The following is a 256,944-nucleotide window of genomic DNA, read 5'->3' as shown; positions in this document are numbered from 1 at the left end:
GCCTCGCAAGGGGTCCAAATGGAGTTGGAACACAGTCAGTGTTTCTTTCCTTCCTCCCTTCTTCCCTCCCTTCCATCCTCTCTCGAGCTTTTCACCACATCAGGCTAACTTCTCCTGCAAAGGGCTATGGTGATGTGTAGGTAGGTCCACAGGGTTGAGTCCCCCAGCCCTGAGCCAGCTAGGCCCTGGGGCAGAGAAAACATTCTGGAGCCTGAAGGAAAAGTAATCACCCAGGGCTGTCTGGTGAAGGGCAGCTGGTGGTGTCCGGCTGGCAGGGGGCACCATATGGGCCCGGTAAGCAGGCAAGCCTGGGCACTGTGCTGCAGGGAAGGCTGTTTCCAGGGCCATCGCATCCTCCCGGAGGTGACCTGCTGGGAGCTGTCAGCCATGCATCCCCCGCAGAGGGGCAGCCTGCTTGTGCCCCGTCTGCCAGTCCCAGAAACAGAAGCAGAAACAGAAGGTCAGAGCTGCGAGGGGCCTCCTCTGAGGTCACCATGTCCAAACCCTCATTTCACAAGTGAGGAGCCTGAGGCCCAGAAAAGGGCAGAGACTTGCCCAAGGTCACACAGCAAGCCTGGACCAGAAGCCAAGTCTCTTACCTCCTAGCTTGGATGCTTATGAAAACAGAGAGGGAGCAAAGAAATCTTGAAAGTACACCAGTATTCAAGAAAGAGTTTTAAGGTGGCTTTTCTTTTTTGTTTTCTTTTTTGCTTATCTGATCTAACTTTGTAAAAATTTTTACAGTGATCATATATTCTTTAATAATCAGAAAGGAAAAAAATAAATAAATAAAAGGGAGGGAAAAGCTACCTATGGGAATAACTGGCTTTTGTATTTAGGATAATGATATCAGAATTGTAATCTTACTGTTTTCTCCCCCACTGGGCCCTCATGGGACCCCAGTGAGACAGTGGGTGCCAGGGAGCTGGGAGGGCTCTTGGCTTCTCTCCAGCTATCACTTGGGCTTGCAGTGGGACCAAGACCAAAGCCTTAGACTGGGATCAGGAGCCCTGATTTCCTCAAATAATCTGTCTCCCTGAGCTAGTCTCTTCACCTGACTAGGTCTGTTTTTCCATCTGTAAAATGGGAGTTTTTACAGCAGAGTGTGTGTTCCGCTGCCCACCCCACCCCGCAACCAGCAAAGCACAGTGGTGAAACCCATGAACACTGGAGTCTGGGATCCCATCTCCCCCACTTCCCTACTTTATAACCTTAGGCAAGTCATTTAAATCCCACAGTCCTCAGTTTCCTTATCTGTAAAAATAGGTGGCTGTAAGGATTAAAAGAGTTAACATTTGGGACATCTTTAGAATTATGCTTGGCATATAATAAGTGCTATTTATGTCACATATTTTAATAAAACTAAAATCACTTTCCTCACTGGGTGAACAGTGAAGATGGAGTGGTTATTATTACCACAATTCCTGACTGGCTCCCAGGGATGGGAGCTCTCTTGGGATTGGAACCAGCCTGGCCCAGTCTGAGCTGTGGGTAGTTCAACCTCTCCTCATTGCTCCCCCCACCCCCACTCCCCTCAGACCCAGGTGGGAGACAGCTCTTTCCCAGGGAACCTGAGGGAACCTGGGTTACTGCCCTGGGATTTCTGATTAGACTTGGCTCTGACCTTTCACCCAGCCCACAGGGCCTCCTCTCCTGCCTGCTGTGTCCCACCGTCCCAGCAGCCCCAACCAGTCGCCTCAGAACCCTTCCCTCCTCAGACCTTTTCCATGCTCCTTCCTCGTGTGGAAACATCCAGCCAGGTCACCTCCTCATCTTTGCCCTGAACATCTGGTTGGCCTCCTCCCCAACACCTACAGTCACAGCCACCCACGCACCTGTCTTCCCTCCCCAGTAGGTGCGCGCGTGCACACACACACACACACACACACACACACACTCCTAGACAACTGTTTGACCTTGGAGTTCTATATACCTGGGCTCTAAAATCAGAGCCTCCATCTATATACACGCAACTTTAGCTAACTGGGCCTCAGTTTCCTCATCTGTACAATGAGGATATTACGTGCTTTAGAGGGCTTTGCAAGGCTGCGGTGAGAAAATATATGGGAAATGCTTAGCCCCATGCCTGGCATGTGACAAGTGCTCAGTAAATGGTAACACTGGTTATCATGCATTTTTTATGGGTTTTGGTGAAACTGTTTGCTTTCCCCAGCAGCTGAGCATGCCTCAAGCACAGGGGCTGGAAACTGTCATTCACCCCAGGGTACTTGAGAGCAGCTGACCAGTGCCTGTCACAGGGGAGGTGCTCAATACACATCCAAGGGCTTGAGTTAAGTTCTGTCCTCTGGTTCTTAGAGTGCACCCAGCAAGTGGGTGACCCTCTGCAGTTGGAGAAGCAGCAGCACCTAAAGGGGCTGGGGGAGGTGCTCCTGAGGGGCCCCTACTGGCCCAGACTGCCCTCCTGGGCAGGACCAGCAGCTGTCTCCTTCTCAGCCTGGGCATCCATAAGGATATCTCTGGCTATGGAGCTGCTGAGCTAATTAAGAATAACAAAGCACACGGGCTTCCCTGGTGGCGCAGTGGTTGAGAGTCCGCCTGCCGATGCAGGGGACACGGGTTCGTGCCCTGGTCCGGGAAGATCCCACATGCCACGGAGCAGCTGGGCCCGTGAGCCGTGGCCGCTGAGCCTGCACGTCCAGAGCCTGTGCTCCGCAGCGGGAGAGGCCACAACAGTGAGAGGCCCGTGTACTGCAAAAAAAAAAAAAAAAAAAAAAAGAATAACAAAGCACGGTGTAATTGCCAGCAACTGATGCATTCCCTGCCTCTCCTACCCCTGCCCTCCTGGCACTGTCTGGCCTGGAGGTCATTGTACAGACGTGAAGGTAGGTGGAGTGGCGAAACTGAGCACAGGCTGGTGTCAGGAGACCTGGAGGCTGGCCGCCTCTGCCACCCTCTTGCAGTGGACCCTGGGCAAGGAAGTTCCTTTCTTACCTTGACTCCATTTCCCCATCTGCAGGGCTCTTGACCTCGTGTTAAGGGGAGGGATAAGGCTGAGGGACTGGGACAAGGCTCTGCCGAGGGATTGGGCTGCACCTGCCACATGGGTCGAGTGCAGCAAGGCAGAAAGCCCCAGGTTTGAATCCCAGGCCCGTCCCTCACCAGCTGTGTGATCTTGGGCCACCCACTTACCTTTTCTGAGCAACAGATTCCTCATCTCCAGAATGGGATTTGTTTGAGAGTACTTAACTCTTACTAGGAGAACCTGTGCTGTCCTCAACCTGTGCCTGTAACAAAGATCCTTGGACAAGCTCATCTCTATCAAAGTGGGTGCAGAAATTAAGGGTTGAGAACTTGTAGAGTAATTTGATAGAGTAATTTTGTCTTGAATCTCATGAGAAAAATAGGCTTGTATTTAAAAATTTTTATTTTTCTAGTAATTCATTTTCCTTGTATTTAACAAAAGTATTTGTCTGTGACAGATTAGAAAATTTTAAAGAACAGTCCTTCTCCACAGATGGTTGGATAAGCACTGCTTCAGGGGATTTTGTAAAACAGACATCATAGAAACCCTGCCATAATATTTCCATAGTTCTAGGAATTTTCAACTCCTGTGGCTCCCAAAGCCCGCAGGATAAAGACCCAGTCTCTTTGCCTGGCTTTCAAGGCCCTTCTCACTAAAATCCCAACCTTCCTTCCCCATGACACACTCTCATCAAAGCACCCTGTTCTCTCTTCCCTCAAAATTCCTATGCCCGCTTACAACTCCATGCCTTTTCCTTCCACCTGGCATGCCTTTCTCCACTTTGCCCTAAAACTGGCGAACTCCTATTCATCCTTCAAGACCCAGACCAAATGTCCACTCCTGGGAAACCTTTTCCCATGCCACCCCTGCACCTGCCCTAGGCAGGGTTAGGTGCTCCCTGCTCTGTGCTCCAAGTGCAACGTGAAACGTGGAGGCGGGACGTTGCAGCGGTTAAGGCTACTGACAGGCTCAAGCGTCAGAACAATGAGGATTTTAGACCTGACCTTGCCAGCTGTGTGATCCTGGGCAGATGATTTCATACTATTGGGCTTCATATTTCCCATCTGTACAGTGGGGTGTACGGTGAGGAGTAGAGGTGATGTGTGAAAAGTTCCCAGCCTCATGACACATGGGAGAGACTGTTGTTAGTGTTACCTTCTGGTCTAGAAATCCCCAGGTTGTCTTTTCTGTCTCCCTACTACACTGCTTGCTCCCTGAGAGCAGGGATACTTGAGAGCGTCTGATGTACCTGGATGTGTCCTGGGCCCAGTGCAGGTCTTGCCCAGAGGCTGTGTGTGGGACAGGCTCCCTACCCTGAGGTGCCCATGGCTGTGGCTCCCTTGTCGGTGGAGTGCTGATCAATCAGCTCTGCCAATGTCCATGGTGTAAATACGTCCACCGTGGCCAACCTTAAGGTACCAAAACTTTAACAACCAGCTTGCCCATTTCCTGAATATTTAACAGTCTGCTCTTGTGAGCCACCCAGCTCCAGTGCCCCTCCCAGTATGACTGCTCTGAGCAGAAGTGCAGCCATCACAGGTGGCCTCCCCTGCCGGCCGCCCGCGCCAGGCCAGCACATCAAGGGCCACCCGGGGAAGGGCTATAAGGTCAGTCATGCCCCACACAGAGGTCCTTACTCATCCCCCTCCCCCAAGCCTCCAGACCCTTTGTTCTCTGGGATAAAAGCCTGCGACCTCCCTCAGAAGGAAGAAGAGAAGCTGGGGTAGTGGGCCCAGCTGACCCATCCATCAGTGGCTCTTGGGGGCCTGAGTGAGGTGGGGGGCTGCCTCTGAAGCCAACAGGGGCCAATTTACTATAGTCCTGTCCCCCCAGCTGTTGCAGACTAATGAAACCAAGCCCGGTCCCAGTGTCCCTTGGTCACAGTGGGATCCAAGAAAGCTTGTGTACAAGCTCCTCTCACCTCCTTCCCTTCTCTCCTTTAGTCATGCCAGCCTGTGCCCGGGCAGCTCCTTCCTCTTGCAATGCCCTCCCCTTCCCTCCCCCAGCTCCACCCTGGCAGAGCCATCCCCTTTCAGTGCCCAGCCCAAGCCATTGAGCTATACTTCCCAGGCCAGCGGACGTGGTGGATGTCTGTCTCCCTGGGGGCCCCTTAACCGGCTGCTTGCCCACAGGCCTTGCCCCCACCCCCTACAGCAGTGGTTCCCCTGGGGTGCTTGTTAAAAGTGCAAATTCCTAGGCAACGCTTTCAGAGTTTCTGTATCCACAGGTGAGGCACAAGAATCTGTGCGCCAGGAAATTTGGATTTAGAGGACTTGAGAACCTGAGCTTGAAAAGCTCTGTCCTCACTTGCTGGGACTGTGCCCGATTTACACTGAGGCCTCACAGGGACCCTCATCAGGACGAAGGGCTCCGTAGGCCTCAGTTGTATTGAATCCAGTGGCCGTTACTGAGGCCACCGTGTCTGGAGGACCCATCTTCCTGGTTCAGCTAAGGTCCCTTCTGTCCTCACCTCCTGGGGGCCTGAGCACTGACAGGTAAGTGGAAGGCGTCTCCATTCTCCGAACACTGCTGCTTCAGCTTCAGTCTCCTTACCTGTAAAATGGGCAGAGATAATATCTACCTCCTGGGTTCACTGTGACGATGAAGTGAGATCATGCCCACAGGGCTGTTAGCACCATGCTTGACACATAGGAGGTGCTCAGAAATGGTCAGCACTTAGAGGAGAATCCCAATGCCTGACTTGCAAAGGCTGCATGAGCTGCCTGCTCCCTGCCTCTCCCACCTCAGCCTCAAGCACTCTCCCCCTGCCCCTGGCCTTCTCTTTGTCTTGCCTTGGATTGACTGAGCTTGTTTCCCAGCTCAGGGTGCTATGGACTGAATTATGTCCTCCTCAAATTCACATGTTGAAGCCCTAACCCCCAATGTGATCGTATTTGGAGATAGGACTTTCAGGAGGAAATGAAGGTTAAATGAGGTCATAAGTGTGGGGTCCTAATCTGACAGGATTGGTAGCCTTGTAAAATGGGAAAGAGGAATTTCTCTCTCTCTTTGTGTGCACACACTTGGGAAAGGCTATGGAGGGCGTAGCAAAAAAGGTCTATAAGCCAGGAATAGAGCTCTCAAGAGGAACTGAATTGGTGGGCACCTTGATCTTGGACTTCCCAGCCTCCCAAACTGTGAGAAAAATAAACTTCTGTTGTTGAAGCCACCCAGTCTACAGTATTTTGTTATGGCAGCCTGAGCTGACTAAGACACGGAGCCTTTGCACATGCTGTGCCCTCTGCTTGGAATAATTTTCCCCTGATCTCACAGTGGCTCCTTTTTGTCTCTCAGATTTCCGTCTAAATGTTATGTCAGAGAGGCCCTCCTTGGCCACCCATCTGAGGAAGTATTCCAGTCACCTGATTTTAATTCTATGTAGAGCATTAACATGTCCAATATTTTTCTTGTTCTTCCTTTCTTTGCTTATCATCTGCCTGTATGTCACCAGAATGTCATCTCCATGATAGCAGGAAACTTGTCTTTCCTGCTTGGACCATAGGCAGCATACTGGGGGCCCAATACATATTCGTTAGCTTGTTCTTGTTAAATATCCAGAATCTGATGACTCATCCTCCAGGCTGGGCCGAGTCACCACCATCCATCTCCTGGATTATGACAGTAGCCCTCTGCTTGCCCTCCTGACTCCCATAGTCTACTCTCAACCCAGCAGGAATCCTTGGAAAACCTAAGTCTAATCGTGTCACTCCTCTACTGAAAACCCTTCCTTGGCTCCCCCCTTCTCTCAGACTAAAAGACCAAGTCCTTAAACTGTCTCCCAGGGCCTTGCACAACCGGCCCCTCCTCCCTGAAACTCCAGTCTCATGGGCCTGCTTGGTGTCCCTTGGTCATTCCAGGCATGTACCCAACCCTGGACCTTTGCACTTGCTGTTCCCTCTGCCGTAAACATTCTTCCCTCTGAAACCTGAGAGGCTCATTCCCTTTCATTCTTCAAGTCTTTGCTCAAATATCACCTTCTGAACAAAACTTTCTCTGAACATTCATTTAAAATGATAACCTTGGGCTTCCCTGGTGGCGCAGTGGTTGAGAGTCCGCCTGCTGATGCAGGGGACACGGGTTCGTGCCCCGGTCTGGGAGGATCCCACATGCCGCAGAGCTGCTGGGCCCGTGAGCCATGGCCACTGAGCCTGTGCGTCCGGAGCCTGTGCTCCACAACGGGAGAGGCCACAACAGTGAGAGGCCCATGTACCCGCCCCCCAAAAAAATGATAACCTTTCCTCCCTCCAGGGCTGGCTTCCGGGAGCATACCAGGCCCTGTGCTCAGAAGGGCTCACACTTGGCATTTTATGCTCCACCATTGCTGTTTTGAAATTCTTAATAATTTTATCTTTGAATTTGTGTTTGGTAAGAGAAGTCTGATGGGACAAGGGAGCACCAGAGCCTTGGCCTCTGCTCACATGTGTCCCAGCTCTCACTGCCTGCTCCCCTGTGTGTTAGTACCTCAGGCCCCCCTCTGCTCCCTGCAGCTGTCTTTGGTGGCTGGCAGGACCCTGTGCCCCACAGAGTCTTGGGACAGGGCATGGCATCAGCCATCCCCAACCTGGGCTGGCAGCACCACTGCACACCTTGTGGGTGGCTGGCCAGAGGCCACATCTCAGTGGGGGCAAGACCCCAATCCAGGTACTAAGCACATCCTGGGATGGAAATTTAAAGACCCCAGGACATCTCCCATCTGCCAAGGGTTGGAGCCGTGGACCCGTGGGACGGAGATGCCTGGGTTGATTTCCCCACACCCCACCGCCATCTGGGGTGTCTGCCTCAGTCCAGCATGTGGCAGGAGGGAGGATTGGGAGGGGGAACCGGGCAGCTGTCAGGCTCCAGAGAGAGGGTGTGTCCTCGTTGGTGGGGCAGGGCCCCTCAGTGCCTGTGACAATCTTCACCCTGAGGGTATTCCTGTGGCCAACGGCGCTCCCTCACTCTGTGGCTGGGTCATTGGTTACTTCCTCCTTCCAGTCTTCCTGTTGGCCTCTTCTGGCGGGCTTGGGGCACCCTTGGGGATGAGCCATGAAATACAACTTGTGTGATTTCCTTGATTCCACGAGTGAAATGCTCTGATATTTGCATTTAAAACTGGCATTGCACAATATAAAGATGGATAGTAAAACTCAGGTTAATAATTTAAATTTTTAATTTTTCTTTACTCAGAGAGACATTAAATAGCAAATAGAAACACAGTGATGAGAGAGAGAGACTGGCGAAGGAAGTTTCCTGTGTACCATACCTTTTCTCTTCTTTTTGAACAACAGCCTATGTTTGCATTTTGCACTGCAAATTACATAGTCGGCCTTGCCTCCGTCATTCCTGGTCTTGTTTTTGTGTGTGTGTGTGTGGTACGCGGGCCTCTCACTGCCGTGGCCTCTCCCGTTGCAGAGCACAGGCTCCAGACGCGCAGGCTCGGCGGCCATGGCTCACAGGCCCAGCCGCTCTGCAGCATGTGGGATCTTCCCGGACCGGGGCACGAACCCATGTCCCCTGCATCGGCAGGCGGACTCTCAACCACTGCGCCACCAGGGAAGCCCTTGTTGTTTTAAATAGCTCTCACTGCATCTTGATGCTACATGATTGGCTTGTTTCTTATGGTTGTCTCTTATGGTCTGCTCTTCCCACTAGAATGTGGACTCCTGGAAGATGGAGCTTTTGTCTGCTTGGTTTGCAGCTGTATGCCCCGGGTACAGAGGTGCCGAGTACATTGCAGGTGCTCAGTAAACGTTTGGGGAATGTTGAATGAATGGATGTGACTTGGGAAGGCTGGGGCCCACCAGTCTTTCCACTGCCTGGCCATCTGGGCTCCAGGCCCTCCCCTTGCCCATTTTGGCTCAGACAACTCACATCAGAGCCTTGTGGTTCCGGCATTTCCTTTTCAGACCTCAGTGCTTCAGCCTTTCTGCCTCCTGCCAGTCCCAGCATTGTTGGTGTGAATGGCAGCTGCCCTGAAGGCCGCAGTAAGAGCTCCCCAGATGCCTGGACCACAGGTTTCTCTCCTTCCTGGAATTCCTTAGGTCATTTCCATCCATTGTCTTTGGCGGCAGCTTCTTGAGTTGGTCTTTCCACCTCGGGAAGGTTCCCTTGCTGGTTTCCCCATCTGCTGCCAGGTTCAAATCCTTTTTGGCTCCAAATCCTCTCTTGGGGTTTCCTTGGCCCCTTCTGCCTCTAATGGCCAAGGTGACCTTGGGCAAGCCCGCCACTCTCTTCTGGGGACACCTTTGTGAAATGAGGGGGGCTGCCTTTGCCCTCCTCCCAGGGAAGGGCATCAGAGGCCTGGGTCCTTTGGAAGAACAATGCTGATACAATGAAGGTTACTTCTTTCACATTTGAGTCGCCGTCTGTCCTCCAACCCTGTGCCGCGTGACCCCACTCTCTCCCCTCCCTCTTTAGTTACACAAGAAACAGCCTGCAGCTGCCACCGTCCCCTGGCCACTCAGCCATTCCTCACCCGTGGGATGGGACACAGCTCGTCGGGTGGGAGTTGTCCGGACTCTGATCCCTCTGCTCCTAAAGAGAATTCTGGTTTTGATATGCAGCCATTTCTCCCCCTTCCTTCTCTGTTGTTGAGGGATAAGGCTCAACTCCTGTTTCCTGAGGCAAAGAAACCCCCAAACAAAGCAGCTTAAAGAGCACAGAAGTGTATTTCTCTCTCACAAAACCTCTTCGGTGAAGGTTCCAGGCCTGGAAGGCACACAAGCATGCAGAGACCCAGGTTCCTTCCAAGGCATGGCTCTTCCATCTTGTCAGGCTTTACTGTCACCACGTCTGGTCTCAGCCAGCAGGGAGGAAAGAGAGGGCACCCACTGACTGAAGACCAAGGCCTGAACGTGGCCTCCATCATGGCCATGCACGTTCTAATGGCCACTGCTGCAAGGGAGGCTGGGAAATGTGGTCCAGCAGCATGGCCACCTGCCGTGGAGGAAGAAGAGGATGGTTTGGGAAGACGACCAGCTGATTCACAACCCCTACCTTCTCTCTATGAAGAGAGGCTGGGTTTGGGACAAATTGGTTTCTAGGTTTTGTGTCACAGGACCAAGAAAATGGGTGGAGAGAGCCTGAAGGGGAAAGCAAGAGGAAAGGGACAGGGACGTGGAGGGAAGCAGCTTTGAAGAGTGTTAGACGCAAGTCAGAGTTGGAGTTATTTTTAAATGACTTTTGGTTAATGGTCTATGTCTTCTGAAGTGCCCTGCCCTCCGGGAGCCAAGACGGGGCCTCCTGGGGTCCCAGGATACGTGGGTTACCATGCTCGGCGCACTGTGCCTGCCGAGACGGGGCTACTAGAGAGATCCGTTCTCTGCGCTCCAGGAATTCACAGGCCAGTGGGGCACACAGACGCGGGATTAGAGGCGAATCCAAGCTGCTGAAAAGACATCAAGGAGGGAATTACCGCTGGTGGGGGAGGGGCAGACAAGAAAGGGCATCACAGGGACCCCATATTCTAGGTTTACCTCTGCCTGTGGGAATAGCTCTCTAACGCATTTTACTAGAGTGATAAAAAGTAAAGGGAAGAAGATTAAGTAAAGAATCAAGAAACTTGAGTCCTAGCCCTGCTGCTCTAGGGCAAGTACCCGCCCCTCTCTAATCCCCTTCTCTCCGGCTGCCTGCAAGGCCACTGCAAGCGCATTTGATATTCTCGTAGGAAGTACTGAAAGGCGCCCTCACCAGTGGACAGAATGCAGAAAGTTGCCGCCTCCCGCAGGCTGACGCAGGCCCCGCGACACACAGGGTGACACACAGAGTGGGGACAGGCTGGATTTCAGCCACACTTACCTCCTGACGCCACACCCCTTTGAAGTGCACACCACGCACAACTGTGTTTAGGCAGCCGCCTTGCCAACCAGCCTCCCTGAGACATCGTATGATCCCAAGGGGGCAACTGCTGTGAGAAGGACTCAGAACCCCAGTGACCCCCCAGGAAATCCTTCTAACCAGCAGGGTTCTTTCCCTCATGTTCTGTAGCACTGCTGGGACTAGCATAGGGCGGGTGAGGTGTCTGGGGCACATAGGTTAAGGAAGCGCCCACTTTCAGGGTGACCACCGAGAATGCACGCCTCCAGAAATTTTGTGCCCTAGGTACCTCACCAGCCTCACCTTAGTCCTGACTCTGCCCTGCAGGATTCCCACAGATCTAGGTGGTGGTGTTTTTTTTTTTTTTTTTTTTTGCGGTATGCGGGCCTCTCACTGCTGTGGCCTCTCCCGTTGCGGAGCACAGGCTCCGGACGTGCAGGCTCAGCGGCCATGGCTCACGGGCCCAGCCGCTCCGCGGCATGTGGGATCTTCCCAGCTCGGGGCACGAACCCGCGTCCCCTGCATCAGCAGGCGGACTCTCAACCACTGCGCCACCAGGGAAGCCCTAGGTGGTGGTGTTCTAAAGGAAGGTGCCAGAAAACCATCTGAGGGCAGCTTCCCTCAGCAGCAGAGAGCTACACCCAGGAGTCATGGAGGGGGTGAACCTGGAAGAAGAGGCACAGGGCAGGAGGGGCACGGTCCAGAGAACCAGGTGCCGGGAGAGGCTCTGTGCTGGGAACCTCCAATTCACCTGAAAAGGTAGGGAGGGAGAGGGAGGACCAGGTAGTCAGACCCCTCATCTGAGGGCGTTGTAGGAAGAGCTATGGGGGAGGGGTGGGAAGAGAGGAAGACGGTGGTTCGGGGTCCTGAGCCACAGGTGACACAGCAGCCCGGGGCCAGGCTGGCTGAGCTCACACCCAAGGAGGGAAGATGCAGCACCTGAGGGAGGGTGGCCTCCACCCAGGAGCTCGCCTTCAGGGCCACCAGGACCCTCCCCAGAGCTGCTCTGGAGACAGGGAGCCTGACACCCAGATGCTCTGAAGATAAGGACTCAGGCCACCGGGAGTCAGTTATGACACGTTCAGTGCAGGGTCCTTCCAGCAGGAGGACACCGGGTTTAAATCACCCCATCTCCCAGATCCCGAAACCTTGGACTATGTTTCTCAAACCATGCAAACATTCAAAACCACTTTCATTTTTGCCTGTACGGATAGCTATTTGGTGCTTTTTGAAAAATCAACTCATCTTCACTTAAATAGTTTATTTTCAAAGGAAACTATGTAAATGGAAAACTGCATGATTGTCATAAACAGAAGCTAAGCAATGGCATGAGTACGATGTTAATCAAGCAGTGTTCTTAAATTCCAGCTGGACCCTGGTGCCCCCAGGGTTCTGGATTTGAGGGCCAGTCTCTGTGTTCGAAGGGAGGTCAGCGGAGGTCAGAAAGGTGTTAAACACGGAGAGCACCCACCCGAGACTCTCCTTTCTCATCAGAAATGGAATCACTTTCTTCCTCGGTGAGTCCGTATCCTGTGTGCCCAGTTAGCCCATCTCATGAATGTGTCCCCTCCTTGTGAAAGACTGTCCCCTGGAGTCCTGAACACAAGACAGCAAGAGTGACCTCTCGTAGTTGGGCGGGGTGGAGCTGGGGCTCTGGGTATGGGCTGGGCCCCGAGCTGTACCCCCAGCCTCAGCCTGGCTAAGCCTGTCTCAAGTGAGTCTTTTTTTTTTTTTTTTTTTTTTTTTGCAGTACGCGGGCCTCTCTCTGTTGTGGCCTCTCCCACTGCAGAGCACAGGCTCCGGACGCGCAGGCCCTGCGGCCATGGCTCATGGGCCCAGCCACTCTGCGGCATGTGGGATCTTCCCGGACCGGGGCACGAACCTGTGTCCCCTGCATCGGCAGGCGGACTCTCAACCACTGCACCACCAGGGAAGCCCCTCAAGTGAGTCTTGAACAGGCCAGTGTTGATGCCCTTTAACCTCAGCATGTGGTAGAAGAGCTGGCACACAAAAGGTGCTCAATAAATGCATGAATATAGAGCCCTTGGAAGAGGGGATGGGTCCAACCTCAGTGAGCCTGTGGGCATGACTGCAGCGATGGCTCCCAGCGGGCTGGTTCGTCTCAGGGTCCAGCCTCATCCCTGCCATGGGGGGCCCACTTCTGTGGGCCTGGAGGGGGACAGAGAGGGACATAATCCCAGAGAGGGACTGTTGGGAGGGAGGGGCACATGTGAAGGGAAGCCAGAGGGTTTGCCGCTGTGGTTTTGTGGTGACAACTGTCTCCCACGACTACAGCAATGATAAAAACAGGAAGTACTGAGCGGCTGGGACCTTCCCCGCCTGACTTCAGCCTTCCCTGACCCCAGCAGCCTTCTGTTCCCTCCATATCCTCACGCACCACCGCTGGTCACCTGGCTGGTGGGAGGAGCTCTGAGAAGGCCCAGGGATCTCTCAGCACTCGCCCAGCCCCGCTGCCTACCCTCTGACACGCCCCCACTGCAGGAGGGGCACTGGGCGGGCTGCGGGGCACCTGGGGGCTTCGTCCAGCTCTGCTGCTACCTCCCTGTGTGACGCTGGACGAGCCCTCCCTCCCTGGGCCCAGCTTCCCTACGACCGAATGGAAGGGGCTGGATCGCTGATGGCTCTTCCCTCCCAGGCAGGCATCCCCCAGGATCCTGCGGGCAGCAGGAGAAGCGCCCGGGGAGACCAGAGAGGGGAGGCCGCGCCTGCCATGGGTGCCAGTGTATGACCGGCTCCCTGCAGGCTCCAGGACCGAGCTGCGTGCCTGCGCGCGCGAGCACACACACACACACACACACACACACACACACACACACAGCAGCGCGCGCGCGCACACACACACACAGGGCGTGGGCACAGCTTTGTGAGTGAGAGTGCACAGTTTACACACCTGACCCTGCCTGCGGGGATCAGGGACCACAAAGAAGAACAAAAATAGCCAGGCTCCACCACGGCTTTGAAGGGCTCTTGGGCCAGGGGAGACAGGCCAGTCCACAGAAATGACAACTTAAAGACAAGGCTCACTGTTTGGGGTGGGCGCAAACAACTCTGTAGGGGGAGGGAAGTATTTCTTATCCTTCCCTTATTAATTATTATCATTTGTTATTTATTTTAAATTTTTATATTCTTGAGATATAATTCACATGACATAAAGTTCACCAGTTTCAAGTGGGTTGTAGTACAGTCACAATGTCGTACAATCATCCCCACTATCTGATTCCAGAACACTTCCATCAGCCCAAAATGAAACCTTGTATCCATTAGCTCCTAATTCCTTCCTACCCCCAGCCCCTGGCAACCACTAGTCTACTTTCTGTCTCTATGAATTTGCCTATTCTGGATACTTCACATAAACAGAATCGTATACTATAAGACTTTTACGACTGTCTTTTCCACTTAGCCTAAGTGTTTTTAAGGTTCATCCATGTTGTAACATGCATCAGTACTTCATTCCTGTTTATGGCTGAATAACATTCCATTGTGTGGATAGACCACATTTGTTTATCCTTTCATCTGTTGCTGAACATGTGGGTTGTTTCCACTATTTGGCTATTAAAACCCATCATTTATCAAGTTCTTTCTCCATCCTGTTCTAAGAATTCCACAGTGTCATCTCAGGTAGCCCCTCACACCAATGAGGTAGGTACTATTCTCATCCCCTTTATGCAGACTGGGAAGGGGATGGGCTCAGGGACTTGCCTCAGTGAGGTGGTGTCTGCATCTGGACTCAAGCAGTAATGTGACTCCCTTCCAGGGCAGAACACTTTATTGCCTGAGGAAAACCCTGAAGAGCCCTCTTTCCCTTGGCCACAGGGAAGAGCAACGGTTGAGTTGGTGGCTGCTCCTTCAGCCCCCGTGCCTGAGTGCCTACCAGGAGCAGAGTCTCAGCTGAGCCATGATGAACACACAGAGTGCCTGAAAGCAAGCTTTGTAGTTCTAAGCTGTGGGGGTATTTGTTACTGCAGCAGAGCCTGGCCTGCCCTGACTGACATGGCCCTCCTGTGGGCTGGGACCCATACAGCCTCTGTGCTCGGAAGCAAGGCCCAGGCTTGCACAGGCACACACGCAGCTTGGGTATATTTTTGAAGCAATTAGCTATGCGCCCAATTGGATAAAAACCAAGATCAAGCTGTGCTGCTTGAGTTTCCAAGGGCTCTGCATGTACATTTTGAGAGCTGATTTTCTTGAAAGGTCTGCACAGTGACTGAAACTTTACCCAGAGGAGGAGAGGCTCTCTCCTGGATTAGCCTCATCCTAGAGGTTGTTTCCAGATGCTCCTCATACTTCTTGAGAACAACTCACCTTGGGGCTTCCCTGGTGGTGCAGTGGTTGAGAGTCCACCTGCCGATGCAGGGGACACGGGTTCGTGCCCCGGTCTGGGAAGATCTCACATGCCGCGGAGCGGCTGGGCCCATGAGCCATGGCCGCTGAGCCTGCGCGTCCGGAGCCTGTGCTCCGCAACGGGAGAGGCCACAACAGTGAGAGGCCCGCATACCGCAAAAAAACCCCAAAAAACCCCAACTCACCTCGGCAGATAACCAGAACCAACAGTAAGTATTTATTGAGAATTTACCAGATGCTGTGCTGAGCACTTTTCATACATTTTCTCCTCCTAACCTATGGAATAGGTGCTTTTATCATCCCCCTTTTCCAGCTGAGGAAACCAAGGCTCAGAGGGGTAGAGAGACTCGTCCAAGATCCCAAAACAAGCAGGTGGAAGAGGTAGAATTTGAACCCAGGTCTGCTTACCTCTAGAGCTCACATTCAACTCAAAAGTCATCTTGATAACTCATGACCGACTCAGCATCGACCAGTGTCTTGTGTTAGAACTTACGGTCAGGTTTCCTTGGGGAAACACACCATGGCGTATAAACAGAGCCCAGGGTTAAAAGTCAGGAGCCCTGGGTTTGAGTTTCAGATCCAGCTTTAACTTACTCCATGGCTTAGGGCAAACTCCTCCCCCTCTCTGGGCCTCAGTGTCCACATCCATGGAATGGGACCTTTGGACTAGATCACTGGTTCCAGTGTTTGCTGCACATCTGAACTACCTAATGATCTGGTTAAAAATACTGATTGCTGGGCTTTTTCCCAGACCTGCATTATCAGGAACCCTGAATCCACAGGTGATTTACACCTGAAACAAGAATTGGGAACCCTGCTTCTGGGAGTTTCCATAGCTCAGCCTCTGTGAGTCTGCGGAGACAGAGAAGACCGACCCAGTAACCATGCCTGGCAGTCTGAGTCAAAGACCAAAGAAAACAGTTTCTGGACAGTATGTTCTGGAAAAATCTAGAAGAGAAAGAAGTTGGTTGGACTGTGGAAGTTGGGAAAGTAGAAGCAGAAGCTGGCTTTGTTTCATTTTCGTGGTTTCATTTTCTCCTTGTAAGAAAATCACATTTCCAGCTAAGCCATATTTCTTGACCCCCTTGCAGTCAGGAGGGGCAGTTCTGACCAACAAAATAGGTAGAAGTGATGAGCGTCGGTTCCAGGGCTGGCCATGTAACTCTTGTGGGATCCTTTCTGATCTCTCTTCATTCTGTGGTGAATTTGGATGTGAAGTGTTGATGATGGTAGCATTTAAAAATGGAAGGAAAAAGAATGGAAGGAATCTGCATTCTAGGGTGAAAAGAACCTCCCCTGGACTACAGGATGAAGGGGCAATCAATTTAGATTGTGTTAAATTACTGAGATTATGGGGCTATTTGTTATAGCAGCTAGTGGTACTTATCCTGACTAATACAACCTAGAGGAAGTGGGACCAGAGCAGGCTCTTAAAAGGTAAATAAGATTTGGAAATGTGGAGAAGAAGAAAAGAGCATCCCAGAGGGAAGGAATAGTAGGGGCAAAGGGGTGGGAGCTAGAACAGGTGTGATGTGTTTTCACCCTAGAGAGAAATTCAGTCTGCTCAGTACTGAGAGCTACACTGGTAGGAGGTGAGACCAAAAATGTTCCAAAAGTGGTGGGCTGGAGCCAGCTCATACCAGCTCATGAGAGCCAATTGTTAGCATCTTTTCCCAGCTCTGTGTTCAGTGACAGACATAGCTTTGGTAGCTTGAAATTGGCCATGGTGGGAGTATTTATACCATGGCAACCAGTAAACACTATAAGCCAGGGCTTTTTTTCTCCCGTGGTTAAACATTTATCAGCACGCTACTGGCTGCAACCCACATGCAAGTGAGTCCTGCCAACTTGGAAGGCAGTGGAAAGACCAAAGACCCTGCAGCCAATTCTAATCCTCGCCTCACCCCTTCTGAGCTGTGTGGCCTTGGGCAAGTGAACGTTACCTCTCTGAGCCTCACATTCCTCATCTGCAAAATGGGGCTAATAATAGTACCTCCCTCATAAGGCTGATGTGAGGATAACAATAAATGAGATTATGCATGTGGAACCCTGTCTGCATCCCCTCAGCATCACCATTCCTGTACACATGATGGCCTCCTATGTAAGTATCTGCAACCTATCTGAAGGCCTTCTCTGCCCAGAGGGTATGCTTGGCCCCCTCACAGGGCATCTGGGAGTGCTGGGAAGCAGCAAAGTGTCTTAGGGAGCAGTCCTCAACCAAAGGTGATGAGAGCTGGTGGATAATAGCCCAGCTTCTCCTCTCTTGCCTAGGATGAATCTGAGGCCCATGCTACTCTATCTCGCGGAAGTCTCTAGACGGGCCACTGCTCTGTAGCCTGTTCTCTGTAGCCTGCAGAATCCCTAAATTGGATTCTTCCTTCCCTGCCTCATTTCCCCACTTCCCCACCAGGGCAATACTGCCCAAGAAGTTCCAAGGGCACCTCTCTCATCCTTGTCTCAGGGTCTGCTTCTGGGGGGACCCAACCCAGATAGCAGCCAAGATCATCAATAACCAGAATCATGTCTTATGTGGGCACAGGGATTTACAAAGGGAGAACACGTCTGCTACCGGCTCAGGCCCTACAGCAACCCCAGGAGGCAGGCAGTGGAGATTCTCCACTCCATTTTGTGGATGGAGAAGCTGAGGCTTAGAGAATAGCAAGGATTTGCTCAAGGCCATACCACCATCGGGGAGAAGGGCTAAAACCGGGGTATCCGTATCCCAAGTTTTCAGCTTTGAGCTGCTCTGGGCTCCTGGAGTGCCCTGAGCTGGCTGGGAGGGTGTTTTCCACCCCTCTGACTTCTCTCCCCTGACGGATAGGCTGACTCTGGCCCCTCTGTGGGCCTGGGACAGTGGAGGGCAAATGGGCCGGTGGTAGGAATGGCTGGTTATTAAATTCATCTACCACTCAGCAGGCCCGACCCCATTCTGTCCTGGGAAAGCCAGCTTTGCCTGGGGGTGGCTGGGAGGGGAGGGTGGGGTGGGGAGCTGACCCAGCAGGAAGGGGTTAGGTGGGGGCCATGAAGGCCAGAGAGTAGCTAGGGTGGGATGAGGTCAGAGGTAGCTTCTGGCCGTCTGTGTCCCCACAGTGTGAGGGCAGCCAGGGCCCCAGGGACAGGCAGGGCCATTTTGATGCAGTGGCCTAAAGAGGGACCTGCTCATTCCCCTATCACTGCCTGAGCCATGGAAGTTCTGAACCCACCAGATCCAGTACCCAAGCTCCAGAAGACAGAGGTTGGAGCAATACAGTGGCTATGACACGAAACCTGGATGTGCCTGTGACTGCCCACTATTTAATGAGCACCAACTGTATGCCACACACTATTTAATAAGCACCAACTGTTGGGTACTCAGCACACATCTCATTTCATCCTCAGGCTGTGTAGGGAGTGGTTAGGGGTTTGAGTTCAGACTCAAGACAGACCTGGGTCAGAATCCAGGCCCCACTCCATGAGTGTTTCTGCACCTCAGTGAGTTGTCTCACTTTGCTAACCTTAGTTTCCACATCTGTAAAATGGGCTTAATAATAGCAAGCATCTCATGGAGGAACGTGGTGAGGATTCGCTGCTAGATCATGTGTAACTTGCTGAACCCAGGGCCTGGCACATCGGGCACAGCAGCAAGGACGATGTTAGCACCTACTGTGTGCAGGCGCCATGCTAAGCACTTTCCATGGATTATCTTATTTAAACTTTACAACCGCCCCAAAGGGAAGGGACTACTGTTAGCCCCTCTCTTATAGGTAAGGAAGCCAAAGTTCAGATGGGTGAAGTCCCGGGCCCAAGGTCACGCAGCTGGTGGCAGCAGAGGTAGCATTTGAATCCAGGTGGTCTCTCTGCCTTGGAGGCCTGATTAGCAAAAAACTCCCTGGCCTTCTCCATCACCCTCCACCCCACATGTGAGGTTAACAACCCACTGGCTCATTTATTTGATCTTTGAAGAGATACTGCTGGGTGAAGCATTACTGGGGGCCCAGAGAAGACAAGGCACCAGCCTGGGGCTGCAGACACGATGGTGCCAGAGCCGAGACTAAACCCAGGGCCTCTGGCTCTCCAGTCAGGCCTCCTTCGGGACCCGGGATGTCATTCCCAGCTCTGCTCTGGCCTCTCCTCTCCCCTGCCCCCTCCTCACCCTTTCTTGGTGCAGGAGAGCTCCAGGGCTCCCCAGGCCACTGAAGTGTGGGACTGAGGCCCCAGTATTTTCTTTTCCACTGAGAGGTAAGGTGCCTGGAACACATTGAGCACGTTAAAAATTTGGTCACATTGCAACCGTCTGGGTTACCATGGTGACCTCATTTTGAATTTGCTTCCCAAGGGAGAGTTGGTAACAATTAATACAGCACTTAGCACTGGCTGCCCACAGCGAGGGTGGGAGAGGATCACAGAGTCCCCTGGGACCCACTTCCCCAGGGGAAGTGGTGCCTCTCCTCTGAGCAGGGTCCTGGGGTTCCCCAAGGAGGCAGGGGAAGGGAGAGGATGCCCCGACCCTGCCCACCTCTTCAGCAGTCCCAGCAGCCATGTTGCTGGGGCTGAAGTAGATTGGGGAGCTCCGTTTTACAGATGGGGAGTATGAGGCTCAACAGAGCTGAGCCTTATCCAAGGCCACACAACAAGATCCAGGCAGCTTCAGCATCGAGCCAGAAGGCTGGTTTCCTGTGCTTCAGGACAGGGCTCTGGTAGTTGCCACGGCTGGGGAAGCCCAGCTCCAAAACTTCTCCCCTTCTTAAGTGCCTGCAATACTACCTTTTGTGAGCCATTTTAGAGGGTTAAGCATTGCCCTCTCTGGGCCCCAAGGAGGGGCTGATGGACCTTTGCTCATTCATTGCCCCTTGAGTGCTAAGTGGATTGATTATAAGAGGGTGCGAGGTGTTAGGGCCAGGCTCTGAAGAAATCTGTTAGAGAAGACTGGGTAGACTAGGATGGGGAGAGCGTGGGAGGGAGACTGTGAAAGAGCCGCAGGCAAGGCTAGGCCTTAGCCATTTCTGGATAGGTGCCCCAAGAGGCGGAAGCGCTCCTCTTCCATCCCACTCCTCCCCATCATTGCTTGGTCTCCACCCACTCCAGCTCTTGTAGAAAGAGAAGTGGAAAGACATATAGTAGAAAGAACAAGAAGTCTCTCTTGTTGAATCCAGACTCCATCCCATTTTTCACATGGGGAATCTGAGGCTCAGAGAAGCCTTAGAGAGGTCCAGAGACCCACAACCAGTTAAGTGGTCAGCAGGGATTTGAACCCACATCAGTCCAAGTGTACCATCTGCACTCTTAACCATTACGCTTGGACTAGGTTCTCTCCATATTCTCACATTCCCTTTTCAGGCTGGGCTAAGGGCTTGGGGATGTGTTAGCACAAATGTAGAACTGGAGAGAAAATGGTCCTGAGGCTCTCCAGGCCTGGTGAAGGGCAAGAGACAGGGAGAAGGAGCTGGTTGGCTTGTCTGTTGAGTAGGTGTGGCTCGGGCAAAAAGCTGGGAAATTGGGAGCATCAACTATAGAAGTTGGGTTTTAGTAAAGGGGTGGGGAGAAGAGGAATGGGGGGAATGGCGTTGATATCTCTGGTCATATCCAAAAATTGAGCTTGCAGTGTTTTGTTCATCTCAAACAAAATAAAACAAACCTGTGATTTTAGTATGCTGCCACCAGGTGGCGGTGTAATTTGGCTGCTCTTATTAGATATTGACCTCCATTAAAATAAAAATTTCACTCATTCTTTTCAAAAAAGACAAAAATCTAAAGAATTAAATTTATACATCTTTTCACATAATTTTTAAAATTAAGATAATATTTCAGGAGAAAAATGCCTGAGATACAAGTTGGTTCATTCTTCCCTGACCCTTAATTGTATCTATCTAGACCTGCCCTAAACCTTGGGCTCTCTGGCAGTCTAACTTCCCCTTTCTGTCTGGCTCGCGTCAACAGCTGGAGCCCATCCCAAACGTTTTCATGCCAACTCAACATACTGGAAAGAGCAGGGGACATGGAATCAGTTCCATCCCTCACCTCAATGAGCCCAAGTTTGGAGCTAGCGTCTCACCACTCCAGGTCACCCCACATCTATACAGTAGATTTTCCATATGCCCTGTCTTTCCGCTCTGGTTTTAACTCTGACTGCCTGCCACACCCAAAGGTTAATTCCTCCAGACACAGACCTTGACCTATTCATCTGTATAGCTGCCCCAGATCTTAACCACAATGCCTGGAACGTGGATGTTGATCAGCAGTTTGTTGAATGAATAGATGAATTCCCATTTCACAGATGAGAAAACTGAGGCTCCCAAGGGAAATGATGATGATGATAACAATAATAATTGACATTTGTTATGTACCTACTATGTGCCAGACATATATTAAATTCATTTAGATCCCACAATAATTCTAGGAGGTAGATACTATTATTACACTCAGTAAACAGATTAGGAAGCTGAGACTAGAGACATTTGGGATGGGGGAACAACTGAAGGAGAGATAAGTCCAGTTCAGCAGCTCATTTGGGATAGGGAGCTGAGGGAAGGCATCATTCTTCATCCGTCGATCATTTATTCAGGAAAAGTTTACCGCAGCTAGATGTCCCGTATCTACGGGATCCCTAGTGCCTGCTAGGCCCTGTGGTCGGTGGGCGAGCATTGCCTTGTCTCCCCTCTTCACCCTGGTCAGGCTGTGAGTGAGGCCCTCCTTCACCCAGCACCTCATGGACAACCCGCGACAGGCCACCTTGAATGCCACATCCTCACGCCACGTGGCAATTTGGGTGGGAGAGAAAGGAAGTGCTCTTGTGGAAGGCGGGTAATGACTCCTCGCATCTTATTGGCCCTCATGCGGTTGAGTTTCCATCCCTGAACCAATCAGAGTGGTCTGAAGGATGCCATTGGTGGATTGACTCCGCCTACTCGCTCCTGTCGCCTGAAGCTGAGAACCATAAATTCTCACCTCACTCAGGGAGCTGCCCCCTCCAAATCAAGGAGGCCAGCCTCCCTGCCCACTCCTGCTCTAGTTGGCTGTGGGAGCTCGGACAGGGCCTCAGTCTGCTCGCCTGCACAGAGCTGTGGTGAGGGCCTGACCCAGGCAGGGCCCAGGAAAGCACTTGCCCACTAGACCCCTCCTTGACCGTGCATGATGTTCTGACTAAGCTGAATCATTCTCTCTTTCTCTCTCTCTCTCTCTGCAAACACCATGCACAAAGCCTTTCCCTCAAGTTTCCTACACTGTTGGTGGGAATGCAAATTGGTGCAGCCCCTATGGAGAACAGTATGGAGGTTTCTCAAAAAACTAAAAATAGAGTTGCCACATGATCCAGCAATCCCACTCCTGGGCATATATCCTGAAAAAACTATAATTCAAAATTTCATGCACCCCTATGTTCATAGCAGCCCTATTACAATAGCCAAGACATGGAAACAACCTAAATGTCCATTGACAGATGAATGGATAAAGAAGATGTGGTACATATATACAATGGCATACTACTCAGCCATAAAGAAGAATGAAACAATGTCATTTGCAACAACAAGGATGGACCTAGAGATTATCATACTAAGTGAAGTAAGTCAGAAAGAGAAAGACAAATACCATATGATATCACTTATATGTGGAATCTAAAATATGACACAGATGAACTTATCTATGAATCAGAAACAGACTCACAGCGACAGAGAACAGACTTGTGGTTGCCAAGGGGGAGGGGGTGGGAGGAGGGATGGATTGGGGGTTTGGGATTAGCAGAGGCAAACTATGATGTATAGGATGGATAAATAACAAGGTCCTACTGCATAGCACAGGGAACTGTATTCAATATCCTGTGATAAACCATAATGGGAGGAAAAAGCCCCTCCCTCTAGCCGCCAGAGGAATCCCAGGCTGCAGGAGACGTGCATCTGAGGGAGGCTGGTAGACTGAAGGAAGCCAGAGGCTTCACTCCCTGCCTGTGTGACCCTGCCTCTCTGAGCCTCAGTTTCCTCACCCGTGAGGACAAGATAACTCTACCAACCCCCTGGGGTTGTTGTGGAAGTGAATGAGGGTAGGTGGACCTAGGCCCCCAGGAGGGAAGCACTCAGAGAGATTTTCTCTTGTTTCTTGGGAGGGAGTGCAGAATATGGATGGAAAGGGGATCTGGAGGCTGACAGGTTCTAGTGCTCATTCTTTCATCCAGCAAACATTTATGGAGCATCTACTATGTGCCAGGCATGGTACTGGGTGCCAGGGATACAGCGGTGAGCAAAACAGACAAAAGTCCCTGTCTTCATGGAACTGACTTTTTCTGTCAGGGAAAACAGACAAACCACAAAATAAGTAAAAAATTTAAATGCGATAGATAGTAATAAATACCGAGAAGAATAAAGCAGAGAAGAGCGATAGAGACTATTTGGTTAGCTGGCCAGAGAAGGGCTCATTGAGAAGGTGACACTTGAGTAAAGACAGGAAGAAGGTAAGGAAATGAGTCAGACATTTGAAAAAGAAAGAACGGAACTGTCACAGCCAAGAGGAGCCTAAAGAGACATACACTAGGGCTTCCCTGGTGGTGCAGTGGTTAGGAATCCACCTGCTAATGCAGGGGACATGGGTTCGAGCCCTGGTCCGGGAAGATCCCACATGCTGCGGAGCAACTAAGCCCGTGCGCCACAACTACTGAGCCTGTGCTCTAGAGCCTGTGTGCCACAACTACTGAGCCCGCACGTCATAACTACTGAGCCCGCACGCCTAGAGCCCGTGCTCTGCAACAAGAGAAGCCACTGCAATGAGAAGCCCGCACACTGCAACGAAGAGTAGCCCCAACTCGCCACAACTAGAGAAAGCCTGCGTGCAGCAATGAAGACCGAACGCAGCCAAAAATAAAATAAATTAATTAAAAAAAGAAAAAGAAAAAGGACACTACGTAAAAACTGAGGAAATCTGAATTAAGTGTGGATTTTAGTTAATAATAATGTATCAATATTGGTTCATTAATTGTAACAAAGTTACCATGTTAATGTACGATGCTAATAACGGGGGAAGCTGGGTGGGGAGTATAGGAACTTCTGTACTATCTTATCAGATTTTCTGTATGCCTAAAACTGTTCTAAAATAAAATGTTTATCCAAAAATGGGGGGAGAGATGGCAGCAAGTGCAAAGGTCCTGAGGCAGGAGTGTGCCTGGTGGGATTAGCAAGGAGGCACTGCTTGAGGGAGATTGGGAGGAGAGGAGATCAGAGAGGTAGGTGTACAGGCTGGTGGGACAGTGTAAGGACTCCCTTCTTTGCTGTGAGGAGTATATAGAACCACTGGAAGTCTTTGACATCATCTGATTTGTGATCTAACAGCACCTCTCTGGTTGCTTTGTTGAAACTGGACCATGGGCAGCAAGGGCTGAAGTAGGAAGGCCAGTGAAGAGGTTCCTGCAGAAGTCCGCGCGAGAGAGGATAGTGGGTCAGACCAGGATGGTAGCAGCGGAGGAGGTGAGAACAGGTCAAATTCTGGAAATCTTTTGTTTTTCCAGGGGGAGAGCTGACCGGATTTGCTGACAGGTTAGATGTGCAGTGTGAGAGAAAGAGAGCAGTCAGGGAGGATCCAGGGGTAGCCTGAGCAACTGGAAGGATGAATTAGGAACTCGGTTTAAACAGATTGAGTCAGAGGAGTTGTCAAGAGGCATCTGGAAATACAAGTCTGGAGCTGAGGAGAGAGACCTAAACTGAAGATTATGAATGATGTGGGAGTCAGCAGTAAAGAAACAAAAGTTTAAACTCTGAAACCTGGGGAGGTGGGATCACCTTGGGGCAGGGAGGGTGAATGCTCAGGCGTGGACACACACACACATACACACACACACACACACACACGTGAGTGCGCTTGCGGCCATTTAAATGAACTTAGAGACTTCCATGCCTTCGCTCATATCATCCTTGCAACAAACTCCCCAGCCTACTTCTCTTATGTTCTTCCTAAAACAGGCGGGAGGACTAGTGATGTGACGGGTGAGGTGAAGTGGGAACCAGCCTAGTGCCCAGCAGGTACCTATTCATTGAATTCTCACAGCAAGTGTGACTTGGGGACCATTTTCATCACCCCCATTTGACAGATGAGGAAAGTGAGGCACAGAGAGTTCAGGTGACTTGGTCCAAGCTCTGTCCAACCGAAAGCATGCTAGCAGGTGGGAGTCACATCACCCCCCGCTGCTCTCACAAGGAATTCAGTTTATTCAGAGTCAGGGCTCATCAGTGGGCAGACAGCCTTATGCACAGGGCTTCCCCCACAAAGGCCCTGGTATCTGCTGAACCGCCTGCCATGCTGCCTGCAGTGCCCCTGCTGGGCTAATTCCTTCAGTTCTCAGGACATTTTTGGCTTCCAGTGTGGCGGCCGTGATGGAGTGCGAACAGGGAGCACATTAAGCTGTCAGTTCCCACCCCCGGGGGCCCAGCTATATAGAGGCCTGGGAAGTTGTAACATGCTCTCCCAAAGCTATTTTTGATGTTCAAAAAGGCTGCACAGGTGACTTGAGAGGTAGAATTCTCTTGCTTTTCAGCTCCACTGGCCCCTGTGGTGGATCAGAAGTCCTATGAGCAGTTACCTCCTAGACGAATACAGTATTGGTAGTAATCAGTAATACACATAATTACTTTTGTTTTTTGGTAAAATCCTTAAACGTGGAGCTCATGGGAGAGGAAGATAATGAAAGGGGCCTGGGAAGGCTAGGACCCACTGCCTGGGGCTTCGTCTACTAGAACTATAGGTGTGGTGACTGTTTGTGGGCTTCTCGGCCCCCCAGCCCAGCAGCACCTTGGCTTCTTTTTTGTAACAACCTCTCTATTTTTGTGTGTACCTTGGGGCAGGGGACACATGCTCTGGCCCCCACCATGAAACTGGGGGGCGGGCAGGCTCCTGCTCTCCACCCCAAGGTTCAGCCAAGGGGAGGGCAGAAGACTCAAGCTTGCACAATTTCTATCAGTCAGCTTTTGCTGTGGTAACAAACAGCCCCCAACTCTCAGTGGCTTACGCCAATAACTTCTTTTTTTTTTTTTGCTGTACGTGGGCCCCTCACTGTTGTGGCCTCTCCCGATGCGGAGCACAGGCTCCGGATGCGCAGGCTCAGCGGCCATGGCTCACGGGCCCAGCCGCTCCGCGGCATGTGGGATCTTCCCGGACCGGGGCACAAACCCGCGTCCCCTGCATCGGCAAGCGGACTCTCAACCACGCGCCACCAGGGAAGCCCCCAATCACTTCTTTTTGTGTTCACGGGCCTGAGGATTGGTTTGACTCAGCTCAGCTCCCAGCCAGGTATGGCCCCTCTCTGGGAAATACTGTTCTCCTGGCAGAGAGAGCCAGAGGCTAGCCCGAACCACTCAGGTTCACTGAAAGCTTCTGCTCAGATCTGGCACAGATGCCATCCACTCACATTCCAGAAACTAGCTGGCACCCAGGAGGGTGGATGTATAATCCTCTCAGTGGGGCTGGAGTGGACGGCTGGGAACAATCATACACATCTACCACAGACTCTTGCTCAGGAGAGGCTGGGTCACAGACTCATTTACCCCAGGGGGAGGGCCCGGGCCCCACTGAGCTCTTCCTGCCTGCGAAAGCCCGCACTGGCTGACTCCTGTCTTTCTCAGCTGGCTTCTCAGCTTCCAGACAACACTGTTCAGGCTCGCCCCGTACCTTTCCCTTCAATTCCCTTTTGGATTTATACTGGCCACTGTCCGCGTCTATGGCTTGCAATATAAAAACCTCAGATAAGAAGAGAACACATAGTAACAACAAATTTAAGGTGATGCTAACAGAATTTCTTTTTGGAAACTGGAGGGCTAACAATTTAAATGGGTAAAATCACTGTGATAAATGTGGTTGGCAAGGGGAGTCCAGGACAAGGGCCAGAAGGGAAGCCTAGGGGCCGGACAGCAGAAGAGAGCCGAACAGAGTCTCTGCAGGGAAGGTGGGCAGACAGACCAGCTTCCCGGACAGCTCAGTTTGGCCAGCTAAAAACACCTTCGGTCCTGGCCCAGCCCCAGGCCTGCAAATGCCCATAACACCTGTCTGAGGCTCCAGACCCCGGCCAGGACTGAGGCTTCCTCTCATTATCCTCTAGTTCCGTTTCTCAACCCTGACTGTACATTAGAAACCCCTGTGGAGTTTAAACAAAACACAACAAAGCCCAGGTTCCTCCCAGCCTGGTTAAATCAGGTTCTTTGGGGGTGGGCCCTGGGGAATGGGCATTTTTAAGAGCTCCCCAGGTGGTTCTAGAGTGACCAGGTTGAGACCCGAGGCCTACTTCTCCTCCAGATTCTGCAGTGCATGGAGAGGGATGACAGCCCCGGGATGCCAAGATATGTAGATTTTTCAGCAGAAAACAAACAAACAAAAATCTGGATGTGAAATCTCCAGTTTTCAAATGTTGAGTTGTTGTTTTGTCTTTTAATTACATTTAAAGTGTGTTTTAAAAACCATTATTTTTTATTATAAAAGTAGTATTAGGTTTATGGTGGAAAATTTGGAATATACAGTGAAATGTAAAGAAGAAAATGAAAGTCACCTATAATCTTAACTGCCCCTTGGGTTCTGAATACGGAATGATTCCAGGACGTTCTGAAAGAAAGTTCCTACTTCAATGCGCTGGGGGAGAGGGGCCCCCCGGAGTCTTTTCCTGTGGAAACAGAGTTCCAATTCTTTTTTTTTTTTTTTTTTTTTTTTTTTTTGCGGTATGCGGGCCTCTCACTGTTGTGGCCTCCCCCGCTGCGGAGCAAAGGCTCCGGACGCGCAGGCTCAGCGGCCATGGCCCACGGGCCCAGCCACTCCGCGGCATATGGGATCCTCCCAGACCGGGGCACGAACCCGTATCCCCTGCATCGGCAGGCGGACTCTCAACCACTTGCGCCACCAGGGAGGCCCCAGAGTTCCAATTCTTGAAAGCCTGGACATTCAACACCTTCAAAAGGCTGGTCCCTTAGACCTTTGATGCTTGTCAGAGACAGACTTTGAGAACCCACCTTATTTTTTAGATCAATATTTCTTCTTCCTAATACATAATAACAAAAAGTACAATCAGAAAGAAAGAAATCTTTAGGGAAGAACCTCTGCTGTCCAGTGGAGACAGCGCTGGAGGTGAAAGACCTCGGGCTAAGATCGCATGTGCCCTCTGGTGGCAGCTGGAGGGGATGGCTTCACAGGGCCATCAAGTCAGTGGTTCTTAAAGTGAGGTCCTAGGACCCAGCCTCACCTGGGAACTTGTCAGAAACAACTTTTCAGGCCCTACCTCAGTTCTTTTGAATCAGAAACTCTGAGTGTGGGACCCAGCAATTTGTGTTTTAACAAGCCATTTAGGCACTTCTGATAAGCCCTAAAGTTTGAGAACCATTGTTCTAGATAAGTACAGGCCTGGTACCAGATAATGTGTCAAAACAGCACAAGCTCTGAGGACAAAAGGGAAGGAAATGGTGAAGGTGCTGGTGCTGGACAAACACCTCCTCAAGGTTCCTGCCCACACTCGGCCCCATCTCCCTCTCAGCCCTGAGGTATCTTGAAGCTGCAGAATTGGGGAACAGGGGCAGAATGGACCACTGCCCAGAGTAAACCCATCCAGGCTTCTTGGACGGGGCTTAAAAGGCCACACCACATTGTGTGAAACTAAGCCTTGGATTCTTAGGACAGAGATCAGAGGTATAAGGGCAGGGTGATTCCAGAACCCTAGCAAGCCCATCCTGAGGGGATGCAAGACTTGAACTTCAGGTAGAGGCAGAGGAATGAAAAGCAAACACTGAGGTAGGAATAAAGCAGGAACAAAGTAAGCCCAAGGAAGGAGGGGGCCAAGAAAAGAAGTGTGCTCCCCTTGGGCAGATGGATCAGTCTTTCACCAGATACCTTCCTGGAGGAAATGCTTTATAATTCAGTTACTGTCAGAGTGAAAAAGCCCCACATTGACTCAAGATGCAGCGGTGCTGGCACTTGGGGAAATTGGGTCTGAGGCTCCAACTGGATAGAAAACGCCTAGGCCCCCAGCAGGCTCCCTGCAGCGAGGCTTCCCTGACAGAGAAGTGATGGTTTTCAGGGTATCCAGCTGTTTAGGAAATCTCTGCACCTGGCAAAGTCAAGCAGGAGTTTGTAGAGAAAATCTGACAAGAAAAACAAGGTTTCAGCAGAAACCAGAGACAGGCAGATGGAAGCTGTCATGGTAAATACGCCACTTCAAATCTTATCCTCCCCTAGAAACAGTTCTGATTATACTGTCATTCTAACAGTAGTATTAAAGAGATGCTCCGATTCAGTTAAGACACTGTATTTCAGGTTACATGTCCAATCTATTAATTAACTTTATTCATTCAGTAAGTATTCACTGAGCACCTACTGTGTGGCAGTCATTGTTCTAGGTTCTGGGGTTAAGCGGTAAACAGACGAAAATCTCTGCCCTCGAAGAGTTTACATTCTAATGGTGGGGAGGGGAGAGAGAATAAACAAAATAAGCAACATCTGTAACACTTTGAGTTCTTCATCTCCAGCTTGCCCCTCAAAAATTAAGCTCTTATTCTGAATTTTCAAAGCTGAACTAGGAGAGTGACAGTGTTGAGAGTCTTCGGGTTAGCAAAGTCAGCTCAGGCAGGGCTTCTAAACGAGTCACATGCAACCGAATCACCCGGAGACATTGTTAAAGTGCAGATTTAGATGGGGGCCTGGGGAAGAGCTCCCAGGTGCTGATGCTGCAGGCCCACAGTGCGCACCACACTGCTGAGGACCCCACTTGGGAGTCAGGCTGCGGGGATGGAGCTGGCCCGGAATGCAGACTCCCAGCCAGACAGGCCTCACGGCCGCTCCCTGCTGGAGCTCCAGCTCCTAACCTCAGCAGAGGCCCTAGCTAGTTCACAGAGCACTCCTCTCCCTGATTTCCACAGCAACTCCTTCCGGCAGGCTGGGCAGCCAGGAACAACACTCCTTCTTAAAGGGGAGGAAACAGCACCTACCCCAGGGAAGTTGTGCTGGTGGCAAAGCTGGGAGCAGACTCCCATCCCTGTCTAGAGGGCTTTGCCTGGCCTAGAACAGACTAGGGCCTTTAAAGAGGGGAGATGCTGCAGGCTTGTGAAGACGCCAGCACAGCGGCAAACATCACTGAGAGTCACAGAAAACCAGGCATTTACAGGGCTCAAAGGGCCTTTAACCTAAACAGGTCTAGTTGCTGTGGCCCACCGGAAAACTGTTCACTAGTTGGCCTTCACTGAATTGGCTTTGGGGTGGGTTTCCAGTTTACCTGTCTCCCTCTGGTGTAATGTGAATTTCACAGGAAGCAATCTGATAGCAGCTGTTAGAGATGTTCAGCCCTTCCAGGTGGCTTGCCATAGCCTGACTGATGCAGCCAGGTGAGCCTGGGGAACTGGGATGGCAGGATAAAGGACTATTCCCTTTCTTTAGGCTGGGAGCCATGAGGAATTGCTCATTCTCATTTTATAGGATGTCTTGGAAAGGTGATCACAGAGGGAATGGGCACACAACAGCTATTTCCTTACGTCAAGTTGGGAGACGTCAACAGAGGTTATTCGGCCAGTCAAAACACACTCAGCCCACGCTTTCTGTAAATATTTAACCATCCAGAATGGCAAACACTGCTTTATGGCATGTCATAAATGATACTGTACTAAGACGGAACCATTTCATGATGGGCCTAGAGTAACAAAGACAACAACTGAAAATCTCCTTGGTGGAAAAGAACATGACAATGAGAATGCTTTGGGCAGACACATTCCTTCAGGGAGGGCCAAGGCAAAAGCCAAGCCGCCAAGCCAAGGCGTTTCCCCTGGGGAACTCTGCTCACGGAATTAAGTGTGGTATGTTTGCAAGAGCCTAAATGGCTGAGACTCAGGAAGGCTATCCTGCAATAGGGCTCGGGCTGAGGTGCCAAGAGCAGAATTTTCCGAAACTGGAGCCAAGATCAATTGTAACAATGGCCAAGAGAGGAAAACAGAGGCCGAAAGGGGCAGCTGGCTTCTCAGAGGAAGAAAACAGACAAAGCCTCTAGAAACAAGGGAGGACTACAGAAGCGGTTACCTTGGAGATCAGTTCAGGATCTGTAGCAGATAGGAAACCCAATAGGGTATTGGTCACAAACTGGCCTGACAAGATTCTGGAAAATGGAAATTTGCTCTCAAAAATTTCTCACCAACTACCTTCCAACCCCACCCCTAACCTTTTTTTTTTTTTTTTTTTTTGTGGTAGAGGGCCTCTCACTGTTGTGGCCTCTCCCGTTGAGGAGCACAGGCTCTGGATGCGCAGGCTCAGCGGCCACGGCTCATGGGCCCAGCCGCTCCGCGGCATGTGGGATCTTCCCGGACCGGGGCATGAACCCGTGTCCCCTACATCGGCAGGCGGACTCTCAACCACTGCGCCACCAGGGAAGCCCCAACCTGCTTTTTTAGGAAAGGAGGATTGTACCAGAAAACAAGGCAGCCTTGGTTCTACTCAGATGCCAGAGAGAAAGGAAAAGGGAGGGAGGGAGAAAAAGGGAAAGAGGGAGGGAGGAAGGAGGGAAGAGGAGGGAGGGGGAAGAGGAGGGAGGGAGGGAGGATGAGAACGGATACATCCGAAGTAAGACTGGAAGGAAAACTACTTGAGAGCCTGGATGGGTTCCTCCCAAATCCTGTAACCTGCGCCCCATGGCACCCGCTGCCCGGGACGCTGCCACTGTCAGGGCTCGGAAATGAGGGCAGAACCAGAGTGAAAATCTAAGGCCCATAATTCACAACAATCTACCCTGTTGTGCCCTCCTGAGAAGTTAAAAAGGCAGAAAACTAGTTTTATCTGTAAGAAAATGTTTATTCTTTTGAACCCCACAGGAAAAAAAAATAAAAAGGAATGCAGCCAAGACCAAGTATTTAACCAAAATAGTGTCCCAAAAGGCAGCAAAATGGGGGAAACCTCAACACAACGTCAGTGACAATTTTCCATGTTTTTGCACAAAGATGAAAAAAATCTGTGACAATTCTGAGTAACACTTCCATGGTGACAATTACACAAGATGATTCAAAAATGCAAAATGGCAGCAACATGCATACCTGGCTAAAGCTAGAAGGTTTTAATCCCAAAATAAGATCAGTGATTAAAAAGGAAGATTCTTTTTAACACTTCTATTTTGCTGACTTGCTTGTCCTACTTAATTTGCTTTAAATGAGACATACATGCCAATTAACAGGAAATTTTAGAACTATGTCCTTCCAGAATCCATGGCAAGGAACTCAAACCATTCTATTTGGTTTCTTAATTTTCCTAGGCTCCAAATACAATTTTGCTTTGCCCCTCCCTCTCCCAGCCCCTCCCTCCACCCCTCCCTGATTCTTAAACACTTCCAAAGGTTGCCAGTGCAAACACTTTTCTACCAATGTATAATATACACTTGAGACTGAAATCTTTGTGCAGAGTTTTGAGTTTTAAATTCTTAAAAAAAAAAAAAAACAAACAACAAACCTTCCTTGGCACAAGAGCTGAGGAATTGTCAAGTTTCTTTTAAATCGTCAAACACAAGATGACGGAAAGTGGAAAGCACAGTTAAAGGAAATTTTAAAAAAACAAAACCAAACCAAACCTGGAACTGCAGCTTTTATTAGCCGGCACTGCAGTCTCTCGAACACAAACACCGCCCAGCTCCCCTTCCCAGGGAGCTTGCCTCGAGGCAAGTCCAGAACACTGTGGTGCTTTCAATGAAAGGAAACAGAAGGTGTGGCTGAAGTGGTACCGAACAGCCCAGCTACCCACCAGTTCTACAGCAGGATCCGTAGTGAGCTTGACACAGAGAGAAGGTAGATGATGGTAAAGGGGGAAATTGTTTAAAATCAAGTTTCCTCTTGAAATGTCTTTTCCCAAGGCACTGTGAACAAGACTGCTGCTAGCAATTTTCTAGGACTAAACACACCGACGGGAAGATACACATTTCAGACACAACCCCTGTTACATTCTCACAGCTGGTCTCATCACCTGAGTCTCTCCCCTCGGCTGAAATGACACTCCTTGAATTTGTTTGGTCCTTGGAGGGGTAATCAATTTTTGTTTTCTGTAATTTTAGTAATCATCTTCTTTAATGCAGCTATAGCATCAAAGCTGTGTTAGGTTATTTAAACCTTTCACACTAAAAACTAAGTTTTCATTGTCATCCCATGTGAATCCAATATGCAGGTTTTGCTTGCTGATTTAAGAACAAAACAAAACAAAAATAAAGGATTGAGAAGGAAAAACTCTGCTTTTTTTTTTTTCTTCAAGAGGAAACTGTAAGAATACATAAAAGGCAAAATTGGCTACTTGAAATCCAAGAATGGTTTTAATGTATTGGCCGAGAAAAATAAACTGCAAAGTTCTGTGAGGTCTTCTAAAAACTTACAAGAAAAACTGGTGGGCAGTTCTAATCAGACTTGGATGTTATCTTTCCCCCCCCTTTTAAAAACGACAACATATACAGTCCCACAAAATACAATATAAACTTTTTTTAATCTTGACTGCCAGAGACGCTCCTTTGCGATGCTTTCTGATAACCAAAGCCTGGACAAAACACACTGCTGGCCTTCATTTCTTCAGGGGCTGGTAAACAGAGGCATTGGGATCGAGTCCAGAGGGGCTGGTCTCCACAAATTTGGAAGAGTAGTGTGGGGAAACGGGGCTCAAGGGGCTGGTGGCAGCACTGTATGTTATGCTGGGCATGACGGCCATGACTTCGGCTATCTTCTGTTTTAGGTCCTTGATTTCCTGGTCTTTCTGAAGAATTTGTCCTGGAAGATCAAAGACCCACCATTAGTGAGAAGGGAGCGCTCAGCCACCACAGTGCCCTCCTGGGCCCATTGATCCCAAATGGATTCGACTCCAGCTTTGATGGCTTGTAAGGGGAGACACACTTTTCCTGTAATGTGCCAAATGGTAAATATTTAAGCACTGTGAGCCGCATACTGTCCTTGTTGTCGTTTTTTTTTTTTAAACCATAGAAAACTGCAAAAGCCATTCTGAGCCCACGGGTGGTACAAGAAAAGGTGGCAGGCCAGATGTGGCCTACGGGTCACGGTGTCAAGAGGAACTGTGTTTAGGTAGGTGTGACGAGGCAAAGAGCTCCATCTCCAGGAGCCACATCTTGAGCTCGGCCGTCACCAGGGCAGCCGAAGAGGGTGCTGCTTTTGAACCAGGGCTCTACCTCTCGCGCGGAAACATTTTTCTGGGAGGATGGACTATCTCGGGGTATCAGACCAAGGAACCCAACCAGCTCCTGCCTGCCGCAGGGCCGCTTCCCTTTCTGTGCTTCTCCAACGCTCTCTGTGTTAACTCGGGAGGTTTCTGTTTCTGCTCCCTCACAAAGCTTTCCCTGCTCCTTCCATCTAAATGAGACCCTACCCCCAGCCCCCAACTCCTTGATTCTCAACACACCCTAAACTTTCCTTTCTGTCGCTTTATTCTTTGTAATAATGATAATAATGACAATAGCTAACACGTATGTGCCAGGCACTGTTCTAAGTGCTTACGTAGACTAACTCATTTATTTATCACAACAACCCTATCAGATGGGAATTATCATCATCATCATCCATTTTATAGATGAGGAAACCAGGGCACAGAGAGGTTGAGTGACAGAGCTGGGATTCAAAACGATGCAGTTTGGCTCTGGAGTCTGCACTCCTGCCGACTGCATTCTTCTGCCTCCGGTGAGTGTTCATTTGGGTGATGATTTGTGTCCATCATCTCCACTGGCCCATGAGCTCCACGAGGGCTGAGACTGTCTCCCCATTTTTGTCCTTGCCTAATCCCTAGTGCCCAGCCCAGTGGAAAGCTGAGACCCTGCAAGGTATGTGTCTTGCCCAAAGTCATTCAGTTATTAATGACTAAGCAGGATTTAAACCCAGGACCACTTTGTTCCAAAGTCCATGCAATTTCCATCATGCTTTGATGCTCCCTGGTCTACTAGGGGTAGAACACTTAGGAGTAGCCCTTCAGAAATTTAAACGCTGAAAAAAGGAAGAGACTGTATTTGAGTTGCACTCACTTTGAGTCCTACAGAAGACGGTAATATATTTAAAATGTAAGAGAGCATGGTGGCGTATTTTAAAAAATGATATAGTAGATGAAAGCCATTTTGGAACCAAGATGAATCAAATGATATAGAAAGTAGGAAGGAGAAACCCAACAAGGGGCTTGATTTAAATTATAAAGTTGGGTTCTTATTAGAATATTCCAAGCATGAGCATGACAATGGAGGGTACTAGTGGGGAAGGTGGCAGCAAAGAGCTGCCCCCCTCTGGCTTCCTTCATGTCCCCTCAGCTTCAAGTAAGCATCAAATATCCTCCTTCCCTTTGAACGAAGTAAGCCTCAGATGAATAAAATACCTAACAGCATCTGGTATATAAGCCACTGTATCTTTTTTCCATGAAGATTTAAGTTTGATTTCTTTAATCAGTAACATACAAACATTCCCAGAGCTTTGGAAAAGACAGTTCTCTTTGCTTTACGAGAATTTCTGGGCCAACAAGGAAGCATAATCTGTGCTGGGAAGCCAAGCTCCCCTCGGCTACTCTGAGACCCAGGTGCTGCTTCACTCCAGCAGACAACCTCTTTCAAGTCTGCAAATCCAAGTAAAAGGGATGAGGCAGAGAGAGGGTAGCCCCTTCTCAGGGAGCTGAGCCAGGCAGGCAAAACACCAGCGTCTGGTCAGAAGTTTGGCTTTAAAGCAGGACTCCCAGGAACCTTCTTTTTAAATGCCTTTCCCTGAGTCCACAGATTCATGAGCCTGATTCTCAACCCCTTCTCTTCCTGCTCTGCCACTGCCATCCCAAGCCACTCCTATGGCTTCACTGACTTCTCACAACTTCTACATCCCACCCCCAACCCTGGGGTTCTGGCCTTTTCTCTGGGGTTTAGGCCCCAAATTCCCACTGACTGATGAAGATCTTTAGGCCAAGTGTCCGGTAGGAAACTCCAGATCAAAGCATCCCAAACCAAACTCATCCTCTCTTCTCATTCCTTAATCTGTTTCGTTCTTCTTCCATGGTTCCAGCAACCCTGTTGGAACACGTCACCTGCTTCCTCCTGAAAATCTAGGGGATACATCCTCTAGTACAGCTTCATTCACGGTCCTGCTGATCTCCTACTCTCTTCTTCCATGTCCCCCAGCTAGAGGCCACTGGACTGCTTACGTGGACATTCTCAACACTGTCCTTCCTTTGCTTAAACGCCATTCCCTCAGGTAACAATGTTCTTCCCTGCCATTCTCTGCTCTCAGAATTCACCCTTCAAAGTCCACTCAATGGTCCCTCCCTAGGAAGCCACCCTGATCTCTCCGCTGGCCTTTCAAGCCATCTGCCTCTACCTAGTGGCAGCAGGCCTTGTGCGTGGCCTTCCCTAGTGCAGCACTTCTCACAGCGTCCATGTTGTCCTCATGCTAATACTAAGACATTTATCCGCCTTCTTCACGTGCATTCCCTATGAGCCTAAGTGGAGTCTTCCAGGAGTAACATGGCAAGTGAAATAACAATAGACTGAATGTAGAAACAGAGACGAGAATTGAAATGTCTTCTATTAAGCCAGAAATTAAAGAGATTTGCTAAATGTAAAACAATACCGCTTTTCTCACTAAATTTTTTTTGTTTTGAGAAATAGTTGTTTTCATAAAATGTTATGTTAACAAGTAATATGTTTATTATGTTATTTTTTTAATGAATTAACAAATGTTTTAGGTTTTAATTTCTAATACATCAATATTGGTAGACATAATTCACTTGAAAAACACCTCCCTTGGGGTACTCAATAATTTTAAGAGTGTGAAGGGGTCCCTAAGACCAAAAAGTTTGAGCACAACTACGTTAGCGGATCCCCAGCTAGACTATGTCTTGTTCGTCTTTGTCTCCCCTTCACCTTCTAGTAAAATGCTTTACGCAGAGCAAGTGTGAATGCTCTGTAAGTACCTGCTGAAATATTCTTTTCCTTCTATTAAGTCAACTGTTTGAAAATTTTTTTCAGTAATCTATTGGTGGCTTATCAATTTCTTGAACAAAATCTAAATTTCTTTTCATCAGGTCATGTCAGGCTTGTTCAGAAGCTTTCCAAAGTTTCCCATGTCACTCAGAATAAAGTCCAAAGTTCTTTCCATAGGCTGAAAAGTTTGGCAGAATGTGGCTCCTGCTACTTTTGACCCTAAAAACTCTCCCCGTCACTCAGGCTGCAGCCCCAGTGGCCACGACACATGTGCTTTTCCCCTAGAGACTTACATGGCTCACTCACTCTCTTCCTCTCAGTCTCTGTTCAAATGCTACGTATTCAAAGGCTCTTCCATGTCCTCCATGTCAAACCAGCAGCCCTACACACACACACAGCCTGCGTCACCACTGCTTTATTTTCTTCACTGCACCCATCAGATATTATATATTTGCTTGTTACTGTCTGTCCCCTTAGGGGTTTGCACAGTGCCTGGCACATAGTAAGTCTCAGTAATATCTGCCCAGGGAATAGCCTGCTCTCCAGACTTTCCTCCCTCCACTCCCTCATCTGCAACCTTCGCTCCAGCAAAGCAGAGCCAGCTGCCGCTCTGAACACATCAGGCCCTCCTAGCTTCCCTGGCCTTGCTCGAGCTGTTTCTTCTGTTCAGATGCCTCTCTACCCCTCACCGCCACTACACCGCTTCTTCACTGGGCTAACCCCTTCTCATCATTCAAGACCCAGCTCAGACATCAGGTCCCCTGAGAAAAAGCCCTCTCTAACTCTCCAGGCTGGCTGAGTCCCTGCCTCTCTATGTTCCCACAGGCCCTGTACATCCTGTTACATCAGTATCTTTTGGTGACTCTGCAATTCTCTATTTATTTCTTCTACAAAACTCTGAGCTCCTTGAGCAGAGAAACTCATAGTCCTCCCTGTGTGCCCTGCACTTGGTATGTTCTCATCTCAAAATGTGTCGGCAGAATGAATTAATGTGATGATTCCTAGATGTCCATGGTGGGCACTTATCAAACCGCTTGAAGAGGAAACGGAAATGCCTTTGGTTCGAGCTCTAAGGGAGCTCTGCTCTCCGTGTCCCCAGGCATTCTCAGCCATGCCACGTGACCTGGGCTGTTCTCCTACCTTGGGCAATCTCAAGCTGTCGCTTTGCATCCCCCAGTGCGGAGAACAGGTCCAGCTTGATTCTTGTCTCTGCGCTCAGGCTGTTCTCCAGGTGCTGCGTTTTATCTTGCATGGCTGAGAGGGCTGACATTAACACCTCAGTGTCCTTCTCATTTTCCTTATACTTCCGAAGCTCCTATCAATATCATCAAAGCAGCAATGTTACAAGATAGTTTTGGCATCGATGTCTACAAATTAGCCTGAAATCACAAATAAAATCCCACTATTATTGACCTGGCCCCTAGAACACAGAATCCTGGTGTTTCATGGGTTTAGACCTCGCCCCTTAGAGGGAGTGCAAAATGTATTTATACAGTGATGTGCACATACAAAACAATGATTGTACTGGGCTGTTTTGAGATAACTGTGGACTCTGTCTCCAAATAAAACACTTTCGGGCTTCCCTGGTGGCGCAGTGGTTAAGAATCCACCTGCCAATGCGGGGGACACCGGTTTGAGTCCTGGTCCGGGAAGATCCCACATGCCGCGGAGCAACTAAGCCTGTGCACCACAGCTACTGAGGCTACGCTCTACAGCCCGGGAGCCACAACTACTGAGCCCACGAGCCACAACTACTGAGCCCGTGTGCCACAAGTACTGAAGCCCATGCACCTAGAGCCCATGCTCTGCAACGAGAGGTCACCACAAGGAGAAGCCCGTGCACTACAACGATGAGTAGCCACAACGAAGACCCAACACAGCCAAAAAGAAATAAATTAAAAAAATATATATATATATATAAAACACTTTCTTACAATCCTAATTCAGAACCACAAAGAACTGTTTCCCTGTTGCCGGCTACAAATGTTGCTGTAACGCTGTAGTCAAATGTGCGAAAGCTCTACTCTCAACCTACACTAAAAATTGTAAAAATGTTAATTATTTTGAGAGGGTATACTGAAAAATAAGCCCAGTTAAAACATCAGATAATGTAGCCTATGTGTATGTGTGTGTGTGTGTGTGTGTGTGTGTGTGTCTATATGCTGATATTTAATTTTTTTCATTTTAAAAGAGAAATTAAAACTTATTATAGTCAATTAAAAAATACTTAAAAGTTCAAAGAAGAAAATAAAAATCACCCAAAATCCCAACGCTGCAAAAAATTTGATGTATTTTCTTTTAGTCTTTTTTAAGTATACACGTATTTTTCAGCATAACTGAAATCAAACTATACGTACAATTTTTTAAAAACATATAATCTCAACTGTTTTGAAAATGTAATTTGTATTGGCTGTTTAATATTCCTACATGTATACGTACCATAATTTATTAAACAAATCTCGCATTGTTAAGATTATTTCCATTTTTTTTTGCATTTATATACCACTATGATGACCATCTCTGTATATCAATCATTGGTGAGACTTTTAAATATTTACCTTAAGGCTGGAGTCTGAGGAAAATATTTTTAAAAAGTACATGATCTTTTCCAGAAAGTTACACTTCCACCAGCAACATACGAGGCCTATTTCACTGTATCCTCACCCAGGTTGATATTACCATTTAAAAATTCTTTGCTGATTTCATAAGAGATAAGCGATATCCAATTTTAATCTATCTGTCTTTGGTGATAGATGAGGATATATTCTTACATTGTTATCAGTCATTTATATTTCTTCTGTGAATTATCTGTTCATATAGTTTGTCTACTTTCTGTGTATTTGAGCTTTTCTTAGCAATCTTTATGAGCTATTTACATATTGAGAACATTAATTCTTTTTTTTTTTTTTTTTTTTTTGCGGTACGCGGGCCTCTCACTGTTGTGGCCTCTCCCGATGCGGAGCACAGGCTCCGGATGCGCAGGCTCAGCGGCCATGGCTCACGGGCCCAGCCGCTCCGCGGCACGTGGGATCTTCCCGGACCGGGACACAAACCCGTGTCCGCTGCATCGGCAGGTGGACTCTCAACCACTGCACCACCAGGGAAGCCCTAATTCTTTTTTTATAATATTTGTTGCAATATCTGTACCCTCCCCAATTGATTTTTTCATTTTTTTTTTCACTTTGTGATTTAAAACAAAATGGCTTTTTTCCCTGCATTCAACTCTTCCTCTGGAATTTATTTTTGTGTGGTGTGAGATAAGCATCTCATTTTATTTTTTCCTGTTGTCTAGCTGTTCCTCAGCCTTTCACTGACTAACCCTTGCTGTTCCATCCATTTCTTTTTTTTTTTAATACATTTATTTATTTATGGCTGCATTGTTACTGTGTGCAGGCTTTCTCAAGTTGCAGTGAGTGGTGGCTACTCTTCATTGTGGTGTGCGGGCTTCTCATTGCGGTGGCTTCTCTTGTTGCAGAGCATGGGCTCTAGGCGTGCAGGCTTCAGTAGTTGTGGCACACGGGCTCAGTAGTTGTGGCACACGGGCTTAAGTTGTTCTGTGACATGTGGGATTTTCCTGGACCAGGGCTCGAACCCGTGTCTCCTGCATTGGCAGGTGGATTCTTAACCACTGCGCCACCAGGGAAGCCCTCCATCCATTTCTGATGCCACCTTCACTGAACACTAATTTAGGCTTTGTCTCTGGGTCACCTATTCTACCCCACTGACCTGCCACTAATTTCTTATGGGCTCCATATGACTCAAATTACTGTAGCTTTACAACTTATGACATTAGCCTTAAACATCCCTTTGAAGACCCAACGCCACCAAATACTTGGCTAAGGTACACACAGCCCCCAAACTGGCTATGTCCACAGCACTGGCAGCTTTCCTCCCCATGCACTGCCTAGAGTGGCCATCTGTGAAGCTCAGAGCCATCCAGAATGGTCAATTCCCTGGCGATCGACAGAGAATTAGGGCTAAGAAGAGGTGCATACGTTCCAAAGCACACTAATCTCGCCTATAACCTGAAAAAGTGAAATGAATCTCCTGTAAGTCAAATTCTGGTATAAACCATGTCAAGGACCATTAACATTTCGGGCTTGTCTTAGAATCCAGATAAACTAAATATGACTTGAATGAGCTGGACAGGCGAGAGCTTCCTTTGGTCATACAGAGATTTTCAGATGCAATGGGGTTTGGCCTGTATCAGAAGGCACCATCTCCACACGGAAGCACAGAGCACAAACCTAACACGGAAGAGGAATTCAAGCACGATGAAGTCTGTTTCTCCTCCTTTACCTGAACTTTCAGTTCTAGTTCTCTGATCTGGTCTTCTTTCACCTTCATGTCCATTGTGAGCTTCTTGCCCTCTGCTTCTAATTCTCTGATCCGATTCCGTAAGGTTTCGGTGCACTCTCCCCTTATGAAAAAGAAGAGAAGGGAAAAAGAGGATTTAAAAGACTATGGGTTTAACTATACTGCAGGATTGATATTTTTCTTATACTCCACAGAGTCAGGTTTTAGCTTTTGGCTCAGTCTGCTCATTCTCTCTGTTCTTTATAATTTCAAAAATGATCTAAAATAATTATTAATTGGGTGTCTAATATGAGCCAGGTGCCAAGCTAGGTACTTTACCCATACTTCCTTCTTTACTGGGGTAGGGTTTATTATCCTATTTTCCAGAGAAGAAAACTGAAGCTACTTAGATATAATACTAGTTCAAGGTCACCCAGCTTGCAGGTCACAGAACTGGGATAAGAACTGAGATTTTTCCACCTTGCCAATCCAGCAAGCTTCCCATCAGGCCATATGACTTGAGACAATGCACACAAGCTGAGCGAGAGAGAACCAGACGTGTGCTGTCTCCAGCAGGGGGCAGTGAGTTAAAAAACATTTTCACTTTTGAGGGACTGTGCACTGGGAACGTTACCTTTCTTTAGTCATGAAGTTTGGACAAGACTGGAGTAAACAGAAAAAGAAGGGAGCAGCATTAGGGTGCTTCTCAGGGCTATAAAAAGGACAAACTTAAAAAGATGATGGCAATGGCCAGTCCAAAGCTGGTGAACTGTTTAGGTTTCAGAAACAGCCTGGTGGAGAAGGTAGGTGTCCTTTGCCTATGAAAAGGAAGGTCCAGTGAGAGACTAAAGCCTTGAGATATACTTAAGAATAAAAACAGCCTCTACATAAATGATGGCAAACAAGGACCATCCAAGGATAAGACCAAAGGCAATAAGCTTAACCAAAAGCAAAAGAAATTAAGGGTAGAGACTGAAATCAATGTACTGATTCTCAGGCATAAGAGACATTAAACAATATGGTTAAGAAACTGTCATATCCTCCTCAGGGATTTTTTAAGAAAGAGTAACTGCTGGATGAATTAAGGAGAGCACAAGCCACACCAGATGACTGTTCAGGAAAATCTCCTGCAAGTGTAAGTGCTTCAGGAACGCTCACAAATCTTTAAATGCGTGAACAAACAACCCCACCCCCACCCCCCGACATCCTAAGCAGGTTAGTAAAGGGTCTTGTGAATCTGTATAGATGCTAATGGGCCAAGTTAGCTCAGCCATCTGCAGTACAGAGTCTGCTGGGGGAAGGCAGGATCACGCAGGAGAAAGAGTTCTCTCTCCCACTGCTATTTCCTAAAAGATGAAATGATGGTTCACCAATTATTCTACAAATGCCAGAACCCAAAAGAAGGCTATTAACATGACAAATACAAAAAAGCAAAAAGTAGAATTATATCACATAGACACAAATTTAGGGATAGAAACTTAAAATTAAATAAATAATAATTTACCCTCCCCTGCATCTGTAAACCCATAACTGACCCCCACCATGCAGATGAACTTCACCAGTCAAAATAAAAAAAGAAAAAAGAAAAAGTGAAGTAGAAGCCAAAAAGAGAGAGAGACAGAAAGAAAGAAAGAAAAAGAGGCTCTTAACTCTCTTCCCCATCTTTTCCAGATCATTTGACAGTTTGCTGATGTCCAACAAAGACATGAGCAGTCAGGACACAGTGCTTGGGGGAGTCCCAAGATTCTATCTTTCTTCCATTTTAAGATTAAAAACACCAGAAACACACAACTAAGAGTAGAGCATAATGATAGTTCTATAAAGGGAACAAAAGTCCAGACTGGTTCCCTGGACCAATTTAGTAATTATTATTATAATTACTATTATAATTATATAATAATAATAATTACTATTATAATTATTACACTATAATAAATAAATACTATAAACTATACTATTATAATTACTAAATAATTACTATTATAATTATATAATAATTATAATTATTATATAATTATAATTATTAAAGTAATATTATCAAAGCATTTAGCAATTATCAGTCTTACAGAAAGTGGCTGGAAACCCCTTTCTGAGCAGAATTTTGCCTCCCAGGTGTGGGAGGCATGGAGATTCCCTCATCCTACTTTATACAGCAGGTCACTGAGGGATGAAGTTGTCATGACAGCATAAGCTTGCACAGATGGGGTTTAAACCAGCTAATAAAACGGCACTTAAAAGCAATCCCTCCATGCATGATTGTGTATTTCCAGTCCTGCCCAAGGCATCAAATTCCCATTCTCAGTCCAAGGAAAGCCAACCTTGGATTAAGCACTCCGGTGACATCAACATACCTAGACGCAGCAGCAAATGCAACAGCCCGGGCAGCAGTAGCTTCTTCTAACTTCTTCCTTTTTTTCTCCTCCATTAACTGCTTTTCTACAAAACTTCGGGCTTCCTGCTCAGCTTTTAGCTTTTTCTCCAACTGGCTGATATTCTGCTTATCTTTTTGCTTCATTTGCACAGCATTATGTAACCTATATGGAAATGATTGTCATACAAAGTTTTACAATTAGAAACGTCCAATATAAACCCTGGAGAAACATGGCTCCTCTTTATCATTTTGAGGCCAAAGTAAACAGGAGATTTGAACAGCAAATCATAAATGTCAATTCCCAGAGTGTCCAGGGAAAATACATTGTCATTATTATTTAACAATTCCTAAACGCCAATAAACAAGCTGCCTTACAAGATACAGAATTGGACCTAGTCTCTGCTTTATTCATGTAAGTGATCTACGAAGGTAATCCAGAAAATAGGCTAAAACAAGTTTCTATCAGAGGAAAAGATAACTGTAGAACTAATTCTAGTGTCCCAAAGCACCTTGAAAGAACTTCAGTCTGAGACTAAGGAAGAGCTGAACCAGATCCATTGAAACTGAGGGGAGGGGAAGGTCTTTCTCTGCCTGAATACAATATGCTGCAGCCTACTGCAGCCTTTCCTTTCCAGCTGGGAGATGTTTTCTCAGAGTATCCCAAAATAGATCTTGTAGTTAGAATCACAGGATGCTTAATTTCAGATAAAAATTTCAGCCACATTCCCTTCCCTGCTCCTACCACCCCCAGCTTTATGTATCAATATGAGGTGAGTTTCTCTCAATATATCAGTGTAAGGTAAGATGTTCTCTATGTAATAATGCTAGAGCCATCACATACATACGTGAGTCAGAAGCAATGGAAAGGTTATGTGCCTATAATGCTCTAGCTTTTGAGCTACATTCCCTGAAAATGATGAAGGACTGATCTTTCAAGGAAAAGCCCAGAAAGCTCGGCACCTATAATAGTAATCACTACCCTAGACACACATTGCTTAGAGATTTTAAAAAAAGACAGACCCACACTGAGTCAAGAAGTAATTGCAGAATGAATTAATGGAAAGTGTAAAAGAATTCATGCAGAAGAGCTAGCTTTTTGTCTGCCTCTTCAAATAAAATCAAGTTCAACATCATTTTTTAGTTCCAGAAATCAAAGTAGATAGAGTCTAATCCTCTGGAAATTTTCACTCAAGGGAACAAGAGTTTCAAATTGTGGCAGAAATACTTCTTGTCAATTTTACTCATATTGTCACAAAAGCTCAATAACTATTTTAAACTAAGAGAAGAAGTTATTAAATGAGAGAAGACAGAATAGTAATATTAATAAACTGTTTTGTTGCAATGAAATAAGTTTTTATAGATTTTACAACATGTTGAATATCTGGTCCTACATTAAATATTTTATTTATTTATTTATTTTTTATTTTTTTATTTTATTTTTTTTGCGGTATGCGGGCCTCTCACTGTTGTGGCCTCCCCCGTTGCGGAGCACAGGCTCCGGACGCGCAGGCTCAGCGGCCATGGCTCACGGGCCCAGCCGCTCCGCGGCACATGGGATCCTCCCAGACCGGGGCACGAACCCGTATCCCCTGCATCGGCAGGCGGACTCTCAACCACCTGCGCCACCAGGGAGGCCCTACATTAAATATTTTAAACATTTTGTTTTTAAAAAAAAACTCCTCTGCTAGATCCCTTTGTCGTCATGAGCCTTGTGCTCCAATCCCTGGAAACAAGAGCAACGCGAGGCTGCTTGACTCACGCCAGAGGCCCACAAGGTGCACATACTTGTTCTGCAGCAGCTCATTCTCTTGCCGGAGCTGGCCCATTTCTGAGCGGATCCCTCGCTCGGTGCTCGAGAGGGAGCTGATCTGACTGCGGAGCTCCTGTTCCACTTGCCTGCTGGCCTGCAGGTCGGCCTTTAACTTTTTAATGTCTTGTTCCAGCCTAGGAGAAGGAGAAACACAGCATCTTCATCGCTGAGAGGCCACCCCCGGGGCTCTGTGGGAGACCCTGGCTGAAGTCCCTGACTGCTGGGTGGCTGGTGGAGCACCCTGCCAGCAGCTGCTGACATCAACGCAACTCCCGTCTGCAATCAGCCTTTGAATCAGTGCTTCTGCCTGGGTCTCCCCCTTCCCACCACAGGGTAACTTCGGATTCCCCCCAAATATTTGTGAACACTGACAGGGGAAGATGGTGCTTGTGAGTATCTGAGCTGCTAATAAAGGAGGAGGGGAAGGCAGAGGGAGGGTGCCTGAAGGGCATGGTTCCCTCCCCACTGGTGAATTCCCCATGCCCCTCAGCAAGGGAGATATGCTAATAACAACCAGCTCAGGACCCATATGCTTTGAGATATCCTGATAGATGAGAATCTACTGCCTGAGATCCCCTCCCACCATGGGCCTAGAAGAAAACAGTGTCTGAGACAGCCTCCTGAAACTGCTAGCATCCTTGCTAAATGATGTTCACACTTGTGGTGACTGTGACAGAAGAGCTCACTAGACTCAACAACAATGAAAAAAGGAACAAATTACATGATCTACGAATCATAAGAAAACTCAATCTGTGAAATGAAGCTTATCTTTTCAATTCCTTACTCCTGTTCCATCTATTTTCTTTAATGCAGTAATAGTTTCACTTTAAGTGATATGTATTGGGGAACTATTATATGCACATGTAGGACTGAAAAGGGTCAACAAAGAATATAAAGTTAAGCCCCCTTCTTCATGAGAGGACTTTACAATTTCACTAGAGGCCAATAAACAGACATTTAAAATGATTAAACCATAATACAGGAAGGTCATGGTTAAAAACATGCTAAAGGGAGTAACTAATATTTAATGAGAACTTACATGCCAGGCACTGTTCCATAGGTTTTAATGGTATGAACACATTTAATCTGTACAACTATGAGCTAAATTGAATAACCTTGGCAATTATTAGTCCCCTTTTTACAGATGAAGAAATCTAGATTCAAGAAAGGTTCCAGCCCAAGGTCACACAGGCAGCCTAGCTCTAGACTCCACTCTTCTCCAGCAGGCCAAACTGTGGCTCTATCAGCCACAGCATGGCGTGGAGAGAAATGTCACATGAGTTCTGAGGAGAGAAGATGGGGAATGAGTTGGGCCTCGAAAGTTGGGCAGGATTTGGAGAAGTAGAAGGGGAGGAGAAGGCATTCTAAACAAGGGGAAAACATGCTCAAAGGCTCAAAGGTAGCAACAGCCACAGGCATTTGGAGGCAGAGCGATCAGTCTGGCCTCTGAGGAAGGCTTGTACTCTGGGAACAGGGCGAGAAAGGATAGAAGGGACCTGGCAGATCAGACCATGGAGAACGGCACTGAAGTTCAGGCCAAAGATGACTGCCAGGTGAGACTCAGAAGACATCTTTTCCTACAAACGTACAGCAGGCAAAAGTCAGTTAGCTCTGAAGAGACTCTTGTGCATTTCACTGATCCAACATACCAACAGAACCAAGAATTCTGGAGGGCAATGGTGATCTCTCCTTGGAACTGCCAGGTCCATAGACTAGGTCCTTACAGATATGTTTTATGAAGCACTAAATCCCCAGGGCCCATCAATCACAGCGATCAACACTTACTAAATACATGTATCGGTTGCCTGGCATTCCTTAGAAAACCAAAGAGCAGCTTTATTTACCTGTCTTACCTTTAGCCAACTGAAACAAAATCTCAAAACCAAAAAGTCATGAAACATCAATGGTTACCTCCCAGGCCCAGTAGCCGGTCCCCCTGTCCAGTGCCTGGGGACACAGACTAGAGACTTTGTGTTCCAGAAGAGCTGCCGGGTCTCCTGACACAGCTTGCTCCCCAGGGAAGCGCCACAAATGGACATCATGCCACCCTTTCCCTATTGCCAGGGTTATTCCAGTTGAATGTACTCCCGGAACTGCTCTAAACAATCACCGACTGGCATTTATACCATCCCCACACCATCACTCATTCACCCGAAGTTACCCAAGGGATATTTTCTAAAACAGGTCGATGCTGTCAGGTTATCCTCCTTAAGAAGTTTGGCTGAAAAATGTGTTAGGTAATTTATCTTTTTTGAGAAGTTGGTTTCACAGCCCGAGGACTGCATTTTTAGTAAAAAGGATGAGCTTTAAGAAGAGACTAGGGACTTAGCACGGTTTAGAAACGGGGTATAGGATCAGGATTCTCGACTCAGCTCTGGAACCAGCTCTGCGACCCTGGACAAGGCATATAACCTTTCAGGACTCAGTTTCCCCATCTGAGGCAAATGATCTCTAAAGTTCCTCCCAGCTTGGTCTAGGATTTCTAGGCCTGACACACTTACCACTGGCTCTTGATCTGCTCCTTCAGATTAGCAACCTAAGCTGTATCATATGCAGAGGCCCAGGAATCAAGTTCCCCACAACCAGCCACTGGGGCAAAGCATGTGCCGCAGTTGGGAATGAAAGAAAAATTAAATCTGTGAAGTCTAGACGTCAAGAATTTTGAAGTTATTACTTTTTTACAGTTTTTAACCTATAAAAGCCAAATTTCCTACATGAACTAAGAATAACAATTTCTGAATGAAACTTTAGAGTTCCTTGAAAAATGTAAAAAAAACAAGGAGTTTGTACAGTTAGGAGAGCAAAGTGTGCAAAAAGATCTAGAGTGTAACTTCTGGAGACCACAGAACACTAAACAATATTTTTTGTGTGTAGAACTATGAAAATCTTATCAAAGACATATAGCAGCACAATACAAGAAAAATAAGGTGACATGGTTACAAGGGTGTGTTCACTTTTTGAAAATTCATAAGTTGTATACTTAAGATTTGAGCACTTTTGTGGATGTGTGTTATACTTCAATAAAAAGCTTATTTTCAAAAATTAAATAACTTAAGTTCACAAGGCACAGAATTAAAACGCTTCAGGATTTTCATAACTGTTGCCATTGGTTCTGTAAAATTCTGAATGACTGTTTTCCAAACAGTTGCAGCAAACCTGTTAGTTAACACAGCATTCCTCACTGGTCTACAGGAAACTGCATAACAACATGTAAGATAACTTAATGTGCTAAATGGTAAATTCTCAGTAACTTTTTAAATTTATTAGGGGAAATTTTTCATTGTCTCTCTGCAGAAAGCATTAATCTAATGTTGAATGTTCACTATATTTTAAATCTTAACTGAGGTAGGTGGTAAAATGATTTATAACCCCTTATTGGATTTATGTTTTTATTGCAAAAGTGATACCCAGTCAAAATAAAAAACTGCATACAACAGAAAAGTATAAAGAATAAACATGTAAATAACTCATAATCCTTTCATCCAGACAGAACCACTATTTGCATTTGGTTTACTTCATTTCTGTATGTCTTTTTCTTTCTCCTTCTTAACACATGTAAACATTTTTCATATTGCTGAGAGTATCACATGTATAGTTTACATATCTTAAGCACCTTTCCACACTATTAGAAACTTTTCACAAACAACTTAATTGCTGCATAATATTACACTGCACAGATGTACTGTACCACCAATCTCTGCATACGCTCAATAAAAAAATGTATACATGAGTTTTTAAAGAATTACATGAATTAGTAATTTGAACTGAATCGAGCCAGTCAAGTGCCAGGGGCATTTATTAGACAGATAACTACTACTTGTCATAATGGTAAACTTAACCCTTTTGTGCTGAAGGTCAATACTTACTAGGTAAAATGCAGATGTATAATTTATTGCTGTGAAACACCAAGAAGTACTGATTAAATGGTGTTAAGAGGTTAATGCAAAATCTTCAAATGTATTCATGGGATTTTACTAAAACGTCGATAGCTGCAACCTAAATTTGAAGCACGTGGTGAGGAAGAAAATGAGGCAGAAGTAATAGTTTATAACCCTTAAAACTAATTTCAGTAAATAGGAATCAAAAGAAAGCGGAAAAAATTTCACCTCCAAGCTCAAACCCATTTATCAGAGCTAAACCCTACTCTCCTCCCTACACAATAGAAGATTAAGGGATAAAAGAGAACTTTCCTCCAGCAGAACTATAAGCTCATCCAAAAAAGAGAAATAAGACAGATCTTAACCAAACTTTGGTAAGGCTTCGGCAGGAAATAAACATACTCCCTCCCTGCCCAACTCCCGTGGCGCTAGTCACCCTTACGAAGGCTGCCCAGGAGTGCTGCCACTTGGGATACAGACAGGGCCCACAGCAAAGCTGGAGTCTATGTGTCCAATAAATATGTCTATTTGGGCCCAATCAGACAAGCCAGGGGTCTAATCAACTCAGAATGTTACCAGTTAGGTCCAGGCACCTTTCCGAGCCACTTTACTCCACTTTACTGATAAAACTTTAAATCAACTTCTAAACTTGTAAGCTACCTCTAAACTCCAGCAGAGCACCTAACTCACAAGCAAGAGGTGGGGCCACTGGAGCAGCCCTTCCTCAGGGCTCCACTCGCCAGCCCAGCTGACTTCAGAGCAAAACTGCCAAATTGAGGAACGCTCTTACCCACTCCAAACCTCAACTCTACCTCATCTCCTCCCTCATTCCACCCAACTAAGGTAAGCTATAATGTAAATGGTTGATAATTATTTAATTTTAAGGGAAAAATTTACATTTTAATAAGGGGTAATTTCCTAGCTGACCAAAAGAATGAAGCTCAAACTTGAGTCTTTCAAGGCAGGCTAAGTAGGAAAAATATCTTTGAGCATCTTGAAGCACACCTGGTAGTAAAACAAAGTACAGTATTCAAGTGTCAGCTTTTAGTTGAAAGAGGTATTGTTAAGCATCTGAAAAGGTAGGGAGATATTTATGTCTAAGTGTTTGTAATCCTTATCTTTGTGAATTACTTGAATTACAGCCACAGTGCTATGACTTCATTGAAAGTTTAAAAGTCTCCAATGTGTAGAGCCAGTACCTTCATGTTTTTATAAAGCCTGAGGCTTTTTGAGGCCTGAGAACACAGAAGAACTTTAAGACTTTGGGGCAGGAAATTGCCCCAGGAAGCAAGTCCTGCAAAAAAGAGGGAGACCTTTTCTCAGCCAGGACTTCACCTACGGAGGACTCCATACCCATTCCAGAAAACGACCTAAGTGTATATTTCTATGGGTTGTCAGCTTGATCCCATGAGGCTGTCAGGAAGATAAGGAGCCTCAGCTCTGCTGGTTATCTCTGAGCTCTAAGAAGCTGTGACAGAGATGCTGTAGGCCTTGCACGACAACATAGAACTTAAGAGTGCTGCTTACTACGTAAGAAAAGGGGCTTCAGAAGGTCACCTTCAAACGATACAGCCAAGTGACTGAAAGATGAGTTTTTTTCACAAACCCATCATACCAGCCAAAACGACCCACTCCTTGTTCCCAGACATCTTCTGACTTTAATTATACCACCCCTCCCTCCTGGAGGAATGGCCTCCAATTTTCAAGTCTCACTCATTCAAGACCCAGTTAAAAAATAAAAACAAAAACCAAACTCTCCACCATGATGTGCTGATTTCCCTCTCCTGAAATCTGAAAGCCCTTACTGTTGGTGTTTCTGGTTTGGCACTAAACCATTTCCCTGTGCTGTTTTTAAATTTGTTTTGGTTTTTAATATTTTCCTGTGTATACATCTTATTTCTAAAAAGCCTATAAGTTCTCTGAAGCCAGGGACTGGCGGTGCTCTAAAATTAGAAGCTGGAAGTGTATTTCTAAAGTTTCTTCCAACCCTTCCAAGACCATGTCTCTAACCCTCGCTCTCTGTCCATTTCCTCAGTGCTTAGATTAGAACAGGGTCAGCGTTATGATATATGAGGCTCTGGAAACAACCTATCTACAGCAGGCCGCCAGATTTTTAGTTTAAATAGTGGCTGAAGGAGACAGGGGTAAAGGGGCATTTGCTTATCAGGAAGGCAGGTGCACATGGAAAGACTGAATGAAGATGGGAATGAAGACACAGACCTACTAGAGCATGGACTTGAAGATATGGGGAGGGGGAAGGGTAAGCTGTGACAAAGTGAGAGAGTGGCATGGATATATATACACTACCAAACGTAAAACAGATAGCTAGTGGGAAGTAGCCGCATAGCACAGGGAGATCAGCTAGGTGGTTTGTGACCACCTAGAGGGGTGGGATAGGGAGGGAGACGCAAGAGGAAAGAGATATGGGAACATATGTATATGTATAACTGATTCACTTTGTTATAAAGCAGAAACTAACACACCATTGTAAAGCAGTTATACTCCAATAAAGTTGTTAAAAAAAAAAAGACTGAATGAAGAGCAACTGCTTTATCTCGCTAAGTACCTAATTGCATTAGGAGATCCCCTGGCATATGTTAATCATACAAGACAAGACTTGTTCAGGGACCACACAGCTGTCTATGCAGGAAACTGAGCTCATAAATCAAAGCTCTGTCCCCAGAAGAAATACTGTTTACCCTCTCCACCAACTCCTTCCCTTCCCCCCTTTCCAGGTCATTCACCCTGACAGGCTGGGTAGCATGGGTCATTCACATAAAAACATGAATGTCTCTCATCTTAAGTGAGGCCTACACTGACTTGAAGCTGCTCTAGTATATCCTATGAAGCACAACTTTGGAAATAAGGAAATGAAGCTGCCTCAGGTCTCACTGTGGTTACTACAATTGCTCACCAGGCACAAGTATCCAAAAATAAGCAACAGCCTAATTACCTGATTGCCAGGTGAAACCATAATACAAAGTACCTTATGTCTCTGTTGCCTAATCTGTCAAACACATTCATTTTCATTAAGGAACACAGGGAAGGAAAGGAAATCTAGAGGATTTCACTGGCCATTCACGGAATAGGAAACTGACCTTGAAGCCCTTTAAGAATAAAGCTATGGGTGCCATGAACTAGTATTTTTAATAAGGTCCTTAAAGGATGTGATCAGATATGATACTTTGTATCAAAAAAGTCTTTAAAATGTTCATATCTGTTAATACATCATCCCTCTCCCACACTGGAGATACACACAAAGATTTCTGTAAAAGTGTGTTTGTTGCAGCATGATTTATAATAAGAAAAAAAAAAGCAGGAACACAAATATTCAACAGAAGAGTGGCTAAATAAATTGTATATTCATGTGTCTGACTGACATGCCACCATTAAAAAACCATTGGGGTCTTGCCTGGTGGTGCAGTGGTTAAGAATCTGCCTGCCAGTGCAGGGGACATGGGTTCAAGCCCTGGCCCGGGTAGATTCCACATGCTGCGGAGCAACTAAGCCCGTGCACCACAATTACTGAGCCTGCAAGCCACAACTACTGAGCCCGCGTGCCACAACTACTGAAGCCCGCACGCCTAGAGCCCGCGCTCCACAACGAGAAGCCACTGTGATGAGAAGCCCGTGCACCGCAACGAAGAGTAGCCGCCGCTCGCCGCAACTAGAGAACGCCCACGTACAGCAACAAAGACCCAACACAGCCAAAAAAATAAGTAAATAAACAAATTAATTTAAAAAAAACCACTGAGGAAGAATATTCAATGACATGGGAGAATGCTCATGATATAGTCAGTGAAAAAGACAATTACAAAACATTATACATAGTATGAGCTTCGTTTTGTGAAAAGAATATGTATGTATGCCAGAGAAAAAAAGACTGAGAGGATATACATTAAGATAGTGGGGCTTCCCTGGTGGCACAGTGGTTGAGAGATCGCCTGCCGATGCAGGGGACACGGGTTCGTGCCCCGTTCCGGGAAGATCCCACATGCCGCGGAGCGGCTGGGCCTGTGAGCCATGGCCGCTGAGCCTCCACGTCCGGAGCCTGTGCTCCGCAGCGGGAGAGGCCACGGCAGTGAGAGGCCCGCATACCACACACACAAAAAAAATAGTGGCCACCTCTTCTTTATTTTCAAAATTGGAAGTAATCAACAGCTTATTTTTAACATTTTAATTATCATTTTATGATTGGGAGAAAAGTTCTTTCAAAAGAGGAAGCTGTTAATTTGCTTTCCGTGGCTTTTCAACATCCACTGTTACTCTTAGATTTGCCCATGTCACAGGCCAGTTTCAGAATAATCTGAAAGCCTTAGGGAAAGCCCAACTCTTTTACTTCCTAAACTTTTTAGGTCACTCCAAGGAAGGCGAACTTAATTTTCTTAAGCAGAAGACACCTCAGTTCCTAAATATACATCAACTACCTGTACTTCCCATTCATCAGTTCCTATCAAAGCAATAGTTTGTCTAAATCTAGATTCTAGAGCTGCAGTTTATCGCCCTGCCCTGGCTCCCTGTAAAAGAAGAGAGCAGGCATCGCTCTGACATCAGCCTTGACAGTATACACACGTTACAGGGGATGGTGCTGGGAGGTCCAGATTCTAAACTGGCTGGTCTGTGAAATCTGCGAATAACCAGTGTCCATGTCCCGTTTCGGTGTATTTTATGCTCCAAGAACACGGCAGAAAAACACCTTGGTGTGGAGTAAGTCACCTGCCTTAGACACAGGAGGCCTCTATACCGTATGGTCTGAGGAACACCAGAGACCCACACTACCCTTCTTACCATAAGGCTGTCCCCTCTCCTTCTAAGTGGTCTGAAGGCCTCACGGTCAGGTGTGAGGATGCAACAAAAAAGGCGGCAGTCTTTGACTCTGGAGGGGCACTGTCAACAGGTGCATGTTTTCCAGGAGCACATGGAACTCAAGGACAGGAGAAGGCAAAAAGTTCCCATTAATACATGGCAGATCAGTTCATGGGAATTACCGATTGCCCCTAACTACAAGTCCTTCCTGCAGGAGTCCAGTTTTTGACTGGTGGGGTCAGTGGGGGATGGAACAAAATACAAGAATAACAGGAAGGGTCAGGTGCAGAGGTTACAGACTGGTGAGCCAATCCGGCCCATGAACATGTTTTGTTTCACTCTCCTCCACAGGATGTAAGTATAAATGTTGTGGAACCGTGAGATTTCACATAAAGACACCTATTTCGGCATGTCCTCTGAATATCAGAAGAGTTAGCAACACTGGGCCTGCAACCCCACAGCAACACCTGCCTGGGCTGTCTGGAAGGGCATGGCGCTTCCCAACTCCCACGTGCCGGGTGCAGTACTGAGTACGAACGATGCCAACCCCGGCCCCCTGCTCACGCCTGTGCCCTGCCTCGCTCCTGTACTTGCCCGAGTCCGCAACACCCTCTCTAGAGCCAGGGGGACAGAAAGGGCAGTGGTCCTTTCCAGTTCATTATACTGTTTCTGTTTCAAATCTGTTACAACACTCTACCAAGAAAGGTGAAACGGACCTTACAAGAGAGAGGAGTTGTCATTCTTTCCATAAAAAAGAAACTAAAACTTGCTTTAATTCTGAGAGGCCCAGCTGACTAGAAAAGAGGTCTAAGAAATCCCAGAGAGATTTGCACAGACTGAAGTATACCCACACTGGCAGTCAAAGTACTCAAATAGCCAGTTTCTAAATGATAGCGTGAGTAACATTTAAAGAATACAGTTCCTTTTCCTTGGAGTTCTGCCCCTTCAGGGAATCCACCCCTAATTCCCTTAGCTGGAAATCTCAGTTCGTTATGTGCCAGCAGGGGTACTGACTCAGAATTTAACACAACATTTGACAGTAGTTCCTTCTGAATTCTAGGGAGGAAACTTCCTAGCTGGCTAATCAGAAATCCCTCTTGTTAGAATAAACTCTCAGTACTCAACATAAAAATGTTTCTAATGTGGATTCCCCCCACCAAATAATTTGTGTTATTTCATAATTTATCCATACAACATAGATTATGATCTTTTTTGATCACCTGGATATGCAGACATTAAGTAAACTGCTGGCTTAAATTCATTAATGCCTAGCTTCTAAAGTGCTGCCTGGTTTTCAAGTCACAAAACAGGCCTGCTTAAGTATAAAATTATCATGCTTCTATTACCACATTTATATCCCAGAATATTATAGTTTTAAATCACTATAATGGTTAAAATAAATTGAAACTATATTATGAATTAATATAATAAACAAATCTAACCAAATAAAAACTACAGGTACCTTAAATATTATGAGCATGGCAGAAAATAAAAATAAATCAGGTCCAACAATGTATATCTACTCAGAAACAATGCTAGACTAATATAAATCAAAAACATGTTTCCACAGAGACACTGAACTTACTAATAAATAGAAATATGTCTCTACTACTTTTTTTTCACTTAATAATTTCCAAATAGTTTATTTTCACTTAATAATTTCCAAAAAATTTAGTTGCAGCTATATCCAACATATTTAATCTAATTCTTTCTGAAATGTCATGCATTTTTACTAAATTTTACCTCTCAGCTAGAAATGATACTGTTACAAATAAATGGTCAAATGCACCTGTGGAAGCAGAAAGGCCTACTTTGGCAGCCACCACTCACGAGGAGGGTGTCAGGCAAGTCACTGTGCAGCACAGATGATTGTCAAGGCAGTTGACAGGTAGCACACGTAGGGAAAGCAGCCAGGGTAAAGCCCCAAACCCCAATCACTGTCTCCCAAGGTCAGATTTTCTTCCACAAACTATTCCTGACACATAGCAAAATATATTTAAATGCAAAAGAAAATAAACAAATATACCATTTTCTCTCTGGCACCAGAGATGACAAACAAGCAGTCAACGTATTTTCTAACCAGGGGGATTTCCTTGGAGGGAAGTTTGGAAACATGGGATCTAAGCTCTCTCTCCAGCTACCACAAAGACAAAAAGAATGGCTAGAGCTAAGGGGGAAGAGAGAAGGCAAGACCCACCAGGAAAGATGAATAAGACAAGGCAAACTAAGATTTTCTCCGAGTTCTTGGCTGACATGTGGCTTATGCCTAGATTCCTTGGCCCTGAGGAACAACCAACCCACTGGCAGAGCAAATGGCTTTTTCAAAAGTCCCTTGGAGGAGTTTTCTCCCCTTGCCCTTGTAACTTCCAGAAATTCTTAAACCTCCTCACAGCCTGGAAAAAAGTTCTGACAGAGTACTTAATTTTAAAACTTCCTGGGAAATACCAAGGAAAAGGGCTTAGAGTGGAAAGTCCTTCTATTTTTTAGAAATAAAATCAGTAACAACTTACTCAAGAACAACAAATAGTTTGACACTGGATGGCAGGTCCTTGGCCTGGTTTAATGTAATATTTAGGTTTTCCACCTTCAAAAGCCTTTGAGTTGCACTGCACTGCATCTTTCCTCCCCCTGCCCCCATCTAGTATTTTCCTTGCACAAAGGTAATATTCATTCAACAAGTATTTACTGAGCATCTACCCTGTGGCAATCACTGTGTACTGTGGCAGACAAGAAAAAAGGAGGTCCCTGCCCTCGTCTAGCTTACATTCTTTTATGGGCATAATAAGCCCGTGTAGAAATTCAAAGTATGTAGAAATAGACAATGTAGAAAGTAAACATCTCCTATAATCAGCTACGATTGACCATTTGGTGTATACTATTTCAAATAATTTTCTGTGTATATAAGAATGATACCTAACCATATTTTGTTAATGGTTCATACCATATGATCTGTTTTGCTATTTCCGCCCCTTTAACAATCAATCTTGGGGTGTTTCCATTACCTTCTTTTAAGATGAGTTTCCACCTTTCAAGAGACTCCTTTGTAACCTTCCCCACTTAAACTACTGTGAATTCCCAGGTAGGACTCTTTAGGGACTTGGGAGAGGGCTGGAAAGGTCCATAAAAGGCCACCTCCCCCTGGAGTACCTGTCTCAGGGAATGCTCGTGGGCTCTTCCTCTGGAATTGACTGCTCTGTCTTGTTTCTTTCCCATAGTCAGGTCTCAACTTTGGATTCTACCCTCGCTTTGTGCCTACAATCTCTAAGATGACAAAACAGGGGCTTTTTGGATTCTCTTTACTTTGCTCTTTTGCACAGCTATCCACACCAAAATCATACTGAACCCACTGATTATTAAAAATCAGTATCTAAAAATATGGCCATTTCCTTTCAATGGATACATAATTTTTAATTGTGTGTAGACACCTTAAAATGTGGGAAATGAAAAATCGGAAGTAGTGTAAACTGTCTGTTGTTTTTCCCCCAACAGCGAGACCACACCAAGGAGCCTTCTATACAGCAGAGGTTACACGACAATCTCAAATGCTGTTGTCTGGAGACAAGATTAGATTCAGAAGTAGAAAGACTGAGAACTGCTAGTCAAACCACCTGAGCAATCTGTGGCACCAGCAAATCCTGTCAAAGAAGAAAGATGGCTGTTGTTAGCTTTTGCTATCTTCGTCCCCCTTAAGAAAAACATAAAATCATAAAACATAAACACAAGGCTTATATGGGCTAGAAAGTGGAATGAAGACCAGCGACATTTTGCTCACCTACCAGCTTAACCCAGAAAAAGATGAGTCACAAATACTCATATCACAGCTACTAAAAACACAATCAATATACTCACGGATGGATCAGAACACTATTTATAAAGTATGTTGTCATTAATCTATATAATCCCAAAATATTTCCCTAAGACCCAGATCTAGTAATATAAGTTAGTTCCTGGGTATGAGTGTAAGTTAAACACTCCTCAGTGTCAGTGAATGAGTTAAAATGTCTTAAAGTGCTTCTCCATCCCTCCTCTCCTCCTCCCTCCCCTCTGAGTCAGGGCTATCACACTTGCTTAGTGACTACTGGAAAAATCCTGATACACGTTTTCTCCTTTTCTCCCAAGGCTCTCAAGTCTCCAAATAAGCAGAACTGTATGAACAAACTAACTTATAAGTAATAACACTTTGGTGCGCTTAAAATAACCAAATGAATTTAGAGAGGAAAAAAGAGTGACTTTTCAATATATGAAAACATATCCCAGATTTCCACTTTCCCCTGAAGAAAACCCACCCCCACCCTCACCCTCAGAACTTACCACCATGGCCACGCCCACACCCCAGCACCTCAGGCCTTCAAAGCAGTCACTGGTGGCCTTTCCTCAGGGTAAGCTGATGGTTACATCCCCAATCCTAAATTTTCCAATTCAAGGCTCTTCGGTCTGCTGCTGTCAAGCTAGGCCTACCCCAGATTTATTCCTAAAGGGCAAATTTCCTGCTGGGTGGCTCTAGGCTATCTGAACCAGACTAACTCCCACGTAGCCCTAACCAGAACTGAATTCTCAGAGACCCTGTAAGCTTTCAAGGGTACGAGTGGATGGCCCCCTTCTGTTCAGAAATAAGTACACCCCTGTGTCTTTGGCAAGAGCAAGAATTTTTAAAACACTTAAAAGAGCATATCTCTAGAAAAATGTAAAATTAAATGAATTCTGAAATTCTAAGCATTTCTTCTATAGATTTTAGCCATGAGAGCATAACATTTAGCTCTGGTCCCAATCCTTATGTCAGCTTTAGCTGTATGTGCATTTAAAACAAAAACAAAAACAATAGTTTTTTAAAAAACAAAAATAAAGCAGGTTGATAAAACTTTTTTTTTTTTTTTTTAAGCAGCATGGTATAACAGCAAAGGCAGAAGCCAAGAAATTTCGGTTCCGGTCCTGGTAACTACCACTCTAGCTGGGTTACTTGGACTAGCCATTTACTCTTGTAGGGCTTGTTTACTTCTCTGCTAAGAAGACAGGGTTGGGGAGGCTGGTCTAACTGTCTCTTAGATCTCTTGCAGTTCCAAAAAAAACAAAAACCATCATTCTAAATTCTACTTAGTTCTGTAAAATGCATCTCTACTAGGCAAACTGTGGATACTTTTCCTTCCTGACTCTTCACACCAAACATTATTCAACTACGTTAAAGAGTTGATATCTTATTAAGAATAAGCACTAGAAACAAGAAAGGTTAATCTTCTGTCTTGAACACAAAAAACGAAGAAAGAAAAGGCGGGATGGAAATAAACCAAGAAGAGACTTTTGCTTCCACACTTCTACAGAATATGGATCACTTTACATTTTGTACTCAGTTTTAAATTCTCTCCCTTAACCAGGAAATTGAAACAAGTAACAAACCCCAACAAGAAACCCCACAGTCTTGGGCTGTATTTGAGAGGGAGCTTTGTGCCAAGTACAAACAAAAGTGTTGGCTCTTCTGCTTGCAGGCCCTGAAACTACAGGAAAGCAGCTCAGGTGTCGCAGCCTGACCTGCCGGATCTTAGAGTGACCACTGAATGATCACACAGACCTGCCATGGAATATTCCACATCAAGTGAAAACCAGTGTTAGGCTAAATTGGGAAAATGATTTCAATATAATTTAGGTGAAAAAAGCAGGACACAAAAACTACACAAACATAGCGAACAAACTTATGGATACCAATGGGGGAAGGAGGGGGTGGGATGAATTGGGAGATTGGGATTGACATATATACATTACTATGTATAAAAAAGACAACTAATGAGAACCTACTGTACAGCACAGGGAACTCTATTCAATGCTCTGTGATGACCTAAATGGGAAGGCAATCTAAAAGAGGGATATATGTATACATATAACTGATTCACTTTGCTGTACAGCAGAAACTAACACAACACTATAAAGCAACTATACTCCAATAAAAATTAATAAAAAAAACTACACAAACACTATGGCCACAACTATATAAATTTAGTTGAAGAAAATACAACAAAAATTTAACAGTGATTTATGTCATGTATTTCCTCCTTTTTCCACCTAAATTTTCTATAATTTTTTCACACTTAAAATATTCTAAAATTGACCACGAAGAAAAAAATTGAGCAAACCTCACTCTAATTTACAGGATTCCTTTCTAACCCAGCATGTACTTAAAATAACGGATCTTTCTCATTGCTTTTTTGTTTATGTCTAAAAGTTTTTTCCACGTCAGAATTAAAAATATTTTTGGCTACCAATATTATAAGTCTGTTTCTAAATAACTTGGGTAAAGAATTCAGAAATCAAGCTGGCAGAAATTGGGTCATTTTGTAAGATATGCATTTCTTAAACCAAAAGAGGACTTTGGAGTGGCTTTAGCAAGTTCCCAAACTTTTCCTGGGAAGGAGCCTACAGGCAACACTTACTGCCAAGTTCCCCACCTTCCCCCACCTTAGTGGATCTATCAGCATACTTTTTTTTTTTTTAACATCTTTATTGGAGTATAATTGTTTTACAATGGTGTTAGTTTCTGCTTTATAACAAAGTGAATCAGTTATACATATACATATGTTCCCATATCTCTTTCCTCTTGCGTCTCCCTCCCTCCCACCCTCCCTATCCCACCCCTCTAGGTGGTCACAAAGCACCTAGCTGATCTCCCTGTGCTATGCAGCTGCTTCCCACTAGCTTATCTATTTTATGTTTGGTAGTGTATATATGTCCATGCCACTCTCTCACTTTGTCACAGCTTACCCTTCCCCCTCCCCATATCTTCAAGTCCATTCTCTAGTAGGTCTGTGTCTTTATTCACATCTTACCCCTAGGTTCTTCATGACCTTTTTTTTTTTTTCTTAGATTCCATATATATGTGCTAGCGTACGGCATTTGTTTTTCTCTTTCTGACTTACTTCACTCTGTAGGACAGACTCTAGGTCCATCCACCTCACTACAAATAACTCAATTTCGTTTCTTTTTATGGCTGAGTAATAGTCCAAAACTACAAATAGAACTACCATACGACCCAGCAATCCCACTACTGGGCATATACCCTGAGAAAACCATAATTCAAAAAGAGTCATGTACCAAAATGTTCATTACAGCTCTATTTTCAATAGCCAGGAGATGGAAGCAATCTAAGCGTCCATCAACAGATGAATGGATAAAGAAGATGTGGCACATATATCAGCATACTTTTTCTGTTATGGGCTAGGAGTAAACATCTTTGGCTTAGTAGGCCATAGAGTCTCTGTCGCAGTTACTCAACTCTGCCACAATAAAGCAGCCATAGACGCTATGTAAATGAATGAGCGTGGCTATGTTCCAATAGAACTTTTTTTTTTACAAAAACAGGCAGTGGGCCAGCTTTGGCCTGTGTGCAGTGGTCTGCCAGCCTGTGGTGTACAGCACACTAGAGAACATCCTTGGAGCTTGGAGAGACGGTGAAAAGACCTGAAGGACTGCTTGCTCCTTCACAGGGAACGACCATCGAACCTTATTTTGACAGCCACACCGATCTCCAAGAATTCTTTGAAGGTGGTGTACTCATGAATATTCCCCCCAAAATCAATGAATTGGTTCCTCAAATATAGTAGTTTTCAACCATGATATTGAGAAAGACATAGCTATACAGCATGTGCTGCAATTAATTTACTATTAATACTACAGTACTGGTTTTCAAATGATTTTTTAAAAAAGCTTTATAAAAGGGATGATCAGTCTTATCCTTACAGCCAGCCTGGACCTATACACAGCCTTGGGTGTACCTGCAGGAGCAAAGGACTCATGTACATACTGTCAGCCCATGTACGATTGCATCAGGAGCCTTAGAGACCACTGAGCACAGCCCTTTCCATCTGAAGATAACAAATCCACTCTGGCTAACAGCTCAAACATCTCAGGTTTGGATCCGTTACAGTCTTATTAATATTCATCAAAACATACATGAAGTCAAGGAAGAAGAAATCAAACCCTTCAAATCCTTTCTCTGTGTGTATTAGAAAAACAAAATGTTTTTAATAAGATTGCTTTCTACTTTCTTCATGAAATATTATGTCATAAGCACTTCCCTATATTATTTAATATGGCTCAAAAATATGATTTTGTAATTTCTGTATTAAAAATCTATGGAATATATGGACCATAATTATTTAAATTTCTCCCCTATTGTTGGATATTTATATCATCTCTTTATTTTTTATAATATTATAGTAAAAGTTGAAAATAATCCTATGGAAGCTTATAAAACTATTTAAATATAACATTTTATATTTAGGTATTTGACAGCAGGTATTGCCTAAAGCAGAGTAATATTCTGGGGCCCTTCAGATCAAGGCACATCAGAGGACACATTAGTGACCACAAGAAGAGGTATATACCCCAGGAGCAGGCACAGGAGCACCGGACCCACGACTGGAAAATGGGCCATCTGAGACCTTGAAATTCTTTACTAAGGGCAGATCAGGTAGTAGAGTCAACCAACATGACAAGTGGGGCCCAAGTGAGGTGGTATCACAAGACTGAGCCTTGACTGCTCTCTCTCTGCAACACCCTACAGAGGAAAACTGTTTTGACTTGACTGCTATTATTAAAATTGTGTAGGAGAAAGGATGTTAAAAAGATGGTGGCAGATGTTTCATTTATACCATATAGTAAATGTGTGGGATATTCCTTTTGACATAGGTCAACTAATTGGTCTTTCTCCCATGGGCAAATGGAAGAAAGTTCTCTGCTGAGTGTTTTCTCTGTAGGGTATGATGGGGCAGAATGTCAAAACAAACAGATGTGGATGCCAGCCTGGCATCAGCAACAGCATGTATGCTTCCAGAAGTGGCAGAGGGCTCTGAAACCTCTAGCGACTTCAGCAGCAGAACCCACATGTACTTCCCTTCATCTAGCTGCCAATAAGAAAACTAAAACAAATTAATAATCTAGTTCATATAATTCATAACACTAGAAATACCTTCCCTCATAAATTGCCTGCTCTGAAGCAAGCCAAAGGAAGAGGAATAAAGATAACTTAGTGGAGGGAAGGAGTTACAAGTGCCCTCTTGAGTTATGTATTTTTAAAAAGCTCCTTGAAATAATGACATTTACAGCAACATGGATGGACCTAGAGATTATTATACTAAGTGAAGTAAGCCAGAGAAAGACAAATACCATATGGTATCACTTATATGTGGAATCGAAAATATGATACAAATGAACTTATTTACAAAACAGAAAGAGACACACAGACATAGAAAACAAACTTATGGTTACCAAAGGGGAAAGGGGGTGAGGAGGGATAAATTGGGAGTTCGGGATTAGCAGATACAAACTACTATATATAAAAGAAACAATAAGGTCCTACTGTATAGCACTGGGGACTATATTCAATACCCTGTAATAAACCATAATGGATAAGAATATGAAAAAGAATATAGATATATATGTATAACTAAATCACTTTGCTGTACACCAAAAAGTAACACAACACTGTAAATCAACTATATTTCAATTTTAAAAAATAAAAAATAAGGAGAAAAAATAAAAATAAAAAAGCTCCAAGTCAGATCTCAGTTTCCAAATGGAAAAAAGATATGAAGTAAGATGAACATGTATATTTTATAAAATACATAAAATACAGCAAAATTAAGTCTGAGCCAGTCAAGGTAATACAACGTTACTCTTTAACTTAAAGATGGGAAAAGGAACATTTCTGATTAAAATCCATGTCTAACACTGTGCAGTTGACCCTTGAACAACGTGGGGGTCAATCCCAGTGTAATTTACAGTTGGCCCTCTATATCCACGGTTCTTCCACAGCCACAAATTCAACCAACCAAGGACTATGTAGTGCTGTAGTATTTACTACTGAAAAATAAACACATATAAGTGGTCCCATGCAGTTCAAACCCACGTTGGTCAAGGATCAACTGTATTTACCTACGGAATTTTTAGAAAGAGATTATTTTTCAAACCTAACTTTCCCAGAATTATTTGGGGGATAATTCATATTTTAAGTGGACAATCAAGAACAAGTCCAAAGTGGTAAAAGGACAACTTTCTCCACCCCCACCCTCATTTTTCTATCTGTCTGACAAAGATTTGCACGAACAGGACACACACTCTTCTTTTTGTGTCTATGCCACAAGAACTTTGAATACGCAAAAAGAAAAGGTCAAGGACTAAAGATGTGCTTCTCAAAACCATGAGAAGAATCAAGTTACATGTAAATTTGTCAAATGTGGAAAGTAATCACTGTCACCACTCAGAGCACTGGAAAGGGCTGGAGTCAATGCTTCTGGACAACGGCACAGGTGACCAACAAACCCATGCGAAATAAACGCTGAATGTCAAACACCACCAAGTTAATTGTCACAGTATCTGATCACAAACAGTTCCTACAGGCATACTTGGAAGTGTGTTTTTCAAGACCTAAGTCAAGTTTATGGAAAGCATTGGTAAGGTCACAGCACACACACTTACCTTACCAGTGCATCTGGTTTGCTTAGCTGGTTATTAGGAATACAGTTTTCCATTAAGTCCTTGTGTGCACTTGGGCTCTTGCTAGGGCATTTCTGCTTCTTCTCGTTTTTACTAGATGAGGAAGGAATGCTCCCATTTGTGGCGCTGTGACTTCGAGGTGAGGAGTTCACAACTCCACTGGCATTTTTGTAGTTTTTTGAGGAAGCAGTGCATGAGTCCTCTTTCAAGAGATTTTCTGTACTTCCCACGAGATCATTATTTAATCTTTTACTATTGATATGGTTTTCCATATACTCAATTTCTTGTATTTTAGAGTCTACAGGTTGTAGAATATTGTTGTTATTTATTCCAAGGTTGTGTTTTTTGGCATCTTTGTCTTTTTCTTTCCCTTTTTCTCGGTATTCTATCTCTGGCAAAGTTGTGGAGAGTTTTTTATTGGCTGGGATACCTCCATTGTGGTGTATGAGGATTGAGGAATCCATATCAGGTAATCCTTTGGCTGCTACAATACCAAAAACAAACCAACAAGCAAAAAAAACCCACACTGGAATATTTAGTTGTAAAAAAACACAATGGATTGATTCAATAAACTGCATCATCTACACTCAGAAACTCACTATATTAAGTTGCAAACTCATTCAGAAACAATAACCACACCACATTATGCTAACTTCAAGAAGCAAATCCATATAAGTTTGAGAAGCTGCACATTTAGAAAATCGCCATCATTTATAAACACCAAGCCATTAATGTTTTGGCCTTGAAGATAATATGAGGATTTTACAATTAAGCCATACTTCACTTATCAGTCAAATCAAACTTGTCTATCATGGGGGTGATAGGACACAGGCACATCATACTCTTAAAAGGTCACATTTTAAAAGATGCTTCGATTAAACAAACTTAATAATTTTACTGCAAAGAAAGAGATTAAATGAAACAAAAAGGTGTGATGTTAGGATACAGGGCATCTATCCTTTGTCTGGACTCTATCATTAAAGTAATAAGAAGACTATTATCATTTACTAGGCCACTTACAAAGAATTTTCTGTATCAGGTCTACATATTCCAATTTGTCAAAGTCTACTTGAAGAGATAATTTTGCACCACACCAGAGAATAAGATTTTGTCATATATCAACTAAAAACATGACCTTCTCAAACCAAAGAAAACTGGTATTGCTATCAATTCATCTATTGAATTGGTTATATATTCATGAGAGAGGTTGTATTAGAAAAAGGTCAATCTGAGATCCATGTTGCATGATACAAACCATTTAAAGTGAGACCTAGCCATCTTTGCTCTATTCAGAAGGATTTTGACTTATAAAACAATTCTATATGTTTACATCTCTATCTTGCTTATACTTTGGTTCTTGGTTTGCTTCAATTACAAATACACATAGTTATATACACTATTTTGTTACTGAGAATAAATATTTTAAAATATTTATAACAAATAAAATATTAAAATAGAAAATAAGCTATAAAAATGAAATATATAAAAATAATAAAATAAACATATTTAGAAGCACATGGCCTTCAGACACTAGGTAGAAAACATCACGCACATTCTGTATTTCATGACCAAACAAAGCAACAGCCCTGAAGAGGCACACCAGAAAACAGGAAAAGCCTTGGTAATTTTCCAGAGCCCTAGCAACTTTTCTGAAAAAAAAAAAAAATACTGACAGACAAAATTATGACTAACCTATTGAGTCAATGGCTTTAGAGTAAAGACCTACCTTCCTCGGCCTCTTTTTCTTGCTTTTGTAGCATTTGTTGCTCTGGGGGGAGGGCTTGCTGAAGAAGCTGCATGTAAAATTCGTTCTCTTTTTGCACTTCCTTTTGCTTCCTCAACCGCATTTTGTAGCTTACATAACTTTTGAAGCCGAAGCCCAAAGTCACCACAGGGTACCCAATACTAGAAAGAAGACAATCCCGCCGGTAATTGTAAGTTAAAAACAAACAACAGGTGCATGAAGCACATGAGGACACCTATGACTGAAATTAAGAAATAAATTCTAGATGATGATGATAGTTGAGCATTCAGTAAACACATACATAGTGTGTAATGCGTGCTGTGGAAATCAGAGGCAGCTGGCACGTAGAACAAACCCCCAGGGAACAGCAGGACTGCTGGACCGTAAGAGGCTGCCCATCAGACTTTGGCATTCTTCAAATGAACTCAAGGAGTTACCGTAGGGACTGCTGGATACAGCGGCTAATGTCTTTGATTAACATTGAACTGCCTTATGCGTGATTAGAACTTAGGCATCTGTATGCTTTTAAGAACCAACAGGGTAGAGATTTTATGAGTGGTCATAAGTAAACATTACAAGTGTTAAAAAATCAAAGGGACATCATTTGGTTTTTAATACTAGAAGGCAGGGTCAAATTCAGGTGACTAATCTTTTTGCTGCCTGAGGGGTACTGTCACCAGCTATTCCTGGAAAATTAGTTCATACATAAACACTCTATCAAACATAAATTCAAGAATCATTTAACTAAGTATCTGATGTTATCAGTGCCAACAATTGGTTTGCACCAACAAATTAAACCACCTGTACTTACAACTCTAATCTCTGGGATAAAAAGTTGAAATATTTTCATTCAACTCATCAGGCTGTCTAATATCATTTTAAAGTCTCTGAAAACACTGCTGAAACTCATATTAAGCTTCATTAACATGAAAACAACAATTATAATTAGTCTAAATGTGATCACACCACAAATTTAAAGTGACAAGTTTTACTGACCAGGTTTAGTTAATTCACTTGTTTGTGAAAAGACTTTAAACATATTGGAAACTATTTTTTTGTTGTTGATTCCTATTTGTTTAAGTTTCTGCCACATATATTAGCAAAAATTGGTGTATTTAAAAGAAATATACATTACATGATTATTTCCGCAATAGATATAAACAAGAATCAAGCTCATTTTAAAATATGTTTCATGGTTTAAGGTTAAAAATAATATTCCTTAAAAAATTATTAATAATATTCTCTTACTTTTGTAAATAGGCAAAGGAAACTGTAAGTTCATTTAAGCTCCATGAAATAGCCATATATTTCACTAAGACTTTTTGGAATCATTATCTGATTACAATAAAAATAGATAACATGTATCAGACACCTATGTGCTTGGCATTAAGTTAAACACTTTACATATATCACCTTATTTCATCTTTCCCATGACACCCCATGAGACAGCTTCACAACATATAGGTAAGAGAACTCAGGCTTAGAGAGGGTGACATGACAAAGGCAACAAAGCTGTTAGGGCGCAGAGCTGGGATTCAAACACCCATCTGCCTGACTAGAGGGCTCATGTTCTTTACCACACCATGTTATGTTGTCTTCCGGATTCATGTAATATCTCTGAGAAAAAATTTACAATTGAAATTACCATTCTACATTGAAAACACTGAATCAGATTACAGATTAAGAATACACATAATACTCACCAGTGAGCAGCAAATGGACGACAAAGGTCTACATGAAAATTTTTGAGATCTTTAAATCTAATTGCTGCTTCAATATAAACAAAGAGTATCCAGAGGGATACTGTGGGCAAACACACTCCCCTTTCTGTGGGAAAGCAGCAGAGAGACAAGCATCAATTAAACATTAACTAATATAACAGATGGGTTGTTTGGGAGACTGGTTCAACTACAGTAACTTTAAGACTTTCAAACTCGGGACTTCCCTGGTGGCACAGTGATTAAGACTCCGTGCTCCCAATGCAGGGGGGGCCTGCGGTTTGATCCCTGGTCAGGGAACTAGATCCCACATGCATGCTGCAACTAAGAGTTCGCATGCTACAACTAAGGAGCCCGTGAGCCACAACTAAAGAGCCCACCTGCTGCAACTAAGACCCAGAGCAACCAAATAAATTAATTAAAAAAAAACTTTCGAACTAATTAAAAAGCAATATAATCCAAACTGAAAGCTTTTATATGACAAAAGATGCCTGGAATCATAGACAAAAATAAAAACAAGCATTCTGGCAGAAAATATTTACAATATATGCAAAACAAAGAAGTCATAGCCCTAGCATACAAAGATCTCCTACAAATCAATAGAAAGTCAACTGAAGAAAAAAAATTGTAAGTCATAAAAGAAAAAATATAGATGGCTAAAAAACATGTGAAAAGATGCCAACTTCATTACTGATTAGGGAGATAAAAATTTTTTAAATGAGATTTTATTATTTTAACCTATCAGATAAAGCAAAAATTTTAAAGATGGGTAATAGTATAGGGAAGATATGTGAAAGGCTTCCTTCTCATACTCAGCCGTAATATAAATTGGGGCAACTTTCTTAGAAGGCAATTTGGCAGTATAATTAAAAATACTTATACCTTTGACCCAGAAATTCCAATTCCAGGAATTTACCCTACAGAAATACAAAAGAGCCCTGGGAAAAATGTATAAGAATATTCAATGTATTATTCGCAATAGCAAAAATTAGGATTTAGAATTAAATGCCTATCAACAGGAACTGTTTAATTATGATAAATCTATATAATGAAATATGATGCAGCTTTTCAAAAGGATGAAGATCTGTACTACCATAAAATATGTAAAAGATACAAATTCTTAAGTAAGAATGAGTTACAGCACTAAGAAATGTTTCTGACATTTAAGTATTACTCAAAAATTTTTTTTTCTTAACTATGAGCTCATATTCCTTTTATAGTTACAAACAATTTTCATTGTAGGAAAAAGCAACTTGCAATAGAATAAATAAAACTCAAATAATGAGATAATTTTCACTGGGCTTTAGAATCAAAGTCTGTAGGCTATGTCCATCTATGGCAGGACATGACAATAATGGGATATTTCATGAAGATAGACCACAAAGGCATGAGATCCACTAACTCTGGAAAGATCTCCTTTGAGACCATATAAAGCTAGCAAGTTACAGAAGACAGAACTGGAGGGGAAACTCAGTGACCTGAAGAACTAAATGGCTTTTTTCTAAGACTCTTTGGGATGAAACACAAGAAAAATTATAGCATCTTGGTACTAGAAAGATGATCACTTAATCCAACTTTCATTTTATGGAAGAGTAAAGTGAGGCCCAGAGTTTATACAAATTGGGTCCAAATCACAGAGATAACAATGAATCTGCTTCTAGGGAGAACCTAAATCCCCATAGACCTAGTCCATAAGGTAAGAAGACACTCAAAGCTCTGTGAAGACAGCTAATGGTCTCAACCATTCTTACAGATTTAATGTGCTGAAAAAAGGGTATTTTCACAATGTAGGAAGACAAACTGCAACCCTTAGGATAATGCATTTTCAATTTCACTTCAAAATGCATTTTAAAAAATTTATATTCTGTACTCCCTATATTAATTTCTAAAGTTATCATAAACAAAATAAGCACATTACAGAAAAAATAGAAAAATTTGGATAAACTACCCGTATTTCTACACCTATAAAATAAATAAAATCAAACCACGTTGAAAATATTTTTGAACTAGTATAATAGTCATGTTGTATATACAGTTTTTTTTTAGGTATTCTTTTGGCTTCTGTTATGTATATATGTATGTATTTAGGCCATGCTGTGTGGCACGTGGGCTCTTAGTTCCCCAATCAGGGAGCGAACCCGTGTCCTCAGCAGTGGAAGCATGGAGTCTTAACCACTGGACCTCCAGGGTAGTCCCGTACATACAGTTTTATATCCTGTTTTCTCCCTCTTAATAGCAAGGAAAGAAATTAATGATATAATATTTTCATTCTTCTGTGGCAATATATAATTTCATCAACCATTCCTAATATTCTTAAGAAAAATTTAAAATTTTAACAACTGAAAGAGGAATTAATCCCAAGCTATAAAAATTGCACTCATATTTATTGGGCCTAATAAGAACACAAAGTTAGTTTTGTTTGTTCACTAATCATTCCAAATTAAAACATACTTCATAACGTAGGTATTCCAACATGCATTTCTGCGCCTAGAGCTAAAGAGAGGCCAATATCATCTATAACATTAGCTTCATTGCTGCCCTGTGGGTCACCCACTGAACTCCAGTAGGTTCTATTAACAGTTATATGAGTAGTTTTTTCTCAACTATTAAGAAATTATTAAAGTAATTTATGGAATCATTATAGTTCATCAGAGTCAGATTATCTGAGCTCGAAGGCTCCCTTAAACACTGTCTAGATTACTCCACCCTCACATGACAGAGAAGAAGCTGAGACCTAGAGAGAATGACAAGTATAAATGGCAACTCACTCGAAACTGAGGGCCAGGACAAGGAAATACAAGTAAAAACTGGTATATGGGAAAATCACTTTAACTAGAGGAAAGCAGACTAAGGAACCAGCATGCTAGCTTATAAATTCAGTCAGATATGAGAGAGTGCTAAAGATGGAGAAAACAATGCTCAAAGTGGATACTTTAAATAACAGAGCTGAACTGTGTCTTCTACCATGGGACAACATCATCCTTATAGCATTTAGAGAAGAGAATGAATGTTGCTCCAGAGAGCTTTTATTAGTTGGTGCTCCAACAGAGGTCAAAATTCTACAGGTTGCAGCTGGGCCTAGGAATCAAGCTTCATGCAGCTTTGCAGAGAAATGTGACAATCTGAGAGCCAATCATCACATCCCCATGCGTCCCATGTGCAGGCTTCATAGTGGACTGGAGCTATCAAAACATCTCAGGTCATCTTAGTTTGTAATAGCAAAAGAATAGCTCTAAGAAGGGAGGTGGCTACGTAGCTCCACTCAAGTCAGAACATACCTGAAATAGTACATTTTGGTTTAGAGAGCCACTAAGAACTAGGGAGATCAGAATGGTGCAAGTGCTTAAAATAACATACAAGGAAAAGCTGATGAAATCGGAGATGCTTTGTCTACAGAAAAGAAGACGAGAGGATATGACAGTGTCTTTAAGGCTCTAAAGAAATGTTAACATGGATGGAAGATTACGCTCATTCAGTGTGGCTCTAATGCAGGGGTCCAATGTTTGGACTAGAGGGATGGTCTGTAAGCCCTTTAAAATTAAAAAAAAATTTTTTCTGTATATTCCCATGTGTTTTTCTGGGGAAAGCCCTTTATATCCTCTAAGTGATCAGTGAGTCCCAAGACAGTCAAGACATGCTGGGTCAAAAGTGTAAGGAGGAAAATTCTGGCTCAGTAGGAGGAAGAATTTTCTATTCCAGTTGCCCCAAAACAACAATAGTAAGTTCCTTGTCACTAGCTTTTCAATCAGAGATTAAACCACCATGTGCCAGGGATGCTGTGGGGACTCTTATGCCAAATAAGGGTTCAACTAAATGACTTCTGACATTCCTTTCAATACTGAAGCTGAAGGAACATTTTTCCTATTTGGCACATGGCTGTCTTCAAGTCCACCTAAATAAAAACTGCTTCAACTTCTTTTAAAAAATGGATATCTTCATAATGAGAGCTGGTAACTGAAATGTCTACAATCAAAATATCAAATCATAAAGGCTTAAAGTTTTGATTCAATAATAAAAAAATACATTTTAAAGGTATATTATAATCTATTATGAAAAGGGATCTTTAAAATGTCCACATTTATACACTACCAAATGTAAAATAGATAGCAAGTGGGAAGCAGCAGCATAGCACAGGGAGATCAGCTTGGTGCTTTGTGACCACCTAGAGGGGTGGGATAGGGAGGGTGGGAGGGAGATGCAAGAGGGAGGGGATATGGGGATATACGTATACATATAGCTGATTCACTTTGTTATACAGCAGAAACTAACACAACATTGTAAAGCAATTAGACTCCAATAAAGATGTTTAAAAAAAAACTGAAGGATTAAAAAAAATGTTCACATTAAACTCAACTCTAAATAATTTATTCAAGGAAATCACCACATTAAAAAAGTTTGAATCTAAGATTTCTATCTATCTAAGAAACCATTAAAACTTACCTGTGTGCCATACGTACTGAACCCACACATATGTACTAGCAGCAAAAAAAAGCCATTGTATGGGGATGAACAGCAGACATATTATATTTGATGTGAATGCTACACAAACAAAAAATACTGAGAAGGCCTAAAGGGAAAAACAAAATAAAAAACATATCTTAGAACATGTTAATTTCAAACAGATTATTAAAAGCACGTTGGACAAAATCTCTGAAACTGCTATGCAATAACTACAGAACAAGTTACAAAAGGAAATTTTAAATATTTAAAATCACCCATATAAAAAGTAGTCATTAATTTAGCATTAAAGAGTAATCCTATTTATGGCCTCAAATCATGAAGAACTGGACCAGAACAAACTGAGGTTGATTCACAGTGAGTTTACTTGGACTCCACAGGTGGGTTACCTAAAAGAAACAGAATTTTAACACAGAAAAGGCTCCTCTCTCCTCACAAAATATTACTAAAGAGACTCATTCTTAAAGGATAGGCTGTTGGAGCACAGATGAAACACAACTGTGGCAAGAATTACACTGATGTTAATAATTTTAACAATGCAGCTTCCTCTGGACACATCATTATCTATTACTAACAGGACATGAGCTCGAAACCATCTTTTCAAGGCATGGATTTGCTCTGACCAAAGCACCAGGCCTGGGTAGAAGAGGTACAGGTTTAAGATGTGGCTCTGGAACACAACAGAACTACAGGTCAACCAAGGGAGCAAGCCCAGGCCTATGCCCTTGCTCTAATCCAGTAGTTCTCAAAACATGATCTGGGGATCCCTGAGGATCTCTGAGATCCTTTCAGGGAGTCTTCCAGGTAAAATAATTTCATAGTAATACTAAGGCATTATCTGCCTCTTTCATGCTCATTTACTCAGGAGTATGGTGGTATCTTCTAGAAGTTACACAATAAGTGATATTGTAATCACCTGAGTTCACAAGCAGATCTGGAAATCCAGCTGTCTTCTATTAAGCCAGACATTAGAGAGATTTTAAAAAATGTAATCAATCTTCTAATTATTTTGTTTTGGAAAATACAGTTATTTTTCATTTAAAATGTAATGTGTATTAACATGTAATGGGTTTATTATTGCTATTTTTAAGTGAATTAAGTATTCAATTTTTATTTTAAATTTTATTTTATTTTAAATAAAAATTTAATTTTTTTACTTAAATTAAATAAGTATTAAAATTTTTTCCAGTTTTAATTTCTAATATAGTAAAAATAGATAGATGTAACCTACATAAATAAAAGCTTTTTGGAGTCCTCAATAGTTGTTAAGAGTGTAAAGGATCTGGAGCCCAAAAAGTCTGAGAACCATTGCTGTAACTCGAACCCAGTCACAAAGCCAGTGATAGGGGCTCCAGAGGTACTTCAGAGTAGAACTGGGCAATTACTGCTTTATCCACTACTCTGTCTTCCTCCTGAAATCCTCCCTCCCTCCCCTTCTTTTCACTGGAATGGTAGAGGAGGGAGTAAAATGATTTGATCAGTGGGTTTAGACAAAATAGCCTTAAAGGCTAGTTTCAGTCCAGAGACCCCGTTACTCAATACAGTCACCTAAGTATTGCTAATAAAATCTACTTTAAACATTTTCACTATCAGTTATTGAAGACTTTCTTAGAAGGGTAAATAAACCTTTTACACTTGAAAAATATATATATTAATAAACTTACCAGTCCCTGGTATCTGAAGGAATCATACACGCTTCTAATGAAAAGCCAAAATGGCCACAGGTATTCAAATCTGAACTCCAGGACAAAATCTGCCAGGAGGACGAGTGCCCACACTACCAGGAATTTCAGGTATAAAAACGTACTGCAAAATATAAAAGAATTCAAGGTCATTTGTGAAGAGCTAGAAAAAGAAAATTCACTGCTTTATATAAAAAGAGACAAAAAATATCTTCCTATACTATGAAAACAATGGAGATAAAGGGCAAAAAGAGATGCTGCCATGGCCCACCTAAATTTTAAAAGCTCTGGTGTTCATTCTGAGACCCACAACTATCAAAATAAGATGATGACCCAAAATGCTTAATTCCATTTAAGATGGAAAAGGCCCATTTAAATCTCACCACTATTTTAAAATGTGCTAAGTATCTGACTTCAAAATACTGCAACACTCTCAAAATTACAGCTTTCAAGCTGTTCTTCATTAGAAGAAATGTCGTGGTTGAGTGGCTTGAAATTTGCTGTTTCCCCACCCCTCAACATCTGTTTGAAGAGTCTTTGAAATTCCTGATGCACATCCCTACATGCTTGAAGAATTCTGTCTCCCCCCCCCCCGTTTCTCCTCTTGCCTCTCTCTATAGTATTCATGTGAATTAACCAAACAACAACCAAATGACTTCCCAAAACAGACAGAAATTAACTTAGGGAGCAGATGCCAATCACTTCTAAGGGCTGTGAGGGTACCAAAATGTACATTAAAGAAAAAAAACCTGAAAGATCCCGCCTTGCTCTAGCTGAGATGTTAATGTGTGGTCCCACTTCCCTCTGGACTTATGTTAAATAGAAACACACCTTGATAAGCCAGTCAGAACACATATCTAACCACTGTGATATCTCAAAGCAAGGAAAGGACCTGGATTAAAAAATATATTTTTCATATAATCTAAAAGCCCATTCTTCCAATTCATTAGTTGTATCATAGATAATAGAAGCTTTCAGACTCTACCTATTAATAAGCCCCTAATTCTAGGTCTTTAATCTGGTCAATTCTGGAGCAGGTTAAATTTAGGTATTTTTTTAAAAGGTTTTCTAAGATATACAGATGGGAAGTACCTAAAATTCACTTTGACTTGGGCAACAGCCTTGCATGGTGTTTTGCAATACAAGCATTCCAATATTGCTGATTAAATTAGCTGTCTGAATATACAACATGAACAATAAAATCAAAACTTTTAATAAATAATTTTGAAATATATTAAAATAAGGTACAAAAAAACTTATATTCTTGGGGGTAAAATTAACAAAAGCAGGATCCAGCACTGAGGATTCTTTCTATGCCCTATAAAGCCACACAGGTAAAAGATGTCAAGAACAGACATATATGACCCTTAACGTTACAGTATCATAATGATACATAATTTGCAAGTAGAGTCAATTTCTAATACTAATTCTTAGTAGAACTTCTTTGGGCACAACAATAAGTTTTGATTAAGAGGTTTGCTGTAGGATCAAGGAACCCAAGGCAAACCACAACACAAGCTTGAATCTTTTTTTTTCCCATATATTTATTTATTTATTTAGGGGCTGCATTTGATCTTCATTGATGTGCGCAGGCTTTCGCTAGCTGCAGCGAGCGGGGGCTACTCTTTGTTGCGGTGCACGGGCTTCTCACTGCGGTGGCTTCTCTTGTTGCAAAACATGGGCTCTAGGCGCGTGGGCTTCAGTAGTTGTGGCATGCGGGCTCAGTAGTTGTGGCGCACGGGCTTAGTTGCTCCGTGGCCATGTGGGATCTTCCTGGACCAGGGCTCGAACCCGTGTCCCCTGCATTGGCCGGCGGATTCCTTACCACTGCACCACCAGGGAAGTCCATAAGCTTGAATCTTAAGTCCCACCTTTTAGTTTCATTTCATTAGAGTCATGTTAGCCAGATGAGGACAGAGCTCTCATTCTCATTCATTAAATCCATCACTGATCCAGTGGAGAGTAAGGCATAGTTTGTTAGAAAGAACGACTGAGCCACGCAGGCATTCAGGAGCACAAATCTAGTTTGAAACTAGATTTCCAAGCTTGGTTTTAAAAGTAAAAGGATTTTTCCTTGTTTCTAGAATTGTTTCTAGGTTTTAAAGAAGAAATAATAGCCTTTCATCCATATTCCTAAGGCATTTAAGAAATGTCATGGAAATGTATTTACTTCTCTGATGAATCCTTTTCCCATGGGGCTGTGTCTGGAATGTAGCCGAATAAGACATGGTGGGTGCCTCATCATGTCTAGCTGTCACTATTCCCCAAGTGGAGAAGACAGAGTTCTACCAACTGCTCTCTGCCCCAAATGCTCCCAAGCATAGCTGGCAACATACCATTTCACTGTATAGAAAGCATTATCCTAAGAATGGCAGCCTGTTGAATACTTTTTAATAACTCAATCATTTAAACCTAAGGCATTACAAAAACGATCATCTTTGTTACAGTGACTACTCACTTTCAATTCTGTAACTTCAAGGGGGTTCCTTTTTATATATTTAATTTCTTTTCAAACAGCTGCTTTCATACCTCTGATGCTCCTGGACACCCAGTTCTTATGGAGTCACAGTTTGGAAGTACAGATATCTAAGGAAACTTGATCTTTCACAAACACGTGCTATACCCTCAGCTTTCCTCAGGCTCCCCTTCTAGGTGGGCCTGCCTCTAAAATCAAGAGGCAATCTTAATTAACAGTTGATTCTACTCTAGGACTAGTTTTAAACTTTATAGATTCATTTCAAACTAATAAAGAGTTTTAGAAAGTTTAAGACAGTTGCCTGATTCAGTATTCACTGAGCCTTCTATATCAGTAAATTACGCCTATCATCCTTCTATAGGTACATGTACAAAAGTTAAAAGACAAGTAAACTAAAATGACTGCTCATCAGTGTAGAAAACCTGACTAATTCCTTTCCTTCCATACTCTGAAGGTCATAAGATTTTGCCAAATCCCAAGAGATGACATTCTAAAGGGGGAGAAAATTTTAGACAGGGTTGTTTTTTTTTTTTTATAAATTTATTTATTTTATTTTATTTTTATTTTTGGCTGCATTGGGTCTTTGTTGCTGCACGCGGGCTTTCTCTAGTTGCGGCGAGCGGGGGCTACTCTTCATTGCAATGCACGGGCTTATCATCATGGTGGGTTCTCTTGTTGTGGAGCACGGGCTCTAGACGCACAGGCTTCAGTAGTTGTGGCACGTGGGCTTCAGTAGTTGTGGCTCGCGGGCTCTAGAGCGCAGGCTCAGTAGTTGTGGTGCATGGGCTTAGTTGCTCTGCAGCATGTGGGATCTTCCCAGACCAGGGCTTGAACCCATGTCCCCTGCGCTGGCAGGCGGATTCTTAACCACTGTGCCACCAGTGAAGTCCCTAGACAGGGTTTTAAACCCTTAACATTCCAAAATATTTCTTTTAAACCATGAAAAAAATATGATTAAATATAAAATATTTTTATATATATAGTTCATAATATGACTTATGGCTAACTTGCTGTTACTTTAATTCTCTGATCCAAATAAATTTACTAATTACTATAAAATATCTTGAACAAAAATTTAAAGCATAATTGCAACAAAAAGATACTTTCCATAATAATATATTGAAACAAGGGCAGACCAATAATGTCTTCTGATGGTCTGATTAGCTTCTACTCTGGGTGCCAGTGAAATACAGAAGAGATATGCAAACATTAGGCTTAATGGTGGTGACTCTTTCACAGTGGATATTAACTATAAGATTCTTTTTTCCCATTCCATTCCCAAAAGAATTCCCCATTCTATCCCTACCCTTGCCATTTACAACCATTTTTCAAAATTGAATCTATTTAGCAATACCCTCCATCTATGGATTAATCACCTATGATTAATGAGAAGTAGTATTGAACATTCTTCTTTTTCCATGTAGAGTGCACCTTCTCTCTAGTATCTCTAGCTGCCCGTCACTTAGATCATTTTCTGGAGCTCATATAATTACCACAGGGTGGCCATCAATCCTCAGTACCTGACCTTTTCCCTAGGCAGACTAATGGCCATTTAGCTCACTTGGGCCTCACCACAGAAATGAGTCTGTGGAATATTTCACTGGCTGTGCTAGTAGTTATCTATCACAATCCCAAGCTTTCCTGTCCTCTCCGTAACTGCAACTGTGAATCCCTTTTACCTTTCAGTATGTAGCATGATACCTCTTGAAACAAACTGCTTTGTCTCTACTGTTATTGAATACTTCTCCCTATTGGACATCACCTCCAGAATGTTTGCCCAGCCTCTTGTTCAGGTGGTATCCTGCTAAAGGCTTATTATATGTAATTACAGTTTTGCTACTCCAAGTGTGGTCCATGGACCAGCAGCATCAGCATCATGTATGAGTTTTTTAGGAAAGCAGTATTTCAGGGACCACCCCAGGCCTATTTAATCTAAGGCTGTGTATTAACCAGATCCCTAGACCCTTTGTGCATACATTAACATTTGAGAAGTATTGGTTTATTGTATAAACTTCTCATAGTCATAGAACTTCCACTGAATTCCACAATTTCTCAAAAAGAAGACAACGATCTACTCAGATCATCAGTACTTATCTCCAAACTGTTAGTTGTCCATCCCTCAACTGGGAACATTCAAACTGTTCAGGGTTAATTCTCCCATTTTTCTACATTTCTTTCTGAGTCGCAGACAAGGTCCTAACCTAAATACAACTTTAACTAAATGAAGCACTTCCATTACTACTTATCCTTCAGCACGCAGCATGAACGTCATTTCTTCAAAAAAGGCCTCCCTGACCCCACAGTAAAGACTGTTACCCCATCATATGTTCATATAGCATCCTGTACCACAAGAATCATGTTATAATTAAATAACATTTTGTATAACTAATTGTTTAAATGTAAAGTCCACAAGAAGAACAAAGGAGCTGCCCATTTTGTTCCCTGCTTTATTCTCAATGCCCAGCACAGAACCTTGCACACCAGAGAAACTTAACAAATAGTTGTTGAATGAATGACCTGCTGTGCATAAGAATGTTTAGGACCAACAGTAGGGCTTTTATCAAAGCACACACTTACAGTGAAGGTAGAGGGAAAGATGATGCACAGGTGACTAAGAAGGGTGTCTGAACAAAAGCAACACCAACGAAGATAACAAATACAGCTTCTGCCTGAAGGATTACCATGCACCTGCTCCCAATCTGTTCTCACTTTTTCCACTAGGAAGAAAGAAGTCTTATCAGCCTTACTCTGGATGCCAGACTATCACTCCATTTAGCCTTCCTGCCACTGGTTCTGACTACAGTGGGGGTCCTCAAAGTATCTTCTATTAAGCCTAACATTAAAGAAATCTGCAAAAATGTAAAACCACACCACACTTCTCATGCATTTATTATTGTTATTTTTATATGAACTAGTAATTACTTAAAATTTTTGTCTTAATTTCTAATCCAGTAAAATTTTTAGGTATAACCCATACAAACCAAAGCTCTTTGGGATTCTCAATCACTTTTAAGAGTATAAAGAGGTCCCAAGACAAAAAATTTGAGGAATAGTGGTCTACAGAAAGTTGTGCATGAGCCTCAAGACTAGAACCACTGCTAATTTCTGCAACCACATCCTTGTGTAAAATCCAGAAAAGGGGAGCAGGCTGAGAAGAGCTAAGCTGTTCTGTACTTTTCTTTTCTATTCTGGGCCTCCTGCAGACTGCAAAGAAAACCATTCTAGAGTCAATCACTCACTCACTCACACACACACACACACACACACACACTCACTCACTCATGCTTATATACATACACAGCCACTGGAATGACAAATCTAACAGTGTGAAATATGTCCAATTTAAAAAGAAAAAAACCCTAGAATGGAAATCACTAAAAAAGCTTTTAAGAATTGTGTTGTATGGTATTTTTCTAAAGTACTATATGACTATTAAGATATCAGGAACAAGTACTGTAACCTAATGCAACTGGAAAGTTTAAAGTTTTAGAATTTCTGCTTCAAAAACACTTTCAATAGTGTGGACTCTATGGGGTTTGGGATTAAAAGAGGTAAAGAAGACATCAGGAGAAAGAAGACAACCCACAGGCCCTAAAAAATTGTGTTAACATTGTACAAACATTAGAAATTCATTTTATAAATGAATCAAGTATTATGCTTCATATCTTTAATAGCAATAATCATCTACCTAATCATACCTTATGTTTATATCGCACTTGTGTAACTCTTCCAAAAGCTTTCACATTATCTCATTTTATCCTTACAACTATGACATAAGCAAGGCAGTTATTATCATTTTATAGGAAAGAAAACTGAGGAACAGGGAACTAATAGGCTGCAAGACACTGTTGAAAGAGCACAGGAATGGGAGTCAGGAGACCACAGAGAACAGAGCGAATTCTACATGCACTGCTGTGTTGCTGCTAAAAAATTATAAATAAATTTCTATGTAAAGAAATGGACATGATTAAATAAGGAGAAAAACCAAGAAACTTTTGCGTAAAACAGAATTCTATTTTTGTTAAGAAAGAAATATATATGTTTGTTTATATGGATCAAAGAAGAAACCATACTTATAAATTATATAATAGTGCTCATTCCAGAGCAAGAGGACTAAGCTCTTTTATGTTATACTTACACATTGTCATACTGCTTTAATTTTTTATAACAAGCAGGTATTACTTTTCTTTTCTTAACTCTTCATTTTGAAATTGTTTTAGACTTACAGAAAAGCTGCCAAAATAATACAAGGAACTCCCTTATATCTTTCTACCCAGATTTCGCAAATGATAAAACATTTTATCAAGTTTCTATCATTCTCCCCCTATATATGTATACATAGTTTTTTTCCTGAACTATTTGAAAATAATTTGCAGATATAATGTTCCCTTACTCCCGAAATTCTTGAAAACAAGAATATTTTCTAATATAACCACAGCAGAATTATCAAAATCAGGAAATTAACACTGATACAGTACTATTATCTGATCTACAGAAGTTATTCAAATTTCAGTAATGAACTCACTAATGCCCTTTATAGCAGGAGATAGACAGACAGACCCATCGATCAATCAATCCCAGTCCAGGATCACATTGTGCATTGTTGTCACATCTGTATTGGATTATTTAATGGAAAAGAGATTCTCATTTTGAGAAGGAAAAAAGATTAATGGCCTTGCACAAGACACTCCTGGTACCTGTTTCTTCACCTGAAAAATGAAGATAATGACACCTGTCCTTCATGTAGTAGAGAGTTTGAGAGGACCATAAGAGTTATTACACATAAACACCATTCAGAAAGGGTGAAGTAGCACAAAAAGTAAAACAAAAAGAGGACAGACTTTGGGGTAAGGCAGATAGAGGTCTCTATCAAGTGGTGAAACCTCCTGTAATCTCAGTTTCCTCACCTGTGAAACTGAAGCTAATATCCTTACTGGAACTAAATAACAGAATGAAGATAAAATTATAGTAGTAACAGCAAACAACTTTTTGAGCAGCTCTGTGTCAGGCACTATGTTAAGTATTTTACATGACTTATCTCATTTATCCTTATAACAATCTTATAAAGTAGGTAATATTATTTACTATCTTCATTTTACAGATGAGAAAACTGAGGGTTAAAGCAGGTAGATGACTTGTTCAAGATCAAATAACTAGTGTCGGGGACATTAATCAAACACAAGTTCATATGCTGTTAAAGCCCATATGCTTATCCATCACATTGGACTTTCTCATCTCTTACTAAATGTTTGATAAATATTAGTTCCCTTCTTTATATCCCTTTGTGTATACATATTCAAGTTACATAATTCTTTTCTTAAAATAAATTTATTTATTTATTTATTTTTGGCTGTGTTGGGTACTTGTTGCTGCGCGCGGGCTTTCTCTAGTTGCGGTGAGCGGGGGCTACTCTTCATTTTGGTGCGTGTGCTTCTCATTGCAGTGGCTTCTCTTGCTGCGGAGCATGTGCTCTAGGCGCGTGTGCTTCAGTAGTTGGGGCACGCGGGCTCTAGAGCACAGGCTCAGTAGTTGTGGTGCTCGGGCTTAGTTGTTCCGCGGCATGTGGGATCTTCCCGGACCAGGGATCGAACCCATGTCCCCTGTATTGGCAGGCGGATTCTTAACCACTGTGCCACCAGGGAAGGCCCCAAGTTACATAATTCTTTAATTCTCCAAGAGAACCAAGTTTTTAAAAAATGAGCAGACGTACTTTATGAAAGAATAAACACTCGGTACCTTAATTCATAAACTATGAATTTGTAAACACACTATGAAGCTCTGCAGAAAAAGATGTTAAAGTCAAATGCTCTTTACAGAAATAGCTATGGCACAAAAGATGGGACAATTCAAGACTGCTTTCCAACAATATTCATACTCATAGAATGGTCATTGTAAAAGAGAAACGTGTAACTTAAAAATAAAAAGACAAATAATTTTTTAAAAAGCCAGAAACACAATGAATCATAAGGTATAGTTTGTCAAGTCTAGAGAAAGACAAGAAAATAATACTTATTACATCTGAGACAGAAGACTCCAGCCTTAGTATTTCTCACATCGGAGACAGGAGTTTTTGTTTGACCATGAACATGGCCCCCATTTTCTCCAGAGCTCGTGACCTCACTACAAGATGGCAAAGTACTGACTTGAGTACTGAGCAGCTTATTTGGTTTTTAAAAGTGTTTTGAAGATGAGCAATAATAATATAATTTAATTATAATATAATATAATAATATATAATAATATACTTTAAAAACAGAACGAGATTATTTCTAGCCACCTCCCCTGTGCTGGGTAGGAAACAGATCCCAAGCACCCTTAATAAGTCAGTGATCTCTATGGATACACCTGAAGTGGACTAGATGCACCATTTTAATCCACTAAATGCAAAACCTCTAAAACAGAGGAGATGGGGTGAGGGATAAGTTACTTCTGATGTTATAACCCCGTGAGTCAATGTGACCATATCATCTTTAAGGGCAGCAGAGGAAAAAATACAAAGGAATGAAAGCCAGTGCTATGAAGGGGCTTCAAAGTCTGGGGATGACAGGCATCTTAGAAGGTTGATGAGCTGAGGCCAATTTGATGTCAGTTAAATTAAATGCCAAAGTAAAGATAAAAAGCCTCAAAGAATATACTTTAACAGCTGATTACATTTTTTAAAGTTTCCATTACCAGAATGCATATGCCTGAAGGTGAGAGACCTTGAGGAAATAGTCACTCCTCAGGTATTTGAAGAAATCCACGATGGGAAAAAGAAAGTCCAGCAGAGGATATGTGTTTCTACTGTTGGTAAGTACCATTCTACTTATGCAGCTTGTTGAGCAGAGAACTTATTTTTCTTCTGGACCTATTTCTTGAAAACTATCCAAGTAAAATAATTACACCCAAATCTGGGAAGCCTAGAGAATAAAGTAAAAACTATATTTGAAGAGCACACTAAATTTCATGAAGAAAAGTAATCCAATTATAGTATTTCACTTTGATCTCAACTAAGTTTATAAAATTTCTATCTGACCCTCCAGACTCCACAAGATACATGTTATATCTCGTTATAGCCCCCTAAGTATATCACCTGGATGGTAGCCTAGAAAACAAAACAAAACAAAACAAAACACACATACATACACATAAAACCCAAAGGGTTAATATGGAGGAAATCTGAGAGAAATGGCCAAAGAAAAAGACTCTGGAAATAAAAGTGTTTATAGAACATGGATTGGGTCTACAATATATAGGTATATAACAAGAAAGTGAAAATAATAAGCTATTAAGTCTACCATTAAAATCAGTCTCCAAATCTAGTGAGGTTTAAGAAAAGCCACGAGGTATCAATGTGAAGAAAAAGGAGAGTATCATTAACAAAACAGTATGCTTTTAAGCCAATAATCTGGAATAGATCACATTCCCTCCTTTCCCTGCCTCAACACATAGCAGCAACTTAAAGGGATTTTCAAAACATCTAATGAAATGAAACTGCCAAGAATGCTCAGATGAGAAGAATCATAAATGAAAACTGGAAGAAAGTACTTTTTTTTTTAAGGTAGTATACTACTAGCAAAAATTAAGGACAAAATTCCAGTGTGGCAGATTTGTTTCAATGTATTTCACAGAAACTACAAATACAAGGGTTTAGCTCAACACCTCACTAGAGGTGAGTGAAAACATTTCAATTTCTAATTTCTCCATTGTACTTACCCCCCTACCCAATACCCCTCTAAAACAATACTGCATTTATCACTTTTATGTCAAGTCCAGCATAGCTGAAGTTAAGGCCTACCAAGATTACCAAAATGCTTTTAGGCTGTGAGGTTGCAACACTGGTATCTGGGGTTTCAGTTGCAGAACACATGTACACTCAAGGCAGCCAAGGGTCATGCCAGCCTCCAGTGGCTTTAGTAAGCATAGCCCAAAGGAGTCTAAAACCAGGCTTAGGAAACATCATTAACGTGGGCAGGAAAAGCAGAGAAGTGAAATCTCTGGAGATCTGGTTATTTAGACAAGGGTCTGAAAAAGGAAATTAGGAAGCTGAGAAGTATGTAAACTTTGACCATTTAGAAAGTCAAAGGCCAGAAAACTCTTCTCTGAAATAAGGATGGGAAAAGGTACTGTATATACCAGGGAAGTCCCGAGTCCTGAAATGTAAAAGTCAGGTACAGTACTACACTGCTTAAGCTTCAGGCAACATACTACAAGGAGAATCCAGCACACCATGACAGGAGGTATCCATAAATCCACCAGTGAAGGAGTGCTTCCTTCAACCACCAGTAACAAAGCTATAAAATAATTTCCTGAAGCTTAAAACACCTGCCTTACTTAAAATTCTTATATTACTTACTTGGGTAAGGAACAATTTTAACGGCAGAGACTTTAAACATAAATGTTTCTGCCTCTGTCTTTTACTCACTGCACCTTATCTCTTCATCTTCCTATTATAAAATCATTAATTCTCAGAGGGGAGTAGGGAGCCTGGCAAGATGAAAGGTGAATGAACCACCCGGAATTCCCTTAAGCCTTTTAAAATCTACATAGCACTCCAACCCTGCTTCACCTGGAGAATCACTGCATGGAGTAATTAGATATTACTTTTGGGAGCGTCTGGTGCGTGTGTGAAGGCAGACACAGGGAGAGAGAGAGTCACTGCCCTAAAATCTGAGGACCTCTGAAATGTTATAGTTAGGTAGAGTTATTCATTTTACTTTCTCTTATTAATAACTTTTTTTCATAATTTCCAAAGTACTTTCACATCTATTTTATTTGAGTTAGAAAATACATATTCCCTCACATAGTGGCAACTGTGTACTTCATCATAAAATAGTACAGGGCAAAATTGTTAATGCATCAGGTGAACCACTAAAACAGCAAGGGAAAATTTAATTCAACTAAAATATTCTTACTTGAACAGGACTCAAAGTTCTTTGGAACCTCAAAACCACTGTACAAATTTAATTGGGCATTATTATGGCCTCCTAGACTGTAAACTCCTGAAGGACAAGGAACCATGTCTTATCCTGTATCCTCCATAATTACCAAAACAATGAAGGTTGTTAAATGAGTAGAATGGATTGGCTTATATTCATTTATTTACTAATTCACTTGCTCAACATTTACTGAGGACTGAATTCCTATTCTCTGTCAGGCTCTATACTGGCTCAGATTTTTTGAAAATGACATTGATTTTAGCTCATAATAATGTAAAAGAAAATAATCACCATTCCTATTTCCTTCCTCTTATTTTTGATTACTAACTTGACTGGAATAACGTATTTCTATACATTTCAGTTTTCAAATGATGGGCACGTATATAAATGTAGGTAATATTAACATAATGTTAAAATCCATTTTCCATCTACCTTGCCCCTGAAACAGAATTCTACCACAGCCATTATAATGACAATAATGATATCATTTGACAGTCACCTCAGTCACAGTTGCTGGACTGGAGCCCATGATTAAAAGCATCTCAGCAACAGGATTTTTTTTCAGCAAGACCAAGCAGAAACTGACCCCTTGTTTTGACTACTCAACTTTTGTTTGATAGTTGTACCAAACATATGGTCTTTCCTGACTCCTTAAAAATAAAACAAATATGGTAAACTGCGATAACAACTACATGCTAAATAATGTTTGTATTAAGCATGCTAGAATTTATAGAGTTTCACAAACTGTACATTATTTCCTCTCAGTCCTCAAAACTCACTCGACAGGTGAGAGAACTGGGGCTCAAAGTGGTGGATGCCCCGCCTATCCCACACAGCAGAGCTCGGACACTGAGTCTGAACCTGGGTCTCCTGACACTCCCAGTCCAGTGCTCTCTCCACCACAGCTGCCTCCTTGCTACGCCAAGCTCAGAGAGCTGTGCAGACTGAGAACATGAAAATAATAAGTCCATGAAAAGTTATGCTGTGAAACAGTAGATAGTGGTTATCAAAACTGTCAACGGAGCCTGAGAAAAAAACAAAGCTCTCTATTTAATGAGATAAAACTTGGCCAGACATTGAGAAACAAAATGGGCAATGGTGTGAAAAACAATTTAGTGTAGACTTAAATGTGATGATTAACAGAAATTTGATACTCACAAATCCTCAAACACCTAATCTGTAACTAGCCCAGTCATTCTGTCTGCTTTAGAAATAATTGGAAATTTTCTAAATCTTTTTAAAAACAAAATTGTAAAAAAAAAAAAAACACCCAACACTGTGGTCTTGTTCTTCAGACAATAATACTCCATAATATAAACTAAGAAACAGATAAGTGAATGAAACACTCATTTGATATATGATGCTCCAGGAGAAAAGAAAGTAGAAATATATGTAAGTTTTTTATTAACGTTTAACCTAAAGAATGCCAAACAGAGAAGAGTAAGCATATTTGAGAGCTGAAGTACTGTTGGTTTTTTAAACTTTTACAGATGAAACTCTGAATAACTTGCATAGGGCATTTACTATCAACCTTTAGGGTAAGAAAATTCAAATTCCAAAAGTTCATCAGTAAAATAATAGACCTTCATTAGACAATAAATTTACTTCTTCACATTGATGCACACTGATTGAGTGGTTACTATGGGTCAGGTACTAAACTGGGCATATTTGTTCAAATACCAGAGAAGTTGAAATACAACAGAAAACATGTAAACAATATGGGATTCCCAATCTTCTCACTATAAACAGAAGTACATCATCATATGTTACTGTAAATAGCAGCCATTCAAATAGCACGGTTGTCCTTGCTCTACCAACTCTGTTTAATATGCTTTTTCTATTCTTGTGTCACTATTAATATTAAATTGTTAAAATCTTTTTCAATAGGCAGGGGGAAAACCCTTCCTTTATTCAAGAATTATAGTGTGTGTAACTTGAAGAGAACTTTCCCCCACCCATTAAATCTGTAGGAAAAATGGTTTTTGCTTTTACAGTTTTAGTTTAAATGGTCCGGTTTGATTGATTCAGCATGGATTTTGGCCTGTTTTACTCACTGCTACACCCTTACTAGCTAGAACAGGGCCTGGCACATAGTACATGTATTTGTTCAATGAATGAACTCTTCCTATGATCTGTGGCTCATTACATAAGGATATATCTAAAAACTTTTAATTTCAACTGACTTCTTAACCCTTTTAATCTTGAAATAAAAAAAACACCCAATGCTTACATCAGTCAGCTGCTTGTGGAAAGGAATCATTCTAAATGTGTAAACAGTAGCATGTGCAAGGTGTACAGCTATGCTAAGGCAACTTGGGTGTTATCAGCTACCTCACATATTTCTCTAAGTCCCACAGCTAGAAGAGCTAAACTGTAAAACACCAGTTAAGCTTATATGCACATCCTGAGAATTCTCCTTTGTAAACTAATTACTTCTCTTCTGAAATCATTTCTTTATCAAGGCAGGTACCATTCAGAATTAACATTGTGAGAACCAGAAAATAACAGTCCTACACAAATTTTGCTTAGGGAAGCTGGGATTCTCACTAAGTTGCCCCATGAACCTGTTGTCCTTCTACCCCTCAGTCCTGAATTCAATTTCTATTTAAAGGGACACTGCTTTGTTTTTGGAGAATTAAAACAAACTAAAAACAACAACAACAAACCACGCGAGTTTGGAGAAAATCCTTAAAGGGGTTCGAAGAAAACTATCTGCTTGGAATTGTCAAAATAATGCTGCTGAGAAAATGATCATCACTCCTTCTGAGTCTGGAGCGGGGCCACAGGCCATGATTTGGGGGTATCGGCTTCAGCCCTCGGTGCCAAGTTTGAGATCCCATAAAAGAAGTAAAAGGCGAAAGGGGGCAACGTGGCCACCTGCCCAGTCCGCAGAGGGACCGCGGGGCCACTGTCTGCTCCCAACTTTGTCAGCCTTCCCCCGCACCAGTGCATATGGTCCACGGGCCTCCCGACTCAGGCCGTTGACTCCCGGGCCGGAGCGGGCTGGGGGACCAGCGGAGGCCCGTCAGCCCCTAGAGCAGCTCCGAGGGCCCGGCGGCGCGGATGGAGAGGGGGTCACCGCCCCTCCCCCCCGGCGGGGCCCGGACAGTCCCAACGGCGGCGCGGCGTCTCCCTCAGCCCGCGCCCGCCGCGCCCTCCCAGCCCGGCCGGCGGCCCTCGCCACGCCCCGCGCCCTCGGGGCGGACCCCGGCGGGCCGCCCGGGGCCCCATGGGCAGCGCTCCACCGGGGAGCCCCCGGCAAGGGCGTGAGGCCTAGTCGGGGTTACATAACGGGGTTCGGCCCCTCCAGAGACGGCCGGGGGCCGCGGGGGCCGCGCCGGCGGAGGCGGGGGCGCCGCCGCTCACCTGCCGTAGATGCCCTCGGTGATCCGGTTCCGCTTTAGGGGGCGGCGGAGCTTACTGCATTCGGCGTTCCGCCGCTTCATCCTCCCGCTGGGGGGCCGGGTGCCCGCGCCGCCGCCGCCTCTCACCTCAGCCGCCGCCGCCGGCCCGCCCCGCGTCGGGCCTGGACTCTACCCCTGGGGCCAGTCACACAGACATGGAGCCAGCACCCGGGGGGAGGGGGTGGGACGAGGAGGTGTGGGCTCAGCGCTTCCTCCGCCTTCGGAAACAAAGAAATGACAATTCCGGGGCCCGCCCGCCCCAGCACCAGCCAGCCGTCTGCCCCGCCTCCCCCGCTCCGACGGACGGCCTTCGGGGCCAATCGAAGGCGCCACTACGCCGCTGCCGGCCAATCCCAGGGCCCTCTGTGGCAAAACGGACTCTAGAACCCGCCTCTTTGAAGGACAGAAGAGTGCGCCAATCATTACGGTGTCTGGGCCCGAGTCCGAGCCTATCAGAAAAGACTTAAATAGAGGCTTATAAATAGGCCCTATAAATATAACATCCTATATTATGCCTTGTTGCGAAGGTACATTTCATTATTATTGGATTGCATTTCATTGTATTATAATCCACATTAGAGCATACGGTGCTGTTTTCATTGTAGGCTATCACTAGCACCCTATGAAATCTCGAGGCCTGGGTTTGCGGCATGTGCGTATCTGGGCTGAACTGTGATCCAGTCAGTCGCATCATTATGTAAGGGGCTCACAGCACCCTTCTCATCCGGGAGGCGCCGCGGACAGCGCCGGGAGCCTTTTCTGCGGAGCCTGGAGTGCCCGGCCAAGCCGGCCGCGCCTGCCAGCGACGGGGGTACGAATGACAAAGCAAACCACACACACACACACACACATACACACACACACACCAGCGACGGGGGTACGAATGACAAAGCAACACACACACACACACACACACACACACACACACACACACACACACACACACACACACACACACACACACACACACACACACACACACACACACACACACACACACACACACACCGCGCCAGCTTCCCGCGACGTGGTGACAGCGCGGCGGCCTATCGGAGGAGGCGCGGGGCGGGGCCGCTGCAGTCCTGCCTCCTTGAGGTGGTGTCACAGGGGGCGGCGCCGTGGGTGCGCGCGACGTCGCGCGAGGTTGCTGGGGGTGTGTGGGGCGGTGCGGCCCGGGCTCCACGTACACAGGGCGGGCTGGGCGGCGGGTTTGGCGGGCACCGCGCCTGCTGCACCCGGCGAGCGTCGGCTTCGGGAGCGTCTCTGCCCCTGGGCAGAGGTCTGGAGATGCGGGGATGCCGTGCCAGCGACCGTTCTCACCTAACATTCCTAGAGCCCCGATTTTGTGCCAAGAACCGTGCTAGGTGCTCTGCATCTATTTGTTCATTTACCCCTGCAACGTAGGTATGGCGAAATAACAATTAGAAAAGACAACAAAAAATTTTTTAAGAGAAAGAAAAAGATGAATGTATGTCGAAAAGAGGAATGCATGTCATTAAAGAAAACGGGAAATGTAGCACAGTTGCTGGGTTGTGGGGAACACCCATGGGTCTCATCACCTTAACACAACTACTGTTAGCATTCTATATATTCCCCTTTCTTTCCAGTTTTCCCCCATGGATGATATATTATTACTATTACTGTTGTTCTTATTATTAAGCAGAATAGTGATCATATTAGATATTCAATTTTGTATTCTGTTCTTTGCCTAACGTAAGCATTTTTACATGCTATAATTAATGCACCCTTCCTAAATATTTCTGATGATTGCAAAATCTCCTGTCAAGTGGCTGTACCAACTTAACCACTCACCAACAGTGGGACAGTTAGATGGTCTTACAGCACATTTTAAAAACTTACAGGAAGCAGATGCCGTCTTTTGTCCTGGGATGCGTGGACCTCTCCCTGCCCTGTGATCACCCCCTGAAATAAAAACCCGCCCCAAGAAGGAACTTGTAATTTACACCAAATGCGTCATCCTCAACTGCTGCTCTTTTACTTTATACTGTCACAAACCTTCAAGGATCAGCCAGTGCCTGAAAGAGAAAACCCATTCTCTTTATTATGGCATCCAAAGATGGTCACAATGGGGACCCACCCCTATTTTCCAGGCCTCCTCAGGCAAGCAAGCCTCATCTACTCACTGTCCTAAACCCACTAGTACAACCTTATCTTCCCTCCTTCCTGCCTTTACTCCTACAGAGAGTATCTCTGTCAGTATTGTTCCTAACTTGTGGTTTCTTGGGTGAGGCTTGTCCGTCCACCTAGATGAAAAGCTTCTTGGGGCTTGGATTCATACCCTGTAGAGATGCAGTTTAGAGAAATGGCAAGAATATCTGCTTTTTCACACCAGGATTGAAATTCCAGCTTGGCCACTTACTAGCTTGGGCAAGTTACTGTATGTCTCAGAGCCTCTGTTTTCACTCAGGTTTGTTTGAAGGCTTACCAGATGCTGAACTCTCAGGGCCAGGCATGCAGTAGGTAACAGCAAGTCATTTCTGTTAACAGTATACTTGTTTTCCTTCCTTCACCTCTATTCCAGCACATTGATAAAGTGTCACCAGGCAGCCAAGGATAACATACTCTGTGAGCTCAAAGTTTCACCAAGGCTGTCCATCACTGTGAAATGCTCTGCTTGGAACCACAGAAAAAGACTTCAGTTGCCAGGGCAGGTTGGTTCATGGAGAAGGATACAGGCGGAACCTAAATCAATGACTGGAGGCTGAAAGGCATAGGTACATGGTGAGGTCATGGCTCCAGACTCCATGGGGTTCATCAACCTGAATAGCCCTCCTCTCCATGACTGCAAGGTTCCAGATTACCTGGGCCAGGGACTAAGACAGTCAACTCTGTGAGGTTAGGGGCCATATCTGTGGTCTTTTCCACTCCTCACTGGGTCCCTGTCATCTAGGACAGTGCCACGGCACACTGTGGAATGGGTAGGTGAATAATCCAGAGAAAAGATGAGAGAGGCACTGGGGACACATGCCAGCTTTCTGGAGCTCACTGTCTAGCCTGCCATCAAATAGGTTCCTGACAAGGGCATTCCATGCTGTGGAAAAGTGTGGAGTGGCTGGGTGTTACTGGAGTGTGTGGCTGGGAGTTACTATTGGGCAACAGACTATCTGAGAGCAGAGGAAGGGCAGAGAGAATCCCAGGGTTGGCCCAAGATGATGCAATCTGGAGGTCTGGGTTCCAGTCCCAATTCAGATGTCAACTCACTGGTGTCCAGAGTTGAGTCACCTCCCCACCCTGTGCCAAGATCACCTCTGGGAGACACTTCAAGCCCTATGTTTAGAAGCAGAACATGTTAGTTCCATTTTACAGATGAGAAAACCGAGGCTCAGAGAAAACAAGGTCATGCAGTTGGTATGGTAAAGGAATTTGGCTTGAGTCACAAGCTGAGCAGTATGAAGCCTTGATGCTCTGGTGCCTGTACATGGCTCTTGATGGTAAGGATTGTTGATCTAATGATTGGCTGGAGTGGGATGATGGGAAAGGCCTCCCTGTCAAGAGCCCTAGGACACGCCACAGTAAGTCTGCCCTTCTCCATTCCCTTCCTCTCACACCTCCTGTCCCAGCTGGACCCTGTATTTTCCTGACCGACCATAGCCCAAGCCCCTCTGGCTCTAGCCAAGTTCCAGCCTTTCACCTCTGCAACCTGAAAGGACCCTTTGGGATCCTAAGGGCACAGAACTGGGCTGAGATGAGGCCTGACACAGAGCTCCCCAGTTCCCCACACTGCCACCACCAATCAGGAAGCAGGGGAGATCAGCAGTGGCCATTTTACAGATGAGTAAGACGGGGAAGAGGAAATCATTTGCTCTCATTCAAAAGACCAAGGGCCAGGGCTTCCGTGGTGGCACAGTGGTTGAGAGTCCACCTGCCGATGCAGGGGACACGGGTTCGTGCCCCGGTCCGGGAAGATCCCACACGCCGCGGAGCGGCTAGGCTTGTGAGCCATGGCCGCGGAGCGGCTAGGCTCGTGAGCCATGGCCGCTGAGCCTGTGCATCCAGAGCCTGTGCTCCGCAACGGGAGAGGCCACAACAGTGAGAGGCCCGCGTATCACAAAAAAAAAAAAAAAAAAAGGCCAAGGGCCAGACAGGAATTCAGGGCTGTTCCTCCTCTTCTGGGACTTTCTGATGGCCAAGGGGTTGGGATTGGCATGTGAGCTTCAACTGAGCTCAAAATAGCTCAGAATAGCCTGGAGAGAGATCATCACACCCTATTTCACATGTGAGGAAATTGCATACCCACCTCTTTCAGCAGCTTCGATCCCCTCAAACCCGCCAGGCACGGCTGGCCCAGCTCCCTTGAGCTTTGTTCCTGTCCCACGTGAGTCAGAGAAAAATCCAGACATTGGATGGCCACCTCCTATACGTGTGTCTGTATCCCCCAGAGAACCCTGTTAATGAATGATGTTCATAGTATGTTTAGAACAGAAACAGTTTAGAAATAGCCCAGCTATCCCACAAAGGGGGCTGGTCAAACAAATGATCACACATTCTTACTGTGGAAATCAGTGTGCCATGGAGAATGATGACACATAGCACTTACTATGTGCAGGCACTCCTCTAAGTATCATATGAATTTTGATCTAATCCTCACAGCAATCCTATGACAAAGAGATGACTACTGGTGCCATATTACAGATGAGAAAACTGTGACACACACAACTACTGAGGCTGAGCTCTAGAGCCTGCAAGCCACAACTACTGAGCCCACATGCCACAGCTACTGCAGCCTGTGCGCCTAGAGCCCATGCTCCGCAACAAGAGAAGCCACGACAGTGAGAAGCCCACACACTGCAACGAGGAGTGGCCCCCGCTCGCCACAACTAGAGAAAGCCCGCGCACAGCAACGAAGACCCAACACAGCCAAAAATAAATTTAAAAATTTATTTTTTAAAAAAAGAAAAGAAAACTGTGACACAGAGAAGTTAAGTCATTTGCCTAAGGTCACACAGTAAGTGATAGAGCTAGGATTCAAAGCCAGGCAGTCTGGTGTCAGAGCCTGGGCTCTTATCCACCATGATAGTGTTATAGAAAGATTTTTCCTGGCTTGGAAACCGCTTATGATATTCTGTTCATGAAAAAAGCAAGTTACTAAACATTTGCTATATAATCTCTTTTTCGTAGGGGAAGAAACAAGGCATAAATTCACATGAATAGAAAAAAATCTGAAAGGATATATACACAAAGAAGTAGAGCTGGTTTGGGGAGATGATGAAATCATGGGTGCTTTATGTAAGCTTTATGCACCTTTGCATTTTTGAAGTTTTCTATGGTAAACATGCCAAGCTTGTGCCATAATAATAATGCTAACATTTATGGAGTGTTTTCCACACATGTGACACTTTATGTGCATTACCTCATTTAATCTTCACAACCATCCTGTGAGATCGACCCTGATTTTCTCCACTTTACAGGTAAAGAAACAGACTCAGAGATATTGGTAGTCTTACCGAAGGTCACACAGCTAATAATTTGCAGAGCTAGGATTTGAACCCATGTTGCCTGACTCCAATGCTCATGTTTGTTAAATGAATAAATTATTGACTTAGCCACACTTTAACCAGGCATGCCCAGAGCAGGATCACACCCTTGGTGTGGACAAGCTTCCAGAGAGGAGATGGAGGGCCTACCTACCTCCTTGGTCACAGCTCATGACTGAGTTTTACAGTACTTGACTCGGGTGAGGAGGGCGTGGTGAGTATTCTCATAGAGTCCTGTTTTTTACAGAAAACGCATGATTACACGTGAAAGCTGCAGTCTCTCTGACTTGATTCATCACACCCGGAGGAAGGCTGGTCACTCAGAACAGGAGGCCACAGTCATGGCACCACTTGCTCACCTTCATTTCAAAAACACAGGTTGCCAAGCATGCTTACATAGTCTCACATTTATAATAACTCTGTGAGGAAAGCAAAACAGCTCATCTTATTTGACTCATAAGGAAATTGAGACTGTGAGTTGTTTAGTTAATAGAAGGCAGAATTGCAAAGAAGTTAACAGCACAAGCCATGGCGTCAGATGGATGTGGGTTGGGTTCCGACTCTGCTGTTTATTAGCTTTGTGACTTTGGGCGCTCACATCACCTCTCTGAGCCTTAGCTTTCTCATCTGTAAAATGGGAGTGGTGATGCCTGTACTCACAGGCTTGAGGGGAAGAGTAGATGAAATAATGTATGCAAAATGCTGGGTTCAGTGCTTGGCATTCCAGAAATGGCAGCTGTTATTCAGTCAACAGATATTTATTGAGCACCTACTATGGACTAAGCATCATGTGCTGAGGATACAACAGTCAAAAGTCCCTGGTCTCCTGTTGCTTGGATCTGAGTCAGCGAGGGCAGGAGCATGAAGATACTTCGGTGGAAGGGTGCTTTTGGCATAGGGAGTGGCAGGTGCACACAGAACCTTTTCCCCCCAACATTTTGTTATGAAAAATTTCAAACATACACCAAAAAAGTTGAAAGAAATGTTCAGTGAAAAGCCATTCACCTCCCACCTAGAGTAAACAATTAACATTTGATTTGCTTTATGACATTTCTGGCCTAGATCGCCTGTGCTTTTTTGTACTAGGGGCCCTGCCTTGAAGATATGGAGTCAGACTATCTGGAACTGTCATCAGAAAACAGGGGTCTTCTGCAAGAGTTAGAGAGAAAGACAGAAAACTCCCCTTTTGACCAGTCTTCTGGGAGAGGCCACCTGTGGGGCTCCCCTCCCTTTAATAAAAAAAAAGCCTTTCTGTTCACTGAGGAGCTTGGTCCTCTTGTCAAGCGGTCAGTCCCTCACTGAGGCAGGATCAGGACACACAGTGGGTTAGGATGCCCCTGTGAGAACCAGCTGCCGTCATCACTGAATTTGCTAGCTGGTAAACGCAACCATCAGGGGCTCCAGGCACAGGAGCTGGCAACCCCTGGAAATCTTTGGTGTTCACCTGCCTGACATTTGGTTTCCCTGGGCTGCCTGGCTTACAGCCTGCTGGTACAGGACCCATGCCAACAGGGGTCACATTCACTTATCCCCCTCACAGGCGAGTCCCTCTTTAAGGAAACCCAGCTCATAAGAAGTGCTGATGGCCAGAAAAGGACCAGAAATCAGAACCAGGACTGACCATGAGGGCTAATCTCTAGAGACCAGGGCACCTACTCCCTTATTTACTGTTGAGATAGCAGAAGCCTTAGAATCCTACATTCCTAGACTTTTAGAAGTGGAAGAAGACTGAGAAGTTATCTGGGCTAAAGTTAAGTGGTTAAACACCCACGTGCACAAGTCAGACTGCCCGAGTTGAAATCCCAGCTCTATTACTTACTAGCCCCATTAACTTGGGCGAGTCACCTAACTTTTCTGTGCCTCAGCTTCCTCTGTTGTAGTAAAGGCTAATAGTCCCATCTCACAGGCTAGTTAACTGAGTTCATACATGTAAAGTGCCTAGGACAGTGCCTAGCATGCTAAGTGCTTAGTAAATTTTAGTTCCCGAAAATACCTAAAGCAAAAGTAACCAGGTAGTGGTTTGCAGCCATTTTTTTTCCTATGCATGTCTTAACATACTGTGTCATTATTATTTTATAAAAGTGAGATCATACTTACACACTGTTCTGTAATTTCCTTTTTCACCAAATAACATATCCTCTGTGCCGTTTTTGAGAAACCTTAAAAGCATTTTCCTCTGGATTTCCCCCCATGTTCAGAACCATCATATGGGTGGCAGATTGTGTGTCCTGTAGTTTACTTAACCAGTCTTCTACTATTGGACATTCAGGTTATTCTCAATTTTTTCACTTCTGTAAATAAAGCTGTGCTGAGCAAGAAGTGACTGATGTCCATGACTGTATGACCTTGGGTATGACCTTCTGGGTCTCAGTTTCTTCATCTAAAAACAAAAAGACAAGATTCTACCGGGTGATTAAAATCTCCCTTGATCCAGATATGAATCACATGCCAGACATCTCTGACAAGCAATCATCAATTTCTGCTTGCATTCCCCTAGTGACAGGGTGCTCACTACCCCATGAATGGTCAATAAAGTATCCACTCATGTTGGGTCAAAATCTGCCTCCCTGCTACTCCTAGCCAAGTTTTAGTCTCTGGGCTCCCATAAATTCAGTCTATACTCAGTGGCCAGTGGCTGGCCAGTGCAGAAGGTAAAAAACTTTGATTCCTCCCTCCCTCCCTTTCTCCATGCTTACTATGTATTAGATCTTCTGCTGAGCAAATGGATGTGACCACAGGAAAAGTTAGCTGCAGGGTCAGAACTAGATCTCAGGTGCCCTAAATCCTATTCCAGGGGACTGTCCTCCATTGTGGGTTGGGCGTGCTAAGGCCGGTGGCCATCCTCAAATGCATTGCAGTGTTCATGCCCCAGGCAGAGTCCTGGGATGCTCTGTGAGCAGGTGACCAGAATGGGGGACAATTTTAGCCTCACCAGGGTTTTACTAGAGCTGGACCCAGGCCTCTTTTCTTTTCTCCCACCTGTCCGTAAGAGATTTAGAAACAGGTCAATTTAAATACAGTTTCAAATAAAAATAATTTCAACTGTGTAGCTCTGAGGAGTTAGTCCTCTGTGGGTCCTGTGTCCTCCCCAGGGCTTAGCATTGCTCTTTGCTTTCATTCATTCGTTCATTCAATATGTCCTTTTTAAGAGCCCACTTGGTGCCCTCCCTGACATGTGGTAAGGTTTTAAAGAGAAATTTTGCCAATCCAAAGCCCCATCTGAGCTTTAGTTTCCCCATTTGTAAAATAGAGGTGTTGAGTTGATCTATTCTTTGCCATTCTTGCAAGATATAGTGAAGGTAAACGAAGTAAGGGATAGAGAAGGATTCTCATGTTTGGGGATTGAGTGAACGAATGCCCTCTTTTCAACTGAGCACAGTGCCTGTAGTAGGAATGTAGCAACTACTTGTTGAATGAAAAAAATCAATGAATGATTGAATGAATCAGTTAATGTTGGAATAAATGCATTTTTTTCCTCCTCCCTGTCACTGCCCCTCTGCCCCTGTGTTAACTCCATAGACAGGCCAGCAGGGCCAGCCTTGAAGCCTGAGATAAGGCCTTTGGCGGGTGTCTCCCCTATCCCTCCCCCGAGTGGGTGTGGAGCCGAGGTGTAATGCCCGGTGCTGGTGGAACTGACGCACAGAGACGGACACAGGATGGGCTCTAAGTACCAAAAGTCTGTGCGGGGCCTGCTGACCCTGTGGGCCTTTATGCTGGAGGTGACTCTCATTCTCGTCTTCTTCTTTTTCACCTCTTATGAAACTTCTGTAAAGGAACAGAAGAAGCTCATGAGGACCTATCGAGGTGAGTGTCCAGAGGGGAGGTGGTCACAGAGGCAAATAGCAGGGGCAGGGGAAGAGGAGGTCTGTGGTCCTCCAAGGGCCTAGGGGCTCCTTTCCACAAAGTCTCCGAGGAAAGGGGTTCCCTCATCCTCTTCCATTCGTTGCGCAAAGACCCAGCCAACAATACAGTCTCTTCTTTAGGACCGGTGTCACCATCACCTCTTCCGTGAAGCCTCCCTTTATTTGTCAGGGCAGAGGGAGGGGCCTCCTTTTCTGTGTTCCTAGAATTCCCTTTGCCAAATGGTCTTCACAATTCTCTGCTTCTCTGCTCCCCCACCCCCGCTTCTCTCTCCCTAAAAGCAATGAATTTCATGTTGTTGTTGGGTTTGGGGGATTTCGTTTCCTTTTTTTGTCTCTTTTTCTCATTTCTGTGCCACCCTCCTTTTGGAAGCTTTCCTCTCACTTAGGGGATGGGAAGTCTGCTTTCTGCCTGCAAATCCAGAGCCATAAGCTCTGGCTGAAGGGGAATGTAGGATGGTTGTTATTTTATATGCAGCTAAAAATATTCATAGACTGTGATGAGAACAACTCTAAACAAGACAGACATCCACAGTGGTGTGGCTTTTGCTTTTTTTAAAAGTTGAGATGAGTTTTCAAGTATATCTGTGGGTCAATATGCTGTTTATGATAATGGAAGGGCCTCCTTGAGTGAAGTCCCTGGGACAAAGCTGAAACTTGAGCCTAGTTGAGCGCTTGCTTGTTTCTAATTGATATTAACTAGTTAACTGGAAGCAAAGGGAAGGCACCCCCGGGCCCTCAGCAGTGGCAAGAAGGAGAAGGAGATGACTTGGGAAGGGAAGTCCCTATACTGCTTAATGGGCTATAGCCCAGAGAGGGCTCTCAGTGCTGGACAAGTGAGACCTGGGCACAATTTTAATTCATTTCAATTTACTTTAATTCTTTTTAATCCAGTACAATGTAATTCAATCCATTCACTCCTTCATTCCCTCAACCCTGTATTACAAACCATGTGAGATCCAAACGCATGCTAATCAGGGATGATATTTATTGATAACTTACTAGGTACCAGGCACTATTCTAAATGCTTTACCATAACTCTACAAGACAGGTACTATTATGATCTCCGTGGTTCTGGTGAGGAAACTAGGCACTTAGACATGGAGTGGTTTGCCCAATGTTGTTCAGTTAGCAATAGCACAGCAGATTTAAACTTAGTTAGCCTTATATTTAAAATAGGTAAACAACAAGGACCTACGGTATAGCATAGGGAACTCTGCTCAAGATTCTGTAATAACCTAAGTGGGAAAAGAATTTTAAAAAGAACAGATCCGGGCCTCCCTGGTGGCGCAAGTGGTTGGGAGTCCGCCTGCCGATGCAGGGGATACGGGTTCGTGCCCCGGTCTGGGAGGATCCCATATGCCGCGGAGCGGCGGGGCCCGTGAGCCATGGCCGCTGGGCCTGCGCATCCGGAGCCTGTGCTCCGCAACGGGAGAGGCCACAACAGTGAGAGGCCCACATACCGCAAAAAGAAAAGAAAAAAAAAAAAAAAAAAAAAAAAAAAAAAAAAAAAAAAAAAAGAACAGATCCATGTATATGTATAACTGAATCACTTTGCTGTATACCTGAAACTAACACATTGTTAATCAACTATACTACTGTATAAAAGTTAAAAATTTTTTTTAAAATTAAATAGATTAAATAAATAAATAAATAAAACTAAATTAAGGGAAAAAAATAAACTTAGGCAGCCTGGTTTGAGTTTCCATGCCCTTAACCATGATGCTTCACAACCCCATTTTACAGTAAGGTTGAGTCTCTTGTCATATAATCAATAGGCGTAGGAGCCAATATTTAAACTTTGTCATTTGGGTACAGGGTCCCTCTTATTTACCCCTAGGCTGTGCTGCTAACATATAATAGATATGTGTCCTCAGATGCTCACTTTGTATGGAAGCACAGAGGAGGGCCCACAACCCAGGCAGTGAGACGGTTATGTCAGGAAAGGCCTCTGGAGGGAAGTGACTGCCCAGTCAGGACTTGGAGGCTCAGTAGGAGTTACCATGTGAAAATGGAGGGTCAAGAGCGCAGTAGGAACCATTGTGTGTACACTCATCGGACTGCACCAATCTGGGGTTTAACAGTGCAGTGCTGTTGGAGCATAAATAGGGAAGCAGGGTGTGGTGGATCCATTGCACTGAGTAAGAAGTTTGCCCTTCATTCTTTTGATCTAATAGGAAGCAGGAGTGTGATCAGTTTGGGTTTGGGTTATGGAGAAAGCCATTCCAGGGCTGGCATGGGGATGGGGAAGGGAGCATGACTTAAGGTAGAAGGCCAGTGTGGAGGCTGTAGTGTAGTATGGACCAGGGGGCTTCAAATTTTTCTGATCATGCACACCATTATTCAAGCATGCACCATATTTATACGTAGTGCTACATGAATACATTTTGTACATTATTATACATGTACACAACTTAGAAAATTTGAAAGAAATCAAAAGTAAATATAAAATATTTTCAAATTACTGATCATGATGGTGTCAGTCACTCTTAAGGCAAGGTCCATTGTTACTGTTAATGATAGTGGATGGGGACTTCCCTGGTGGTTAAGAATCCACCTGCCAATGCAGAGGACACGGGTTCGATCCCTGGTCCGGGAAGATCCCACATGCCGCGGAGCAACTAAGCCCGTGCTCCACAACTGAGCCTGTGAGCCACAACTACTGAAGCCTGCGCGCCTAGAGCCAGTGCTCTGCAACAAGAGAAGCCACTGCAGTAAGAAACCCACACACCGCAATGAAGAGTAGCCCCCACTTGCCGCAACTAGTGAAAGCCTGCGTGCAGCAACAAAGACCCAATGCAGCCAAAAAAAATAAATAAATGAATAAATGATAGTGGATGGCAATCCATTCCTCGGGGTCTTCTTAACAATTTCAAATTATCTTGCTTGACTTCTTGTCAGATATGATTAGATTGACTTTTTCTTTTAAACTCTGAATGTGGCTGACAGAGAATCTGCACGAGGAGAAGTATCACTCTGCTCTTTTGTTTCTGTATGTTTGGCTGCCATTATTGTTCTGCCTTCAATCTGTGTTTTTTGACAGGACTTGTTTGAGCCATTAGTCCATTTTGTGAAGGTTAATTGAGTTAAAACTACATAGCAATCTGTCAATCCACTTAATCTAATCCAGTCCCTGTAAACGATAAGTTATTTAAACCAGCCAATTATTTTTTTTAAACATCTTTATTGGAGTATAATTGTTTTATAATGGTGTGTTACTTTCTGCTTTAGAACAAAGTGAATCAACTATACATATACATATATCCCCATATCTCCTCCCTCTTGCGTCTCCCTCCCACCCTCCCTATCCCACCCTTCTAGGTGGTCACAAAGCACCGAGCTGATCTCCCTGTGCTATGTGGCTGCTTCCCACTAGCTATCTATTTTACATTTGGTAGTGTCCATGTATATGTCCATGCCACTCTCTCACTTTGTCCCAGCTTACCCTTCCCCCTCTCCATGTCCTCAAGTCCATTCTCTACATCTGTGTCTTTATTCCTGTCCTGTCCCTAGGTTCTTCAGAACAATTTTTTTTTTAGATTCCATATATATGTGTTAGCATATGGTATTTGTTTTTCTCTTTCTGACTTACTTCACTCTGTATGACAGACTCTAGGTCCATCCACCTCACTACAAATAACTCAATTTCATTTCTTTTTATGGCTGAGTAATATTCCATTACATATATGTGCCACATCTTCTTTATCCATTCATCTGTCAGTGGACATTTAGGTTGCTTCCATGTCCTGGCTATTGTAAATAGAGCTGCAATGAACATTGTGGTACATGACTCTTTTTGAATTATGGTTTTCTCAGGCTGTATGCCCAGTAATGGGATTTCTGGGTCGTATGTAAACCAGCCAATTCTTAAAAAAGACATTTTTAAGACAATCTGGAAACTGGAATAAAACATGAATATTATATAATATACAGAAATTATTGTTAGTTTTGTTAGGTGTGATAATAGCATAGTAGGTGGGTTTTAACCTATTTAGAAACAGGTTTAACAATTTAACAAATAGTGAGCCCTATTTGTTAGAGAAGCATATTGAAATGGAATGATGTCTAGGGTCTGCTTCATGCCAAAAAAAAAAAAAAAAAGAAGAAGAAAGGAAACAAGGATAATAAAAACAAGATTGACCCCATGTGACAATCATCAAAGTTGGGAACGGGTACATGACGTTCATCATGCTACTCACTCTGATTTTGTGTATGCTTAAAATTTTCCATAATATAGAGGTAAATTAAAAAAAAAACAAATCCTTGTCATTAGTTGCAACATGACGAATATCGAGAAACACATGTCACCCCCCTGCTCAGTGGCCCAATATTCCCTTAGAACATCTTCTGAAGCTAGGAGACTAAGCTGTCTGACAGCCTGAGCACGTGAGAGGAGGCTCCTGGGTTCATCTGAACATTAAATGCTTGCAGAGTTGCAAACTTCACCAAGTGCCTTTAGGGGTAGAAGAGCCTAGATTAATGGTTCTCACAATGTGGTCCCCAGACCAGCCACCTCAGCATCCCCTGGGAACTTGTTAGAAATACCTGGGCCCCCATCCATACCTACTGATCTGAAACTCTAGGGTGGGGCCGAGCAATCTGTGTTTTACCAAGCGCTCTAAGTGACTCTAGTGCTCTTGGAAGTCTGAGGACTCCTGGAGCTCGACTGATTCACATCTTGCCTCTGCCACCTCTTAGCTGTGAGACCTTGGGCAAATCACTCAACCTCTCTCTGCCTCTGTGTTAACCTCAGTCACATGATGATAGCACCTATTTAGTTGTCAAAAGGATTAGAAGAATGAACACATACCAAGACTGATAAAGAGTATTATCTTTTATTATGAATAAAGTTTAATTTCTTAATTTTGTTAGTAAAAATGAATAGAACTAGAGTGCTAATATCTCTTCTTCCAGCAGCCCCTATGGATTGTCTGGAGCATCTTCTGAGGGGTGTGATCCCTACTCTGATGACCACTGGCCTGGATGACCTGTGATGAGGCCAAATGGGCAGGGACAATAGAGGAGAAGTGAAGAGTCAGATTCAAGAGCTATTTAGGGGATAAAATCAGCTGTTCTTGGTGAAAACGAGGGAGGAGTCAAGGATGGCTTCATATGTGAGATTTGGCAGATGAAGGACCCACTCCTGAGATGAGAGACACAAGGGGAGGGGGGCAGATAGTGGGGTAAATGAACAATGATATGTTCATTCTGGGCTTGGGATTCAGGTGCCTGTGAGATGCTTGGGGGAAGCAAGTGCATCCATTATCTACTGCTGTGTAACAAACCACCCCCAAACGTAGTGGCTCAAAACAGAAATCATCGGGCTTCCCTGGTGGCGCAGTGGTTGAGAGTCTGCCTGCCGATGCAAGGGACACGGGTTCGTGCCCTGGTCCGGGAAGATCCCACATGCCGCGGAGTGGCTGGGCCCGTGAGCCATGGCTGCTGAGTCTGCCTGTCCGGAGCCTGTGCTCCTCAACGGGAGAGGCTACAACAGTGAGAGGCCCGCGTACCGCAAAAAAAAAACAAAAAACAAAAAAACAGAAATCATCTAACTTGCTCCTGATTATGATTCCATGGTTCAGCAATTTTGGCTGTACTTGGTGATGCAGCTCTTCTGTCAGTTTTACCTAGGGTCACTATGCATCTCTAGCCCGGAGGTTTGACTGTGGCTGAATGGCCTCAGATAACCTTATTCAAACGTTCGTCAGTTGGTGCTGGCTGGCAGCTATCCCATGGGGTTCCAGCAGACTAGCCCAGACTTTTCACATGGCAGCAAATGAGTTACCACAGTAAGAGAGGGCAAGCCCCAATGCGCAGGTGCTTTTCAAGCCTCTGCTTGTATGGGGTTTGCTAATGTCCCATTATCCAAAGCCAATCACAAGGCTCAACTCAGGTGGGAGGGGTCTATACTGGAAGGCATGATTCATTGGGGGCCATTACTCTGACAACCTATCACACAGAGCCTGCTTGCAAGCTGCCACATTGGGGGACCATCCTGGGCCCTACACTGTGGCTACCACCCAATTGCCCCCATACTCCTTAGAAGCAGTAAGCAGAGCTACTAAAAGACAAGAGCGGCTTTGCCAGTGACATATAAATACCCCCAAATCCTGGTACCTTCTATATATATCTCAGCCTTGACTGTCCCTTTGATTGGGCAATCTCTTTTTCTTTTCCCAGGCTGCTGCAGGGAAGGGGAAGGCAGCATGGGGCTCCGTGGATGGTCCCTGACAGGGGCTGCAGAGGTCCCCCCAGTCAGTGGTGGGGAGCACAGTGTGGAGATCGAGCCCAGGGCCTGAGGGACAGAAGCTGGGCCTGGCTTCAGAGCTGATGATGCTGAAGTGTCTGCAGGCCAGAGGGAGAGGCTAGGGTGGGTGGGGACACAGAGTGAGACTCCCAGGGGAAGCCAGGCCGAAGGAAGGGGCAATAGTCTTGCCTGAAGTCACAGCTAACAAGTAGCAGGCGTGGAATAATAGTTACTAACACTTACCATGCACCCAGTGCTAGGCTAAGCAATTCGAAGGAGCCAGCGAGCTCAGTACTCACAGCAAACCTCTGAGCAGGTGCTATTGTTTCAGACCATTTTACAGAGTAGCAAGCAGGTACACAGAAGTAGAGCCAGACTCTGAACTCTGACAACCTGACTCAGAGGCCCACACTCTTCGTTTGACACTATGGAAGAGTGAAGAATATATGGAGAGGCAGGATGGTATAGTGGTTAAGCCCAGAGAGTCGGGATTCAGCTCTGCCACCAACATTTGCTAGCTGTGTGACCTGTGCTAATTACAGCACCTCTCTGTGCCTCCCTGTCCCCATCTGTAAAATGGGGATAATAAATAGTACCTCCTGCATGGGCTTGTTGAAGGTTAAGGCTGGCAGGCACTTGGAAGAGTGCCTGGTATGTGGCGGGCACCATATATATACCCGCTGTTACAGTGATGGTAATTATTGTCCTGCAGGACTTCCAGGTTAGACTTTCTCTAAGTCATGGGACTTTCATAAACTTCTGAAGGCCTGCCTTAGACAATATGTAAAACTCCCCTCTGGGGCACGGCTGTTGGGGCCCCTGCAGCAATCCTCTCCTTATCACCCCTGGACACCTTAGCATCATTAGCTTATCAGACCAGCAGATGATGAGGGGCTCAGCGCAGGGTCTGAGAGGCAGAGGCTGACACCAGTGGGGATGCCCTGAGCTGGGGCCCAGCGCTGAAGTTGGGGTCCAGGTCGTGAGACATGGGAGGAGCAGGGGTGGGCCAGAGCCCTGGGAGGCTGGGAGAGGAAATGGGAGGATGCATGGGGTGAGAGTAATGGGACCCTGAAATCAAATGTTATTTACTGACCAGTTTGGGGTGAATGTGCTCTGTCAACAGCTCCCAGAAACTGCCACCCTAATTTCATCCCCCTGGCCGAAGCACAACCCCACCCTCAAGGACACTGTGGGGTCTTGGGAGGAGGGTCTTGAGTGCCTATACCTGGCAGCAGGCATGGCAGCTGTGCCTGATAAAGCTCCCCAACCAAGAGGTTCTGACTTTCTATCTTTAGAGTCCCACGTCTGCCATAATCCTGGTGCCCTTCCTCTCCCCACCCACTGACCCCCTCCTCTGAACACACCAGAGCGGTGAGGTCCTTACAGAGTATCAAGTCTGACTCCCATGTGTTACAGATAGGGAAACGGAGGCCCAAAGAGGACAAGGGACTTGCCTAAGGTCCTTTAGTGCATTGCGGGCAAACAAGAGCAAGAGACAGCCTAGCCTGATGGGAGGGCACTGCACCAGGAGTCCAGAGCTTGGCTCTGCTACTGACATGCTATGTGCCCTTAAGTAAGTCACAGGCTGTCTCTGGTCCCCTTCTGTAGAATGAGAGGAAAATGCAAGCATCCCCCTACTCATGGAATCTTCGATAAGTCTGGACCCTTTGAATATAGCATTGCTGCAAGATGGTGGATGTGTTTGTTTGTTTGTTAGTTAGTCTTTTAACAGCAGTGTTTAAGGAAAGATTGAATTTGAATATCTAAAGTGGGGTTCGCAGTCTTCAATTGGCCATAGCCCTCACCACTCCCTAATACACACTGTACCCTTTATATACATAGTTTCCTGCTCGGCTCCTGAAGGAATTTGAGGGATCCCAAGACGAGCCCCTATACAAAATATGCCCTGCCCACCCCCATTCCACCCCCATTCCTAAGGGGATGCAAGCAGGAGATGGAAACATTGCCTCCCCTTCCCTTATGTCAGATAAAAAAGGTGAAAGAAGTTGAATCCTCCTGATTGTTCACTTCTCACCCACTCCCCAAGTCCCCAGATCCCATGGAGATGCCCAGGTTTCCTATAACCCGGTGTTTGTCAGACTGACCTGGGCTCATCAACACCCACCCAAGTCCTATGTGCAAGATTCTAGGTATGTATATTTTTCAATGAAAGTGAATTTAAATGTAAATTGAAGAGGCTTTGGAGAGATCTGGAAATGAGAGCTTCCTTGTTATCAGAGCCAAGGGTGGAGACCAGGTGAGTTCTTATTGCTGTGATGGTGATAATGGCGCTGGTGGTGAATAACCACCATTTACTGAGCTTTCTCTATGTGCCAGGCATGGTGCCAAGCTCTTGAACAAAACATTACTTCCTCTGGCTCTCCCAGCCCCCGCCGAGTGGGGGATAATTGCCCATATTTAGCTGATGAGGAAAGTAAGCAACCCACAAGGCCGTGCAGCTAAGAGGTTGAAACATAAAAACTGCCTTTTTTTTTTTTTTTTTTTTTTTGCGGTACGCGGGCCTCTCACTGTTCTGGCCTCTCCCGTTGAGGAGCACAGCCTCCGGACGCGCAGGCCCAGCAGCCATGGCTCACAGGCCCAGCTGCTCCGCGGCATGTGGGATCTTCCCGGACCGGGGCACGAACCCGTGTCTCCTGCATCGGCAGGCGGACTCTCAACAACTGCGCCACCAGGGAAGCCCAAAACTGCCATTTTTAAAGGTCAAAATGGTCAAATGTTGGCAATTTAATATGGTTTAACCTAATAGGGAACGATAGAGGTGGAGTCAAACAGAACTGTCTGACCTCAAAGCCCATGCTTTTTCCTTTAAAAAAAATTACTTACTGTCCACATGCTGGTCGTAGAATTTTTTTTTTTTTTTTTTTTTTTTTTTTTTTTTTTTTTTGCGGTACGCAGGCGTCTCACTGTTGTGGCCTCTCCCGTTGAGGAGCACAGGCTCTGGACGCGCAGGCTCAGCGGCCATGGCTCACGGGCCCAGCCACACCGCAGCATGTGGGATCTTCCCGGACCGGGGCACGAACCTGTGTCCCCTGCCTCGGCAGGCGGACTCTCAACCACTGCGCCACCAGGGAAGCCCTGGTTGTAGAAATTTTTAACACTGAAAATTAAAAAAAAAAAAAAACCTCTCCTAAACCCAGAGATAATCTCCATGGGGCAAAAACTTCCTTCAAGATCTCCCTCCAGGCATTTGTACACGTATGAACATAGTTGGGGTTGTTGATAAAATAGTCTTTACTATTCTGAGCAATTATGTGCCTCATATTGTTTGATTCTGGCAACATGATGAGAGAGGTATGATAATTTTTCCCATTTAATAGATGAGAAAAGCAGGAGGGCAGATAGTGTGGTAGCTCAAGGCACAGGCTCCAGAGCAGACTGTCTAGGTTGAAATCCCAACTGGAGCAAGTTACTTAACCCCTCTGTGCCTCGGTTTTCTTGTCTGTAAAATGGTGATAATAACAGTACCCGGGACTTCCCTGGTGGCGCAGTGGTTAAGACTCCGCACTCCCAATGCAGGGGGCCCAGGTTCGTTGCCTGGTCAGGGAACTAGATCCCACATGCATGCTGCAACTATAAATTTGCATGCCACAGCTAAGGAGCCCGCCGGCCACAACTAAGAACCGGGGCAAACAAACAAACAAACAAATAAATAATATTTTAAAAAAAAACCAGCACCCACCTTGAAGGATGCTTGTGAGAACTAAATGAGATAGTTTACATGAAATGGTTAAAACAGTGTTGGCATTTGGTAAACACTTAATAAATGTCGGCTGTTATTAAAACTCAGAGACATTAAATAACTAGATTAAGCCACACAGCTGGAAAGTGCCAGAGCCCTGATATGACCCCAAGCTTATCTGGTTCCAGAGCCCAAACTGTTATCCATTTTGCAAACCTGGAATTAATTCAAAGCATCCGCCCGTTTCCTCTTGCTGGTCCCCTCCTGAACATTAGCTAAGTCCCTTGCGCTCATCTGTCACAGCAGCTCCTGTGCAGGGTCTGAGGCTGGAAAAGGGGAGGGTCACCCATGTGGCTCTGGTGCTTTCTGCTGCCCCACCAGGTCCCTTTCAGCAGGGGTCAAAGGGAGAGAGCCGTTTTCTGCGAAGATAATTTCGGTTCTTGCCTATGAACCTCTAGACCCGCTTCTGCCCCCTCTTCTGCATGACCTGAGCTAAGTCACCAGCTTCTGTGGCCTTATTTTCTCTCACACATGATCAGGAGGTTGAACCGGATTCTCAAAAGCAGGAGTCAGTACCTTTACTGAGTGTAAACTATGTGCAAGGACTTGTCCTGATGCTCTACACGTGTTCATATCATTGTGTTTAATAATAACAATAATTGCTGCATTTACTGAGCACTCACTATGGGCCAGGCCCTGCATTAGCTCAGTTAAACCTTCCCTCAAACCTGCATGGTATGTCTGTGTTATCCCCATTATTCAGATGAGAAAACTGAGGCTCAAAGAGGGGAAGTAACTTGACTAAGCACTCTTCAATGATCTTTAATGTCCCTTCCAGCTGGCGTTCTGTAAAACTCCAATTTCACACAACCCTCCACCTTGTCTGCTTCTCTTCCTCCTTCTCAACATCTCTTCCCTGAGCAGACTTCCAGGATGTTATCATCATGGCAGTCCTTGGCTTGGGTTTCCTCAACACATCTTTGCGGAGACACTGCTGGAGCAGCGTGGCCTTCAATCTCTTCATGCTGGCCCTCGGGGTGCAGCTGACAGTCCTGCTGGATGGCTTCCTGAACCAACTCTCCCTTAGGAAGATGGTCCTCAATCTTTCCAGGTAACTGGATGGCCGCTGGATCACTTTTGGGTCCTTGGGGGTCTGGGCCCAAGAGGGCAGATTCTAGAAGAGCTGGCTTGTCCCCTTCTCTTTCTAGCACCGACACCATGCAATACTCAGGACTTATTTATACTAACAAATTACTCATTGTTTGTCTAAAATTCAAATTTAACTGGCATCCTCTATTTTATCTGACAACCCTGCTCTGTGACATCACAAGGGGCCCAGATCTACAGCCCACCCTGTATCCTTTCTTTTTTATTGATTTTGATTTCATAAACTTATACAATAAATATTAGTTCAAAGAAAAAATTAATAGAGATTAGACAAAAAGAAATAGAAATCTCACACTCGGATAGAGAGTCTCTTGAAAAGAAGGAAGTACTCTCAGTCCTCAAATGCTGGTGGACAAGAAATAGGCTTGTCTTTAGTTTCTTTAAATTAACTTTGATTTATTTAGATGCCTTTATAAGAACTAGCAAAATTAACCTGTGTTGCTAGAAGTCAGAATAATGGTTACCCGAGTGTTTACTGATTAGGAAGGGGCACAAAAGAAATTTATGTGGTGCAGTAAACATTCTCTATGTTATCCTGTATGATAGTTACACAAGAGTATATATATATATATATACACACACACACACACACACACACATACATTAAGTTGTACATACCTGCAAAAAAAGTCATTCACACTTAATAGGAGGAACCAGGTAAAATTTCTTTAAAAATTGTTTTTTGGTTTTATCCAATTCTGAAACTTTGTCTTGCCCAGATGATGGGTAAATCCCACCTTAGGTATCTTGGGGACCCCTTCAAGGCCATTCTACCCTCCCCTCTGAGACCCTACTAAACCTCTGGGCACTGCTGTTAAATATCTCTCCATGAACCAGGCTCTGTGCTGGGCCCTTCACAAACAATGTTTGTTTAGCCCTTCCAAGTAGGGGTCTGATGTGGCGTACAGGCAAGGAACTAGACTCTCAGAGCTCGTAAGACACTTGCCTAGGGTCACATAGCTAACTGGTGGAAATGGCTTCAGTTTTAACTCTGTAACCTTTCCCACACACTGCAGAGTGGTCCTGACAAGAAACCCAGTGTAGCCAGCTCCCCACGGGCCCTGAAAAAATCTCTTCACCTTTTTTCTTTTAAACCATTTTAGAGCTGATCCCCATGGGGATTCAATAACCTCAGTAACCACCTGGGAAGTGACAAAGGGCATTCTGGGGGAACTCCAATTGGGTGGTCCTGGTCTGGTGTTTCTGCTGCCTTGGCTTAAGGTCACACAAGTCTTCGGCTTCCTGAGCCTGAGTCTCCAGGCATCTCCAGGCTGCCCCCTTCTTCTGACGTCCTGCCTGCAGGAATCTGTTTGCTCTCGACTCAATCCAGAAAGACAAGAAGAGGCCATTTACAGCCCGAGTGAACGCCCCTGCCCTGCCCTGACCACTTGGGTCCTCCCAGCTGTGACCCCCAATGGGGCTGGCTTCACAGATTTGAACAGTGGGCTCCTTCCTGACCTTTCCTGCTCTGGCTGGGCTGGTGGGCGGTGTCCAGGCCTGCCTCTCAGACAGGCCCTCTCCCTCTCCTGCCACCTCACCCGCCCGAGGCCTGACCTGGCACTGAATCGGTTCTGCCCTGAGTCACCGATGACCAGTCCCTTCAGGGCGGGGGCCTGTCTTATTCAGTTTTATCCTCCTTTGTCTTCCTCACATAGTAAGGACTTAGTAAATGGTTATTGGAACAAAGATGAAAATAAAAAGAACGCTGAAAGTTGTGATATTTTTAAGGCGGTATGTTAAAAGGTCTTGGAGGGCCTATCATAGCAATAGCCAACCCCCTTACTTTGCTTGACTCACTTTGCCCTCCCAACAGCTCTGTAGGCCTTGCCTCTCTTATAGATGGGGACATGGAAACACAGAGTGGTTAAGTCATTTGCCCAAGGCCACACAGCCAGGAAGTGATGAGCCAGGATTCCAACCTTGGCAGCCTGAACAAGACTGTCCTAAGCACCGTACTTCACTGTCTCAATACCTCCCTGGTCCCAACTGGCCCCTGAGGTCTGAAATCCTCCCACTGGCACAGAATCTCTTGGATTAGGCTTTTGCCAGTTAAATGAGTGCTCACCCAAAAGCTAACATGGCCAGCCACAGTGAAGCACTGAGTGACCCTTCATCTCAAATAATTCCTGGCCCCTGTGAGGCTCCTTCCCCATACCTTTGGCCTCCTCTGGCTTTCCCTCTGAAGTCCTTGAGCCTTAAGTAGGGCACTACATTGGCAGCAAACAGTGGGAAGTCTGTGTCCAGACTTCAGAACACAGGCTTTGGATCCAGGCCAGATGGGTGGGTTTGAACCTTACATTTGTCATTAACTAGCTGTGTGGCCATTACCAAAACAGTCACCTCTTCCAGTCTCAATGTCCTCACCTGTAAAATGGAGGTACTGAATGGTACCCTAGCACCATTTACAGAGGGCTACCTGGAGGATTAAAATTTAAATGAGGTGATGTACTTGCAAGCCTGTTATACATAATGCTCAATAGATTATTATTATTACTATCACTATTATGGTGGTGGTGGTGGTTGTAGCATCATCATCATCAACTCCCAGGGGGAGGGGTGGTCTCAGCAAAGTGCCAGAGGAGGGTGGGTTGGTTTAACCACAATGGATTGTCCAGCTCAGTGCCACCTCCTCCAGGAAGCCCTCCCTGATGAGTCCAGTTCACATTGCTCTCTCCCTCCAGTGAACCCCTCTGGCCTCATGCTATTGCAGATGGTTTTAATTGACAGGGTCATGATGTCTGCTTTGTCTCCCCAGGCTAATCATAAGTGTCTTGAAAACAAAAATTGTTTTCTCCTTCTGAATCCCTGCACTAAGCTTGCTCACTTGTCAAGGGAAGGAAGGAATCAGTAATAGCACTGAGTTAGTTCTTTGTGCCAGTCATGGTGTGCTAGACACACATGCACGACTATTCCTTCTAATCCCCGCAACACTCCCGTGAGATAAGTATTATCATCCTTCTTATTTTACAGATGAAGAAACAGGCTCAGTGAGATTAAATAGCTGCTCAAGTGGAAAAGCTGGAACTGGAAGCCAGGCTTGTCCTACTTCCAAACCCAGTCTCTTTCCACTACAGGGAGAAGGAGAGAGGAAGGTGGTGGTGCCTGAAGGATGGGCGGGCAGGTGAAGAGCGCCCTCTATTGAGCATCTGTGAGTGATGACAGTAGAAGAGAAGCCCAGGGAAGAATCCTAGTAGTCAGATCCCAGAAGCGGTCCCGTGGGAACCATCAGACATTCCTATGAGAACTTCGGAGCATCCTCAGTACAGATGAGTGTATGCAGATCAATCAGAGTGTGGCTGCCATCCTGAGGGGGGGAGGGGAGGAAGGAGACCCCAGACTCGGCAGCCTCCATCCCCATGAGAGCGGAAATTTTGTCTATTTGCTCTCCTACTCCATCCCCAGTTTCTTGAAAAGTTTCAGGCAGAGAGTAGGTCCTCAACAAGTGTTTGCTGAATGAGTGGATGAATGAATGGGAGGCATCCTTCCTTCTCAGTCATCCCTGTCTTGCCCCCTCTCCCCAGTATTCAGATATCCACCATGAGCGCTACATCTGTGCTGATCTCAGTGGGTGTCATCCTGGGGAAGGTCAACCTGCTGCAGCTGCTGTTGATGACAGTGATAGAGGTGACAGCCTTTAGTGCCACGAGGATGGTCGGCAAGGAAGTCTTCAATGTGAGTGATGGTGCCGTGAGGAGGTACCTCGGGGATGAGGGCTGAGCAGGTGAAAGGGGAGGGCTCTGTCTCCACTTGATAAAGCTTCTGGGATTAAAAAAAATTAAAGACAGGCCAAAATGGGGTTGTAAAAGTGTGGTCTATGCTAAACATTTAAACATAGCAAGCAAATGCTATGAAGGTGGTTCCCACGGTAAAAACTGTCAAGGAAAGAGGTCAATTCCCAGAGATGGAAAGCCCACCGTGGGCAATGCATTATAAGCCTTTTCCTGCTTTGTTATGGTTTTCATAGTGGTTGTTTTAAAAAGCTGCATTAATTCAAAGCCATCTCCTCTCTTCTCTGCAGCTTCAATGTTTTAGTTTAGATGGTCCGGGCACTGATTTTGAGAGTTCACTGCTTCTCCTCAAAAACTTCAATTTAGCCTGGGTTCGTTGCATGGAAGGGTTCAGGGGAAACTAGAGCCAGAAACCAGAGCTGTTCCCAGTAGAGGCAACTCAAGAAAGGAGTATTCCAAGCTGACGATTCCCAAATGTGGTTTTTGGATTCCTGGGGGACCTGAAAGAGATTAAAAATGCAAGATTTCGGGGCTTCCCTGGTGGCGCAGTGGTTGAGAGTCCGCCTGCTGATGCAGGGGACACGGGTTCGTGCCCCGGTCCGGGAAGATCCCACATGCCGCGGAGCGGCTGGGCCCGTGAGCCCTGGCCGCTGAGCCTGCGCGTCCGGAGCCTGTGCTCCGCAATGGGAGAGGCCACAACAGTGAGACGCCCGCGTACAGAAAAAAAAAAAAAAAAAAAGCAAGACTTCTTCAGTTCTTACAAGGGAATTCCACAGACTTTCATTTTTATGTGCGACTGAAGGTTCCTTACCATTCATTCATTCCTTTCACAAATATTTATTCTGAGCCTGTTGTGTACCAGGCACTCTTCTAGGCAGTGGGAAAATGTAGCTGTCGTGGAACTTCTATTCCAGAGGGAAAGACTGACAATAAACAATAAAATAGGCAAAAGATACAGTGTGTTAGATAGTGATAAGTACTATGGAGAAAAAAATAAAATGAGGAAAGCAGACAGGAATAGCTGTGAGGGAAGATAAAGTGTTAGGGAGGTTGGCCAAGGAAGGCTTCACTGGGCAAATAATTTTTGAGTAAAGAGCTGAAGGCAGCAGGTTTGCAAGTCACGTGGGTATCTGAGGACAGTGGCAGACGGAGGGCAGGGCCGTGGGAGTGGTCTGCCTCTTTCAGGAGGAGGATTGTGTCAGTGACACTGTTTAGAATTGTTGGCACATGATGATAATAAAAAGCAGATGGACTTTTAGTTGCTTTAATTGTTTTAAATTCTCTACAGACAATGCGTCCCCTTATTGCCTGTACCCAGGGTGGACCACTCCCTCCACCATGCACTCCAGGCAGTGGAACAGACGGTGCAAAGTGGTACTGACGTGGGAGCATGAGTGTAGGTTTGAGGAAGAGCAAGGACAGTGTGTGTGGATTGAGCAGGAGGTGCAGTCTCAGAGGATGTGGGAGGGCAGATCATGCAGGGTCTTGTAGGTCGTAGTAAGAACGCTGACTTTGACATTGAGGGAGACATTGAGGAATTCCCACCCCCCTCACTGGGGGATTCTGAGCAGAAATATGCCATGAGCTAAGATTTTAACAGGGTCTCTCTGGCTGCTACGTGGAGAAGAGTCCGTTGGGGGACAAGGGTGGAAATGGGGAGACCAGTTAGAAGATTATTGCAAAAACTTGGGAAAGTGTTGATGGTGGCTTAAACCAAGGTGGGGGTCAGTGGAGCATGGTGGTGAAAATTCTGCCAAATCTGGATATTTGTTGAAGGCACAGCTGACAGGACTTACCAGTAGCCCACAAAGTGAGTTATGAAGGGTTACTAAATTTGATATTCGTAAAGCAAAATTAACATATAGCTGGAATTTTCTGAACACTTTAGTTCAGTATTATAAAAATTCTGGCTGCTTCATGTTGCAAAGATCATATCACTCATACTCTATGCAAAATTTGAAATTCTGCCAAAATATAGGAAGCAGTGGGGTACATGTCCGTGTGGCTCTTCCCCCACCTAAGTGGACTTCAGCCAAAAGTGTTTAAAGCCAACCAGAGGGGAGTTCCCTGGCAGTCCAGTGGTCAGGACTCGGTGCTTTCACTGCTGTGGCCTGGATTCAATTCCTGGTCCTGGAACTAAGACGCGGCTGCAAGATGCAAGACGCGGCCAACTGAATAAATAAAGCCAACCAGAAACTTGTCAGGAATAAATACACAGCAACTCACAGGACTCCTCTGAAAGGGGGGCTGCTGGGCAGGGTCAGTCTCCTGACTTCAAGTCACGCCTCCTACATGAAGCCAGAACTTTCTCCAAGGAACACGGGAGGTTCCCTCCCTGTGGGCAGAAGATGCCGACACTGACTGTTCCCACTGGGTTTTGTTGCAGATGGACAACCACATAAGCATGATGTACATCCACGTGTTTGCGGCCTGTTTCGGGCTGACTGTGGCCTGCTCCCTCCCAAAGCCTCTGCCTAATGCAGCGGAGGACAAAGATCAGACGGCAACGAGCCCCAGTTTGTTCGCCATGCTGGGTGAGAACAAGGTGGCGTGGGTGGGCTCAGATCTGGGGTGGGCAAGAGGCTCCAAAAGGGCTCTCCAGAAAATTCTCTCTCCTTTTCCAACCTTCTCTGGGTGTCTGAAGCCCCTCGGTAATGATCCATTTCTTCAAGTAGTATCTGATGAATTCACATCTTTGAATTCCCCTCTAGGGAACTTCTCTTCATTAATATCCAAAGGAGAGGAGAGGCTCATTACATCTCAGTTTAAAGAAGGTTATCCAATAAAGCAGAGAATTGGACACGTGAAGAAAGCTGGGCCTAGGAGTGGAGGGAAGAATGGGGGTGGGAAGAGAGGAGTAATCATGGTGTATCAATAGTTTGAAGAGCTCCAGTAAAAGTGATGAACTTAGAGGCTGGGAGAGGCTTAGAAGAAGGAAATGAGGCAGTGAGATCACCAGCAGGCACCTGAATACCAGGTCATTGGGCCAAATGAAAGCATCCCGTTAATTTTTTAAAATAAGCATTTAAGCCATCACAGGCCAGGGTCAGGAGGCCTGGGGTTTGGTGATTTCAACTCTCTAGACCCTAGTTTCCTTGCCTGTAAAGTATGTTAGCTGGGCCCTACCAGCTTAAGAATTCAGAGAGGAGACATGATTTGCCCAAAGTCACAGAGCAAGAAAGTGACAGAGATGAGACTTGCCAGGTCCAGAATTCTCCTGTCTGAAGTCCCCCTGGCTCAGGCTTTGGAGCAGGAATACTGGTTCCGGCCACTGACCCTCTCTGGCCTCCAGGCACCCTCTTCTTGTGGATGTTCTGGCCGAGTTTCAACTCTGCTCTGCTGGACATTCCGGACGAAAAAAAGAAGGCCTTGTTCAACACCTACTACGCCCTTGCTGTCAGCATGGTGACAGCCATCTCAGTGTCAGCCTTGGTTCACCCTCAAGGGAAGATCAACATGGTGAGGAGGGGGGCTGTCCCTTGGGCAGCACTTGGGTCTTCTAGGCCTGACACACATATTCACACCCCACCCGCCGGCCTCAGTGCCAGCCCCACAGGTCGGGAAAGAGCATATCGGGTGATGGGGTCTCGTCTGAAGCATCGTGGGGCATCAGCCCATCAGCACTGCCTTGTCAAAATGGGCCTGGAACATAGGAGACTGTCAAATGAGCAAAGGCCCTCTGGGGGGAGTGATTAAATCTATCAGCCTTGACATCAAACAAACCCAAGTCTGAACCCCATTTCTGCTAGTTACTAAAGCCAGCTCCCATAAGCAAGAGTCAGCAGAGAAAAACTGGGGTAGAAAGAGTCATCCTCTCCCCTTCCCCCAAGAAATTTCAAGAATGGAATAAACGGAATCAGAAGTAAAGAACTTTGTTTCCCTAGCCATCTGAACTTGGCCAAGCCACTTAAACTTTTTGAGTCTCAACTGCCGCATATGTAAAGTGGGAATTGAGAGATGAGGCACGTAAAGGGCTTCATGCCCAGAGCTAATAAGTGCTGGGCAAATATTAGCTGCTATTATCAACGTAGCTGCGAGTCTGTGTGTGAGTTTTTGGGGGAGAGGTGGGTGAGATGTAGACTAAAGACAAAACAAGGTCCCATGATGATCAGGGCATGAGGTCAGCCAGCCAGACATGATGGGAAAGTCTAGACAGATGGGAGGGGGGTCGGGGGCGGAGGTGAAAGGGAGAGAAGATGGCCAAGGATGACAGGTTAACACTAAGGGGAGGTGAGGGTCCCCACAGGTGAGCTCCATGGTCACAGGGAGTCTAGGATCAGACAAGGTAGCGACATCCAGGGAGGCAGGTGTAGGCATCAGGTCAGGGAAGCCCAGAAGCTGGTCCCAGGGCCCAGAGCTCCAAGTTCTGGGTAGAGTTGAGAGGGGCAGAGAGCAGTAGCCTAAGAGCAAGGCAAGGCCCCAGTTCTAGAGGAAGTGAAGGTCATAGCAGAGACATGACCCAGGAACAAGGGCCAGCTTCTTGGGATGGGGTCCAATAATACAGGGTGACACAGGCACTAAGTAGCCAATAATAATAATAGTAAAAAACAATAATAATGGCTTATATTTTGGGGGCATTTACTCATGTTCTATGCCAGGCATTAGGCTCAGAGTTTTATATATGGTAACTCAATTTTCACAATAACCATATCAGTAGATACAATCAAAACCCCATTTTTCTGGTGACAAAATTAAAGCACTGAGTGGTTAAGCGCCCAAGGACACATCACAACTAAGTGTGAGCATGGCTAGGATCCTGAGTAACTGCACTTTCAGGCTAAATGACTCCCAATCAGGGTGACTGCTCCCTGAGCCTGAGAAGTGGGGTGAGATAAGACCGTTGGTGAACTCTCAGCAGAGGGGAGGGGCTAGTTTCGGGATCAGAGAAGCAGGGAAGACGTTACACTGTTGACTTGCTACCGGCTTATCAAGTAATTTAGAGAGATGCTGTCCTCTCTGTGTCATTTCATTCACCCACAAGCTATTCCTTTGCAGACTCACATCCACAATGCGGTGCTGGCAGGAGGTGTGGCTGTGGGCGCCCCCTCTTACCTGATCCCTTCTCCTTGGCTTGCCATGGTGCTGGGTCTCGTGGCTGGGCTGATCTCCATCTGGGGAGCCATGTATCTGCAGGTAAGGAGCTGGGCAATGAACACCTGCTGCTTTGGCTTCCACCAGGGTCGAGGCCCCTAGAACATGGCGGGCCATCCTGTAGTGCCAAGGGCTGCATTAGTTTAGCTTCACAGCTAGGGTGAGGGACCCACCCAAGTTGGATGGTGCATTTGTTAAGATCTGGGGAGCAAGTATCAGAACCTATTCAAGCTTGCTTAGGAAAAAGGGGGATTTGTTAGAAGGCTACTGGGGTATCACCGAACCCAAGGACAGGAATGCTGCTGGGAGCCCAGGAATGGCTGGCACCAGGGATGTGAGTCTTGTGGGGAACACAAGAAGTCCCTGCTCTTCTTTTTTTTGCTTTTCCTGAACATCTGCTTTATTCTCACTCTGTAGACTTCCTTCTTCTTCTCCTACTCCACATGGTGGAATGTCGTCTTTCTCTTCAAGAGAGCAGCCAGGTGAAATCTCTTGGCCCCAGTTGCAAATTCTTGGAGAAGGGGCTCCTTGGTCTAACTTGGATAATGTGTCCATCTTTGGCTGGGTGGGAGGTAGGGCACATCATACATGCAAGTCTGCTGTCCATGAACCATGTGAGTGGGGGTTGGAAGGGCAGCACTCAAAAGAGGGATGCTGGGCTGATAATCCAGGTCACGTCCACTTCTGATTATTTAGTTTTTCTTCTAAGTGGATGGATTTTTCTTCCTTCAATATTCAACATATACTGGTAACATCAGAATGCTCCATTATAGCCAATTTGTTATCACACACTTCTAAGGGAAATATTTAGGAGCAACAGATCTTCATAGGTTTGAAGACCTGATGGAGGAAAAAGGAATAGACTTTGGGGTGACACAAGAAGATGAATTTGGATGAACCGTGGATATTCAGGGAGGCAGTTTCAATCCCAAATAAGGAAGAACTTACCAACAGTTCGATCTGACCAAAAGATGGCGTTGTCTGCTTTTCATCTTTGGAGTGGAAGCGCCCGTCTTTTTATCTCCTCTGGTTTTGAGATCCTCTGATGGAAGTAGGACATATTCAGCAAAACGTGTATCACGGGAATTCCCTGGCAGTCCAGTGGTTAGGACTCCGAGCTTTCACTGCCGAGGGCCCGGGTTCAATCCCTGGCGGGGGAACTAAGATCCCACAAGCCGCGTGGCGTGGCCAAAAAACATGTATCACAAGTATCATGAGGCTCAATGTCTGTCACTTTCTCTATGCCTCAGGTTCCTTGAGTCTATCACTGCGGGAAGGATTCAAAGATGATTCACTGATTTTTTCATTCATTCATTCACTCATTCATTCAACACATTTGTTTTAACAGTCATCCTGTTTCACAAGCTATAGTGTAGTGAAGGAAATGGACAAATAAATGCAACACAGTGTGTTAACTGCTACTGGAGCACATCTAAGCTGGCCTGAGATGGGTCAGTAAATGCTTCCCAGAGCAGAGAATGTCTCACTCAAGTATTGACAAAGAACTTATATTAGCTAGGGAAAGAAATGTACTCCAGGCAGAAGGAACAGTGTGGTCAAAGGCTCAATGGCGAGAAGAGCATGTGGCCCAACCAGGAAACAGAAAGATGTTCATTGGGCTGAAGCCTAAAGTTCATCAGGGAGTGTGCCTCTCACCATAGCCTTGAGAGATGGCAGGTGCTCAGGAATACCTTCTGGGCGAGTTCAAGAGTCTGAATTTTTATTCCCAAGACCATGAGGATTCTGAGGACGGAACTAGCCTGATCAAATTTCCATTGGTATCCACATCTGTTGGCTCCCGGCCATCTGGGAGGCCAAGTGATGAAACGGAAGGAGTACTGACTGGGCGTCTAGAGGTGTGGTCAGATTCTTTCCTGTTAATCAGCCATGTGGTCTCTTGGATGGCAGTTAGGTTTGGTCTAGACCAGTGGGTCTCAATCAGCCCCTGGGGACATTTGACAATATCTGGAGACAGTTTTGGTTGACACACTTGGGAGAGGGGTGCTCCTGGCATCTAGAGGGTACAGGCCAGGGACGCTGCTAAATCTCCTACAGTGCACAGGAGGGTCCCTAGCATAACACAGAATCATCAGCCCCAAAGGTGAGTAGTGTGGACAACAGACCAGCACTGGTGTCGCCTGGGACTTTGCTAGAAATGCAGAATCTCAGGCCCCAGACCCACCAAATCCAACTCTGCATTTTAAGGAGCTCCCCAGGTGCTGTGAATGCACATTCAAATCTGAGAAGCACTTATTTAGTTGAGTCCTGATGCCCATCACCCTGGATGCCCTGGATGCCAAGCGTCTGTGAAAGGGTGGGTAAGGAGTGTCAGTCCCACATGCAGATCTGCTGATAATGGTGTTTGTCCCCAGGTGTGTCTTCAACGAATGCTGGACCTCCATGACGCCTACGGCGTGCAATATACCTTTGGCTTGCCGGGTCTACTCGGAGGGGTCACCAACATTGTGCTGATGGCATTTCAGGTCAAGTGGACCAAAGTTTCCACGTAGGTCACTTGGCTCAGCCCCTTATCACCCCATCCAACTCAGGAAGGAGTGTGCCCAGAGCCCTTGGCTGGGGAAGGCGGGGGTGTTACATTCAGGGCCGGGCAGTCAGAGGCCCCAGTGAATATCCATTGGCCAATTTATTCTGAAATTCTGCCCAGCCCCTACTGTGTATGGACTTATCACCTGTCCAGGCCACTTCTTTCTAAAGCAGGCAGCTTAGGTGCAGGGCAAAGGCAGACAGTCCTGAGTCCTCCCCAAATGCAGACAGAGCAAGCAATCAGGCTCAAGCCAATCGAGCTTGTTTTTCAGTCCCTGGTAGTTTAGGTTGTGGTGAAGTGTGCCGTGGGGTCTTGACCTCTTCTTAGCTGGGCCATGCTACCTAACCTCTCTGAGCCTCTGTCACCCGATGGTAAATGAAGATAATGATAATTCCTCTCCTCATAGGGGTGTTGGATGCTACTTGAGGCCAGGTACTGTGTGGTTAAGAGGATTTGATATGTTAATGTAGGAAAATGCTGAGTACAGCCCATCCCTGAGACCCAGAGAGGGAAGGAGCTTGGCTAAGGTCACACAGTGAGGTGGGACCATGGGTCTCTGGACCAGAGTCAGATCCTGTGTCCCCCAGACAATGGACAGCAATGATCAGAACCCTGGTCATCACCTTCTGGAAGTTGTTTATCTTCTTGTTTCTTTCCCTTTTTTTTTTTTTTTTTGCGGTGGGGGGCCTGTTGTTTATCTTCTGAATGTGACTCACATATAATGAAAGAGTGACTTGGGCACAGGGATAGATTTTTCCAGATGAACTGAGTTAGTGATAACAATAATGATATTACTGATGACAATCAGCACTGTTTATTGACTGCTTTCTAAATGCTAGGCATTATGCGAAAATCACTACGTCATCATCTCATTCAATCCTCACAACCACCTGGTGAAGTATTATTAGTTTTCCCTAAGAAATGATACTTTGGGGGAGTTAGCTGTCCAAGGTCATGTGGCTGAAACCTGGCTGTAAAGGTTATGAGCACCTGCGGTGGGTGATGAGAGCTCATCGCTGTGGAGGTATTTCAAAGAAATCATGGAGGTCTGCATCCCTCAGTTCTAACAACAGAGACGACCACAGCCCCAAATTATAGGAATCCTCTATGAGCAGGTGAGATATACCTCTATGAGCTGCTTGGGGGTGAGGAGGATGCCATTTGGGGGTGGGGAGGGGATGGTCTGTGTGAAGCAGTGCATCTCTGTAATGGACTCCAGTGATGTGCCTGCCACTGTTTCAATAGCTGTGTGACTCTCAGCAAAGCTTTTTCCTCTCTCCGGGCTCCTGAGTTCCCCTCTGTAAAATGAGGGGTTGATCTAGCAGGGTCCTACACTCAGATACCTGTAGGGACCAGGCAGGTCAGGTTAAAACTGAGACCGGTGAGGGGAGGGAACTATGGGCATTTGCTCTTCAGTGCCAGGCAGCTAATACCATGCAAGGTCCCAGGATAAGTTGCCAGATCTAACGACTTTTCAAAAGTCAGAAATCCAGAGTTTTGCATGTACTTCCCAAGCATTGGCAAAAGATTCAAAATCATTAGAAACATTGTGTGGGCCAAATTCTGCTCATGGGCTGCCAACCTGGACCTTCTGGACCACCTACCTTCTATCCCCCAAATTCTGTGATTCTGTGGCTCTCCTAGAACAGTGGCTCTCAATAGCATCAGCATCACCTGGGAACTTGTTTGAAATGCAAATCATACCCCACCCCAGACCCACACAATTAGAAATCTGGGGGCAGGCCCAGCAGTCTGTTTTAACGAGTCCTCTGTGTGATTCTCAGACAAGCTCAAGTTTGAGAACTATTGGCCTATAGCAAAAAAAAAAAAAAAAAAACCCAAAAAAACAAAGCAAAGCTGTCAACCAGCAGTGTGCTGCTAAAGCACTAACAACTGGCTCTCCAGGGAAACAAAGCCCTGACTTAGTGCATTTGCTGATTTCTCCCTGTGGCCAATTTCAAGCCATCAAGGTAACACCCCTGAATGTGGAGTTGAGAAGAGCTGAGAACTATCGGCCTGGGTATCTGTGTGAGCTGGCTCCGGCACCCCTCTGCAAGTCCATTCTCATCAGGATGAGACAGCCGAGGACCAAGAAGTAGTCCTCTCTCCTCTGCGGGAACCTGGCAAAGGGAAGGGCACAGCGACAGCAATGACCCCTCTCAGGGTGGCCTCTGGTCTGCTGGAAGTAAAGGGCACAGGCTTCAGGGACAAACAGACCAAGGTCACATTTACCCGTTGTGTGACCTTAGGCGTGGTATTCAAACTCTCTTTAAGTCTCAGTTTTCTATCTGTAAAATAGGATAATAAGATCCATGTCCCAGGGCTGCTGTGAAGATTCAGCGACATATAATAATTAAAGGGCTCAGGACAGTGCTTGGCATGGAGTAAACACCCAACACATGGCCCCTTTCTTTGTGATGGTTACTGACACTGCTGCCTCCGTAGGAGGGGCATCTGGATGTGGTGGAAAGATGGGGAAAGGACTGAGCTGGCAGTTAGAGTGCTTTCTGGGAAGTGTGCATCAGCTGCTTTATTAGCTCTGTGTCATTGGATGAGTCAGTTGACGTTACATTCATTCCACAAACAATATTTGTCGATTTCCTATTTGGGTGAGCGAATGTAAATGAGTCAGATGCTGTGCTTCGAGGCTGGATAGAGCATTTTTCACAAATTGTGGGATTTTTAAAAAATTAATTTATTTATTTTTGGCTGCGTTAGGTCTTCGTTACTGTGCGCGGGCTTTCTCTAGTTGTGGCAAGCGGGGGCCACTCCTCGTTGCGGTGCGCGGGCTTCTCATTGCGGTGGCTTCTCTTGTTGCAGAGCATGGCCTCTAGGCGCACGGGGTTCAGTAGTTGTGGCACGTGGGCTCAGTAGTTGTGGCTCACGGGCTCTAGAGTGCAGGCTCTGTATTTGGGGCACATGGGCTTAGTTGCTCCGCGGCATGTGGGATCTTCCCGGACCAGGGCCCGAACCCATGTCCCCTGCCTTGGCAGGCGGACTCTTATCCACTGCGCCACCAGGGAAGTCCCTCGATTTTTTACTTTCTTTTTTTTTTTTTTTTTTTTTTCTTTTTGTGGTATGCGGGCCTCTCACTGCTGTGGCCTCCCCCGTTGCGGAGCACAGGCTCCGGACGCGCAGGCTCCGGATGCGCAGGCCCAGCGGCCACGGCTCACGGGCCCAGCCGCTCCGCGGCATATGGGATCCTCCCAGACCGGGGCACGAACCCGTATCCCCTGCATCGGCAGGCGGACTCTCAACCACTGCGCCACCAGGGAAGTCCCTCGATTTTTTACTTTCTTAATGGTATCTTTTGATGAACAGTAGTTTTAATTTTATCATAGTCCAATTTATCATTGTTCCCTCTATGTTTAGCTCCTGTGTGTCATGTTTAAGAAATTTTTGCCTACTGCAAGGTCACACAGGTGTCCTCCAAGGGCCGCTTAATAGTTCAAAGTGAAGCCCTGGGGTTGCTTTGAAGGAGAGAGGACAGGCAAGTGTGTCCAAGGGGGCAGGCAGGGGAGATGGGTCTGATGGCCAAGCTGTACTCCATCTCGCCCTGATAGAAATAAAACCTTCATCTTTAATTGCCTAATGAGGAAACTCAGGACTGTGAGAGGTTAAGTGCCTAGGGTCGTGCAGCTAGTGACAGAACTGGGACTTGAACTTGGGTTTTCTGACTTCTACTCTAGTTCATCGTTCATGGGGTCTGAGAACTAAAGTAAGCCAAAGAGGATCTTGAAATCCCTTCTTCCCCTCTACATGTCTGCATAGCTTTGTGGGAGAATGACAGGAATGTACTGCCTAGGGAGGGGACATTTGTTCTCCTGGTGGCCCTTCCTGACAGCATCATTACTGATGCAGTCTTTTCTGTCCCCAGTGACCTCTGCAGCCTGATGCCCAAATGTGACCACCTCTGCTTTGTCATTTCTAGGCTTGGCTACCAGATACTCACCGACTCCGGGGCATTCAGCTTCACCATCATTATGGGTGTGGGATCTGGTCTTCTGACAGGTCAGTGTGAGACCACCCTTCTTCCACCATTGTCCAGGGCACAGGGCCTGGGCCTAGACTGCACCTGCCCCATCCCTGGACGTGTATGTGCCCATCCCCTTCCCCCTGAACCCACCCCCTCAGTTCCAGCCAAAGGAGGCAAAGAGCCCAGACCTTGATTAAAAAATAAAGGAACACAGAATTACAAACTTTCATAATTGGAAAGGTCCTCAGAAGTCACCTGGACACTGCAGCCTCTTGAGCCCAGGACTGGTGATTTCATCAAATTTTGCACAGAAGACCAAGGAGACCCTTATGCTACAGAGCTTACCTTTTACTCCCTGAGAACACCTAAATACTATTTCATTCAGCAAATATTTGTTCAATATCTGCTATGAGTCAGGCACTATTCTTAGGTATTCGGGATACAGCAGTGAACCAAATTCCCTGGCCTCATCGAGTTGACATTCTAGATGGGGAGAGGGCTTTTACCATAAACAGAAAAAAAAATAAAATAAAATAAAATAAAAAATATATGTGCTATGTCAGATAGTAATAAGCACTATAAGGGAAATAAATCAGGGTAGGGGGAATGTAGAGTTATTGTGAAGGTGGGCTGCTCTTTTAGAAGGGTGGTAAGGAAGGCCTATCTAAGAAGCTGACTTTTAAGCAAGGACTTGAATGCAAAAAACGAGGGAGATACCATGAGTTTATTTGGGAGAAGAAGATTCCATGAAAAGGGACAGCAAGTGCAAAGGCACTGAGGCAGGAGCATGCATTGCATGTTTGGGGAACAGCAAGGATGTCAGTGTAGCTGATGTGGATGGAGTGACAGGGAGAGTGGCAGGGGTTGAGGATAGAGCGGTAGCAAGGAGCCTGATCATTCTGAGAGATGGGAAGGCATTAGAGATCTGTAAACAGAGGACTGATGTTTTTTTGCTTCTGCAATATGACAGACCTGCAAAGAATCTTGGGGAGATACCAATTTGCCAGTCTTACATGCTAGGTGAAAACATGTATTCTGTACAGAACTGTTCACTGTTATTCTACAAGCAAACAGCTTTTATTGGTTAGACTTTCATATATTGTATCTCTAAGCATGGAGTGAATGCCAAATAAGAGACAAAGTAGCATAAGTAGACACTAAGGAGTTGTGTGAACTTGGGCTTGTCACTTTGGGCATTGGCTGGCTTCTCTGTAAAATGAAATGATTATAGTAACTAATCATATGGCATCCTTTCAGCTCTGAAACATGTATGAAAGTACTGTTTGGAGTTTTAGAGAGTGAGATTGGCTAGAATTGCTTTAATGTAACAATTGGCCTCAGCTTTGGACAGAATCTGAGGTGATTAATTAAATACAGATAAGAAAAATGTCTCCAGCCATCACTTTACATTCTATTCATGGTAGCAGTCCAACCCTGAATAGGGTTGCCAGATTTAATAAGTGAAAAGACAAGGCACCCAATTTGGAATCCAAAAGTAACTGAGCATCTTGTATTTTATCTGGCAGCCCTACACCTGGCCTCTCACACCATTTACCACTCTGCCCAGTGTGTGGAGGCTTCCTATGCTTCACTGAAGCCAAGAAAGAGAATAGAGGAAAGACACTCTTATTATTCCTTTAAGAGTTAAGACCAACCAGCTTTCCTCTTCACATGTTGCTTTCCACATGAGGGAGCCAGTGATAAAAAAGGATTTGGACAATGGAAGCGGAAAGAGGCCTCCAAGAGGCCAAGATGGCAACAAATTGACCCCCTAAAGCCAAGCATTTAACATGTGAAGAGACCCCACTGCGTGGAGCCCATCTATAATATATGCACTTATTTAAGAAACCATCTTATCAAGCATAGTTATGGGGTTTCCCAGGTCAGGCAGATTAGAAATAGCTGATTAGACGTGGACAGGTTTCCAGAGGCAAGGCACCCTGGAAGAAGTTAGAAGTGAAAGCAGAGAACCTAGCAGGAGAAGAGAATTTCCTAAAACCAGTCACGAGAACATGAGAAGCTTAGGCTGCTGGAGAACAGGCCAGTAACCTTCAGCAGCTGTAGCCCTTCTCCACGTTACACAGCACATTTCATAAAAGGATGTTCCTAGGAACAGTTCTGATTTTTTAAAAAAAAGTCTAAATGTGTTCAGTGTTGTCTCATAAGACAAGAAAATATAATAATTTTAGAGGATTTGCATCAGATGAGTAAGCCTCAGCTATCTGGAAAATATATGTAGGCGATAGGGATCATTTCTGAGTAATTCTAGTTAAATGAGGTGTGCTGATGGCGCTCCACATGCCAATATCAGTTAAAGGCAGGCACTATAAGATGAAAATATGAATAAGCACACACCTACTCTTGTTAATCTTACTATTTAATACATTGCGACTGATCATCATTAAAAATACACAGATAAACCTATCAATGGCATTTCCCTGCTTCACGTGAAAGGTAAACACTACTTTATGTACTGGAAATTTGGCAGACTTTGAGCGACTGGGGAAGGCATAGGGCCCGAGCTCTCTGGGTGGAGGAGGGATGGGTGAAAAGAACAGGCACAGAAGCAAGTTGTCATAAACTACTTTCCTAACAAGTGGAATCTTGAGCTGAGGTCACTGGGACTTTATTGGAACCAGTGAGGATGGACCTGCAGGGGTGGCTATTTGAGTCGCTCTCCATGGTAGCTTTTGCATTTTAAATGGATCAGCTCTTAAGTGGGGCACCGTCTAACAGGGTCCTTCTGTTCCGCCTTGGGAAGTGTGTTAATCCATGACTGTCGTATACCTCCTGCATAACCTAAATCCTTTGGACGTAACTGCTCTTGCCAGTTCCTTTTGAAAGATGTCTATAGAATTAATTAAGCTGGTCCAGGAAGGACAGTGCTTCAATTTGTCTATCTCCTGGTTGTGGAAGAAAAGAGGATTTCTGTTGAGATACCATAGTTGACTTATAATATTTTGGTTAATTCTGAGATAACAAATGCAATCATCTAAGTGTGTAACATTTAATTATGAATTTAAACAGGTATACTCTTAAACCTCAAGATATGGAAGTCACCTCACGTGGTTAACTATTTTAATGACCAAGCTTTCTGGAAGGTAAGAGTTTTAACCTATTAATGTCTAAGGTTTTGAGTGAATGAACTTAAAAAGATACCTGGGTATATATGTTAACTTGGCATTTATGAGAGTAAAGTAACAAACAAACAAATCCAAGATGTGTGTGTGAGCGTGTGTGCATGCATGCGTGTGTGTGTGTGTGTGTGTGTGTGTGTGTGTGTGTGTTGGTGGGGGGGTGAGGAGGTAGTAAATGTTCCCATTTCCCTGATGCCTCAAAATCACTGAGGGTCAGGGATGCGAGAACTGTCACTGGCCACATGTCTCCTCCCCACCTGGAGTCACCAAAGTGGGCGGGCGAACAGTTTGACGTGAAGGTGATGGAATCCTGCAGTGCAAGAGCCAGAAGGACCACAAGGGCCAGAGAGTCCAATCCCCTCACTTGATAGACCTCCAAGTGGAGCCATGAGTACCCAAGTTCTCACAGGGAGTGAGTGGCACAGCTGAAGAAATTAGAGCTAGTGGACATGAGAAAACTTGCAGCATAGGTGTCTGGGGTTATTTAGTCAGGGGACATAAAGCTCAAACAACTCAGCTGCTGCTGAGGGTCTCTGTGACACTGTAGTGTTGTTATCATGACTGGGCTAGAAAGGAGGTCAGGGCTCATTCCCTGAAACCCCACTGCCCTCCTCCCTTTAACCTACACTCACAGTTCACAAAGCATTCTGATGTGTGTCACCTTAGGTAATCTTCCAATTGATGCTGAGGTTGGCTGGGCAAGCAGGGACCCATAGTGCCAAGTTATAAATGGGAAGTGGGGGCCGATAGAGGGCAGGCTAATGCCCAGCATCATGCCTTTGTGAGTGGAAGCAGTTCTTCTGAGTCCGAGGCCAACCCTTTCTCTACCCAGCAGGCCAAGATACTGACCACTAAAGGGACAGAGAACCAGCCTTACTATAGGCCTTGGCATTTGTGTCTGTAGGGGCGAAACAGAGAGAACCTATGGAGAAAACCCACCTCGTCTCCCTTTCCTTCATCTCCGTGCTCTCTTTCCTCCTCTTCCTCTTGAAACAACTTTCTAGAGGTATACTTGACAATGAACTGCACATATTTAAAGCATACATTTTGATACATTGAACATGTTTATACACCTATGAAACCATGACCGCAATAAAGGTAAGAACATATCCATCACCACCAAACATTTCCTCCTGACTCTTTGAAACTGCTCCCTCCTGACTCCACCCGGTTCCATCCCCAGGCCACCACTGAACTGCTTTCTGTCCTATAGATTAGCTTACATTTTCTATAATTTTATATAAATGGAAGCACACAGCATGTACTCTTCTTCGTCTGGCTTCTTTTGCTCAGTGTAATTATTCTGGGAGTCATCCACGTTGTTGTGTGTAATCTGCCTCATCTTGCGCCAGCTTCTCTCTATATGGCTTCTCCCAACAGCTAGTCTCTCCCAGTCCCCTGAAAGTGTTCTTGCCCCTTTAGCAGAAGCAGGGTAATCTAGTGAAAGGACTCAGAAAACTGGCTTCATCCATCCATTCATTCCACAAGTGCTTACTGAGCAACTATTATATACTAAGCACTCTGCTCATTAACGAGAGATACCACAAATAGGACAAATATCCAGCTGAATTATTTGAGTTGCAATAAATATTTGCTGAACAAATGAAGGAAGTCTGAGGAACACCCCCTCTCCCAACACTAGCCCCTTGCAGCAGCAGGTGAAATGGAGATTGTGTCCCTGGAACAAGAAGACCTAGATTCTAGTCACCATTCTGCAAGGTCTGATGTAGGCAAGACCCTTGACCTCTCTCACTGGTAAAATAAGAACAGTAACCTTCGTTCTACCTCACTGGGTTGTTTTGAAGACCAAGTGGGGTCATAACATATGTGACCACATTATGTAAAATGCAAACTGCCATGTGAATGTGAAAGTTTATTACTAGGGGTTTAGACAACCACAGAGGAATGTGTAAGCCTAACAGCTACCATTTATTGCAAGCCTATTGTTTCTGATTCTGTGCTGGATGCTTTTCAACATTATCTGATTTTATCCTCGCAAAAACCCTGCGTAAGAATAAGTCTCCCCGTCTGCAGATGAGGAGTAACTTGTCCACAGTGACAGAGCTAGTAAATGGAACAGGAGGAATTTGAATCGGTGTCTGTTTGGCTCCAAAGACACAGCATGTATGTGTTGTGGGCAGCTACTGGAGAATGGTTATTTCTCCCCTCATCTTCTGATGTATTTTTTTTACAGCTGAGTAGAACTATTTATTCAGCAGTGTAACACTTATAGCTTGCATTTAAAAAGCAAGAATACAAACTTCCAAAGCTGATAAATCCAGAGGTGATTTTTTTTTTTTGGTAAACCATCCAAAAAGACATTTTAAACATTATGGAATGCCCTTTATTGTATGTCATAGAAGCAGACGACTGGGGGTTGGAAGGGACATTCCTTCACTGGTTGCCCAGACCATGCTCAGCACTTCCTGGGATGGGGCACTCACCACCCCCAAGAACACCCATCCCATCCTTGGATGATTTTATTAAGATGTGCTCATTCATTCACTCATTATTAATTCCACAAATATATTATCTAATATGGGATCAATATTGTATGAAGAGCTGGGGAGACAAATCTAAATAAAATTTAGTTCTAGGTCTTAAGGAGCTGCATGTACTAATCCTTTGTCTTCCTGGAAATTACAGTGATCCTCACCCAGATACTGATTTACAAAAATCCAATTTATAATTTTTCATATGTCTTCTGCCTTCACTAAGAGGATACATTCTTTCAACTTTTAATTTCAATTTCATAAACCATAGATTTTATTTCATGTTTCCGAGGCACAAGGACCCACTGACATCCATTTATTAAAATGAAGAAAGGAGCTTTGTTTTGCGAGTCTCCCATGGACAAGCCCCTGTTCTGATTATTGTGTGGATGCAAACAGAGAAAACAGGGGTCTAAGCACTTAGAAGAACTGGATCTTTACCTGTGCACAGCTCTATCTATTAGGCACTAAATAAGTAACCTGGGCAGTAGCTGCTAGTTGAACCAACAGAGGCAGAGGTCACAAGCTTGGGGAGGTCAGGATTTGCTGGACGTGGCTAAGTGACAGAAAGTGAAAGACATTCCAAGAAAGGGGAGGATTGAGAGCAAACACAGGAGAAGCATGAAGCAACTGGCTCAGGGGCGAGTTGGTGAAGAGGAGGATGAATGGTGGGCAGAGTCACTTGAATCATCCTTCAGGTGATGGGAAGCTCCCAAGGTTTACATGGGGGAAATGGTGCCATAAAATGAATGTTTCAGGGGTGAGCAGTATGACAGGATTAAGTATGTAGGATGGATTCTGAAATGACTGCAGTATACTCAAGGTCATCCATTGCTTTCTGAACACGTATTTGTAGTTTATTTTTTACATGATTGTATTGCCAAGAAATCTAAATACAACCTGTTTTGGCACAAAAACATGACAAAATGTGTTGAGCTCCTCTTGCTGTTTTATGCAAAACATCATAGCCCTGTCACACTGGTGTCACCCCTGCTTCTGATTTAAAATAGACGTTCTAGACACACAGTAAGGGTCCAAAAAATGCTCGCTCTGCCAAAATGAGGAGAGCCGGTTTTTAAAGCAAAGTAGGAAAACAGATCAGGAGCCTGCTGATTCCTCCCCTTTGGGAGAGGCCCAGTGGAAACAGCCTTATCTGGGAGGCAGATCGGAATTGAGTCCTAGCTCACCCACCGCAGGCTGGTGCCCTTGGGCAAGTCACTTTACTTCTGTGGGGTGGAGTGGAGGCTCAGTTCCTTCATTTGTGAAATGAGATCAAATTCGACGTTCTGGAGTCAGACAGATCTCTAGCTCTGTGATCTCTGAAATGGAGATATCTCACTAGGTTGTTGGAAGGATTTAAGGGAGGTAACGTGTGAAATGTTAGCACACTGATCCATAGAAAACACTGCATAAACTTTAGCTACTCTGATTTCTGGTTCTAGAATTCTGTGATCCAAGGCTATTCAACACGCAGTGATGTTGTATGGCAGGGTACCATATGGCACAACCAAAGAACTGAGGATCGATTTATTTAGCTTGCAGAAGAGAAGACCCAAGGGAGACCTAAGAACAGTCTTCAAACACTTGAGAGACTGTCATGTAGAAGAGGGAAAAGATTTTTTTCTATGCTTCTCCAAAGAATTTAACTAGGCCCAGTGGGCGATGCAGTATAAATTGCTAACAATTTGAACTGTCTGCAAAACTACTTCATGTGGTAGTGAGTCTCCCGTCACTGGAGGTGTTCAAACAAAAGCCAAGTGACCACTAATGATCCATGTAAAGAGCTATATGAAATGAGATCTACCTATCTAAGAGATCTTCCAATTCAGATTTTATGAAAGAACTTCTAAGACCTTTGTGATGAAACATTTTGGGCAACATAAGTTTCAAAAGATCAAGCCAGAATCAATATGTGTACAATATTAAGCATATGATAAGGGTTCATCTGTAATAAAAAATGTTTGCTTTCCTTTTACAGTTTCCACATTTGGCTGTTGGATATTAAGCTAAAGCATCCAAGAAAAACAAGGGCTGTTTGAAAACAACTTCTTTTCACTGTTGCCCATTTTTTTGTGTGTGTGACAAACACTCATTACAGCAAAGTCCCATGTACAATGAAACAGGCCAGAGATAGATCTGATAGTAAAAATAAAAGACTAAAAACATACGGGATAATTTTATATTATAATAATTTAAAATAATTATGTTTGGTTTCATGAAAGATGATGCTATCATTATTTTCTTAGGTGCAGACACACAGTTCACAAAATTAAGGTTTTGGTTCAATTTTATTGACAATTTAGATTCTTTCTTGTGCTTAATAAAGTATTAAGCTATCAGTTAACTCATCTACATCAGCAAAGCAGATGATATAAAACAGGGGAAAACTAAGAACTCACTTAGATTTAGCCCTTGCAGACACTGTGCTTTTATTCCAGTGGTTTTACAAGGAGTTCCTACTCCCTGAGCATATCCTGAATTTAACTGTGGGGAAGACATTCGTGGCCAAAGATGGAGATACACTGCCTCAAGATTTAAAAACTAGTTCTATGACCTTGAGGAAATCATTTAAATTGCCATGGTCTGGGTTCCCTTATCTGTAAGAAGAGAAGGTGAACTTCAACCCCTAAGATCGCCTCCACTTCTCACATCTTGTGGATCTAAAACCTCACCAGGAGTGATTTGCTGTGAGATGACAGCAACACAGCCATTTCTTTGAATAGTTGATGACCAGGCAACATTCAAATTGTACACACTGGGAGAAAACTATGGCTGAGATAGAAAGGGGACGACTGGGACTTCCCTGGCGGTCCAGTGGTAAAGAATCTGCCTTCCAACGCGGGGGACGAGGGTTCGATCCCTGGTCAGGGAAGATCCCACATGCCACGGGGTAACTAAGCCCATGCACCACAACTACTGAGCTCGCGTGCCTCAACTAGAGAGCCCGTGTGCTGCAATGAAGATCCCACGTGCCGCAACGAAGACGCAGCTAAATAAATAATAAATAATAAATAAATAAAAAAATTAAAATAAATAATAAATAAAAATAATAAACAAATAAATGTAAATAAATAAATAAATACTAAAAAAAGGACCACAATTTAAATCTAAGTGATATTTGGCATTTAATGAATGGCTAATTGTAGCAAGTTTTATGAAAGAAAACATTTCAAGCTTTAGCTCTGAAGAACATGTACCCCACAGTTAGCTGGTTTATTAAAGAAAAAAAAAATTCCCATTTTGCCAAAGTGGGGAGCCTGGGGGATAACAGAATTCCAAAGAGGAACAGACTAAGAATTCCCAGTAGTTAACATCTGTCATTATAATTGACCCGGCTGGTCTACCTTGAGCTTAGTGGTTCAGTACAGAAATACAATGAAATGGAATCCAATTTATTATCAAACCGACAACAGAATTAGTCATGTGGGTAAAGACCAGTGTCAAGTCCCTATCCTCTTCCTCTTTCCTTCCATGGTGGCTGTGGAGTGACTGTCAGCGTCCCACCAGGACCAGGTATCACAGCTGAGTTATTACTCACCCCCTTCCCTCCCCCGCCCCCAATCAGTACCACTGAAGGGACACTTTTGAGGAGACTGGAGGCAGGATTGTGGGGCTACTCTCTTTCAACATGTTCACTCATCCCTTGGGAGATGCTCAATAGTTACTTACACTGAAATATTTACAGAATTTTTGGCATAACCATATAAACCAAACACAAAGTATACTAAGAAAGAATTCTGACCACTGAATAGTTTTTTAAAAACAACAATATGTTTATATTTCATTTAACATTTGACACAGAAGAGGCCACATTTAAATAAACACATTAAAACTTCAGAGAACTTTAACTGCAGTTTTGCACCTTGGCAAATACTCATATAAGATGCTTCCATAATTTCTTTTGTGATTTATTTTTATTCTTACAAATTATACCATGATAAAATGTAATAAAAATTTCTCATATGAAATATTTTTCTTTAACATTTTACAAGTTAATCAAATGCATACCACAATAGATTTTGCTGTTGTTGTTGTTTAAATAGGGAGTTCTCATGATTTTAGTATTATACAAATTTAAGTTGAGACTACACTCAGAAAGAAGTTTAGAAAATGGCATTACAAAAGACTGGGAGTGAGCAGTGAAAAAAAAAACCAAACCCATGCAGGACTTCTCTGCAGTAATAAATCAGATGTTTTCACTGCCACAAGTCTTCAGTGCGGCCAAACTTAAAAATGAGTCCTCTGTGAATAAAATAAGAAACATCACATGACTAGATGAGTTTGGTAAAAGAAAGACTGTGTGAGATTTAGAATCGTGGGAAACTAACAACAAAGAATAATTGATGAGTTGTATGGAAAAAAACCCATGGGATGTATCAGAACAGAAACTGATCATTCAAAGGTAGTAAATTCTTTCACTGTGCTCAGCTGTGCTATTTACCACTAGCTTCCCTGCATCCTTAACTTCTGAGTTTGGAGACATATGTCCCTCCTAAAAAGTTAACCAATGTTTAGCATGTAACCATTATATGTCTGATTTTATCCAATTCATTCAACAAGCCTTTTTTTTAACATCTTTATTGGAGTATAATTGCTTTATAATGGTGTGTTAGTTTCTGCTTTATAAAAAAGTGAAGCAGCTATACATATACATATATCCCCATATCTCCTCCCTCTTGCGTCTCCCTCCCACCCTCCCTATCACACCCCTCTAGGTGGTCACAAAGCACAGAGCTGATCTCCCTGTGCTATGTGGTTGCTTCCCACTAGCTATCTATTTTACATTTGGTAGTGTATATATGTCCATGCCACTCTCTCACTTTGTCCCAGCTTACCCTTCCCCCTAGCCGGATCCTCAAGTCCATTCTCTACGTCTGAGTCTTTATTCCTGTCCTGCCCCTAGGTTCTTCAGAACCATTTTTTTTTTTTTAGCTTCCATATATATGTGTTAGCATACGGTATTTGTCTTTCTCTTTCTGACTTACTTCACTCTGTATGACAGCCTCTAGGTCCATCCACTTCACTACAAATAACTCAATTTCATTTCATTTTATGGCTGAGTAATATTCCATTGTAATATGTGCCACATCTTCTTTATCCATTCATCTGTTGATGGACACTTAGGTTGCTTCCATGTCTTGGCTATTGCAAATAGTGCTGCAATAAACATTACTGCACATGTATCTTTTTGAATTATGGTTTTCTCAGGGTAGATGCCCAGTAGTGGGATTGCTGGGTCATATGGTAGTTCTATTTGTAGTTCTTTAAGGAACCTCCATACTGTTCTCCATAGTGGCTGTATCAATTCACATTCCCACCAACAGTGCAAGAGGGTTCCCTTTTCTCCACACCCTCTCCAGCATTTATTGTTTGTAGATTTTGTGATGATGGCCATTCTGACTGGTGTGAAGTGATACCTCATTGTAGTTTTGATTTGCATTTCTCTAATAATTAGTGATGTTCAGCATCCTTTCATGTGTTTGTTGACAATCTGTATATCTTCTTTGGAGAAATGTCTATTTAGGTCTTTTGCCCATTTTTGGATTGGATTGTTTGTTTCTTTGATATTGAGCTGCATCAGCTGCGTGTAGATTTTGGAGATTAATCCTTTGTCAGCTGCTTCATTTGCAAATATTTTCTCCCATTTGGAGGGTTGTCTTTTCATCTTCTTTATGTTTTCCTTTGCTGTGCAAAAGCTTTTAAGTTTCATTAGGTCCCATTTGTTTATTTTTGTTTTTATTTCCCTTTCTCTAGGAGGTGGGTCAAAAAAGATCTTGCTGTGATTTATGTCATAGAGTGTTCTGCCTATGTTTTCCTCTAAGAGTTTGATAGTGTCTGGCCTTACATTTAGGTCTTTAACCCATTTTGAGTTTATTTTTGTGTATGGTGTTAGGGAGTGCTCTAATTTCATTCTTTTACATGTAGCTGTCCAGTTTTCCCAGCACCACTTATTGAAGAGACTGTCTTTTCTCCATTGTATATCCTTGCCTCCTTTGTCATAGATTAGTTGACCATAGGTGCGTGGGTTTATCTCTGGGCTTTCTATCCTGTTCCATTGATCTATATTTCTGTTTTTGTGCCAGTACCATACTGTCTTGATTACTGTAGCTTTGTAGTATAGTCTGAAGTCAGGGAGCCTGATTCCTCCAGCTCCGTTTTTTTTCCTCAAGGCTGCTTTGGCTATTCAGAGTCTTTGGTGTCTCCATACAAATTTTAAGATTTTTTGTTCTAGTTCTGTAAAAAATGCCATTGGTAATTTGATAGGGATTGCATTAAATCTGCAGATTGCTTTGGGTAGTACAGTCATTTTCACAATATTGATTCTTCCAATGCAAGACATGGTATATCTCTCCATCTGTTTGTATCATCTTTAATTTCTTTCATCAGTGTCATAATTTTCTGCATACAGGTCTTTTGTCTCCCTAGGTAGATTTATTCCTAAGTATTTTATTCTTTTTGGTGCAGTGGTAAATGGGAGTGTTTCCTTAATTTTTCTTTCAGATTTTTCATCATTAGTGTATAGGAATGCAAGAGATTTCTGTGCATTAATTTTGTATCCAGCTACTTTACCAGATTCATTGATTAGCTCTAGTAGTTTTCTGGTAGCATCCTTAGGATTCTCTATGTATAGTGTCATGTCATCTGCAAACAGTGACAGTTTTACTTCTTCTTTTCCGATTTGGATTCCTTTTATTTCTTTTTCTTCTCTGATTGCTGTGGCTAAACTTCCAAAACTATGTTGAATAATAGTGGTCAGAGTGGACAACCTTGACTTGTTCCTGATCTCAGAGAAAATGGTTTCAGTTTTTCACCACTGAGGACGATGTTGGCTGTGGGTTTGTCATATATGGCCTTTATTATGTTGAGGTAAGTTCCCTGTATGCCTACTTTGTGGAGGGTTTTTATCATAAATAGGTGTTGAATTTTGTCGAAAGCTTTTTCTGCATCTATTGAAAGGATCATATGGATTTTCTTCTTCAGTTTGTTAATATGGCTCATCACATTGATTGATTTGCATTTATTGAAGAATTCTTGCATCCCTGGGATAAACCCCACTTGATCATGGTATATGATCCTTTTACTGTGCTGTTGGATTCTGTTTGCTAATATTTTTTTCAGGATTTTTGCATCTATGTTCATCAGTGATATTGGCCTGTAGTTTTCTTTCTTTGTGACATCTTTGTTTGGTTTTGGTATCAGCGTGATAATGGCCTCATAAAATGAGTTTGGGAGTGTTCCTCCCTCTGCTATATTTTGGAAGAGTTTGAGAAGGATAGGTGTTAGCTGTTCTCTAAATGTTTGATTGAATTCGCTTATGAAGCCATCTGGTCCTGGGCTTTTGTCTGCTGGAAGATTTTTAATCACAGTCTCAATTTCAGTGCTTGTGATTAGTCTGTTTATATTTTCTATTTCCTCCTGGTTCAGTATCAGAAGGTTGTGCTTTTCTAAGAATTTGTCCATTTCTTCCAGGTTGTCCATTTTACTGGCATAGAGTTGCTTGTAGTAATTGCTCATGATCATGTGTATTTCTGCAGTGTCAGTTGTTACTTCTCCTTTTTCATTTCTAATTCTATTGATTTGACTTCTCCCTTTTTTTCTTGATGAGTCTGGCTAATGGTTTATCAATTTTGTGTATCTTCTCAAAGAACCAGCTTTTAGTTTCATTGATCTTTGCTATTGTTTCCTTCATTTCTTTTTCATTTATTTCTGATCTGATCTTTATGATTTATTTCATTCAGCTAACTTTGGGGGTTTTTTGTTCTTCTTTCTCTAATTGCTTTAGGTGTAAGGTTAGGTTGTTTAATTGAGATGTTTCTTGAGGTAGGATTGGGTTGCTATAAACTTCCCTCTTAGAACTGCTTTTGCTGCATCCCATAGGTTTTAGGTTGTCATGTTTTCATTGTCATTTGTTTCCAGGTACTTTCTGATATCCTCTTTGATTTCTTCAGATATCTCTTGGTTATTTAGTAGTGTATTGCTTACCCTCCATGTGTTTGTATTTTTTATAGATTTTTTCCTGTAATTGATATCTAGTCTCATAGCGTTGTGGTCGGAAAAGATACTTGATACAACTTCAATTTTCTTAAATTTACCAAGGCTTGATTTGTGACCCAAGATATGGTCTATCCTGGAGAATGTTCCATGAGCACTTGAGAAAAGTATATTCTGTTGTTTTTGGATGGAATGTCCTATAAATATCAATTAAATCCATCTTGTATAAAGTATCATTTAAATCTTGTGTTTCCTTATTTATTTTCATTTTGGATGATCTGGCCATTAGTGAAAGTCGGGTGTTAAAGTCCCCTACTATGATTGTGTTACTGTCGATTTCCCCTTTTATGGCTGTTAGCATTTGCCTTATGTATTGAGGTGCTCCTATGTTGGGTGCATAAATATTTACAATTGTTACATCTTCTTCTTGGATTGATCCCTTGGTCATTATGTAGTGTCCATCTTTGTCTCTTGTAATTGTCTTTATTTTAAAGTCTATTTTGTCTGGTATGAGAATTGCTACTCCAGCTCTTTTGATTTCCATTTGCATGGAGTATCTTTTTCCATCCCCTCACTTTCAGTCTGTATGTGTCCCTAGGTCTGAAGTGAGTCGCTTGTAGACAGCATATATACAGGTCTCATTTTTGTTATCCATTCAGCCAGTCTATGTCTTTTGGTGGGAGCATTTAATCCATTTACATTTAAGATAGTTATCGATATGTATGTTCCTATTACCATTTTCTTAATTGATTTGGGTTTGTTATTGTAGGTCTTTTCCTTCTCTTGTGTTTCCTGCCTAGAGAAGTTCCTTTAGCATTTGTTGTAAAGCTGGTTTGGTGGTGCTGAATTCTCTTAGCTTTTGCTTGTCTGTAAAGGTTTTAATTTCTCCATCGAATCTGAATGAGATCCTTGCTGGGTAGAGTAATCTCGGTTGTAGTTTTTTCCCTTTCATCACTTTAAATATGTCCTGCCACTCCCTTCTGGCTTGCGGAGTTTCTGCTGAAAGATCAGCTGTTAACCTTATGGGAATTCCCTTGTATGTTATTTGTTGTTTTTCCCTTGCTGCTTTTAGTATTTTTTCTTTGTATTTAATTTTTGATATTTCATTAATATGTGTCAGCATGTTTCTCCTTGGATTTATCCTGTATGGGACTCTCTGTGCTTCCTGGACTTAACTATTTCTTTTCCCATATTAGGGAAGTTTTCAACTATAATCTCTTCAAATATTTTCTCAGTCCCTTTCTTTTTCTCTTCTTCTTCTGGGACCTCCGTAATTTGAATGTTGGTGTTTAATGTTGTCCCAGAGCTCTCTGAGACTGTCAATTCTTTTCATTCTTTTTTCTTTATTCTGCACTGTGGTAGTTATTTCCACTATTTTATCTTCCAGGTCACTTATCCATTCTTCTGCCTCAGTTATTCTATTGATTCCTTCTAGAGAATTTTAAATTTCATTTCTTGTGTTGTTCATCACTGTTTGTTTGCTCTTTAGTTCTTCTAGGTCCTTGTTAAACATTTCTTGTATTTTCTCCATTCTATTTCCCAGATTTTGGATCATCTTTACTATCATTGCTCTGAATTCTTTTCCAGGTAGACTGCCTATTTCCTCTTCATTTGTTTGGTCTGGTGGGTTTTTACCTTGCTCCTTCATCTGCTGTGTGTTTCTCTGTCTTCTCATTTTGCTTAACTTACTGTGTTTGGGGTCTCCTTTTTGCAGGCTGCAGGTTCGTAGTTCCTGTTGTTTTTGGTGTCTGCCCCCAGTGGGTAAGGTTATTTCAGTGGGTTGTGTAGGCTTCCTGGTGGAGGGGACTGGTGCCTGTGTTCTGGTGGTTGAGGCTGGATCTTGTCTTTCTGGTGGGCAGGACCACATCCAGTGGTGTGTTTTGGGGTGTCTGTGACCGTATTATGATTTTAGGTAGCCTCTATGCTAATGGGTGGGTTTGTGTTCCTGTCTTGCTGGTTGTTTGCCATGGAATGTCCAGCACTGTAGCTTGCTGGTCCTTGAGTGGAGCTGGGTCTTAGCGTTGAGATGGAGATCTCTGGGAGAGCTCTCGCTGTTTGATATTATGTGGAGCTGGGAGGTCTTTGGTGGACCAATGTCCTGAACTCGGCTCTCCCACCTCAGAGGCAAAGGCCTGACACCTGGCCAGAGCACCAAGACCCTGTCAGCCACACGGCTGCTGCCATTTTCCCCCAGCCAACGAGGCTTTTTTAAGTCAAGGTGCTAGGTGCTAGAAGCTAGGGCTATAAAAGTAAAGATACAGTCCCTGCCTTCAAGTTGCTCATGTTCTTGATGACACAATGTGGTAGTATAGCGGGTGGGGGTGGGGAGACACATATATATCACATGTTAAGGGAGCAGAGAACATATGGGAATTTATTTTGCCTGAATGTGTTAGAAAAGGATTTACAGAGGAGGTAATATTAGATGAGTTTTGAAGGATAAGCAGGAGTTTGAATGGGAGGTTGGGAGGAACAGGAGCTAGTGGGATGATGAAGGAATATGTTTCAGGGAGAGGAAGAGGAAAAGTAGATCAAAAGGCAAAGAGGAATAAAAGACCATGGGGCCTCAGGACAAGTCCAGGAGATGGATGTGTCAGGAAATGCCCTCACAGAGCTTACACTCTAGGTTTTAGTTTGGGAAGTATCTATAGTTGTCTTCAAGGCTTCAGTTTAAGAGGGCAGAGTGGAATTATATGCATAAGAATATGTATACACACACATATATATCTCTCAATATAAATATCTGTGGTGTAGTAAAGCAGCGGAGAGTCCAATATGGCCAGAGTATAGTTTAAGAATCAATGAGGATGAGGAACGGCAGTGGACGGATTTGGTAAGCCAATTGACCAGGGTGGCAAATTGTCCACAGTGGCCTTCGGTGCCTTAGATGAGTCAAGGGGGCAGGCACCAGCCTGTGATCTACTAAAGGGACAGCTGGTACTCAGGCCCAGGCAATGCATGAGATGGGACTATGCATAGATGCATCCCCCATTAAAAGAAACAACTTTAGCTCCAGAGGATTGTTGCTGAGCAGGGCCCAAGGTGTTACATCCTCCAATTTTTCAAGAAAGGCCCCAAATTCCAATTTTTGATGAAATCTCTTGATTTTTAAATGTCAGCTCAATAAAACAAAAAATACTGTATAGGCTAAATAAAACAGAATTGTGGGCAGAATTTGGTTGGATGGTCATTAGTGGTGACCTCTTCTGTAGACAGCCACGAGTTTTGAAAAATTTTAAGATGGGAAATGACAGGCTTAGAGCTTTGTTTTAGAAGGAAACCTGACATAGGAAAACTGGATCCAAGAGAGGTATCAGTCAAGGATGTGAAGTGCTCAGGAAGGGATGAGGATGACTAAACATAACAATGGAAATAGACAAAAAGAGAACAGGTTTAAAACAATTCAGAAGCAGACTCATCATCAGGGCTTGGATGTGGGGAGTAAGTGCAAGGGAGAAATGAAGAGAGGAGTGGATGCTTCAATGGCATCTGCTGGTTTTCATATCTGTTTTCCAATCTCCAGTGTATACTCAAGGTTAAACCCTCAATCAAAATGGTTGATTTAAAACAGGTTTCATAGGGAATTCCCTGGCACTCCAGTGGTTAGGACTCTGCACTACCACTGCAGGGGGCCCAGGTTCGATCCCTGGTGGGGGAACTAAGATCCCAAAAGCCTAGCAGCATGGCCAAAAAATAAAAAAAAAAAACAGGTTTCATAGTCCTTTATAAAGGTAAACACCTGAGTGGTTTTTGATGAAAACAAAAATGCAACCAGGAAAAAAAAAGTGCAACCAGGAAGTCATCTATACCCTCTCTTGGAAGTATATGAATTTCTCTTTATAAAGGATTTCATAAACCTCCAAAAAGTGATTTGATCTCTGCTCTTCCAGGTAATATCAAACCTACTGCTGCAAAAAAAGAAAAAACAAAGTTGGGTATTAGGGACCCTACTCTCCAGAGAGCTTAAAAGAGATGTGGTAACTTCAGCACACTAGTCACCAGATGTAAACTATAATCTCAACTAGTTTCTTGGGCAAGAGCTAGTCCCTCCTACATTGTCAGATGGTCACCTTTGGTACTGACATCTGTTTCTGAAACAGTAATTTCTAAGCTGTTGCTGAGAACTGTTCTGTTATAAATCAAAATGGTAGGCAACCTGCTACAACTATTCTAACAATGGTGTCTATTAGTTGAATTTAATTTCGATTTGCTTACAGTATTTTCACAAAACCAAATTAGTTTTTAGACTTAATAGATAGAATAGTAATAAATGAGAAATTAACCAAACTCATTGCATAGAAAAGTAATTTATTATAACTAATTTGAGACAATGACAAGTCACTGATCGGTTTCCAAGGTTTTGTGAAACGTGATAACTACCATATGAACTTAACATGTTTCTTCCCTCATTGGAAAAGATAAAAGTTTCCCACAAATCTTCTCTCTATCCTCTGGTTCCTCCCTGCTGTGACAGAGTAACTTCTCTGCCAAAAACAGCATCTCAAGGTGGAACTTACTTTATCCTCTACCTCTGCCAGAGAAAATAATGATTAAAATAAAGAAGGCTGCTGTTTGCCCTTCCTTGGCTGGTTTTCATAAATCCCCTCCCCACCACTCCATCCTGAAGCTTTTCTAACCCCTGCCTCTGACCCTGTTACACTGCCTTCCTTTGGCTGAAGTTGTGGGCCACTGAATTCCCCCAAGCACCTCTAACCCTGTGGAGATACTGGAGCAGTGAGCTCAGGGTGCCTGGTCCTTCTTTAAAGATGCCCAAGCCTCAGCATTGCAGCTTGAAAGGAAAAGGAATCATAAATATCAACACTGTCCCTCTCATAAACACATGCTACATTACCCTATAAAATAACAAACTTACACATATTTACCAAATTTGCATAAACTGGGGAGTGAGGTTTGTTCACTTTGTATTTTTCAAGTACAGTGTTATACTAAGCAACTGGTTGAAGATTCAGCAAAAGGAGAAAATGTCAATTAAATTCATTCCAAATTTCAAATTTCACCCTCATAGTAGCTGGAGACTGAACTTTGAAGTCAGATAGCCTGAATTTTAGCCACATGATCTCAAACATGAGCTCTGTGCCTGTTTCTCACATATAAAATGGTGATAGTAATGGAGCGACCTTCTGAGTTGTGTTGGGGATTAACTGAGAACACACATGTAACACTAAGATGATGCCTTGCCCATAAAAAGTGCTCAATAAACTTTGGTCATTATTATTTTCTGCACAAAAATCAATGGCCTAACTTTTTTTTTTTTTTTTTTTTTTGCGGTCTGCGGGCCTCTCATTGTTGTGGCCTCTCCCGTTGCGGAGCATAGGCTCCGGACGTGCAGGCTCAGCGGCCATGGCTCATGGGCCCAGCCACTCCGCAGCATGCGGGATCTTCCCGGACCGGGGCATGAACCCATGTCCCTTGCATCGGCAGGCACACTCCCAACCACTGTGCCACCAGGGAAGCCCTGGCCTAACATTTTTAAAAAACTCTTTGGGTTTTCTCCACTAGTTTCAAGATGCAAGGTATGACCCAAAGAGGCTGTGTATCTTGCCACATGTAAGTTCATATTTTTCTTATTTCTAAACTGATTTTATAAAATTGCAAAAATGCTTTGTGGTAGAATGGAAAAAGTGTGAATACTAACTGCTGACTATTATTAAAGGGCACCTGTTAGCATTTCATGAGTGGTTCACATAGATATGGGGCATCTATTTCCTTTTAGGAGGTGGGTGGGAAGGGACAGGGAAGGTAAAGTCCTAGAATAGACTGTCCTAGAATATACACCATATAAAGAAGATACAGGATATAAAGGTTTTTTTAAAAACCTTTTTTGGATTAAGGACATCTTTGAAAATCTGATGAAAGCCACAGACTCTCGTCCCAGAAACAAGCAGAAAAACCAATGTCTTGCATACAGAAATACCTGGTGGTTCCCAATTTTCAGAAGCCTACCCATGGAACGGAAGTTAAGAACTCCTGATACACAGGATAAAGAGAAGTTTTTGTTGTTGTTGCTGTTTTGTGGGGGAGGGGTTGAGTGGGAGGCCAGGGATAGGGGAAAGGGCAGGCCCTAAGTGTCCAGGAAAGAATGAACATTAGAAAAGATAAGTGATAAAAGTATTAAGGTCTTAGCAATCTTTTAATTTGTCATTGCATCAGAAGGATAAAAAAATGTCAGGGCTTTTCCTCTACCCCTCAAATGGCACAAATTCTTGTGACACCAAGGATAGTAAGAACCATAAAATGCCTTCAGAAACAAAATTTTAAGGAGAAGTGATTTTAAGCAGGCTTTCATTAAAAACAACTGTTAGAGATACAGATTTTAAATGAACAGTGCCAGTGTTATGTAACTAAATCTACACAAATCACAGTTCTTCGTTAAAGGGGAAGTGGTGGCAATTTAAAAAATCGATGTATGTTCCCAAGGTGGGCAGCAAGCCAACCCATGTAGTAAAAATATCTTTCTCAGTCTCATTCTTCGTATTTTATGACACTAACATGGGGAAGGGGCACTAGACGGGGGTAATTAAGCAACTAAATATAGTAAATGACATAAAATAAACCATTATTTTAAAAAAAGATAGGATGAAGAATGCAAAACAAACTTACCCAAAAAAGATGAAGGCATTTTGGAAAAATACAGCAATTCCAGGGTATACTATGGCTTTTTCTGTAAAAGTAATTGTAATATTTAGAGGTTTATGATCTCAATACATTGTTTCTGATAAACTGGTGAATATCAGTTTTCCTGCCTAACATAATTGATTTTTCTGGTAACTATGGTTGGTGTGGGCATTAAATGACATAATACATTCGACAGAGTGTAGCGCTGGTAGCCTCCTTCATTTATTTAACAAATACTGAGTATATATTATGTGCCAGCACTGTTCAATGTGCTGAGGATACTACAGTACATAAAACAGGCAAAGTGTTTGCCTTCACGGAGCTAGAGAATACCAAGAATAAATAAGGAGAAAAAGCAGGAAAGGTATAAGAAATGTAGTGAATGATGATATTTTATACAGGTGGCCAGAAAAACCACATGAGAAGGTGACACTGGCATAAGGACACGAAGAAGGAAGTGGGGGCAGGAGCCATGCAAAAGCAGCAGAACAAGTGCAAAAGCCCTGGGGTGGGAGTGGTCTGGTACATTAGAGGAATGGTCACGTGGGCCAAAGAGAGAAAAGCAGGAGACAGATCAGAGAAGTACGAGGGGCAGGCTGGGAGGTGCAGATCCTCTAGAGCCTCTCAGTAATGGTGAGGACTTTGATTCTCACTCTGGGTGAGAGGAAAAGCCATTGGAGGGTTTTGAGCAGAAAAGTGACCTGAGCTGACACATTTCAATAGGATCCTTCTGGTTGCTGTGCTGACAGTAGACTAAAGGGGGGAAGGGGAGAAACAGAAACCAGTGAGGCGGCTATTTTAAGAAATCAGGCCACAGACTATAATGGATTAAACCACGGTGGGAGCCATGGAGAAGGTAAAAAGTGGTCAGATGCAAGACCACTTTTTTTTAATAGCAGAATCAACAGGATTTGCTGATGGACTGGGGTGTGTGGGATGTGAGAGAAAGAGGTGTCATTCTTGACAGGCCTTAACCACCCAGGTTTTGGGCTTAAACACCTGGATGGAGAAAGCAGCCCCTAACTAAGATGGGCAAGACTGCCAGAGGACCATTTTGTCCCCATTTTATCCTCGACTGAAGTTGAAATTCTCATAAATTTCTACTATTGGAACTGTTAATCATCACTGACTAACTGACAAACTGAGGCATGATGAATAGATGAATAGCAACTTTTTCTCATAATAGTTTTAAATTAATCTGATTACCATAGCCACTGGTTTGTATAGGCCTTCTCTACTAGAAGGCCACATTAAATATTCTACATTAAATAACTATTAACACTAGGATGACTCATAAAGATCCTATATAAAGGCCACTTTATAAAATTCCAGATCTGCTGCTAATAATTCTCAAAGCATAACCTGGCTTCAGAAGCCTTTAAGAAAATAACTTAAAAGTCTATGAGATGAACACATTCCTACAAAAAGGGGCTCTGTATTAATAGTTGTAACTAGGAAAGAAGGATTATCAGTAATTTTAGTTTCCTCTTTGAGCTCTTTTATATTCTCAATTTTCTACAATGAACAAGAATTATGCACTTCACACGATAAAAAAGTAACATTTTTGTTTCTAAAATATGATGGTGATAGATTTTATAGCAGCAAGAAAACTACTTATGTTAAATGCAAAAGGCTAGGTTCAAAATTATATTTATACTATGATTATAACTACTTAAAAAATGCAAGATACCAAAGGAAATATACCAAAATATTTAAGAGTAGAAAGATTATTATAGTTTTTCTTTTCTTTCTTTTCTACATTTTTAGTAACATGGTTTTATAATAAATTATATAAATAAAAGACAAAATATAAATATTTAAAATTGCCTATCATTCCTATCTGTAAGATTAAAACAATTTTAATAAAAAATCAGGAAACCACGGGCTTCCCTGGTGGCGCAGTGGTTGAGAGTCCGCCTGCCGATGCAGGGGACACGGGTTCGTGCCCCCATCCGGGAAGATCCCACATGCCGCAGAGCGGCTGGGCCCGTGAGCCATGGCCGCTGAGCCTGCGCGTCCGGAGACTGTGCTCCGCGACGGGAGAGGCCGCAACAGTGAGAGGCCCGCATACCGCAAAAAAAAAAAGATCAGGAAACCAATGATTTCAATCCAAGAATTACATTTTATTCAAAGAAATAAAATGTTAAAATATGAGCTAGCTTAGATCTCTGCTGGTCTAGTTTGGCAAATCATTAATATTATATTTTTACTATGATAAGCATCGTCAATTTTACCCAGAACATTAAATGGATTTCATGTTTTTCTGGGGTCCCTCAAGGAAATTTCAGCCAGGGACCCAAAAGCAGGTCTTTTCCTAGCTTGCCTTAAACTGGCCTTATATAGCAGACATGCCTTAAGTGTTAATTTGCTTTTCTGTCTAAAAGAAGATGCTATCATATTATCAGGGAGCTTTAGTTCAATAAATTTCAATTCTAGGATGTTAGAGCTTTGCCTGGATATTATTCAGCAAGTCAAAACTTGCCAAATAGCTGGGCAACGTATGTGTTCTGCTTTTGAGGTTTTTGGAAGCCAAAGAGGAACAAAATATAGAGCTGTGTCCCATTCCTTCCAGGCTCTAGATTAGAAAATACAGAAGAAAGGCACACTAAAAACATAGCAAACAAACAAAACAAATACAGACAGGGGGAGGAGAGCTCCCAGGCACAAATGCCTTGCTAGTATGAAAAAAGCTTTATTCTAAAAAAACCAACTTTAACACAAAATTTCAGTATTCCATTGAAGTAAAATAAAAACTGCGTTTTCTCTTACCTTTAGCAACATACCCTCCAAAAAGAATCCACATAGATGCGATCAGAGAGCCAAAGGCCAGCATGAAACCAATGAACAGCCAAATGCGAGCACCTTAAGGAAAATAATATTTTAACAGAATTGTTTCTCAAATGGCAGCAGTCAGTTCAATTAACTTTTCAAAAAGAAGACAAAAACCCAAAGAGAAAAAAATGTGTAGTTGCCATTAAAGTCTAAAGCAAGAACAGTGAAAAATGTGCTGAGTATCATCAGTGTGGACCTTGGCCCTTTTCCTGTTGGTTGGTTGGTCTGTATATTCTAAGTGCCTATGCTTACTTTCCCCAACTATGACACTGAGAAAAACTTTACTCTCCCTTCCTATATAAATCTCACGAAATATGTTTCACCATATTTAGAAGCTCATTCTCCAAGTATTTTTAGAAATTGTGCTCCAAAGTTTAAAGCCCTCCAAGAGAACCTTCAAACAATAACATAGGTATACTTAACAAAAAATTCATATTCAGTGATATGTGAACCTAAACACTACCGTATTTCCCTTTCAGGCAAGTCAGGCAGCAAAGCAAATTCAAATTTAGTGTGGCTGGCACTTAGGACTAAGCTGCATTAAAATTATGTTTACAGAGAAAGACAACCAACTTATAAATCACATTATACAATATTTATGAAGATTTGATATGAAATAAATGGAGTCATCAGATGGCCTGAAATGAATTCTGAGATGAGTTTGTTTAATTAGTACAAATACATTTTAATAAAAACACTGCCCTGCTCAATAAAGCACAGCAAATAGAATGTTATAAATTTCTGATTTCATACCCAAAACATAAAATAGTTCTGAAATAATAAGCTGTTACTCACAGATGAGATACTAAAACAAATACAACTAGCTCTGGACCCCCAAAGCTGTGCTAGCTAACAAATTTTATTTATGGATGTGATTGCCATACTCTATCTAGTCTTAGCTCGAGCTATTATTGGCTTATTATTACCAACACTAACTCTAACATTCATCTCTTTGTTTAGAGTTTACAAGGTTGTGGTACATCGGTATTTCTGTATCTCTTCTACTTAAGTTGATCTACAAAGAGAGTGAACCAAAGGCGAGTCTGAAAGCATAGACCAGAGCTGACTACTGCAGTTTCTCCTGTTTCATTAGGGAAAGAAAAAAAGTCACCTGAAATTTGCCTATATCCAGGTTTATTTTTGTATGGATATAATATTTTAAGTTTACCATTTAAACTGCCCAATAAATATCTGTCCCCTCAAATCTTTGACTAAATTGGACCCTATAGGAAGCTGTGCTACACATATCCTGTATTCTGCCTACCTTGGGTACATGGCCATGGTGTTCAGGGGATATGAGTTCCTTAGTTGAGCAGGGCAGGCCTGGGTGAAACTAAGCACTAAAATTCTATTATTCTATTCAGTTTTGCAAGATTAAGAGTTGCACAACAAAAATGAATGCACCTACTACTGAACTGTCTACTTAAAAATAGTTAAGATGGTAAATTTTATGTTGTGTATTTTAAAACACACCAAAAAACTATGACCCTAAGCTATTTCAAAATGCTAATTCAATCAAGTAAGGTTGGCAAAAAAGGGAAGAAAATAATTTATATGGTATAGCTTCTTTAAAAAAATTAATTAATCAATTAATTAACTTGGCTGCGCTGGGTCTTAGTTGCGGCATGTGGAATCTTCATTGCTGTGTGTGGGATCTTTGTTGCAACATGCAGGATCTTTAGTTGCAGCATGTGGGCTCTAGTTCCCTGACCAGGGATCCAACCCAGGCCCCCTGCATTGGGAGCACAAAGTCTTAACCACTGGACCATCAGGGAAGTCCCGGTACAGCCTCATGTAGCAGAAATTCTATTTTGCACACGTATTCTTTATTATATACTGTTCTTTACTGTACTCTGTATACATTTATATCCACATATTATTGCACAGGGTTATATATTCAAAACTGTGCATATATTTAAAAATACTATTCGGCAATCTTTGATCAAATGTGACTTTTACCTTAGGCCTTGGAACCTATAACCTCTCCTTGGAACCTATAACCTATCTCTGATCTGAAGGAGTCAGACAAGTGGCCCTTCCATGTATAATTCTCATTTTAAGGGTGTATAGTAAGATGTTGTTTGCACCTATTTACCTGTTTGACCCAGGCAACCTTCACTGTAACTATCACCTCGCACTTGTCCATTCGATACTGCATTAATCCTGTGTGAATACAATAAAACCAAGAGATCAGGGTCTCTGACTCTTAAAAGGAAATTATCCATGACATCAAATTACCAGGTACAATAAGCTAGAGTTCTGCAAATTTAAGGTAAGTCTTCATAAGTGTTGAGTAATGCATTTATACACCTTAGGCAGGTCCCCTCAACCAGATATCCTGTAAAGCAGTGGCCATAGTCCCCAGACCAGCAGAATCAGCATCACCTGGGAATTCTTTAGAAAGAAAATTCCCTGGCTCCACCCCAAGTTTATTGAAGCAGAAACTCTGGGTATGGGCCCCAGCAATCTGAATTTTAACAAAGCCTTCAGGTGATTCTGATGCTTGTTAAAATCTGAGAGTGAAATTCTCAAAATTATATCTTGCTAAGATTGGAAGGATCTTTAGCTTGGTCCTATCTCGTTTTCCATTTGTACACATCAGACATACTCAACATGAAGAGATGCAAGTGGTAAAATCTTGTTTTTTCAATCCCTGTTACACGTTCCAGACATAAGAAGTCTTTTGCTGACTTTCACAGAATACTACATTGAGATAGCCTTGTTTTCTTTAGAAGTATCCTCTGCAAATTTTAAAATATCATGGGAAACTGTTCACAAGACATCAAGTTAAGAAGTTAGAAAACTATATATGTGTGTATGTGTGTATGTGTGTGTGTGTATCTCCATTTAACTGTGTGTGAGTGTCTACTGCTAGAAAGACACAGGGGCTGTGTCTATCTTATTTCTCACTTTTAGTCTCAGTGCCTAGCACAGGGATTGAGTAGGTACTGAATACATTAACCTTAATTTTTTCACCACAACATAAAGTCTTATTCATTCAAATCTAAGTTTTAAAAAGAATGATCAAAATACTCTCAATTATTTTCAGTGATCTCTTGTAAGTTATTTGGTACATAAAACAAATACATTTTAAAACAAGTTTCATATTTTTAAACAATGCAGATGTTCTTGGGCTAGTGGCTATTGGCTCTTCTTTTTCCTTCCTGAGCCACCTGAATACACTTCACAGCTCTCTGTGGGACAGCCATGACCTTGCCTCGTCAGTCTTCACCACTAGGCACATTCTCGAATGAACAACCCCTTTTGTTCTCTGGTATTACCAGTTTTATACATATCTCAAACTTATAGAAAAGTCCCAAGTATAGTTCAAATAAATTTGTTTTCCTGAAACATTTGAAACTTGCCAACATGATGACCCATAACCCCAGAAATTTGTATATATTTCCTATAAATGAGACAGTTCTACTGAACAATACAACCATCAAGATCGGGAAATTAACAATGATCCATTCCCATTAGCTAACCATCAGACCTCATCCAAGTTCCCCGGTTGTCCCAATAATGCTCTAAATAGTAAAAGGATCCGGTCCAGAACCATGAGGGACATTTTGTTCTCCTGTCTCTTTAGTCTCCTCGGTCTGGACAGTTTCGCAGTCTTCTCTGGCTTTTATGACCTTGACCCTTTACTCCAGCCATGCTGGTCCCCTTGCCATACAGCCTTTGTGCTTGCTCTTCCGTCTGTCTGGAATGATCCTCTCTTACGTATATCCATGATCAGGTCCTTCACTTCTTCAAATCTGTACTTAAAAATCACCTTCCAGTAAGGCCTTCCTTGACTCTATTTAAAATTTCTGCACCCTCTGCTGACATCTCATATCCCCCACTCTGCTTTTTCTCTCTAACACTTATCATTATCTTACATGTTATGTATTTAATTTATTTCTCTTTAGTTACAATCTGCCTCACTCATTAAGGTATAAATTCCATAAAGGCATGGATTTTCCTGTTTTATATACTGTATTTACTGTACCTAGAGCAGAGCCTGGGAGTATAAAAGCTTAATAAATATTTGTTGGGTGAATGAATAAACAAACTCTTAGACAAAGTATATGGTTTCTGACGTGAAAGTAAAGTTATCAACACTGGCAACCTAGAAATAAAAGGATAGCTGAGAGAAGCTGGGAGACAGAAGTGGGAGAGGAGAGGTGGAAGGAAGAAAAGAAGCCTCCTGCTTTTCTTCATCAGTCCTTCTCTATGACTTGACTTGTTTTGTTGTTGTTGTTGCGGTACGTGGGCCTCTCACTGTTGTGGCCTCTCCCGTTGCGGAGCACAGGCTCCGTACGCGTAGGCTCAGCGGCCATGGCTCATGGGCCCAGCCGCTCCGCGGCATGTGGGATCTTCCCGGACCGGGGCACGAACCCGTGTCCCCTGCATCGGCAGGCAGACTCTCAACCACTGCGCCACCAGGGAAGCCCTATGATTTGACTTTTAAACCATGTCCCGTATGTTAATTTGGTAACACTTAAAAAATTTAACTCTACTCAACTGTATGTAAAACATTTTTCTTTTGTGACAATCTGTAAGTCATGTCTCTAACAATGACACTTACATTAGGAAGGCTATGGTTGCTATAACACCACAGGCATGGTAGGAGTGGTTGAACTCATCCATGCTGGGATAAATGACAGCTGCATCTATGATAATCCACCAGCCTGTAAAAAACTAAAACAAACAAACCATAAAAATGAGAAATTACAGTTATTTCATATCTTACTGGATAAAAAGAAAGCAAGGAATCTTGCTTTCCAGCAAAGAAAGGAATCAAGCAAAGAATCTAAGTGAACAGATCCCTTCTAATAAAGTCCAAAATTTTCTTAAATGTTCCAGCAGTTTCTTGCATATAATTAGTATATGGCTTAATATCTGATGAAAGATTAGATACCCTAAAGTCCCACAGCAATTATTATTTATTAACACTTCTTTTCTAAGTCTACTTCAGTCATTATTTTATGTTGTCATATTAAAGTCTGTAATCTAATTTTGTGAACTAAAAGTTACAATATTTCATGGTAGGAGAAAGGAAAAAAGTGATTCAGACTCCAGCTGACAGGAGGAGTGGCCTGTTGCCGATATATTATAAGCCTCCAGGAAGATATTATTGAAAATGAAAAAAAAAGTATTCAAAATAATATAGGGAATAATTATCGTTGATAAATTTTAGCTAGCCTCTTGGTGTTGTGAAATAAACAACGGCTATGCAGTACTGCTTTCCCTTTTGATGAATTATAGTGCAGTCTACAGATGGTTTCAGAGATTATGCTAAATTCAATTTAAATACCAAATTATAATTTATTTTAATTGCATTTGGTTCTGGACACTATCAAGGGCAAACATATAATGAAAAAACATTAAAACTGCACAAATATTTTTTATCACCTGAGCAGAAACTTACAATAAGATGACATTAAGCAAATACTGACAAGTAGCTTAGAAGGTTTGGAAATTAACCCCCTTCTCTATCCCCACTTGCAACCCTGACCTAGTTCGCTCTCAGAATTGCCATCTTCAGGGAATCATTTTAAAATAACTATTTTAGGCTAATCAAATTATTTTTATCAGGTTACAGACAGATCCATACTCCATTAATGACTTTTTTATTAGCTAGTGCAAATACTCTTTCACTGTTTTTTTTTCACTCTTAGCTCAATGTATTCAAGATATTTTCTTCATAGACTAAAATTCAAGCTTTTTTTTTTTTAAGAGCAGAATTTCTACAGTAGTTTTCTATTTTAACATTACTTTGGAAAAATATAGGATAATTATTTTTCATAGATTATAACTGTCAGAGACTAGGCAAAGAGGACATATTGAAACTTAGAGTTTTGTTTGTTTAAAATTTACTGTTTAGAGCATATGACAACATTAGAGGACAAAACAAATATCAGATACCTTGAAGGATCTGTAATGTAAATAAGAATTTTATACTATAAATTACTTCTAAGCAATATATTTTTATGAGTTCTTTCTTTCTATTTTCTAATGAGATTGAGAAGAAAGTTAACGCTGGATCATGGAGAAATGCAATCATATCTCTTGAATGGTTTTGACCTGATTGTTTCTTAAACACTTCTTAGTAATTTAATGTACTCAGTAAGAGGAAGCATAATCCATGCTATGAGTAAGTGTATAAAATATACTGTCTTACTATACAATTTTTTTCATGCAGTTAAAGTAAAATAATCTAATCAAATTTCAAGCCATAATGTCAACTCTTTAAATGGAATAACTAAACCCTCCCATAAATAAAACAAAATATCAACATTTATTTTAAAAAATTCAGTAGCAAAGATAAAATAAATAGCACTTACTTAAAGACATCACACAGAGCTTTAAATACATAAAAACAAACACACCAAAATAATGAAGGCCCAAATTATCAAGGACACTTACTAGGATACCAGCAGCAATGGAAGCAATAGTATTGCGCTTTTCCCCCCAATCAATGCATTCTGAGCATCTCAAGCCTTCTAGAAATCCAGACATTTTTTTCAGGTCACTTGAAAAAACAAACAAACAAACAAAACCAACTAAAGTACTTCTATTGACTTGCTTCAAACCTGACTTATGTTTCTAGAAAATAATTAACAGTTTAGGAATAATTTAATAAAAGTGAAGTTACAAATACTTTATCTGGCTACATATACTTCAGAATATTTGATTTAGCTTTTGATGAATTTCCACATAACTTTGGAAAACAAAATGTGGACTCATTTAAGTTTTTTTTTTAATTTAAAAGATGGTTTTGGTATATTTTAAGCAATGTAAACAAAAGTGGGCAACCCAATATTCAAAAAATTTTACACTGATTATTAATTTTAATTCCAAACTAAGTTATTATGTGACTTAGATATTTACAGTCCAGCAGCACTAGCATAGCAGAGACAAGTGATAAAACTTTAGTTCTGAGTTAAAGCATGGCCTCAGATGAAAAATATTTCTCTTAGCAATTTACACATTTTGTCATAGAACATGTTTCTTCACACTCAAATTAAGAAATTAAACACTGCACCCGCCTCACGTCCCTTCACTTCATTATTTTTTCCTTCTCCAAGTCTGTCTGTTGGCGTCATTTCTATGTAAAGAACACCCATTTCATTTAGTAAGCTCTATCTGTGACTCTAACATGTTTTCCAGCCAAAAGAAAGTACAAAATTGAAGTCAATATTAATTCAGACCATAAAAAAAGAAAGAAGAAAGAAAAAAAAGAAAGAAAGGAAGAAATTAAAGAAGGAAGGAAAGAAATGAAAGAAAGAAAGAAAACGCACTGCTATATTACCATGGATAAATTACCATAGACGACATTTACATAAAACATTCCTTAGAGCTGGGCCATACAAACCTGGTCTGATACACATCCATAGGATCTCTATTTCAGAATATGAAAAAGCCTGCATTAAGTGTAAATTGTTAATAATCAAGCAAACATCCAAACTCCTACAGTGAATCTTAACCTGTCCACGAAGCTACTCTGTAGCCAGCAACCATGGTTGTTCAAAAACATATCCTAAAAAAGAGCAATGAATTCAGTTGGAAACTCCCTTTTAAAAATTAAATTTAAAACTGTGATTATACCCAGTGCTAATATGCCTTTAGGACAAGTCCAATTTTGAAAATTCACTCGTTTTATTCTTCCCTGGGAGGAACGGCAAGCCAGTATGTTGTTTTCGGTTCACCCCAATGACGCGGCCCCGAATCCGTTTTTCTTTGGTTTATTACCCGCACAACTCGTGCCCAAACTCCGCCCTCCAGATTCTGGGGATCTGAGGTGTAGAGAGTGGCCTGCGACTGGGAAGATGTGGAAACTAGTTCTAGCTCTTGTGGCTCCGCCATCTCCCTCGCCCAGGGAACCAGCCGGCTTACACTCCTTCCGGGGTGTCAGTTTCTGCAGCTCTAAAGTAGGGGGGCATGCTGAGTTTCAGGGATCCTGTGACGTGTCGGGGAGGGCGCTGTCCGGACTGCGGAGGCGGTCGTCCTCTCCCGCCGCCGGCCAGACACGAGTCAGCAGGAAGTGGCCAGCAAGGCACAGCCTGAGCCTGCAGCTTCCCAGAGGGTGGACCCAACGACTCAGGCAGCATCAGCCGGGCAGACACTCCCGGGTCCCGGCCTCATCCAGCCTGCGGCAGTTCCTCCCCTTCCCCCACTCCTGCCTGGCACTTACGTCCAGCCCCGCGCGTGCAGTCGGTCCAGAGCCCGGTGTCGCGCCGCGCCGGGCCGCCGCACTTTCCCAGTTCCAGCCAAGAAAACAAAACAGCCACAGGCCTCCGGATACCCGGATTGAGCAGCACCGCCCCAGGAGCTCGCTTGCGCATGCGGAAAAGGGGCGGAGGGAGCGGCGCGGAGAGAGAGTAGGACTCGCTGAGGGAGGGCCAGAGAGAGCCACGCCTACCGCGCCGACTTCTCTGAGCATGCTCCGGGTGCCGGCTGTGGGGACTTTCCGCAGCGCTGCGTTCGCATGTGTACGTCGGAAGTGGTACTTGGGTCCAGCGTTCCAGGGTAGGTGTGAGAAGTTGCTTTCTCCTAAGCTTTCGAAAGAAGGCGTTTGTTGGGGCTCTGTATCCGTCTTCAGTGAGGTGGTAAAGTTTCTATTGCTGGGGTCGCTCACACAGTTATCTCAGGTATGGGTCCCGTGTGGTGCAAAAGGTAGGTCCGGGTTCGCGGCCCCACAGCACTAATCGGGGTTTTAAAGTCCCGTTTATTTTCTCAGAGCCTGGACCCGTCCTCGCCGTAGCTTCGCCTCCGTGAGTGTCGGGGTCATTCCCGGGAGGGGGGGACCTCCCGGTTCTGGAAGCGGGCTACTTGGGCGACCCAGAGGATCCCGGCGCGGTGACCCTCTTCTGAGACTTGACCTGTTTTTTCCGTTTGCATTAAGGTAGGGTTTCTCACCCTAGGCACTACTGACATTTTGGGCCAGATAATTCTGTTTTTTGGCGGGGAGCAGTCCTGTGCGCTGTAGGGTGTTTATCTGCATCCCCTTCTTTCCCCCAGTGGTGACAACCAAAAATGTCTCCAGATTACCAGACATCCCCTCCCGGGGAAAATCGCTGGGAGATAGGATTAGGTTTAGGAGATACTCTGGGTTTTGGGGAAGTGACCGTTTTCAGAGCCGGCATCAACGATGTCTTAGCTACGTGAACGAACTTGTGGCCGGGCTCGCCCGCTCTTCCAGACGCTCTCGTTCCTGTTCCAGCGTCTCGCTGGAGTCGGTCGTGGTCCAGGAGTCAGAGCCCGCCCGGGAGAAGGCGCAGGTCACGGTCTCGGTCCGGACGGCGCCACCAGAGAAAGTACGGGCGCCACTCGCAGTCTTCCTCGAGGAGCGGGTCGCGATCCTGCAGGAAGTGCCGCTCTCGGGGAAGGTCGTATTACAGAAGGACCTTCTCGAACACGCGGGGGTGAAAGTACTAGGGCTTTGACCCTGTAGTGTACCCGAAAGAACACAGCACTTGGAGGGAGAGATCCAGGAAGAGGTCGCAGAGCAGAACCCCGTTTCCTGTAAGTAAAAAAGGTGGGTGGGTTATTTGTGCTTAAGAGAGGCGCACAGGTTCACCCCTTTTTACATGTAGGGCGACAGTATATGAGTAGGCTAGGGAACCAAGGTTGTTGTGTCATTTAATTTCTTTGATTTCTTTTGATGTATGAAATCTCTGTAGCTTTGGGTTGGGGGCGGTATTATTTTTTTTTTAAATAAATTTATTTATTTTATTATTTTATTTTATTTATTTATTGTTTCTGGCTGCGTTGTGTCCTCGTTGCTGCGCGTGGGCTTTCTCTAGTTCCGTCGAGCTGGAGCTACTCTTCCTTAGGGTGCGCGGGCTTCTCACTACGGTGGCTTCTCTTGTTGCGGAGCATGGGCTCTAGGCGCCCGGGCTTCAGTAGTTGAGGCTCGTGGGCTTTAGAGCACAGGCTCAGTAGTTGTGACACATGGGCTTAGTTGCTCCGTGGCATGTTGGATCTTCGCGGACCAGGGATCGAACCCGTGTCCCCTGCACTGGTAGGTGGATTCTCAACCATTGCACCACCAGAGAGGCCCGTGGGGGCGGTATTATCTGATTAGCAGACAAAACCATACAATCATAATCCATAGCCTATTTTTAAATGGACATCATTCATACCCCTCGAGGTTAAAGATTAATTGTGGCTTTAAATGGCTCAGGGTGGAGGAATCTAGTGCAGGCAGTTCTTAATGGAAACTTTTAAATGTCTATTAATGACAACATTAGTTTACCAGCTCTGAGCAGCTTTTTTTTTTTTTTTTGCGGTGCGCGGGCCTCTCACTGTTGTGGCCTCTCCCGCTGCGGAGCACAGGCTCCAGACGCGCAGGCTCAGCGGCCACAGCTCACGGGCCTAGCCGCTCCGTGGCATGTGGGATCTTCCCGGACCGGGGCACGAACCCGTGTTCCCTGCATCGGCAGGCGGACTCTCAACCACTGCGCCACCAGGGAAGCCCTCTGAGCAGCTTTAACAAATCTTGCCTTCAGCTTTTAATAAGTTAACTAATGACTGCGGGAGGAACGGTATTAATTTTCCTTTCTCTTTTGCGTTTTCTGTCTCCACCCTTTTTTACATTTACTGGCATAACAAGACTGTGGAGTATTTTATAAACATAAGTGAGCATCTTTATCTTGCTTTTATAATAAAGTGCATCCTTAGTTTGTCATTCTTAACCTTTTTGGGGTATGCTATAGAATTAATGAGCGTTTGGTGTTTTCTTTGTAGGTAGAGTGGACCTATTAGAAATAGCAAAAGCAAGCACAGCTAAATCATTAGGAACAGCCAACCTTGACTTCCCATCTGGTCTCAGAACTGTTCCCTGTAGCTAAAGAAAGAAACTGTGGAACAACTGTACCAGATACTGCAAAGTTCAAGGTAAGCCAGATTTATCCAAACAAAACTTTCAGAAAAACTACCATCAGAAAGATTTGATTAACCATTTTTATCTGATTTACCTTAGACTACACTTCTCGGAAAGTCTAGCTAAACCTAATTTGCTAAAGTCAAAATAGCAGATCTGAAAGTACTAGAAGGCTCTCACTCATGAAAATGGGAGAGTCATGAACTTTATTTTTGGTGACCAACCATACTAGATTGCGACTGTCCCTGAAAGTCCCATGTTCCAAGAAATCCCTCCTGGGTAAAAAAAATGCCCTGGTTTTCAGCGGTGAGTGCAAAGGTTAGCAGGGGAGAGGAGGGGCGCAAAACCCATATTATGGCCCCCCGAAAAAGAGGCTGAAGACTACACCTTTTTTATGAATACGATGATAGTCTGCCTTCTGTTAACCACAGATGAATATGGTGATTGTCAGCCTTCCCTTGACCAGTGATATTGGCAACCATTTGTGTGGTTCACATAGTTTATCCATAGTAGCCTTCTCTCAGAGCAACTTAAGTTCTAGTCAGGAGTGTTAACAGTCCGATTAACTGTTTGCTCTGTATGGAGATAGTGCTAGTGTAATTTTTAACTTTGTGAATATTGTGACCATGTTTTCTAAGAGTTCAGATAATGAAAATGAGAGTGAGTTCCATACCAATTCCAGCATGACCCAGACAATACCAAGAAAGAAGACTAAATGGCTATGTTATTTTAATGACAGATGGAAGGACACTTACTACTGGATTAGGGAGGTAAATAATCCAAACAGGGCATACTGCACAATATGGAGAAAAGAATTCGGGGTTGGCCATGGTGGAGAAGGGGATGCGAAGACACATATGGGGACCGAATCCCACAAATCCGGGATGAGACAAGCAAGCACTTTTGAATCAATACAAAGTGTTTTTGTCTCCCAAAAACACACCAGTGCTCAATGGAAAATAGCAGCTGCTGAATTAGCTTGGGAATATCATGAAATGAACATGTGTTGTCCTATTGCTCTCTTGATCGCTCTGTGAAGCTGAGTAAAGTTGCATATCCTGATTCAGAGGTTGCAACTAAAATGTCTTGTGGGTGAACAAAAGGGACGATTTTGATCATGATATGTTGGCCTCTTACAGTATAGAGCTGATCCTGTCAGATCTTACCAGCTTTCTGGTATCATGCTTTCTATGGTATATCAAGTGATGTGTTGAATCATGACAATAAAAAGTGTTCCCCCTAGCTCTCAGGTACCTCAATTTGAAAAATGGAGTTTCAAACTGTCTTCTTGATTTCTATGAAGATTTTAATGAAACCTCAGAAAGTACAAAAGATTGTTGATATCCTGTCCAAATACAAACTAGACTTTGCTCACCTGTCTGCATATTCAGCAGATAGTGCAGATGTAAATTTCAGCAAATTCCATTCAGTCTATAAACTTCTTACCAAAGACAATGAAAATATCTTACCTGCTAAATGTCCTGCACAGCCTGTACACAAGACTGCTAAAAAGGGGTGTGATTTGCTTTCCTGTGACATTGAGGCTTTCATAATGAAGGTTTTGGGTTACTTTTCAGTTTCTTCAAAACATGTAGAAGCACTTAATGAGATTTTTGACTTTGTAGCAATGGAAGGAGAGAGACTCCTTAGACAGATGCCAACAAGATGGCTGTCACTGTTGCCAGCCATAGGAAAGATGTTAAAATGTTGGCCTACTATAGAATCCTATTTTCCAAGTGTGGGAAAAGAAGAATGTCCTCTAATTTGGAAGTACGTTGAAGATGAGAATGGAGAAAAGGATTACAGTACAATAGAAATTTATATGCTTTTTCTCCAGATCTGCTTGATGATCTCTGAAGAGTCCATAAGGAGCCTAGAAAAGGATAAACTGTCTGCACCTGCATTATTTGATACTATGTGTAAATTGTGACAAAAACTCACACAGCGAAAAAATGACTCACTTTTTGGAAAGAAAACTGCTTTAGAACTGAAAAAAATGTCACCAGAAAAGGGCAACCAAATTAAACAGGATTTTCTCAACTTCTTTACTAGAACAATAACTCATTTGGAATCCAATTTTGATTTCACAAGTTCAAATTACCTCTGTGCTTTAAAACCATTTTCCCTGAGAAAGCGAGGTTTAACTTACAAGGACATTCAATGTGCTTCAGAATGTTTAAAAATGATGGACATTTTAGACACGGATAACCTCTATGATGAATTTATAGATGCAAAGGACCTGATTGACAAACAGCTGGTCTACGAAAATAAGCCTGTAGATAAAAAATGGATGGACATCTTTGGAGAGCTAGAAATTAATTCCTGCAAGTCCCAAAACTTGCTGTTGCTAGTAAGTAAAATCCTAAGTATTCCACCCTCAAGTATTTTTATTGAGAGGATATTTAGATTGATGTCATCACATTGGACGGACACCATGAATCAGTGTAATGTGGGTTTGATAAGAGCACAACTGCAAGTCAAAGAGAATTTCACATTTGATGTATTATTCAGTTTTACCACTACATAAAAGAAAAGAAGGATGTCCTAAAGGCAGCAGGCAGTTCAGAGAAGTATAATTGGAAAAGGAAACCAAAGGAGTGAAAAGATCCTGTATCATGAGGCAGAAAGGAACATGCCATTGTTATTTTTTAATAAATATAGCAATGTTTGTTTAATTAATCCTATTGAATTTACATTCTCCTTTAAAAAATTCTTATGTTCTTATGTCTTAAGAATACAGAATAGGGCTTCCCTGGTGGCGCAGTGGTTGAGAGTCCGCCTGCCGATGCAGGGGACACGGGTTCATGCCCCACTCCAGGAAGATCCCACATGCCGCAGAGTGGCTGGGCCCATGAGCCATGGCCGCTGAGCCTGCGCGTCCAGAGCCTGTGCTCTGCAACGGGAGAGGCCACAACAGTGAGAGGCCCGCATACCGCAAAAAAAAAAAAGAATACAGAATAATATAGCCTATAAAATTTAAATATTCAATTGTTTAAAAAAAGTAAATTGCTGTATCAGAGGAGGGTAATGCATAAAGATATTGTTACATATTTCTCATACATTATTTAATTAGTCCTGTTATTGTCACTGTTAACTAGTCCTATTTTTAAATAACATTTATGTAAATGAAGAATAAATTATACAACATGTAAACACCATTCTTTCATATTTTTATATTAAAGTAATGACACTTGTGTATAATTATTATCTATTGTATTATGATGTATATGTGTATGTTTTTGTTTGTTTTAGCTTTGTCCCAGATTGGCTCTCCCTACAATCAGTTCTTTTATCTTTCTTAACTATGGAATTTTGGTCCCTGTTTTAAGTGGATTCTCTTTGGGATTCCCCCCTCCCCTCTCCTGTACCAATTATTCGTGGCTAAAGAGAATCACCAAATAATTACTTTAGGCTGAGGTGGTAAGGAAGGGCCTTTTATGTTGAATTGGGTCTGTTAAAATGGAGACTAAGCCTAAAAATCCCTCAAGCAGACAAAGCCAGTTAAGCCATGTAAGCAAAACTTAATCTAGCTTACTTCATGAATGTTAGCAAAACTAAATTTAGGTTATTTCTTGCAAATGCCTCTGATAACCATACCCAAAATTTAGTATCTTCCTAAAATGGTATAAGATAATCACTTTTAACCAATCCCCTGCCATTTGGAAACCCCCATTGTTTAATAACCAATCCTTGTAAAAGTTAAACAACTTCCTCAATCTCATGTTATAAGCCATCCTATAAACATGCCTTTGAGCTTCAGACTTCAGTCTGAAGTCTCCTAGTTTGTGAACTGTTCTTTTGTGCGCACAATAAACTCTTAACATTTTAATTTGATCTGATTTTTTCACAGTTTCTTGTGTCATAAGTGGGATCTGAAGACTATCCCCTGACAAGCCCTGAGGCTGGTGAGTAACCAGGTGCCAGTACCTAACAAGCCCATTGTGCTCACTGTTTTCTCATTGACCATGGAGTTCTAGGGTAAGTCTCTCTTGGATCCAAGCTCTGCTCTTTGTGTCTGGAGCTCTCTGACTTTATTGTGCATACTGGTGTCGTCTTCAAGCTTTTTGGTCACTCTTCTGTCTGTAAAGGGAGAAAACCCGTGATTCCCTGGGTTTCTAGATAGCAGTAAAATTCCCACACTCTCTTATAGATACAGTCATTTTTAGGGAATCTACAGGCAAAGATTAGGGAATTTCCTGGTGATCCAGTGGTTAAAACTCTGCACTTTCACTGCTGAGGACATGGGTTCAATCCCTGGTCAGGGAATGAAGATCCCACAAGCCACGTGCCACTGCCAAAAAATAAATAAAGGCAAAGGTTAGTTGCACCCGGTCTAAAACTCTTTCCCTACCTCCTTCAAAAGCTCCTGCTTCTTATGTATATGTACTTAATGACCAGGATCTTGTCCCTTTTTGGAAAAATGAGTGCACCCTACATAGTGTAACTTGGAATTACAGTGGTCACTTTGGGGAAACTTTAACTTAGATAAGGTAGTCCACCTTAGGGGTACCCCTGAAAAGATATGATCCCAAACCTTTCAAAAACAATGGGGTGCATGGGACTTCCCTTGTGGTCCAGTGGGTAACTCTCCGCACTCCCAATACAAGGGGCCCGGGTTCGATCCCTGGTAGGGGAACTTGATTCCGTATACATGCCTCAACTAAGAGTCCACATGCCGCAACTAAGACCCAGAGCAGCCAAAATACATAAATAATAAATAAATAAGTAAATAAATAAATATTTAAAAAAACCCAATGGAATGCATTTTCGATTGGTATGGAAGCCTCCAAAAGACAAAATGCCTCTAAAATAGCCTCTTCTAAAGGAATCATTACCACAAGCCAACGAAAAACTTAAGACCAAAGCTCTGATCGACATGAATGACTTGAGTGACCTGCAGCTAATCCCTCAGCTCCTCTTTATTCTCCTTAACCTGATTATTTCTGAACCCACTAACCCCTTTGATCTTTTACCCTTTCCCCCTAAACCCCCTAAATATCAGATGTCCTTTAAAATAAGTTACTCTCATGGGGCCTCCCTGGTGGCGCAGTGGTTGAGAGTCCGCCTGCCGATGCAGGGGATGTGGGTTCGTGCCCCGATCTGGGAGGATCCCATATGCCGCGGAGCGGCTGGGCCCGTGAGCCATGGCCGCTGGGCCTGCGCGTCCGGAGCCTGTGCTCCGCAACGGGAGAGGCCACAACAGTGAGAGGCCCGCATACCGCAAAAAGAGAAAAAAAATAAAAAATAAAAAAATAAAATAAAATAAAATAAGTTACTCTCATGAACCAGGGATCAGTAGAATTTAAACCCTGGTCTTGAGCCAAGCTTTGAACCACTGTAAATGATTTTCCAGACCCTAAAAAGGACTAAACCACTGATAAATTTATAGAAGAATTTCAAAATTCTTGGTGCCTGTGACCCTGGACTACCTGATTTTTACTAGTTTATTAACACTGAGTCCAGGAAATGCTCAAAATAGGCTTCAAGAAATATATTGGAAAGACCCTGCCTAAGATTTTGAAGGCCCCAACAAACATGCCTCCAGAGGTAGAATAAAAAGAGCAAGAAAATAAGTCAGCGGCTTCTTGAAGAAGTTCCCAAGATTTTCCCTATGAGAATTGACTGAGCCATATTACAATCCTGTTTTAGAAAAAAAAACCAGTGGCAGATTTCTGAATTAGTTTAGAAGTAGTACTTAGACAATATTGTGGTCTCAAAGACCTGGGGACTGGTTTTGCCTTGTGTGCTCATTTTGTTAATGGGCTTAACCCAGAACTCAATGGTTTCTTACAGGAACATAAATTAGAATCAGAAGCCACTTCTCTCCCAGAGCTTCAACATCTTGCTGAACATTTTTTTTTTTTTTTTTTGCAGTACGCGGGCCTCTCACTGCTGTGGCCTCTCCCAGTGCGGAGCACAGGCTCTGGACGCGCAGGCCCAGCGGCCATGGCTCACGGGCCCAGCTGCTCCACAGCATGTGGGATCCTCCCGGACCGGGGCACGAACCCATGTCCCCTGCATCAGCAGGCGGACTCTCAACCACTGCGCCACCAGGGAAGCCCTCGCTGAACATTTTGAAAGAACAACAGAACAGAAAAAGGCTGCTATCAAGAAAATAAATTCATGGCCCTACGACTGTAACAACCTTGACCCAACTTCAAGAGGTCCATTCCTACTCCAAGTTTTGCCCCTATTGGTAGAGATACCTGCAAATACTGTAATCAAAAGGGGCATTGGAAGAACAGCCCACTTTTTTTTTTTTCTTTTTTGGCTGCACCACCTAGCATATGGAATCCTAGTTCCCCTACCAGGGATTGAACCTGTGCCCCTTGCATTGTAAACGTGGAGTGTTAACCACTGGACTGCCAGGGAAGTCCAAAAACAGGCCACTTTTAGCAATCCAGTTGCCCTATAAGAGAGAGCTCTCAACTCCCAGATTCTTGTGATGACTGTCAACAATGATAAGGCTCCAAGAAATTGCCCAGTAAGCTACTTTCAATAATTCCTTTAACTCAAGAATGAAAATTAAACTAAACTTAAATGGAGAAATTTCTACCATGTTGATAGATACCAGAGCAACTTTACTTTTTCTTTCTTTTTTTTTTTTTTGTGGCTGTGCCATGAGGCTGGTGGGATCTCAGTTCCCCACCAGGGGTTGAACCTGAGCCATGGCAGCAAAGGCCCCGAATCCTAACCACTAGGCCACCAGGGAACTCCCTTCCCCCCATCCCCCCAACTCTATTTACTTTAAAACCACTGTGATACATGAAGAACCTCCTCAGAGTAATAAAAATATCTTAGTAGTGGGAGTTTCCAGTCAAGTTCAAAGAGTTCCTTTATTGGAACCCATAACTGTTGGCTTTCTCTGAAAGTCATACTTTTCTATCATGCAGTACTACCCCTGTGAATTTCCTAGGTAAAGACCTGCTTTCTATAGCTATTTACTTTTTATAATAGCTGAGACATGGAAGCAACCTAAATGTCATCAATAGATGAATGGATAAAGAAGATGTGGTATGTATACACATACACACACACCAATGGAATATTACTCAGCCGTAAGAAAGAATGAAATTATGCCATTTGCAGCGACATGGATGGACCTAGAGATTATCATACTAAGTGAAGTAAGTCAGACAAAGAAAGACAAATATAGTATGATATCACTTATATGCCGAATCTTTAAAAATGATACAGGGACTTCCCTGGTGGCACAGTGGATAAGACTCTGCGCTCCCAATGCAGGGGGCCTGGGTTCGATCCCTGTTCAGGGAACTAGATCCCACATGCGTGCCACAACTAAGGAGCTCTCGTGCTGCAACTAAGGTGCCTGCGAGCTGCAAGTAAGACCTGATGCAACCAAATAAATAAATAAAATGGTTTTTAAAAAAAATACAAATGAACTTATTTACAAAACAGAAATAGACTCACAGACAAAACAAACTTATGGTTACCAAAGGGGGAAGGGGGAGGGGAGGAATAAATAAATAGACACACACTACTATATATAAACAGATAAACAACAAGGACCTACTATATGGCACAGGGAACTACATTCAATATCTTGTAATAACCTATAATGGAAAAGAATCTGATAAAGTTATACATATATAACTTTGCTGTACACCTGAAACTAACACAACATTGTAAATCAATTATACTTCAATAAAAAGTTGGTTGTTTTGGTGGGAGAAAAAGATCTGCTTTCTAAATTACAAGGCCAAATAAAATTTCCCTCAGGAGAAATAACCTTAGACTTTCCAGACTCATCAGACACTGAAGCATTATGTGTTCTCCAAGCCCAAATTGATTGTCCAGAGGAGACTACTAAATTCCATAGAAGTATAGATGTTATAGATCTCTCTGAAATCCTTGATACTTTTTATCAGGGATAAAAAGTATTAAAATTCAGAGTGATTCTTCTAAATTGCTTCCTAACTCACCTCAGTACCCCTTAAAGCCTGAAGCCCTATAAAGGGTCACCCCTATAATAGAAGATATATTAAGTCAGAGGGTAATTATCCCCTGTATCAATTCTTACAGTGCTCCTATCTTGCCTTTAAAGAGACCCTGTAGATGGGGATGGAGATTGTATAAGACCTTAGAGCCATAAGTAAGAGCCACTGTGATACTGACGTTTCCAGGGGTACCAAACCCAAGTACTTTGTTGGCAAATATACCAACTGAATCCAAATGCTTTACAGTTGTGATCTTATGCTCTGCCTTCTTCAGCATCCCTGTGGACAAAGTAAGTCAATATTTATTTGCTTTTACTTGGAGAAATCAAGTCGTATCGGACGATAATGCATCAGGGATTTACTGAGGCTCCCCCACACTTTTCACAAATTTAACATCAGGATTTAAACACTCTCCTGCAATTTCTCAGAAATTCTACCTTGATTTCCTATGTAGATGATTTAATACGTAGGAATCGATTCAACATATCTGTTACAATGACTGGCTTATAAAGGCTATAAGGCCTCAAGATAAGCTTCAGTTACCACAAGAGATGGTTCATTATCTAGGTCATGACTTCTCTGCAAAAGGAATCTTTCTGTCTTTAGAAAGAATAAATACCATTCAGGACTTCCCTGGTGGTGCAGTGGTTAAGACTGCAGTCCCAGTATAGGGCGCCCAGGTTTGATCCCTGCTCAGGGAACTAGATCCCACATGCATGCCACAACTAAGAGGTCGCATGCCACAACTAAGAGGTCACATGCCACAACTAAGGAGCCTTCTCCCTCAACTAAGGAGCCCACCTGCTGTAACTAAGACCCGGCACAACCAAATCAATAAATAAGTAAATATTTAAAAAGTAAATAAATACCATTCAAAATTATCCTAGACCTGTAAGGATTCCTCGGACTTGCAGGATATTGTAGGTCCTGAGTCTCATATTTTTCTTTATTGGATTCCCCACTCTATGAACTAACAATAACACTCAGGAATCTCTTCCTTGGGAAATAAAACATAAGGAAACCTTTACTGAACTCAAATGGGCTTTACAAAACCCTCCCACATTATTGCCCCCCAAATGTACTAGACCCTTTGTATTGTTCATCCATGAATGGGACAATCTGGCTTTAGGAGTCCTCACTCAAGAACATGGAGGAAAAAATAGACCTATAGCCTATTACAGCCTGCAGTTGGACCCAGCAGTCAGGGCATATCCAAATTGTTTAAAAGCAGTAGCTGCAGCAACAAAAAATTGTAGAGTCTTCCTTGGAACTTTTTTCAGGGAAATGATTCATACCTACAGGTTCCAAATGCTGTAGAAAGTTTACTAAATACTGAGCATTCACAGCACTTCTCAGGAGACTAACATCTTATGAGATTCTGCTCCTTCCTGTGTTCTTCAAACCTATGCATTCTTTGCTATAATTCTTTAAACCCTGCTACCCTCCTACCTTTACCCAACAAAGGAGAGACGTATAACTGTGTTGAATTGGTTCCTCAAAATTTGACTCCTAGATTAGATATACAGGAAACCCCACTAACCAATCCAGAATTAATACTCTATGTTGATGGCTCCTATGCCAAAAATTCTGCAGGAAAATATCAGGCTCTTATGTTGTTACTACCCCAAATGAATTATTAGAAAGGAAAGTTCTTCTCCAATTTAATTCAGCACAACCTGCAGAGTTTGTTGGCCTGACTCAAGCCTGTGAGTTAGCCAAAGATAAAACTATAAATAAGTATGACCAATAGAGAGTATGCTTTTGGAGTAGTCCATGATTTTGGTATACTATAGAAACAGAGGGAATTCCTAACATCAAATGGCATGCCTATAAAAAATGGACCTCAGGGGGCCTCCCTGGTGGCGCAGTGGTTGAGAGTCCGCCTGCCGATGCAGGGGATACGGGTTCGTGCCCCGGTCTGGGAGGATCCCATATGCTGCGGAGCGGCTGGGCCCGTGAGCCATGGCCGCTGAGCCTGCGCGTCCGGAGCCTGTGCTCCGCAACGGGAGAGGCCACAACAGTGAGAGGCCCGCATACCGCAAAAAAAAAAAAAAAAAAAATGGACCTCAGGGCTTCCCTGGTGGCGCAGTGGTTGAGAGTCCACCTGCCGATGTAGGGGACGTGGGTTCGTGCCCCGGTCTGGGAAGATCCCACATGCCGTGGAGCGGCTGGGCCCGTGAGCCATGGCCGCTGAGCCTGCGCGTCCGGAGCCTGTGCTCCGCAATGGGGAGAGGCCACAACAGTGAGACGCCCGCGTACCGCAAAAAAAAAAAAAAAAAAAAAAAAAAGGACCTCAAATTGCTGAGATCCTGTGCACTATTACTGCCTTCACAAGTTGCTGTCAGAAAAGTTGAAGCTTATACAGATCAGACCATGAATATCAAGGAAATGTTATAGCTGACTTTTATGCTAAGGTTGCAACTCAAGAGATTCAAAATGTACCAAAACTCTGTAACGAATTAACTCCATAAAATTGATCCAAATCAAATCACTTATGATAACTTATTTAACAGACAAGCAAGTGTATCTATATTAGAAAACAAAAGTGGCACCAAGTAGGATGAAAATTTGATATAAAAAGAAGACTGGGAGGCCCTGAGTAGCCACCTGGTGTTTCCTGAATCCCTCAAGTTGCCACTTTTGCGAGCACTCTGACTATTCACCATGGACTTGACAAAATGATTCAAATTATGAAAAAGTATTGGTGGGGTAACTGTTTTAAGATGGTGTGAAATATCTCTAATTAATGTCTAACCTGCCAATCACATAACCTGGGTAAGTCCATTATAGTGGCTCCAGAACTGCTCCCTCACCATCTGGACCATTTGAACATTTACATTTGCATTTCATTCATTTGCCTCCTTCTATGGGCCATCAGTAGGTACTTAATAACAGTATGTCTGTTTTCTAGATTGGTAGAAGCTTTTCCATGTTGGAAAGCTGATGCCACCACTGTAGCAAAGAAATTACTAGGAAATGTTTTTCCCCTTCAGGGAATCCCAAACTTAATTTATTTTCTAAATTTTATTTATCTATTTTTCGCTGCATTGGGTCTTCGTTGCTGTGTGCGGGCTTTCTCTAGTTGCAGCAAGCGGGGCTACTCTTTGTTGCAGTGCGCGCGGGCTTCTCTTGTGGAGCATGGGCTCTTGGCATGTGGGCCTCAGTAGTTGTGGCTTGCGGACTCTAGAGCACAGGCTCAGTAGTTGTGGCTCCCGGGCTTAGTTGCTCTGCAGTATGTGGGGTCTTCCCGGACCAGGGCTCAAACCCCTGAACTCCTGTCCCCTGCATTGGCAGGCAGCTTTTTAACCACTGTGCCACCAGGGAAGTCCCCAAACTTAATTTCAAGTGATAGAGGGATTCACTTTACTGGACAAGTTATAAAACAATTAGACAAGGTTATTCAAACGTAATGGCACTACCACTGTCCCTGTCATCCTCAATCTTCAGGAAAGGTTGAATGCACCAATAGCATTCTAAAATTAAAATTGACGAAATTAACTGAGACCACAGGATTTCCTCAGCCTAAAGCATTACCTTTAACTCTTAGGACAATAAGATCAACACCTTTTGGAAAATATAAGTTGACGCCTGATGGACTTATATATACTAACAAATGTAATACAGATAGCTAGTGGGAAGCAGCTGCATAGCACAGGGAGATCAGCTCGGTGCTTTGTGACCACCTAGAGGGGTGGATAGGGAGGATGGGAGGGAGACGCAAGAGGGAGGAGATATGGGGATATATGTATATGTATAGCTGATTCACTTTGTTATAAAGCAGAAACTAACACACCATTGTAAAGCAATTATACTCCAATAAAGAAGTTAAAAAAAAATAAGTTGACGCCTGATGAAATCATTACTGGGTGACCCATGCCCTTAATGATAGAACCCCACATGCTCATCCAGCTCTTGTGAACTCTGATATGGCCAAGTACTGTAAGGCTCTAGTGCAATATTAGAAGCTTATTTCCAGGAGGTCAAAGAGGCCTTTAGAGACCCTCAACCTGATGAGGAATTTCTCCCCACACTTTGGAACCCAGTGACAGTATTCAGGAAAACACATCAACCAAAAGCTGCACTTGAACCTTGATGGAGTCCCATCAGGTTCTTTTAACCTCTCAGATAGTAGTCAAATTACAGCGTGTTGAACCGTGAGTTCATATCTTTCAACTAAAAAGAACTCCCTCAGACTCTTGGACCTGTCAACCTACAGCCGACTTAAAATTAAGGATACCAAGGAAAAATTTTCCCCAGAAGCAGACAACCACATGAGGTAGACAACTTTCCCAAGTCAATGGAGCAAAACCACTGGTGCCAAAATTCACATGCTTTTATTATTAATAATTCTATTAAGACTTTACTAATGTTAAGTGTAAACACCTCTTAATTGACACTGTACAAAAAAAATAGCATCAGTGACTAATTAAGTAGAATGTTGGATATGTACCCAGATTGATGAAGAACCTGATGTATTCTTACAGTTATATCTTGCTAACAAAACAGTTTGGTATCAACCCAATGGATTATGGACACATTCCTAAAGCCTAACTAACCAGTTCTTCCCAAGTATATTTCCTATTCATCCTTCAATAAAAGAAAAATTTCCACTTCATATTTTCAGTAATCAAATAGATTATCCCTCTTTGGGACTTATCGCTCCTCAATAGTGTAATGAAACTGTTCAGATTAGACTTTCTTAACAGAACCCTAAAAGATTCTCTACTTATATTCATTACCAATACTATGACCACAATAAAATTTCCCTGACTGGATGTTCTCCAATCCCTAATCCCATGGCGAATTCTTCCTTCTATCTAAATTCAGTAATCGAAGCACTGCTTGCTCATGGTTCTTGAAGAAACCTCTGGTAACCAATCCACAGATTGCCCAAGCCAATACCATCAAAATTTAACTCTGTCCCTAAGAGGAGTGGGGCTTTATTTCCAATGCAACACCACCCTGTATCAGGATCTTCCCCTAAACTGGAATGGTCATTGTGGGTTAGAGCTATTAACTCCCAATAGTCAGAAACAAGATAAATATCTGCACATGAAACCACCAATCTTGATTCATTTATTCATAAGATAACAGTTCATAAGAGAAATCCATGAAGCACCAAAACCCTCTCACTACACACAATGCTGGATTCCTTCCTTTGTCAGAGCATTAATTCTTCATATTGGCACCTGTAAATTAGAAAAGGCTGTTTTATATATCTCTAAAACTTAAAAAAAAAAAAAAGCTTCAGTGACACAGCTAATTCTCTCCAAGCCTTAGATACCAAGGTTTCCAGCCTTGCTTCAGAAGTCTTACAAATAGAAGAGTCTTAGGCACCTAACTTCCCAACAAGGAGGTGCCTGTATTGTCATTGGTCAAAAATGTTTCCATGTTAATAAATCAGGAATTGTTACCCCAAATTTAAAAGATCTTAAAGGTCAGATGTTCATCTTTCGCCAAATAGGTGACACGGTTCATCCATTGATTTCTTTAGTTAAGTCTTGGCTCCTGGGAATCTCTGCCCTAGGGAGTTTTTCAGTCCTTGGTTATTATTCTCATAGTCATCACATTAATTTCCCTAGTGTGTTGCATCTTCTCAAGAGATTTATATACCTTTCAGGAGCTACTCACACATCAAATGATGTCCATCAGGATTAGGCAACTAGAAGAACTCAATGATCCAACCACCCATGTCTACCATGACTATACAACTGTCAGTAATAGTGACTGCACACAATCCATCCACACACACACACACCCCCCAAAAAAAGAAAGGAATTCCCTGGCGGTCCAGTGGTTAGGACTTGGCTCTTTCACTGCCGGGACCCGAGTTCAATCCCTGGTTGGGGAACTGAGATCCTGCAAGCCTCATGGTGCATCCAACAAACAAACAAACAAAAAACCAATCCATCCTACCAACATCAACAGTGGTACCCAAGAGTAACCCTATACTAGAACATATACAGGAACAAGAACTTCCTGAGAGTATGACTGAAAGTGGAGACCAGCCTTAAAAATCCCCTGAGCAGGGACTTCTCTGGTGGTCCAGTGGCTAAGACTGCCCTCCTGATGCAGGGGGCCAGGGGTTCGATCCCTGGTCAGGGAACTAGATCCCACATGCCACAACTAAGGTTTCGTATGCCGCAACTAAAGATGCCACATGTGGCAACGAAGATCCCAAGTGCCGCAACTAAGACCCAGAGCAGCCAAGTAAATAAATATTAAAAAAAAAAAAATCCCCTGAGCAGACAAAACCAATTAGGCCATGCAAGGGAAACTTAATCTAGCTTATTTCATGAATGTAAATGAAATTCAATTTAGGTTATTTCTTGTAAATGCCTCTGATAATCATAAATGAAATTTAAATTGTCTTCCTAAAACGGTATAAGATAATCACTTTTAACCAATCTCCTACTGTCTGGAAACCCCTATTGTAATAATCAATCATTGTATAGGTTGAACAACTTCCTATTCTCGTGTTATAAGCCATCCTATAGGGACATGCCTCTGAGCTTCTTGCCACTTTCTATCTGAAGTCTGCCAGTTTGCGAACTCTTCTTTTGTATGTGCAGTAAACTCTTAACATTTTACTTTGATCTGATTTTATTTTTGACAGGTCTTAACAGAAATGAGGGAGGCTTTCTAGAAAAAGGAAGAGTATTAGGAAAAAGTACAGAATTAGAGAAGTGTAGACCTGTCAAAAGAAAATGAGATAGATTAATTTGACCTGAAAGGTCAGTTGAGACCAGCTCATAAAGGGTTTTTTGAAAGCCCAATTTGAGTTAGTAGGCAATGGACTCCCTTTAAAGTCCTTTTGCAGAGGAGAGGGAAATCATCTGAGCTGACCTTACGAATACTTTGGAACCAGTTACTAGGTTACACTGAAGTAGGATTAGACTATCGATCCAGAGACCCTGAAGGTACTTCTGTAAAGATGTAGACAAGAGGTGTTGAGGAAGCATGGGATCCCTACAGAGAGAACAGGATGACTTTGCACTGAATATTACAGGGAGGATCTTATGGGAGAGATAAAAGACATAAACAGAAGAAACAATAACCAGAGGAATCTATCATAAAATACAGGTATAGACAATTAGAGAATGAGGGCGACTCAAGCTACTAACAGTGTGAGGTATGAACCTTCCCTCATGGTAAACACAATACCAGAAATAATAAAAATAATACTCTTGTCTCCAATGAACAAGGAGGCCATTAAAAGCTTTGGCTTTAGAGCTAGACACACCTGAGTTTAATGCCTGGCTTGGATACAACTAGGTCTATAATACTGAACAAGTGATGTAACCTCTCCAAGCTGCAGTTTTCTCAGGTCTATAGCACTACCTCTTTCACTGTGGGCTGTGATGAGAATTACACGAGTACGGAAAAGGTACTGGCATAGTTCCTGGGACCTAGGAAAAGCTCAATTCATATTTGTTGAATGAATGAATATGAGCTAGTAATCTTAAGAGCTCTGTGGGGGAGGTAAGACCTTGAAATATATGTGAAATGCAAGGGGAGGAAGGGTCCCACGGACACTAATGGAGGGACAATAAAGCAGGGTGGATAAGGCATGGGCTTTGGAGGCAGATCTGGGTTCAAATATCAGTTCTGTCACTTATAATACTATGACTGAGGAAATCATCTAATTCTAAACCTTGTGAACAGAAAAAAAAACTGAAGCAAAAATGTCAAACATCTTTTTTTTATTGCAATAAAATGTACGTAACATACAATTTATCATTTTAACCATTTTTAAGTATATGGTTTTGTGGCATTAAGTATATTCACATTGTGCAAACGTCACCACCAGCCATCTCCATGGATACATGGATGTAAGTTACATTGTTGGTTTTTTTTTTTTCCTTTCTAACTTAGATTTACAGAAAAAATGAACAGGTAGTATAGAAGGTTTCATATTACACCCCACACACAGTTTCCCTATGAACATTGTCATTAGTGTGGTACATTTGGTATAATTAATGAACTGATATTGATGCATTATTATTACTGAAGTCCATGGTTTATAAACTACAGATTTCCTTAGTCTTTACCTAATGTCTTTTTTCTGTTCCAGGATCCCATCCAGGACAGCACATTACATTTATGTCTCCTGAGGCTCCTCTTAACTGTGACAGTTTCTCAGACTTTCCTTGTTTCTGATGCACAAATTTGAGGAGTACTGGTCAGGAATATTGTAGGTGTTGGTTATTTTTTGTATGTAACATTTCATGATTAAAAATTACTAATCAGGGGGACTTCCCTGGTGGTCCAGTGATTAAGAATCCATCTGCCAATGCAGGGGACACAGGTTCCATCCCTGGTCTGGGAAGATCCCATATGCCGTGGGGCAGCTAAGCCCGTGCACCACAACTACCAAGCCCGAGCTCTAGAGCCCGGGAGCCACAACTGCTGAGCCCGTGTGCCACAACTACCAAAGCCTGCATGCCTAGAGCCTGTGCTCCACAGCAAGAGAAGCCACTGCAGTGAGAAGCCTGCGCACCGTAATGAAGAGTAGCCCCGCTCACCGCATCTAGAGAAAAGACTGCGCGCAGCAACGAAGACCTAGTGTAGCAAAAAAAAAAAAAAAAAAAAAAGAACCTAAGAGTGGTGATCATTAAAAAAAAGAAAAAGAAAAATTACTAATCAGGGACTTCCCTCGCAGTCCAGTGGTTAAGAATTCGTGCTTCCACTGCAGGGGGCACAGGTTCAATTCCTAGTTGGGGAACTAAGATCCCGCATGCCATACGACGTGACCAAATAGAGAAAAAAATTACTAATCAGTTGTGATAGCAATACCTGTTGGGCCTACCTTAAAAAACACACAGACACACACACACACAACACCTCCATGCTATCAATTTAGTGCAAGCCAGCATCATTTCTCACTGTAATCACTGCAGTTGTCTCTCTGCTCTATATTGGGTCTCCACTCCCCCCATCTTTTCTCCACACAGCAGCCAGAGAGGCTTTAAAATATAAATCAGCTTCTATTTCTTCTGGTCTCCAGATGCTTCAATGGCTTCTTTTCTTGTAGACTAAAATACACTACAGGATCCTTCATGCTCTCATCACTTATCGCTCTTCCCCTGGCTCGCTCTGCTCTGTCACACTGGCCTCCTTGTAGCCCCTGAAACACACTGCACTCCTGCCCTAGGACCGTTGCACCTGTCCTTTACCTGGAACGTTCCTCCCCTGCACAGCCACAGGCTCACTCCTCCACTCTTTCTAGTCTCTGCTCAGATGTCACCTCTTCAGAGAGGCATTCCCTCGCACCTTAGCTTGCAGCCCGCCCCCCACAAGTTGTCCTCTTTCTCCTTAACTTTTTTTTAAATTCAAAATATCACTACCTGACATTACATTCTACATCTTAATTTGTTTATTGTCTGTCTCTTCCATTAGAATACAAGTTTCACGAGGCCAAGCATTTAATACAATTTGTTTATTGCTGTATCTTAGGCTCAAAGTTAACAATAAATATTGGTTACATTAATTAGTCAATAAATACTTTTTTTTTTTTACAAGGAAGTTGGTTGTTAGGTAAGGTGGTTCACAATCTGGGACTCCTGAACTCCTAGATATCTTTGAAGGTGGCAGTTTTCTGAATTTCTAAAGATCTGGTCAGACTACTAATTACTTACAGGGGGATAGTTCATTAATGGATATATCTCCAGAATCTGGGATAATTCCTTTCATACACTGAGCACTCACTAGAGATACCTGTATTATAATTAGCTGGAATGAAATCGGCAATGTGGCAAAGCAAAGTCTTTGTGATGGCAGCGTATCTGAAAGGCAGAGGAATACTGAGAAAGTTTATGTACGAGGACAATAATCACATTAAAATTATATAATGTTTGTTAATAACACTGTTATGGACTGAATTGTGTCTCCGTGCCGCACCCCTCCCCCTGTAGCCCTAACCCCCATTATGACTATATTTGGAGATAGAGCCTCTCAGGAAGTCATTAAGGTTGTGAGGTCATAACAGCGGAGCCCTAATCTAATAGAACTAGTGTCCTTATAAGAAGAGGAAGAGACAGGTGTGCACAGAGAAAAGGCCATGTGAACACACAGTGGGAAGGCCACTATCTGCGAGCTAGGAAGAGGGCTCACAAAACCAACCCCTCTAGCACCTTGATCTTGGACTTCCAGCCTCCAGAACTGTAGACAAATAAATTTCTGTGGTTTTAAGCCACCTAGTCTGATTTCAGTCACTATGAGTGCTATCATCTTAGAAGGTGAAGGACAATGAGGAAGACACCCCACCCCGTGTTTTGGGGGTGGCTTCAGATTCATTGTTTTATGTACTATATGGGAAGATATCTATGAAATAAAATTGTATTTCAGTTGTAAATAATAGATTGGTTCTCTTTCATTCAAATAATGTTCATAATTTAAAAGTCCTGGAAAAATAAATTCACAATCAAGTTTTATATGTGCAACTACATTGATACAAGTTAAACCTTGGTAATTGGATAGCTTGTTCATTTTTTTAAGTGTTATGGAAACATAAAGGACCTTGGTCTGTCAGAATTTTCATTAAAAATAATACTTTGGCCAAACCAAGATTCCCCACAGTAATAACCTACGTACAGCTATATTCAGTGACTAAATTGTGTTTATGCTTTTCTTAAGCAATGGCATTCATTTTGACCATTTATCCAAACAAAATGCGACAAACAGCAATAGAAAAGACAAATGTAACCCTGGGCTGCATTTGCAATCAATGCACGGAGCTGTGGCATTAGCTTTTGGAAGAGTACTTAAACACAGCCACACAGTGTCCAGCTGTGTGTTCTGCCCTTGGTCTCAATGGCAGTCTGAATTACAAGCACTACCAGGTTCACAAGATTGTTAATTCTGCAAAAACACCAAATGGACTTCAAAAAGGGAAGTATAAAAATCTTAAGACTCTAATAGTGTATCCTAGCTAAAGTTCCATGAAGCACATGATTGTAGTGTGACAAAGTGGTCTTTTTTTTTTTAACATCTTTATTGGCGTATAATTGCTTTACAATGGTGTGTTAGTTTCTGCTTTATAACATAGTGAATCAGCTATACATTTACATATATCCCCATATCTCCTCCCTCTTGTGTCTCCCTCCCACGCTCCCTATCCACCCCTCTAGGTGGTCACAAAGCACCGAGCTGATCTCCCTGTGCTATATGGTTGCTTCCCACTAGCTAGCTATTTTACATTTGGTAGTATATATAAGTCCATGCCACTCTCTCACTTCGTCCCAGCTTACCCTCCCCCCTCCCCATGTCCACTACTGGGCATATACCCTGAGAAAACCATAATTCAAAAAGAGTCATGTACCACAATGTTCATTGCAGCTCTATTTACAATAGCCAGGACATGGAAGCAACCTAAGTGTCCATCGACAGAAGAATGGATAAAGAAGATGTGGCACATATATACAAAGTGGTCTTTATGAGCATGTTTACCGTTAAAAAAAAGTAGAAGCCCTGCCAGAAAGACTTTATATATAATGTATTAATCTTATTAATGTTTGAGCTTTTTATTTTACAAATTTCATAACATTTTCTAGTTATCAGTGCTAATTTTATGTGATGGTACATAGGACCAAGTTCTCTAAAAGAATTTGTTCAAATAAAAGTATATTTGCCTCGGGAATTCCCTGGAGGTTCAGTGGTTAGCACTTGCCACTTTCACTGATGTACTTCGAGTTAGGAATCATGTCTAATTGAGTTTTGTTTTTCCTGTAACTGGTCAAAAAGGATATATGGAGAAAATGCTTGTTGAATGAATTAATAAATGGATAATCAAGCACAGTTCAGAATTTTAGAGAGAAATTTCTAGAGACTACCGGATCCTACAACTACCATTTACTTCTAGTTTCCTCCTTTTCTGAAAATAACATGTAGATGGACAGATTCAAAACTAGTTGTCAGTTTTAAATCCTTCTTTATTCAGCAACATCATCCTCAAGAGAAATAAATGTACTAAAATGAAATCCTTGTTTAATCTGATTACCTTGATCAGAAAAATTGAACTAGGATGTGCTATTCTTTGCTCTTATGTGGTCTTTAATTTAAATAAAATCTGGCATAAAGCAGTTCTCTTTGTGCATGCAACATAAATCAGTATTAACTCACTTTATTTTTCATTCATTTAAATACTGAAAACCTCTATGGTAAGAGAAGATCAGATGTTGGAGAAAAAAATAGTACTGACTGGTCTTCTTTTGAACTCATGATCGCTAACTTCAAGTGATGCCTAGCTGTCCTACTCTAGTCAATTTCATCCTAAAAGATTACATTGGACCTTCTTCTTTCTCTTCAGATCTTTAATATCTCCTGCCCCTACTCAATCTCAGCTGCTCATTTCACTGAGGTAAAAATCACAAAGGGATTTCCACAAGTGCTCACCACCAAGCTATCATCTTACCTTCATTTGTACTCCTGCTCTGCCTTCCCACCTGTTTTAGTCCATTCGGGCTGCTATAACAAAGTACCACAGACTGGGTGGCTTAAACAAAAGTTCATTTCTCACATTTCTGAAAGCTGAAAGTTCAAGAACAGGGTGCCAATATGGTCAGGTTCTGGTAAAGGGCTTCATATGGGTTGCAGACTGCTGACTTCTTGCTGTGTCCTCACATGGTAGAAAAGGTGAGGAATCTCTCCAGGGTTCCTTTTATAAGGGCACTAATCCCAATCATGAAGCCCCACCCTCATAACCTAATCACCCCAAGGGCCCCACCTCCTAATTTAATCACCTTGGGGATTAGATTTCAATATATGAACTTGGGCACAAACATTCAGACCACAGCACCACCATAGTGGGGAAACTGTCTGTGCTCCCATGTAAGGCCAACTCTTCCACTTGTCCTCTGGACCTACCCTCTCTCCTACTCAAGAACATGGCTCCACAACTGTACAATCTCTCTCCTACATAACCCATTTTCCCCTCTCTACTAGATTATTACCATCAGTATACAAACATGCTATAATATATCCCATCTTAAAATAAAAAACAAAAACACCTTGATAGAACCACCCTCTCTAGCCACCAGCCCAATTCTTTGCTTCTCTTTACAGCAAAACTCTCTAAATTTATATCCACTATGATGATTATAATTTTTTAAAGGAAAACTGTTGGCAAGGATGTAGAGAAATTAGAACCTTCATACATGCCTGGTAGGAATGTAAAATGGTGCCGTCACTGTGAAAAACAGTTTGACAGTCCCACAAAAAGTTAAGCATAGTGTTATCAAATGACCCAGCAATTCCACTCCAGCAATGTACCCAAGAGAACCAAAGACATTTGTTCACACAAAAACTTGTACATGGATGTTCACAGCAGCATTATTCATAATAGCCCCAAAATAGAAACAACCCAAATGTCCATCAGCCAGTGAATGGATAAACAAAGTGTGGTATATACATACAGTGGAATATAATTTAGCCATAAAAAGGGATGAAGTATGGATGCATGCTACAACAAAGCTGAACTCTTAAAACATGCCAAGTGAAAGAAGCCACACACAAAAGACCACATGTTGTAGGATGCCTTTTATATGAAATGTCCATAATAGGCAAATTCATAGAGACAGAGAGTAGATCAGTGGTTGCAAGGGACTGAGGGGAATGAGGCATGTTGCCAATGGGTAAGGAGTTTCTTTTTAGGGGGATGAAAGAGTTCTGGAATTAGTGGTTATGGTTACACAACCTTGTGAGTATACTAAAAACCACTGAGTTGTATACTTTAAAAGGATGAATGTTTTGCTATGTACATTATATCTCAATTTAAAAACTTCTCTAATTTGCCCAAACCTACTATCTTGACATCCTCTTTTCTTATTTTTTTTTCTTGAGTCTATTCCAATCGGGTGTTCATTCCCAGTAACCCATGGAAACTGCTATTGTTGATGTCAACTATGCCTTGTTTTCTGTACTTTTAATCAAAACATTTTCACAGAATGTCAAGGAAAAATAGTTTAAAATTCCTTTAGTGAATGAATTTGTCCTCATGACAGAAGATTCTGAAAGTTATAGAAAGGAAGCTAAAGGTGTTCATTATGGGCAGTATTTTATCGTTGCATTCTATAGTGCATAATAAGGTGTGAGATTATGCATTTTATAGTATAGCTGACTGTTTTAGGTGTCTGTTTAAGGGGAGCATATGTTAGGGTTAAAAGCCTTTTGAACCCTATTCCCCAAATCCTGCAAGTGTTTTCTTCCTTCCAATCAAGTAAAGCTATTTACCATCTCAGTGTATTCAGTCAGCTTTTGAAAGGTAGATTCAGTATTTCTGACAAACTAGGACCCTGCTGCTTGATAAGCAGATGTTCACATTCATGGTTCCCCATAATCTGCCCCAATTCTACATCTCCAGCTTGATCTTCCAAAATTCCACACCACAAACTCGTTGCTCTAGCCAAGCTGGTTTGTTTTCTGTCTCCAAGTTATAAAATGGGCAATTCTATTTCTAACATTTTGCTAAGAACTTTGTTCCTGTCTAAAACATTCCCTTCCTTTCCAGAATTCCCTGGCAGTCCAGTGGTTAGGACTTGGTGCTTTTACTGCCGTGGGCCTGAGCTCGATCCCTGGTTGGGGAACTAAGATCCTGCAAGCCACGCGGTGTGGCCAATAAATAAAATAAAATAAAATAAAATATTTCCTTCCTTTCCCTCTGCCTGCCCTTCAAGATTTATTTGAGAGTCTATGCCATTTGCTTATTCAGTAAACATCAACTGAGTGCCTTCCATATGCCAGGTACTCTCTGGAGTACTGGGGTACAATAAAAACAAGCCTGTCCTTATGTAGTTTATATTCTAGCAGGAAAATGACACATTACAAAATGAATTAAAACGTTATTACAGTTTTGATAAATGCTAAAAATATGAGGCACAGGAAAATAGGATAACCTATCCTGGGGAAAATTAACTGGTCTGGGGGATCAGAAAGGCTTTCTCTCAGACATCGTTGCTTTTTGGAAAGCAATATGGCAATATATTAAATCACACAAAAACTTTAACCCAGAAATCCCACTTTTGAGACTTTATCATATAACAATAAAAGTACCAGTACTTAAAGTGGCTTAAAGTGTGACTCTGACTCCTACTAAAGTTGCAAGCATTATAATGTATAATATCCCGCCAAGCCAGGCTGCCCAAGAGCTCAAATCTCCAAGCCAGACTGGTGGATTGAGGAAAGCAAATGCAGGTAACCCAGTATGTCATTAAAAAATATTCAGGTGGGTGGACTCATCATGAGATGCTTAGAACATTCCAGAGAAGTCAGATTTAGGTCCAATCGCATAATACAAAGTATCTAGCACCTGAAAGCTTGCTATAAGGTCCTGATGGAAGTCTCCCAGTAAAAGTTATCCATTAATGGGGTTTGATGAAATGGTTGTTGAACATGGGGGTGATGGCTAGTTCTGGCTACCTGGAGCACATTTGTCTTATTGGCCAAACTGGCTGATATGTATGGTCCTTTGCCTATGGGAGGCAAATTGCTGTATGAGATCCTGTTCCATTGGTAAACATCACAGTTGCATTGCATTGTACCTTGAAGCAAAGCTCACCTGTTGTTAGATTGAGGACAGAATAGTTTACCTTTACACAGGGCAAGACAAGTGCTGAGTCTCGTGAGATAATATCTGTGATGATTTGGTTGTTGAGCCAAGGTTGCAAAAATTGAGTATGGTCAAGTAAAGGCTGTGAGAAACTTGAGGGAGCAGGACACAGAGTAGATTGCATGACATATATCCTTTGAAAAGGAAGTCTCTTACAGAATCAATAGTGTAGCCTTGTGCAGTATTTTTCCGTTTTCTATTTGGACCCATTGACATTCTCGTTATTACATTGCCTCTGACTGTGCCTTTACTGGAGTCAAATTCCTTCTGCAGGTCTTATAATCCACAGATGTACAGTTAGTTATGGTTCCTCTGATGTTCAGGTGGGTATGGCAGAGACGGCTCGTCTGATTGAGGAGCAGCGCTCTAGTGAGCAAAGGTGTGCACTGAAGACTTACATTGCTGTGCAGAGTAGAGCAATCCTCAAACAAGCAATACAGGTGGCCATTAGGCATGGACACAAATGCCACATTCTTAGTTAGGCAGAGGAACCGATCAGTCCTTATATTGTAATGACACCACTTTTGTGGGTTATTGGGAATGCTATTGACAGGTACACATCTGGATTTGTGTGCTGTTTGCTTGCTTTTCCTGGCTTCTGAGTAGACACCCAAAAGCCAAATGACATGGTACAGGAGACTTCCTAACACCTCTCGATGGTGGCTGCAGTGGGGACACGGTGGTCAGCTCCCATGGTGATACTGTAGATAACATCCTCCTGTGATAAGTCTTCATGGCAGGAAACAGCTCTGTCAAGCTGCTACATCGAGGGGTGCCTCCTGAATAGCATTGCAAGCCTGGTATTTCCACGCTAGAGCTACCAACCCAAGAAACAGTCATCTGGAGGAGCAGTAGGAATAACAGCCTAGTTATAGTGAGGCTCAGTAATCACAGGCAGTGGAGTGGCAAGCCCACATGGGGTGATGTTTCAATCAATGGCAGGAGTTCCTTGGGACATCTTGGAAGACAGGAATGTCACATCAGGCTGGAGTTTATTGATCTCTGTGTTAACTGCCTTGAATGCTGCACTGGTTGACTGTAGCTAATGATTCTATAGCAGCTCTAACAACAGAGATGTCTCATCTCAACTCATCTCTGATCTAAGATCAATGAATATGTCTTCTGTGTCAGAATTCCTCTTTGTAGCTCTCACTCTCTAGATGAGCTCCGTGGTTGCAAGTTCGTCTTATCCCGTCGTCTGAGAGAGCTAAGCTTACTTCCTGAGCTACTATCTCAGGTAACTCCTCCAGTAGTGCTGGAGTCTTCACTGCAATCAGCTGCTCCAAGTTGTATACTGGACATGGCTCTGTTGACCTTGAAGCCATGTATTAAGAGCCAGTGGAGGAGCTCCACTCTGCAACCGTTCTTATGTTTTTGGAATCTGACTTTGGTTCCAAGGCATAGATTTTAGTGGTGGAAAAACTGGATACCACATGAATGTCCATGAATAAGCAATAAGGGATAAAAGATTAATTTCTGGTTTTTCTAGACAATGGAATATTAGATAGCTGATTGGAAATAAATTAGATCTAAATGGTTTGTCTTAAAGGATATTGATTATAAGAACAAGTTTCAAATCAGTTTGTTTAGAATGAGCCCATATTCATAAAAAATACCATATGCTGGTATATTTGAAAGAGTTTGGAAATGTTAACGTTGGTTACTTCTAAGTTATGGGGAAGAAGAATGGGGACCTCTTTTAGAGGATTCCATACTTCTAGGGAATGGATTATTAGCTTTTACTTTATATATCTTTGGATTTCCTCACCTGTCACAAAATTAGCTGTTATTAAAATTAATGAAAGAATTTAATTTTGGTAGGGGAAAAGACTACTAAATTTTTCTTAACCTATCCTACACCATCTAATACAGTAAACATTCTATAAATATTTATGGAAGGAGATATGGGGGAGGAGGAACAGGTTAAAATATGTTTCACAGTGCTAAAAAGATAACCCTTAAAGCATTAATTGTATGATGAAGCATTGCAGAACCTCTAAATGAACAGCAGGAGGGAGGAAGAAAGAGATACTTGATTAGGCTGGCAAAATAAAATGGGAAGAAGTGAAAAAAGCAAAGTATTATAAAATAAATAATAGGCACCAATGGAAAAGATAAGACCAATATTGCAGTTACTCCAATAAATGTAAATGGGTTGAATTTACCTATCGAATGACAAAATCTTTCATACTGGGTGTAAACACTCAGGTAGGTGTTATTCACCTAACTAGATGCTGTGTACCTTTCAAAACACATAAAACAAAGTGAACCTTTAACAAAACATGATCGCGGGTGGCCTTGGCCTGCAGTGGCTTGCAGCAGGATTTTGGTGTCCGGCCAGAGATTGAGGTTGGGCAGCGGCAGTGAGAGCACTGAATCCTAACCACTAGACCACAAGGGACCAGTGGCCCGGGACAAGGCTCTGGCCCATCAGCTGTGTAGAAATGAATTTCCACATGGAGACGGAAAGTAGTGAAGCAAGTAAACTGTTTATTAGGAGGAAAAAGACTACAGTACGTGCGGATAGACACACGGGCAGGCTCAGAGAGACAGTCTTGCCCTCCTGGAAGTTTGAATCACTTTTATGGGGCATTTCCTCCGGGTTTCCTTTGACCAATCATCTTGCTTTGCCTGGTTCTGAGTCCGTATTTGGTACCTCTCACCATCCTCCCCTGTGTGCGTGTGTCTCTTAGCCAAGATGGATTCTAGTATAGAGGCCTATGGGTAGTTGGCATCACTTACTATGAGGTGGCGCCCCCTCCCTTTTTGACCTCCAATGAGCCTTTCTGTGCATGTGTAGTCGGTGAAGTCTCCTTGACTTCAAGAATGAGGAATACGTGGTCTTTTATCTCTTTTCTGGGCAGGGCCCAGCCTACTCCATCATCCTGCTTTTATGGAGTTTCTGCTATTATGGAGTTTCTGTCCACAGGGGAGAAACTGTTCAGCCTGGGGCTCATCTATCTCCTGCCTCAGAAGGATACTATTTGCAAGCCACGAGTACCATAAAAATATTTTAGAATACACCTAGCAAGACAAGTACAAAATGTGTATGGAAAAAAGCTATAAAATTTTGGTGAATGTATTAGTTTTCTATTGCTTCAGTAACAAAGCCACAGACTTAGTGGCTTAATCCCAACTTATTATCTTACAGTCTGTAGGTGAGACGTCTCACTGAGGTAAAGTCAAGGTGTCAGCAGGGCAGCGATCTTTTCGTAAACCTAGGGGAGAATCCCCAGCACTGCTCCTTCAGGTGTTGGAGGAATTCACTTCTGAGGTCACAGGACTGAGATCTCTGTTTCCTTGGTGCTGCCAGCTTGGAGCCATCCTTAGCTCCTAGACGTCTCTCAGGGGTCCTTGTGGAGACCCCACATTTCAGAAGCAGCAATAAAATGTGGAATTCTTCTTGCGCTTTTAATCTCTCAGGTGATTAGATTAGGCCCACCCTATATAATCCAGGATAAGTGATTTCCTATCTACCTCCCAAGAAAGTAGCTTTTGTAAAAATGCCTGCAAAGCAGCATTGACTGGCAAAAGCAGCTCATAGGACTAATTCTCCTTACATAAGTGGTTAGTTCATTCGATGAAAAATTATTTCAAGGCAATTGTCATGCTTTATTAACAACAATAAATATGTCTAAAATGTATCCTACTTATAAATCCCTGGAAATAAAAGTCACCATTGTTTAATCCTTAGCACCAAGAACACTGTCCTCAGAACAGACATCTCAGACGTCATTCTGAACCTTTAGACTAACTTAAAGGTCAGCTATGAGTGCCCTTTGCATTCTGTCTCCACCTTTCTGACTTTTCCTAGCCAAAACACGGGAGTGAAAAACGTTTTCTAAGATAATGCATTGACTGGCATCCTGTGACGTCCCGGGGAAGGCGGCCCGCCGGCCGGACATGGGTCAGGAGGAAGTGGCCAAGAAGGGTCCAGGGAGGCACAGCCCGGAGGGGAGGAAACGACCCAGTTAACATCAGCCAGGCACACAGTCCCAGAGCCCGGTGTAGCCGGAGCGACGCCACCTCGTTTTCACTCGATTTCAGCCAAGAACACCAAAGAGCCACAGGCAGCTACCCGGATGGAGCGGCGGCTCCCCCCGCCCCCTTTCCGTGCTAGGGCGCGCATGCGCATCCTGGAGGCCATTGGGTGAGGCGGAGGGTGGGGCTCGGGGTGGAGCGAGGAGGGGAGCGGCGGTTGGACGAGAGGGGAGCCACGCCCACCACGCAACGTCTCTGCGCAGGCGCGGGGCGCCAGCTGCTGGTATTTTCGACCCGTCTGCCGCGCCCCCGTTCATTTTGCTTTTGGACGTTGGAGGTTGGAGGTTGTAGTTGTGAGTCCGCCGTTCAGGAGAAGCAGCGAAAAGCCTCTCTCCGTCCTTAACTTCAGAAGGAAGGCGTCCGTTGGGCCTTTCCCTTCTTGAGTGAGGCGTCGACGGCCCGTGGTGGGTTTTCTGGTGACGGGGTGGCCCTGCGGTCGGTTACCTCAAGGCGAGCGTAGCCGGGGCCCTGTGGGCCCCGCGGGGCGTGGACGGGGACGGTGGCGGGGCTGGAAGGCCGGCAGCAGGCGGCGCCACAACCCGGAGTTCCGGAGGCCGGGAGGCTCGTTTCTTTCTCGGCCCGAGGCTGCCCGCGCGGCTCACTTCGGGACTTCACCTGTATTTTGTTTCCTCTCGTTTGTTTTTAGGAACTGAGTTTTCGGGCAGGGGTCGTCGAAGAAAAGGAAGCTCGGAAGCTGCCGTCCGAGATGTCCAGCTACGTGAACGACCTGTGGCCGGGCTCGCCGCACAAGGCCTCCCCCACGTCGTCGCGGTCGGGCCCGTCCAGCCGGCTGTCCTCGGCGTCCGGGAGCCGCTCTCCCAGAAGCTCTCGGTCCCGATCCATCGTCTCGAGTCGGTCGTGGTCGCGGAGCCGCAGCCGCAGCCCGCCCCGGCGGAGGAGCAGGTCGAGGTCTCGCTCCCGAAGGCGCCACCGGAGGAGGTACCGGCGCTACTCGCGCTCGTACTCGCGGAGCCGCTCGCGCCCCCGCAGCCGCCGGTACCGGGAGAGGCACCACGGCTCCTCCAGGAGTTCCTACCGGTCCCTCAGCCGCCCCCGCTCCCGCGGCCGCTCGCATTACCGGAGGGCCTACGCCTTCGCGCGGGACCGTCGTTACTACGGCTTCGGCCGCACCGTCCACCCGGAGGAGCGCAGAGACTGGAGGGGGCGATCCCGGACCAGGTCGCGGAGCCCAACCCCATTTCGTCTGAGTGAGAAGGGTGAGTCGTCGGTCGTCGAGAGAGGCGTTAGGGGAAAGAGGAAGGACTCCAGTAGGTTAATAGTTAAAACTACACTGTCGTGGGCGCCCAGTTTTAAAATGGACGGCATGCTTTCCCCTTGGGAGTAACGCTGTGCACGTTAAATGGCTTGGTGGAGGGCGGTTCTGGGTGGAGCCTTGAAATTGTCAGGGAGTTAGTTATTTACCCACCCTGTGCTTTTATTGATTATTTAGGGATACTTGTTTTTCTCAGCAAAATAAGTAGTTCTTTTTCCATCAATAGAAATATATCTTACATGTGGAAGTACCATGTAAACGTCTAGATATCACTAGTTTAAAATCACAAACATAGTTTGTGATTTTTGAGTTTTCTGGAGAAATACTGCAGGATAAATGGACATTTTGTGTTTCTTTTGTAGATCGAATGGAGCTGTTAGAAATAGCAAAAGCCAATGCCGCAAAAGCATTAGGAACAGCCAACTTTGACTTGCCAGCTAGTCTCAGAACTGTTTCTGTATCTAAAGAAACCAACCGTGGAACAGCTGTACTGAATAATGGTGCAAAATCTGAGGTAAGTATTTTAGATTTATCCAAACAAAATCTTCAGAAAACTATTACCAGAAAGATCTGATTAGCCATTTTTATTTGATTTGCCTTAGACTGCTTCCTGGAAAGGCTAGCTAAATATAATTTAAAATAACAGATCTGACAATACTGAGATAGTCTCCCCCCGTGAAAATGGGAGACTAATGAACTTTATTTTCAGTTGACACAGTACTGATTACTTTCATAATTGTAGCTGATACTTCGGTGATTTCTATGTAGTTACCAAGTTTTTCTAGCTAGTTTTACGGAGTATTTATCTGTAGCGCTCATTTGCAGCATTATGTTCCCACAAATTCTATACTCAACATACAGTATAGTTTATCTGCTTTATTTCTGTCTTATAGAAATCATGAATGTGGTCTCCAGACATTGATGAAGAAAATCTGTTGGTAATTGATACATGCGCAAAAGCATCAGAGGTTTAACTAATTTGAAGTTTATGTTGACACACTGAAAACTTAGTTTTTTGTTGGTAGATCCCTATGCATGCTAGAATTTGGGACAGGTACTAAAACAAAAGTGTACTTTGTAATGGTGGGGCATCTGATATAGGTGTCCCTTTCATAATATATGCAATATATTCCAGATGTTTTGAGAGATTACAGAAGAAGAGGCCTGCTTCACTTGCAGATAAGTTTATTAAAATTCTCCAGAAATGTGCAGCATAAAATTCATAGCTTAAAGGTTTAAGGTAGTTAGGAATTGATAACACTCAGTTAACATAGGAAAGATGGGTTATCTCCTGTCATTCAGACCCAGATGTGGGTTTGCCTAAGTATTAGTGGTGGACAAAAAAGATCTTAGTTCAGTCGCTTTTTCAGACGGTTAGGTGCCCAGCTGGATGGGCAAATGCCTTAGTTCTTTGAAACTAGGTGTTTTCTGGTATGACTTGACTTTCAAAGTTACTTGAATTTGCATCAGGGGGATACAGTACTGCATTATGGGGAAGAGTGTCTTAAGCCTATCATTGAATCAACTTTGTTATGGGGAAAACTCAACAGAGTACTGTGTTGTTTATTTTAGGATGTTAACTATTTGGTTACATCCAACTTGATTTGTGTCTCTACAAGTGAATTTGTAATACAATTGGGCTGCTTTTTGTACCTACAAGGGTATGGTTTTTTAAAATTTACTTTCTCTTACCTGTCTAGCTGTCAGATAAGTTAATAGAAGATGAAACAGAAAATCCCAACGAGAAGTCTTCCCAGCAAAAAAGCATAGCTTTTAGCTCTAATGTAAGTATATCTAAGCATTGACCACTCAAAAACTGGCCTTAAACATATTTCTGTTATGTGGGTTTTTACTTTTGTTGGCTCATTGTTTTTATGCTGATAATTCGAGGCCTACTAAGCTGCTAAGTAAATAGAATTAAAAAAAATTTTTTTGTATGGTTCTTACAAGTGACCAATATAATGGGCTCCTACTCTAATATCTACATTCTCAGTCTCAATATTTTGTCCTCCTTTTAACTATTCCCATTATCCTTTTTAACTGTTAAAATATTCAAAAAACAAGTCTCAGAATATCCTGTAGTCAGAATATTTTAAAATCAGCTAAGGGCTTAATAAACAAAATTTCAAAACTATTTTTAATACTTCACTACTGCAGTAGTGACATATGCCTTGCATATGTCTGATTTGATTGAATCAAGTTGCAAGTGCGGTCCGTGGCTTTGCATTTATTTGGTTGGTGTCTTTTTAAAGTTCTAGTCTTAAATGGAATTATTTAATGTATTTTGTAAAAAGCAAATATTTTAAATATGTATAATAATATTTGTTTGGGAAGCTGACTTAAGAACTTGTTCTCTTACAGAATTCTGTAGCAAAGCCATTGCTTCAGAAATCAGCTAAAGCTACTGCTGAAGAGACCTCTTCAGGATCCCCAAAAATAGATAAGAAGAAAAGTCCATATGGACTGTGGATACCTGTCGAAAAGAACATCAATAGCTAAGGTTGCCTGAAATGCACTTTTTTTTTTTTGCGAGTTTGTTTCCAGCATTATTCCATTCCTTTGAACCATTTATTGATAATTGTTGCAATTACAGATGACAACACAGAAAGATGTCAATACTTAATATTTAAATATTAACATTTTAGATTTCTCTTGCAGATAGGAGATAGCACAAATGGACCAGAGGTTACGCACAGGTGGCATTCTTGTATATATACTTGTAAATGTTTTATATAATATGGATTGGTTATGTAGAAGTGAAATTTTTAAGACAAACAGTAATTGAACTGTGTTGTATATATTTTGTTAATAAATTTGTTTTTATCATTTTAGTTTCACTTTATTGTGTATATTTTACATAATGGGTTTTTATTTAATAAAGAAGAATGAGGTGGTATCTCTTGTTTAAAGCCTTGCTAATCCCAGATCCAAATCCATGGACTGACAGCATAGGGCTCAGTGATCTTACCTCAGAGTTTGTGAGAAATGCTGAATCTCAAATCTACCCCAGAACTGAATTAGAAGCTGATTTGTAAAGTACTCCCAGTTGATGTAGATACTCATTAAAATTTGGGAAGTTTGGCCTAAGACTTAAAAGAATACTGGCATGTTATCCTGGAAGAATTGAGCTTCACGGCAGGAAACTCAGCCAGAGAGGGGTTGAAACAGAATGCCTCACTGGGCTATAAAATCAGAGGTTTTGTTGCATTTTTTTCTTATGTTTTAAAAAGTATTCATTTATTTGAAATTCTTCATTGCTTCTTACTGTAGCTGGGAAAGACCTTAACTAAGCACATAAAAATTTAGAGATGAATGTTACACTTAACTGAAAGGTCTGGGCAGTTGGTTTAAACGTTAGCTGATTATGGATTTTTGTGGTTTTGCCTGTTAATACATTCTAGTGGATACCAAAACTAGGAAGATAAAAGCCAGTTTTAGATGGTCTCTCCAAGTGTTAATTTGACTTAATAGATCAAATGTTTGGATTAAATGTAAAATGCCAGCTTAATGAATTTATTTTGCTTATGTGCTAGACTTTAGCAACAAAACATGTCTTGCTAGAACCTAAGCAAAAAATAAAAATCCTAGTGGATCAGAAACATGCATGAGGTTTTGTTTTAGTGATGGATGTGGGTACTATTGATTGCTTGAATGGTTTTCTTTTCTACTCCTTGGAATCTTGCCATAATTTTGAACAGACTCTTTAGTTTGGGAAATAATGAAATAGACTTCCATTAGGCAGGGATAACAAGTTAGAGAATAGGATGAGGAGAATATTAGAGGCAAGACAAAAAACCTGGGAAAAGACAAACACCCAGAAATTAGATAATAGATGAGCAGGCTTAAGTCCTAAATTTTTTTTTTTTTTTTGCTGTACGCGGGCCTCTCACTGCTGTGGCCTCTCCCGTTGCGGAGCACAGGCTCCGGACACACAGGCCCCGCGGCCATGGCTCGCGGGCCCAGCCGCTCCGCGGCATGTGGGATCCTCCGGGATCGGGGCACGAACCCGCGTCCCCTGCATCGGCAGGCGGACTCTCAACCACTGCGCCACCAGGGAGGCCCTAAGTCCTAAATTTTTAAGTAGAAGTGGACTTTAAAAAGATGGTGAAGAATCCTCAAGTGGAATGTAATACTGTATTAACTACAGCTGTGCTGTCCAGTATTTTACCTGCATTTCCCATTAAGGCAGCCACCAGCCACTGTAGCTGTTGACCACTTGAGAAGTTGGCTGGTATGACTGAGGAACTGAATTTTAAGTAACCACTTACTGAAAAGTGCAGATAATAGAATACTTCTATGGTAGAACATTATATTGGGTAAGAGCTGCTCTTAAATTTGACCCTATGAAAAATTTAAGTGTACAAATTTAGACTTGGATATATACATTCCTGGACATATAATTTCTATTACTATAGTAAAGCTATAGAACTCAAGGATTTCCTTGTAAGGGAGACTTTTGCAATGAATTGATGACATAATGCTAAGATCATTTCCACCTTCACTTAGCTGGTAACAGAAAAGCACCTGCTTTGATTATGACCTTATGTAAGAGGATTGGCTAGTTGCTATGGATATGTGCCACTTCTGAGATTTCACTTCTACAGTGGTCTTTTCCTTCAGCCTTCAGATGCCTATTTTCTCTTTATTAGTTCATTTTCTTTTTACTACCCAGTATCCTGAAAAGAATGTACACTTTCTCCATTTTTTTTTTCCATAATCACCCCATGAGGTCCTGTCAGTCCTTATCTAACCTGACCTTGTTGTTTGTGTGTGGTCAGGACAACTGTGTTCAGTCTCTCCTAGGCTTTGTGACACAGAAGATAACTCGTACGTATTCCCAGACTGCCTGTCATTACATAAGTGGGATGCAGTTGCCCAGGTGTGATACCATGTCATTACATAACCTGTGGACAATATAGCAAGCAGGCGCTGACAGAAATTGTACCACGAGACTAGATTTAGTGCTGTCCAATAGAAAGGAGAGCTTCAATGAAAAGTAAAAAGGTGAATTCGTTTTTTACCCCAGTAGATGTTAAAATAGTTAAAATGTAGAAAAGTGGTATTTTACTTTTTTGGGGTAGGTGTTGTGATTCAGTGTGTATGTTACACTTAAAGCACACCTCAATTTGCCCTAGTCACATTTCAGATGATCACTAGTCACATACGGTGGGTGGCTACCATTTTGGAAAGCACAGCCCTAGATTGTAGGTTCAGGTGTGTAATGCTCTGCTTTTTTTCTAGAGAAGCCATGATTACTGAACTAACCACAGCATGCTGTCCTTTGGTTTTCTTTGCTGAAGCACTTATTAAGCTTACCTAGCAAAATAAAACTTGTTCTTATGAGGGCTCACTTTTCACTATTTCTTCATGGAGTCCTTTCTCAAATTTTTCTGTCATTCAGGCAGAGATTTCCATGCATTTGTCTTTTCTTTGACCTCTTCCATTATCTACAGTGGCTTTTTGTCCTTTGCCCACTATTAGGATTCTATCCTTAGCCTACTCCCTCTACAAGCTCTTTTGCTAATTTCCTCCACTCTGTCTTTAACTACCATCTACTAACTGAAGAGTATCAATTTCTGAACTCTAGTTTCCAAAGCTTGCCTCAGCTCTTCAAAATAAACCTTTCCTATACTGAGCTTATTACAGTATTGCCTGTTTGAATTAGTGGCTTTTACCATCCACCTAGTCACCTTCAGAGTAGTCTTCAGATCATACTGACATCTGTTTTTTTGGTTGGCTACTGGGAGCGCTTTTCTCCTCTGGGGAAATCCTATTTGTCCTTTAAACCCAAGTCAGTATGATGTCTTTGAAGACCTATTAATTTTTCCCTCCCCTCCTTTTCCCTTAGTAGAAAGGTATTATTAAATGTTTCTTTGAAAATACAGGAGAAGAAAAAACTACTGGCATGTTATTACTCTTGATAAGATTGGTCAGCATGGGTGTGTATTTGTGACAAATTATTTTAAAAAATAAGTAAAATTACCACATCTGTTCCCATTCCCAGGAGCAATCACTGTAAATAGTATGGTGCACATCCTGGATTTTTTTTCTATGCCTGTACAAACCTCTCTTTATATAGGTAAGAGCATCTTTTCATGTTAGATCTGTCTCATTCTATAGTTGTATGACTGTACCACAATGTTAAAATTTCCCTATTCACAGTACACTGAATATACCTTTATTAGCATTTATATTACCATCTTTATAAGCCCGTCATTAGCTAAATCAGAGCTTCCTACTCATTGATCAATAAGTGTGCCCAGCTTATACTGATCTCAATCCTAGGCATGTTTTTATTCACGTAACATGGCATAAATAATCTTCACTTTCATGGGATGCTCCTGACTTCAGGTTTTCTATCCTGTTTCCCGTAATTACTACTAAAATCGCATGTCCTAATTTTTTAGTTACAGTTGAAATAAGGTTAGAATTCCAGTTAGCCTTTAAAAAAAAAGATTGTATTATGTGTATTTTAATAATACTTTCACCAAGTGTTTTAACTTACCTTTCTCCAAGGGATATTTGCTTTTTGAAGGATGGCATATTTGTAAAATGCTATTGGAGAATCAGTCTCCCACCCTCTATGCTTGCCCCATAAATGCACCTGGGCCATGGGATAGAACATGGGACAGGCAAGCACCTGCTAATTGTGACCTCTTGGAGCAAGGAGGGATTCGGTTGAATTTCCAGTGACCACTGCCTTCCTTTCAGTACCTACCATAGCTTATAAGAAGAATTAGTGCCAATTTAGCAACTCACCTCTGAAGCTCCCAAGTTCAACTCCAGGTCAAGTCAAATGTATGACAGATTTCAGCATGATGATGACTTGTGTTCGTATCTAAGGATTTTAAGCCTAGCAGAGTGCACACATTAAGCACACACTTCAAACACAGAAATACAAGACATTTTTCTAAAACAAATGAATAATAAATATATAAGTATGAAAATACACAGATTTGTAGAACACGTCTTTACAAATTATAAAAGGAAAGAGTCCTGATTTACTGGTACAATTTGGCAGAACAGTTCCTGAAGGAGATTAGACAGCTGTTCCTCTTTCCAAGTTTTGTTTAATTTCAGCTGTATATTTCCCATAGAATCTTTCTGCCTTCCTGTTGAATTTAGCATTCCTTTCATTAATGTAGTCAATATCTGCATCATCATTATAAGGACATCTCCGGCTGTATTTGTCTCGTTTTTCAATTCTGTAACAGAAACAAATATACAGAGTTCAAAGCTGCATTCCTTTTTGTTTTTTCTTTTTTTTTTCTTTTTTTTTTTTTTTTCTGTACGCGGGCCTCTCACTGTTGTGGCCTCCCCCATTGCGGAGCACAGGCTCCGGACGCACAGGCCCAGTGGCCATGGCTCACGGGCCCAGCCTCTCCGCGGCATGTGGGATCCTCCCAGACCGGGGCACGAACCCGTATCCCCTGCATCGGCAGGCGGACTCTCAAGCACTGCGCCACCAGGGAAGCCCTGTTTTTTCTTTTTAAATAAATATTTTTATTTATTTTTGGCTGTGTTGGGTCCTCGTTGCTGTGCGCAGCCTTTTCTCTGGTTGCAGTGAGCAGGGGCTACTCTTCATTGTGGTGCATGGGCTTCTCATTGCAGTGGCTTCTCTTGTTGCAGAGCATGGGCTCTAGGACCGCGGGCTTCAGTTGTTGTGGCTCGCGGGCTTAGTTGCTCTGCGGCATGTGGGATATTCTCGGACCAGGGATCGAACCCATGTTCCCTGCGTTGGCAGGTGGATTCTTAACCACTGTGCCACCAGGGAAGTCCCTCCTTTTTGTTCTTAATAGTTAAGACTGAAAGCAATATCTTTAGAAAGCATCCTACAAGGATATATGTTCAATGAGCATTCTTCCTGAATTTAATCTTTTAAGTTAACAGTATCATCAGATGATCTGGTCTGAAGTTTGGGAAATTACCCAGGTTCATGCTGAAATATGAGTGGTAACATATTACATTGAGAGAATTTTTATACGTACTCTAGATTCTGCCTAGTAGTTACCCCATTCAAAACACATATAAGCAACGTAAGTGTCCATCGACAGATGAATGGGTAAAGAAGATGTGGCACATATATACAATGGAATTCTACTCAGCCATAAAATGAAACGAAATTGGAGTTATTTGAGGTGGATGGACCTAGTATTTGTCATACAGAGTGAAGTCAGTCAGAAAAAATGCCGTATGCTAACACATATGGAATCTTAAAAAAAATGGTTCTGATGAACCTAGGGGCAGGACAGGAATAAAGACACAGATGTAGAGAATGGACTTGAGGAGGAGGGTGGGGTGGGGGGAGGGTAAGCTGGGACGAAATGAGCGAGTAGCATTGAAATATATACACTACCAAATGTAAAACAGCTAGTGGGAAGCAGCTGCACAGCACAGGGAGATCAGCTTGATGCTTTGTGACCACCTAGAGGCATGGGAGAGCAAGGGTGGGAGGGAGGCGCAAGAGGGAGGGGATATGGGATATATGTATACATATAGCTGATTCACTTTTTTATACAGCAGAAACTAACACAACATTGTAAAGCACTTATACTCCAATAAAAATGTTTTAAAAACCCACACACACATATAAAAGTGGTGGTGAATGGGACCATTCTTCAAACTAATAATTCAAAAGTTCCTTAACTTCAATCCAGTTGCTACACTTCAAGACCATATAGTTAATTTTGTTATTAAGCATGAATCACTACTAAAATTTTAGGCTGCATTTGTAGTACTTACTGCTTTTCTAAGTCTACGACCGTCCTATCAATTTCCTCTGTGGAAGGCACATGTGTTCCATGAAGAAGACTGTTAGATGTTGGGTAGAACTCCTCTCCACTGAAAAAGAGTGAAGTGGTGAGTAACACAAAAAAAGATCCTATACCTTCAGAACTGGACAATGTTTAGTGGTCAAAAGTGGAAAACTTTGAGATACTTTATTTCAAAGAAATAGAATTCAAACCAAAGAAAAGATATTTAAGAAATATCTACTCCTGGGACTTCCCTGGCAGTCCAGTGGTTAAAACTCCATGCTTCCACTGCAGGGGGCGTGGGTTCGATCCCTGATCTGGGAACTAAGATCCTGCATGCTGCGTGACCAAAAAAAAAAAAAAACCCTCCAAAGCCCAAATGAGTTAGCTGACCACAGGTTAATGGAATTAACGAAGTTCATACAGTGGGAGAGCTTGAGTAACATGCTCAATTGAGGGCACAATTTACAGCCCTCTCCACTCTCTACACTATCACTATTAAAACAGTCTTGATCTTTAGCACAGTACCTGTCTTACATAATTAGGTAAGGAGTGCAGTTTAGCACTGTTTACTGTGCATGACGAAAGAAAGTATTACTGTGTCCCTTACCTGTGGATAAGGGTAATAGCAACAGTAATAATGATAACAAATAATAGCCAATACATACACAGTGCTTTCTATGTGCCAAGCACTGACTGAGGGCATTGTATGAATTTATTTAATCTTGATACTAACCCTGTGAGGTGGGCACTGTTGTTATTCCCTATTTACAGATGAGGAAACAGAGAAAAATTGTGTGACACAGCTACTAAATGGTGGAGTCAGGACCCAAGGCCAGGAAGCAAAGCTCCAGAATCAGCACTCTTAAATTCAAGGCCTTCCAGTAACATATATAATGTATGCTTTTAAATCACATCGACTTACTGCTTTTCTCTCAGTCTCTCATATGTTTCATGTCAGGTCAGATCTGCTTTGTCAACCTATGATACTGGCGTAATTGGGCAGCAGCATAATCTGAAAAAATGAGAACTCATACTATTTTAGATGTTGGGTGGGGCATTATTAGACTTGTTGTTAAATGGGCCATTAATAGGCCCATTCAATAAAGTAAAAGCCATTTTTACCTGAAAATCCCAGATTGGGGTTTTTCTCCTCTTTTTCCTCTCCCATTTTTCTGCATCTTCTGCACTGATCTCTAGCAACTTCACTTTCTTATAGTCTTCCCCTCTTGCTGTACATTCCTAAAACGAGGGAAAAAAAACATTAGCTTTATTGCCTTATACAATTCCTTAATTCCTTTCAAATCAAAGGCCTAAAGACTGCCATCAAGACAGTAAAATGGCCAGCTTACAAAGAAAATTGTGGAATCTGCTATATCTGTAAGAAATAATACATCTATAAAACTGACACCAAAAATAGCTGTGGAGGGGACACATTAGATGTCCATCAAAATCCTTTCTCGCTTCCTTTCTGGGCTCATGGCCGCCCATTTCTCAACGTCCCTTGCAGCTGCATCAGGCCAGGTGACTTGGGCTGCTCAACTGGGAACTGATACAGGAGAGACTCATGAGGTTTACCTTTTCTTATTGTTGGAGCTTTTGTTACTGTAGCTTAACCTTTTACCCTAATATCCATTATGTGGCTGTAACTATGTGCCAGGCAGTGTTGTAAATGTCTTACATATTTTATTCTCACAACTCTCTAAGGTACAGATGAGGAAACCAGAGCTGGAATGCTTAATGCTTAACTACCATGCAATATACCGCCTGAACAAAACACAGTATAGTATTTGAATCCACAGCTTATGAAGGTGGCACGAGTGTACTTACTTTTTTCTTTTCTTCTTCCTGCAATTCCCATTCCAAACGAGCTTTCTTAGCTTCCCAATTTGCAGGTAATTTAAGTCTTTTATCTTCCTCCACAACTTCCTGGTGATTTAATTTTCGAGCTTCATGCTACCACCAGGACACAAAGTTTGTCAGCAGAGGTATGGAAACAAATCCAAATAAATGTTACCTATCTTCTTGTATGGTAGGCCATCCAAAATGGACTTATGGATTTTATCCTGAAAGGAAGGGAGCCACTGGAGAAGTTTGTGTGCGAGTGTGTTTGTACTGAAGAGATTTCATGTAGGGGGAAGAGAGGTAAACACCAATATCTATACCTTTAAGTATTATTTTACTGCCTTCAAGGAACCATGTGGTAAAGATGGAAAGAGCAATAGTTTGGGAGTAAGAAGGCCTGAGAAATACTGATTTGACTACTCCCTGGCTGTGTGATGTAAGCAAGTCACTTAGGATTGGATTGAAACAGCATTTCCCAAAGTATGAGATCCACTGTACAGAGGTACTTGAGATGATTTTAGATACTACTGAATGTCAGTCACATACTGAGAAAGTGATTCCATTTCTCATTCCTTTTTAAATTCAGATTGGGTTGAAGACAAAGTTTCAGTTTTAACACCTCTAAAAACACCTATCTTAACACCTCATTTAGTCTCCCTTTAAAAACAAAGAGAGGGGGGCATTCCCTGGTGGCGCAGTGGTTAAGAATCTGCCCGCCAATGCAGGAGACATGGGATCGAGCCCTGGTCCGGGAAGATCCCACATGCCTCGGAGCAACTAAGCCCGTGTGCCACAACTACCGAGCCTGCGCTCTAAAGCCTTCGAGCCACAGCTACTGAGCCTGAGTGCCACAACTACTGAAGCCTGCGCTCTAGAGCCCGCGAGCCACAACTACTGAGCCTGAGCGCACAACTACTGAAGCCCACGTGGCTAGAGCCCATGCTCCGCAACAAGAGAAGCCACCGCAATGAGAAGCCTGTGCGCTGCAATGAAGAGTAGCCCCCGCTCACCACAACCAGAGAAAGCCCACGTGCAGCAACGAACACCCAATGCAGCCAAAAATAAAATAAATACATTTATTAAAAAAATAAAAACACTGAGCAAGTGGACAGGTGGTCACATTTACAGTATAAACCATGAAGGTGGTATGAGAAGGATTACAATCTAATTCTATTATCTATGAAGTTCAGAAAGTTTTAGGTGACAGAGTTAGTGGCAGAGTTTGGCCAAGAACCCAAATTTCCTGATTTCTAGCTGGTTTTCTTTTCTATCTATAATATTGTAACATCTCTTTATTGTAACATCTCAATACCATCAGCACACTCCCCAAATAATTCCTTATTATCAAATATCTTGTCAGTGTTCACATTTTCCTGATTGTCTCATAAGTGTTATTATTTTTACAATTTGTTTGAATTGGAATTCAGACAAGTCCCACATGTTGCGATTAGTCAATATGTATGTACACCTCTTAAGGTTTATTTAATGTATAGTTTCCTTTTCCATCTTTTTTATCCATTGCTTTTTTGAGGAGTTTGAAAATGACTGTGTTGACTGTCCTATTGTTTCCCAAAGTGGCATCTGCTAGTTGCCTCCCTATAATGTCCTATAACGTATTTTTTGACCCCCGTATTTCCTGTAAATTGGTCAGTAGATCTAGTGGCTTCATCCAATTCAGGTTAGATTTATTTTTTTTTAAGATTTATTTATTATTTATTTATTTAATTTTATTTTTGGCTGTGTCGGGTCTTAGTTACGGCACGCGGGATCTTTGTTGAGGCATGCAAGGATTTTTCGATGTGGTGTGTGGGTTTTCTCTTCTCTAGTTGTGGCATGCGGGTTCCAGAGCGTGTGGGCTCTGTAGTTTGTGGCACACGGGCTCTAGTTGAGGTGCGCGAGTTCAGTAGTTGTGGCGCGTGGGCTTAGTTGCCCTGTGGCACGTGGGATCTTAGTTCCCTGACCAGGGACTGAACCCGCGTCCCCTGCATTTTAAGGCAGATTCTTTACCACTGGACCACCAGGGAAGTCCCCAATTCAGGTTAGATTTATTTTTAGCAAGTCTACTTATATGAAACTGGTGCTACATACTTCTATCAGGAGACACATAATCTCTGATTTTATCCTTTTTGTGATGTTCACAGCCACTGACTGTGATCCAGTGACTCATTAAAAACTGCAAAAGGGGGATGTTTGAATTATATCATTGCTTCTTCACATATCATCCGGCCTCTTTTTTTTTTTTTTTACATTATTTCAATTAAGTATGTCCCACTAGTTTTTAGAATGCGTTTTTCTGCACAAATAGAGATAACTACCATCCTCACACATACCTCCTCGTCTCCAGCTGCCTGCTGACCTCCTATCCTAATGAGGACTTTTCCTTTGCTCTCGTTCCTACTGTTCTATACACTTCCCCAAACTCTTTACTTGTCTAATAATATCCTACTCATTTTTCAAGCAGCTTAGTTGTCACCGTAGTCTCTAGTTGTCAGTCTTCTCTGCACTTCTGAGGCGCTTTGTTCTTCCCTCTAACATACCATTTACCAAGTCGTGAAGTAATTATTGGTTACGGATCTGCCTCCATAACTGGGCAGAAGCCTTACCATATTTACTGCTGTATCAACACCATCTGTTGATAGTTGGCTATAGCACACTAGAGGCCATTAGGGGAGGGGCTGTTTTTGGATGAATGACGCCAACTTGCTGCGTGACAACAGACAAGTTACTTGCCATTTCTGGTCCACGGTATCCCCCTCCATAAAAAGAAAGGTTTGACAGAATCACTTGAGCTGAGAGGAGGGTGCGGGGAGAGGATGCTTAAAAAAATACCAACGTCTGGGGCTTCCCTGGTGGCGCAGTGGTTGAGAGTCCGCCTGTCGATGCAGGGGACACAGGTTCGTGCCCCGGTCCGGGAAGATCCCACATGCCGCGGAGCAGCTGGGCCCGTGAGCCATGGCCGCTGAGCCTGCGCGTCCGGAGCCTGTGCTCCGCAATGGGAGAGGCCACAGCAGTGAGAGGCCCGCGTACCACACACACACACACACACACACACACACACACACACACACACACACACACACGCCGTCTGTGTTTAGAAACTGATCAAATCAGACACTCTGGAAGTGAGGCCTAAGCATGTCTAGCTTTTAAAAGTTCTCAAAGTGACTTCAGTGTGATTCCAGGTTGAGAACCACCGGGACCGAACTTTCATGCAGCTCTGCAGGTCTGTCACACGCGCTGGTGCGGCTTCCTCGTCCCTCCACAAACGCGCACGGGCCTGGTCACGTGACAGGTCTCAGCTGGCCTCTGGGGCGATTCACCCGCTTCAGGTGCAGCTCCCGGAATTTGCGCAGTCTCTGTTCGCGCTTCTGGGCGGCCAGCTCCTCGGCCGCCGCAGGGGGCTGCTGTTCCTCCGCGCCGTCTACCGGCACCTGCGGCGGAGGACAGGCTGGAGGCGGGGCCGGTTCGGCTTCTTCCCGGACGGCCCAGGTGATTCCCCGCGGTTCCCGACAGGCCGGGCGCTCTCACCGCCGACCCCGACCCCACAGTGTCTGCGCCCCCCTCTCTGCCTCCCTGGCACCACCTCTTCGTCTAGCCGCAAACGCTCCTACACTCCCAACCGCTGGTCAAGACCAGCCCCACCCACGTCCTCTGCCTTAGCCTTTGCCGCCATCACCCGGTAGCGTTTTTCCCCCAGACTTCCTGCGACAACTTCTCCGAGTCTCCACCTCACTTCTGTCAGCCAGCAGCCACAGGTTTCTGGACAAAGCCCCGCCCTTTTCTGCTTCCCCAGCTGAGGAACCAATCCCGCCCTCGATACAGCCTTGGGCTGTATCCGATTGGACCAGGCTTGGGCGCAGGCGCACTGAGTGGAGACACCAGGGCAGCGCGGCGTAATCGTCTAAGCGTGTTGCTCGAGGAAGAGGGGTAAAAGGAAGAAAACGCCACCAAAAGTGTGAGAAAGCAACCCAGAGCACAGACTGTGCCCATCAAGTGACCAAAGCAGGCCTACAGTCACCATCACAGCATCCTGTCTTAACCTTTGCGTGGCGGTACAACGCCCGGTACAACGGAAGCTCCAAGAGGACAGGATCTATTTCTGTCTTGTTCACAGCGGATTCCTTGTGCCCCGAACTGTTTGAATGAAGAAAGGAAGGAACAAATTGACCGAGGGTATTTGGGATCTCTTCCTCAAGCATCTCCGAGATGCAGAAAGATTTCTTGGATTAATGTGAGATTTTGACTTCTCAAAATTCTGCATAGGACACCATTCTTCGTATATCTGTCCATTCATTCAGTAATGAACTGTATAACCATTCTCTATTTAACTCGTCTATTCTTTGGTTCATCATCTATGAAAAAATAAATAATAAGACAATACCCATGTTACAGAGTAGTTTGAGGACAAATTCGACAATATTTGTGAAATATTTGTGACTTGTGCCTGGCCCATGGCAAATGACCAATATACCAGTTGGGATTAGGTGTGTCCTCCTCCTAAGATGTCTTTAAATGTTTTTCTTCAGGGAAGCCCTAACCTTCACCACCTTAAGGGTCAGTGTCCCCCGTTACAGCTTTTCATACTTTCTTCTTTGTGGTGCCTACATAAATGTAATTAAATAAGCGTGGAATTGACTGTTTAGTGCAGTTAATTTAAATGAGACAAATTTCTTAACAACTATGAAAGCAGCAAATCTAGCAGTCATAAGCTTATATTTTTTCTACATTATGGATGATTTGACAGAGCAGTCGTAACACGTATTTTTATTCTTTAGGAATACAGAAATGTCAGTTATTTTCAGTACGATCACTTAACCAGAATTACACGGTTTGTAAAAATATTTTATCCGTCAAAGCCCTACATACTCAAACCAAGTAATTAAGGAGAGTTTAATAAAGGGACTGTTTACAAAATTGTAGACTGGGTTAAGAGAAACCAACAAAAGAGTGAAGCATTCCAGAGCTAGCAACAAGGGGGAGCCATTGCTACCCCTAATCCTAAGAAGAAGGAAGGATAGGATAGGAGAAAGTCTTCAGACAGAAGATGTGACTAAAGAAATGCAGCCAACCCATAATCCAGTCAGGGAATAGATATCCTGACCATTTATTCTCTTCTATTCTAGAAAGCATGACTTTCCCACTAAATCCACTTGTGAACTTTCTATTCTGTTCCTTTTTTTTTTTTTTTGGTGGCCCATATGGGGACCGAACCCATGACCTTATTCTGTTCCAATTATGTGTCATTTTCTGTGCAAATGTTTTTACTGAAGCCTCTTATTAAGTTTTAATTCCTAGTAAGGTAAGTTCCTTCTCAGTTTTTTTTCCAAAACTACTCTTGGCTGTTTCTGTAAAAATTAATTTTTAATTCTGGAATTGGAAATATATTAATATGATTTGAATTATATATGTATATATATAGTAAATCCCCCAGATTATCACTTATATTAGCTTCTTGGAAAGCAAAAATTTGTTCTTAGTAACCCTAACCCTGCCCATTGCCTCCTAAATATAGCATACTATAACCATATACACAGTTCTGTACCTTGCATTTTTCATTTCGTATACTTTGGAGAACTTTCCAAATTAGTATACAGAGAGCTGCCCCATTCCTTATTTATTAATTTACTTATTTTGGCTGTGCCGCATGGCTTGTGGGATCTTAGATCCCCGACCAGGGATTGAACCCATGCCCCCTGCATTGGAAGCACAGTGTCCTAACCACTGGACCGCCAGAGAATTCCCTGCCCCATTCCTTTTTACAGCTTCTCCTGAATGTACCATCATGTATTTAACCGGTCTTCTATTGACAGACATTTGAGTTGTTTCCAATTTTTTGCTTTTACAAAAAACTAAAATGAACAACCTTGTACATAAGTCAGTTTATGCCTGTGCAATTGTACCTGTAGGATAAATTCCCAGATAGCTGGGTCAAAGATTAGATGCCTTTGTAATTTTTATAGATATTGCCAAATTGCTCTCCCTAAGGGTTGTACCAATTTTCAGTCCTACTGAGACAGGCTGGGACCTGGGACCACAAGGAAACAATAAGGGACTAAAAATAACTGGGTACATGACCAGCTGGGGCGAATTATGAACCACACAATACACAAAGGCCCAAAACCCAACTGCCACTTCTGAGATATCAGGAGCAAAAGCAGTCTACTGCAGCATGACCCCTGAACACAGCACCACCAAGCAGGTGGGCAGACCACCTAAGCCAACCCTCTGGCCCAACCTATGGATCCGCCCCTACCCTTTAAAAGGACCAGCTAGCGTGCCCCCTCTCCACCACTCCCTCAGGGAGCTAACAAGGGCACCTGTTACTTGTTTTCACTCCCTCCTGCTGCAGCAAGAGTCCCAATTCAAGCCTTGCTTGAATTCCTCATCTGGCTTCATCAATTTCTATTGATTAAAGAATCCAAGAACCCTGGTTGGTAACACTTCACAGGCTCACCGATAGTGTTTCACTGAACTTTCAGATTTTTGTCACAACATTTTACAGTTCCAAAAAAACAAAAACAACCCACTGAGATTGCTGGAATAATATTACATTTATACTCATTCGAGATACTCTTCTGTGATATTACATTTTTCTATTGTCTTCCAATCAGAAAATCCTTCATCACTTACTGAAATTTAATTTCTTTGTACTTTATTTCGTATTTTTCTTCATATTACCGTTTAAATCTTATACCCAGGTATCTTTTCATTTGGGGGATTACTTTTTCATTTCCACATCTAATTAATGGTTTTAGTGAAGAAAAAAATTATTTCCATGCATTTCTCTTGTATCCAGCACCTTAACTGAATTATATTAATAACTTTAGCACTATTATTAATTCTGGAGCAGTTTCACCGCTGAGCATGGAAGAACGAACAGGATGGGACGGGTCCTGCTCTCCTGCAGTTTACCACGTCGTTGGGGTGAAAAGAAAACGAACAGACGAGAAAAACATCTTACATATATTAAAGAGAATGAAAATGGTACCATATGACAGTACTAAGGGCCTACGCGAGACAACGTAGTCAGGGGAGACCTGCCTCGGAAGAGGTGACACAGGTTAAGCGCTGAATGAAAAGCACTTTTCGCAGCACACAGTTGAGGTGACTTTCCACGAGGCTCCCAACTCCACCATTCCTCCCTAGCCGCCTTCTACCGAAACCCCCAGCGTTTCTCTCTTAGCCTCCACCCTTCCGGCCCCCGCCTCTGAGGCCTTTTGCGGCTGCGCAAGGCCCTGCCCAATTGAAAAACGCCTCACTGCCAAGAGGGGCAGGGATTGGTCCTAAATTCCGGAGGCTGACAGGAAGGGGCGGGGCTTATAGTAGGTTATTAATCTGTATTGACGCTGCAGTACGAAGGCCGGCGAAAGTACTCTGGGTTGTTGCCGGAAGTGGGCGAGGAAAGGTTGTGATGGCGGCTGCGACTGTAGCAGAGAAGGTAAGTGCTGCCGGCTCTTTCCAGGGATTTTAGTTGGGGAGGGCTCTGAGGGACGGCAAGGGCGAGAGGTGGAGGAGGTGCTTGTGTGCCGGGCCAGGAAGGCGCAGATACTTTGGGGCCTGGGTCGGCGGCGAGGGCCGGCCTGGGCTGTCGGGACCCGCGGGTAATCCGCCTGGGCTCTGCGGGGAGAAGCCTAACCGGCCCCAACTCCAGCCTGTCCTCCGCCGCAGGTGCCGGTAGACGGCGCGGAGGAACAGCAGCCCCCTGCGGCGGCCGAGGAGCTGGCCGCCCAGAAGCGCGAACAGAGACTGCGCAAATTCCGGGAGCTGCACCTGAAGCGGGTGAGTCGCCCCAGAGGCCAGCTGAGACCTGTCACGTGGCTAGGCCCGTGCGCGTTTGTGGAGGGACGAGGAAGCCGCACCAGCGCGTGTGACAGACCCGCAGAGCTGCATGAAAGTTCGGTCCCGATGCTTCTCAACCTGTCAACACATTGTAGTCACTTTTGGAAAGGGACATGCTTTCACCAAGCTTTCTTTCACCCCCATCTGTTTTAACTTAGTTGGGCTAGTTTGGGGGTCTCTGTTACTAACCGCCTCCGTGTTGTATGATTCTAGTAAACTCTTCATTTTACCTAGGGAAATATGTGGAGCTAGAGACTGGAAGAAACTTGTCCAGTAAGAGAGCTGGTTGCCTCTTCATTCAAAATAATCAGCAAATCTCGGGAAGTCTATAGGGTCAGTGGTTCAGCTAGTAGGTGGGGAACTAGATGAGTAAGATACATCCTCTGCTCTTAAGTAGAGGAGACAACGTTCTAGCTAGAAATTATATTGTGATAAATGCCATGCTTGAGTTAGGAACAAAGTGCCTTGGGAGTGCAGTGAAGGAGAGATTGGTATAGTTTAGGGGCCCCCAGGGAGCGCCTGGTATAAGAGGTGACACCTAAAGTACTGCTATAAAGATGACTAAGATGTTATCAGAAAAATAAAGAAGTTTGAGGAAGAAATATCTAAGCAGAGGGAACAAATGCAAAGGAAGAGAATTCATATCAAGGATAGGAGTCCAGCAAACAACTGGCTGCAGTTGGAGCTGAGAAACAAAAAAGCGGCTCTTGACTGTTTCACCTCAAAGGGGCCTGACTGATAGCTTGGCCATGGTTTCACAAAACTGCAACATCACTCTATCACAGTGTGACAAAAACAAAACTGTTCAAACCACAGAAATGACCACACAGCACCCACATCTGCTAACACCAGTGACAAATACAGCACTAGCCTCACTCCATTAGTCCTGCTTCCTGTATTAAAACTGAAGATACCCAATCATAGAATGCCCTGGCTTTCTGACAGTGCCTAATCCAGGGCACAACCATGCTTCCTTGAACCTTTCCCTCCAGTCACCTGATACAAACTCAAATCCTGTAAGTGGCTCCTCCTAACACCCTCTCACTGAAATGCCTCCAGTTCCCCATGGTTTGCTGTTTCCTTCAATGCAATACACACAACTTTGTTTGACTACACATGTGTTCTTGGTGTCTAACTGGAGGGCATTGCCAGAGCTAAGAGTATGTGAGGGATGGTTGTTGAGAGAAATGTTCTGGGTTTTTCTCTTTACCCAGAAAAATTTAGTAAAGAATTCAACACACTTAACATATTTACTTGGAGGGACTGTGTAAAGAACATGGGGTTGGATATTAAGAGACATGTCTTCCTGGACTAACGGCCACCAGCCTGTAACCCAAGAAACATCTAACTTGAGTTGTCCCTAAGATGGTATACTCATTATGTTTTATGCAGTTATTTTAAAACAGACTCTACATACAGTAATTTAAATGGAAAATGCCTTTCACTTGACATGATGTAAACTAAAATATCTAAAGAGGAGGGGGGACTTGGGAAAGGTTAGAGATATTATGATAGGTATTAAAGCCCCCAGCCCCAAATTGAGGCTGCTTCTTTGCATCAGTCAGGATTAAAAGAGAATTGAAAGTAGAATATCTTTCTCATAATGTGAGACATTAACGCCCAGGCCTTTGGCATAGCAAACCAGTGCAGCTCAACACATTTCTTGACTGTATACAAATGCAGACCTAATTAGGCCGTTTCCTTGCTTAAAATCCTCTGATGGTTCTCTTTTAGGGTAAAATGGAGTCCCCTTGTTAATGTGTCTTGACCCTCCTCAAAGAGGGAAATACTTGTTTGGATTTATTTTCATGTTTTAGCCGATAGCCTTTTTGCGTTTATGGTTTTAGAATGAAGCTCGTAAATTAAATCACCAGGAAGTTGTTGAAGAAGATAAAAGACTTAAGTTACCTGCAAATTGGGAAGCCAAAAAAGCTCGTTTGGAATGGGAACTACAAGAAGAAGAAAAGAAAAAGGTTAGGAACTACTCCGCTATTTTCATAAGTGGTTTATTCAATCTTTCTATAGTATTAAGACAGTAAAAAATGCTTTTTACCAGCTGCCAAGCTTTGGGTGAGTAACTTAACCTCTCTGTGCCTATGTTTTCTCATCTGTAAAATGGGGCCTGTAATAATTATTTGAGTTAATTATGAATTAAGTGAGTCAATGCATGTAAAACATTTAAAAGAGGGTCTGACACCTGAAAAATGTTGAATAAGTATTATCTTTTAGATTGATATACTCACTTCTTATATATCATAGCAGATTATCAAATTTCCTTCAAATATTAATCATTTTTAATGTATTGCTTGATATCTTTATTTAAAATAGGTCAAATAATTGCTTGAATCTTTTGGGCAGGCATTAGTTTTTTTCTTTTCTTTTTCAGGAATGTGCAGCAAGAGGGGAAGACTACGAGAAAGTGAAGTTGCTAGAGATCAGTGCAGAAGATGCAGAAAGATGGGAGAGGAAAAAGAGGAGGAAAAATCCTGACCTGGGATTTTCAGGTAAAACTCACCTTTACTTTATTGAATGAGCCTGTAGATAAGCGTTGCCTTCAGTGTTTCTGGTTTTAAGAAAGGATCTACCCCTTCATGGAGTATTCTCTAAGAGGCTTACTCCCAAGAAAAATACAAACATATCTCATAGGGCAGAAGTAAAAAAGGCTGTGCTTGAGGCAGCTGGCTCCCTTTATTCACTGTGCTAAAATTAAAGCCTGTATTATCAGCATCTTCAGGATAGAGGCTCTGCTTAGATTAGTGCATATATTGCTAATAATAATTTTGATCTTTCTCTGAATAGTAATGACCATACAAGGAAATATATCATTTCCGATTCTCATTTTATTTTTAGATTATGCTGCTGCCCAGCTTCGCCAGTACCATCGGCTGACCAAACAGATCAAACCGGACATGGAAACATATGAGAGACTGAGAGAAAAGCAGTAAGTTGACAGGACTAATGCCAGTCCTTTTTCATCCTGAAGTGATTTTTTTTTAAAACATTACACTTTATTTATAAATTTATTTATTTATTTTATTATTTTTGGCTGCATTGGGTCTTTGTTGCTGTGCGCGGGCTTTTCTCTAGTTGCTGCAAGCGGGGGCTACACTTCATTGCGGTGCACAGGCTTCTCATTGCAGTGGCTTCTCTTGTTGCGGAGCACGGGCCCTAGGCACACAGGCTTCAGTAGTTGCAGCACGTGGGCTCAGTAGTTGTGGCTTGTGGGCTCTAGAGCACAGGCTCAGTAGTTATGGCTCACAGGCTTAGTTGCTCCACGGCATGTGGGATCTTCCTGGACCAGGGCACAAACCCATGTCCCCTGCCTTGGCAGGCGGATTCTTAACCACTGCACCACCAGGGAAGCCCTTCTGAAGTGATATTGATGTACTTGTGCATGTATATAAACGTACATACATAAATACAAACAGACTGCAGTGCTTGGATATGGGTTATCAACAGCTGTTTAAGAATAGTTTCTGGGGCTTCCCTGGTGGTGCAGTGGTTGAGAGTCTGCCTGCCAATGCAGGGGACGCGGGTTCATGCCCCGGTCTGGGAGGATCCCACATGCCGCGGAGCGGCTGGGCCCGTGAGCCATGGCCGCTGAGCCTGCGCGTCCAGAGCCTGTGCTCCGCAACGGGAGAGGCCACAACAGAGAGGCCCGCGTACCGCACAAAAAAAAAAAAAAAGAGTTTCTGGTCGTGATGACACTATTTATGCTTATCCACAGCAGTTAAGCTAACCACCTGGTTATCTTTCTAGCTAAGCATACTATGACTGGGTGTTGAGAGTTTAATACCCAGATTATCATAGTTATTCAGATATTTTGGGACGCAGAATGCTTTAGTGCCAGGATGGGTGAACTTCTGCTGTAAAGGACCAGATAGTAAATATTTTAGGCTTTGTGGGCTATGTGGTCTCTGTCATAGCTACTCCACTCTGTCCTTGTGATGTGAAAGCAGCAGCAGCCTGTAGAGGAGATATAAACAAATGGACTGTGTCCCAGTAAAACTGTTTATAGAAACATGCTGCAGTTTGTTGGCCTGCTGTAGTGGAAAGAGAAATATCCTGAGCCTAGAAGCAAGTCCTTTAACCTCTGGCCCTGGGCTCTTTTATCTGTAGAATGAAGGTGTTGGCGTAAGTGATTTCTTACTTGTGTCCCTTCCAATTCTGTGTTATTTTTAAAAGGTAAGGTAAGATCCCATAGTATAAAAATATGTATGTATTTTATCTCTCATCGTGAATGGTAGTTTAGTTTGAAAATGTGGAGCACTTGCAGTGTTACTCCAAGTCCCTGTTGCCATCTTTCCAGTGAAGAAGAGTTTTACCCAACATCCAACAGTCTTCTTCATGGGACACATGTGCCTTCCACAGAGGAAATTGATAGGATGGTCGTAGACCTGGAAAAACAGTGAGTACTCCGTGTAGCAGCCTGAAATTTTAAACGTTTAATGACAAAATGGACATAATATGCTTAGAATGAATTGAGAAGACAGATATTATACTTCCTAATTTCTGACCTAGCATCTCTAGTGATTTTGGGGACAGACAGTAAGGATGGGTTGAGTCCCTGTGATTTGGAATGAAGATGCAAAATATTGATGGAATTGAGTTGTTATAATTGAAAATTATAAAGAAAACTATTCTTTAAGAAATTATTCTTGTTTTTACTTTAACGACCATTCCACTCTTTGATTTGAAGAAGTACAAATGTTCTAGTAAATCTATCTTTGTATATTTATGTTTCTTAATACTGATAGGAGTGTGTTTCCTGATGCTTATCAGGTAGAGCAAAATGAATTTATATTATAGGAGCTAATACACTTAAGTATTAAGAATAGTGTCTAGTATATACTGTGTACTCTGTTCATATTAGCTGTGGTTATTATTAATACAATTACAGTTGTAATCATTTTCTGTTAAGTGATACTTCATGTGTCGAGTTCCTAGCAGTGTAGCATTGCTCTTCTAGAAACATTCTAAGGATGAGTTTGTATTTACTAAATTTCATGGTTCATACCCAGGGTTGTGCTGTTAATTGGCAGTTTCAACTTCATCTTGATGAAACTCGGCTTCCCCTGGCCCCTTCCCTAAGTGCTAGTCTTAAGTGTACTGATTCTATTCTATTTGGCCATGTTTTATTAAGACCAAAAAAGAAGGCAGTTTTGAATTTTATAAATTATTTTCTTCTCCCAGAATTGAAAAACGAGACAAATATAGTCGGAGACGTCCTTATAATGATGATGCAGATATTGACTACATTAACGAAAGGAATGCCAAATTCAACAAGAAGGCAGAAAGATTCTATGGGAAGTATACAGCTGAAATTAAACAGAATTTGGAAAGAGGAACAGCTGTCTAATCCCTTCAGGAACTGTTAAGAAGCTTGAGAATGAAGTAAAAATTTCTATTAGCAAATTGAAGTTCTCTTCAGAGTTACACCAGTAAACCAGAACTCAGTCTATGCCTTCCCATTCAGCATTTAAAAATAAATGTTTTTTCTTAAACTTCTACTTCCATGTATATTTCCACATTTTTGTGCTTGGATATAAGATGTATTTCTTGTAATGTACTTGTTTTGTAAAAATCTACTTTGTATAAATTCTATTATTTTTCTATGTATTTTAAATGTGTATGACTGTTGAATCTTTGAAGCATTTTGGCTTTAAGAATGCTGGCAGCATACGTAAATGCAGTCATTGTTACTTTGAATGTTTTTATGAATTTGACAAAATCTAGAGCTGGACTCAGAAACTATTTGGGGTTGTAGACTCCGAAGCTAAGGACGGTGATGAGGAAGGGGGCAGTGGCTGCTGGAGGGTGGGTATAGGCTCTACCTGGGCTGCTTAGGACCACGTTCAGGAAGTAGCAGAACTGTCCTCCCATGAATAGTGACTATGCACAGTTCCCTTTTAAAAAAGGAAATGTCTTGTGGAATAGAATCCCTACTAAACAATTTATCATTTAAAACAAATATTTGTATTTGTACATTTATATATACACAAATATACATGCTTCCATTCCACAAACATTAAAATTTTTTCTATTATAGGAAATTCCAAACATATTCAAAAGAAGACAGAATAGTACAGTGAATCCCATATACCCAATGCCCATCTTCAATAATTATCAATTTATGCCAATCTTTGTTCTGTCTTTATCTCTATCCACTTTTCCCTGTGTAACTCCTGTGTTATTTTGAAGCCAATACTAAATACATAATTTCGTCTATAAATATTTCAGTATGTATCTGAAAGATACAAACTTAAAAAGCCACAGTACTATTATCGCAATAATAGTTTAATAAAAGTCAGGAGTGAAAGATTGGTATAATTTTTTTCTATGTGATGGTAACAATACGGAGTACCTAATTAGGAGGTTCCAAATTAAGAAAAATCTGAAATGCAGAGAAAATTTCATAAATACTTCAGCTTTTGTGTTTAATGAACATGTAATACCACTGGTAATGGTTCCCTTTTAAAATGTATGTAGTACTTTCTATTTCTGCTCTTATTTTGTTTCTTCGCAGTTAATCGATGTGCAGTTAATCAGGTCTGATCACAGGGCCTTGATGCTGCCCCTGAAAATAAATACGTTTCTTTTCCCATTTGCACAACTTTAGTTCAGGTCTTTAGTCCTGACTATTGCAATAGCCTTAAACAAAATCACGTCAGGAAACATTGTCAAATAGAATCTGGCAAGGTATTTAAAAGAATAATTCACTATGAGCCAGCAGGGTTTATTCTAAGAATGCAAGAGTAGCCTGTAGACGTGTTAGTTACCTGTCCAATATCAATTCTCTTTTCTTCATAACCAACCAAACCCTGATTTTTTTTGGTGAATTTGTGGTAAAATTTCCAGCTAAACATTTGCTTCCCCAGACCAACTTGCTGTTACAGGTGGTCAAATGTTAATAGTTCTGGCTAATAAGACACAATCTAATTATTCTGAGAAATCTTTTGCTTTCCTGGTAAGGGAGTTGCCACTCCCCCCCTTCCTTCCAGCTTGGATCACATATGTGAGGCCTGGAGTTTTAGCAGCCGTCTGTGCCATGAAGTAACAAGCATGAGGACAAAGTCAATGTGCTGAGGAGAGTGGAGAAGAGCTTGCATTCCTTTTGGCATTGCTGAGCAGCTGCACCAGCACTAGATGCCTACCTCTCATCTTCCTGTTCCTCGCTGCTGAATAAATTTATGACCAATGCATATTTCAATTTCAGGACAAATGTTACATATACAAAAATCAATAGTTTTTTCTCCACTGTAGAAATAAATACATAGAAATGGAGATGGGAGGAAATAGTTACAATAGCAATAAAAATAAGAATCTACTGAGACAAATTTAATGAGAAGTCATAGGAGAATCTGAGAAATTTAATGAGAAGTCATAGGACCTACGTGAAGAAAATTATAAAATCTAATGAAAGAATTAACAGGAGTATAACTGAGTCACTTTGCTGTACAGCAGAGACTGCTACAACATTGTAAATCAACTATACTTCAAAAAAAAAAAAAAAGAGTTAAGTCTTATTTCCAGCCAAGATGGAGTGACGGGATGGATTTACCTTGCCACTTGAAATTTTAAAAAACAGCAGTTTTCAAGATAATGGAAATAAGGAAGGCCAGTGGTTCCTAAGAGAGGAAACAAACAGGTGTAGCCCTATGATCACCTCAGCGTACTGTCTTTAGAGAACTTCCAGCCTGTGGCGCATAGTGGAAGAACCCAGGCAGAGCCCAGGGGTGCCCTTCGTTGAGGAGATAGAGCTGAAAGTCTGGGGACACCACAGTGGCAAGATCTTACAGTACAGAGTGTTGGAGAGGTGGGAGCTGCACACAGAACTCTGAAAGTCCGCAGGGGTCTCTTCAAGTATCAGGCAGAATACATGTGTGAGGAGACGACTCAAGGCTGAGGGGAGAATAGCACCTGGCCCTCACGTGTGGCCAGGAATAGTGTTTTCCACCAGCCGAACTGGAAAACTTCGTAATTCATGGAGTAGTATAGTGAGGTTTTGCCTCAGTAGTGGAGAATAATTAGTCCTAGACTAAGCACTGCTTGGGTCTTGCGTAAAAATATTAAAAGTTAAGACCTGAAAGAAACTGTTTCTGAATAATTTAACTACAGCCTAAAGCAAAGATTAAGAATCGTTGTAAAAAAAGACAGAAATATCCAGTACCCAAAAACATCAAGTTCACGATGTCCAGCATCTAACAGAGAAACAGGAAAGTAGGACTCATAATGAGAAGAAAAATCAATCTAAACTTAGCAAGAACTGACATAGATGTTTGAATTAAGAGAAAAATCAGAGAATTCCCTGGCGGTCAAGCGGTTAGGACTCTGCACTCTCAGTGCCAAGGGCCTGAGTTAAATCCCTGGTTGGGGAACTAAGATCCCACAAGCTGCGCAGTATGGGCACCAAAAAAAAAAAAAAAAAAAAAAAAAGGACAAATCAAAGTTACTATAGCTGTACTCCACATGTTCAAGAAGTTAAGAAGAGACAGGAAGATATAAAAAAGAACTACATCGAACTTCTCAACATGAAAAGTACATGTCTTGAGATGAAAAGTGTACTGTATGGGCTTAATCGTAGATTAGACATCATGAAAGAAAGTAGTGGACTTGGAGACACAGCAACAGAAACCTTCCAAAAGGCAACATAGAAAGTAAAAGAAGTAAAAAGTGAACAGGGCATCAGTAAGATGTGGGACCCTGTATGTGTAATTTGGATTTACCAAGCAGACACTGCTGCCCATGGAAGGCTCTGGGTCTGAAGTCTGGTCTCTCTTTGTTCAAGTATGAGCAAATACGAGAGGCATTATGAAAGACATATTAGCACCAAGCCTTTTCCTTGACATAGTCACAAGGTTGAGAAAGATTTGAAAAGGGTCTACCTGTCTCGGGTGCCCACCTGCGAGACACATCTTGCCCTTTGGAAAATGCTGTGCCAGCAGAATGGAGATGATTTATGTCAGTCCTTCCTAACCCACCCATGGGACTGATGAAATTGAGTGCCTAAAAAAGGAAGCGAGGCCTACTTGGGATGTAGAGCGTGTGGCTGGAGACAGAGGCAATGTGAGCAACCCCTCTTTGACCCCAACCTGACTGCTGCTGAGTCCCCATTAGCCATTGCTTATTCAAAGAGAGAAGGAGCAAACAGTGGTCTTGTGGCCCTGCTGCAGCAGTCCTGGATGGGTATGCCCCTCTGACAGTGCTCCTTCCTATCCCCTCCTGCCCCTCAGGGCAGAGCTGCCTCTCCACTGGCCCTTTGTCTTCAACACTGTGCTATCTCAGTGGGGACACCTTCCTCATTGGCTCATAATTCTCACTTGGCTCAACTGTGTTCTCATACTTGGGAAACCCAGTTGAATAGTTTTTGGCCAGGTGGTGAAGCTGACTATAACAAAATGATCTCTAATAGTTATAATTAATTGTGGTATAGCATAGTGTTCTCAGCTGGCTCTGGAGTGAGTTTGTCCCCACTGGATTCCTCCTAAGGCCTTAGTGAAAAGGGGGGGGGGGAGGTTAATAGCAATAACCTCACAGGATTGTTGTTGGTATTAAATGGATAATCCATGCAAAGCACTTAGCGAGGTGGGCCAGTGCAGAGTAAATGCTTATGCATGCTGGCAGTTCCTGTGGTCACCGTCATGTTCTCCAATGGGACTCTCCTTTCTCAGGGCAATAGACACTGTACAATAGCCATGAAAAGCATGGACTCAGGTGTCAATACAGTCTGGATTCAAATCTCAGTTCTTCCATTTACCAGGCAAAAGATCCTGGGCGGGTCACTTGCACTGTTCACTAGGGCTTCCACAACAGAATACCACAGACTAGGTGGCTTAAACTACAGACATGTATTTGTTCACAGTGCTGGAGGCTGGAAGTCTAGGCTCAAGGTGCTGGCAGGGTTGGTTTCTGGCGAGGGCTCTCTCCTTGGCTGGCAGACAGCCACCTTCTTGCTGTCCTAATGGCATTTTCTCTATGCATGTGTATTCCTGGTGTCTCTGCCTCTTCTTATAAAAACACAAGTTGTATTGGATTAGGGCCCCACCCTTATGACCTCATTTAACCTTAAGGACCTCCTTAAAGGCTCCATCGCCAAGTCTAGTCAAATTGGGGGTTAGGGCTTCAGCATATGAATCGGGGGGGACACAATTCAGTCCATAACATCAACTACCTACTCTGTGCTTCAGTTTCCCCAGCTCTAAAACTTGTTAATAATGCCTACCTCTGGGGGTTGTTGGGAGGATTGAATGAGTGTAATGTGCTTAGACATGTCTGGTTTATAATGGGTACTATGTGAGTTATAATAGTAATAATGAAATGAATACATACTGTCCTCATGGATATTTCCTGTACTTTCCTCACTTCCAAATCAAGATAATGCCAAATTGAACATTCAGAAATCTCCAAGGGAGGTAGGATTTCTGTGTGACTTGCTCCCTGCCCCCAAAAGTCTTTTTTTTTTTTTTTTTTTTTTTTAGGACCAGTGGAGACTTCCTCTTTCTGCCAATCTGAAGTTTTGAAGAGATAGGAAACCCAGGAGCTTTGAAGCCACCCTTCCTCAGGCCTTTCCTGGGGCCTGCATGCTGCAGCAGTGCTCCTTGCTCCGTTGGCAAGCTCTCTTCAGATGCAGATTTAACCTTGAGCTCTCCTTGGGCTGCTTCTCCAATCCAAGGCAGTTAGACTCAAAGTCCAGTTTCTTTTTTTAAAAAAAAATATTTATTTATTTATTTATTTTATTTGGCTGTATCGAGTCTTAGTTGCAGCACATCATGGGCTTAGTTGCCCTGCCGCATATAGGATCTCAGTTCCCCGGCCAGTGATTGAACCCGTGTCCCCTACATTGGAAGGTGGATTCTTAACCACTGGACCACCAGGGAAGCCCACAGAGTCCAGTTTCTGACAAACGACAACTACTTGCAGAACCCAGGGATCTGAGAATCAGAGGTCCCTCCTGGATTTTTTGCTACAATAGGACCAGCAGTTATGGTCAAATCATTAAAGCAAAAACAAACAAACAAAAAATCCTTATCTATAAAAATGTTCACGTTTTGAATGAATAGTTTAGCTTTGGATCCAATCTTGTCCCTGCGGATGAGGTTGTCGGATTTTTGTTTGGAAACCTGCAGGGAGCTCAACAGGCTGGAGGGACCACGAGAAACTGGGAGATACTGACAACATCTCACCTGGTTGAAACCTGTGTGTGTACATGCAAGTGTGTGGTGTGTGGTGTGTGTGTGGTGTATGTGTGGTGTGTGTTGGGAAGGGCAGGTGTGTTTCTTTGGCTAGAAGTGACTCCTTGGGGAAAGATGCAGAAAATACCCCACAATCTCAGAGGTATACTCTACAATGTATGGAGTCTTCCATACATAAGATATCGGTCACCACATGTATGTAAAAGTAAAACATCTAAAATATACCACAATTTTTACAAAGTCCTGCTTTGGCATTTCTCATTCTTATTAATGTAATAGAAGCCCTCAAATAAGGAGGGGTCTGTCTCTCACCTGTTGCTTAGAGGCTCATGTGCACAAGGACAGCTTGAAAGCAGACAGGGGCGGGGAAGGAAAGCAGGGACAATTAAACAGCCCTTTGGAGTGATCATGGCAACTGTTTAGCTCTTCCTTGTGGGGTTTGAGGAGCATAGTTTCAAAATCAGTCGTACTTTTTTAAACCCAAGAAGAAAGCATTTGGCTTTTTCCTAGTTATAACATGAATCCATAGTCATTTTAGAAAATTATTTCTTCTAATTGGGAGGTGGGGAAGGAAGTATGGAGTTTGATCAGTTCATGAAATCCTTAAGTATGGGAACCACAGAACTAACTTAAACCTCTTGTTAAAAAGCTAGGTATAACTTACATAAATGCACAATCTTAAGATGAAGTTTTTACATATTTACAGCCAGGTCAAACCTAGAGGGATACCTCATGACCTCTCACCGTCAAACCATCCCGCAGAGGTAACCATTATTCTGACCTCTATCACCTCAAATTAGTTTGCCAGTTTTGAGCTTCCCATAAGTGGAATCATACAGTATCTAGTTTTCAGAGTCTGACTTTCTTAGCCCAACATCATGTCTAGAGTGAGATTTGTCCAGGTTGTGTGCAGGGCCATCTTAAACTTTAAATCCCTTTCCAACTCTGAGATCATCTGGTTCTAAAAGGAGGGAGGAAATGAGGGAAGAATACAATTTGAGAGAGACATTTGATGGAGTTTTAGAGTTGATAGTTTCAGGCTCTTCAAAGAATGAGGATGACAAAAAGGAGAAGATGTTAATGACCTGTTCCCCTATTGCCTGTGGCCCGTGGGGGCAGGTAGATAGCTGATTTATTTAACTGACGACACTTCAGATCCAGAGGAGCTGTGCTCCTTGACTGAACTCCAGAAGTCTCAACTCCATCTGGACATGATTTATATGATAAGATCCTGGACTTTAAGCTGGTGCTGTAATGGGATGAGACTTGGTGGTTTGCAGGAGGGGACTAGTGTATTTTGCGTATGGGAGGGAGGTGAAATTTTGTTGGCCAGGGGATGGGCTGTGGCACGTTGGAATTTCCAAATATGGCCACACCCCTAACTACCCCGTCTGCAAGCTCTTCCTACAATATGATGTTGATGATTCTCCATCAAGAGGTGGTGGATTAGTTTCCTAGGGCTGCTGTGATAAAGTACAGTCATCCCTTGGTATCTGCAGGGGATTGCTCAAGTTCCAGTGTTGGCCCTCCATATCTGTGGATTCCGCATCTGAGGATATGGGCTGATGGTACCACAAATTGGCTGGCTTGAACCACTGACCCTTATTGCCTCACGGTTCTGGAGGCTGGGTGTCTGAGACCAAGAACAGGCTGGTTCCTCCTGAGGTCTGTGAAGGAGAATCTCCTCCATGCCTCTTCACTAGCTCTTGAGTGGTTTTCTGGCAATCTTTGGCATTTCTTGGCATGTAGAAGCATCACCCTGATTTCTGCCTTCATCTTCATGTGGTGTTCTCCTGGGTGTGTGTTAACTGTCTTCAAATTTCCCCATTTTATAAGTATACCACTCATACTGAATTAGGACCCAACTTACTGACCTCACTTCAACTTGATTAGCTCTGTAATGACCCCATTTCCAAATAAGGTCACAGTCTGAGGTATGGGGATTAGGACTTCAACATATGAATTTTGTCGGGGCATGTGTATTAGAGAAACAGAACCAATACACACACATACACATGTATATGTAGTTTTATGTACATGTGTATATATACAATCTCTATATAAATCTCTCTATGTAGATAGATTTATTATAAGAAACTGGCTCACATGATTTTGGAGACTGAGAAGTCCCATGATCTGCCATCTGCAAGCTGGAGGCCCAGGAAAGCCAGTGGTGCAATTCAGTCTTTGTCTGAAGGCCTGGGAACCAGGGGAGCTGAAGGGGTAAGTTCCAGTCCAAGGGCAGGAGAAGACTGATGTCCCAGCTCAACAGGCTAGTGGGAAGAGGATGGATCCTCCCTTCCTCCACTTTTTGTTCTATTCAGGCTCCCAGTAGATTTCATGATGCCCACCCACATTGGGGAGGGCAATCTGCTTTACTGAGTCCACTGATTCAAATGCTAATCTCATCTGGAAACACCCTCACAGACACACTCATAAAGAATGTTCAATCTGGGCACCCTGTGGCCCAGTCAAGTCGATACATAAAAGTAACCATCACAGTGCATACTGCGATCCATAACTGGAAGGGACTGTGTTTCCTCTACTTGAACTTGGGTGGACCTTTGTAACTGTGATGGAAGTGACACTGAGTGACTTCTGAGGCTCAGTCACAGAGGCAATATGGCTTCCATCTGGTTCTCTCTCAGGAATCCAGCCACCACGTCAAGAAGAACATGAATAGGCAGTGTGAAGGTCTCAATCAACAGCCAGCATCAACTGCCTGACGTTTGAGTGATATTTGCTCTTTCAGTCCCCAGCCTTCGGGTCTTCCCATTGAGGCACCAGATGTTGTGTAGCAGAGTCAAGCCATCCTGCCCATGTCTTAGCCACAGAAACTATGAGAGCTAATTAGTTATGGCTGTTGTTTTAAGCTGCTAAGTTTTTGGATGATTTGTTACACAGCATAGCTAACTAATACATGCTACCCACCTCATAGTGTTCTTGTGAAGTTTAAATGAACCAGCAGCTGGAATAAATCTGGTATAGTGCTTGACATATAGCAACATAGAAAAAAATATTAGTAGATAAATTAAAAAGTGGGACATTATAATTTTAAAGTACACAGTAGTTTCTGTTACTACATGTAATTAAAAGAAGAAAAGGGATTCTAAAAGCCATTTAACATTTAAACATTTCACTAATTCTGATCACACTTTTGCTCTATAGACTGATTTTTTTTTTTTGCCAGACGTGCTAAGAGATGGGATTTTAGTGGCTGAGAAAACAATGATCTTTTCCTTTGTTGTGGATACAGCCATTCTAAATCAGTGACATGTGAGTTAATCAGGTTTTCATAATATTTTGTATATTATTAGGGAAAAAAAGATTTATGGTTTCATAATGCAGCCTCACAAAAGTTTTCAGCAAAATTAGACTATATAAATAAGATCAAATTTATGTCTGTACACTTTTCTAAAGAGGTTGTACAAATGGCCAATAAACACACAAAAAAGATGCTCGAAACCTTTAACCCTCAGAGAAATGCAAAGTAAAACTACAAGGAGATACACTTCACACCTGCTGGCTATAATCAAAAAGACAGATATAACAAGTGTTGGTGAGGACATGGAGAAATTGAAACTCTCCGTACACCACTGGCAGGAATATAAAATGGGGCAGCTGCTTTGGGAAACAGTCTGGAAGTTCCTTGAAAGGTTAACATAGAGCTTGACCCAAAAATTCTACCCCTGGGTATGTACCTAAGAGAAAAGAAGACATAGTGCCACACAAAAACTTGTAAGCAAATGTTTGTAGCAGCATTCTTCATAATAGCCTAAACGTGGAAGCAATCAAATGATGAATGGATAAAGAAAATGTGGTATATCCATATAATGGAATATTATTCAGCAATAAAAAGGAATAAAGTACTGATACCTGCTACAACATGGATGAATCTTGAAAACATTTGCTAAGTGACACAAGTCAGACACTAAAGACCACATATACTGTATGGCTCCATTTATATGAAATGTCCAGAATAGGAAAATCCATAAAGCCAGAAAGTAGGTTAGTGGTTGCCAGGGACTGGGTGGATGGGGGAGGGAGTGATGGCGAATGACTGTTGATGGTTATGAGGTTTCCTTTGGGATGATGAAAATGTTCTAAAATTATATTATGGTTGATGGTTGCACAATCTTGTGAATATGCTAAAACCCACTGAACTGTGCACTTTAAAAAGCGAATTTTATGGTATGAGAATTATATTTCAATAAAGCTGTTATGATTTCTGTTTGTAATCATATCATGAGAAGACTTCCATTGAGTTTGGAAGTTCTGTTTAGTGTGCAGGCTTCACAAAATTCACTTTGGAGTGATTTCCAAGAGGCTTCTTGAGAAGACAAAGCAGATTCCCAAGAGACACATGTGATGGCCCATCCAGAGAAATATCAACAACTCAATTAAAAATTTCATTTAACAAGCTATACTGAGCACCTATTATATGTTAGGAAGTGTTCTAGAAGTTTGACTACATCAACAAACAAAATTTAAGGGTCGATTTTAGTTAAGCTGCTTCTCACGTGGGCAGCTCTAAACTGATCACTCCAGGAAGAGTGGCAGCAGTTATCAATTGACTGACATTAGCAAGAATTTGTGACTTCCCTCCTGCTATTTTGGAGAGGTTTGACCAACTTAAAGAAAATAGAGGGAGATGTGAAGATATAGCTTCTGTAAAAGTTCTTCTTTGCCATACTTAAGAGAGTCAATAGCAGTTAAGAAAGGCTTTGGCTGTAAATAATAGAAATCCCAAATAATGCTGCTGGAACAAAGAGAAGATTGTCTCAAAAAATGTGGAGGTTGGGCTTCCCTGGTGGCGCAGTGGTTAAGAATCCGCCTGCCAGTGCAGGGGACACGGGTTTGACCCCTGGTCCAGGAAGAACCCTTATGCCGTGGAGCAACTAAGCCCGTGTGCCACAACTACTGAGCCTGCTCTCTAGAGCCTGCAAGCCACAACTAATGAAGGCCGTGAGTCACAACTACTGAAGTCCATGCATCTAGAGCCCATGCTCCGCCACAAGAGAAGCCACTGCAATGAGCACCACAACGAAGAGTAGCCCCTGCTCGCCGCAACTAGAGAAAGCCTATGCACAGCAACAAAGACCCAATGCAGCCAAAAATAATAAATAAATAAAATAAATAAATTTTAAAAAATGTGGAGGTAGGCAATTGTTCAGTGGCTTGAAAGATCACCAAGGACCTAGGATCAGTCCTTTTTTCTACTTTGGCATCCTTAGTGTATTGGCTTTTTGTGTTTGTGTTTGTTTCCTGTGGTCACCAGATGGTGCGTAGAACTAGGTACAATGTCCTCTTACCAGTGCCCAGGGAGGAAGAGAGGGGTAAGGTATAAAAATATTTCTCCTCTAGAGGCTCAATTTATTCTAGAAACATTTCCCAGAGTATCATGGACTAGAACATGATGGTGAGCTGTATCAGTGCATGATGTATACAACCAGTGGGGTGGCCGGGGTTTGATGATTAAGTCTGGGTTCAGCTGGGCCTGGCTCCGGGCTTCACTCCAGTCTGGGTTGGCTCCATGAATCTCCTTCTGAGGCCCATGAGGACAAGGGGATACACCAATGGCACAAGCACATTTCAAGCCCCAGCTTGGATCACATGGTGAAACATCCCATTGGCTGAATCAAGTCACATGGCCAAGCCCAAAGTCAGGGGACAGGGAGACCCACTCAGTCCACTATGAGGTCCTGGTAGGGGGTGAGATATAATCCTACTTCTGGGGAGTGAAGGCCACACCTGCCTTTCCCTAGACCAGTCAATAGGGCTTGGATTGCCATGAATGGCTTAGACCAAGCCGGGCTCATGAAGTCGTAAGGTGTAGTTGTTCAGAGCATGGTCTCTGGAGAAGGACTTCGGGGATCAAAACCTATCTTCTCCACATACCAGCTGCTTGATCTGGGGCCATCAATTTCATGTCTCAGATTCCTCAACTGTAAAATGAGGATAACACTAGCCCCTGTTGTGAAGACTACATGTGCTTCTAAAAATGCTCAGCGCACAGTAGGGCTGCATAAATGTAGCTCTGATACTCTGGGGCCAGGGGAGGGGAGGGTCTTGCTGCTCTTGCTGTCCCTGGAACTGTAGCTCTGCACGTCCTTCTTATTCCTCCCAAACAGCTCACCAGCTAATGCACCGCGATTGCTTTTTCATTAATAGCCACAGAATTCACATCCAGTAGCTCTCGACCACTGAGGTTTGCAGTTAATGGTGGCCTCATACTCGAAAAAATGAAGCTGCATGATTTACTCCAGCTTTGTTAGGCTGGAATCGGCCACTGGAATAAAGACTGCCACTGCATTACCTGCTCTTGGGCCAAGAAGGAGAGAAAAAGACTGTCTTCACCAGATGGTCCACGTGCTGGGGCTCCAGACTTCTCAGGGGTTCCAAGTGTGTTCATTCCAGAGAATTCTCAATCAAAGCGCAACCCCAGGCAGACACATTTTCACACTAGCATGCCCACAGCATGTGTGGGAAAAAAGGGGAAGATCTGTGTAGATCTAAGTCAAACTAATTAGCTGTCAGCTGCATTGCATCTGGAGATCAAAAATAAACTGTTGGCATCAAAAATCGTTCCGGTCCCTGTCATTTCCGTGCTCTTGGTACCAGGCCATCCTTTGTAGACAGCCCTAATGTGTTTCTCCACAATGACAATGATCCAGCAGCCCGCCAAGCATGGTATCCCAAGTCATCTGCGATTGGCAACTGTAGCACCCCTTCATTTTGTGCCAGGTGGAGTTAGATGAAACTAACTGGGATGAATAGGTGGGAGTGGGTCATTGCATTGTCAGTATGTTGGAATGCAAACATTTCCAAGTTCCCCATTAACAGGGTCCTTTACCATTGCTACTGTTCTGTGTGTGCAAAGATCACAAAGTCCAGGGTCTGAAACGGGTTCGTTTTGGCTAATCTCCTGCTGAATTTCATCAATTACACCAGGTCAAAGTGGTTCATCGATAGGGGGTTGGAGGGCTGGGGTGTGGATTTTGCCTTTCAGAAGAGGTATGTGCATCTGGACAATGGGAGAGTGGCCAGAGAACAGAGCCAGCAGTGGTTTTTTCTATTTAGATATTTTAAGTGTTTTTCCCCCTGTGGAAAATAATCTGTTTTTAGTTTAAGTTGATTTAAAATTGCTGCCATGTTATCATAAATAAAGTGACATCTCATTTCTTTAAAGAAGCTTGGAATATGGTTATGGAATCCCAAGTATACAAATGACAAATTGGCTTTATGAATTTGATTCTTCTCCATGGCAAAAATGTGTAATTTTTAGTACACTTTAAAAATCAACTAGTTGGTGTAGGGTACCACTAAGAACTACCCACTAGGTGGCAGTATACCTCTAGGTTTTTAACATGTAACCCAGCAGTTCTCAAACCATGGTACCTGGACCAACAACATCAGCATTGCCTGGGAATTAGTTAGAAATGTGAATCTTTTGGCTCCACCCCAGACCTATTGTATCAGAAAGTCTGGGAATGGGGCCCAGTAATCTGTGTTTTTAAAAGTCCTCCAGGGACTTCACTGGTGGTGCAGTGGTTAAGAATCCTCCTGCCAATGCAGGGGACATGGGTTCAAGCTCTGGTCCGGGAAGACCCCACATGCCTCGGAGCAACTAAGCCCATTCACCACAACTACTGAGCCTGCGCTCTAGAGCCCGCGAGCCACAACTACTGAGCCCACGTGTCACAAGTACTGAAGCCCATGCGCCTAGAGCCCGTGCTCTGCAACAAGAGAAGCCAACGCCATGAGAAGCCCACACACCACAGTGAAGAGTAGCCCCCACTCGCCACAACTAGAGAAAGCCCACACTCAGCAATGAAGACCCAGTGCAGCCAAAAATAAATAAATTTATAAAAAGCCCTCTGGGTGATTCTGTTATACTCTCAAGCTTAAGAGCCATTGATCTAGTTAAGCTTAGGTCTTTCTGTGATCTGAAAATGCCAGCATTACAGGTGACAAAGTCTGGTGGGCTTTAGCCACAAGTATTGTGATTGAGAGACACTAAAAGGCACCCATTCTCAATATCTTTTATACTGGACTTTTCCCAGTGTCTAAAATGTCCCCCATTAATCGTGACTTAGGGTTAAAGTATAAAAAACCCCAGAAGGAAGTGAGGAAGTGAACCTCTAGATCCAATATATTAACCATTATAATCCCATAACACCAAAGAACTATTTAGATTCTTGGGCCAAATCAGGCCCTTCGTTTGTTTTTGCAAATAAAGTTTTATTGGAACACAGCCACACTCACTGGCATCTTGTCTATGGCTGCTTTCACACTGCAGAGGCAGAGTTGAGGAGTTGTGACAGAGACTGTATGGCCTGCAAAGACTGAAATAGTTACTGTCTGGTCCCTTATAGAAAAAGGTTTAGGTTTAGATAAAGAGTTATCTAGCAAGGCCTTGAGGGATTGGGTCACAAGATGCAGGACAGATGAGGGACCCAAGGTGGGAGACCTTGAGTAGTAATATGGGCAAAAGTGTGAGGGGTGAGGAGAAGAAAGGAGGAGCAGTATGGGGGAGAGGAGGGGGCTGCGTGAGGGTTGCAGGGACACTGAGATGCTACAAATGCCCCCACATCCAAATACCAACCAGCAAATCTACTAACTAGAATCATCTTGACTCATCTGCAAATAACAACTATTTATTCATCTATAATCAACTAAGATGATTCTTATGGGGACTTTTCATTCACTTACTTTCAAAGGACTTGGAGTGGGCAAGCAGGTTAAAAGTGCAGTGAAAAATAAGATGTTTGCTGATCAAACAGAATGGACCATGTTCGTCAGACCTCTTTCCATTTATTTCTATTCTTAGTACATGCTATTAGGCTGGAATTTCTTGAGCAATGTTTCCATGCATTTTAAGCCTATTTTCTGGACAGTTTTCATGCATGGCATCTACTGGGTTTCCACAACAGCACTGACAGATATACCTCAGTGCTTCCATTTATTGAGAGAGGAAACCGCTCAGAGAAGGCAGGTAACTTTTAGGTCAAATAGGTGGACCCTGGACTTGAAACCTCATGAACTAAGCGTGGCCTTAGTCAGAGCTGGGTCCACTATTTCGTGTTCCCTCTGTCTTGAATGTCTTTCTAATTGTGCTCTTCTTGGTGTTCTTTTTATGAACTGGCAGCTAGGCCTTGCAGTCTTATTTAAATTGTTATATTATTATCCTTCTTAGTAAGACTCTAATTAATTAATCATATAGAAATGGTTCCCTGTTTCGTCCATTAAGTTAAATGGAGGTCTTTAGCAGAGCCTTGTGTGAGGCGTGTCGGTCTCATTGGTGGCTCTGACTAAACATCTCAGAGACACTAGCCAGGGGCGTCAAAGACAAGAGGCCGGTATTCAGAACAGATGCACCTGCAACTTGCCACCGTTGGGCAACAGGAAGAGAATCAGACAAAACCAAGCTCCATGGGCCAGGATAATTTGTTAGACTCTGTTCTAGGTCTTGACTTTCAGCGTCGGCCTGTGGAAGAACAAATTACCCTGGCCTGGGAATGGCCCCCCACCTCCAGCCTCAGACTGACTTTGGCAGCTGGCAGAGTTCCTTTTGGTGAGCAGAGAATCCTACAAGGGCATCTGGAAATAGAAGTGCCAGGGAGCACATTGCTCTTTTATTCCTTGGTGTTTAGTTTGTTATCTTGGGAAGTGTTGACAGGTGTACAAATCAGAATTAATAAGTGTGGGTGCCTTTGGAGAAACACCCACCCTGAGGGTCTCGATCTCCTCCATCCTTATTTTTTGCAGGAGGTACTGAAGGTGGAGTAGGGTCATGGCTTATACAGCATCAGGTATGGGTAACTGGACACTTTCATGGCCTAAAACCCTCCGCCTTCCTTCCCAGTCCAGCCACCCTGTTGGAGGACACAGGTCGGTGACATGGTCTTTAGGATCACATCACCTGGAGGCGAGGCAGATCAGAGGACATGTTCCCAGGGGATTTATTTACCTGTGAGACTGACCTCTTGGAAGGCTCCAGAGGACTTGTTCTCAACTAGTGCCCTCCAGCCTGTATGGGTGAGAGGTGGACATGGAAGCTGATGACCTTGAGGGACCTGGGAGCCGCAGAGGTTGTCTGCTGGCTGGGCAGGTCCATGGGGATGGAGTGAGGCATGGGAGAGCAGCACACACTGATCCAGTTTTAACAGAGGATGGACTGACGGGGGTAAGAAGATCACAAAACTTAAAAAAGATGGAGAGGCTCTAAGAAGAGGCCTAAAGATCTATTCCCTGTACAGGAAACTTCCCACGCAGGAGCTCACTTAGTGTGTATGCAGCCCCATGAGTGGGTGGTGCGGTTAAGGACCCAACCACCAGCCACAAGTCTTCTCAACTTGGCCTGTGTGCTGAAGCTCGCCTCAGAGGCCCAGGCTCTATCTTTCCCTTTCCCTGCGCTCCTGCCATCTGTCCTGAGCCCCTGCCTGTCAAGAGTTCGGGTCCCACATGGTACTGACCTTCTAATGGGCATGACTTCGCCTGGCTGGGCCCCGCCTGGAAGAACTCTGATTTGCTGTGTCCCATGTGCATGCCGGCCCCGTGGCACTGTTCTGGATGCTTCTGGAGCATGCAGAGAGCTGGCCAGGGTCTTTTTGGGGTCTCGGACTGGAGCCAGGACCCTCACATTCCTGCCGCTTTCCAGAGCTGTCTCCAAACGCCTGTCAGCTGTTGAAGACAGGAGTTGGGCACAACAGCTGCAGAAATCAGGCTGGGTCAGAAGAGCTTAGCTTGCAGATAAAAGAAAATTGCTTTGGAAAGAAACAAGCTACAAATAACTTATAATGACCAGAGCCGGGCCCTGACAGCTTTGCTCTGGGTTTAGTGAAACATCACAAGATATTTTTTCAAAGCCCTGAATTTGGCCAGACCTGAAATGTCCTTTGCCAAATGCTTTCCTCCTCACCTTAATTTTTTTTTTTTTTTTTGCCGTACGCGGGCCTCTCACTGTTGTGGCCTCTCCCATTGCGGAGCACAGGCTCCGGACACGCAGGCTCAGCAGCCATGGCTCACGGGCCCAGCTGCTCCGCGACATGTGGGATCTTCCCGGACCGGGGCACGAACCCGTGTCCCCTGCATCGGCAGGCGGACTCTCAACCACTGCGCCACCAGGGAAGCCCCTCACCTTAATTTTTAAAGTCGAGTCTTTGGAAGGCCATCTCCTCTGCAGTTTCAGATTCACTTATTCTTCACACGTCACGAGGCTGTCTGGTGAGTGAGAGCTGTTAATGGGAGCAGATTTTAGGGCTCAGAGGCCAAAGCAGGAAAGATCTGGTCCATCCCCTAAGCACATCCCCCTACACAGACAGAAATACATATTCCTCCATAATACATACTTCTCCAGAAATTCTTCCACATGGAGAGAAAGTTCTGGAAACAAGTGACAGGTTTGGGATCCCTGATGGAGGTGGGAGGTACCTCTCCAGTCACCCCTGGGGTACCGTAGTAACACGAAGGACCCTTTCTGGTGCCTGAAATCCTCCTCACTTTGCTCTTCTTTTGGACTCTAGAAATGCTCCAGAACCCAAACCCCAGACTCCCAGAGGCCTGTCACACAGTGAGCAGCTGGGAAAGAGTTCATATTGATCAGCCTCTTCCCCACCCCCTCCCCAGTTCTTCCCAGCATCCTGGCCCCCGGCTTCTGGGGAGTCCTGTGATTGGCTTCCGTGGAGCAGACTCAGGAGCCTCAGCTCTGGAATCAGGCCCAGAGCTCCAAGGTCCCCCAGGGACACACAAATAGAGTCCTGAAGCCTTTGGCTCCTGGTGTCCAGCTGCCCCCGCCGGGATCCTGCCTCACTCCCCGCTGGACTCTGAATCCGAGGTGTAAGAGCAGACAGGGTGTCATTTGGCCGCTCAACGGCAATGACTTGGAATTGAACTTGGGATCAAAACCTCAGGGTTTGCTCCTCAACAGCAATGCAGGGCTGGAGATGACGGAGAACAGTATTTCACACACACACAGCCTCTTTCTTTTGGCCTCATGTTGGAAAAATCTGCAACAATGCCTTCTGAGTCAATTCCACTGGGGCTCTGGTGACAAACCACTCTGGTTGTGTCTGGTGGTTTACAGCGTCACCAGAGCCCGTTGATGGAATTATAGCTGTTGATCTGCACCGTCATTGTCTCCCCGCCTCTGTCTCTCTTGGCTTCTGGGCCTCTGTTTCTCTCTGTCTCTCAACATGGCATGAGCTGGAGCCAAATTGGAATGTGTACTTGGGCAACCTCTGTCCTGAGTGACCATATGCTGGCGTGTCTTGGCACAGGTGCCCTGGCAGAGCCAAACTGATGAATGGGTAATTAAACAGAGTGTTTCTTTACTGATGCTCATTTCCCGGGTTCCAAATTTATTGCTTAATTAAAGAGCGTTCACAGCCAGCCAGAAATGCTAGCTCTTTCTTTCCTTGTGCCAATGGATAGTTCATATAATACCCCCTTTTGCCTTTAATTCTCTCTCTCTCTCTCTATCACACACACACACACACACACGCTCTTCCAATGGATAGTTCATATAATACCCCCTTTTGCCTTTAATTCTCTCTCTCTCTCTCTCTCTCTCACACACACACACACACACACACACACACACACACACACACACACACGGAGTCTTAGATCAAATAAAAGCACTGGCTTTTGGTAATTTGAGATGACTCCCTGTATAAGACCAGGATATTCTTTGCCCCAGCACGAGGCAAGAAGACTAGCGCTCGCTCCTCCTTTCAATGGCCATTTAATGGGCTGGCAGTTGGGTCCAGGGAGAGAGGTGTCAAAGGGAGGTAGCCCAGACCACACTGTGGCTGGCAGGGCTGGTGGAGACACGGAGGACCCGACTTCCCGGAGTTGCCCCCAGATCTGCATTGCCCCACGGGCTGCTCTCTGCTGTTGCCTTGGACGCCCTCCTGCCCCCGCCGCACCCCCCAGTGCCCTCATTCCTCTGCTGCCCCATGCAAGATGAGCCTGTGTGCTTTGGAACACAGCAGACTATTGTTCCAAAGACAATAAAAAAGATTGGGAAATGCAGTGGCTCCCCTGTGTCCCCAAGTTAGAATTCGACGTGTGTGTTCGAAATGCTGTGGCCATCTTGTGGGCCAAGGTAGGACAAACGAGAAGGAACAAGAGGGAAAAAGGAAAAAGGGCTGCAATCAGGCACCCCAAAAATAAGATGAAAAGAGGCAGCTGCTCCCTTAACCTCCTGTGACTGATTTAAAGCTTCAGTAGTGGCCCGCGTGGAGTTCTCGAACAGCGCCTGCCTCATCATCGTGGCCATTAAGCCGAGCGCAAATGACCCGGGAGGGCCCTCAACCCGTCGCTGTCACCAGCGTGCTTTATGGCTTCTGAGCACCAGGTCCCCCATGGGCAACACGATCCCTTTTTCCCTCGCCAGTGAATCTGGACTTGTGAGCTCGTAAATTCAGCAGGGTTTCCCAGGGGCAGACGGACATCTACGTGGTACGGGGTGAGGATTTACGGCTGAGTTACCGGGAGCCAGAGGTGACCAGGGGAAGCGTTGGAGGGAGGACGCTGACTCACCTACCCAAGGCAGCAAAAGGTGCCCACACTGGTGGGTCCAAAAGAGTGATGCTTTGTCGGCGTGATTCATTACTGGGCCCAGTGGAAGCTGACATTTATGGAGGCACTCAGCACCTCCAGTCAGGGGGTTGAGTCAGGATTCAATCTCAGCCTGACTCCCAGGCCTGCCTCTCCCCACTGGGACGGGTGACTCCTCACTGCCCACCGTGGGCCCTTTTCCCGCTGCTTCACTCCCTGGGCTGCCTCTGCTCCGCCTGGGGCTGGCTTTGTCCATTTAGGACAACCTGGGGCTGAATGTATCAACACAGAGGGGGATGCCTAGGGTTCCCGATGGGCAGCTCACAGGCAGGGGCAGGGCATTGCCTCCTCTCCACCCACCCAGATTGCTTCTGCTCTGTGCGAACGCCTCCAGTGTCCCCTGAGTGGTCCCCATCTCCAGTCCTCTGAATTCCTATCGTTGTTTGTATTCATTTTCTGGAGCCACGCTTCAAGGTTCAAATCCTCTCTCTGTGCTTACCAGCTGTGTGAACTTGGATATATTACTTAACCTCTCTGGGCCTCAATCTTTCATCTGTAAAATAGGGGTTTTTACAGAGTGCCTTCATCGTAGGGTTGTTGGGAGGATTACAAGAGATAACCCTCACGTGTCTGGCCCATAGTCCATGGTTGATAAATGTTAGCTTTTTTTTATTCCCCCCCGGTATGCGGGCCTCTCACTGTTGTGGCCTCTCCCGTTGCGGAGCACAGGCTCCGGACGCACAGGCTCAGTGGCCATGGCTCACAGGCCCAGCCGCTCCGCGGCACGTGGGATCCTCCCGGATCGGGGCATGAACCCGTGTCCCCTGCATCGGCAGGCGGACTCTCAACCACTGTGCCACCAGGGAAGCCCAAATGTTAGCTTTTTACTGATGTTCTCATCACTAACTCACCCAACACACACCTGCCAGGCATAGTGGTGAGACCACCTGCCTGGTGTCACTTTGAGTGTGTGTGTTTCATTCCCGGAAGCCCCTCGAAGACTGGATCCCACCTCTGTAGCCCTAGACAGGCCCCCCCCACCACGTGTCAGAGGAACCACAGACAAACTTCGACTGCAGACTGACCAGGGCGGGGCCAGGTCCCCGAGTCTTGTAGCCTGGGACGTCTGTTGATCCAGCTTCTCAGGAGACTTGAGGCCACCTAGGAAACCTTTGTCCTGACAGTGACTCCAGAGCTGTTTAGTGGGGGAGGGTGTGATGATCTGAAAGGCTTCTCTCCAGCCTGTCCTGGGTGCTCTGGGGCCTCCCCAGTGCCGGTTCCCCAGGGTTGTCATGCTGCCTGCTCCCCCACCTCCGTGATTTCACCATCCGGACCCTGTGTACACCTGCCCCTCCAGTGTCTCCCGCTCCTCCTGGGCAGGGGGTGCCCACATGGCCCGGAGGTATGCCAAGCTCCCCTGCGGGGTGGGGTGGACCGCTTGTGCTTCCCGCCGCCCCTCGCACCCATTGTTGGTGTAGACAAAGGGAATGGAGTTTTGGTTTCAAGGTATGATCCAACCCGGCACATCCATCAGGCCCTGCTGTCGCCCTCTTTCTTTTTCTCCCCTTCTCATTTCCGCTTTGGGCTGTGGAGGGGAAATAGCAATTGTGAGAAGGCCACTTGTCAAGATAAAAATCACAGTGCTCGACAGTGCTGCTGCTCCGGGCCGGCAGCCCAGCCAAGGGCCAGGGGGCAGCGCTAAGGGTCGCTGCCCCAGGTGGAGGTGGAGCTGCCCCGCCTGGCTTGCAATCCCTGCCTCTTCCTGGCTGTGCCTCCTAATGGCTCTGTGCCTGTTTCCTCATCGGTCTAATGGGGATAATAATTCCTATATCACAGGACTGGAAAGACTGGAAGGGAGAATTCAACGAGTCCCTTCATGTAAAGTCCCCGGAGCAGTTCCTGGTGGAGAGTAAGCTCTCCATACAGGATGCTATTTTATCAGGAAGCAGAAAGAGGCCACGATTTTTTGGGAAAGTCCAGCATGCACTGGGAGTTTGGATGGGAGCATTTGCACCCGGGATGGATGTTTCCAAACCCAGCTGTTCATCAGGATCACCCAGGGAACTTTAAAAACTTCATCCCACCAGAGTGTCTACTATTTCATTCATGGGCATGACGTTCAGAAGCTCAGGCTTGGGGGATGACTGGCCTGGGTTCCACTTTGGGCTCCTACCACTCAGAGGCTGATCACTGGACAAGTAATCTGACTTCACTGAGACTCAGTTTGCTCATCTGCAAAATGGGTACTCTTGGGGCTGCAGCCAGGACCCAATGGGATGAGGTAGCTAATTCTGTGGTGACTTAGTTCTTCACTTGGTTCCTTGGCAAGGTACTGGGCTGCAACCATGAGAGGCAAACCCCCGGGCCTCCAGGACAGCAGACAGAACAGAGGCTGGGATGGTGGTGTTTCTCAGGAGGCCTAACTAGTCATGAGTTTAAAACATCTCATGGATGCCGGCACTCCTTTTGAGTTGCTGTGACCTGAAGGCCGAAAGAAACTGAGGCCTTGGCACTTCCCCCTGGTGGCCTCACATCTGTTACATGCCTGAGGAGCCACTTTGGCCTGAGCTGCTCATGGGCCCAGCAGCTCGAGAGCTGTGCAGGATGGCGGTGGAGGCCTGGCAGGCGCTGCTCTGTTCCCGGCGCACTTCCCTTTGTTCCCCCACCAGACCAGCTGCCACATTGATTACAGAGAGCGAATTCTCCTTAGGTTCTGATCACCCAAGCAGGGTCTGTGTCTGAGGAACAGGAAGGCTGGTTCCCTAATCCACATTAGATCGGGGTGGGGAGGGGGGCCGTGCGGGGCTGGGTGCAGGCCCCGCGCCTGGGGGTCCTCGGCACTATGGCTCAAAGATGGGTCCCAGGGACCACCCACGGGAGGGGGCGTGTGAGCACGTGTGAGAGGGTGTGAGTGTGTGAGAGGGTGTGAGTGTGTGGGAGGGTGTGTGTATGAGGGTGTGTGAGAAGGTGTGGAGGTGAGAGTGTGAGTGTGCTTTAGTGAGTGTGAGTGTATGAAATAGTGTGGCTCCATGTTTGTGCATGCGAGTTGTGTGATAAAGTGTGTGGGTATGTGTGCGTGTGCACTGAGGGTGTGAGAGGGAGGAGGGAGCTTGGTCAGAGCCCTCCGCTGGGGACGGGGGACAGAGAGGCCCTCTGTGGATTTTACCCACGGTTCCTGCAGGTCCCAGAGGTGCTCCCCCGTGTCCGCCGGCACCTGAGTTCCAGCAGCAGTGCTCCCTTTGTCCCCTCCTCCTGCCCCCTGCCCTGTAGGCTGGGGACGGATGTTCTCAGGCTAAGCTCTCAAGACCATCCCTCCTGTCCCCTCTAAGGGTGAAGTGTTACATCCTCTCCCACCTACAGGGGCCCCTCACGGCCAACCTGTCACCTCTGCCCCCAGTGCCCACTGCTGAGTGGGTGAAGCCACCAGATCATTTTGCAAGTGGGTCAGGCAGTGGTGGTGTGGGTGCTTCTCTCTGGAATTCATCGGGGGGTCACCCCCAGGTAGACAAGGGAGAGGTAAGCGTGGTGCCTGGGGGGGCGGGGCCAGGAGAGTGGCGGAGCGTCAGGACATGGGGGATGTGCGGGGTGGGGGTCTGGCTGAAGGGGAGCAGCCAAGCCCCCCAGACTTTGGGCCTCGTGTATTGGTAAGGGCCACCTCTCTCAGTCTTGGGACCCCTTGGGGTGACAAACTTCTTATTTTGCCAGTTGAGGATGTTAAAACTGGGGCCAAAAATAGACCACCATTATCATATCATAAAAGGAAGGACATTTTAAAAAAGGGAAGTGACATAGTCTCACGTTAAAGAACAGTATTTTCCAAGAAAGAACAGTTAGTGACTTTCTTAGAACATGTTTTACCTTGGACCAGTGAGAGTCCAAGTGGGCAGAGAGTCGGGGGGGCAGGTTCTGGGACCCAGCGGTTGGAAACCACTGATGGGGTGAGCGCGACAGTGAGGAGGGACCACCAGCCCTGCTCCTTCCGCCCTGGGTGCCGGGACACTGTGTGCAGCAGTGAGTCCGGGTCTGAGTCTGTGGGAACTAGGGAGGGCAAACAGGGTGGTGTGATACCTGAAACCACCTCAGGGGGTGGGAATGTCCAGCTTGAAGATGTTTCCCCTGTTCAAGTCCTATGCCATGACTTACTAGCTGTGTGACTTTGAGAAGTAACTAAACCTCTCTGGGCCTCCATTTTTTCATTTGCATGATGGAAGTGCCCATCTTCCATGGTTGTTGAAAGGATTAAATGAATGAATACACAGAGAGCCTCAGAATAGTCCCTGAGGCACAGAATTCAATCTGTGTCCGTTATTATTATTATTAATTATTGGGGCTCATTCCACCTTTTTGGACGAATCTCATGTACAGAAGGATCCAGACATTCTCTGTGTGGCTCTGGAGGACAAAGCCCACATGAATACATGCTGTGAGCCAGGCTATGTATCAGACAACTTTACACATGATCTTACAGGGGGCTCTTAGTCCCATTTTTTGGGTGAGGAATCCGAGTCTCAGAGGGTGAACAATTTCCCAAGGTCACATAGCTAGGATGATGCAGAGCTGAGAGAGGGCCCGGGGTGTTCAGACTCCAAAGCCCCCGGTGTCATTTTGTATGAGTCGTTGGAGCAGACTTTAAGTTTCACCTTATCGAGAGTCACCAATGTCCTGTTCAGGGCTGTGTGGTTAGCACCTTCTATAGCACCTGGCACAGAGAGGGCACTCACTCAATCTTCGGTGAATGAATGATGGGAGGTCATGAGTTCCCCAGTGGCAGAAGTCTTCAAGCAAAGAGTTACCAAAGATGCCATATGTGCATTAAGGACCCACCGGGCATCCAGCCCTGGATTCTGTGAGTCTGTGGCCAGACAATCAGGGCATGAGGGCCTTTCTGAAGTGTGTGCACAGCCAGAAGCCCCCTCACTTAATATTCAGAGGTGCTCAATCCCTCCGAGGCTTCCAGGGAGTAGCTGACTAGCTCCTTGTTAGGGACCCTGCCTTAGCACCACCTGTATTGCCACCTACATCCATGTCTGATAGGTGGATTCAGTCACCCTCTCCTGCTACCCAGCTCTGGTCCCACATCCAACCATGGGGCCTTGGGTCACGTGGAGACTTTGTCTTCAGTGGCATCCTCCAGCTTCTGCCCAGTGGTGTGCTACAGCTGGCTGGTACCAGCTCGAGATCCACTCCTTAAATCATCAGGAATTTTATGAGCCAGCCATCATTATAAATTACATTATGTAAGCTTACAATTAAATTATATTAAAAACAAGGACAAGAAGTATTCAAAACTCACCACTTCCTAATTATTTCCCTATATTTTGTTATTATCTATGGTCTTGAGGTTATTTACAGCTGTTGTATCTGTGGTGGAAACACTATACGATGCTACTGTGCATCCCTTCCCAAGCCTGTGCCCAAAGACTTCACATTAGTAGTTTGATGTTGGCTGTGGTGAGAGTATTTATACCCCAGAAATCGGCGAGCGCTGCAACCAGGATGGCCCCACCCCAGGAGCCGGTTGTTAAACACTTACCAGCACACCTCTGTTTCTACCTGTACCAACAGGAATTTAGGATTTAGGAATCTTATCGACAGTGGAGGTAGATGACTAGGCTCCAGAGAAGTGCTCAGGATTGGGAACCTACTGGGCTTTACCCAAACATTTTTATTTCTAGCTTCCTGGACACTATTTTATTGTGTTAAAATCATTTTTCCCCCTCCTTGCCTTCGCTTAGAAATAAATTTGAGTTGGGCCTCTAGCAGGCAGCATGCCTTACATTCTGCACCCTGATTTCATTTCTAGCATTTTTTATTTTTCTACTTGTACTTCCTCTTTGCTTTGTCTCCCCTTCTCCTTTTGCCAGTAAATTGTTTTACAGCTTTTTTGTGGTATAATTGACATAGAGTGAGCCGCACATATTTAAAGTGTACAGTTTGACTTCTAACATATGAATGCATCTGTTAAACCATCGCCACAGTCAAGATACTGATCATATCCATCACCTCTGAAAGTTCCCTTGGTAATCCATCCCTCCTATTTGCCAGGTTACCACTGACTTGCTTTCTATTGCTATTGATTAGTTTGCATTTTTAGAATTTTGTATAAATGGAATCTATAGTATGTACTTTTTTCTTTTTGAATGATTTTTTTCACTTAGTATAATGTTTTTTTTGAGATTTATCTACGTTGTTCATGTACTAGTAGTTTCTTGCTTCTTATTTCTGAGTAATATTCCATTGTAGGGTTATACCACACTTTGTTTATCCATTTACCTGTTGATGGACATGTGAGTTGTTTCCAGTTTGGAGCTGTTATGAATAAAGCTACTATAAATATTTGGGTACAAGTCTTTATGTGGACATATACTTTCATTTTTCTTGGGTAAATATCCAGGGGTAGGATGGCAGGGTTGTATGTTAAATGTCTGTTTAACTGTTAAGAAACAGCCAACTTCAGTTTTTTTTTTTTTTTATCATGCTGTGTGACCTTGGACAAGTGACTTAACCTCTCTGGGCCTCAACTTTGTTGTACAACTCCATGATGCAATTCCTGTCCATTTCTACCTTCACAGAACTCTTTAGGACAGACACGACTGTCTTTGTGAAAATGCTTAGGGCTCTCAGGAAGAAAAGTGAGCCTGAGAAAGCCAGGGTCTTATTTCCACCATCCTCAAACTCTCAGAACTCTTTAATTAGATCTCTCATTTTCCCTGTGGACCTGAAGGGGATGCTGGGTTGGGGTGGGGGACACTTTAGATTCTTATCAAATTCAACGCTGCCCAACTCTTCCCCCAACCTCTGGGCAGTATTGATCCTGTCACAGATCACAGACCTGTGAGCTGCCAGCTGAGAAGGCCCCAGTCAAGGTGATGGGTTCCTCCTGTGATGTGTGAAATGTCCTAATCAGGTTTCTATGCCCCCCAAGTCCTCAGACTCAACAGCCACATTACGAAACACGCCCCCCACCCAGCCTAACAAACTCCAACATCCAGACAAGTTGGTTAGAGGGGGAGCACTTATGCAGAGGACTTGGAAGGGTGCTGCGGGCCTGTGGCTGTGCTCTGAGGCCTTGTAGTGCTGACATTTCTGTGCTGTGCTTGATGGTGAGACTGTGTGTGTGTGTGTTTGTGTGTATGTGTGTTGCAGGGGATGGATGGTCAAGAGGACTTTCCTGTTTGGAGTGACCAAATACATCTGATTGGGACATGGGACATGGTGGGGTTTCGGGAGAATGGGTCGGGAGGGAGTGGGGAGATGGGTGAGGATTCCGTGGGCAGGCTGGTTGAAGGAACTCCACTGCATGGCTCCAGGCCCTCGGGATGGGTGCGGGGACTACGGATTCTCCAACTCTGCTGAACCCTGAAGCGTGCAGTCCCTCCGGGTGCCTAATAAACAAGCCAGGCCAGCGAACACCCCCTCCTGCCCTTGACGTGTGATAACAGATGTGTGTTTCTGGAGACATGCAGACTCAGAAGGAAGCTGATTTTCAAGATGAGTCAGTTTGTCTAGTCTCCCTGCCCCTGGAACTGCAGCTTTTCATTTATGTGCTGGTGAATGGGGCAGAGGTGGGAGGTGAGGGAGGACACTGGGGAGGGAGGAATAATAGAAAAGAGTAGATTTGTGCCAGCAAATGAAAGAGCCAAGTTTTTCATGTGTTTCTGGGGAAATAGAATTTGCAGTGCTTATGCTTGACTGTAAATCAAGGCAGCTGCTTTGGGCAGCTGTTGGCTCGTGTTTGCTCTGGGGGCTGGGATGTAGGTGGGGTACAGAGCCAGGCAGAGCACGTCCTGGCTGTAGATGTGAAAAACAGTCCCAGGTATGGGGTCTAAGAGAAAACAGAAGCTGGCTAATGAAGGTCAGGTGGCGGGCAGTGGAGGATGAGGGGCAAGGACATCTGTTAACCCAGGGTGGTTCCCTGCTTGTTACCTCTCACACCACGTCCAAACCCAAGTTCAAGTTCTTTGCTGTGGGCAGCAAAGGTTTGAGCCTTCCTTTTGCCAGGTGATGTGGGAAGAGGTTGGAGAGATCCTGGGGGACGGATGGAATGAAAAGGGGAGCAATCGTACAGAGTGTTGGTAGGGCCAGGGGAAATTCTGCAAGCAAGACTGGACTTCTGCAGGGCTAATGAGTTTGGAAAATGTTTTTGCAGAGCTGCTCCATCTCAAAAGGCTCTCTGGGAACTAGGCAGCATCTTGCTTAGTTTTCCAATTTGAGGAGTTATTCTGTAAAGTAGAACTGATGGAACTCTAGGCCCCCTCCTGCCTGGAGGACCTCCTCTGGCTTGATTCAAACCCTGCCTATCCCATCCCTCAGAGGGCTCCCCCATTCCCATCTCAAGGATGTTTGTTGTCTATGTCAGGACCTGCTTACTGTTATTTGAGTTTGACTTTCTTCACTGGGTTGGAAGGGCTCTGTGAGGAGCCCCAGCCCATAGCCTGTTGAACAGACTCAATAGAAGTCGTTTATCACATACATGCTTGTGTCCAGAAGCTGAGGCACACCTTCTGTGTGTGTGCTTGTGTGTGCATGCAAGGGGGAGGGGGTAACCTGTCTGTCACCTGGGGAGCTTGGGACAACTTAGCTGAGCACCTGGATGTCTCTTGGGACCCCCGAGACCTCTGGCAGAATTGGTGAAGGGATTGACTTGAAATTGCAGGTGAGGTCCCCAGAATGGTGGAAATGAGATTTTCAAACAAAGAGGGAAATTGGTTGGTAGGAGCACAGATTGGTACCACCCTTATGGAGGGTCACTGGTAAGATGAATTAGAAGCCTTCATTGTGAGTGCCCTTCAGCCCAGCCTTTCCACATCCATGATTTTATCTTAAGGAGACAAACACAGATGTGTGTAAAAGTTTAGTTACTTAATCTCTTGGGGCCTCAGTTGCTTCAGCTGTACAATGGGGATGCTCAGCTCTCAGATCCCCTCCGCAGAGGGCTGTCATGAGAATAACGTGCTTGGTGCCTAGTCAGCTGTTGGCTGTCACTAAGACTAAGGACAGAGAGCCTGAGTGCCTTGCTCCGGGGCACAGAGCAAGGCAGCCACATGGCTGGGACAGGCAGTCAACCCGTGATGCCCAGGCAGTGGAGGAGCATCAGGAGTGCTGGGTGTGGAAAAGAGGCCAGGATGTCGGCCCACACACCTTCCCACAGTTTCTCCGTTTGCCAAGTGAAGACAATGGTCCACCCCCCTCCTCTGCCTGCTCAGGTAGGAAAGCAGAGGCTTTCAGGTTTGGGGGTCTCTCAGGTGATCTTGGAGCCTTCCAGAAGCAGTAAGTAGTGGCAGGAGCCCTTGCCCATCCCCACCATATCCCTCAGCTCAGTTCCTCTGGGCACAGCACCAGGAGGCCTTGGGAAACACACATACACACACCCATGTACACACACACTCACATACTTACACACACACACACACACACACACACACTTACTTTACCCCCTTCCCCATCTCCATGAAACACATCTGTAACAGCGTGGTCGACTGAGGTGAGTGGTTCCATTCCCGGGTCTGCCTCCGTAAGTGAAACTGACAGGTGAGGGAACATGGCTGAGAGGCCCTAAGAGGCTGATGGAGAGCGAAAAGCTTTTTATTTGCTGGTTAGTTCTGAAATGCTGGCAGCACATTAGCTAGGGTGGGAATTAGTAGCTGGGTTACGGGCGAGAAGAGGTTCAACAGAGCCTCATTCACAGGCGGAGATGCAGAGCCTGGCCTGGGCTGGAGCAGGAGGCCCTGGGGACCAGGCTGTGGCTCAGGATAGGGGAGCCCTGCCCACACAAAGACCCCTTGTGGGGGCCCCTGGCCTGGAAGTTGCCCCCAATAGAGCTGCTTTTGTGACCCTTGGGGGCCTACCAGGCTTTGAGGCTGTGTGACCGTGGCCAAAGCCACTTTACCTGGCTGAGCCTCAGTTTCCTCTTCTGTAAAAGGGGAGAATAAAATACCTACCTCATTTGGTGCCGTGATGGTTTAATGAAATAGTGAAGGCCAAGGCTTACCTGGTGCCTGGAACGGGTGAATACACTACAAATAAGTCCTGTGTGTGGACCCTTTGCCATGAGCCAAATACCCTCACCAAGAACGCCATACCTGGGTAATCACCTTAAATCCTCACAACAGCCCAGGAAGTCGGATATGATTATTATCATCTACGTTTTACCCACGAGGAAAATGAGGCACAGGGAGCTTGCCCAGAGAGCATGTGCTCCCGAGCACTGGGCTTGGTCACCTGCTCCCCTGCCTCCCTGGTACGTGGTGAGGGATGAAAACGATTCTTGTTGTTTTTAGGAAGGTGAGAGATGGAGAATCAGCTGGAATTGGCTCTTCGGCTTATGTAGCTCTTCATCTATCTTCCTCATATCCCATTCTCATTAGATGGCATATTCGACCACCTTCTGGAAATGCAACGAGGGCCTGAGTTCTGAGTCCTTCTGCATGTGAGCTCGGCTTGCAGAGGGAAGGGTGGGCAGTCAACCATATATATATATATATATATATATATATATATATATATATATATATATATATATATATATATATATATATTTTTTTTTTTTTTTTGTGGTACGCGGGCCTCTCACTGTTGTGGCCTCTCCCGTTGCGGAGCGCAGGCTCCGGACACACAGGCTCAGCGGCCATGGCTCACGGGCCCAGCTGCTCCGCGGCATGTGGGATCTTCCCGGACCGGGGCACAAATCCGTGTCCCCTGCATCGGCAGGCGGACTCTCAACCACTGAGCCACTAGGGAAGCCCAGTCAACCATATTTTAAACCAAGAGATGGTGGTTTGATCTCAGCCGTGCCTAAAACTGTATAATGTTCCCATCCAGACCTTTCCACACATGGCACATCCTTCAACAGACACTCCACTGTGGTTCATAAAAACGACTCCTTATATCCTGCTTTCATGCTGCAAACTGGGAAAAACAAATCTGTTCTAGAACTTCCCAAGACCAGTAAGGAAGCTGCCCCAGTGGAATGCTGCGGTGAGTCCAGATGCAGACAATTGAGCATTCGTTTCCCTGCAGATGACAGCCCCCAGGAACGAAGCGCCCTCCTCATACCAAGTGTGTATCTGCTTTGGGGAGCACCTGGCCCCTGCAGGTAATAGTCATCTGTCACCTGCCTTTTTCCTGCACAATTACCAAAGGACAGTAGTGACGTAATGAAGTCTTTCTTTTCTCAAATGATTTTTGTGGCCGAGAGGGGCCCCCACGTGGTTAGGTATTATATTCTAAATATAATTTAGAAAACTATAGTGTCTAAATATTTCTAAAATTTATTTCTAATGTTTCTAAATATTCCAGGCTCAGTAAGGCTATCCTAGGATGAACAGGACTGACTCTCTTCTTGATGCTGATGTGTCCTTTTGAATCCTGATCCAGAAGGAGAGGACAACATGCACCAGTGATTTACCCTGGAAGTTGTTTTTATAAAACAAGTGACAAGTAACCTTGTTCTCATAAGTGACAAGTAACATTTTGGGCCACAGAACACTGCTGCTTTTTGGCCAGTTGCCCCATTGAACCGAATGAAAAGCTGCTTTCCTTGGATGTGTGATCACCTTCATGAAAAGCTTTTGTTTTTCCCTATTGGAAACTTGGTTTTTCTGACTTTCAGGAAGTCGCTGTTCTCGTGATATCTCCAGCCCCACCAGCCCCTTCAACTTCCTTGTCCACCGTAGCCATCTCTCCTTCTTTAAACTTTTTGAGTGGGTGGGTTCCGTATGGGAAGAAGTGGTGCACTGTGTTCCCTGGGCTCTCAGTTGCTGTGTTCACTGGACAACCTCTCAGCAGACGCAAAGCCAGGCCAAAATGTCCCCTACATTCTGGACAATTTTCAGTGCTCAGCTGAACTTAGAAATGAAAAATACCATCTTGCAGCTCTCTTGTGAAGACGAGATGATGCACATAAAGCACACCTGGCACCTAATAACTGTACTAACGTTACTATTTTTTCCAGGCAAACTAGACGTTCATAACAGCATTTTCTTCCCCTTTCAGTTTGATTGAGTTGTAATTGGCATACAGCACTGTACAAATTTAAGATGTACTGCATAATGACTTGACTTACATATATAGCGAAATGATGACCACGATAAATTTAGTTAACATACATCATCTCATATAGATACTTATAATAGCATTTATGTGCATATATTAATGAAATTAAAAGTCCTATATAGAACTGCATGACAAATCAATTTCTCTTGAAAGAGCCAAGAACTTAAAAAAAAAGTTTTTATTTTGAGATAATTATAGATTCACATGCAGTTGCAGGAAATAATACAAAAAGATCCCATATACCCCTCACCCAGTTTCCCCGAAGGGTAACATCTTGTATAACTATAGTATAATATCACAATCAGGAAATTGGCATTGATACAATCCGTTGAAAATTAACATTAATACAATTCATTGACCTTCTTCAGATGTCACAAGTATTACATGCACTCATTTGTGTGTATTTAATTTGATTAGCATTTCTATTGTAAATAAGGTCAAGATCTTATTGATCAAGGAGACACTTTTTCACTTTCTAAAGAATGACTGGGTTATGATGGCTGATTGGTCTGTTTCCCCTAGTAGCCAACGGGTTCTTTTGGGGAAAGCCTGTGTCTTCTGCATCTTTATGTTCCCATAGTCCAGTGAGGGTCTGCCTCAAACAGATAACAATATAGCAAACACTTATTGAGCCCCTACTATGTACAAGGCTGTGTTCTGAGTGCCTATCCAACAAGGCATGTTCCATTACTATTATTCCCACTTTACAGATTAGGAAACAGAGGGTAAGATGTTCAGTAAACACTTACTGAATAAGTGAGAGTCTGTGAAGGATCTGCCACCATCAGTCATTGGGGGTGGCCCTTTTTCTTATGGCGGATCCTAAGCTCCATAGTGTCAGAAAAGAAATGCTGCTCATTCATTCTTTAAACAAACACTTCCCCCTCTTCTGGAAGCATCATGTAGGGTTTAAGGGCACAGTTTCTGAGTCAAATTTTGTGAGTCCAAAGCTGGCTCTGCCACTTAGCTGTATGGCCTCAGGTGAGTTACTAAAACCCTTTGGGCCTCTGTCCTCTCATCTGTTAAATGGGATAGCAGTAGTACCTGACACAGAGGGTTGTTGTGAGGATTAAATAATAAGTTTAAAGGGCTTAGAGTAGGGCCGGGCAGTATTCAAAGTAATACATGTCAAGAACTATACTTTCTGTACTTTTAACACCACCAGTGCTACTAAACTCCAGAAAGCCGACATACAGAGTGTATGGTACCAATTTGCGGATTGTTCCCCCATCGTGATTAAAATTCCTATTTTCCTGTCCCCTCCCCACCCCCCATGCTTCCAGGCACTGCACGGGAAGACCCTGGGCTTAGGATTGAAGACTTGCATGGTAATAATGACATTTATCTTGGGAGGACTGTTCCTACCAACGTTAGTGGCTCCTTCCTCCTTCCCTCCCTCCCCCCTTCATCTTCCTTTTTTTTTTTTTTTTTTTTTTTTGCAGTACGCAGGCCTCTCATCTTCCTTTTTAATTCCTTCCATAAGTAATTATTGTGAGCTTGTTAGCTCTTGTATTAGGTAGATGGGGACACAGTAGTAAGCAGAAACTGGCCTGGTCCCTGCCCAGATGAAGCTTGCATTCCAGTGGGAGAGAGAGAGCCATCGCCTAAATGATGACACAACAGCAGTGACATCACAGATGCAGTAAATATGGCTACAAAGGACAGGTGTGGGGGCATGTGAGGTGCACAGCCTGGAAGCCAGCAGCAGTAGCCACTGATTAGCCAGGCCACTCTTGAACCTAGGCTGGGGAGAAGGTCCTGGTTTACAAAGTAACAATCATAGCTGACACTTTCTATGTGCCCAAGCACTTTCCATATATTAACTCAAGCAATCCTTACATTAAGCCTATCAGCCCATTTTACAGATGAAGAAACTGAGGCCCAGATTCAGTAACTTGTGTGCGTGGAAGATGATCAATAAGCAATGTACGCATGGTTGAATATCTAATTGGTTCCCATGGACAATGGACTTTTGTAGGCATTTCATGTGCTGAACATCCAGAGGGTAGGTAGTGACTATCAAAGGTCAACTGTATCCCCTTAAATCTTTCCTCTTCTAGGAGACCTTTCCAGTTAAAAAGAGCTCATAGATGATAAATGATGCCTGCTCTCATTTCCAACATTGTGCTGGGCCCTGCACTAGGAAATTTAGTTCAGTATCTCATATAACGACACATATATGAGCTTTTTCAGTCCCAACAAAAGCTTGTTACCTTGTTTTGGCAAAACAAACAAGCAAAGAACAAACAAACCCAAATCAAATTAAGGTAGCAACCTTCATTACAAGTGGCAGGTACCAGCTGCTCTCATCCTCTCTTTTTAAACAACTTTATGAGGCATAATTTACATTCCATAAAATTTACTCATTTTAAGTGTATAGTTCAATGCTTTTCAGTAAAGTCACTGAGTTGTGCATCCATCACCACGACTGAGTTTTAGACAGTTTGCCACCTCAGTAAGATCCCTAGTGCCCATTTATAGTTAATCCTTGCTCTACTTCTGAGCTCCAGGCAACCACTAATCTAATTTCTGTCTCTATAGATTTGCCTTTTCTGGACATTTCATATGTGTGGAATCATACACTATGTGGTCTTTTGTGTACACCTTTTTTCAGTTGGCATAATGATTTTGTGGATTATCCATGTCGTAGCAGGTCTCAGTTCTTCATTCCTTTTTATGGCGGAATAACACTCCGCTGTGTGGATAGACCACACTCAAGTTTATCCATTCATCTGCTGATGGGCATCTGGGTTGTTCCCAATTTTGTGGTATTACGAATGAAGCTGTTGTGATCATTTGTGCACAAGTCTTTGTGTGGACACCTGTTTTCATTCCTCTCAGGTGTGAAAAAAACCTAGGAGTGAACATTGCTGGGTCATACGGTACGTACACATTTAACTTTTTCGGAAACTGCCAAACTGTTTCCGCGGGGGCTGTACCATTTACATTCCCGTCAGCGCGGGAGGAGGGCTCCAGTTTCTCCCCATCCTCACCAGCGCCGGTTCTCGTCTGTCCTTTCCAGCTTCTCTTCTTAAGGGAAATGACAGCACCTGACATTGACGGAAGGCTCACCGTGCACCAGGCACTGGGCGGGCTGCTCCCCAGGCTTTGTCTCCAGGACCCTACAAGCAGGTGTCCTCGTCATGCCCCAGTTGAGGGGCCTGGGAAGTGGACACGTGAGGCGAGTGGCTCAGGCCACAGGTGAAGCGATCACAAAGCAGGATGGGAGCACCTGGGAGTCGGGCCCAAAGAGAGCAGAGGGGAGAGAAGCTGGGAGAAGGTGGGGTTTGAGGCGGAAGCACTAGGCCTGTCCTGCTGAGGCCTGTGGTCCAGAGGAGGCTGGAAAGTACGGCTGGGAATGTCCCTTGTGTGACAGGAGGGTCACACTCCACCGAGGAACGGGCATGACTTGGAATGACCAGTTCCCGAAGCCCAGCCCCTCCCGCGTTCCTGTTCCATGGAACAGAGGCCCTCGTGCCAATTCCCACCCTCCCCCTCCCCAGGCTTGGAGAGAAGCACAGAGTGTGTGTCCAAAAGAAGCAGCATCCTGTTCTCCCCAGGGATAGCCTCTCACGTGACACCTCGTTCCGGGCCCTAGGCCGTTAATCACGACAAGACTCAAGGAAGAAAGTTCCCGTCCAGCGGCCAGCAGGTAGGAGGCCGGCCTGGGCTCCGTGGGCCTCAGTAAATCACCCTGTTGAGTTGGCGTCTCACTGGATTGCAATTACAATCCTTCAGGCCTGACACAAAATCACTGGGCTGGTAAGAGGAGAGTACCTGGGTAATGTGTTTAACAGAAATTAACCTGGTTAAGCCCTGACTCTATTGAAAATGAGAAAGTGTGGATGGGCCTGATCAATGCGTCCACAGCCCAGTTGACTCCAGAGCTGGCTTTGGATTTCAGTTAAGTGGGCCGACCCGAAAACGGGGATACTCATTTTATTAAATTACCTCTTTGTCACAGAGTTCAGATCATGGTGGAGTTTGCTTTGTCAGCCGTGGGGGTTGGTGGCTGGAAGGGTCTTTGGTGCCCATGTGTGCACCCATCTGCAGCTCTGCAGGCCCCCGGCCCGCACAAATGTGCACACAAACCTTGCCAGAGCAAGAAGCGTTAGTAAATATCTATCCCCCTCCTCAGGGAGTTGAGAGTATGGATTTGATCAAATACTCATTTACTCCCTGCCCACCATCGCTTCCCACCCCCTTGGCCTTTTGGCAGATAAATGATGTTATTTGAAGGTATTCTTGAAATTTCTGATGGAGACTGTTTCTTAAGTGCTTTTAGAGCAGGCCTATACTTTGTAATACTTGTCATATTCTGGCTAGTAAACTCCTGGCCTTTAAAAGCCGGAACCTTACTCTGTTTCCTGAATCCGAGGGAATAGGTCATTAACTGTGAATTTCAAATGAAGCAGATTTACAGTATATATCACAGAAATATGTTTATGAGAGACAGTGAATACCAAGGAATCCATGGAGCAGGAAAAAACCGAGAACCGGGAGAGAGATCAGCTGATCTGGGGAGCAGGTTTTTTCTTTTCTTTTTCAGGTTTCTTTGGCTGATTTGGCCAAGTCTGGGTCTCTTGTTCCAAGTTCCTGATAGAAATATCTTTCTGGTTCTGTTCAGCTCCCATCCCAATACAGTACCCTACTGGGTGAGGCCCCTAGAGATCTTGACTGTGGAAATGCCACAGACTGGAAGTTAATTCTTTGAGATAAGAATGGGAAGTTGGGTTCGGCTGGGTTGGGGAAATAGGAGAGAGGTTAAGGGAAGCACAGTTGAGACTGGGTCAGCTGGGGTGATGGTCAATGCTATGTGTCAACTTGGCTAGGCTATAGTACCTAGTTGTTTAATCAAACGCTAATCAAGGTGTTGCTCTGAAGAGATTGTAGTTGACACCTACAATCAGTTGCCTTTAAGTAAAGGAGGTTACCCTTGATACCGTGGGTGGGCCCCATCCAATCAATTGAAGAGCAAAACCTGAGGTTTCCAAGAGAAGAAATTCTACTTCAAGGCTGTTACATCAACTTCTGCCTGAGTTTCCAGCTGCTAGAAGATTCCAGCCTGCTGCTTACAGGATTTTGGACTTGCTGGTCTTCACAGTTGTGTAAGTCAATTCCTTAAGATAAATCCATCCATCCACCCATCCATCCATCCATCCATCCACCATCCATCCACCCATCCATCCATCCACCCATCCATCCATCCATCCATCCCCCCATCCATCAACCCATCCATCCACCCATCCATCCATCCATCCCCCCATCCATCCACCATCCATCCACCATCCATCCACCCATCCATCCATTCACCCATCCATTCACCCATCCATCCATCCATCCATCCATCCCCCCATCCATCCCCCCATCCTTCCACCCACCTACCCATCCATCCATCCATCCATCCATCCATCCATCCATCCATCCTATGGGTTCTGTTTCTCTGGAGAACCTTGATTGATATAGCTGGTTTCTGGCAGTAATTTTGGACCTTTTCTCCTCATCATTTCTGAAGAATTTCTTTACTTACCACCATCTCAAAGAGGCAGGAGAGCCCCACGTAAGTGCTTTGAACAACACATGGCATGTGGGAGGGCGCAGTGAGCAGCAGCTAGCTCCCTTGCCCCCTCTTTCTCTCTCTTTCTTTCTCTCCCCCTTCCTTCCTCCCTCCCTTCCTTCTTCCTTCCCTTCTTTCCTTTCTTCCTTTCTTGAGTCAGCCTTAAAAGAAGATAATAACCAACCAGTTTTTATCTATCTTTCATCCACGTCCCCAGTCCGCACACCCATCCATCCATGTTTATCTACCTATCCATTTTAGAAGGAATTTGGAAATCAAATACATTCACAGGACCTTAGTTTTGAGGGGCCTTTCTTGATGTCCAGACTCTTCATTTTACTGATGAAAACAACCCATGAGGCTCAGAGAGGAAGTGACTTGCCAAGAGTAACACAGCACATTATGATCAGTGTGGGGACTGGACCCCTCAGGTCTCCTGGTTCCCACCGCCTCTTCTGTGACTCTGATTGCATTTAATCTCAGCAAAGCTGGTGAGCCTGGGTGTGGGGCAGGGGGTCTATCTGGCAGGCAGGTGCTCTCCCCCCGGGTGCCCTCACCCCTCCTCCTATTTCAGCCCATGCGATGGCCTCTGGAGTAGGTGAGTTGGTTGTTAGTGACAGCTCTCTAGTGGGTTGTTTCTGGGGCATCACGGTTAGAAGAGCCACCTACTGCTGAATATTTACGACATGCCAGGCATTGCACTTGGCTCCCTAGGGAGGTCATGATCGGGAGGTCTGCCCAAGATCCCAGCTACTAAGTGGTGCCTTTGGGAGGCCTCGCCCAGTGTCTTCGCTGTCAGACTGTCACTCCTGGGGTGGAAGCCTCCTGTGCTCTTGGGAGCTGGAGGGTCTGGACCCTCTGGCCAGCTGTGACTTCAGTACAATCGATTCCTTTTCCTGACCTCTCACAAGCATGCCAGTACCCACCATGCCTCCTTCACGGTGCACTGAGAACTATAAAGTGCCATGCGCATGGAAGATGCTGCGCTCCATGGCTTGACTCTTCTCCTGGGCACAGAAGTGCCAACCCGCTACTGTCGTGTCCTGCCTCAACCTCCCTCCTCCTATCCGAGGGGTGAAAAGTACCCCAAGAGAGCCACCTGGGACCAGGGCTGGGCTGCGTGCTGTGGGCGGCTAGTGGGGGTTTAGATGTCTCCTCTTTGATGTGGAGGTTGGAGGATCAGGCGAGGATCCTGCTCTGCAGGGCCAGGATGGTGCCTGAGACAGTGTGAACCCTGCCCTGCGGCATCCGCCCACAGAAACCTGTTGGCTCAGAACTGTCTCTTGTGGGGAAAAGCAGCCTAGAGGGGATGGGGAAACATGAGCTTGTCCTGTTCAGGGCAGAGCTGGGGGCTGGGCCGGGGCTGGCACTACGTGATTTGGGAAGCAGACTCAGGAGCCCTGTTAGTGCTAGGGAGCAGACCTGACGTCTAGGCTGGCACAGGTGGGAGCCTCTGGAATGTGTGGGAAGGACGTTGTCTCTGGTGGTTGTGTGATTGAGTCCCCACCTACTTATCTCATCCTGTGCCACCTTGTCCTTTGCTCCCTGCTCTCCAGCCCACACTGGCTATGCTTCATCCTGCCACAGGGCCTTTGCACACACAGAACCCTGGACTAAGATTTAAAATTGTCAAATATGAAGAAAACTACAGAACATACTTAAGAAGATAAACTGGATACCCATCTCTGAACAGATATTAACATTTTGTCACTTCTGCTTTAGAACACTCTATTTTTTAAATTGTGGTGAAGCCACATAGATTATGTTTGCCATCTTAACCATTTCTAAGTGTACAATTCAGTAGTGTTAAGTATATTTACATTGTTGAGCAACAAATCTCTAGAACTTTTTCATCTTATGAAATTGAAACTCTATGCACACTAAACACTAAAGAATATGGAACAGTTCATGAATTTGTGTGTCATCCTTGCACTGGGCCAGGTTCATCTTCTCCATACCATTCTAATTTTAGTCTGTGCTGAAGCCAACACAGAACACTTTTTTTGGCTGCACCAAGTGGCTTTCTGGATCTTAATTCCCTGACCAGGGATTGAACCCGCACCCCTGGCAGTGAAAGCACCGAGTTCTAACCACTGGACCACCAGGAAATTCCCAGAACACTCGTTTTTTTAACCATTCGTATCAAAATTCAAAAGGTAGAAAAAGTATGCTTGTCCTCCTTTCCCTGTCCTCCAAGCACCTTGTTCCTCTCAGAGGCCTCTGGTGTTATCAGTTTCTAGAGTATGCTTTCTGAAACATTCAGTGCATGTGCAAACATGTGTGTATTACACATGCATATGTATGTGTATATGATGGCACTAATATTTACTGTACTGTCCCTTGCCTATTTTTTTTAAAATAAAGCTTTTATTTTAGAATAGTTTTATTGATAGATTTACAGAAAAGTTGCAAGGATAGTACAAAGAGTTCCTGTATACCCTCCATTCAGTTTTCCCCAGTGTTAACATCTTACATTCGTGTGGTCCATGTTTCACTACTAAGGAACCAGCTCTGGTACACTACTATTTACTAAGCTCCACGGTTGATTCTAAGTTCCCCAGTTTCCCCCTAAGGTCTGTTTCCTGTTTTCGCCCACCATCGAGGTCACCCCATTGTGTTCACTTGTCAGGTCTCCTTGGCCTCCTCTGGTCTGTGATGGTTTCTCAGACTTTCCTTGTTTCTGATGACCTGGACAGTCTTTTTAAAAAATTATTTATTTATTTATTTGGCTGCGCTGGGTCTTAGTTGCAGCATGTGGGATCTTTGTTGCCATGTGTGGGATTTTCACTGTGGCATGCAGGATCTTTAGTTGTGGCATGCAGGATCTAGTTCCCTGACCAAGGACTGACCCCGGGCCCCCTGCATTGGGAGCTTGGAGTCCTAACCACTGGACCACCAGGGAAGTCTGAACTTGACAGTATTGAGGAGCATTCATTGGTCAGTATTTTGTAGAATGTTCCTCAGTTAGGGATTATCTGATGTTTTCTCCATGCCTACACTGGGGTTATGGTTTTGGGAGGAAGACCACAGAGATGAAGCTGCTTTCTCATCACTTCACATGGTGTGGGGGCATATGTCACTAATATGACTTCTCACTGTGATGTTCCCTTGATCCTTTGGTTAAGGTCGTGTTTTCAGATTTCTGCACTGTAAAGTTGCTCCCTCTGACCCCTTTTGATATTCTATTCTTTGGAAGGAAGTCGAGGTGTGCAGCCCATACTTAAGGAGAGGGGAGTTGAGCTCCACCTCTCTGAGGTGGGTGAGTGTCTACATAAATTCTTTGGAATTCTTTTGCATAGGAGACATGTCTCTTCTCCCCTATTTATTAATTTTTAATCCAATCACTTATTTGTATCAGTATGGACACACAGATATTATTTTATACTATGGGTTATAATCCAAAAGTTTATAGGGATTTTTATCTCTATAGGATGAGAAGATGAGGTTCAGGGAAGGAAGATAGTACTTTTTTTTTTTCTTTTAAATTAAGGCAAAATTCACATAATATAAAACCAATCACTTTAAAACAAACAATTCAGTGACATTTAGTTCATTTACAGTGTTACGCAAGCATCACTTCCACCCAGTTCCAAAACATTTTCATCATCCCCCAAGGAAATCTCGTGCCTATTAAACAGTCACTCTCCATTCCCCTTCCCCCCAGGCCCTAGCGACCACTAGTCTGTTTTCTGTCTCTATAGATTTGCCTGTTCTGGACTCTTCATGTAAATGGAACCATAACCATGTGGCCTTTTGTGTCTTCTTTTTTTCACTTAGCGTTATGTTTTGTGGTTCACTCATGCTACAATGTGCTCCAGTCCCTTTTATGGACGGATAACATGCCGTTGTTTGTACATACTACAATTTGTTTATCTGTTCAGCCTTTGATGGATGTCAGATTGTTTTCCATATGTCCTTTGGCTCTTGTGAATAATGCGGCTGTGAACATGTATTTGCTTGCTATTCTTCTGGGTATATACCTAGGAGTGAAACTGATGGGCCATCTTGAGGAACTGCCAAACTGTTTTCCAAAATAGCTGTACCATTTTACATTCCCACCAGCAACACATGAGGTTTCCAATTTCTCCACATCCTTGCCATCACTTGTTATTTTCCATTAAAAAAATAGAGCCATTCTAGTGGGTGTGAAGAGGTACCTCAGTGTGGTTTTGATTTGCATTTCCCTAATGATTTGTGATGTTGAGCGTCTTGTCATGTGCTTATTGGCCACTTGTATATCTTCTTCATCATTTTTTTCCCAAACATGAGAAGGTTAAAATAAACTATTCATTCATTTATTTCAGCTTTGTTGAGGTATAACTGATATATATAATTGTAAGGTATTTGAAGTGTACATCATGGTAATTTGATACACGTATACATTGTGAAAGGATTTTCCCCCATTTAGGTAATTAATACATCCATCGCCTTATTTATTTATTTGTTTGTTCGTTTATTTATTTATTTATGGTGAAAACGTTTAAACTCTACTCTCTTAACAGATTTCAATTATACAATGCAGTGTTATCAACTAGAGTCACGATGTTTACATTAGATCCTCAGAATTTATTCATCTTACAGCTGAAAGTTTGTAGCTTTTTACCAACTTTTCCCTTTCCCCCACCCCTCAGCCCCTGGCGATCACTTTTCTATTCTCTGTTTCTGAGTTTGACATCTTTAAAAAAGATTTCACATATAAGTGATACCATGTAATATTTATCTTTCTCTGTCTGGCTTATTTCATTCAGCATAAATGCCCTCAAGGGCCATCAGTGTTGTCCCAAATGGCAGGATTTCCTTTTTTCTCATGGCTGAATAATGTTCCACTATACACACACACACACACACACACACACACACACACACATATATGCCACATCTTCTTCTTTTTTTAAAAATATCTTTGTTGGAGTATAATTGCTTTACAATGGTGTGTTACTTTCTGCTTTAGAACAAAGTGAATCAGCTATAATATATGTATATATATCTGCTCCTCCCTCTTGTGTCTCCCTCCCTCCCACCCTCCCTATCCCACCCCTCTAGGTGGTCACAAAGCACCGAGCTGATCTCCCTGTGCTATGTGGCTGCTTTCCACTAGCTATCTATTTTACATTTGGTAGTGTCCATGCCACTCTCTCACTTTGTCACAGCTTACCCTTCCCCCTCCCCGTGTCCTCAAGTCCATTCTCTACGTCTGTGTCTTTATTCCTGTCCTGCCCCTAGGTTCTTCAGAACCTTTTTTTTTTTTAGATTCCATATATATGTGTTAGCATATGGTATTTGTTTTTCTCTTTCTGACTTACTTCACTCTGTATGACAGACTCTAAGTCCATCCACCTCACTACAACTAACTCAATTTCGTTTCCTTTTATAGCTGAGTAATATTCCATTGTATATATGTGCCACATCTTTATCTGTTCATCTGTCGATGGACACTTATGTTGCTTCCATGTCCTGGCTATTGTAAATAGAGCTGCAATGAACATTGTGGTACATGACTCTTTTTGAATTATGGTTTTCTCAGGGATATGCCCAGTAGTGGGATTGCTGGTATGGTAGTTCTATTTTTGTTTTTTTAAGAAACCTCCATACTGTTCTCCATAGATGCCACATCTTCTTTATCCATTTATTTTTTAATGGACACTTAGGTTGTTTCCGTATCTTGGCTATCGTGAATAATGCTGGAATGAACATGGGAGTGTACATATCTCTTTTCTGTCCTGCTTTCATTTCCTTTGGATATATACCCAGAAGTGGGATTGCTGGATCATATGCTAGATCATAAAGTTCCATTTTTTAACTTTTTGAGGAACCACCATACTGTTTTCCATGGTGGCTGCACCAATTTATATTCCCAGCAACAGTGCACAAGGGTTCCCTTTTCTCCACATCCTCACCAACACTTGTTATCTCTTGTCTTTTTGATGATAGCCACTCTAACAGGTTTGAAGTGATATCTTATTTTAGTTTTGATTTGCCTTTCCCTGATGATTAGTGATGTTGATCAGTTTTTCATGTGCCTATTGGCTATTCATATGTCTTCTTTGGAAAAATCTCTGTTGTATATATTTTTAATAAATGTCCATTCAAGTACTTTGCCCATATTTAAATTTGGGCTTTCTTTTTATTGTTGATTTGCGCAGTTCTTTATATGTTCTGGATACTAGACCCTTATCAGATATCTAATTTGCAAATATTTTATCCGATTCTTTAGGTTGCCTTTTCACCCTCTTGGTAATGTCCTTTGATGCACAAGTGTTTTAAATTTGATGAAGTCCACTTTATTTTTATTTTTGCTGCTTGTTCTTTTGGTGTCATGTCTAAGAATCCATTGCCAAATCTAAGGTCATGAAAATTCACTGCTATGTTACCTTCTAAGAGTTTATGGTTTTAGCTCTTATATTTAAGTCATTGATCCATTTTGAATTGATTTTTGTATATGGTGTGAGGTAGGGGTCCAACTTCATTCTACAGCATGCAGATATCATATAAAATAAACTTCAATTAAAAAAATTAGAAAAACCTCGAAGTTGCAAGAATAGTACAAAAAAGCTTTTTCTTGTAATCATTTGAGAGTAGGTTGCCAATATGGTACCCCATTACCCCCCAATACTTTAGTGTGTATTTCCTACAAACAAGATAGTTCTATAGAACTACAATACAATCATCAAAATCAGGAAATAAACATTGACTTGTTACTACTGTCTAGTCTTCAGACTCCGTTCAAGTTTTCCCAGTGGTCCCAACAATATCTTTTTTTTTTTTTTTTTGTGGTACGCGGGCCTCTCACTGTTGTGGCCTCTCCCGTTGTGGAGCACAGGCTCCCGACGCACAGGCTCAGCAGCCATGGCTCACGGGCCCAGCTGCTCCGCGGCATGTGGGATCTTCCCAGACCGGGGCACGAACCCGTGTTCCCTGCGTCGGCCGGCAGACTCTCAACCACTGCGCCACCAGGGGAGCCCCTAACAATATCTTTTATAGTAAAGGATACAGTTCAGAATCATTTAGTATCATGTCTTTTTTCTTTCATTCTGGAAAATTCCTCAGACTTTCCTTAATTTTCATGATGTTGACATTTTTGAAGATTGTAGGTCAGCTATTTTGTAGCCCATCTCTCAATTTGGCTTTTTCTGGTGTTTCCTCAAGATTAGACTCAGATTTTTCATATTTAGCCAGAATATCACAGAAGCAATGCTGGGGTTCTTCTCAGTGCATTCTGTTAGGTGGTGTGATTTGGATTTTTTCCATTACCGATGAAGTGCACTTTGAACCCTTGATTCAGGTGGTGTCAGCCACTTTTCCACTTCTCCACTGTCAGGTTATTCTTTTTCTCCTTGGAATTAATACATATTTTTTTTGGGGGGGGGAGTTACTTGGAAACTGTAAATATCCCAATCCTTGTCAAAATTTCAATTTATTAATTTATATCATGATTTCCTATTTTATTTGATGGGTCATAATATGTTTTTAGTTTTTAATATTTTTAGAGAACTTTTAGGTTCACAGCAAAATTGAGTGGAAGGTACAGAGATTTCCCATATGCCTCCTGTCCCCACATACACACATCCTCCCTGACTATCAACATCCTGCACCACAGTGGTGCATTTGTTACAGCTGATGAAACTACACTGACGTCATTATCACCGAAAGTCCATAATTTACATTGAGATTTACTCTTGGTGTTGTGCAGTCTATGGTTTCAACAAATGTATAATGACATATACCCACTATTGTAGTATCATACAGAATACAGAATAGTTTCACTCTCCTAAAAATCTTCTATGTTAAACCTATTCATCCACCTCTCCCCCCTAAGCCTTGGAAACCACTGATCCTTTTCCTGTCTCTGAAGTTTTGCCTTTTCTATAATGTCATATCTTTGGAATCATACAGGATATAGCCTTCTCAGATTGGCTTCTTTCAGTTAGTAATACTAAAGGTTCCTCTATGTCTTTTCATGGCTTGATCATTTCTTTTTAGTGCTAATGGTCCATTGTCTGGATGTACCACAGTTTACTGAATCTTTCACTAACTGAAGAACATGTTGGTTTCTTCCAAGTTTCAGCAATTATGGATGAAGTTGCTATAAACATTTCTGTTCAGATTTTTGTGTGAATATAAGTCTTCAGTTCATTTGAGTAAATACCAAGGAGTGTGATTGCTGAATCATATGGTAAGAGCATGTTTAGTTTTGTAAGAAACTGCCAAACTGTCTTACAGAGTGGCGGCACCATTTTGCATTCTTACCAGCAATATATGGGAGTTCGTATTGCTCCACATCCTTGCCAGTATTTGGTGGTGTTAGAGTTTTGGATTTGGCCATTTGAATAGGTGTGTAGTGGTATCTTGTTGTTTTAATTTACATTTCTCTAATGACACATTATGTTGAGCATCTTTTCATGTGATTATTTGCCATCTATAAATCTTCTTTGGTGAGATGTCTG

At 43.7% G+C, this 256,944-nt stretch overlaps 6 protein-coding genes, 1 non-coding gene and 1 pseudogene across 14 annotated transcripts; 4 read left to right on the top strand and 4 right to left on the bottom strand.

The window, feature by feature from the left end:
- Nucleotides 1-33,364: 33,364 nt before the first annotated feature.
- On the bottom strand, nucleotides 33,365-89,267 carry MACO1 (macoilin 1). The gene is made up of 11 exons (XM_060089179.1): nucleotides 89,016-89,267; nucleotides 74,238-74,379; nucleotides 72,556-72,682; nucleotides 68,101-68,224; nucleotides 66,380-66,558; nucleotides 64,636-65,137; nucleotides 45,466-45,624; nucleotides 43,661-43,843; nucleotides 41,313-41,433; nucleotides 38,154-38,328; nucleotides 33,365-33,831 (listed from the first exon to the last, which is right to left on the bottom strand). The coding sequence occupies exons 1-11, from the start codon at nucleotides 89,093-89,095 to the stop codon at nucleotides 33,629-33,631; spliced, it is 1,995 nt and encodes a 664-aa protein (XP_059945162.1). The 5' UTR covers nucleotides 89,096-89,267; the 3' UTR covers nucleotides 33,365-33,628.
- An 8,937-nt stretch (nucleotides 89,268-98,204) lies between these two features.
- On the top strand, nucleotides 98,205-132,496 carry RHCE (Rh blood group CcEe antigens). Its single transcript, XM_060081027.1, has 10 exons — nucleotides 98,205-98,352; nucleotides 109,280-109,466; nucleotides 113,044-113,194; nucleotides 115,637-115,784; nucleotides 116,543-116,709; nucleotides 118,246-118,383; nucleotides 120,714-120,847; nucleotides 124,818-124,897; nucleotides 127,890-127,963; nucleotides 132,470-132,496. The coding sequence occupies exons 1-10, from the start codon at nucleotides 98,205-98,207 to the stop codon at nucleotides 132,494-132,496; spliced, it is 1,254 nt and encodes a 417-aa protein (XP_059937010.1).
- A 1,101-nt stretch (nucleotides 132,497-133,597) lies between these two features.
- Nucleotides 133,598-156,215, bottom strand: TMEM50A (transmembrane protein 50A). 2 transcript variants are annotated; one of them, XM_060089178.1, is made up of 7 exons: nucleotides 156,131-156,215; nucleotides 154,363-154,468; nucleotides 152,522-152,634; nucleotides 150,047-150,114; nucleotides 147,889-147,981; nucleotides 145,105-145,165; nucleotides 133,598-134,733 (listed from the first exon to the last, which is right to left on the bottom strand). In XM_060089178.1, the coding sequence occupies exons 2-7, from the start codon at nucleotides 154,453-154,455 to the stop codon at nucleotides 134,688-134,690; spliced, it is 474 nt and encodes a 157-aa protein (XP_059945161.1). In that variant the 5' UTR covers nucleotides 154,456-154,468; nucleotides 156,131-156,215; the 3' UTR covers nucleotides 133,598-134,687. The 2 variants fall into 2 exon arrangements, with proteins under 2 accessions (XP_059945161.1, XP_059945160.1); XM_060089177.1 differs by lacking the exon at nucleotides 156,131-156,215 and adding an exon at nucleotides 155,545-155,648.
- Nucleotides 155,766-177,090, top strand: LOC132502605 (uncharacterized). Its single transcript, XM_060118587.1, has 6 exons — nucleotides 155,766-156,465; nucleotides 156,677-156,710; nucleotides 157,139-157,461; nucleotides 158,686-158,835; nucleotides 162,672-162,726; nucleotides 174,854-177,090. Exons 1-3 carry the CDS (start codon nucleotides 155,766-155,768, stop codon nucleotides 157,380-157,382), a joined length of 978 nt encoding a protein of 325 aa, XP_059974570.1. The 3' UTR covers nucleotides 157,383-157,461; nucleotides 158,686-158,835; nucleotides 162,672-162,726; nucleotides 174,854-177,090.
- Nucleotides 177,091-186,699: 9,609 nt separating this feature from the next.
- Nucleotides 186,700-190,528, top strand: RSRP1 (arginine and serine rich protein 1). Of its 7 annotated transcripts, XR_009530368.1 has the most exons (6): nucleotides 186,700-186,828; nucleotides 187,071-187,641; nucleotides 188,060-188,211; nucleotides 188,591-188,635; nucleotides 188,833-189,481; nucleotides 190,059-190,072. XR_009530368.1 is itself a non-coding variant. In XM_060080983.1 (5 exons), exons 2-5 carry the CDS (start codon nucleotides 187,131-187,133, stop codon nucleotides 190,194-190,196), a joined length of 885 nt encoding a protein of 294 aa, XP_059936966.1. In that variant the 5' UTR covers nucleotides 186,700-186,828; nucleotides 187,071-187,130; the 3' UTR covers nucleotides 190,197-190,528. The 7 variants fall into 7 exon arrangements, 2 of the variants coding, with proteins under 2 accessions (XP_059936966.1, XP_059936996.1); XR_009530369.1 differs by lacking the exon at nucleotides 188,591-188,635; XR_009530367.1 differs by having other exon boundaries at nucleotides 188,591-189,481.
- A 4,190-nt stretch (nucleotides 190,529-194,718) lies between these two features.
- LOC132502602 (pre-mRNA-splicing factor SYF2-like) lies at nucleotides 194,719-201,968 on the bottom strand (annotated as a pseudogene).
- Nucleotides 201,969-205,652: 3,684 nt separating this feature from the next.
- SYF2 (SYF2 pre-mRNA splicing factor) lies at nucleotides 205,653-212,601 on the top strand. The gene is made up of 7 exons (XM_060080969.1): nucleotides 205,653-205,733; nucleotides 205,964-206,074; nucleotides 207,982-208,107; nucleotides 208,521-208,638; nucleotides 208,985-209,075; nucleotides 210,444-210,542; nucleotides 211,328-212,601. The coding sequence occupies exons 1-7, from the start codon at nucleotides 205,707-205,709 to the stop codon at nucleotides 211,491-211,493; spliced, it is 738 nt and encodes a 245-aa protein (XP_059936952.1). The 5' UTR covers nucleotides 205,653-205,706; the 3' UTR covers nucleotides 211,494-212,601.
- Nucleotides 212,602-250,390: 37,789 nt separating this feature from the next.
- Nucleotides 250,391-250,493, bottom strand: LOC132484743 (U6 spliceosomal RNA). Its single transcript, XR_009531296.1, has one exon. It is a non-coding gene; the product is annotated as a U6 spliceosomal RNA (small nuclear RNA).
- Between the last annotated feature and the right edge of the window lie 6,451 nt (nucleotides 250,494-256,944).

The sequence above is a fragment of the Mesoplodon densirostris genome, chromosome 2, assembly GCF_025265405.1.
Source record: "Mesoplodon densirostris isolate mMesDen1 chromosome 2, mMesDen1 primary haplotype, whole genome shotgun sequence".
Lineage (NCBI taxonomy): Eukaryota > Metazoa > Chordata > Mammalia > Artiodactyla > Ziphiidae > Mesoplodon > Mesoplodon densirostris.
The sequence above is the reverse complement of the archived record's forward strand: the minus strand, read 5'-3'. Positions and strand labels throughout refer to the sequence as shown.

What these genes read in the sequence shown, in the direction of transcription:
- MACO1 (XM_060089179.1), bottom strand. Translation starts at nt 89,095, where the DNA reads ATGAAGCGGCGGAACGCCGAATGCAGTAAGCTCCGCCGCCCCCTAAAG. An exon ending in AATGAGCTGCTGCAGAACAA is followed by an intron (nt 43,844 to 45,465) that starts GTATGTGCACCT and finishes ATTTCCATATAG; the next exon opens with GTTACATAATGCTGTGCAAA. An exon ending in AACTAGAACTGAAAGTTCAG is followed by an intron (nt 38,329 to 41,312) that starts GTAAAGGAGGAG and finishes TGATATTGATAG; the next exon opens with GAGCTTCGGAAGTATAAGGA.
- RHCE (XM_060081027.1), top strand. Translation starts at nt 98,205, where the DNA reads ATGGGCTCTAAGTACCAAAAGTCTGTGCGGGGCCTGCTGACCCTGTGG. An exon ending in ATGGTCCTCAATCTTTCCAG is followed by an intron (nt 109,467 to 113,043) that starts GTAACTGGATGG and finishes CCCTCTCCCCAG; the next exon opens with TATTCAGATATCCACCATGA. An exon ending in CAGTTTGTTCGCCATGCTGG is followed by an intron (nt 115,785 to 116,542) that starts GTGAGAACAAGG and finishes TCTGGCCTCCAG; the next exon opens with GCACCCTCTTCTTGTGGATG.
- TMEM50A (XM_060089178.1), bottom strand. Translation starts at nt 154,455, where the DNA reads ATGTCTGGATTTCTAGAAGGCTTGAGATGCTCAGAATGCATTGATTGG. An exon ending in AGGTTGCCTGGGTCAAACAG is followed by an intron (nt 147,982 to 150,046) that starts GTAAATAGGTGC and finishes ATTTTCCTTAAG; the next exon opens with GTGCTCGCATTTGGCTGTTC. An exon ending in TGGAGGGTATGTTGCTAAAG is followed by an intron (nt 145,166 to 147,888) that starts GTAAGAGAAAAC and finishes TTACTTTTACAG; the next exon opens with AAAAAGCCATAGTATACCCT.
- LOC132502605 (XM_060118587.1), top strand. Translation starts at nt 155,766, where the DNA reads ATGTGGAAACTAGTTCTAGCTCTTGTGGCTCCGCCATCTCCCTCGCCC. An exon ending in CTTGGGTCCAGCGTTCCAGG is followed by an intron (nt 156,466 to 156,676) that starts GTAGGTGTGAGA and finishes TTATTTTCTCAG; the next exon opens with AGCCTGGACCCGTCCTCGCC. An exon ending in CTCGCCGTAGCTTCGCCTCC is followed by an intron (nt 156,711 to 157,138) that starts GTGAGTGTCGGG and finishes CCGCTCTTCCAG; the next exon opens with ACGCTCTCGTTCCTGTTCCA.
- RSRP1 (XM_060080983.1), top strand. Translation starts at nt 187,131, where the DNA reads ATGTCCAGCTACGTGAACGACCTGTGGCCGGGCTCGCCGCACAAGGCC. An exon ending in ATTTCGTCTGAGTGAGAAGG is followed by an intron (nt 187,642 to 188,059) that starts GTGAGTCGTCGG and finishes TTTCTTTTGTAG; the next exon opens with ATCGAATGGAGCTGTTAGAA. An exon ending in ATAATGGTGCAAAATCTGAG is followed by an intron (nt 188,212 to 189,397) that starts GTAAGTATTTTA and finishes TTACCTGTCTAG; the next exon opens with CTGTCAGATAAGTTAATAGA.
- SYF2 (XM_060080969.1), top strand. Translation starts at nt 205,707, where the DNA reads ATGGCGGCTGCGACTGTAGCAGAGAAG. An exon ending in CTGCGACTGTAGCAGAGAAG is followed by an intron (nt 205,734 to 205,963) that starts GTAAGTGCTGCC and finishes CCTCCGCCGCAG; the next exon opens with GTGCCGGTAGACGGCGCGGA. An exon ending in AAGAAGAAGAAAAGAAAAAG is followed by an intron (nt 208,108 to 208,520) that starts GTTAGGAACTAC and finishes TTTCTTTTTCAG; the next exon opens with GAATGTGCAGCAAGAGGGGA.